At 39.2% G+C, this 288,358-nt stretch overlaps 10 protein-coding genes and 1 pseudogene across 22 annotated transcripts; 8 read left to right on the top strand and 3 right to left on the bottom strand.

Moving 5' to 3' along the window:
• Positions 1-953: 953 nt before the first annotated feature.
• On the top strand, positions 954-132,999 carry LOC149844167 (haloacid dehalogenase-like hydrolase family protein). The gene is made up of 28 exons (XM_090001049.1): positions 954-1,496; positions 32,685-32,785; positions 32,885-32,941; positions 33,018-33,112; positions 35,252-35,351; positions 75,713-75,771; positions 78,167-78,285; positions 78,592-78,718; positions 96,902-96,989; positions 97,094-97,172; positions 104,315-104,375; positions 104,454-104,523; positions 111,031-111,141; positions 113,559-113,654; positions 117,320-117,442; positions 118,035-118,232; positions 118,410-118,511; positions 118,754-118,818; positions 118,973-119,066; positions 119,283-119,440; positions 123,418-123,467; positions 123,548-123,669; positions 123,851-123,958; positions 124,254-124,346; positions 130,565-130,601; positions 131,398-131,645; positions 132,098-132,244; positions 132,656-132,999. Exons 1-28 carry the CDS (start codon positions 1,130-1,132, stop codon positions 132,815-132,817), a joined length of 3,237 nt encoding a protein of 1,078 aa, XP_089857175.1. The 5' UTR covers positions 954-1,129; the 3' UTR covers positions 132,818-132,999.
• LOC149844168 (putative transcriptional regulator tpeD) lies at positions 48,124-50,523 on the top strand. The gene is made up of 2 exons (XM_090000360.1): positions 48,124-50,204; positions 50,303-50,523. Exons 1-2 carry the CDS (start codon positions 48,193-48,195, stop codon positions 50,445-50,447), a joined length of 2,157 nt encoding a protein of 718 aa, XP_089856486.1. The 5' UTR covers positions 48,124-48,192; the 3' UTR covers positions 50,448-50,523.
• Positions 133,000-140,858: 7,859 nt separating the features above from the next.
• LOC149844169 (TMV resistance protein N-like) lies at positions 140,859-141,269 on the top strand. The gene has a single exon (XM_090001050.1). It carries the CDS (start codon positions 140,859-140,861, stop codon positions 141,267-141,269), a length of 411 nt encoding a protein of 136 aa, XP_089857176.1.
• Positions 141,270-154,858: 13,589 nt separating this feature from the next.
• LOC149844170 (transcription factor bHLH149 pseudogene) lies at positions 154,859-155,485 on the top strand (annotated as a pseudogene).
• A 3,123-nt stretch (positions 155,486-158,608) lies between these two features.
• Positions 158,609-159,139, bottom strand: LOC149844171 (uncharacterized). The gene has a single exon (XM_090001051.1). It carries the CDS (start codon positions 159,137-159,139, stop codon positions 158,609-158,611), a length of 531 nt encoding a protein of 176 aa, XP_089857177.1.
• A 1,818-nt stretch (positions 159,140-160,957) lies between these two features.
• Positions 160,958-161,479, bottom strand: LOC149844172 (uncharacterized). Its single transcript, XM_090001052.1, has one exon. It carries the CDS (start codon positions 161,477-161,479, stop codon positions 160,958-160,960), a length of 522 nt encoding a protein of 173 aa, XP_089857178.1.
• A 47,972-nt stretch (positions 161,480-209,451) lies between these two features.
• Positions 209,452-233,616, top strand: LOC149844173 (prefoldin subunit 3-like). 2 transcript variants are annotated; one of them, XM_090000362.1, is made up of 6 exons: positions 209,452-209,675; positions 218,535-218,592; positions 218,821-218,892; positions 232,740-232,859; positions 232,956-233,057; positions 233,132-233,616. In XM_090000362.1, the coding sequence occupies exons 1-6, from the start codon at positions 209,548-209,550 to the stop codon at positions 233,201-233,203; spliced, it is 552 nt and encodes a 183-aa protein (XP_089856488.1). In that variant the 5' UTR covers positions 209,452-209,547; the 3' UTR covers positions 233,204-233,616. The 2 variants fall into 2 exon arrangements, with proteins under 2 accessions (XP_089856488.1, XP_089856487.1); XM_090000361.1 differs by having other exon boundaries at positions 232,953-233,057; positions 233,132-233,347.
• A 20,271-nt stretch (positions 233,617-253,887) lies between these two features.
• LOC149844174 (putative WRKY transcription factor 48) lies at positions 253,888-260,204 on the top strand. 9 transcript variants are annotated; one of them, XM_090000367.1, is made up of 4 exons: positions 253,894-254,333; positions 254,688-254,831; positions 255,235-255,650; positions 257,604-260,204. In XM_090000367.1, the coding sequence occupies exons 1-3, from the start codon at positions 253,942-253,944 to the stop codon at positions 255,614-255,616; spliced, it is 918 nt and encodes a 305-aa protein (XP_089856493.1). In that variant the 5' UTR covers positions 253,894-253,941; the 3' UTR covers positions 255,617-255,650; positions 257,604-260,204. The 9 variants fall into 9 exon arrangements, with proteins under 9 accessions (XP_089856498.1, XP_089856497.1, XP_089856493.1 ...); XM_090000368.1 differs by lacking the exon at positions 257,604-260,204 and adding an exon at positions 257,419-257,566; XM_090000366.1 differs by lacking the exon at positions 257,604-260,204 and adding an exon at positions 255,855-256,261.
• An 8,000-nt stretch (positions 260,205-268,204) lies between these two features.
• Positions 268,205-269,290, top strand: LOC149844175 (3'-5' exonuclease-like). Its single transcript, XM_090002081.1, has one exon. The coding sequence runs from the start codon at positions 268,219-268,221 to the stop codon at positions 268,864-268,866; it is 648 nt and encodes a 215-aa protein (XP_089858207.1). The 5' UTR covers positions 268,205-268,218; the 3' UTR covers positions 268,867-269,290.
• A 3,027-nt stretch (positions 269,291-272,317) lies between these two features.
• Positions 272,318-273,554, top strand: LOC149844176 (3'-5' exonuclease-like). The gene has a single exon (XM_090001053.1). It carries the CDS (start codon positions 272,318-272,320, stop codon positions 272,963-272,965), a length of 648 nt encoding a protein of 215 aa, XP_089857179.1. The 3' UTR covers positions 272,966-273,554.
• Positions 273,555-278,834: 5,280 nt separating this feature from the next.
• Positions 278,835-282,789, bottom strand: LOC149844177 (uncharacterized). Of its 4 annotated transcripts, none has more exons than XM_090000377.1 (4): positions 282,736-282,789; positions 280,711-281,540; positions 279,682-279,826; positions 278,835-279,087 (listed from the first exon to the last, which is right to left on the bottom strand). In XM_090000377.1, exons 2-4 carry the CDS (start codon positions 281,252-281,254, stop codon positions 279,042-279,044), a joined length of 735 nt encoding a protein of 244 aa, XP_089856503.1. In that variant the 5' UTR covers positions 281,255-281,540; positions 282,736-282,789; the 3' UTR covers positions 278,835-279,041. The 4 variants fall into 4 exon arrangements, with proteins under 4 accessions (XP_089856503.1, XP_089856501.1, XP_089856502.1 ...); XM_090000375.1 differs by having other exon boundaries at positions 280,711-282,011; positions 282,736-282,787; XM_090000376.1 differs by lacking the exon at positions 282,736-282,789 and adding an exon at positions 281,644-281,930.
• Between the last annotated feature and the right edge of the window lie 5,569 nt (positions 282,790-288,358).

A 288,358-nucleotide genomic window follows, 5' to 3' on the forward strand; every position in this document is an offset into this window, starting at 1 on the left:
TGCTTTTGCATCAAGTTTTCTTTCTTATCCTTTTAATGATTTAGCGTGAACAAGTTAATGATTATATAAAGTGTTTTTAAGATTTATGAATCCAACAAAATCCTCCTACGAGCCTCTCACCTAATGTTTTTTTTTGCCATCCATGGCAAAGTCGACGGTGCTTTGACTAGTAGAACAACACGCCCGTGTCAAGCAAAATCACATTGCACAAATGCAATGTGCGGCTGCACCTCATAGCCCTACAATTTCTGTTGGACCTCATAGCTGAGACAGCAGATCAGGTGCAACCACATTGCACACTTTGAGTGTGCTGCTGCTGCACCTGACTGCCGCAAGGCAGCACACTCAAAGTGTTCTGGCATACCCAAAGTGTAAAATGTAATTACACCTGGTCCACCCTCATTACTGTCAAGATGTACGGGGGTAGATGGAAGGCGCTAAGGTGCAGTAGATGTAATGTGATTGCACCAAATTTATTATTTTGCTCGTGTTGATGAACATGCCAACACCTTGCATTTGTTCATTTTAATGGGTTTGATACCCGACCCATTCACAGCCTTTGCCTGTTGCTGGGCTTTTTTGTTTGCAACTGATGGGCCATGTAGAACTGTTTGCGTCCCCCTACACATCCATCGTCCTTTTCGAAGGCTGGAGTCCTATCACTATCTGTGTGGCTGTCCGTCACAACTTTAGGATAGGTCTTGGCAAGCGCGCAACGCGTTGTTGAGTGCAATTTGTGGATACTTCGTTCCTTTGTGGTTGCATGGATAATGTTACTTATGATTGTTCTCTAGTAGAGCACGTGGCAAAACACTAGCCAGCTCTGTGGCTGACACTCAGCATGCCTCAAGGGCATGGCTAACGAAGCTATCCTCACGGAGTTTTAAGCTGTCAGGGTGATCGTAAGTACGGCCAGACGGAGCCAGCGCTGCTTGGTCTCTGAACTTCAACGCGGTTTTTGGGTGAAAATATAAAAAAAACAAATCCTTTGCCATGTACAGTGGCAAACCGTGAATCATCGATTCGTATACCCCGAAGAAACAGGACCGGGTTATGTTCGTTATTTTGGGTTCTCTGTTTTTTCCCTTTTATAGTCACGAACATTGGTAGTGTGGGAAAACGTTAAAGGATGGGGTCGCGGTTGGTTCCTGCTGCTCCTTACTCCTTCCTCAACCGAAGCCCACAGGCTTTCCCCATTCGGAATTCTCGCCATTCAGGCAGATTTTGCTGCTTTTTATTCCACAGGCGACCCTTGAACCTTCTTCAACTCCGTGGGGTTTCCCGCGAAACGAGCATTGTTACTTCATGCTTGAAGGATGAACGGGATGTCGTTATTTCGACAGTTAATCGGACGGATAAGGTTTCCGCAGTTCTTTTCGACATGGACGGAGTCCTATGCAACAGTGAAGAACCCTCGAGGCAGGCTGCTGTGGACTTGTTCGCCGAAATGGGCGTGGAGGTCACCACCGAAGATTTCGTGCCATTCATGGGAACGGGTATTCTAGCAACTCGAAATGTGGCTTTTATTTTCCTCATGTTTTAAGAATATTTAGTTCTTGCATTTTCTTCACCTAAGCAAGTTTTGAGATCGTTGCACTCTGTCTCTCTCTCTGCGTTTTGTTTTGGTTGCGAATTTAGTCTTAGAAGCATTGTTTTTTTCTAGACTTCTAATTTTCCAAATGCAATTGAGAATCGTTTCTTACAAATGATTAGGGTATAAATTATCTAATTTTTATAATTTCACATAGGTACCGGCAAACTGCCCAAAGGGTTATAAACGTGGTTAGTGCCATGGACTTTTTATTGATTAGAGAGAGTTAAGTTATGATGCGAGATGCAACAAGTACGATAGGAGTTTCATACACAATCAAATCCATGCCATCATAGCACCTAGCAGTGTATGTGTTGCTTGTGGTTCTCCACAACCAAATAGGACATGTTTGGGTGTTTTTTTTGTTCATATTTCCCGTGGGCTATTGTTTGTATTTTCATTTTTTTCGTAAATGTACTTTTGCTGAGGTCAGAATGTAAAATCAGTGAGCCATAGCATCTTTGTTCCGTACTATTAGTACTGTTAACATTTAGGGATTAATCTCATTCGCAGGAATGCGATGATTACTCGTTGCCCAACAAACAGTTTGCGGTGTTTAACACAATCCATTCACATAAATTTGACCAATAATTGCCTGGTGTCATTGTAAAACCCACGTTAAAAAAAAAATTCGGACCCGGGTCGGGTCTGTATCCGACCTGGGCTCGTTAGGGTTGTAAAACCCGACGCAAGGGTGAGGGTTTTTAAGAAAACCCTCTCCCCTCCGCGCCGTACCCTGCCCGTGCCGCTTCCCCCCCCCCCCCCCTCGACTGGATAAGGGAAACACTTGAGGGTTCCCCCGAATATCCCCTCCCCCCCCCCCCCCCCCCCCCATTTAAGAGCATCGCAGGAGGGGAGGGTGGCCTCTCAGCGACGCTCCTCTTCCTCGCTCTCCTAGCGCCGACGCCCCCTTCTCGCAACCCCCAAAGCTGCCGTGGCAGGCCACCTCACCGGTATGTCTGCACCTCTCTCGTTCCCTGCGCGCGACATCACCGACGATGCCGACCGCCGGTCCCCTCCCAGGTACGTCCTTCCCTTCTCTTATTCTTCTTCCTCTGTTGTCGGAAGGCCGACAGGAGGTCGTCGGCCCCCTGCCATGCCTCTCCCTTCTTCTCCTCCCTCTCTCTGTTGTCTCGCCGGGAGGCCGATGGCCCCTACTGTGCCCTCCCTCTTTCCCCTCTCTCTGATGGCTTGTCGGGGGGGCGACAGGCGGCCCACGACCCCTGTCGTGCCCTCCCCCTCTTCCTCTGTTGTCTCGCTGGGAGAACGACAGGAGGTCGACGACCCCTGCAGTGCCCTCCCGCTCCCTCTGTGTCCGTCGGAGGGCCGGCAGGTGGCCGACACGCCCCCTCCCCCTGTCGTCTCCCTCTCTCTCTTGTGGTTTGCCGGAGAGCCCAGAGGGGGCCGGTGGCCCATGCGACACCCTCCCTCTCCTGCTGGTTATCAGAGGGCCGTTGAGAGGTCGACAATCCCCTTGTCACGCCTTCCTCCCTCTTTCTGTGTGCAGGAAGGGTCTGGTGGGTGGTCCCTATCGCCCCTCCCCCTCTCCTTTGGGGCCTGCTTGAGGGTCGGCAGGTGGCCCCTGCCACCCTTTTCCCCCTCCTCTGTTGCCTGCCAGGGGGTCGGCAGGTGGCCGGTGGCCCCTGTCGCCCTTTTCCCCCTCCTCTGTTGCCTGCCAGGGGGTCGGCAGGTGGCTGGTGGCTCCTGCCGCCCCTGGTCTCTCTCTCTCTATTGGTCGTCGGAGGTTCGGCAGGGGGCTGGCGGCCTCTGCCGCTCTCTCCCCTCTCCCTTTCTCTTCGATGTTTTTGACCCGCAGGGGCTCGCCCCTGCCACCCTTTTGTTCTAGCAGGCAAGGGCAAGGCCCCTGCTTGCCTCTCTGTTTCGACAGGTAGGGGCGATGCCCCTGATGCCTTTCTATTCCAGCAGACAGGGGCAAGGCCCCTGCTGCCTCTCTGTTTTCAGTTGGCAGGGGGCTCGCCCCTGCCGCCCTCCTGTTCTAGCAAGTAAGACTGACACTCCCTACCTAACTCCCCTTTTTGTGGAACCAACTGGGTGTCCGCTTGTGCTGTTTGGTAAAAGCTGTTAGAGCACGTAACCACGTCCAAAACCCTGTGGTGTCGAATGTCGGATTGGGACCGACCCCAACACAGTCAACTTTTGCGATGTGTCGATAATCACGTTTTTGTTTGTTTGCAGTTCGTACGATGAATCACACTCTGACTACACGGCCTGAGCTCTGTATCATCTACACTCGTAGGCACACACAACTATACAACATCCCGAGGTAGGGAAAAGTCGCACAAGGATTTTGGATGAATGAAATAAAGTATAAGAATTCTGAGATAGAATAATTGATTTTTCATACATGCTTACATATAGAACAATATAACTTGTGATTGCCTGTTTTGTGTTTCCTTGTTCTTACTCTTTTCAAAATACATGCTTGATGTTTGCTATATGGGTAGGCTCATTTCTACAGTGATTCCTGTTACTGCGTTTATGTACTTGCTCACTGTTGTGATTGCACTGTAAATGCTTTGTTTGTTATTACATGTTAGATCTTGTTGCCGTCCTCAGGTAAGCCTCGTAGGGTGTGCAGGTGCGTGCACCATATTTCGTGCTTTTCGAAAAGGTGCGAAATTGGGTATATGCACTAAAATCTCGAGAAGAGGATCGTCCTAGTACAAGGCCGACTTTTTGAGCACGAAATCTTGCTTTTAAAATGAATTTTTCATCTGTGCGTTGCTAGAGGCAACTAAGAGCCCCGAGTTGGTTACTCGGAGAAAATGATGGGATCCACAGCGATCCCAAGACTTGTCTCAAAATTACTGTTTTGTAGTGATTGAGTATGCCAAGTATATTACGGATTCTATGAAATACTATGATGGGTTATCCTTCGAGAAACCCACAAGTTGCTATCATAACCGGACCTTAAGACGAGTACAATATATAGATTACGATAAAAAGTATGAGAGGTCGTTGAGTACCTCGATGTGTATAATAAACACTTCATTGAAATAAATGAAATAATGATTTCACCCTTCACAGGACAAATGCTCAAAAAGCAATGCATGTCATGTATGAACCAAAGGAATTGCAAGATATTAAATGATTGCCCTCTCATCGTAGTCGTACCTTCATGCAGGTACGATCGTACTTTTAGACAAGTACGTTACGTTGGTGTTACGATGTTTGGATGATGAGGTTGTGGCAACCTCGAAGTGTGCATATAGCATAATGCTGAGATCACATAAATGGTAACAACTCGCCTTTATATGCAAGATGCCTGAGTGGGTCTAACAGACGAGAGCATGTAGAATGGGGCGGCAGTTAAGAAACCTTCGTCGTACCCATTTGACCTTCACTGTTCATCAAGGGAGAGGATGGATGGTACAAAAACTCTGATGGAAAGGTTGTTAACAACCACCCCACGGGCAAAAGACTCGGCTTCCCCAGTCATCGGAGTTAGGAAAATTAGAATTACCATAAATTATCCTAGGTGGTAACCCCCAGGTACTTCTGCAGAAGTTAGATGCATCCATGGGCCACGAATGCCTTTGGGGATTTACTCTCTTGGTCACTGACCGTCTCCTTAGGAGTGGACTTACTCAGTCATCCGGGTTAATGAAAAACACTTGACATAATAAACCCCCGGATCAGTATCGACTGTTTATACGTTTCGCATTTATGCGTACCCACAAGCCAGTTAATATCAGAACTTAAATAATATGCTTTCATAATAAGTTGTAGATGATTGAGATTTGTACTACTTGAAATGTTGTTGGTATATCTGTTGCAAGACAATAGATCTATGCATATGTTGCTCCTGCTAGAATAGATTATATATTGTACTTGTTGCTTTTAATGTAATAAATTGCTTATCTCATGAATGTCCTGCTTTATTTTATTGTACATTGTTTATTCGTGCACCTATTAGTTTGTTATGAAACTGACCCATTTCATAGGCAGGTGATGAGTAGGATTTCTCAGGCAGCCGATGGCGTAATGCAACATGGCTCGAGATTTTCTTTCTTTCTGCTGGCGTCTTAACTCTGAGTTTTGAGTTTTCTTTAGATTATTGGATAGTGGAAAAATGCACATTTTGTAATAAACTGCAAATTTTATTAATAATTTATTGTTTTGGTTTCGTCACTTCCCTTAAGTAGTTGTTTCATGAGAAATGATGATTTTACTGCTAACGTACCCAGAATTTGGTAACTTGTGCTCCTTTCTAAATTGCTTCCATTGTCGATTTTAATAGTAAAAACTCTTATCTTGAAGGGTTTTTCGTCAATGTTTTCGAATTCACAAGTTGAAATTTTGGGGCGTTACAACTTGGTATCAAAGCTAGGTTGGAAAGAGGTAAATCTTGACCATTGAGCATCCCATCGCGCTGTAAGTAAGTCTTTGATATTTTATAGCATGTTTAGATTAAATTGCATTCTTGCTTCTATTAGTAGCACAATCCGAAAGATGGATTCGTTCGCTGGTCCTAGTGGTAGTCATGGTAGGGGCGCGCGTAGGTTGCGTGGCCGTTCTGTAAGGGGGAGGGGCTTCTTCACAGAAAGGGGCGAACAAGAGATGTTCGGGGCTGGTTACTGGGCTAACTCCCACCCCTACTCACCTTTACGGATGACCAGGGCTTTCCACTACCGACCTCCTACCAGATACCCTTAGCAGCGACGTTGACTGAAGTTTATGCTCGAGAGGATAGACCCTACGAGGAGTCACCTCCCTTCACCCCTAAGCGCAGATTCAGGCGCACAAACAATAAAAGGGAATATCTTAGGCAGTATTCTAACCATCCCTTTAGTGGAGGTAGCACCTGCCAATTGTTGATGAAGTCTGCGAACTTCTTTATCGTTGTTGAATAAAACATTTTTTTTGTTTATGTACAAGCACTGATGGATTTGAAATGAACGACTTCCTTAATAAAGACTTATGTTTTTCTTGTGTTTCTACGACATATTGTGCGTTACTCTTGATTACTTTTCAAGGATGATGTGAAGCACGCACAACAACATGACTGATGAGTTGTGCGAGCAAAGGGGATTCATGATGGATACCCTCAACTCCCTGGCAGAGGCGATTCAGAGCCAGGTTCACCTCCAACAGGACCAGGTTCCCCTTACTAGGAATACACCAACTGCCACTTACGAAAAATTCCTGAAGCTCGTACCTTCTCTGGCAAGGTTGACCCTGACATGGTGGAGAGTTGGGTCAAGGAGGTGGAACGAGTGTTCCAAGTTCTGTCCGTCCCCGATGATAAGAAGACGATGTTCGGGTCCTTCCGACTGAAGGACGACACACACGAATGGTAGGACACTACTCGGAAAGTGCAGTTCCCGGGTGCTAAAGTGATTCCTTGGTTGCCTTCCGGAGGGCTTTCCTCGGAAATTACTTCCCTCCTCATGCGAGGGAAAAGAAGAAGGTGAAATTTCTGGAGTTGTGTCGAGGTAGCTTGAATCTGGGCGAGTACATCGCCAAATTTCAGCGGTTGGAGCGCTATTATCCCAACCTATTCGGGGATGACCATGAGCTGGCTGAGAAGTTCATTCGTGGATTGAAGGAAGGACTCAGGCACCGGGTCCTCACCAGCATGCCACGACTTTCTCTACGGCTGTAGCGGCAGCCACCCTACTGAACGAGGATTGGGAGCATTCGAAGAGGGCTCAGGCGAAGAAGCCACATGCGATAGGTGGTGATTAAAAGAGGACCCACTCCGGCGGCTCAAGACAGCGGCCACCATTGCCTGTGAAGACCGAAGGAGGAAAGAAGCAGTTTCGTCCAGCAAAACGCCAACGACAACAGGGCCACCCACCGCCAGCCAACCTTCTTGAGATAGCTGCCCCAAGTGCAAGAGGCCCCAGTGCGGACAACCCTGTTCGCGGGTGTAACGCCCCGGATTTCCAAAACAAAGCTAAGTTAAAATTTTCATGAATTTTTTTTTTCTTTGCAGCGGAATTTAGAAAAGCTTTTAGCAGCGGAATTAGACGATAATGAGTCGTCAGTTTTAGAAAACTTCGAGCACGTTGCAGGTATGTGGCCAAGCAACTCATTGACCACCAAAGTGTTCCATTTTATCGAAAACATATGTTTATTACAACACTACTGCTTAGGAAAGCAGTGTAGGTTCAATAAAAAAGAAGCAGTACAACTCTGTCTAGAGAAACCCTGGAACTCGATGCCGCCTTGCTCCGCATATCGCCACGCAGGTACAACACCTGAAATCCCCATGAAACGGGGTCAGAACCACTGATGGTCTGGTAAGCATGCAGTCATACATCCATTCAACTCAAATACAATAATGACCACTCAGGGTCGCAATGCGCAATAACGACGCTCAAGCCTCCAAGACTTAGCGTATATCGCAGGAGCCTCCTCAGGGCTATGAGTTGAACATCCGCTCAAGTCTTCATGACTTAGAGCAAGCCTTTTCAGGGCTGTGATTTGAATAGCCGCTTAAGTCTCCACGACTTAGCCATGACCTCTTCCGGGTCTCAAAGTGATGTCTAGCTCAAGTCTTCATACTTGGCACATCTGTATCCCACGCATCTAAGGACAACTCCTCGAGCTTCGCTTAGTCGTGCGGATACAACACGGGTCTTTGCCCAGTCGGTCCAGTAGTATACCGAACATGACACCTTCACAAAGGTTATGCAGGACTGACTCAACACGTCATCCACTCATACATTCAAAACATCGCTGTACCTAGAACTAATGCATTGTTTGATAATTAACCGCTCCCGCCTTTGGTACGCAGGTAGAGCTATTGTCCGGGCATCAACGCGACGTTCTGGGGGTTGATTATTCTATGTATTTTAGATACCCCAGAGGCCTGTTGACCCTATCCATAGTAGGGCAGTGTGTTTCAACTGGGAGAATCCTACTAGGCCCATATTCGGATGCATCATCTACTTGCAGTAGTTGGGTTCAATCCTTAGATCTTAAGGATAACCACGACCCCAAAACCCATGAGTGACTGAGGCCATCGTGGACTCTATCAGGTCCAAAGTAAAATACATGTCACTCAAGGCTGTACCATCACTGTCATTCCACAGTGAGCATAATTCCTGAAGGGGTCTGCCAGTCTTACAATTACTTGGACAGAATCTGCATGCCATTTAGGCAGCCCGTGCTTTCAGCACTACGGGAGTATGTACCCGACCCCATTCAGTCTGCCCCAACACAGTCATTACTGAGGGGGTACCCCTAACACGATTTTCAACCGCGGGGTATGTGCGACCTTAAGTCTTATTTATATGCATGCAGAACACCGCTCTTTGACACTTCGGCCACCACGAGCATCACACCTCTTTGGGTGGAAACAACACACTCTGGCTCATCAGCCCTTACGAGTCTGGTTGTGTAACCGTTCTCAATGAGCATGCATATGACTCGATCTAAATAGATCGGCTACTCGGCGTATTTTTACGCAACGAGTCCAAACCTAGCCAAGGCGCAACCTCTACTCCGGCTCAGCGGCCCTTACGAGCAAGGTGCCCTTGCAGGCACAAGGATACGAGCCGATCTGGCATCGTTCCATCAACGGACATCATTATGCCGTTCCATTGGTTCAGGCAGCTCTTCTGCCAACCATTTCGTCAGCACCTCCCCTGCTCTACCGGCAGTGGTGCGACGAACCCTTCTACGTTGTATAGGGCAAACCATGAACTGGGTAGCACTCTGCTATATGTCAGAGTATCCTGCTACGTTCTTTCTGAGCTATTCTTTAGCTTCTTCAGAAATTTCAGCAGCACTTCTTCTCTTTTATGGAGAAAGCGTGCGTTTCTTTTATCCATTTCAGCGGCATCTCCCCTCTTTGGTAGGAAATCGCCACGCTTAATTCGGGAAATGGATGCGCACCGTTGTGCGTACTTTGCACCCATCAAGGTTGCAGGAACCCTGGGCCATAGCCAGGCCATACGTAATTGACTCAGTTTTTACGTAAAGAGCATTTTGCCAAAAATCGAAGCCTTTCCAATAGGGGCTTCATTCGTCAAGCAGAATCTTGAACGAGGAGCGGTCAAGGAATCGCATGGGCGATTTGGAGTTGATCTCCATTTGAACGCTCATTTATGCGCTATATATGTAGTATAAGCAGAAGCCTGTGCTTTATACAGCGGCGGCGTAAAGAAATGCATATACTATTGTTCAGGGTGTGTAACTGAACGAAATATTCTACATATATAACAAAGCAGAAGCCTTGGCATCGTTCGACGCGACGGCGTAAGTAAATACAGTGCAGAAAGCAGGAGCCTTGGCATCGTTCGACGCGACGGCGTAAGTAAATGCATAATCGGAAGTGCAGTAATCAGAAGTGCAGAAAGCAGGGAGCCTTGGCATCATACGACGCGACGGCAAAGGTAAATTACATAGCCTGTGCGATATAAGACGCGTCGGCAGAATCAACAGATATACACCTAGATCCGCATCCAACGATAGTTACGAGGCGAGCGGGTGAACACCGAAGTGTCCTAAAGGGCTCAACCAAGAACTAAAGTGAGATACCATTTTGAAGAACGCATATACTGCGTGTTTGAACATAGATATATCCGACGATAGTTACGAGACGAGCGGGTGAACACCGAAGTGTCCAAAAAGGGCTCAATCAAGAACTAAAGCAAGATACTACTTCAGAATGTATATTTTATATACAAACAGTCAAATACTTGAGAGAGATGGATCAACGAAGCGAACTTACTTCAAATCGTGGAAGAAACGGCTCCGGGTGGCTTCTTTGGCTTCGAGCCTTCCTTCGAGAGGTCAGACTAAGTCAGATGAAGCTGACTTAGTTGAGAAAGAGGTAGAGTAGGTCAAGCTACTCAACCTAAGTGGTTTGAACCAAACAGGGTTCGATCCAAGTCAACTGGGTTCAGCAGGTTCGAACTCAGCTCAAGTAGGCTAAGTCTAGGTTCAGAAATCCAAACCGGAATCTGGACCAAAAAGGACTTTGACTTTAAACCCAACTAGGTTCAAGTCAAGTCAACTGGGTTTGGACCAGGTCAAGTGGGTTCAGACCCAGGTCAGGTGGGTTAGGACCAGGTCAGGCAGGCTCAGGCTAAGTCAGGCGGGCTCAGACCAGGTCAGGTGGGCTAGGCTAGGTAGGGGAGGTTTAGGAGAGAGAGAGAAGGCAAGAGAGAGAGGGGGGGTCGATTTTTATGAGAAGAGAGAGAGTGGGGAGGGCTATTTATAGCCCAAGCCCACCTCCTCTTGGGTTTTTCCATGCCCATTCTACCCCCTTGGCTTCTTTTTAATTCCAAGAGGTTCCTTGGTGTGGGGCCCACCTAGATATTTCCATGGGATATTTTGTGGGTCCCACCAGATATTTTCTGAGGAATATTTCTGTGGGTCCCACCAATATTTCCGTGGGTCCCGCAAGAATTTCGGGTTTCCGACGATTTTTTTCCGAAAAATTCTAAGTACGCCATTCCCTTCGTATTGACGTAACTAAGAAAGTTGGCTCGCAGGAATCCTTTGATTTCATTCAGGTAGGAAGTTATGGCTTCCAGAGTGTTTGAGCATATATTCGCGATTCGACGAATATCCTAAGTATATCTGGCTCGTACAAATCGATCTGATTCGTATTTCGGGTTCAGATGCTATTTTTACCGGTAAATGCCTCATGAATTTTATTCAGATATTTCTGAAAAATTGCGGGTCTTACAGCGGGACACTGGCAGGTGTCTGTACTGTGGCAAGATGGGCCACTTCATATGGGGCTGCCGCAAGAAAGCAACATATGACTTCAAGCGAATCGGTGGCGTACCTCAGCCTCCTCGACCACCTCAGCAGCATCAACGAGCACAGTCAAGCGGTGTCAAGGAGCCGAGCCGAGTTTACGTAGCCACGGTCGAGCAATTGACCAAAGGAGATCTCGTACAATGTACCATTCTTGTTGCTGGTCAAGTAGCTTTTGCACTCTTTGATTGTGGTGCCACACACTCGTTTGTTTCAGAAAAATTTGTGGAACAATTGCATATAACTGTAAAACCACTTGACAATGCTTTAGACGTGTATAACCCTATTGGGAAGAATACGACTTGCACCACTTACATACCAAAGTTGGATGTAGTGGTGGTGGAGCAGCACTTGCCTGCTTGTGCCATCCTGCTTGAGATGACAGAATTTGACGTTATCCTAGGCATAGTTTGGTTGCATAAGTATCATGCCAAGATCTTTTGCCGTAATGGCAAGATCGTTTTATCCTCGCCAGGCTTTTCGAGAGTAGAATTCAGAATTCTGACCTGTGCGAGCAAATCGGATGATCTCGATGCTAAAGGCGCATAACTACTTACGGAAGAGATGCATTGACTTTCTGGTTAGTGTCATCCAATTGGATCCGATGCCTATTCCCATCAGTTAGTTGAATGTTCATGATTATCTCGACGTGTTTCCCAATGAACTATCAGGACTTCCGCCGCTTTGTGAGGTAGAATTCAATATTGAATTGCTACCTGGTACGATGCCAATCTCCAAAGCACCATACGGGATGGAACTAACTGAGCTTGAGAAGCTCAAAAAGCAGTTACAGGAGCTGTTGGATTAGGGATTCATTCGCTCCAGCGTATCTCCCTGGGGAGCTCCAGTACTATTCGTGAAGAAGAAGGATGAGTCCTTGCGATTGTGCATCGACTATCGAATGCTCAACTAGGCCACGATAAAGAACAAATACCCATTGTCACGTATCGATGACTTGTTGGATCAATTACAGAAGGCTAAAGTTTTCTCGAAAATTGACCTTAGGTCTGGATACCATCAACTCAGAATTAGGAATGATGATATTCCTAAGACGGCCTTTCAGACCAGATACTGACATTATGAGTTCACGGTCATGCCTTTTGGACTGACCAATGCCCCCCAACTTTCATGGACTTAATGAATAGGGTGTTCAAGTCATTTTTGGACACCTTCGTGATCGTGTTCATCGACGACATCCTGGTGTACTCAGAAAGTCAGGAACACCTAATCATCGTGTTGGAGACCCTGCGAAAAGAACGTTTATATGCCAAGTTCTTTAAATGCGAATTCTAGCTCGAACAAGTCATGTTTCTGGGACACGTGATTTCTAAGGAAGGAGTGTCCGTGGACCCTGCAAAGGTTGAGGCTGTACACAATTGGCAGCAACCGAAGAACGTACGTGATATCAGGGGTTTCCTCAGATTAGTTGGATACTACATAAGATTTATCCAGGATTTTTCTAAGATTGCGTTACCTCTGACGAAGTTGCCAAAGAAAGAGGCTAGATTCGTGTGGGACGAGAAGTGCGAGACGAGTTTTCAGTTATTGAAGGAGTGACTTACCAATGATCCTATTTTGGCCTTACCTTCTTGTAATAACCACGATTTTTTTTATAACTTATGTGTTATGGGCCTGGGATCCACCTTTCGGATCCAGGATCCATATGTAAATTATATGATATTTGAAATATATATATATATATGTAATTTAATAAATTAATAAAAATATGTAAGGGATCCATAGTTGGATCCATTTGGACCCAGCCTATGGATCCACTTTGCAATGGGTTGCGAGTCCAAACTTGTGGACCCTAATAATCAGCGAATCTGCACCGGGTCCCGGTTTCGGTAGCAGGTAGGTAACGAAAAATAAAATAAAATAAAATTTAATTTAAAAGCAAAAAAAAAAAACCCTTAGACCCGGGTCGGACCCGACCCGGATCCGTAACCCGGTACGGTTTTTAAATCCGATATTGGGTTGCTGTTTTTAAAATGGGAAAGGAAGGCAAGAATCGTGCCTAGGGCACGATTCATGCTGTATCGAAAGGAAGGAGGGGGGAGCGGTTACAGATGGAGTAACTGAAACCCCGTGCCTCTCGGCAAGAGGGGGGTTTCGGCGATAAAAGGGAGTGGAGAGGGGGCCCTCTTCACTCGTCTCTCTCTCTCTCGTCCCTCGTCTCTCTCTCTCTGTCTGTGTGCGTGCGCCGGAGGGTAGAAGATTGCCGGAAAAAGCTGCGGCAACCCACATCCACCATCGCCGACCTCCAGCGAGCACCCTGTCACGGCAGTGAGAGGAGCATCACCAGCCGGCTCTGCTTTGCGTCCCCAGCCTCCGATCGCCGGAAAAACTTCAAAAAGGTACGTGCTCTCTCTCTTGAAATCGGGTGAGAAAGGGGCTGTAAACTGGATTCCATGTAATTTTTTTTGGGAACTCTCATCTTGGATTTCCTGTTTTTTTGGGCTTTCGGTGGGTAGAATCACATGGGGTTAAATTGCGAGTTTTTTTTTTTCACATGCTCATATTCACACGTTCTTTGAAGAAGGATTTAGTTTCAGCAAGCTAGAGAAATTTCAACTTGTATGGGTTTAGGGTTTCAGGATGGCTTTTGAACCTATTAAGAATCTCGTTCCTGGATTTAAAACTGATTTTAAAGTTCGATCGGTGATTTAATATGAGTTGGGTATCACTCGTTTTGTTGGGAGTTCATGATTAGGATATGAATACATTGATTTTTCTTGTTGTATGATGTCAAAATTTGTGGATTTACCCTGATTCCAATTTAAAGCTATTCAGATTTTTCAGCATGTCTCAATACACTTGTATGGGTTCACGATTTGAGGTTGTTCAACATACCAAATTTTGATTCGTTTGTTCACCTGTTAGTTTTGAATCCCCTGTTGCATAAGGGATTTATGGTACGTATGAGTAAGGTCTGCCAAGAATGTGATGTAATAGGATGCACGCATGGTAGGATCATGTTATGTCAGGATATACTGATTTTTTTTTATTTGCATGTATCTCGGTACAAAGCTCTTTACCCAGAACAGTGATTTGTGGTTTTGGTAATGGAGCGATTGTTGTCATAAGCTCTCTACCCTAGCAAGTTACCGTGACTATTTCATCTAGATATGCTTCTTTATCATACTTAATGAGCATCCGTAGGATTTAAATTACGCTTTCTTGTTAATACATTCATTTTATTGTTTAAGATACATATAGATCTATTTATCATCTTCATATAAGGGGGGTTCTATTATAACCATGAGTGGTTCAGTAGGTGTTATCTAACACAAGCATGTAATTAAATTGATTTTGAACTTCTGGTTATGGCTATATATACTGACGTGGAGTTTTGGGGGGGGGTTTAATAAAGTTTACTTCAGATTTATTATGTCAATCTGAATCAGTTATTTGAACCTGATTTGTTAGAATGAATCGAGATTGCATCCATTTTTAACTCTGATATGTCTTGGTTAACTAAATAATGTATTGAAATTTGATTTTTTGTTTAGAAACTGTTAAAGCTTAATCATTTTGGACATTTAATTAAACCTGAGACTAATAGGGGTTGTGCCTAGTAGTTATCAAAAAGAAAAAGAAAAAGAAAAATTTCTAGCAGAATCAGTATTGGCTCAAGTCTGGAAAAAAAATGGGCACTGTTGGTGTTTGTTTGGGCAGCCATATGTTGGCAGAGCCCAGCCTACTGGGTCGGCTGGGATCGGTTTGGACAGATTTGAAAAAAAAAATGTTAAGTAATGAGACACTTGAGGGTTTTTGTTGAATTAGAAAATCGGAAATTTTTCGCATGTGTTGAATGTAGATTCATACTTGTTACACAGTTCAAAGGAATTTTTGATACCGGATTATGTGGATCTAATCTTAAGATTTGTATACATTAAATATGTTGTTATAGGTTGATGAAAGTTCAGTTTAGTGCACTAAATTCCCAGATTTTTCCTGTTATGAATGCTTCGGTTACGTGCACGTTGGAATTGGAATTCGCCTTGAATAACTAGTTATGCATGATCAATATTCAAATGCAATGTTACACATCTTGTCGGCATGTGCAAATCTTGAATTTCTATTGCTATGCTTATGTGTATTGGCATAAGTACTCATATGTTCTAAGTAGAGTGATTTATGAATGGAAGCGTGCATTTGGCATGATTATATGGAAGCATGCATTGTAATAATGAATACATGTATATGAATATTATTATTTCATGCACATCTCTAAATGGGCATTGAAGGTTGTGCATCGAAAGGCATGTGATATGAACAGAATGCATTGGCATGTTTCTTAAGCTTTTTGCATATGAATGAATAGATGATCAAGGTGGATCATATGAGCTGTGAGATGCCTTGAGTCGGTGTGTTCATTGCTTTACTGGTTTATGCATTGTAAAAGTCATATTTGACGTTGTGGTTTTAATTACACTGTTCTATGTTGTCACGGGCTGTGGTCCCGTGAAAAGCTTAGCATGCTGATGTGCAAGCTTATGTTATTAATTCTGCATGTAAATTTGCAAATGTAAAAGAGATGAATTAATAACCAGATAAAAGAAAGTAAAGAACAGTGTAATTCATTTTCTCCTTGATGTCCCTGCTTTAGCGTGAGAATCTTGGATATTGCGGTTTGGGGGAAATCGTGAGGATACAAAAACTCCGTGTGCGTGTTGTTGCCCCTGAACCCGATATTGAGGTTCTTCTTCTGGCCACGATTTTAGGGAGAGTCCGCCACTTTTCCTGGGGGTGGTGTGTTTTGACACAGCTGTTGTTATTTTGGTATACCAATAAAGTGGCGCCAGTGGATGCTGTTTTCCATGGTGTCCCCGACTTTGGATGCTGTTTTCCAAGGTTCCGATGGATGGTGCTGTTTCCTGATATCGGTCGATGATTAAGTTTGGAACCCGATAATAAAATACAAATTGTGTGTGAAGCTACCCCGGGAACCCTATTTGACCTTGGGGATTGTACTCGTTTGGTGTATCCGCGGGCAATGATAAATTAAAAAGAGGAATTTAAAGATTGTGTGCATTTAATAGGACATGCATATGGAAAGAGGGGAGCTTAAATGAAAGATAATAAGGGTTCATGCATTGCACATAATTCATGCATATTCTTGCTATGCATTAGTTCATGCATGTTTACCTGTTCACTTGGTTGTTATATATTGATCATTGCATGATATTGATCTCTTTTGCATTTAATTGCCTTATTGATTAAATTGTGATCAATATTACTTACTTCGTGTTCCCTCATGTTCAATGTTTAATTCTGCATGAATGATTAATTGTCTTATGAATTGATTATAACCGTATTCCTTAAAATATTACATGGATCTTATTTATGCTCTTTTTCTTATTTGATTCATTAGGGAAACCTGTACGCAAAATTCTTCGGATTTCTGACCCTCTTCTTTTATTGGTTTTTCCCAGACACAGGTGATCAGTGAAATCGACTCACTTCTAAGGGGATATGAGGGTCACATTTGTTTCAGACGGCTTCACTTACGGACATAGTGACTCTACTTTTGTGTTCTTTTAGTTCTTATTTCCTGCAAGTTGTTATTTCACATTGGATATTGAGTATGAGACTCTTATTAATTCATTAATAAAAGAGTTTAGTTGGTTGGTTATGGATGATAAATGTAAGTTTGTTTGTGGTGTGTAGTTATCCAACTGAAATTGGAACTGTAAGGACCCCAGGTCTCTGGGAAGTTTTCCGCAACTCTTAGAAAAAAAGAAAAAAAGAAAAAAAAAAAAAAAAAAGAAAAAGAAAAAAAAATTCCGCATTTTTCAAAGGTATGAGTTGGGGTCGTTACACTTCTAGTAAAGGCGGATTCGTGATTTATACCGATGCCTCTGGGCCAGGCTTAGGGGCCGTGCTGATGCAGAATGAGAAAGTGATTGCTTATGCCTCTCGACAACTTAAAATTCACGAGAAGAACTTACCCAACTCACGATTTAGAGTTAACCGCGATTGTGTTCACATTGAAGATATGACGACACTACTTGTATGGAGAGTAATTCGAGGCATTCACCGATCATAAGAGCCTTAAGTATCTATTTTTGTAGAAGGAATTGAACATGAGACAACCACGTTGGCTCAAATTCCTTAAGGATTATGAATTCACCCTCTCCTACCACTCAGGAAAGGCGAATGTCGTGGCTGATGCCCTCAGCCGCAAGGCACCTTAAATTTTGATTAACGCCTTATTTGCTGGATAGAAGTTGGTCGAAGACCTAGCCTCTTGGGAACCTTCCGCGATCACGCAAGGTTCAATTGGTTTATCCCATCTTGTTGCTCAACCTGAGCTAGTGGCTAGGATGATCAATGGACATAAGACGGATGCGCGCTACGAAAAGCTGAAGGCTCAAGCGATGTTGGCATATACACATTTTTGTCTGAAGGAGGATGAAAGTATATGGCTGAAGGAGCGCCTTTGGGTTCCGAATCACCTGATCTTGAGGGACAAAATTCTTGCAGAAGCCCACAAGTCTAAATACACTATTCATCCTGGAGGCACGAAGATGTTCAAGGACCTACAACGGAGTTATTGGTGGAACGGTATGAAGCGAGACGTGGTTGAGTATGTCTCAAAATGTTTGACGTGCTAGCAGATCAAGATCGAGCACCAGAGACCCGGTGGGGTCATGCAGCAGATGGAGATTCTTCTATGAAAATGAGAGGATATCACTATGGACTTCATAGTCGGTCTACCGAGGAGGCGGAGGAAGCATGACACGATTTGGGTGATCGTCGATAGACTCACCAAGTCTGCTCATTTCCTACCTATCCGTCTCAGCCAGTCGCTGGATAGTCTGGCAAATCTCTATGTTAGAGAGATTATGAGACTGCATGGTGTTCCAGTCTCGATTATCTCCGATCGTGATCCGAGATTCACTTCGAGGTTTTAGGGGCAACTTCAGCTGGCTTTGGGCACAAAGTTGAAGTTCAGTATTGTATTTCACCTTCAGACTGACGGGCAGTCTGAGCGTACAATTCAGACCCTGGAGGACATGCTTCGAGCCTTTATGATGGACTGGAAGGAAGAGCGGGATTCTCACATCAGTCTGGTGGAATTCGCGTATAACAACAGTTATCATGCTAGTATCGAGATGACTCCTTATGAAGCTTTGTATGGGAGGCCTAGCCGATCACCTGTCTACTGGGATGAGGTCGGTGAACGAAGGCTGAAAGCATCTATAATTCTGTAACACTATACTCAACAGGTGCAAATGATTCGAGAACGACTCTGTACCGCTCAGAGTCGGCAGAAAAGCTATGTAGATAGACGCCGACGAGAGCTTACCTTCGCAATTGGGGAGATGGTTTTCATTAAGGTATCTCCGATGAAGAGCATATTTCGGTTCGGGAAAAAGGGAAAGCTAAGTCCTAGATACGTCAGACCGTTCGAAATTCTGAAGCGAATTGGAGAAGCAGCCTATCGTGTGGCGTTACCTCCTCAGTATGCTCAGATCCATAATGTTTTTCACGTATTCATGGAGGGGAAGTATGTTCACGACCCATCGCACATCATTCACTACGATGACGCGGACATTCGAGGGGACTTGACATTCGAAGAAAGACCGGTGGAGATTGTTGATCGTCGTGACCAAGTGCTAAGATAAAAAACCATTTCTTTTGTAAAGGTTCAATGGCAACATCTTTTGATTGATGAATATACTCGGGAACCTGAGATTGATATCAAGAAAAAATATCCTGACCTGTATTTTGATTCTTGAATGCAATAAATATTTCGCGGACGAAATTCTTTTAAGAGGGGTAGGATGTAAAACCCACGTTATATATATATATATATATATATATATATATATATATATATATATATATATATATATATATATATATTTGGACCCTGGTCAGGTCTGGACCCGACCCGGGCTCGTTAGGGTTGTAAAACCCGACGCAAGGGTGAGGGTTTTTAAGAAAACCCTCTTCCCTGTGCGCCACACTCTGCCCGTGCCGCTCCCCCTGTAATGACCTCAATTTTGATAATTATTTATTCAAATTTATTTGAAAATAACAGGTGTTTTTCTAACTTTGGGCCTCGGATCCGTTATCGGATCCATAAAAGAATCCATAAATAACCCACAAAGGGGCGTCAAATTATACTTATAATAGTAATTTTTAATTAAATAAATAATTAATAGTATTTATAAGAAGAAAAATAAATGAATTTTAGTATATAGGGGTCGGACCCATAGTTGGATCCACCCGGATCCAACTGAGGACCCACTGTGCAGGGGCGAACCAGAACCATTTTTGAAATGGATCCTGTATCGCGGGTCACGGGCTCGGACCCGGACCCGGACCCGGACCCGAGTTCAGTTTTAAAAGAGGGGAGGGGCGTTAAAATAGGAATCGTGCCTAGGGCACGATTCTTGTTTTCAAGAATCTGAAACCGAAGGTTATGCAGGGCGTAACCAACCCTGCAACTTGCGAAAAGGGTTCGGTGGGCCGATAAAAGGAGGAGTGGAGAGGGGTTTTTCCCTCTTCACTCAGTCGATCTCTCTCTCTCTTCCCCCCATCTATCTCGCCTCTCCCTCTCGTTTTCGTGTGCTCCGGAAAAGAGGTGGTCGCCGGCGAACTTCGGCCACCAACAACCACGACAGCAGCCGTGGGTGGAGCTTTGGCCACCAGCCACCACCGAAGGCCACGACAGCAGTGAGGAGCGTCAGCCGCGGTCCTGCTTTCGCGATTGCCGCCGTTGATCGCCGGAGAAATCTTCAATAAGGTACGGTGCTCCTTGGAATCAGGGTGAGGAATTGAACATGGGTTCGATTCCATGTGGGGGTTTGAGGGTAGGACTTGGGGTTTATATCAACCCTAAACCTAAATCCCCAAATCTGTGATTTGGGGGTTTCGGATCTTCCTAGTGAGGGATGTTTTCTTTTGTTTTTTTGTTGGATTTCTGGAAAAAAAGGGGGGGGGGGGTTCAAGAGAAGCTATGGCATTATCGATTTTGGTTATTGTTATGATGAGGCTGTTACACTTTTGTTCAAAAGGGCCGTTAGTCATTTAGCCCTAAGAAGATAGTTCTTGTGATAATGTTGAAGTATTCGTGTGTTAAAAGCCATGTTGATACTGTTTAGTTGAATAAAAGAAATCGCTTCATTTACACTTTAGTTTAGACATTAAGATGATTTGGGGATTTTCACTGGGGTGGTCGACCACATGGCCAACAGGGTGGTTGAGAGGGTGCTGAGACAAAAGCACCAGATCAGACCCCATTGACGCGGGTATGTCAGTAACTTTCAAAAGTGCGTCGAATTCAGGTTCTTGGATAGGGTCCATATTCTGGGAAGGGATTTAAGTCAGGGTATAAGATCCATAGTCGTGGGGGTTCAAGTTGATTGTAGTTTCAGCAAGTAATGGGTCTATGTGAACCCATGTTGGAATGCCATTACACAACTCAACGTGTGTTCAGTTTTAAAACTGCGTATATTGGCCTGCGTATTTTGCCTTGTATTCTTGTACTGAAATTTCACTAGACTGATAGTTAGTCCGTGACCTGTCATAATGGAGTTTTCACTTGAGTTGAGCTGGAAATCATATGGTCCTTTCACACTCTTGCTTCCTTTATTCTTCTTACCTGTGCTTGATTATTACTAAACTAATGTCTTCATGGCATAGTTATACCCGAAAGGAATCTGTAACCCGTTTCATGTGAAGAATGATTTGTTTTGTTCTTGCTATTTTCATTTGGGGTTATCAAGCCTCAGAAATCTATTTAAAAATTTGTCTTGAAATGTCATATTGTGATGTGCCAAATAGGAGGACAGCATTATTAGGTACACACAGCCGACCTCCACTCTTTTGTACATTTCCCCATTCACATTCGGTAAACTGGGCATAATTGTTATCATTAGAGCATGGGTTCATTAGTATTTTTCTGTTAGGCGATCTATTGACATTAAATGAATAAAATGAAGCATGACTAACTAGTTATACTTGTTAGTAATCATGAATGAGTCAGTTGAATATCCTGGTTTATGTTAAATTTTGGTTTAGGCATGTTGTGTTCTATGAACATGATTGAGTTTCATCAGTCTGTGTTCTGAAAGTTTATGTTGAATTGAGTTTTGGTTTGAGAATGTGCAATTTGATGAATTGAAGTAAATTGAGTTGTTCTAAAGTAGCTCATGCTGGTTCTTGAGTGGGGTTAAGCTCAAAGTTTGTAAGATGTAGCGTGGGATCATTGCAACATAACCTGAAAATTTTCAGTTGTATATAATAGTGCTCATGTTACACTGTTTAGGGAGGATGGATACATGAAACTGAAATTATACATATGGAATGTATCTTGCTTGTATGTCTCTAGCTGAACATTATATTTTTTGTCTAGAGTCCATGTGTTATTTCAAAGCTTGTGTATTGGATTGTATGGAAACACTTGCCGTGGAGGTTTATGCTTTCACTTGACTGTTATGATTATGGTACGCATGAGTGTGAGCATGATTCAATCATTAGTAATTCTTCTTGAACATGTACGCTTGATTTATATGCGAAATGGTACATATACACTCACACACTTAAAGAAACCATGGATTTGGTTATTACCCATATGTGATGTAGGTAACACACATATTGAAAATGCATACGAATGCATTATGACATGCATATGTTTGGGTTTATGATTTTCATAAGTGCACATGCTTTTGGCATTTTGGCTTAGTGTTATAAATGAAGCACTATTTTGGTTTTGTGATGTGATGCATTGATGGCCTAAATGGACGTCATCGGCCTGGAGAGCCGTGGGTTTGGTTTGCTTTCACATATGTTTTAAATATATCACTTGAACCACATAAGATGGTTTGGCACTTTACTACACTGTTCTAGTGGTTTATACGGGCTGGAGTCCCGAATGGGTCCCCGCAAGGGAGGATGCGGGTTTTCACTTTACTTTTGCATATGGTGTTGCAAACTTAAAGAATGAACTTTAAATAAAAATAATGAATAAGAACAGTGTAATATACATTCTGGGATATCTCATCTGGAGTATGAGAATCTTAGATATCCGGTCTTGGGGAGACTGTGAGGATACAAAAACTCCGTGTGCGTTGTTGCCCCTGAACCCGATATTGAGGTTCTTCTCCTGGCCACGGTTTTAGGGAGAGTCCGCCACTTTACCCGGGAGTGGTGTGTTAGTCACATCTGTGAGTTTATGGTACCAAGGAAGTGATACTTGTGGGCGTGGGGTGTCCCTTGTGTCCCCGACATTAGATGTGGAGGTCTAATGTTCCGATGGATGGTGTTGTTTCCTGATATCGGTCGAGGGCTAAGTTGGAACCCAGTAATAAAATACAAATTGTGTGTTAAGCTACCCTGGGAACTTACTTGACCTTCGGGGTTTGTACCCGTTTGGTGTATCTGCGGGCCACGATAATTAAAAAGAGGAATTTAAAGTTGCGTGCATTTAATAGGGCATGCATATGGAAAGATGAAACTTAAATGAAAGATAACAGAAGAAATCATGCATTGCACATAATCATGCATTTTTCTGTTATGCATTAGATCATGCATGTTTGAATCACTCTTGATATCATTACATGATTTGGTATTAGCATATGATTTACTTCTTGAAATCATGCTGCAAGGTTTAATTATTTAGTTCCTGATATATGTACTGTTTTACTATTCCTGACTGGTGAGCACATGCAATTGTTGGTAGTTATAGATAATTGATTGTTGCAAAATTTTATATCTGCACTCACTCAAATCACTGCATGAAATCTTATCCATGTTCTTTCTCTCACCTGGTTTCTTTAGAAGTAGCTGTGCTCAGAATTTCGGTTCTGACACCCTACTTTGTTGGTTTTTCACAGAAAATGGTGAAAAGGGAAGTTGGACATGCATCTGGGGATGGATGAGTTATACTTGGGCTTGTCAGCTTCAGTAGAGGATATAGTGGCTCTTTATTTTGTCTTTTAGTTCTTTTAATTTCTGCAATTGTTACTTTACTTTCAGTTGAAGAAAACCTTGTCTTTGAAATTTTCTTAGTCATTAATAAAAGAGTTTTAGTTGGTTGATATGGATGATAATTGCAACTTCGTTTGTGGTGTGTGGTTATCCAACTGAAATTGGAACTGTAGGGACCCCAGGTCTCTGGGAAGTTTTCCGTAACTCTTAGAAAAAAAAATATATTTCGCATTTTTAAAGGGGCTGGATTGGGGTCGTTACACCCCCCCCTCGACTGGATAAGGGAAACCCTTGAGGGTTTCCCCGAACATCGCCCCCCAAGCTCTTTAAGAGCATCACAGGAGGGGAGGGTGGGCTCTCAGCGATGCTCCTCTCCTCCTCTTCCTCGCTCTCCTCGCGCTGACGCCCCCTTCTCGCAACCCCCGAAGCTGTTGTGGCAGGCCACCTCACCGATACATCTCCACTTCTCTCGTTCCTTGCGTGCGATAGCACTGACGCCGCCGATCTACGCCGCCGATCCCCTCCCAGGTACATCCTTCCCTTCTCTTATTCTTCTTCCTCTGTTGTCGGAAGGCCGGCAGGAGGCCCTCGGCCCCCTACCGTGCCTCTCCCTTCTCCTTCCTCTCTCTGTTGTCTCGCCGGGAGGCCTGCAGGAGGCCGATGGCCCCTGCCGTGCCCTCCCGCTTTCCCCTCTTTCTGATGGCTTGTCGGGGGGCCGACTGGCGGCCCACGACCCCTGTCGTGCCCTCCCCCTCTTCCTGTGTTGTCTCGCTGGGAGGACGACAGGAGGCTAGCGGCCCCTGCCGTGCTCTCCGGCTCCCTCTGTGTCCGTCGGAGGGCCGGCAGGTGGCCGACGCGTCCCCCCCCCCCCTTGTCGTCTCCCTCTCTCTCTTGTGGTTTGCCAGAAAGCCGACAGGGGGCTGGTGGCCCCTGCGGTACCCTCCCTCTCTTGTTGGTTATCAGAGGGCCGTCGGGAGGTCGACAGTCCCCCTGTCGCGCCTTCCTCCCTCTTTCTGTGTGCGGGAAGGGTCTGGTAGGTGGTCTCTACCGCCCCTCTCTGTCTCCTTTGGGGCCTGCCTGAGGGTCGACAAGTGGTTGGCGGCCCTTGTCGACCTTTTCCCCCTCCTCTGTTGCCTGCCACGGGGTCGGTAGGTGGCCGGTGGCTCCTGCCGCCCTTGGTCTCTCTCTCTCTCTATTGGTCGTCGGAGGTTCGGTAGGGGGCTGGCGGCCTCTGCCGCTCTCCCCCCTTTCCCTCTCTCTTCGATGTTTTCGATCGACAGGGGCTCGCCCTTGCTGCCTCTCTGTTTCGACAGGTAGGGGCGATTCCCCTGTTGCCTTTCTATTCCAGCAGACAGGGGCAAGGCGCCTACTGCTTCTCTGTTTTCGGCTGGCAGGGGGTTCGCCCCTGCCGCCCTCCTGTTCCAGCAACCAGGATTGGCACTCCCTGCCTGACTCTCCTTTTTGTGGAACCAACTGGGTTTCCGCTTGTGCTGTTTGGTAAAAGCTGTTAGAGCATGTAACCACATCCAAAACCCTATGGTGTCAAATGTCGGATTGGGACCGACCCCAACTCAGCCAACGCTTGCAATGTGTCGATAATCACATTTTTGTTTGTTTGCAGTTTGTACGATGAATCGCGCTCTGGCTCCGTGGCCCGATCTCTGTATCATCTACACTCGTAGGCACACGCAGCTATACAACATCTCAAGGTAGGGAAAAGTCGCACAAGGATTTTGGATGAATGAAATAAAGTATAAGAATTCTGAGATAGAATAATTGATTTTTCATACATGCTTACATGTAGAACAATATAACTTGTGATTGCCTGTTTTGTGTTTCCTCGTTCTTACTCTTTTCAAAATACATGCTTGATGTTCGCTATATGGGTAGGCTCATTTCTACAGTGATTCCTGTTACTGCGTTTATATACTTGCTCACTGTTGTGATTGCACTGTAAATGCTTTGTTTGTTATTACATGTTAGATCTTGTTGTCGTCCTCAGGTAAGCCTCGTAGGGTGTGCAGGTGCGTGCACCATATTTCGTGCTTTTCGAAAAGGTGCGAAATTGGGTATATGCACTAAAATCTCGAGAAGAGGATCGTCCTGGTACAAGGCCGACTTCTTGAGCACGAAATCTTGCTTTTAAAATGAATTTTCCATCTGTGCGTTGCTAGAGGCAACTAAGTGTACCCTGAGTTGGTTACTTGGAGAAAATGATGGGATCCACAGCGATCCCAAGACTTGTCTCAAAATTACTGTTTTGTAGTGATTGAGTATGCCAAGTATATTACGGATTCTATGAAATACTATGATGGGTTATCCTTTGAGAAACCCACAAGTTGCTATCATAACCGGACCTTAAGACAGGTACGATATATAGATTACGATAAGAAGTATGAGAGGTCGTTGAGTACCTCGATGTGTACAATAAACACTTTGAAATAAATGAAATAATGATGTCGCCCTCCACAGGCCAAATGCTCAAAAAGCAATGCATGTCATTTAGTCGTACCTTCAGGCAGGTACGATCATACTTTTAGACAAGTACGTTACGTTGGTGTTACGATGTTTGGATGATGAGGTTGTGGCAACCTCGAAGTGTGCATATAGCACAATGCTGAGATCACATAAATGGTAACTGTAATACCCGTAAAATTTGAGTGCTTTTATTCATATTGGGTCCGGGATCCATTACCCGGATCCAAAAGGAAATATATATAAATATATGGGTATTAAGGGTATATAAGTAATAATAAGGTTTAATAAAAGAATAATTTAAAAAGTGTTATAATTAAAAAGATTTGCGTAATTGGGGTTTGGACCCACATTGGAGCCAAATGGACCCAGCCAGTGGATCCTGCAGTTCAGTGCCGATCCGGATCCACTTGGATCACTCAGTTTGGGCTAACCCGGATCCACTTGGATCACTCAGTTTGGGTTGACCCGGATCCGCCTCTCGCTTGGGACCCGGATCCGCCTCTCGCTTGGGACCCGAATCCACTTTGATAGTGGATCCAATGTAGTGGGTCGCAGGACCCGGACCGAGCAAGAAGTGTAAAGGCTTATAAAACATGAATCGTGCCTAGGGCACGATTCTGGCAAACAAAGTCAAGAAGGGGAGGAGTTGCGCCAGTCGTTCTCGGAGATGCGTGGGGTGGGTACGATCGATAAAGGGAGAGGGGGAAACGAGTCTCACACCTTCCTCTTGGGTTCCCTCTGTATCTCATCTCTCTTCCTTCCCTCGGCTATTCCCTCCCACCTCGCTGGAGCTCTTCTTCTCGTCATAGACGATCTTGTGCTTGCCTGCAGAAGCACCGACGTCGGAGGAAGCCGACCTCCTGCGATTGTTGTTGCCGACACCTCCAACTATTTTTCATCCGGAAAGAGGTAGGTTTTCTGTCAAGGATTTTGTTGGGTGTGGACTGAATCGGGTTGGGGTTGGGTCGGTCAAGGGAAATCCCGATTATTATCTCATGAACGAGATTCCAAATTCTTCTTGGTTGTCTGAAAATCCAACACCGTGGCTGGGGTTGCAGGTAAGGCTAATGATAGCCTTGAGAAGGGCATATGTTTACGTGCCTAATCCTAAAACACAAATTCCCCAAATCAAATCGATTTGGGGGTTTTCTTGATAAACCGTAAATCCCCACATCAAATAGATTTGGGGGTTTTCTTGATAAACCCTAAATTATTAAATTCATAACGTTTTGAGGGGTTGGTTTGATCTTATTCATTTGCTTGATAGAATTTACTTTATTTTCTCGGTTAGAATTATCTTTCTTACTCATAGTTGACTTTGTGATGAACAACCTTTCTTGATCTTGTATCCGATTTTTTTATCTATACCTGTCTGCGTTTACTTGTTCATCTACCTGCAAATGATAACAAATCGGAAATGATAAGTCACTGTATACACCTTTCTATTCGGTTCATCTGTTGTTCTTGAGAATACAGAAGTATTGATAGTTTCAAATATTGGCAGTGCTGGGTGAAATATATATATTTATATATATTATCAACTAGGCCAACACCTTTCTTGACTGACCTATTGTATGGGCATCATGTTAACACAGACTGTTTGCTACTGTTCTGACAATTTTTGCTCTATGCAGGATTGTATTGAATCCTTTATTTCTTATTTACTGAAGATAGTGATTCCCTGTTGACATGCAATGGTAGTTCCAGAATTAGTTTATTTTTTCTATCCATTAGTGGCTGATTCCATCAGTTTATCTTAGCTGTAGGTAGTGAATTATGTCAGTCCATTAGTGACCTGCATATTGGTATATTGGAGCCATTATTACTTCTCATCTTAAATGGTTTATGATGGATTATTAAATCTGGCTGAAGCAGCAACCCTTGCCAATTGTGCTATCTGCTTCTTTGGAAATTGTTTGTTACGCTACTGCACCCCTATGTATGAAATGTTATATTTCTGAACTAATTCAGTGTTCAACTGCATTCTATATTGAACAAGTGTCAGTACAAAGTAGTTTACCACAAATTTCAGAGTAGTTTAATTGTTATGTTTGAAAAGATATCTAGCTGGAAACAAATTGGTTAGAACAAACTCTCAAGGTACACGATACTTCTGTTAACAAAGCAATTGGGTCATATTTATCAGATAGATACATTTGAGGGGTACTCATGTTTAGTATATGGTGAACAAAGAACATATCACATGACAAGTAAATTCGGTCTCAATGTTTTAGTGTGTATTACTAAGAATGGGTTAATGCTATGACAATGATTAGAAGTTGTGTAAATGTTCTAAGCTTCGGGCAAATAACTAAATTAATGAAACCCAATTACTCAATTGAGACCTACCTTGGAGAGGGTAGGTGGTACAAAACTTCGAGGACTTATGTTGTGTTACGAGCGTGAAGCGGCTCGTGGGTCCCCGTCCTCGGAGTTAGGGACCAGGACTACCTATGTGTCCTAGGTGGTAGTCTTACGTCTTCTGCAGAAGTTAGGGATGCATCCTGATTTGAGTTGAGCCCTTAGGAGATTCTCTCGGCTATTGGTCGCTCCCTTAGGGATTCAGTCTCCGTTAGAATGTTCGGGTTAATAAATTACTTGGAATAATATACCTCCGAACGTTCTCTTCTGAGATGGTCACCTGTACCCGTGTGTACCCACGGGATAAGATAATTAAACATCATTTAGATGAGTTATGTTCACAACTAGTGGAGACCAGAGTTACCGGAAGCGCCTAGCTAAAAGGGGAAGCGCGCTTCCCCGAAGCGCGCTTCGGAAGCGCGAAACGTCGCGCTTCCGAAGCGTGGGGGGAAGCGTCCCCCTTTTTTGGGAAGCGCGTTTCCCTTTAATGGGGGACGCGTTTCCCTTTAATGGGGGACGCGCTTCCCTTTAATGGGAAGCGCGCTTCCCATCACGCTTCCCCCACGCTTCCCCCTCGCTTCCCCCTCGCTTCCCCTGTTTTTTTCAATTTTTTTGTATTTTTTATTTTTTTATTTTTATTTTTTTCGCTTCCCCCTCGCTTCCGAGACGCTTCCTAGGTCGCTTCCGAGACGCTTCCTAGGTCGCTTCCGAGACACTTCCCGAATCGCTCCTAAGTGGTCCCACGCTTCCCCGCTTCCTAAAATTTTGAAAGTGCCTCGCTTCCCGCTCCCGCTTCCCGTATCGCTTCCCGCTCCCGCTTCCTCAACTGGCAACCATGGTGGAGACACTAGAGAGACATATGTAAGTTGTATTTAAGATGCTTCATATTATCAATTTGTAAATTAGTAAAACTCTTAACTTGGTGGATATGAGGTAATTAAATTGTTATCTGAAAGCTATGTCACATGGGTGCGGGTGCGGGTGCGGGTGCGGGTGCGGGCGCGGGTGCGGGTGCGGGTGCGGGTGCGGGTGCGGGGATTCGGCACTTCCAAAAAACCCGGGTGCGGGGGTGCGGCAGGGGCAAAAATGTCAATATATATATATATATATATATATATATATATATATAGGGGGTCGGGGTTCCCCTCCCTTACGAATCGATTTTTTTTTTAAAAAGCAGTTGTCTGCTGCTTTTTTTTAAAAAAAATCGAGCAGCTGACAGCTGCTGCTGTCAACAGCTGTCTGTCAGCCAGCTGACAGAGCTGCTTTTTAAAAAAAAGAATCGAGCAGCTGACAGCTGCTGTCAGCCAGCTCACAGACAGCAGCTGACAGACAGCTGCTGTCAACAGATCTTTTTTTAAAAAAAAAATTCGCAGCATAGGGCAAATTTTTTTTAAAAAAAAATCCAAAAAAATGGACTTAAATGATCCTGGGTGCGGTCAACGCACCCAGGATCGGGTTGACCGCACCCGGTACCGCACCCGCACCCGCACCCGCGTCGACGCGGGTGCGGCACCCTGCTGGCCGAATCCCTGTGACATAGTCTGAAAGTGTACATATTATTTCATTGACTGTGGCATACCTCACCTGCTTATCAACGTTGCATATTTGTTATTGTTAAATAACTGCTCATTGGCATATTAATGTGGCATAGTTGTTATAGTTATACAACTGCTTATCTATGTTGCATATTTGTTATTGCTAAATAACTGCTCATTTGCATATTAATGTGGCATAGTTGTTATGGTTATATAACTGCTTACCTGCTCATGTACATGAATTTAGATCTTTATTACATAGTGCTTACCTGTCTTGATATACATTAAAAATCAACCATGACACTCATACCACACACTCGATTCACGATATACTTGCACTATCAGTACAGAATTCCTGCTTAGACGTGGTAGTCTAATTCCTATAATTTTTACCATTTTCAGGTAAACGAGTACATTTATGAGCGGTTGCGGGATGAGGCATCGGATCGTGACTGTTGATTTACTGTTCCAGTGATTCCTTGGGATATGGTAATTTAAAATGTTCATTGCATAATGTAATGAAATACCTGTGTTGAGTTTTCTCTCATATGTGATGTTCCGAAATGCTTAACCCTATATTGGTTATTCTTTCCGTTGTTATTGTTATAAAAAAAAATTCACATAAATCTGGGTTAAAATTTCGGGGTGTTACAGTAACAACTCTCCTTCACAAGCAAGATGCCTGAGTGGGTCTAACAGACCAGAGCATGTAGAATGGAGCGGCGGTTAAGAAACATTCGTCGTACCCATTTGACCTTCATGGTTCATCAAGGGAGAGGATGGATGGTACAAAAACTCCGATAGACAAGTTGTTAACAACCACCTCACGGGAAAAAGACTCGGCTTCCCAAGTCATCGGAGTTAGGAGAATTGAGATTACCATAAATTATCCTAGGTGGTAACTCACAGGTACTTCTGCAGAAGTTGGATGCATTCATGGGCCACAAATGCCTTTGGGGATTTACTTTCTTGGTCACTGACCGTCCCCTTAGGAGCGAACTTAGTCAGTCATCTGGGTTAATGAAAAACACCTGACATAATAAACCCCCGGATCGGTCTCGGCTGTTTCTACATTTCGCGTCTATGCGTACCCACAAGCCAGTTAATATCAGAACTTAAAGAATATCCTTTCATAATAAGTTGTAGATGATTGAGATTTGTACTACTTGAAATGTTGTTGGTATATCTGTTGCAAGACAATAGATCTATGCATATATTGCTCCTGCTAGAATAGATTATATATTGTACTTGTTGCTTTTAATGGAATAAATTGCTTATCTCATGAATGTCTTGCTTTATTTTATTCTACATTGTCTAATCGTGCACTTACTAGTTTGTTATGAAACTGACCCATTTCATGGGCAGGTGATGAGTAGGACTTCTCAGGCAGCCGATGGCGCGATGCAACATGGCTCGAGATTTTTTTTCTTTCTACTGGCATCTTGGCTCTGAGTTTTGAGTTTTCTTTAGATTATTGGATAGTGGGAAAATGCACATTTTGTAATAAACGGCAGATTTTATTAATAATTTATTGTTTTGGTTTCCTCACTTCCCTTGAGTAGTTGTTTCATGAGAAATGATAATTTTACTGCTAACGTACCAAGAATTTGGTTACTTGTGCTTCTTTCTAAATTGCTTTCGTTGTCGATTTTAAAAGTAAAAACTCTTATCTTGAAGGGTTTTTCGTCAATATTTTCGAATTCACAAGTTGAAATTTTGGGGCGTTACAGTCATATTCAGGCTCAAGTTCGGAAATGGGAACCTGTGCAAATTTGCAAATATTCTTTGTCATACTGGTAGATCTGTGCCATTGGTTCAGAAAATATTTCTGGCATAGGGTGATGTTGGAGCGTCATGGTCATCTATTCACACAATGTGATACATTTCTAGTCTCCTCTTTCTTATTTTATACTTCACTAATCACATAATTGGTTCTATGTGACGCTTTTGTTGTTAATCCCTGTAAGCAACAACTAGGGTTATCGTTTCTTTAGACAAGGCTGCTTATTTCATCGAATGAGTGGTTGATGTTTACTCAGTAAATTATCATAACCAGGATTCATTTTGAAAGTTATGGTTTAGAATATCCATCAGGATGGCTTAACACTCCTTGGCTCAATATTTGTGGACCTATTAAGCTCTTACAAACACAAAACTTAAAAGAGTGTAGCAATGTTGTCAGAATCGAATCAGACCCTGAATCGATTTTCAAAACGATTCAGGGAATTGGCTGATTCTCATTCTGAACCAAATGGAGCTGATTCAGCCAATTTTTAATTAGAAGATGACATGTATCATGAAAGTATTGAAATATTATTAAAAATATTTTAAATCCATTTTATAATTTATTTAAAAAAATAAGCCGACTCAGCTTGTTTCATATCAATTTTTTGCCAACATGATACAAATTGACCGATTCAGTCTGATTCGCAACCATACTGACAGCAGTGGAGCGTAGCCCACTTGATAGTGAAGTGAGTTGGCATCAAATGTTAGATTTTCTTTCTAGTCTTTCCCATTCCCATTTTCTTATGAGTTAGGATAGAAGATATATCATGTGTTCAAGAATCAATAGTCAGGAATTGATAGTGATTGAGACATGCATTATGTTTTACTTTTTCAGATTAATTATTAATTTTTTCTTGATAATCATGTCAATCTGAAACCATGATAGTCTGAGGATATTGACATGAATATGGATTTTTTTTTTGTATTAATATTAGAATTGCATCAGAAGGGAGTTCTTCTTTCATTGAAAAAGATGAGATGTGGAGAACAGAAACTGAATTGCATGTATAACTTTTTCAATGGTTATATGGAAAACTAATGCCAGTCTGTAAAATTAATTTGGTGTTGTAACCACACATGGATCTGATGAAATTCAACTAATATTTGTTTTTATGGTCTTCTATTACACCAGATATACAATAAACCACCTGTTTCATGGATTTAAAAGTCTTCTTGTGCTTACTTATCTAGGTCTGATTTCTTTAAGTTTTGTTGAAATGGTTAATTTTGCAAAAAACTAGGTGAAGCAAATTTCTTGGGTGGTGTAGCTTATTCGAAAGGGGTGGAAAACTTTGATCCTCAGGCAGCAAAGAAACGCTTCTTTGAGATATACCTTGCCAAGGTGACTAATATGCATCCATATTGAAAAGTTTAGAGAAATTGACTAACAGTTGATGCTGTAATTGTTCTTAGATTTAAAGGAACATTTCTTGTTTTACAGTATGCTCAGCCTAACTCTGGAATTGGATTCCCTGGTGCTTTGGAGCTCATTATGCAGGTAATTTTATATGATCATTGGTTCTCAAGTAGTATAACTGTTTTACTAATGTTTTTTCTTCATACTGATTTGCCAGTGCAAAAGAAATGGCCTTAAAGTTGCTGTTGCATCTAGTGCTGATCGCATCAAGGTTGATGCAAATTTAGCTGCGGCTGGGCTATCACCATCTATGTAAGATGAGTATTTCATGCACCTTTACTGGGTTTCTGTGTGTCATTAATTTGGTTTGTTGCTTGTCGCTAATTGAGTGGTTTTTTTGATGAATCTGTGACTGCATTTATAAAGGTGAATAGCATGCCAGTGTTTTTTTGAAGCTATGAGCTAGTTCTGTTTGACAAGGAATGATGCCAGAAATATTGATTGGTAATGCCTGACAAACAGACAATTGTTTTCATTGGATGAGTTGTTGAGCAATCATCATCAGTTGATGATACTTTGGGGAATACTCTGAACTTTGGTGGGAACCCAACAATCTCTCAATTAGAAGGGCTTTTGCACTGCTGCATAATCATTTACATTAACTAGTCAACAGTGGATCAAGAGTGATAACTGGACCAATGTGACCAATCCTATAAAAAAGAGACAAGGGACCAATAGAGTTGCAATATATTCAACCAGGAGTCCTGGGTTCAAGTCCCAAGGACTACCCACAGCTTGGCATAAAAAAGAAAGCATATAGAGGTCTCAGTTGATCATCATACTGATATTTCATACTTCTTGTAATTGGCAATTATTAAAGAATTTCATATGTACCAAGTGCAAAAGGATTTTCATGGATGTCTTCAAACAATTAGAAGTTCATATCATAATTGGGATCCTATAACATAGTTTCTCTATGCTTCTTGGGATTAGTATGTTGTAGAGAATCTGGCTAATGTTCAATTGAATTTTTTAATGATCTTTGAAAGGCCTGCTTTATGTCACTACCTTCTTGTGGTGCTTTTCATCATATAAAACCAGCCTGAAAAATAAAGATTTTAGAGACATGTAAAAATTATTAGGTTAAAATAAGGACTATCTTATTATATTCAGTAGTACTATTGCTATTATTTATGTTTCCATCATTGTATGCAACTATGCATGCATAAGGTAGTTTTTGCTGATCTTATCACGGTAGCATCATGATATTTTCAGTCACTTTTACTTTTGTATTTCTTTTCTACATTTTAAATATCTTTTCTTTCTTCTTACCTTTATATTTTTTATATTTCAAATTTTTTTGACTTTCATTTACATTTCTACAAAAAAGCTTTATTTTCTACACATTCTTTTCTTAATTATTTCTGTTTTTTTAAATTTTTAAATTTTTTTCAAGGGCCAAGATTTTCAAGAGATTTATCAAAGAACCTATATTATGGCGTGATTTGCTATGCTGGGATATAGCTGAGACTGATATTTGTGACCATCGTCTAAGTAAACATCAACCTTAACCGTCTTTGAATATATGAGAATGGTCCTTAGAGTCAAAATCCTGTCAATGTGCATCATTCAAGTCATCAAGGAGTGCTTCTAGTTGAAGGGTCAGGTGATAGTTTGGATTATGGACTTGTTTGCCATAAAATTTAGTTGACCATACCTGGAATGCTTGGAAATTGCCTTATTGGCTTATATTTCTTATAGCTTATCTTTTCTTCATAATTAATTTTAGTTGTTCCAGGTCACATACCAACTTGTTCGCTCATAGTTGTGGGTGGATCATACTCATGCAAGTTCCTTTTCTTTCCTAGTTTCTTTGGAACTTGTGTTGTTTTTTATGATTGGCAGTTGGCAATAATAAGGCCTTCCTATTATTGTGTAATTGTGTTTTGTGACGGACTTTCGAGAATTTGAGGATTTGGATATGCTGCAAACTATGCTTATGCTTTGTGCTTATAAACATGTCCTGCTTCCAAGAACAATTTTAATTGAAAATAACAAAAGCACCATCCTTCAGAGATTAGTTAAGCAGCTTACAGTAGATGACCTAATCCTCAGGTAGGTGATGGGGTTCAAAACTAGTAAACTCAGCAACCTGGGCTATCTCATTTAATTATGAAGGTTTGTGCACAATAGAACAATGATCTTTTCTGCACATGCCTTTCCTTGGATAAAGACGGAAGAAAGTAACCTTTGTAACTGTATCTAAGAGCAATATATCAAATAATTATGGTAATCTCCAGGAAGTTTGGAAATGAATTTATCCGTTATAGGGTTGCCTTTAGTCACTGAGTGATGTGGGTTGCTATTGAAAGCTTTTTTATTTTTTAAAGCCAACACTAGTATTCCACTTTCTCTTGTTCAGTTTAAAGTTATTTCCCCCTTGTCTGTCAGATTTGATGCTATTGTGTCAGCAGATTCATTTAAGAACTTGAAACCTGCTCCTGACATATTTTTAGCAGCATCAAGACTTCTCCAAGTTCCTTCTGAAGAGGTATGCTGTGTTGAATTTATATATTAGTATTCTGATTTGAGCAACAGATACGGAATCCATGTTTATGCTTGATTACCAAAATAATTGATCATTGTGATACAATTTCTCTTTTTGAAGATGTTGCAGGTAACATTAATAATGAACATGTTGGAACAATAAATAAAAACTTCATGAATGACCATTCTAATAATCATTGTTGTATTATCATTAACTTTTGAAATGTCCTCTTAGGATGTGGATCAATCTCATGATCATACTACCAATTTGAACAGTATACTGGCTATGTCACTTGGGTACGGGTGTGGGTACGGAAGGTACGACATGGAATGAGGGTACGGGGACACGACTATATATATATATATATATATAAGAGTTTGGGTTTGAATCATGAGAACATGGGATCTGAGTTGGGTCAACGAAACCAAGTTATAAAAGGGGAAGGGCATACCCCTTCCCCCCCCCCCCCCTCTCTATCGGTTTGTTGCTGTGAGAAGAAGAAGAGGAGGAGGAGGAGGAGGAGAGGAGGTGTGCTCTCTCTCTCTCTCTCTCTCTCTCTCTCTCGGAGGATGAGGATTTCAGGAGAGCACAGAGAGGGAGGGGCAGCGGCTCTCAGTTTCTCACTCTCTCTCCTTTTGCCGAGGATGATGATGAGGGTTTCGGGAGATCTGAGAATGAGGGAGGGGCGGCGGGCCGCGGGACCAAAATGGCCCCACCCTTTTGACCTTATGTAAAAAAAAATCTCGGGTCTGAGTTGGACCTGACCCGTGGCATACCCGCACTGCGTCCGGTACCCGCCCCTGTGTCGACATGGGTACGCCGACCATTTTGGCGTGTCCCGGTTACATAGTACACTGGTGATCAAGTGACAGAATTGGAAATAGAAAATCTTAATTTGGAAGCACACTGTCTCTATATTTAATGATTTATGACTGACTGTACATTGTATTATGGGTTCATGTGTGTGATTTACATGTGGTGACTTGCAAGGAAGAAAGCTAATATAATATGTGTATGTGAGTTGAGTTGGCAAGATAGACGAAGCTGCCTAGTGCGTTTGATAATGTTGTTACATATTATTCCATCCGTTTGTTTTGACTTTGCTTTTTATCAGATGTCCATGATGGGTGAGTAGCTACTTGCTTGTTACTAGAGAGTTATTTGAGGAGCAGTTTTGGATGAAAGGATTTTATGAAATGGGAGCACCCTTTTTTTTTCCCTCCCATGGAAGCGCTTTAGTTTGGAGATGGTAGTTTTGCTGGAAACATTTTATAGTGAACTGCCAAGGTTGGGTGGATGAAATGGAAAAATGCTACTGGAGTATTGTGCGATCGTAGAATGCCATTGCGGTTGAAGGGAAAGTTTTATAGGACGACTATTAGGCCCGCTTTACTATATGGTACGGAATGTTGGGCTGCCAAGAGACATCATATTCAAAAAATGAGTGTAGCTGAGATGCGTATGCTGAGATGGATGTGTGGAAATACAATAAAAGATAAGATTCGGAACGAGGAGATACGTAAGAAGGTAGGTGTTGCACCCATTGAAAATAAGATGAGAGAGAATCGTTTACGGTGGTTTGGACATATTCGGCGAAGGCCTAATGATGCTCCAGTTAGAAGGATGGAGAAATGGGAAAATATATTAGTTAAAAGAGGTCAGGGTAGGCCTAGGAAGACATGGATGGAGGTGATAGGAAAGGATATGAATGCTTTGAACCTCACCGAGGACATGGCATTGGATAGAAATGATTGGAGGAGAAGGATTCATGTGGAAGACCCAGAATGATTTTCTTTTTTGGTTCATATCGCCGACCCCAATTGTTTTGGGATGAAGGCGTAGTTGTTGTTGTTGTTGTTGTTTTGTTGCCAAGGTTGCTATCCTCCTTAGCACTATGAGTAGCTGCTCAGAATATTATGGGGATGTAAACATGGAAGACAACTTCATAAAAAAACTAGGCATTGTTTATATGGTTGTGACACCATTTTACCTAGGTGCTTCAATTAGTCTTTTAGTAAAGGTGGTGGTAGTGCACATCGTAGTGAGGATGATCTATATATTGTTAAATGGGAAGAAATCATCTTATGGCTGAAGATATTTATGTTGGATCAAACATGGCAAGGTTCAACAGATGCATACAAGAGGTTAAAGTGGAAGTTACATGTGAAATGTGGTAAATTATGTAGAATAAGACCAAGAAGTCATAAATACTCTAGATACTCAGAACTTATGGTTTTTAATTAACCTCCAATACATGGTGTGATCCTCAAGAGTTTGCCAAGAAGATATAGATGGGGAGAATAACAATAAAAGCCAACGAACTGAGGTTTTGAGTATCTATATGTATTTTTTATTGAAGAAAGTAAGGAAATAATTTCATCAAGTAACCTCTATTGGGTAAGATGACAATTCAACTGGATATTTTAGTCTTCTCATAAAACATGTAACTGTTGGCAATAGAAATGACACCTTTTCTGTTGTGGTAAAGTGGTGCACATGAAGCTATGCGAATAGTTCAAGTAAATTCAAGGCAGACTGCCTAAATGCATAAACCATATGTTCAGACTTGGCCATATAGAGAGAAACCTGTAATGTTCTTTTCTACCCACTAACAATTAATTAATTGGTCAAGGCAAATGATACACCTTTTTTGTTAGTGGGTTTTCTAGCTTAATCAGAGGATCAATAAGCAATAATATCTAATGTAAAAGACAGACAAAAGTAAATGGAAAGGTGTAAAGCTGGACCTTGCCATGTGAGAGTTGCCACTTGAACAATAGGCATATATTGAAGTTGAACTGGTTGACATTATGTATCCATTCTAGGAGGATTTTTTTCAGTCAGTTTCTTATAGCAGTTTACCAATTTATGATGAGAAAGTAGGTGGGCTTCAAAATCACTGATCATAGTCTTCTCCGAAACAGATATCCCTTGGAGGTTAAGATGTTTTCCTCTGGAGTGCACTTTAAAATTTAAATGTTTGAATCTTCTTCTCAAGCTGATTATGAAGATGCTTCATCATCTAAATTGCAGAAGTATCCCTATCTATGATGATCATGTCATTTGCATGTGAAGGTATTAAAAAAAATGGTCTTCATGATAGCATGTAGGAGCTTGAGTGAGCTCATCATCTTCAGGATCACCATTAAGGAAGGGATTCTTCACTCGAGTTGATAAAATACTGGATTGAGGGGCGTGAATTAAGGTGTAGAGTTATGAAACAAGAATATGGTCATGCGGGAAATGAGAGGTGAAAAGCAGTTATATCCTCATAAATTCATAATGTTGCTTGTGGTTATATTTACTGATAGTGGGGCTTGAGTCTCTTAATAGTTTCATTATATATTCACAGGTGTACGGATCTTCTCAAAATTTATCCATTCCATCTTTGGCTTAACTGTCATTTGTTGGTGTTTGTGCTTGAAAATGAAATATAAGAGAATGAGCCTAGTGCAAGTTCAGAAGGCCATTCACATGCATAAAGTTCTATAGCTTGTAGTCTAGAATCCAGATTCCCATCCAAAGCTAGCATCCAAAATCGGAGCTAGAATAATGACCACAATTAATTAACTGAACCGACGGAATATGATTGGAGCAAGTGCCAGAAAGAAAATCTATAAGGGAAAAAACAAAGAGAAATGGAAACAACATAATGGAATGCCTGTAAGAAAACATAGTAAGATGTTTGTTCTTTATCCTTTGCATGATTGTGACATCCATGCTCTTTTTTGTTATCTGCATTGCCAAGAAAAGTGTGTTGGGGTTGCAAGCTCATCCTATCGATTTTTTTAAAGTTCTGAATATGACCAAAGGTCCATAGCAATGTTGTATCGTACGATACTGTACAATACATATCATAACTATGGTCTAACTTGATACGATACACACTTGTATCATGATACGAGTGTATATCGTATCCATATCGGTTGTATCATACAATACAACCCTGTATCGTATCGTATTGTATGATACAGGGTGTATCCTATGATATGTGTCTGACGCACTTTAAAAGGGCTAAAACTTGACTTTTTTAATTTTGGGTTTTAAAGACTTATCTAAGGCCGATTCTCTCATTTGTGTAGAGGTCTTTAGAGGAGAACCCACGCACCTTGAGGGGCGTGAGAGCGATTTGGGGTGCCAATTCATGCGTAAGGAAGAGAGTTTTTGCAGATTTCTAATATAAGAGTGCATTTCCGTCATTTTTTCACTCAAGGGAGTGAGCTAAGGTAACAAATCTATATTCATTGCTTCCCATTGAATTTTTTGAGGGAAGATGACATCAAATGATCCAACATAACAATGAGGTACTCAAGTAATGAGTGAAAACTGATTGAAAATCGAGTGCAACTATTGCCATCATATTGTTTTGGGTGGTATCTCTCGGTTGAAGCATCATTGAGTCGGGACACGTCACAATGTTGCCTGTAACGACCCCAACTCATACCTCTTGAAAAATACGGATTTTTTCTTTCTTTTTTTTTAAACCATTGCGGAAAACTTTCCAGAGACCTGGGGTCCTCACAGTTCCAATTTCAATTGGATAGCCAAACACTACAAAGTGAATTACATTTATCATCCACAGTGACCAAAGCAAACCTCTTTATTTATGAATCAAAACCCAACTCCAAAGATAGTGTTCTACTCAACGAAAAATAAAGTAGCAACTAATTGAAACAAAAGAACTGAAAGAAACAACAAAACTAAAAGAACGAAAAGAAGAGCCACTTTGTATGCAAGTAAAGCCATCAAAAAAACCAAACGTGACTCGTGCCCTCCCAGGAGCTAGCGGACTTCACTGATCACCTGTGACTGCGAAAAACCAAATAGAGTATCAGAAATCCGAAAAAATTCTGTGTACAAATCCCTCTAATAAAATAAATGAGCATAAAGAACACAAATATGATTTCATGCAATAATTCAATTAAGCAGTCATACTACTAAGGATGATAGTCGTCCAGGGGTATTTATGTCACTTTACTGTTGTAATTTTGTATTATGCTTGTATCTCTGTATTATATTGTTGGATCGGGTGTTTGGGTCTGGAGCAGACCCGATATCTATTTATGTTGGACCCGAACTGACAGAGTAATTAAAAGGATGGATTAGGGCACGTTCTCACGATGAGAATGAAGAGAGCCCATCTTTGCTGCAGACGTCTCCAAAACCTCTCTCTCTCTCTCTCTCTCTCTCTCTTGTGCCACTGCGTGAACGCAACCCCTGGGATAAAACTTTCATGGTATCAGAGCAGGTTCGCCTGTGACTCCCATACAAGTGTGCAGGACGTGTTCCAGCGAGAGTGCCCTGTGAGATTCAAATTTTCTGTTGTAAACAGGTTAGGTGATTCATCCCTTCTTCTGGTAACCTTCATCCTTCTTCTCTTCCTCTCTATTTCTTATCATTTGTTATCTGTGTCGTCAGACCTGATTGTTCTCAGACCTAATATCGAGTTCTTCAACCCTAGGTCTGATCGGCAACCTCAAATTTGGTTGTCGTCAGATCTGCCACCTCTTCTCTCTTGGTTGTCGTCAGATCTGCCACTTCTTCTCTCTTTGTTTCTGTTTCTTGATTCCTTAAAGGAGTCCTACCTTGATAAGTATGTCGATTTTCAGTACTTGCCCTAAACTGCGGCAGATCTGAGCTATTTCAGATTCAACCCAAACTGCATCAGATCTGGAATTTGCGTCAGTTCTGAATTCTATGTTAAATCTGAATTGTTTGATTTACTGATTTTAATCTTGCCTTTGCGTCAGATCAGATTATAACAAATCTGATTTATATCAGATTGTTTACTGTGCTTGTCGTTACCTAAAAAAAAAGGAATAGAGAACTTCAAGCACATTTCTTGCAATTTTAGATAGTTTTCACACATCTATTCACAACTTTTCAGCATCACCATCACCCACTGTCCTTCTTCTTTCATCATTATGGATTCTCCATCTTTGCCGTCTAGTTTTCTTAGACAACTCATTTCTGAAAAGCTCAACAATTCAAATTACTTGACCTGGAAAAGACAGATCCTGCCATTTATCAGGAGTCTGGATCTCTCTGGGCACCTTGATGGGACAATCCACGCACCACCAGAGTTCGTCACACATGAACAACAGGGTGACAAAGGAGATGTCTCTAGCACGGTAATTCGCAATCCAGATTTCACATCATGGAGGAAGAGAGACCAAGCAGTCATAGCATACATTACCTCTACTCTCTCTCAAGAGGTATTGGTGAGTATTCCAGATGATTTCTCTGCTATGGAGCTGTGGCAGAAGTTAGCTAAGACATATTCACAGATTTCAGAGGCCAAAATTCTTCATTTGAAAAGAGAGTTTCAGCTGTTAAAGAAGGAAAGTCTGACTGTGACAGACTACATGAATCAAGTTAAGATCATCATGGATCAGTTAGCTATGGTGGGCTGTGAGATTCCTGACAGAGAAAAGGTGCAACAAGCGTTGAATGGTCTTGGGCTTGAATATCATATGTTGGTTATATCGTTGCTATGTCTACCATCACTACCAAACCTTGAAGATCTTCGTGCAAAGCTGCTACAGTATGAAGTCACCATTAATGGGGAGACCTTTTCAAATCACAGCAGTCACGAGGTAATGATCACAGGAATGGGATCAGAAAGGGGGCGCAACTCTTTTCGTGGAGGACGTGGACAAGGAAAAGCTAATTTTGGAGGACGTGGATTGTTACCTACTCCAAATAATCAGTTCAACTCATTTCCCAACAATCAAAACTCCTGAAATGTACCAACATGCTATTTATGTAATAAGAGAGGACACATTAAGGCAAAATGCTGGCATAATCCTCAAAACAAAGAAAAGATGAATGGAGCAACACTTCCCAGCAAAGGAAAAGAAATGGGGGGACCTAAAGATGAGGATAAGGATAACGTGAAGAATCTCGATTTTTGCACTTTCAGGGCTGAGTTTCAAACAGAATGAGCAAGGAACATGGTATATTGACTCTGGAGCGGCAACACATGTTACAGGTGATGTTGGTAAGATCTCAAAACCGATTCCCTATTTTGGAAAATTCAGCATTAAGACCGACGATGATATTCTTCACCCTATACCACATGTTGGAACCGTTGACCTTCCTCTTTCTAATTCTTCCCTAACTTTGTCTATTGTTTACCATTCCCCGAGCATAGTTAAGAATATTGTTTTTGTGTCTAAACTTGTTGACGATACTAACTCTTCTGTTGAATTTACTCCTTCTGTATGTGTTAAGGATCTTCTTACGAAGGAGACGCTCGTCGAAGGAGAGCGACAAGGGAATATGTATGTCTTTAAGGAGTCTCCCTCTTCAGTTCGTGTTGCTTCACCAATCTCGTCAATTATTCAGTCAAAGTTGTCTCAAGATTGGTTTAGTGTGTCTAAATGTAATAAGCTGAAGTTTGGCATCGTCAATTGGGTCATTGTGGTCGTTCGTTTATTGAAAAGCTTGTGTCAAATGGGCTTGTTCCAGAGTCTAGTTTGAATAAAATGTCAGAAGAACCTCTTTGTTCCAGTTGTCAGTTATGTAAGAGTCATGTACTCCCTTTTCATTTAATAAATCAAAGAGCTTCAATTCCTTTTGAAATCATATACTCCGATGTTTGGGGCCTTGCTCCCCAAACTTCTTTATCTGGCTGCCGCTACATCTTCATTGATAGTTATTCTAGATTCACCTGGATATATTTTATGAAACATAAATTTGAAGTGTTCAAAATCTTTTGTTCGTTCCATGCTCTTGTTTGTAATCAATTTTCATTCAAAATCCAACATTTCTAATGTGATGGAGGAGGAGAGTACTTATCACATGAATTTACTGAATTTATTCAAAAGAATGGCATCAATCGTCGTATATCTTGCCCACATACACCACAACAAAATGGTGTTGCAAAAAGAAAACACAGGCACATCGTGGAAAGTGCCTTAAATATGCTCCACAACTCATGTGTTCCCTTGAGCTTATGGACGAAAGCTTTCCACACAATGACGTATGTCATAAATCGTCTGCCTATAAAATTGCTTGAAGATAGATCTCTATATTTTACTCTTTTTCAAAGACATCCTGATTATAACGAAATGCGAGCATTTGGCTGTGTTTGCTATGTTCACATTGACAGTTCTCAACGTGAAAAGTTTCAAGACAAGGTATGCAAGTGCTACTTTGTTGGATATGCTGACCACTACAAAGGGTATCGGTGCTATGATTCAACCTCTCGTCGGATTAAAGTCTCTCAGAATGTTGTGTTTGATGAAATCATTGTTGGAGAATCAGATTAGGTAGCAAAGCAGAGTCAGGGAGAGAAGCAAGCAGAGCGGAACAAAAGGGATGAAGTGTATGAACCGTGGATGGCTTCAGAATTTTTTGGTCAGACGGAAACACGGGATGACTGTTCATGTAAGTCATCAACTATTGCGGAAGAAGAGGCTGGCAGAAATTCTCAGATGGAGGGAGTCACAAATTCCCAGTTGAGTGTACCATCTACATCTGATGGTGATATAAGATTTCAGGGACTTGTCTATACAAGAAAAAATGGCCATAATAATGACTCATGCCCTGACGTTCAGCCTCAGAGGTCTGGAAGAGCCCGTCATCCCATTGAAAGATGGGTAAGTTATGATAACTTCTCCATGGATTTACAATTATTTATTTCTCAGGTTGAAAAATAGGAGGAACCGAACAACTTTGTAGATGCATCTAGATCAAAGAGGTGGATAGAGGCTATGAACGAAGAAATGAAAGCGTTGCACCGAATGTGGAACTTGGGAAATTGTTCCACGACCCTCGCACAGAAATGTCGTGGGATCTAAGTGGGTCTACAAAATCAAACACAAGCCCGATGGATCTGTTGAACGCTATAAAGCACGTCTTGTGGCTAAGGGTTTCACTCAAGAATATAGACAAGACTATGATGAGACGATCAGTCCAGTTATTAAAATGGGTACTATCCGACTGGTTATATGTTTGTTAATACAATATGGATGGACTCTATGTCAGCTTGATGTCAAGAATGTCTTCTTGCATGGCGAACTAAAGGAAGAAGTGTACATGGAACAACCACCCGGATATGCAGAACATGGTCCCAATTCACATGTCTGCAAATTACGAAGGGCTATTTATGGTTTGAAACAAGCATCTCGTTCATGGTTTGATAGTTTTTCGCTTGAAATCCAGCGACATGGGTTTCTCAGATCTCAACTTGATCACTCCTTGTTTATCTATCGGCATCAGAAGTCAACACTCTACTTCTTATCTATGTAGATGATATTATTCTCATCGGCAATTCGGATGACCATATAGAGATCATCAAGGACTTACTAGGAAGAAAATTTAAAATGAAAGATTTAGGCATGTTGCGCTATTTCTTGGGAGTAGAAGTGGATCAACAAAATGAAACCTTATCCCTGACTCAACATAAATACACGATGGATTTATTGGATAAAGCAAGGATGAGAGATTATAAGCCGTTGTCTACTCCTAGTGTGTTGAATCATAAGCTCAGTAGTGCCCAAGATGGAGAATCCTATCGTGATCCCAAGCAATATCGTAGCCCTGTGGGAATGCTTCAGTACCTTACTTTTACTAGGCCTGATATTGTCTATGCAGTGAATCAGGTTTCACAATTTATGCATGATCCTCGTACCGAACACATGAATGCGGTTAAAAGGATTCTTCGATATTTAAAAGGCACGATTGAAGATGGTTTACTTTATCATCGATCTCAGATTGAGGGGAGCAAACATCAAATCATCGTATATTCATATGCAGATTGGGTTGGAAATCCAGACGACAAAAAATCAGTTTCGGGATATTGTGTGTTTATCGATGGAAATTCAGTGGGGTGGAATAGCAAGAAGCAGCGAGCCGTTGCCCAATCCAGTACAGAGGCAGAGTATCGGTCTATGGCTGCCGTCATCGCATAAATCACTTGGATGAGGCATATCCTGGACGAGATAGGAGAAAAGTTTTTGCCTACCACACTCCACTGTGATAATCAAAGTGCCATTAAAATTGCTTTTAACCCTATTCATCACGGTCGTACTAAACATATAGAAATTGATCAACACTTGATTCGGCAGAAAGTTGAAGATGGAGAAATCAACCCAGTGTACATCTCTATTAAAGATCAAGTAGCAGATTTGTTTACCAAGGGTCTCACTAGCATACGTTTTTGGTACTTAAAAGGCAAGTTGTCCATGGTTCAAAACCGTGCACAACTTGAAGGCGAGTATTAAGGATGATAGTCGTCCAGGGGTATTTATGTCACTTTACTGTTGTAATTTTGTATTATGCTTGTATCTCTGTATTATATTGTTGGGTCAGGTGTTTGGGTCTGAAGCAGACCCGATATCTATTTATGTTGGACCTGACAGTAATTAAAAGGATGGATTAGGGCACGTTCTCACGATGAGAATGAAGAGAGCCCATCTTTGCTGCAGACGTCTCCAAAACCTCTCTCTCTCTTGTGCCACTGCGTGAACGCAACCTCTGGGATAAAACTTTCACATACAACAGGGAACATTTATTAAGCATGAAGAAATATTAATCAATAACAGGGATCACAATTTAAGTGAGCAGGATATTTGACATGCATTAAAAATTAAACATTATGCATCCACCAACATGTAACAATTAAGAGAACAGGTAAAATGTGCATGATCTAATAAATAGCAGAAATATGCATGATTTATGTGCAATGCATGAACACTTTATTATATTTCCTTAAAGTTTTTTTTCCATATGCGTACCCTATTAAATGCATACAATTAAACTTCCTCTTTTTAATTAATTACTGTTGCCCGCGGATACACCAAACAGGTACAATCCTCGAGGTTAAGTTAGGTTCCTAGGATAACTTAGCACACAATTTGTATTTTATTACTGGGTTCCAAACTTAGCCCTCGACCGAATTACCTTAGGAATATTAGATCTCCACATCTAATTTTGGGGATACAAGGGACACCCCATGCCCACAAGTGTCACTTTCTTGATATACTAAAACAACAGCTGTGTCAAACACACCACCCCCAGGTCAAGTGACAGACTCTCCCTAAAAGCTTGGTCAGGAGAAAGAACCTCAATATCGGGTTTAGGAGACAAAAAAAAGCACACAGAGTTTTTGTATTCTCGCGGTCTCCCGAAGACCGAATATCTAAGATTCCCATTCTTCCGATGGGAGATCTCAGAATGTATATTACACCATTCTTATTTATTATCTTTTTATTAAAAGCCAATTATTTAGTTTTGTAATCCGCATGTAAAAGCAAAGGCAATTCTACCTCTGTGAGAACCATCACGGGACTCCCGTCTATGAAAACACATAGAATAGTGCAATACAATGCATTAAAAGTAAATATGATTTTTGCGATGTATTAAAATAAGCAAAGAATGAGTATCTCGTACTCAAGGCTCTCCAGGCTTGTAATGATCCAATTGTATCATCGATGTACCATATGCAAAAACCAAAGCAATATATCATTTATGGCCTATGTCACAGGGACTCGGCAAAACAGGTGCCGCACCCGCGTCGACGCGACGCGACGCGGGATCGCGTGCGGGTGCGGCACCGGGTGCGGTCAACACGACCCTGGGTGCGGTCAACGCACCCAGGGTCATTTTTGTCCAAATTTTTGGGCGAATTTTTTTTCCCCCACCCCGATGAAAAGGAGGAGGATTAGGGCAAAAATTTTTTTTTGCCCTAATCTCTCCTCTCTCTCCCCCTGAGCTCGAGCTCTCCCATCGCCGCCCCAGCTCCGCCGCCCCCAGCGTCGCCGCCCCCAGCGCCGCCGCCCCCAGCTCCGCCTCCCAGACTCCTCCTCTCGGCTCCTCCTCTCGGCTCGCAGGTATGTCTCTCGTCTTCTTGGGTCGGCTGGGGAGGGGCCGAGCACCCCCCCCCCCCCTCTCTCGGTCTCTTGTTGGGTCGGCAGGGGAGGGGCTGAGCCTCCCCTGCTCCCTCATTTTTCGGCACAGGAGGGGCCGAGCCCCTCCCCCATCCTTTTTTTTTTTTGGGTCGACAGGGGAGGGGCCGAGCCCCTCCCCCATCTTTTTTTTTTTTTGGGTCGACAGGGGAGGGGCCGAACCCCTCCCCCATCTTTTTTTTTTTGGGGTCGACAGGGGAGGGGCCGAGCCCCTCCCCCATCATTTTTTTTTTGGGTCGACAAGGGAGGGGCCGAGCCCCTCCCCCATCTTTTTTTTTTTGGGTCGACAGGGGAGGGGCCGAGCCCCTCCCCCATCAGTTTTTTTTTTTGGGTCGACAGGGGAGGGGCCGAGCCCCTCCCCCATCTTTTTTTTTTGTTTGGGTCGACAGGGGAGGGGCCGAGCCCCTCCCCCATCTTTTTTTTTTGGGGGTCGACAGGGGAGGGGCCGAGCCCCTCCCCCATCAGTTTTTTTTTTTTGGGGTCGACAGGGGAGGGGCCGAGCCCTTCCCCCATCTTTTTTTTTTTTGGGTCGACAGGGGAGGGGCTGAGCCCCTCCCCCATCAGCTTTTTTTTTTTTGGGTTGACAGGGGAGGGGCCGAGCCCCTCCCCCATCTGTTTTTTTTTTTTTTTGGGTCGACAGGGGAGGGGCTGAGCCCCTCCCCCATCTTTTTTTTTTGGGGGTCGACAGGGGAGGGGCCGAGCCCCTCCCCCATCAGTTTTTTTTTTTTGGGTTGACAGGGGAGGGGCCGAGCCCCTCCCCCATCTGTTTTTTTTTTTTTTTGGGTCGACAGGGGAGGGGCTAAGCCCCTCCCCCATCTTTTTTTCTTGGGGGTCGACAGGGGAGGGGCCGAGCCCCTCCCCCATCAGTTTTTTTTTTTTTGAATTGAATTGAAAATTGTAATGTATTTTTTTTTTGTGTTTTCAGGATAAAAATGACGGATAAAGGGAAAGGACTTGCGTCATCCTCATCCCAACATGTGAGTTCTGCTGCTAGTTTTGCTGATAGTTGCAGTGGGATTGATGATGTGGGGCCACTATGGATACATGTAGATAAACTTGCAAAAACTGGAGAAGGAGGTGGTGGGAACAAAAGATTTCGATGCAAGCTCTGCGAAAAAGATTTTGTTGGGTCTTACACAAGAGTGAAGGCTCATTTGTTGAAGATACCAGGACATGGCATTTCAGCTTGCAGAAAAGTTGATGAGTCAATGCGAAGGCAATACAAGAAAATACAAGAAGAATATGAGAAGAGAAAGGCAATGGCCGATTCTTCTGCAGTCAGTGTGCCATTTGCAAGCCATCAAGAAGATGCTGAAAAAAAAAGAAAAGTCAATCTAGGAGGTAGAGGAACGATACAAGCAGCATTCAATACATATGGAAGAGAAGAGTTGGATAGAAAAGTTGGGAGGTATTTTTATTCTGGTTCACTCCCATTTAATGCGGCTAGAAATCCTTATTGGAAGGATTTAGTAACATCCTTGGCAAATTGTAATTTGAGTGGTTATGTGCCTCCAAGTTCAGAAAAAATACGAACCACACTTCTTGCAGAAGAGAGGGCAAACGTGGAGAGGTTGCTAGAAATTAAAAAATATTCATGGGAGCAAAATGGAGTTTCCATTGTGTCTGATGGATGGACAGATATTCAAAGGCGTCCATTAATCAATTTCATTGCTTGTTCGCTTAGTGGCCCAATATTCTTGAAAGCAGTTGATGCATCTGGGGAATATAAAAATGCAGAGTATTTGAAGGGATTGTTTATAGAAGTGATAAAAGAAGTGGGTGATCAGAAAGTGGTACAAATCATTACAGACAACGCTCCGGTTTGTAAAAGTGCAGCGTTGAGTTTGGAGAGTGAGTACCCTCATATTTTTTGGACTCCCTGTGTAGCACACAGCTTAAATCTAGCCCTAAAGAGCATATGCAACCCCAAAGAAGAAGAAAATTCACAAGCATATGCTTTATGTTCATGGATTGAAGATTTAGAAAGAAATGTCAAAAGCATTAGGAATTTTGTTGTTAACCACCATCGTGCTAATGCTATATTTAATAGGCATTCTGATTTGAAATTGTTGAAGGTCGCTGAAACACGTTTTGCGTCCATCATTGTGATGATGAAGAGGATTAAAAGAGTGAAGAATGCTTTGATTAACATGGTGACTGATGAAAATTGGACATTCTATCGTGTTGATGATGATATGAAGGCTCAAGAAATTAAGAAATTCATTCTTGATGATGAGTTTTGGGACAGAGTGGTATACTTCCTTCAATTTACGCAACCTATTTGGGAAATGTTAAGAGAAGTTGATAAGGATGAGCCCATGCTTCACAGAGTTTATGAAATGTGGGATAATATGATTGAAAAAATACAAGCTATAGTTTTCATGCATGAAGAAAAAAATCCTGCATTGGATGATTCAGATTTTTTTAATCATATTCATTCAATTTTAGTCAGAAGATGGGATAAGAGCAACACTCCTTTGCATTGCATGGCACATTCTCTTAATCCAAAATATTATGCAAATAAGTGGCGGGCTGGTGGTATTGGTCGTGTCCCTCCAAATTTAGACCCAGAGCTATCAAGACATAGAAATATGTGTATGACAAGACTTTTTCCAGAAGCACATCTTCTACATCAAGTCACACAAGAGTTTGGAAAATTTTCATCTTCGAGATTATATGCACCGGCATTATTCGCGAGAGAAGAAGATAATATAGATCCTATCACATGGTGGTCAACATTTGGATCGGAAACACCTCTTCTGCAACGTCTTGCATTAAGATTGCTATCGCAGCCTGCTAGTTCATCTTGTTGTGAAAGAAATTGGAGCACATATTCTCAAATCCACAACATGAAGAGAAATAAACTCACCAGCAAGCGTGCAGAGGATTTAGTATATGTTCATTCAAATCTTCGATTACTTTCGCGAAGCAATGATGAATACAGGTACTAATTTGCTCTCTTAGTTATTTGATTATTTCTTAGTTTTCATTTAAATATATTTGTATTGTATTTATCATTTTCAATTTGGGTTTATAATGCAGACAAGGAACATCCAAATTTTGGGATGTAAACCCAGAAGAGTGTGACTTCGAGGGAGAACATGAATTCAACGTAACAAACATGGATTTAGCTGAGCCCAGTATTCCTTCTAATGATGCATTTGATGATGAAGAAGAAAATTATTAGCATTCATTACTTCATCAGGATATACTTTGGTATGTAATTTAGTTCTTTTATGCATACTTATTTGATTGATATTTAGGTCGATTTATGTAATTGCTTTACTTATTTGATTGATAATTTGATATTTAGGTAATTTGATATTTAGGTTGATATACTACATGCATGATAAATCATATTATGAGTTTATGACAATGTTTACTGTTAAATGTTAAAACTGTTAAAACTTCAAAATTATATATATATATATATATATATATATATATATATATATATATATATATATATATATAAATTTTTTTTTTACATTTTTGCCCCTGCCGCACCCCCGCACCCGGGTTTTTTGGAAGTGCCGAATCCCCGCACCCGCACCCGCACCCGCTCCCGCACCCGCACCCATGTGACATAGTTTATGGCATAAACCACATGCTCCACATGCATATTCATATAAGACAACCCTTCATCATGCGTATGAACCAAAAATATCCATGAGCTTGCATATTAATTAATTCATATGCTACTATGTCAAGTGCCTTCTTTCCTATATATACACGCATTCATGCTGTGATCATCGCAAATTTTTTTTCCTCTCGTAATATTCTCTCTCTTCCTTCTCTTTTTCCTTTCCTACCTCTATGTCCTCCTTTTTGAAGGGAGAAAATAGAAGACGGAAAAGAGAAAAGAGAAGAGAAAAGAAAAGAAGAGAGAAGAGGAATTATTTTGCGCGGTCTCACTTGACCTTTATTTGAAAATATTTAGAAAATTACTCGCCTCCGTTTTGAAATATATTGCGGGAAAAATGGAGAGACGAGATTCGCTCGTCGGTACGAGGTTCGACCGTTCCTGGCGCCTTTACCAGGGGTAATCGAACCCAGGATCGAATCTATGCCTTTTGCTTTGCCTAAATATAATCTAAGAATTTATTCTAACTCTAAATGCACAAAGAATCATACTTGTGCAATGCAAGGATGTATGCTCTTTTGAAAAGAATGTTTTGGAAATTTTCAAGTATTCTGAGATGAACTTGATAAGGGAGTGAAGAAATGATTGAATCTAACTTTAGAACTTGAGATAGATCAGAGAAGTTCTAAGTCTTTGAAGTAAATCAGGATTTTGGAAGAAAAAATCTTGATTATGAGAAAGCATGCTTTGAAGCTTTGAAATGAAAGGAAGTGAAGTTTCAAAATCGGAAATGGACTTTGAATTTGATCTTGAATTTAGGAAAGGAAATGAATACTTGAGATGGAATTGAATTTGAGGTTTTGAAATTTAGAATGGATCTGAGATAATCAAATGGCATTTAAGAATAGAAGTGGATTCAGATTAGATCCGAAAATGGAATTTGAAATCTAGAATTTGGAATTGGATTCCAGATCCGAAATAGAATGGGATCCGAGGTTTGGAATCCAAGATGGACTTGGGTTCTGGATCCTGAAATGGAATGGATCTGAAGTCTGAGATCCAAATGTAGATTTGGACTCTGGATCCTAAGATGAATTTGGATCTGAAGTCTAAGACCAATGTAGAGTTGGACTCTGGATCCTAAGATGGATTTTGGATCCAAGGTCTGGAATCCAAGATGTAATTTGGATCTGGAGTCTAAGATCCAAAGGTAGATTTGTATTTTAGAAAACTGGATCCAAATTGATCTGATTTTGGATTTGGAATTTCCAAAATTGATTTGGGAATTGAATTTGGACTATACAAAATGAACTTCAAAGTCAAATTGGACTTTGAATTTGAAGCTTGAATCTGGAAATTAGAAGATGAATCAAGAATTTCCAAGTTTGAATTGAATTTGGAAAATGAAATTTAGAAATTGAATCTTGAATATACAAATGAATCCCAAAGTCAATTTAGACCTTGGATTTGAAGTTTGAATTTGAAATTTAAAAAAAATGAATCAAGAATCTCAAAGTTAAATTGAACTTTGATTGGAGTTTTGAATATAAAAATGAATTTGGAATTTCAAAGTCAATTTGAACTTTGAAATCTGTTTTGAATTTGGAAATTTGAAGTTTGAAAAAATGATTTTGGAATTTCAAAGTCAAATTGGACTTTGAAATTGACATTTTGAATCTTGAAATGAGATGGAATTGGATTTGAATAAGATTTGATATGAGAAATAAAGAAGAAGAATCACTTGGGATTTTGAAAAGGAAATTTTGAAAATATGATGCAATTCTATCCTATATGATGAATGAATTTAAAGAATCTTTGAAATTGGATTTTGAAAAGCTATTTCATTCTTTTAAATGAATTAAAACAAGATTGAAGATATAATACATTCTTGACTATGATCATTGAATGCATTATATAATAATCTATATTTAAATTCAAGTGAAGAATGAAACACATTTGGTGCTTTTATAGGATTTAAAATGAAATTAACTCTCAATATACCCTGACTATGGCTATTGGTATATATTTTGAATTAATTTTAAGTTAAATTCTGATAAAAGAAGAAAATATTTAAGGAAAATATGATGAATTTTGAAAACGGGTCCAGTGTGGATCCAATGTTATTTTGTAAAAGATAAAAATACTAAGTTTTGTCCACACCCTAACTATGGCCATTGATGTAGATCATCAACTTAGTATCCATTATCTCTTACGAAATGGTGCATGTGCCATTCGTTTTCCACCATTCATGAAATCTTGAAATAAAAAGAAAAAATGATGTGAAAACAAGTAGTTCTAGAAAATATGCATGCTCATTCTATTCTATTGCTGAAATGTAAATTCTCATTTATAATCTATCTATTACATTATTGAAATGGAATTTAGAATTACAACTTCTAAGCTAAGAGAGGAGATAACATTTTCCATATGTTTCCTGCAAAAGATAGAGTTAGTATAAATAATATAGGAAAGGAATATCACATTGAAAGCCAACATGCATACATCTAAGAACCGAGTGGGATCATATGTAATATGCTAAATTAAATGGAAAATATGCTTTACTATTGAAAATATATACATGCTAACCCTAAGCTAATGAAAATCTACCTGAGAGAATACACACATATATAGATGGAAGTCAATAAATAGACAGGTTGAAGAGGAAGGAATGACAACAGGTGCAGGAAATTTATAAAAGGGATCAGCCTTTTACACAAGGTACATGCAGGGAAGAAGCTGGATGGTGGATGCTACAGTGAAAGATGCAAGGGTAGGTGGTGGTGGATAGCATGTGCTGTGTAAATGATAACATTAAGGTGGCAGTGAAGGGGTGGCTGAACAACAAATGCAAAAAGTGTTGTTAGCAGGTGGCGTGCACAGTGGCAGTTAGTGAGGTGATAGGTGACAGGGGATGCACACAGGTGCAACAGAATGTGTTGCGCCTGTGACAATAGTGAATGTGGGAAGGAGGTAGTGACAAGGTAGAAGTATACAGTGAGTGCGGTGATGTGGAAGGTGAAGATGAGAATAATGTGTGATGAAAAAAAATGGATTGTAGCAAATTGAGAGGCCACATATATGGGTTTCATGAAAGGTGCCAATGGTGGACTGAAAGGTATATAGGTGAGTGTAAGGGGTTGTGCTGCTAGTGAGTGCACGGCAGGGGAAAATGAAGGCATAGCAGTAAATGTATATGGTGACAGCAAGTGTGGTGAAATGCAGTTGGTGTCTAGGTAGTGAGGGAAAATGTGAATGATAGGTGCAGGTAGATGATAGGGGTTATGATGATGTGACAAGTGAATTCCCGAAGTGAACTTTCATAGACCCAAATATCCAGCTTGGGAGAGCAGAAGAGCTGGAAGAAGTCAATGCATATTTTATGTCAGCAACAAGCATATTATATTTGAAAAGATTATCTGAATCCATGCTAATCAGAAAATACACACCAGTCATGAGCAAGTTAGTCTACTCAATCGAAACTAGCTGAGTCACTTGATCTGATCTCCTGTACTTATGACAGGTGTATACCCCTGGCACAAGCTTTTGTGGGTTATATGTAACTTCTCCAGTTAAGGATTCCCTTACCCACTTCGAACTTTCAGGGGCCTTGTTCCCTTCATGAGCATCCTATGTTTGCCCACTTCATCAGCATCAGGACCCATCAACACAATTTTCAACTCCTTCAGCTTGTCCCCAATGCTTGAACCATAAGCCGCATCAGCATCATGCGAAGATGAAATTTCCCCAAAATGAACCTGCAAATTTCCTTGGATACTTGTTGGTGACTTGTGAAAACTATTTATCTCCAGCGATGAATTATAGGAAGGGGGCTAATCACAGAGAAATTCTCAGTAGGACTGTAATTCTCTTGGTTGTTGCTTTGGGCAGAAAAGTTATCACCATCAAATGGAGTTGAGAGAGGTGAGTGTGAAAGCACAGGTGGAAGCATGGTAGGACTTCACTACTTACACTTTGAGTCATGTTTAAGCATGCACGTGCTTACAGCAGCTGGCCTTCCCACTACCAGAAGAAACCTACTCACTGCCAACCAGTTGCCCTACCTTATTTAAACCTTATAGTCAAAGGATTGACACAGAATGTGCACAATTGATCAATCAGTAAACAACAGGTGCAAAATATTTCAACATTACAGATGAAAAAAAAATTGGCCATCATATAATGGCTTGTCAATATCACCAGCATATAAACCTGCCACATGTATTTTTAACCAATATAATCCTAACTTCCCTATTGGGTACCCTTTTGCAAAACCCAGGACTCCCCTGCAAAAGATATAATCTAGGATGATTCAAATATGGATGTATGGGATGCATTGTAAGGAATTTGAGGATTACAGAGCACAGAAAATGCATGGATGGGAAGCGAGGAAAATTCAACATAACAAGCATAAGAACCAAACGAAACCAGAGAATCTAAGAGGTGCAGAAATTTCAGTTATCTACTAGACAACAAGGCTAATATACAGTAAAAAGAAAAAAAAAGAAAACTCAGTAAAATTTAGTAAGAACATAAAATTGGAGGATGAAAACCTATTAAATCGGAGGTTGATATTAACTAAACCTGCACAACAATTATATCTACCTTACATTTCAACTAAACTGACAAACAAATCCTACAATCCCAACTTGGTTCCCCATCTAGACGACCTATATAAAATCAACAAAGATTATCGTCATTCCTTGCTACATACATTCTAAAGGCCACAACAATCTATCAGAGATCTATTCTTATGACAATGAGAGTCCTATTTATAGAAATTAGGGGAATCCATTTAATGACTTAATCATCATGGAGATTAGGATTGAGGCTACGCCTCAAATCTTCCCTCATAGAAGAAAAATCTGGAAGGTAACGGAGGGGTGAATTTCACAGCAGGCATTTTTACAGCAGATCCAGATCTGACCTCAGATCCCCCACCAGGAGAGCTTTCACGAATGGCTGAGAGATAAGCTCAGTTGTAGATCAGAGCAAAATATCTTCTCAGCAAATCCAAATCAAGTGCTGGACTTTTACTAAAACTCTAATATGGGTTTCAGAGTAGCGGGCGACATGAATAAGGAGGATATTTGAAATTCAGACATCAGGATGATGAATAAAATTGGATGCCATTGCCAAGATGTATAGATAGGCACCATCGTGAATGTAATAGAAAATACATGCTACGAAAACAATCAGATGCAATGAAACAAAATATAACTTAAAATGAATAAAACCCAGGGAATTATATGAACGAAGATGCAGTCAGAAAGACGACCAAATGCCATCAAAATCAGAAATCAAACATAAATTGGGATTAAAAATGTAAATTAAATGCAAAATCAGAAAAATAGAAATAACCTACGATACGCAGGAGGGTGATGGAACAGGTAAATATGTAGGATGAAATGCAAAAATTCAATTGCAACTAATACGTAATAAAATGAGGATACATAATGAGAATACAATAAATCAAGAGCATATAAATCAACAGGGAAAGGATTGTAACCCTGAAGAGGGTTGGATTTCTATCGCAAAATGCAAGTCGATACTGCCATAGGTAGATCAACGTTGCATACATTGCTTCAATAAACAGAGAATCAAAATCTAGGAAAAAGAAAGAAAGAAATGTAAATTTACAGAAAGGGGAATAGAGGAAGAAGAGACAGGGGTTTTCTTACCGTGAATCTGCTTCAATTGGGAGAAATAAGATCTGTCTTCTTGTCTACCGCTATAGGATGAGATCGACCACACTCTGCCATCAATTGAGAGAAAAAAAAAGGAGAAGAAGAATACAAGAAAGGGGAGAGGTGCAGGAGAAGAAGAAGAATCGAGAAGAAGAAGAAGAAGAAGAAGAAGAAGAAGAAGAAGAAGAAGAAGAAGAAGAAGAAGATGGTGGGGTGAATGGCGGATCCTGGATCCTTCTGCGTGCTCTCCTCTTAAAGGGGAAGATGAGCCTTCGAGAGAGGGAGGTGGTTGAAGATGAGGGGCTGAAATCGAGGAATACAACGCAATGGATCAAAACAGGTGTCGGAGGAACTGTTCGAGCTATTTAAAAACTATTTTTGGTATTTTCTGTAATTTTGATTTAAATTTTGGACAACGAGGCTCAGATTTGGATCTGGACAATGGATCCAGACCCAAAATCAATTTAAACATATAGAATGAATTTAATTTCAGTAAAACTTGAGAAATGAACTGGAATTTAGATTTAAAAATGACTCATTTTGCTCAAAAAATGAATTTAGGGGCAAGAAGGGAATATTTAAAAGATTTTGAAAAATTTGGGGTGTTCACACATGCCAACGTATATTTCCTTTTGAAAGTATGTGCTCATGTGAATGCATATTCTTATCAAGTGTGCATATTCATACTAATCGCACGATGTAAAATAAAACAAAGCGTGCTCTCATTAACTTTACATGTACACACAAATGCATGTTTTATCAATACTCACATAACTGTAAAAACACATACATCGCTTGCATCATTTTCTTTTTTAATGTTTACCTGACTACAAGTGCACAACTTCACTTGAAATGAAAATACACACAGTGATACAACTACTGTGAATGAATTAATTCGCAACAAATTAAACAATCTAAAATTCCAGCTAAATCGAACATGAAACCTATCCATACTCAATTTCTCACATATATCAAAAGAAGTCCCGTACCTTAGAATCCGATGCTTGGGGAAAAGCCCAGGGATGTTGATGGCGAGGAACGACTCAATCAATATCATCGGAGGTGTCTGCCGAACATAGGAAATAGGTCACAACAGGGAAAAGATTAAACGAAAGGAAAAGAGGAGAACACGGAAAACAACGTGTGCGGGTTCGGCCACCAGGCGAGCCCAGACCTGCTATCGAACCCCATCATTGGGTTTTGAACTTGCTACGTCCCACCACAAGGTGACGTGCACTAACAGGTCCTATCAATCAAGCGGAGTTCCCGTTGGTTTCCCCGACAAGGGGAATCAGGCAGGTCTCTACCGATGATACCACTACACCACAGGGTTTTCAACCTGCGGCGCCCCAACACAGGTTACCGTGCACCAGCTCTTCTTACCAAACAAACAGGGCCCCTGTTGGTTACCTCGAAAGAGGGGACTCAAGCAGGGTCCCCCTGCCTGTTGGTCGAAACAGAAGGGGAAAAGGGCGGCAGGGGCCTTTGCCCCCCTGCCGAGCCATAAAGAAGGGGGTAAGGGCGGCAGGGGGCCACCGGCCACCTGTCGACCCTCGGCAGGGCCCCAAGGGAGAGGGGAAAAGGTGGGAGGCACGACAGGGGCCTCCGGCATCTCGCCTCCTATTAGAGTTGCTTTCTTATGTACCTGGATCAGCTTCCACAGGAAGCAAGGAGAGAGAGAGAGAGAGAGAGAGAGAGAGAGAGAGATGAATGCACAATGGCTGGGGCGACACTCAATAGCTCGACCTCCAAAACCCTAAACATTATAAAGAAAATCATATACAATAATATTACAAGAATGCCATTAATGAGGTTATATTGGGCATGTGTTTCATGTAACATGCGTATGGATCTGGATCCAGATCCATACACATACTGTATTTTAACACCCTCCCTCAAGTTGTACATGATTTTGGAGCATGTACAACTTGCTCTTCAATAGCCAAAATTGACGTCTTGTTAATCCCTTGGTAAACAGATCTGCCACTTGATCTTCTGTTCGAACATGACGTAGTTCTATCTCCTTCATCTCGACTTTCTGCCGTATAAAATGTTGATCAATCTCAATGTGCTTCGTTCTGCTATGCTGGATAGGATTACATGTAATGTTTATTGCGCTTTGATTGTCACATAAAAGAAATGATCGAATAATTGTCTCCCCAAGATCGCTCAATAAGTGTCTAATCCATGTGGCTTCTGCCGTGCCTGCAGCCATCGATCTGTATTCAGCCTCTGTACTTGATCGTGCCACTGCCTTTTGTTTTCTGCTGCTCCAGGACACTAAATTGTGCCCAATATATACACAATATCTAGAGATAAATCGTCTCTCATCTGGATCCCCTGCCCAATCTGCGTCTGTATAAGTGATGAGTTAATGTCCTCTATGCAGATTATCGTTCTTGCGATAAACAAGTCCGTCTCCTATAGTTCATTTTAAATAGCGTAGAATGCGCTTTACAACTTCCATATGACCCTCCGTTGGAGCATGCATAAACTGGGATACCTGATTGACAACATAAACTATATCAGGTCTGGTAAAGGTCAAGTACTGTAACATCCCCACGAGACTTCTATACCTTGTAGGGTTGACACAAAGATGACCATCTTCAGAGCTCAACCTTTGATGTAATACATTAGGAGTGCTGACTGGTTTGCAATTCGTCATCCCGGCTCTTTCCAGAAGGTCAAGAGTGTATTTTTGTTGCATGAGTGTCAATGTGTCTTGTTGTCTGTCAACTTCCACACCAAGAAAGTACCGCAACTCCCCTAAATCTTTCATCTTGAAAGTTTTCATTAAAAATTGTTTCACGTTTTGCATATGATTATCTGAGCTCCCAGTGATCACAATGTCATCAACATATATAAGAAGTATAACAATGTCTGACTTTTGGTAAATAAAGAATGAGTGATCCAGAGAGCATCTTCTAAAACCATAACTCTGAATTTGCATAGAGAAACTTTCAAACCAGGAACGGGATGCCTGTTTCAACCCATACAGAGATTTCCTTAGTTTGCACACCCAGGCAATAGGATCCTTCTCGGCATAGCCAGGTGGTTGCTCCATATACACTTCTTCCTTTAAAGTTCCATGCAAAAATGCATTTTTAACATCCATCTGGCTAAGGTTCCAACCTTGATCGACTGCTAGGGATATGATGATACAAATAGTACCCATCTTGACTACCGGACTAAAGGTTTCATTGTAGTCTTCACCATATTGTTGTGTGAATCCTCGAGCAACAAGTCGCGCCTTATATCTGTCAGTACTTCCTTCAGGCTTATACTTTATTTTATAAACCCATTTTGAGCCAACTACATTCTTTCCTTCTGGCCGAGGGACTATTTCCCAAGTCTGGCATTCATGAAGAGCTTCCATTTCTTCATTCATAGCTTCAGTTCAATGACGAGATTGAAGAGCTTGATTAAAACAAGTGGGTTCATCCTGTTTTGTGAGCTGAGACATAAACAACTGGAAATCAAGGGAGAAGGTCTCATAACTCACCCATCGTTGAATAGGATGCTTAATGCGTGACGGCCTTTGAGCCGAATCATTGGCGATGCTTTCCACATTCCTCGACTCTGTATTTTTATCCCGTCTAGTGTATATCTGTCCAGAGAAACGTTCTATTGGGGGTGACTCAACTGGAGATAATTCAACATGCATCTGTGAGTCATTCAACTCCCTACTCAAGCCGAAGGAAGGACCATTTGTTTGACATGTTTCTCCTGTATTAGCAAAAAGATCTGCGCTCATCCATGGATCATATACTTCTAATTCTCGAGGTGGCAACGCTACAGAGTCATTGGCCTAAAAATTTTGTTCGTCAAAAACAACATTTTTGGAGGTCCTAATACGTTTTGTAGTAGGGTCATAGCATCGATAACCTTTGTATTCATCTGCATACCCAACAAATTTGCACTTGACAGCCTTGTCCTGAAACTTATTTCGCAGAGATGAATCAATATGTACATAACATACACAACCAAAAACACGCAGTTCATCGTAAGAGGGATGCTGCCCAAATAAAGTATAATAGGGAGATTTTCGATCTAAGAGTGTCATAGGAAGACGATTTATGATATGAACAGATGTGTGAAAAACTTCTGTCCAGAGACTAACGGGCACATTGCTATCATGTAACATGCTCATCGCGCTCTCGACAATATGCCTGTGTTTCCTCTCCGCAACCCCATTTTGTTGAGGAGTATGAGGGCAAGAAACCTGTCGACTTATTCCTTTATCCCGAAGAAAGGCAATAAACTCGTTCGATGAATACTCTCCTCCACCATCACATTGTAAATGCACAATATCACAAGCAAACTTTGTTTTGACCATTGAATGGAATTCCCGAAATATTTGAAAAACTTCATGCTTGTGTTTTAAGAAATATATCCAAGTATAACGGGAATAAGAATCAATAAAGACAACATAGTAACGACTGTCAGAAAGAGAAGGAATAGGTGCGGGTCCCCAAACATCGGAACAAATAATCTCAAATGGCTTTGAAGCTCTTTTATTTATAATATGAAAAGGAAGAACATGGCTTTTACAGAGTTCGCATGAAGAACATTTATTATTATTATCAAAAAATGAACATAAACTAGACTTTGGAAGGAGACCATTAGATACAAGATTTTCAACGAAACCCCGTCTACAATGTCCCAAATGACTATGCCAAATATCTGGCTTATTATAATGAGATGAATTAAAAACTTCCAATGAAGGAAAAAACAAAGACTCTGAAGGCGAAGACACTGAAGAATGCTTGGACGACTTCAATTGGAGGACTGGGACTGAGGGCGAAGACACTGAAGAATGCTTGGACGACTTCAACTGGAGGACTGAGACTGAGGGCGAAGACACTGAAGGAATCTCCTTGAAGACGTACATGTTTCCTTGTCGCTCCTCCTTATCGAACGTCTCCTTCGTTCGTAGATCCTTAACATAAACAGAAGAGGGAGTAAATTCGACTGAAGAATTTATATCGTCAACAAGTTTAGCTACAGAAACAATGTTCTTTTTAATATTAGGAGCAAGAAGGACATTAGACAAGTGAAGTGAGGACTTTGACATAGGGATATGTGCATTGCCAGTATGACTAATGGAGTGATAAGTTTCATCTCCCGTAACTATACTATCTTTTTCAAAATAAGGCAATAAGTGAGATAACTTACCCGCATTATCCGTAACATGTGGCGGCACCTGAATCAACATACCATTCGCCTTGTTCATTTTGCTTGATCGTCATCTGTGACAATGCTGATAACAAAAGTTGTTGCACATCTGTGGATGACACTTTTATGTCCACAGCAGTAGCTGATTTATTCTAAATTTTGTTTATTTTTCCTCTATTCTGTAGATTGAACCAACAATCATCTTTCACATGTCCTCTTTTGTTACATAAGAAACAAGTGGGCACTCTCCTCTGATTCCCTGTATTAAAAACCCCTGAAATATTAGGTGTAGGCAAGATACCACGTCCTCCCTGCCCAAAACGCCCGCGACCTCTGCCTCCTTGATGCCCTCCATTCCCTCATCCAAAACCTACAGAAGTGTCCATGGCCAAAACTGAATGAGGACGAGTTGATTAATTTCCTTCTACCCTTTGCTTCATAATCATCTCATGCTGGAAAAGTTTCGCTTGGAGGTCCTCAAAAGTGGGCAAATGAGGAAGGCATGATAAAGCTGTGGTAAACATGTCAAAATCAGGACCCAATCCATTGAGAAGTTGTTGAACTTTATCTTTATCTGCAATAGCACTTCCAACAACAGCCAATTGATCAGTAATACTCTTCAAGCGACCTATGTATTCCATGACTGTCATGGAGCCTTTCTTCAAACTTTGAAATTCATTTTTTAAGTACATAACTCAGGCTTCTGATATCTGAGAGTATGTCTGAGACAACTTACTCCACAGATCCGCCGCAGTGCAATCATCTGAAAGAGTAACCAACACTTCTTGAGAGAGTGTTGACGTAATATAAGCAACCAAAGACTGATCCCGCTTCCTACAAGCTGTATACTCTGGATTCTTAATAGAAATGGTAATTGTGTCACCCTTCTCATCCTTGGTTTCCTGCAAAATAAGCCGTGGTGGTATAAGAACTAAACCATCCAAATGTTCATCGAGATCCTGACTCCATATAAAAGGAAGGATTTGCCTCTTCCAGGTCAAAAAATTAGAATGAGTAAGTTTTTCTGTAACGAGCTGACTCAAGAAATTGGCAGAGGGACCGGATGACGAAGAGTAATCCATATCAATGGAACAATGAATAAGCAAACAAGATGAATGAAAAGAAATAAACAAATTTGAGATCACTTAATTAATCAGTAAAACTTTAATAAGACATATACCTGTACTACCAAAAGTGTTGCATAAAGAACACTAAAGCAACAATAAAGGAAAGGAAACACTGTGGAATAAAAAAGCTGGTTTGAAATAAAAAAGGGGGCTAGCAGTCTATTTTTCTGCAATTGATGTTTAGGAAAAGATGGAACCAACACAGACGATGGAATGAAGAAGTAAAGAAAAATGAATGAAGAAGATAAACAAATAATAGAAAAGAAAGTACGATGAGCTCGCTGAAAGGAAAAGAGAAAAAGTACCAACTGTTCACGTTGATTAGGGTTTTTCAGAAGATGAAGACCTGTTCACGCTGGTACCAACTGTTCAAAGGAAAAGAGAAAAAGTACCAACTGTTCACGCTGATCAGGGTTTTTCAGAAGATGAAGACCTGTTCACGCTGGTACCAACTGTTCACGCTGATCAGGAGTTTCAGAAGATCAACGCTGAAAGGAAAAGAGAAAAAGGTACCAACTGTTCACGCTGATCAAGGTTTTTTTTTTTTCCAGAAGATGAAGACCTGTTCACGCTGGTACCAACTGTTCACACCTGTTCACGTTGGTACCAACTGTTCACGCTCATCAGAGGTTTCAGAAGATGAAGACCTGTTCATGCTGGTTTTAGAAGATGAAGACCTGTTCACGCATGAAGACCTGTTCACGCTGGCTCTGATACCATATCAGAGTTGCTTTCGTATGTACCTGGATCAGCTTCCACATGAAGCAAGGAGAGAGAGAGAGAGAGAGAGAGAGAGAGAGAGAGAGAGAGAGAGAGAGAGAGAGAGAGAGAGAGAGGAATGCACAATGGCTGGGGTGGCACTCAATAGCTCAACCTCCAAAACCCTAAACATTATAAAGAAAATCATATACAATGATATTACAAGAATGCCATTAATGAGGTTATATTGGGCATGTGTTTCATGTAACATGCGTATGGATCTGGATCCAGATCCATACACAGACTGTATTTTAACACCTCCCTCCCGGCGAACACAGAAAGAGGAAGAGGGATAAGGCCGAGGGCTGCCGGCCTCCTGCCAAACTCACGGCAACCACACACACACACAGAGAGAGAGAGAGAGAGAGAGAGAGAGAGAGAAGGGAGAAGAGAGAGGAAACAAAGCTTACCTGGAGGACCGACATCGTCATCCGGCGTCGGTGGCTGCCTCACGCAGGGAGAAGAGCAAGTAAGCGAGAGAGGAGAAGGGAAAATGAGAGGAAGGTGTGAAAGTATCTCCAAAAAGATACTAAGATCAAGACCTTAATATTCTTGATAATAAACCCGGCACGAATGCACAATAAGAACACTTTAGAACACTTGTGCACAAAAGCACAACTCACAAATAACTCACAAATGCGCAAAGGCATAAAAATAATGAATCAATTTATTGAGCACTTGGGCTTTGACTCAAAGCCATGAGAGAATACAAAGGGGAGAACCCCTATTTATAACAACACCAAAGGGGGCCTTGGAGGGGCTCCACTCATAGACGTTGGAGCCCCTCCAACGGTCACAAATGTGACCGTTGGAGGGACCCAACGTCTATGTGAGTGGGCCCCCCAAGGTACCTTTTGGTACATTAATTAAAAGAAAATAAAAAATGAAAAAGAAATAAAAGAAAAATAAATTTACAATCACATTCAAAAAGTGAATGTGCATAAAATAGAGGAAAAGACTAAACTACCCCTACGGCTAAACAAATAGAAATATATATTTTATATATATAATAAGTAGATACATATACATATATATTAATGTATGTATATGTATTACCTTATATATATAAAATATATATATTACATTAAATGATTAGGTACATAATTTAACACCCCCCTCAAACTTAGGGCAGGATGACTGAGAGTTTGCTAAGAAGAAAGTTGAAACGCGGAGCACACAAGGCTTTAGTGAAGAAATCCGCCAACTATATTCGGACGTGACATATGGAAGGTCAATGATTCCTTTGAGGTACGCCTCCCGAACATAGTGACAATCCATCTCTATGTGTTTGGTCCACTCATGAAAAGTGTTATTTTTAGCAATATAAATCACACTTTTGTTGTCACAGCAAAGCTTGGTAGGCCCTTCAATAGTGATTCCCATGTCTTCCAGCAACTGATGAATCCAAACAATTTCCATGGTAGTAGTCGCCATGGCACGATATTCGGCTTCAGTTGATGATAGAGACACCTTTTGTTGCTTCTTGCATCTCCATGAGATTAATGAGTCTCCTAAGAATACACAAAAACCAGTGGTGGAGTGACGGTTATTTGGGTCACCTCCCCAATCAGAGTCAGTATGAGCAATTAATTTTAACTCAGAAGAGGAAGACAGAAAAACTCCCTTATTAATAGTGTGCTTTAGGTATCTTACGACACGTAAGATAGCACCCATGTGAACAGAAGTTGGTGCATGCTGAAACTGACTTGCCGTATGCACCGCATGTGATATATCTGGTCTGGTGATACTTAGGTACATCAACGATCCTACTAGTTGCCTGTAGGGAGTAGGATCGGAGAGAGGAACACCATCATCAATCTTCATTTTAGCTCCTACTATAGCAGGAGTTTCACAAATTTTATCGTCTGTAATACCTGACCTGTCAATAATCTCAGATGCAAGCTTAGTTTGAGACAAAAAATATCCTCTATGAGAGTATGCTACCTCAATACCCAAAAAATAAGTTAAGAAACCCAAGTCAGACATTTCAAACTTATCCTTTAAAATGGATTTTATGCTTTTAATCCCTTTAGAATCGCTCCCAGTTATAAGCATGCCATCCACATATAGTAGCAGAATAACAATCCGTGCATTAGATTTTCTAACAAACAAAGCAGTATCAGTAAAGCAGGATGAAAAACCATTTTCTAACATTACGGAGTTAAACCTATCATACCAAGCCTTGGGAGCTTGTTTTAAACCATAAAGTGCTTTCCGAAGGCGAAACACTTTTCCTTTAGGAGACTCAATTCCAGGAGGAGCATCCATATATACTTCTTCGTTTAGATCTCCGTTTAAAAAGGCATTCTTAACATCCATCTGATAGATGTTCCATTTATTGATTGATGCAACGATTATAAGACATCGGACGGTGACCATCCGAGCTACCGGGGCAAAGGTCTCCTCATAATCAATCCCATATTTTTGACCATATCCTTTTGCAATTAAACGGGCCTTATATCTCTCAAGGGACCCATCACTCTTAGTCTTGACCTTAAACACCCATCTACACTCTATTGCTTTCTTGTCTTTAGGAAGGTCTTGAAACTCCCATGTTTTTGCTTTTTTTAGAGCTTCTAGTTCATTATTCATAGCGACTATCCATTCCAGACATTTTCGTGCTTCCTCGAAGTTCCTAGGTTCTATGTAAGAGTGAATGGCGCTTAGACAGGCTCTATATTTAGGTGAAAAGGACTCATATGAGATGAACCTAGAAGGGGGTCTTCTTGATCTTTCGGTCCTGCGAAGGTTTTCTTCACTCGAAGGAGTAGACTCACTATCATATCTTTCGAGAGCACTTATGAAAGTATTCCTATCTCTATGAGAGTAGGTTATGGGATCTCTATGTGGTTCTTCATTGATGTGTTGATGAAGTGTTGAGGACTCAGAATGGGTTTCATTATTACTTAAGTCATTTTGATTTGATTCATCATCACTAGTATCATCATCTTCAGTCAATAAATCAAACAGAAAGGAATAGTCTATATTCTCGTCATTAGTTTCAAGTTTTTCGAAACCACTAATATTTTCCAAGAAGCTCACATTTCTGGAAACATATAGTTTATCACTTTTAATATCATAACAGCGAAAGCCTTTTTGAGTTTCAGAATAACCAAGAAAGGCACAAGGGATGGCCTTAGGGGAGAGTTTATCATTTTTATCAGTAAGGACAAAACATTTACATCCAAAATCCCTTAACTTGCTGTAATCAGGTTCTTTTTCGTATAATTTTTCAAATGGGGAAATCTTGTTCAAGTTTTTAGATGGAAGTCTATTTATGAGATAGACAGATGTAAGGGCTGCCTCAGCCCAAAGTTTTTTCGGAATATTTTGTGAAATGAGCAAAGTTCGTGTTGTTTCAATAATATGCCTATGTTTTCGTTCAACCAACCCATTTTGTTGGGGGGTTTTAGGACAAGACTTTTGATGGAGAATTCCATAATTTTCAAGATAACTTTTGAATTCATTGGAAAGATATTCGCCACCCGAATCGGTTCTAAGAATTTTTAAATTTCCATTGAATTGATTTAAAACCATCATATGAAATGTTTTAAAAGTTGAGAAAACTTCATGTTTATGTTTAAGAAAATATATCCAACTAAACCTAGTGAAATCGTCCACAAAGATAACATAGTATGAGAAACCTCCCTTAGATATCACCGGAGCCGGACCCCATACATCGGAGTGAACAATTTCAAAAGGTTTTGTTGTAAACATGAATCTTTGAGGAAAATGAAGACTTCTCATTTTTCCAAGAATACATTCATTACAAACAAAATTTTCATTACAAAGATGCTTAATAAAAGGCAAATAAGAGATTTTAACAATGTTGGGATGACCCAATCTCTTATGCCATACATGAATATCTTTGTTTTGAGCAACATTACAAAATTGATTCTTGGGAATTTTAAGAAAATCAACATAGTAGAGGTCTCCTCTCCTAGAGCCTTCCCCAATCAACTTCTCGGACTGGCGATCCTGTATCCAACATTTATCAGAAGAAAATTTTATATCGCAACCATAGTCCGAGAGTTGAGAAACGGAAAGTAAATTTAAGTTTAGTTTTGGTATAAGACGAATTTTTGGGATAAAGAAGTCTTGTTTTTCAAAATTGCCCATTCCTTTAATTTCAAGAAGTGTTCCATCCGCCGTTGAGACAAAAGATGAAAGAAAATTTTTAGAATAATCAGAAAGAAAACAAGGACTTGGAGTCATATGAAACGAAGCACCAGAATCAAGGAGCCAAGATGTCTTACCGAGAGAGGAAGAGGATGACATAGCGGCTCCAGAAATGCCTCCTTTGAGAAGAGGTTGAAGAGCATCCATAATTTGTTGAAGCGAAAGAGACTCATTTGATGACGAAGGTCGTTCCTCTGATTGGGATGCTAAAGCCCCGACAAGAAATTTCTTCCATTTGGGACAAATGGGTTTGATATGCCTCGGTTCTTTACAAAAATGACAAGTTAATTTGCTATAGTCTCTCTTGCCATATCGATCATTTCCTCCTTGCCCTTGATTTTTGAAATGGGGTGGTTTGTAGGTCTTCAAATTATTTCTGGGTCTTGACACAACATTAACCACTTCATAATTACTTTGAGAAGGTGTAGCAAGGATACTCGGGTTATTTTTACTAATCCCCATACGTGTTTCCTCACCACTTAGCTTGGTGATGACATCTTCAATAGAGGGAGATGTGAACACGGATAGAAGAGAGAACCGAATTTGCTCAAATTCGGGTCTAAGACCATTTAGAAAGTTGAAGAATCGATCTTCCTCTAGTTGTTTGTGTCTTAATTCAATAGCTTCTCCGCTCCATTTTGGTTCGAGCATAGCAAGCTCGTCCCAAATAGATGATAGTTCGACAAAATATTCCCGAATAGACAAATCGTTTTGTTGAAGAGTCAAAGCTTTCTTTTGGAGATAATATTTGTGAGATAAGTCCCTTGAAGTATACATTTTTTCAAGGTACAACCAAGCTTCGGAGGCCCTTTTAAACTTAATGATGTTGGCATTGATCTTGGTTTCAACGGATGAAAAAATCCAAGACAATATTTTGAAGTTCTTCATTTCCCACTCATCATGATTTTTGGAATATTCTTCTAGGGCCTTTTGTCTATCTTCACCTTCAAGAATCTTAATATCCCCTTTCTCTATGATAGAAAGTTTGGGTTCGGGTTCCGATATGGAACCTTGAACGTATCCCCAAAGGCCTTTCCTTTTGATATGGGCTTCCATATTGCCGGCCCAAACATGGTAGTTCGAACCACTAAGTTTAAACTCAAGGGAGAAGTGAGAGTCTTTTTCACCCATTAGAGAGGAAAGACGATAGAAAATAATGCGTACCTTAAAGGATTTTCAAGCTTTTCTTGACAAAAGTTGCTTCTAAAGTATTGCCCAAAGTAGATGATTTACTCCAAAACTTCACTAACTTGAGGGCACATTTTTCGAGGTACTTCACAAGTGACGAGATGCATGATCCTCCTCCTTCAACGAGGCTTTGATACCATGTGAAAGTATCTCCAACAAGATACTAAGATCAAGACCTTAATATTCTTGATAATAAACCCGGCACAAATGCACAATAAGAACACTTTAGAACACTTGTGCACAAAAGCACAACTCACAAATGCGCAAAGGCATAAAAATAATGGAATCAATTTATTGAGCACTTGGGCTTTGACTCAAAGCCATGAGAGAATACAAAAGGGAGAACCCCTATTTATAACAACACCAAAGGGGGCCTTGGACGGGCTCCACTCATAGACGTTGGAGTCCCTCCAACGGTCACATTTTGTGACCGTTGGAGGGGCCCAACGTCTATGTGAGTGGGCCCCCCAAGGTACCTTTTGGTACATTAAATAAAAGAAAATAAAAAATGAAAAAGAAATAAAAGAAAAATAAATTTACAATCACATTCAAAAAGTGAATGTGCGTAAAATAGAGGAAAAGACTAAACTACCCCTACGACTAAATAAATAGAAATATCTATTTTATATATATAATAAGTAGATACATATACATATATATTAATATATGTATATGTATTACCTTATATATATAAAATATATATATATATATATATATATTACATTAAATGATTAGGTACATAATTTAACAGAAGGTTGCGTGTGAGGGCCTCCCCTCCCTCGGCGTTGCTTTAAAGGGGGAAGGCGGTTACAGGTTTCCTTTTTTTTTTTAAACCCTATCGGGTTACGGGTCCGGGTCGGGTCCGACCCGAGTCCGAGTGTTTTTTTTTTAAATTTCTTTTTCTTTTCAAAACACGGGTTTTACATCCTACCCCTCTCCGTAAAGATCGTAGTCTAAGTTAATCGGTATTGCCGAAGATTCACAACCTGTGTGTGATCCCAAACATGTATATTTTTAAAGTAATCAAGACAACTCATAAGGAGTCCTTGAGAAAGGTTTTAGTTGGACAAAATATATGCGTGATTTCCTTAATAAACTTTTGTTTCTTGAATGGGGTCTCTGTATTTTTATCATAATCGGGTTATCGTTTGTTGTCCTTGCCATTTCTAATAGACTCTTTGTCCGAAATAACCTCCATTTATTCTTTTTTTTTTTAAAATAGCCCCATCTTTTCACAGAAGACCCAAACATAACCTCAAATCAAGCTCTAAAAACTTTCATAGAGTGGCCCTTCTAAACACAAAATACACTAACATGTCATTATATTAAGATTTAAAATCAATAACGATCAGATTCTGCTACAACTAAAAGCCAAATCTATTTATTCATGACAAGTTATCTCCATCAATCTTATTAAACTCCAAATTAAGGCTTTATATTGAATTTGAAGCTGAAAAAACATTGGGCTTGGATTTGGATTCGGTTCAACGAAAATGGATCAAGATCTGGATCAAATCCAGATTTAAGTAGGACTTAAATAAGACCCAAATCCATATTAGTTCGGATCGTAGGCCTTGGATCCATTCTGATCCAACTCCAGATTAATTTTGACAAACTGTAGAAAAATGCGATATTACATCCCTAACCCCTCAGGATTGATCCCAGACAAATTACTTTCATACAATCACACTAAGACTTTTAAATTCACACTAAATAAAAATTTAAACTATGAATGCAATCAATCATAAAGAGTTCATATGCTTTAAATAAAAGTATTAAATAGCCTTACCAGTGAACGAGACTGCTCTGGAGTACGAGGCACGACTTGCTGACATTTCAGGACATGGCTCACTTACCAAAATTTAAAAACTTAATACTAAAAAGATGATAAAAGTGTAAGATTTTGTGGTGACTCTGATACTACACCAGTAACGACTCCAACTCATACCCCTTGAAAAATACAGATTCTTTTTAAAATCATTGCAGAAAACTTCCCAGAGACCCGGAGTCTTCACAGTTCCAATTCCAATTGGATAGCCAAACACAACAAAGTGACTTACATTTATCATCCACAAGGACCAAAGCAAACCTCTTTATTTATGAATCAAAACCCAACTCCAAAGACAATGTTCTACTCAACGGATAATAAAGTAACAACTAACTGAAACAAAAGAACTGAAAGAAACAACTAAACTAAAAGAACGAAAAGAAGAACAACTCTGTTTGCAAGTGAAGCCGTAAAAAAAAACCAAGCGTGACTCTCGTGCTCTCCCAGGAGCTAGCCGACTTCACTGATCACCTGTGAATGCGAAAAACCACAAATAAAGGGGGTCAGAAATCCGAAGAATTCTGCGTACAGATCCCTCTAATGAAATAAATGAGCATAAAGAACACATATACGATTTCATGAAATAATTCAATTAAGCAGTCATACAACAAAGAATATTTATTAAGCATGAAGAAACATTAATCAATAAAAGGTATCACAATTTAAGTAAGCAGGATATTTGAGATGCATTAAAAATTAAACATCATGCATCCACCAACATATAACAATTAAGAGAATAGGTAAAATGTGCATGATCTAATGAATAGCAGGAATATGCATGATTTATGTGCAATGCATGAACACTTTATTATCTTTTTTTAAAGTTTTTTTTTCATATGTGTACCCTATTAAATGCATACAATTAAAGTTCCTCTTTTTAATTAATTACCATTGTCCGCGGATACACCAAACGGGTATAATGCCCGAGGTCAAGTTAGGTTCCCAGGATAGCTTAGCACACAATTTGTATTTTATTACTGGTTCCAAACTTAGCCCTCGACCGAATCACCTTAGAAATATTAGACCTCCACATTTAATTTTGGGGATACAAGGGACACCCCATGCCCACAAGTGTCACTTCCTTGGTATACTAAAACAACAGCTGTGTCAAACACACCACCCCAGGTCAAGTGACGAACTTTCCCTAAAACCTTGGTCAGGAGAAATAACCTCAATATCGGGTTTAGGAGATAAAACAAAGCACACATAGTTTTTGTATTCTCGCGGTCTCCCCAAGACCGAATCTCTAAGATTCTCATTCTTCCGATGGGAGATCTCAGAACGTATATTACACTATTCTTATTTATTATATTTTTATTAAAAGCCAATTATTTAGTTTTGCAATTCCGTATGCAAAAGCAAAGGCAAAAGCTCTCATCTACCTCTGTGAGAACCATCACGGGACTCCCGTCCGTGAAAACACATAGAATAGTGCAATACAATGCATTAAAAGTAAATATGATTTCTGCGATGCATTAAAATAAGCAAAGAATGAGTATCTCGTACTCAAGGATCTTCAGGCCTGCGATGATCCAATTGTATCATCGATGTACCATATGCAAAAACCAAAGCAATATATCATTTATGGCATAAACCACATGCTCCAGATGCATATTCATATAAGACAACCCTTCATCATGCGTATGAACCAGAAATATCCATGAGCTTGCAAATTAATTAATTCATATGCTACTATGTCAAGTGCCTTCTTTCCTCTATATACACGCATTCATGCCAACATATATTTTCTTTTGAAAGTATGTGCTCATGTGAATGCATATTCTTATCAAGTGTGCATATTCATACTAATCGCACGATGTAAAATAAAACAAAGCATGCTCTCATTAACTTTACATGTACACACAAATGCATGTTTTGTCAATACTCACATAATAGTAAAAACACATACATCGCTTGCATCATTTTCTTTTTAAATGTTTACCTGATTACAAGTGCACAACTTCTCTTGAAATGAAAATACACACAGTGATACAACTACTGTGAATGAATTAATTCGCAACAAATTAAACAATCTAAAATTCCAGCTAAATCGAACATGAAACCTATCCATACTCAATTTCTCACATATATCAAAAAAAGTCCCGTACCTTAGAATCCGATGCTTGGGGAAAAGCCCAGGGATGTTGATGGCGAGGAACGACTCAATCAATATCATCGGAGGTGTCTGCCGAACATAGGAAATAGGTCACAACAGGGAAAAGATTAAACGAAAGGAAAAGAGGAGAACACGGAAAACAACGTGTGCGGGTTCGGCCACCAGGCGAGCCCAGACCTGCTATCGAACCCCATCATTGGGTTTTGAACTTGCTACGTCCCACCACAAGGTGACGTGCACTGACAGCTCCTACCAATCAAGCGGAGTTCTCGTTGGTCTCCCTGACAAGGGGAATCGGGCAGGTCCCTACCGGTGATACCACTACACCACAGGGTTTTGAACCTGCGGCGCCCCAACACAAGGTACCGTGCACCAACTCTTCTTACCAGACAAACAGGGCCCCTGTTGGTTACCCCAATAGAGGGGATTCAGGGAAGGTCCCCCTGCCTGTTGGCCGGAACAAAAGGGGAAAACGGCGGCATCGGCCTTTGCCCCCTGACGAGCCACAGAGGAGGGGGTAAGGGCGGCAGGGGGTTGCTGGCCACCTGCCGACCCTCGGCAGGGCCCCAAGGGAGAGGGAAAAAGGTGGGAGGCACGACAGGGGCCTCCGGCATTCTGCCGGCCTCCCGGCGAACACAAAAAGAGGAAGAGGGATAAGGCCGGGGGCTGCCGGCCTCTTGTCGAACTCATGACAACCACAAAGAGAGAGATAAGGGAGAAGTGAGAGGAAACAAAACTTACCTGGAGGACCGGCGTCATCGGCTGCCTCACGCAGGGAGAAGAGCAGGTAAGCGAGAGAGGAGAAGGGAAAAGGAGAGGGAGGCTGCGCGTGAGGGCCTCCCCTCCCTCGGCGTTGCTTTAAAGCGGGAAGGCGGTTACGAGTTTCCTTTTTTTTTTTAAACCCTACCGGGTTACGGGTCCGAGTGTTTTTTTTTAATTTCTTTTTCTTTTAAAAAATACGGGTGTTACATTGCCCCTGCATGTCAAGAGATTTGCCAGATGCTGTGAATTGGCAATGCCAACAGTTACTCACTGGACTGAGAGAAAAAAGACAGAAAAAGAGATGAGTGAGCCAGAAATAGAGTATCTGCAACTAGGGGTGGCAAAACCTGACACGACCCGCCAACCCGCCTCTTAGGCGGGTTCGGGTTGGGCTTAAGCCAACCCGTTTAATAAACGGGTCGACCCGCCTAACCCGTTTATTAAACGGTTCGGGTTCGGGTTGGGGGTATGCCAACCCGGCTAACTCGTTTAATAAACGGGTTAGGCGAGCGGGTCAACCCGCTAACCCGACCCGCCAACCCGACCCGCCAACCCGACCCACCAACCCGCCCACCAACCCGCCCGCGACCCACCAACCCATTTTCCCGACCCAACCCATTTATTAAACGGGTTGGCGGGTCATGTCGGGTTACCCGTTTATTAAATGGGTCGGGTTAGTGTTTGCCACAGCCGACCCGTTTAATAAACGGGTCGGGTTCGGGTTGAGGTATGCTGACCCGCCAACCCGACCCGATTGCCACCCCTATCCGCAGCCTTGGGAGGATGTGTACGACTAAGATGAGCTTCCTACTTTTGATTCTACAACCCTTAGCATAACATCAAGAGAAGAAGAAAATAATGATGATGATGATTGAGGTTATATTTTAAAAAAACTTAGTTATTTAATGCTTAAGTGTTCATAAACTTGGTTATTTTGTTTTTGTTTATGTAATTTGAAAGTTTGAGTCTTGTGGCATATTCTTAATGACAATACATATTCTTAATTGCAAGTTATTTAATATTTTGCATTGTTCTTGTGTGATATGTATGCAATATTATCTATATTAGTTGATGTTTGATGATGTCTTATGCAGATCATAGAGACATAAATGTTTCATATGTTATTTTATGGTTGTATTTTGTGCAATTCATCATTGTTTCATGTGTTATGATTTTTTTAGAATTTTTGCTATTTTTTATTTTTTTGGAATTTTAATTTTTTTTATCAAAAATTATGATTTTTTACGATACACTATGATTAGTATCTAACTTTGGGCCCGACCGATACGGGTAACAATACACTACTTACAACCTTGGTCCATAGAACTGAAATGCCATGGGCGGATGCTTTTCAGATTAACCCCCAAAATAACAACAGGTACATAATTAATGAGGTAAACTTTTACAGTTCATCCTAATGGGAATAGGTAAGATAAATGACAATTCTTTATTATTGTTTCATAGAATTTCAAAAAATGTAGTAACAGTATTTTGCTGTGAATGGGTGCATGAACACTGGTGTATAATACCATGCAGCACGAGGTACTGCTTTTTTACCTCGAGGTCTTTTCCACAGGCTGTGCCCCCCTGGCTTCATGTCTATTTTTTGCAAAATATATTTTAAATGAAAGTTGGTGATAGATGTTTATGATATCCCAACTGCCCAACTGCACAAATGTAACCTTAGCCACAATTAAGAAAGTGAACGCCTATGTCATTTAAATACTCAATAAATATAATGTCCTTGCAGATAATGAATGAAAACAGATACTAGGCCTTGTTGGCGCCTAAGGGGTCAGGTCATGGTTTCAAAAAACTTTCCTTGCATAAATCAGTAAAGCTTGCCTAATTGAAAACAAACTGTGGTTTCTTGAATACACTTTAGAAATACATTCCTGATGCATTGCATTTAGTTTTATTTGAAACAAAAAAGGAAAAGGACAATTGTTGAGAGCATTGTTTACTTTTATGTGATATATATTTTCTTTTTTGCTGCTGAACTATGATGAAATATCAATTCATGTTTGCTAATTATTAAAGCCGTTTGGCAGTGCATTGTTATTGAAGATGCACTTGCTGGAATTCAAGCTGCAAAAGCTGCAAATATGAGGCAAGTATAGGATATTCTCAATTTCTTCATTCAGTGGCACTGTTATTTCAAAGAACTTTCAAGCGATCTCCATTTTAGTTTTGAAACAGATTTTCTTCTTGTTTTTCCTTCTTTTCTCAACTTATATGGCCATGCTAGCACATCCAATGCTGTTACAAATTCACTGTCAAGGACACCCCACGAGTATTTCGCCATGTTCAGATCAATTTAATTTGTGATTTTGCAATTTCCAATTGATTGCTCTGACCTATTACATAGTCCTACTTCTGGCATACACGAAGGATGTCAATGGGTCGGATTTTATCTGATATCCAACCGAATCTAACTGCTTTTAGTTTGATTTGGCAAGCCAAAACCATATCTGAATATAATCGGACGTGAATATGATTTTGATTTTTTACTACTGAATCCAACGAATATCCGAATCTGATTACAAATAAAAAACTGAATTTGTTATGAGCTTTTCACCATCTGAGTCCGAGTCCGAATCAGAACCTGAATCTGTTTAGCTAATATTCGATTAGTCGGATCTGGTATTGGCCACATCTGACATGAATCCGAACCTTTTATATCCCGAACATCCAGTGTTCATTATCTGTATAACTGTTAGTGCTTGCTGCCACTTGTAGGTAGAGTAAGATATACAAATATTTTACATGGTCAGAAGAGAGTGCGAGGGGCAGGAGCCACAGGACTGTGAACCTAATGGTCCAAGAATGATCTATACATGTGGAATTCTCATACCAACTACTCTTTTGGGTCTCAAACTGAAGACTGAAAATGACCATATCTATAGGACCGAAAAGGTATTCAACTATGTCACATGGATATGGCTACAGATATGGGGATACAACCATTTTTATTAAGTTTGAATAGGACTAGTATTTAAGGGGATATGGAACAGGAACCAAAATGAAGTATCTGTCTGACATAGGCAATCAATGACATTATTTATTCTTTGTTTGGCCATAAAAATTTTCTAAGAATATATTGATGATTTGTCTTTTGATACACTTTTTTACAGTTTATAAAAATAAATAGAAGCAATAACATTAAAAATACCCAAAAATCATAAATTTCTGCTTTAGGAGCCTTTTATTTCTGAAACTCTAGTCAACATATTCATGTCGTGTACAACTGCAAGTCACATGGTTTTTTTCCATATAACACATAATATGAAGATCTCTATCGCATTTTCATGCTTAACCAATTAATAACATGTAAAAGCATATGCATCATAAATAGGTGTGGTAAGCAAATTGAATCACTTCTAACTTGTCTTGGTCTGGTTTGTCAATGAGCTTTTTGAGGCTTGTGTTATAGTCTCCCGAGCTTGTCATGTTTGACATGCTGACCAATAGGGATGTCAACGGGTCGGACTTGGGTCAGATCTAGGCATTACCCAATCTGACTTAATCGGATCTGACCTAATCGGATGGAAAAAGATAAAATCGAATCCGGATCCATCTAGCTTAAAATCCGATATTTAACTTGATTGAGTTCTGGTTTTACTCAGATTCAGTTCTTGATCGGATTCAGATTTGGGTTTCAATGCAAAACTCAATACTGAACCCCAGTTCGATTTTTAATTGTATCCAGATTTGGCTACCGAATCTGACTAATTGGATTTTGACCCGACATCCGACCCGTTGACATCCCTACTGACCAAATAGGCTTGTTAATTGTGATATATATGCTTGAGCTCATTGGGGCAGAGCCCAAGAGCTTGAGCTGGTATGGAACTTGAACAAGCTGAGCCTGAAAAAGTCGAGTTTTACTTGCTTTGCCCATTTTCCTGCTTCGATCATAAATGCTGCAATTTCTGCATAATAGTATTTTAGTTTGATTGTGTGTATAGTTAATATTGTATCCATGCTTATGTTATTCTTCATGTGTAGTGGTCTTTTTGTCCTTTTTCCCATTTACGTTCTTTTTGTTTATTACACAGGTTAGACATGGGCATTTCATAGAACCAATACTTTACTTCTACTTTTCATGTTATACCCTCAGATGATTGAATAAAAAATGTATAGAACCAATACTTTACTTTCTTTCCTTTTCATAATGTATTCACGCTTCCATATATGTGATCCGACCTGCTTGCCCTTTTAAAGAAAAGGTGAGCAGTCCCTGCTTTGCTTTGTCAGGGACCTAATGGAAAGAGGAATGCTGATTATTTATGTTTTGGGAGGTCCAACTCTAATGGTGTGATTTATTCTTGCTAAGTGATGTGTTTATATATATATATATGCCTTTTTCGATTTCTTCATTCCTTGCACCTTATTCCATGAGAGATCTATTCCTGTGCGGTTTCATCTTCCTTTCTTCTTTTGCTTATAACTTATAAGATGACAGTGATGGTTTATTAGTGCTCTAACTAGCCTTCATTTTGCAGATGCATTGCATTGACAACTACATTATCTGATGAGATTTTAAGAGAGGCTGGTCCATCACTTATCAGGGAAGAGATAGGAAATGTTTTATTGGAAGACATTCTTGGTGATGGTTTATCGGGTTAAGTATGTTAGCCTGAGGATATACCAATAAATGTTTCTGTATGATTGTTGTTAAGCTGTACTTTCCAGCAACATTTTAATTGTGCTGATTCTATTGAGCAAGCAATGTAAACACATTCTTCATTATGGAAAACACTTTTTCAGTTGGAAGAAACAGCAGACTAATTTATGATTACAGAATTATCATTTTGATTTCTTGAGATCGGTAAATTCACTTAGGATATTCTGCCATAAATTGTATATTGAAGGGTGAGTATATATATGATTAAGTTCAGTTGAGTCTGATAAAGTGAATTTGTTGCAGTCGAGAAGACTCGAGGTTCCTTAGATGCTGATTCCATGGCAGACACACTTCCGGAGTATCATATGAGAAAAGTGAATGGTGCAATCCAGGATCATGCTGTTGATATGAAGGTCCTTTCAGATGGAACGTAAGTTGCTTGTAACCCATCAGACCTTTGTGAATTGAAAATGCTTGGCATTTAATACATGATTTTGTTAAACTGTTGCTATTTTTGTTAAACTGGTATTTCTAATATTCAAAGGAAATGCATCTTGCTGCCTTCTGTTTGCCTTTAATTATGTCTGAAATATCTTCTTGTCTGCAATTTTCACACTGTTGTTTTTTAATACACAGGATTCATAATGAACGTTTAGAACTTCATTCTTGGACCTGTTCTTCCACTCATTCATTTCCTAACATCACTTTACCAACCTCTTGGACATGTTCTTCCACTTATTCATTTCCTAACTTCACTTTACCAACCTATTTATCATATTCAAAAAATGAGTGTAGCTGAGATGCGTATGCTGAGATGGATGTCTGGAAATACAATAAAAGATAAGATTCGGAACGAGGAGATACGTAAGAAGGTAGGCGTTGCACCCATTGAAAATAAGATGAGAGAGAATCGTTTACGGTGGTTTGGACATATTCGGCGAAGGCCTAATGATGCTCCAGTTAGAAGGATGGAGAAATGGGAAAATATATTAGTTAAAAGAGGTCGGGGTAGGCCTAGGAAGACATGGATGGAGGTGATAGGAAAGGATATGAATGCTTTGAACCTCACCGAGGACATGGCATTGGATAGAAATGATTGGAGGAGAAGGATTCATGTGGAAGACCCAGAATGATTTTCTTTTTTGGTTCATATCGCCGACCCCAATTGTTTTGGGATGAAGGCGTAGTTGTTGTTGTTGTTATTTTTAACTGGACATTGGGGGCCTTTAGTTTTTGGTCTTTGAACAGTTATAAGGTAATCTGGATGTAGCATTCAGATCATGAAATCTTTTTGTCATATAGTTTCTTGTAAGAAATGTTGCTATGGTAGAATCAGTTTGATCCAGAGGAGGTGTGGAATGTTGATAATAATCATTTAAGGTTTAGGAAGTAAAATCTTTTGCCTTGATCTCTTCTTTTGGGTGCATTTTCACCTCTTTCTCCTTGACAGCATCCAGATGTTGTATATGAACTTCATGCATGTACTGGATTCATTATTTCTTTTCATACTCATAAGATAGACCAAACATCACTTCATAGTAAAAAATCACTGGCCTTAATTCATTAAAAGTTGGACATGTAGCGTAACGACCCCAAACTGACCATCGAAATTTTTGCGGTTTTTTTTTAAAGGAATAAATAATTTTAAAACATTGCATAAAGATATCCCAAAGATCCGGGACACATTACAAATTTAATATACACAATCAACATACATCCCACACATCGAATAAATCAAATCATGAATATAATAAAATAGTCCCCATTTAGGGTTCAACAAGTTCCCCAAAACAATAGACTCCCTAATCTATCAAAATCCGGTCCACCATATCATAACCTTTGCTCCTTCTAGCAAGTTAGTTCCTCCATCACTGAGCCTTTTGAAAAAGCTTTTAAAAATGAGGTAAGCACCACATCCCAGACTTGATAGTTTTTAAAGCTCATGAATTTTCTCCATATGAGGATCTCATGCCAAGCATTACAAGGTAGTTTTTGCATTCCTAATCCAAATAATTTGTATCATTTTTGTTGGATTTTTTTATCCTTTCATTGATATACCTTAGGTTGTTGTCGAACAAAAAGTGACCAGGCCTCATAGTTTTTCTCATCAAACATGATGCTGCTGATTTGAAAGTTCGATCTTTTGGGCTACAATGTTCCACTTAATGGTTTGGATGCACTTTAATGATTCATCATCTACAATCACGATTTTTTTTGGAAGGGACCATCTTTATTGTTTCCTTAACCATTGTTCTTTACTCCACTTGTTTCACGTTGAGCCTTTCCTTCCACTAAAAGTTTTCCTTCTTCACTTGATCACCCTTTTCATGAAGAAAAATACCATTTTACTTGCTAAACAGAAGAGAGATTCTCACACATACTGATATCTCTTTTCCAAGAATGTACTATTTTGAGATAGATTTTTTGATAAAGTTCGATAAATTTCAGAAAATGCCTTGCAATCAAACCTTTCAGATGGAGCTGTGAAGCACCAAAATGGAAGCTCTCACTGGGCTAGGCATGATGTCATAATACTGAATGCCTAACAGAAACTAAGGTTCTTCAAATTGAATGATGGAGAGATTCTAGAGGTCTGATACTGTCTTCATACATTGAGGAACTCTTATTCATAAAAAGGTGAAGAAAGAGGGACTTTGAGAACGGTGAAAAGGAATTTCCGGATATGTTACCAAAAGCTAAGGAATGACAAGAATATGTATGTAGTAATGCTGCATATTTGATGTGATCACCTCAAAAAAGGATAAAGATGATCCTTTTATACTGATCAGTGTCCCTTCTTCAGTATGCCCTAACTCCGTTTTCAATTTATTAATTTTCATGATAGATGCTTGCTCAAATGATTATGCAAAAGGCTTGATGACAGTTGAAGTTCCAATTATGATTTACATTGCGATAATGTGATATAGGCAACAACCAAACTGCTCACTGTTATGCCATGTAATAAGATATGGACTTCATTAGAGGTCGCCTGTTTTCTTTCCTTGCAGCAACACTTCTGAGATAATGTGATGTTTGCAAGCAGCTCTCTGGCCATTCTTGCTCCATGTAATGAGATATGGATTTTTCTTGAGATCAACTTTTTGCATGCATTGATTTTGCTATTTCTTCAAGTACATGCTTTGGAGGTGGGTCAAAATTGTTTTGGTTCTCCATCAGATGATACTAAGTTTTGAAATGCTAAAATCTAAATTTTCAATCACATCACCAGTTGTGAAAAATACGTTCACTGAATTATTAATTGCAAATCAAGAGAGGTTAAAGATGTAGTTGTGTTTTGTGGAGACTTGAATGAGGTGCACTAGAACCGAGGCAGAGAGAGAGAGAGAGAGAGAGAGAGAGAGAGAGAGAGAGAGAGAGAGAGAGAGAGAGAGAGAACTCGTTAATTTCATACTTAGGGCTAATCTCCTCTAAGTTAAATAGAGAGAAGCCAATATAAAAAATTACATAAAAGTCCCTCCTTAATTATGAAATATCAAATAACCTACTTTTTAAGAAAGCTTAAGCTTAAAACCTCAATAGACAATTAGTCTCAACACTCCCCCTCAAGCTGGAGCATAGATATCAATCATGTTCAGCTTGTCACAACATTTTGAGAAATTTGGTCTAGCAAGAGGCTTTGTAAACATATCTGCAACTTGGTCCTTCGACTTTAGATATTTGGTAGCAATATGACCAGCTTGAACCATATCTCTTACATAGTGGCAATCAACCTCAATATGTTTTGTCCTCTCATGAAAGACAGGATTGTTCGCTATATATGTGGCTGCCTTGTTATCACACATCATTGTCATGGGAGAGGAAATCTTCACCTGAAGATCATTTAGTACAGTACGAACCCACATTAATTCAGCAATTGTTTGGGCCATAGCCCTATATTCTGATTCTGCACTCGACCTAGCAACCACATTTTGCTTCTTACTTCTCCATGAAATTAGGTTATCTCCCATAAACACACAGAATCTGGTGGTAGATTTTCTATCCACTATAGATCTTGCATAGTCAGCATCAGAGTAAGCCACTATTTCCAGGGTTCCACCTTTCTTGAATAATAACCCTTTTCCAAGAGAAGATTTTAAGTACCTGAGAATCATTATTGTTGCATTCCAGTGTACCTCAGTTGGTTTGTCCATAAATTGGCTAACTTTGCTTACTGCTAAAGCAATATCAGGTCTGGTCACAGTTACATATAGTAGCTTCCCTACCAGTGAGCGATAGCTTTTGCTATCAACAGGTTTTGACCCTTCTTCAAACAACTGAACTTTATAGTCCATGGGAATATTAGCTGGTTTAGCTCCCAACATTTCAGTTTCTTTTAATAGGTCAAGAACATATTTCCGTTGAGTCAAAGTCATCCCTTCACGGCTCCTGGCAACTTCTATACCCAGAAAATATCTAAGTGAACCAAGGTCTTTTGTAACAAAATGTTTTTGAAGATAAGCCTTTGTAGCTTCAATATCTTTCGTATCATCTCCTGTAAGAATGATGTCATCCACATATACCACCATAACAACTATACCTGAGTTAGTTTTCTTAATAAATAATGTATGATCTGCCGTCGACCTATTAAAGCCAAAACTTGACATCACTTCAAACAACTTTTGAAACCATGCACGCAGACTTTGTTTCAAACCATATATCGCCTTTCTTAATCTACACACCTTCTGACACTCCCCCTAACCTCGAATCCAGGAGGTTGTTGCATGTATACTGTCTCAGACAGATCCCCATATAGAAATGTATTTTTCACATCTAATTGACACAAACTCCATCCATGGTGAACAACTACTGAGAGAACAAGACGAATGGTACCCATCTGTGCAAAAGGAGAAAAAGTTTCAAAGAAATCAATACCATAAGTCTGAGTATACCCTTTTGCTACTAATCTGGCCTTGTACCTTTCAATAGAACCATCTGATTTGTATTTTATTGTATATACCCATTTGCATCCAACAATGTCAGCATCCACTGGGCAATCAACTAGATCCCATGTATGTTGAGACAATAAAGCATCTATTTCTTCTTGTATAGCCAGCTTCCACCTGTTATCGAGCTCTGCTTGTTGATAGTTCAAAGGAATAGTTTCAGCAGATAAGGCTGGAATAAAAGCTTTCATCTGATTTCCAATTCTGGCATCAGACACAAAATGAGATATGAGATATAAGGTACATTGTCGTGTCTCTTTCCGTAGAGCGATTGGCCTGTTATCATCATCATGAAGATCACTGTTGTCAGTAGTACTTACCTCAGGAGAAGAAGAAGATGAAGGCACTGGAGGGGGTGGAGCTCTACGCACATATACCAATGGAGGATTATGAAATCATGAAGAAGATAAAGTTTGGTTCGGTAATGGGGGCACAGATTCCAAAGGAAAATGAGGTACAGGAAGTGAAAAAAACTCAGCTGGATCAACTTGCATCTGAGTATCGGTACTAGAGTAATATGGAATGGATTCCAAGAAAGATACATCCGCACTGACATACTCTCGCCGAGAAATTGGATCAAAACATCGATATCCCTTTTGATTTTTTGAATAACCTATAAACATGCATTTTGTAGCTTGAGCAATTAATTTATCACGGTCAAGTCCAAGTTTGTGCACAAAACAAACACATCCAAATATTTTAGGTGAGAAAGAGAAGAGTGGGGCATTTGGATTTAGGATCTGTAGTGGAATTTGATCTCCCATGGAAGATGAAGGCATGCAGTTGATCAGATAACAAGCAGTGATAACCGCATCACCCCAATATAACGCAGGAACATTGGATTGAATCATAAGGGTACATGCAACATCAAGAAGGTGCCTGTGTTGTAAAACCCATGTAAAAAAAAAAAATCGGACCCGAGTCGGGTCGGGTCTGGACCCGACCCTGGCCCGTTCTCGTTGGGGTTTTAAAACCCGACGCATGATGAGGGTTTTAAAACAAAACCCTCCCCTGTGCACCGCACCTCACCCGCGCCGCTCCACCCCCCTCGGCAGGATAAGGAAACCCCTTGAGGGTTTCCCTAGATGTCGCCCCTCCCCGAGCTCTTTAAGAGCATTGTGGGAGAGGAGGATCGATGCACCCCCCCCCCCCCCCCCCTTCTTGTTCCCTACGAGCGACAGCCTCGCCGGCAACCCCGACCGCACCTCCCTCTCGAGTCTCCTCCTCGCTCTCCTTGCGCTGGTGCTGTTTCTCGCAAACCCCGTCGCCTCATCTCGTTCCCCGCGATTGCTGTCTCCGGTGACCACTCGCTGCCGGTCTTCACCCCCTTCCACCTTCTTCTTCCCTCTACTGCGGAGGTGCCAGCGACCCGACGACCACCACCTTCTCCCTCCTCTTTGCTGCGAGCAGCGACCTTCGACTACTGCGCTGACGGCCGCCACCCGCCTTTCTTCTCCTCAGGTAAACCCTGCCCCCACTGTCGTTCATTGTGTCGACAGGGGGCTTTGTTCCCCCTGTCCCTCTTTCCTTGCCAGTAAGGGGCGGAGCCCCTGCCGTTCATATGTCGACAGGGGGCTCCGTTCCCCCTGTCCCTCTTTCCTTGCCGGCAGGGGGGCAGAGCCCCCTTCCGTTCGTGGTGTCGACAGGGGGCTCCGTTCCCCCTATCCCTCTTGTCTTACCGGCAGGGGGCTCAACCCCCTTGCCGTTTGTTTTGTCGACGGGGGGGCTCCGTTCCCCCCTGTCCTTCTTGTCTTGTCGGCAGGAGGTCCCTGCCGTTTGCCTCGTTGACAGGGGGCTCTGCTCCCCTTGTCTCTCTTGTTTTGCCGACAGGGGGCTTCGCCCCCCCCCCCCCTGCCATATGCTTTGTTGACAGGGGGCTCTACTCTGTAACGAAATATTGCGGAAATATAAAGAGTGCATACAAGCACATACAACAATGAAAAAGAGACAATATCACAAGTCCACGAAGGGACAATACAAGCACAAGCCTTTAAGAAGGCAACAATATACAAAGCCTCTTATTGAAAAGAGAGAGAAGCTCTCAAGCATGAAAAATATACAAGGGGATCACCCCTATTTATACAAAAGGAAGAGGAGAGAGGAGGCAAAATGCCTCAAAAGGGGAGCCAAAAAGGGGGCTCCCATGGAGTCGTTGGGAGCCCCCAACGGTCACATTTGTGACCATTGGGGGCTCCAACGACTCTATGTTGGAGCCCCTTTTTGTTATTTAAAAAATACAAAAAATAAAAGGAAAAAATAAAAAAAGAAAAATACATTTAAATGAAAACTGAAAATAGTTGTTTTCTAAAACAACTATTGTGAAATTACAAAACTACCCCTATCGGGTATTTTGTAATATACAGAATATATTATATATATATATATATTAGATACATTTTAACACCCCCCCTCAAACTTTACGGGGAGATGACGGAAAGTTTGCCAAGAAGAAACATGAAGCGAGGAGCCGGAAGAGCTTTAGTGAAGAAGTCCGCCAACTGATATTCTGAAGTGACATACGGAAGAGAAATAGTTCCTCGCAAGAATTCGTCACGGACATAGTGGCAATCCATTTCGATATGTTTTGTACGCTCATGAAAAGTATGATTGCTCGCAATATAGATGGCACTCTTGTTGTCGCAACAAAGCTTTGAGGCTTCGGTGATATCAACTCCCATGTCTTTAAGCAAACTGCGAAGCCATACAAGTTCCATTGTCGTGGTTGCCATAGCCCGGTACTCAGCTTCAGTGGATGATAGTGAAACTTTCTGCTGCTTCTTGCATCGCCAGGCAATCAAAGAGTCTCCTAGAAAAACACAAAAACCAGTAGTTGAGACTCGATCATTGGGATTACCTCCCCAATCTGCATCAGTATAAGCAAGAAGATTCAAGAAAGAAGAGGAGGATAGAAATAGCCCTTTATTGATGGTATTCCGAATGTAGCGGATGATTCGGAGAACAGCACTCATATGCACAGTTGTAGGAGCATGCTGAAATTGGCTAACAGAGTGAACCGCATGAGTGATATCTGGTCTGGTGATGGTTAAATAGGTAAGAGACCCAATGAGTTGTCTGTAAGGTGTAGGATCTTCCAGAAGAACCCCATCCTCCAACCGCAATTTGGCATTAATAACCTCGGGAGTCTCTACTTTCTTATCATCGGAAATCCCAGACTTAGAACATATATCTGCAGCAAGCTTCATCTGTGACAAAATATATCCTCTAGGACAATATGCAACTTCAATTCCAAGAAAATATCTGAGAAAACCTAAGTCAGACATATCAAAATTATTTTTTAACATATTTTTAACATTAATAATACTATTTTGATCATTCCCAGTGATAATCATATCATCAACATAAAGCAACAAAATTACGATACTAGAACCTGCATGTTTAACAAAAAAAGCAGTGTCAGTATAACAAGAGTGAAATCCTAACTTTATCATGATATCACTGAAACGATCATACCAAGCCTTAGGAGCTTGTTTAAGGCCATATAATGCCTTTAAAAGCCGAAGAGTTTGACCTTGCTTAAGATTTATTCCGGGTGGCGGATCCATATAAACTTCTTCACTTAAACTTTCATTTAAAAAAACATTTTTTACATCAAGTTGATAAATAGGTCATTTTTTGGTTGATGCAACAGCTATTAAAGTCCTAACACTGGTCATTCGAGCTACAGGAGCGAATGTTTCTTCGTAATCAATGCCATATTCTTGGGAGTATCCCTTAGCAACTAATCTAACTTTATATCATTCTAAAGAGCCATCGCTTTTAGTTTTAACTTTGAAGACCCAGCGACAACCAATAGGTTTTTTGTGTGAGGGTAGATTAACTATTTCCCAAGTATTGGCCTTTTTTAGCGCATTAAGTTCAACTTGCATTGCTTCAACCCAATGAGGTATAGATTTAGCTTGATTATAGTGTGCCGGTTCAAAATAAGAGTGTAAGGTTATTAAACATGCCCGATAGTTGGGAGTTAAGGAATCATAGGATACAAACCTATTTGGAGGTATTGATATTTTAGAAGAATGCCTAACTTGTGGTTCCTCAGTGGATTCAGAAATTTGAGAGTATTTTTCGAGGGCACTAATAGGATTTTCTTGATTTCTTCTTGAGTAAACATTTATATTGGTATCGCTATCATGAACATTTATATTAGAATCACTATCATTTGAGGGTGTTATGTCAAGAGGGGATACCTCACGAGAATCATCAATGTTTTCAAGAAAATCTTCTTGTATGTCATCAATAAGATCATATAAGAATATATAGTCAATTTCATTTGTTTATTCTAGTTTATCAAAACCGTTTTCTTCTTCTAGAAATGTTACATCTTTTAAAATATATAATTTATCATTCTTAAAATCATAACATCTATACCCTTTTTGATTTTCACCATATCCTAGAAATACACATTCAATTGCTTTTGGAGATAACTTATCCCTTTTGTGTGATAGGACAAAACATTTGCAACCAAAAATACGAAGACGATTGAAATCGGGTGAAAATTTAAAGAGTTTTTCATATGGAGAAGCATTTTTTAACTTAGAAGAGGGCATTCTATTGATTAGATAGATTGAGGTTAAGACGGCTTCAGCCCAAAACTTCTTTGGAATATTCTTAGAAATAAGTAATGTTCTAGCGGTTTCAATAATGTGCCTATGTTTCCTTTCCGCTAGGCCATTTTGTTGGGGAGTCCTAGGACATGACTTTTGATGGCAAATGCCATTTTGGGTTAAATAGTTTTGGAATTCGTGAGATAAGTATTCGCCACCGGAATCGGATCTTAAAATAGATATGTTACTTTGAAATTGATTTTGAACCTTTTTATGAAAATCTTTAAAGAAAGTAAATACTTCCGATTTATGACTAAGGAAATAAATCCAAACATACCGAGTAAAATCATCAATAAACGTGACATAATATGAATAACCCCCTTTAGACATAACCGGAGAAGGCCCCCAAACATCCGAATGCACCAATTCAAAAGGCCTTGATGAAAGAAAAGTTCTAGTTGCAAATGGAATAGACTTCATTTTTCCAAAAATGCAATCTTTGCAATTAATTTCTTTTTCCTTACAAAATTTGTTTCCAAAAGGAAAGAGATACATTTTGGAATAACTTGGATGAGCAAGTCTTTTATGCCAAGTTGCCATGTTTTTTTCTTGGACATAAGAACAAAAAAAGTTTGTAGGGAGATCAAGATGGTCCATATAATATAGGTCTCCCTTTCTATGGCCTTGCCCAATCCGCTTCCCGGACCGGAGATCCTGCACAAAGCAACCATTAGATGAGAAAGATATTTCACATCCATGGTCGGCAATTTGAGAAACCGAAAATAGGTTTAAATTTAGTTTAGGAACAACTCTTACTTTTGGAACACAAAATTTTTGTGAATCTTTAAAAGAACCAATACTTGAAATTTTTAAAAAAGTTCCATCGGCCGTAGAGACACAAGAGTCCTTTGAATTGGTGCAAACATCAACAAGTGCATTTTCATGAGGGGTCATATGAAAAGAAGCTCTGGAGTCAAGGATCCAAGAATACGTACCGGGTGAAGATGATGAAGCAATACCCGCACCCGATATGGAGGAAGAAACTTTTAGCATTTGTTGGAGAGCCATAGATATTTGTCCAAGAGTTTCTTTGATGTCATTGTTCTTGCCTTCATCTTCTTTGGTGGTGGTTTCCTCAAGAGAAGCCACTTTAGGCTTGAAGGTTCCAATAAGCTTAGGACAAGCGGGTCTAATGTGACCCGGCTCATTGCAATAATGACAAACAATCATTTTTCTTCCTCCATTGTAGTTTCCTTGTTTCCCAAAATGAGGAGGCTTATAGGTTCTAACATTATTACCCGGTTTGGATATGGCAAGGACTTCATCAACATGCTTACTCATGCCAAGCCTTGTCTCCTCTTGAGTGATTTCGGCAATAGCATCCTCAATAGGAGGAAAAATAGATCTATGGAGAAGTGAAGATCTCACTTGCTCAAATTCGGGACGTAGCCCAAAAAGAAATTGAAACAATCGCTCTTGTTCCATTTGTTTTTGCCTTAAATCAATGTCTTCCATAGAAACCCATTTTTGCTCCAAGAGAGCCAATTCATCCCATAGTGGGTTTAAAGCACTATAGTAGTCTTGAATGCTAGAATCACCTTGCTTGGTGGTTCTAATCTTTTCTTGCAAGAAGTATGCTCTTGCAAGATCCTTTTGGGTATACATACCCTTCATAAAGGACCAAGCCTCATTGGCTCTACGGAATTTAGCTATATTAGCACATACCTTAAGCTCCACATTATTCATAAACCACGCAAGGATTTTTGCGTGATTGCTTTCCCAATCTTCCACTTCCTTTTGATGACTTTCAATGGCCTTGAGGCGAGCATCTCCTTCAAGAGCCTTTTCTTGACCTTCTTCAATCTTCGTGAGCATAAGCTTAGGTTCCGGAATGGAACCCATGACAAAACCCCAAAGCTTCTTCCCTTTGAGATTATTTTCCATTGCCGATGCCCACATCATATAATTCTTTCCATTGAGCTTGAAAGAAAGGTCAATTTTTGTCTCCATGATGTTGCCAAGAAGTGAGAAGATATCTATTAGATATGAAAAAACACGAACCACACCTTTCCTTCAAGAATCGAGTGGCTCTGATACCATGTAACGAGATATTGCGGAAATATAAAGAGTGCATACAAGCACATACAACAATGAAAAAGAGACAATATCACAAGTCCACGAAGGGACAATACAAGCACAAGCCTTTAAGAAGGCAACAATATACAAAGCCTCTTATTGAAAAGAGAGTGAAGCTCTCAAGCATGAAAAATATACAAGGGGATCACCCCTATTTATACAAAAGGAAGAGGAGAGAGGAGGAGGCAAAATGCCTCAAAAGGGGAGCAAAAAAGGGGGCTCCCATGGAGTCGTTGGGAGCCCCCAACGGTCACATTTGTGACCGTTGGGGGCTCCAACGACTCTATGTTGGAGCCCCTTTTTTATATTTAAAAAATACAAAAAATAAAAGGAAAAAATAAAAAAAGAAAAATACATTTAAATGAAAACTGAAAATAGTTGTTTTCTAAAACAACTATTGTGAAATTACAAAACTACCCCTATCGGGTATTTTGTAATATACAGAATATATATTATATATATATATATATATATTAGATACATTTTAACATACTCCCCTTGTTCCTCTACCCTTTACTGTCCCAGCAAGCAGGGAACCTCGGGCTCCCTGCCTTGTTGCCTTTGTCCCTCTTCTGCAAGGAGCTGAGCTCCTTGCCCACCCTCGTATTTAGGGTCCGGTACCACAACAGGTCTTACCGGACCCGCTTCTCATTTGTATTAGGGCATATTGCTAACGTTCTAAGCATCGCAGGTTGAACGGTGGACCCTGCTCGCCCTTCGTGGCTCGTGCTTGCCTACGCTCAGAGACTATCGCAAACTCGCAACATTCCGAGGTAGGGTAAAGTCGCACAAAGGGAAATAGATGAACCTAATTAAGTTGAAATAATTAAGATGCCCATGCTAGACATGCTTAGAGTTATATTGTTTCTGCATTGCGTATTTTCTTGTTTGTATGCTCATGGGTCGAGGTACAATTTCATTCTTCGAGCATTATTTTGCATAGTTGCTTATGAGTTTGAGGTGTGGTTTCATACTTCTTGAAATACATATGCTCTTGTTTGCTTGCATATATTTTTGCCTGCACGTTTCCTTTGAGTGAAGTACGACTTCGTGTCTCATGTATTACTTATGACCTTATGTGTTTGTCTATCTAAGTGGTCGAGGTATGGTTATGATACATCATGTGTTACTTATGTGCTTTTCGCTCGATGTGCGACATCGCAAGTCGAGAGTTGCTTGTCGTCATGTTATAACCTGCATATGCTCACACTTATGGTAAATATGTACTTACATAAATGTAGTCTTGTGCCTAACCTGATTTCAGTTGTTTTCAAAACACTAGAAGTTGCGCTTGTGCGCTATAGTTTTTTTAAAGAGGGTTTCCTTCTGCGAACCCAATGCTCTTCAAATTGCACAGCTTTTGCAAAGTTAAGTTTTAAGTCCTGCCGGATTGCAAAGTCACATTTGGGCCCTACCAGGTCCACACACTTGGGAGAAATATTTTATAACCCCGATTCGAGTTGTGACCCAATTCGAATAACCCCGATCAGGGGCATGAGCCTATGAGTGAGTGGGGTTCTGTTAAAGGACCCATTTTTCATTTATTAAACCTAGTGTCGCGTGTCGTGTGAATCATGTTGATACTAATATAAATTTTGGATGCAAGATTGATAGTGATGTGCCTTGTGTGAATGACTCAATGTAGCATCGTGGCTTTTAAGGATGAATCATGCCAAATGAGCACTCCTATATTCTTTGGATCGTTATAAAGTTGTGTGTTGGGTGTTCCTTTTGAGAAGCCTACACACCTCCCTTTTTCAGTATAACGTACTTTTAGACATGCACAACATGTTAAGTACTTTGTTGATCAGATGAGAGATCCGAGACGACCTTGCATCATGAAATGTGCAAAATATTGTTGAAATGAATTCAAGACTTATCTTGGCAAACTGTGTTGTATTAATTCTTTTGTAGATAATATCTGTTGGGGTTTCTTTTGTGGAACCATTTCCCTTTCATCGTAGTCGTACTTTTGACAAGTCCGACCGTACTTTTTGACAAGTACGTCTTCTTAAGTTGCGATGATTGGATGAGTAGGTTGTGACAACTTCGATGAGTGCAAATAACAAAATGTTGTGATCACCTAAATAAGTGATGATTCTGCCTTCACCGGCAAGATACTCGAGTTGGGTCGAAAGACTAGAGTATGTAGAATGGGTCTTCAGTTAACTAACCCTGATGTACTCATTCGAACCGCTGACTCCTGTCTGGAGAGGATGGAAAGGTACAAAAACTTTGATGGACAAGCCATTAATGACAGTTACGAGCAAAAGACTCGGCTTCCTCAGTCATCAGAGTTAAGGGAAGGGGACTACCATAATTATCGTAGGTGGTAGCTCTCCATGTTCGGGATGCATCCATTGTTTATGCTGCTTTGGGGACTTCTCTCTTGGTCACCGACCGTCCCCTTAGGTGCGGACTCAGTCAGCTATCCGGGTTATCATAAAATACATAGCATAATAAACCCCCGGATCAGTTTAGGTTGTTTCTAGAGTCGTGCCTTGTGCGTACCCGCTTGGCCAGTTAATATCGAAACATAATTTAAATTCGATCACACAATTTGTTGAATTATGCACGTATGAAGGTTATAGTGTGCAACGAGTTCAATACTTATGGAATTGTGTGTGTGGTTGATGAAGCATTGTATTTTGCTAGTTAAAATTCTTATGCAGTTCTTTGTTTGTAATAGTTAGCCTACTTGTGCCAGTAAAATGCTTGTAATAATTTAGCATTGTGCTCATGATAGTTTGCTCCATGACTCTGCTGAAAGCAAATTGCTATTTAATTGTCTATCTACTTGACATATTAAATTATTCTGCTTAATTATGTTCTATATTGTCCTGTCTATGCACCTACCGGTTTTTAGTGAAACTGACTCATTTTATAGGCAGGTGATGGATAGGTAATACAGTCTGTGATGGCACGATGGCGTGATGAGATCAAGATAGAGCTCTTTCCCTGACGTTTCGCTCCTGAGGACATGTTGGTAAATTTAGTATGAAGTGTATTTCAAAAATTCTTTTTTAATTAAACCTTGAGTTACTAAAATTGTTTTAATAAACTTCTTTTTGGTTTCAACAAATATAATGAGTTGCAAAATCCCATGAACAAATTCTCAATTATTGAAACTGCATTTCAAAACCATTTGATTTTAATAGTTGTGCGGGATTCGACAAAGGAAAGTTTACGCTGTAATGCACTCAAGGTCCATTGACTTGTGGTTTTAAAAATATCATTTTCCGCTGAAGTACTATTTAAACTCTGATAATCGTATGATTTCAAAGCTTTCTAAACTATTCTAAAAGTTACAAGTCCTGGATTTTTAGGGCGTTACATGTGTTTTCGCTCAGCCGCACCATTTTGTTGAGAGGAATTGGCATAAGTAGTTTGGGGTAGAATGCCATGGTCTTGATAAAATTGCAACAAGACTTTTGTTTTGAACTCAAGAGCATTATCAGTGCGAACAATCTTGACAGCAGATTCAAACTGAGTTTTTATTTCAAGAATTAAGGATTTGATAATACTTGGAACTTCAGATCTTTCTTTTATTAAAAACACCCATGACAACTTTGAGAAATCATCGACAATAACAAGATAATAACGACACTGAGTCCTGGTAGGAATCTTACTAGGACCCCATACATCTGCATAAAGAAGTTCAAAAACCTTATGACTGGACTGACTCTGACTAGAAGGGAACAAACTACGATATTGCTTGCCCAACTGATATGCTTCACACTGAAATGATGTAGTAGAAGGAATTTGAGGGAAGACATAACAAAGCTTTGACAATGAAGGGTGACCAAGACGACGATGCCACTGAACAAGACTGGATAAGTGTTCTACTGCAGCATAAACATTGCCCACTGGATGATGTAAGTAGTAGACTCCATTTTCTTCATAGCCTCCACCAAACTTCTTCCCCGTCAGCAAATCCTGAAAATGACAACCCATCGGGTCAAATATCACTCTACAGTTTAGTTCTTTGGTAAGACAACTAACAGAGAGTAAACTTTGAGGAAATGAGGGAGCATGAAGAACATTTTTCAACTGCAAGGAAGAGGATATAGAAATGTTTCCCTGACCAACAACTGGTGAGGAACTCCCATCTGCTAATGAGACCCCTCGATGAACAGTAATATCCTTTAGATCTGAAAAGAAAAACGAATTCCCACACAAATGTCTGGATGCACTAGAGTCAATAATCCACTTACTATCATTCAGATGAAGATGATTCCCTGTTGAGTAGGCCACATCAGCTACAGGCGAAGAGGAGCTTGAGGGACGAAGAGCTATCAACTCATCATATTCTGATCGACTAAGGGTGATATTGTCACTTGCAGAAGCATTGTCATTTGCATTTGCTACCTCTAGTGTAGTAACATTTACTTTCAGAACATTATGCTTTGATGAAAAAGGGGTTGGCCGGCCATGCTTATCCCAGCAACGATCTTCTAAATGTCCAGATTTTCCACAGAAGGTACATTGAAGTTTGCCTTTGCCTCCAATACCTCTTCTACGACCTCGTCCTCTAATATTCTGAATATTTTCACGTCCATAACCAAATGAGACAGCTAGAGCAGATGACTGGGACACAGGGTCAGATTGTGGAAGAGAAATCACAAGTCTACTCAGACGATTGTATGCATAAGCAAGAGTAGGTACATCGGATCCAGTCAACATTTGTACTTTTGCAACAGAGAATTCTGAAGATAAACCTGTGAGAAACCAAACTACCATAGTTTGTTCTTGATGATCCTTTTGCTGCGAACAACACAGAGGCTTGTGGGCATTGAGTCTTTCAAACGCTGCTTTGACGGAGGCATAATACTGAGCCAAGGTTTGATCTTCGTGTTTCACGATCATGCGTCAACCAATTCTACGACCACACCCGACTATTCAACCCACATCAGAAACAATGGAAAAATCAGATCAGAAACATAGATCTGAGAAAGCCAGAACAACGTCAAACACATCTTGTTTATGGTCTGATTTTAGCAACTGCACTCGACACATAAATCCCACGACAGCAAAAAAAACTACTTCCACGAAACAGAAATCACACCAGCTGCTTCCATAACATAGAAATCACAAAAAAAAACTTATCAACATGCTGCTTCCACGGCACAACAAATAAAAAGATTATCAACAACTGCTCCCACGAAATCTGTTTTACGGCAAGACAACAAAGGAACGCAACTCTGCCGTAACACCCAACTTTGCTGCAATCGATCCAGTTGTCACGCTATCACCGTGATCTGTAGATCTGATTACAGATCTGTGTCATGACATTAGTCAGACATCAGATCTGTGATCAGATCTATGCAATTAGATAAAAAAAATAACCACACCTGTTTACGATTTGGTGTAGATCGATCACGCTCTCAGGTTCCCGAGATCCACTGCTTTGATACCATGTGGAGACTTGAATGAGGTGCACCAAAACCGAGGCAGAGAGAGAGAGAGAGAGAGAGAGAGAGAGAGAGAGAGAGAACTCGTTAATTTCATACTTAGGGCTAATCTCCTCTAAGTTAAATAGAGAGAAGCCAATATAAAAAATTACATACAAGTCCCTCCTTAATTATGAAATATCAAATAACCTACTTTTTAAGAAAGCTTAAGCTTAAAACCTCAATAGACAATTAGTCTCAACATGTTTAAAGAGAGAAAATGAGAAATGACAAGAAGGATGAGGTAGAGAATAGGTGATGATGACTAAAAAGAATAACTTGCTACTTGTTCCTTCTTCTTTTTTCTTAATGTTTAAAGTGTTCTGTCATAGCTAAAATCTTGGGAACCACTAACTCCATAAAGGTATGAAAACTTTTTTTGCTCCTAAAATCCTGTTTTTTCATTGTTAGTGTTCATGAAGAGGGTATCAACTGGTTATGGATTAGACATTGCATAGGAATACTAGGAAGGAAAGAAAGGAAGAAGTGAGAAAACTGAAAAATGCATGGAAGGAAGATTAAGGTAAGGATGAGAGAATAGATTAAGGTTTGATTAAGGCTGAAGCAAATCAAATAACAGATGATTTAATGAGAATTTACTGCATGCCATTCTAGTACCGTGCCAAAACTCCAAGTAGTGCCTGCCAAGGTTGTAAACTGCTTATGGATCACATATGGGCCTGGGCTTAAAATAGGATACTATTGAAAAATCCTATTTTTTAACAAAATATCAATTTTTTTAAAAAAATATATAGAAAAATTATAAACAGTTCATAATGAAATAAACATTGGTATTGTCTACAAAATAAATCCATAATATCACTAATCAAACAATTATGAACTGTATACAACATGGAATGTTTAATAATCAAGAAAATTATGAATGGCATGAACATTTCACAAGTTTAAAAAGGTGTATTGCATGCCCTGTATCGTACGATATAGGGTGTCTACCGGATGGTACATCCAATACAGGTACATTACACACTCGTATCGTCATACGAGTGTGCATCGTATCACATGGATCCATAGTTAGGATACATATCATTGTTCATAGTTAGTATCACTACAATGCTTACAATACTGGTGCCTCCATAAGAGAAGGAGCTTGTTGGACAGGAGAGGAACATCCAGTCTTTTGGAATAATTGGATGACTCTTAACACTGACATTAAATCCTGTATATTCTTTAATGTTATCCATTAGTTTGTGTATTTCACTAGAGCTGAACAAATGTGATCACATACTTGCCTTATGTGCAAGCATTTTTGACCCTGAAATGGAACTCCAAAGTGATTGCATATAGGGGTGATGTTCTGAACTGGATCATGCATATGCCACTTTTAGTGATCTAAATCTGAATGTTTCATTCATTGGTTTTCTTATTTGTTGTTTATCTTCATATTTTCTTAAAATCTATCCTTTTATGGTTCAATTTTACTTTTCGGATTGTTTAAAGCCTCTCTCTCATCACCATAAAATGTAGTTCTGGCCTTTAATTTCAAGGGATAATGTGTTGACAGGTTTCAGGGTTCTAGAAGAGACATTCTGAGATATGGAAGCTTGGCTGTTGCTGTCTCTTGTTTTGTATTTGCAGGGACGCATTGGAAGGTATTGCTTTGGTTTATGCTCAATCCTACATTATTTCTTAAGAGATGAAATCAACATATTTGTTTTTATCTGCGATGGATGTGACTTTATGATCTTTTGTGCAGGCAATGCAGTATGCATCTCCAAAAAGTATTTTGAATTTGTTATTTGGGACTAGCAATCCCTTCCTTTCCCGAAGTGATGGTATGCCTTGTTTCTTGAATGACTTGATTGTTGTTGATCATTTTTATTGGGCTCATGTAAAAGAAGAAATATTTGAAATTATTGGTTTTGTTATCTATAGATGAATTATTAGATATTCCATGTTAATTCTCTTATGAACTATAATGGTTCTAACGCCTAATGATGGGCTAGTTTCACTTTGAGAGGCTAGGACAAGCAGAAAATGCCAGATATAAAAAAGAATGGCGCCATAAACGTTTAGGAAAATTATTTAAGTTGCATATGTCATGCACCCTATTCTTTACTCCAATATTGGCAAACTGGAAGGGTGTGTGTGTGCATGCACATGTGTGCATGCACATGTGTGCATGCACATGTGTGCATGCATATACATGTACACATGTGTTGCAACCCACCAAGCATGCGGCTCCCCAATGGCCACACATGCCCATGGTGCCTAGCTCAGTTTTTGTGGCCTAAATACCCCACTTGGGTTTGACTAAACAAACATGTGGACATCTTAGCACTCAAATTGTGCTCCCTAATGTTAAGTTGTATATGTATATGTATATATATATATATATTTGTTTCATATTGTACACACACATATATATATAATGATGTAATAGGTAAATACCCTTTAGGGGTATTTTCATCATTTTACTCATGTAATAGTACTGTTCATTAGGAACAAATTTTTTTTCTTATTTATTTTTTACTTTCTATTTTAAAGTCTTTTTTATGAAGAGCATGGGCTCTATGGTCAAAAGACCGTAGAGTCGTTGGGGGCTCCCCAACAGTCACATTTGTGACTTTTGGGAGCTCCCAACTGTTAAGATTAATGTAATATAAGTATATATATAATGTATATATATAATGTATATATTGTAATAATATATATTGTAAATATATATAATATATATAAGAGTCAAGTCAAAGCTAGTTTGACTTGCTCCTAATGGCTAGAACTCTAGCCGTTGGGAGCTCTCTCTCATTCTTTAATGAGAGAGGACTTCCCTTCTTTATACTACTCTTTTTCTCTCCTCTACTGTTCTCTATAAAAGGGTATGGGTGTGTGCCTTGTAAAGCGAGAGAGTGATGGGTAGTATTAGGTATTTAAATGTGTTTAGAGAGTTATGTAGTGAGGAACTTATGTAATTTTTCTTTTTATATCTCTAGTGTTCATTATGACTAGAGTTATTTAATGTAATTTTCCTTTGTCCGTTATGAATAAAATTGTTCATTCACTTTTTCATGTAACCTTTTAACTCATGTTTTTATCAAAATGTTTTATGTTCTTGGAGACCATTATGGACTGCATTGGGATCTGTGTCATTTCATGACACCAACGACTCTATTGAGAGCTCCCCAATAGAGCCCCATGCTCTCCCTTTGTGTATAAATAAGGGCTAAACCATAATTTTAAAACTCGGTAACTCGTCACTCGGCTCGTGCTTGAGTGACTCGTGACTCGGCCAGGTCAACTCGGTGACTCAGTCGGGTCATGTTCACTTTATATTTTATATAAAATATATAAATATATGTATATCTTATGATTATTATCTATATTTTGTAGTATTTTACCAATATATTATATATAATATACATTATATATTTTTATAATATATTTATATATAATATACATAATATTTCTATTATATTTCATATAATTTATGCATATATATATATATATATATATATATATATATATATATATATATGCATGATTCGCCCATGACTCAGCCGAGTTTTGTTAAAGGCGAATTAAACTTGGTTTTTGACCCGATGACTGGGTGATTTAGGTCGAGTCAACTGAGTCACCGGGTCAACCCGACAAGTTTTTAAACTATGGGTTGAACCCCTCTCTTGTATTTAATGCTTCTCTTAAGCATTTATGCTCAATAAAGATGAATATTTTTTATATTTTATATTTCTCTATTTAGTTCCTTAATGTGTTATATGCACTTAGTGCTTTTGTTGTTGTCCCTTGTTGGCTATTGTTTTGTCCTATAGTGGACTTGTGTTTGTGCACATTGTTATTGTGATCTTGTAAGCCCTTAGTGGCATTAGTTTGTGCTTATGCACTTTTGGGATTTTAATCTTGTAAAGCCCTTAGTGGCATTATTTTTGTATTTTTCTCTATTGCATTACACCTAAGAACCCCCAATACATTCTTTACGTGCTCAAGATGATCCCCCCCCCGCTCCCATGACTTACTATAGACAATATGTCATTAAAGAACACTAAGACATGCTTGCACAACATAGACCAGAATACATCATTCACAATATATTGGAATGTTGTCGGGGCATTTGTTAGCCCAAATAGCATCACAAGAAACTCATAATGATCCTCATGGGTCCGGAACATCGTTTTTTGGATGTCCTCATGAGCCCCGCCCCCATGACTTACTATAGACAATATGTCATTAAAGAACACTATGACATGCTTGCACAACATAGACTAGAATACATTATTCACAATATATTGGAATGTTGTCAGGGTATTTGTTAGCCCAAATAGCATCACAAGAAACTCATAATGATCCTCACGGGTCCAGAACGTCGTTTTTTGGATGTCCTCATGAGCCATTCACACTTGGTGATAGTCGGATCGAAGTTCCAACTTAGTTAAGTAGGCGGTTCCATGGAGCTCATCAAGTAACTCCTCAATCATCAAAATGTGAAACTTGCCTTTGATGGTAATCTCATTAAGCGTGCAATAATCAACACAAAATAACCATGCCCCATCCTTCTTTTTCACCAAAAGCACCGGGGAGGAGAAGGGGCTCACACTTGGCTGTATGATGCCTTGCTCCATCATCTCCACAAGTTTCACAATTTTATCCTCTTGAGTGTGCATATCGATAGGGCCTCACATTTATTAGCTCACACCCTGGTTTGAGTGGAATTCTATGGTCTTGGGATCGAATAGGGGGCAATCCCTTTGGCTCTTAAAATACATCAAAAAATTGGCACAAGATGGTAGCTAGATCAGTCGACACATGCAGAAGGAGGTCGTCATCCTTATTGGCTCCAACCGCTTAGACGGTGAGCAAGTAGGCATATTGGGTGCCTTTAAGCAACTTGAGGGCCCCCTTAGGCTCCACTTCGGTGGCTGTTGGAGCTCTTAAACCTGAGAGCTTCACCTCCTTTCTATGATTTTGGAAGCACATCTTCATGGAGGAAAAGTCCCAAGCTACCTTGCCCAAGCTCTTCAACCAATGTATCACAAGCACAACATCCATCCCATGCATCGGTACAACAACAACAACAACTACGCCTTCATCCCAAAACAATTGGGGTCGGCGATATGAACCAAAAAAGAAAATCATTCTAGGTCTTCCACATGAATCCTTCTCCTCCAATCATTTCTATCCAATGCCATGTCCTCAGTGAGGTTCAAAGCAATCATATCCTTACCTATCATCTCCATCCAAGTCTTCTTAGGCCTACCCTGACCTCTTTTAACTAATATATTTTCCCATTTCTCCATCCTTCTAACTGGAGCATTATTAGGCCTTCGCCGAATATGTTCAAACTACCGTAAACGATTCTCTCTCATCTTATTTTCAATGGATGCAACGCCTACCTTCTTACGTATCTTCTCATTTCGAATCTTATCTTTTATTGTATTTCCACACATCCATCTAAGCATACGCATCTCAGCTACACTCATTTTTTGAATATGATGTCTCTTGGCAGCCCAACATTTCGTACCATATAGTAAAGCGGGCCTAATAGTCGTCCTATAAAACTTTTCCTTCAACCGCAATGGCATTCTACGATCGCACAACACTCCAGTTGCACTTTTCCATTTCATCCACCCAACCTTTATCCTATGATTTACATCTCCATCAATTTCTCCATACTTTTGAATGATAGATCCAAAATATTTGAAACAGTCATCCACCGATATTTCTTGCTCACCAAGCTTCACTACACTCCCATCACTACTTCGTTGCTTACTAAACCGACATTTCATATATTCTGTCTTACTCTTACTCAACTTAAAACCTCTTGCTTCCAATGTCTGTCTCCATAATTCTAACTTAGCATTAACCCTAGCTCTAGACTCATCAATCAAAACAATATCATCAGCAAAAAACATACACTACGACACATTTTCTTGAATTGATCTCGTAAGCTCATCCATCACTATAGCAAATAGGAAAGGGCTTAATGCAGATCCTTGATGTAACCCAACCATTATAGGAAAATTGGTTGTCACCCCTCCACAAGTGCGGACATTGGTTACTACTCCTTCGTACATATCTTTAATTATACTAATGTACTTGAGAGAAACACCTTTCTTCATCATTGTTCACCAGAGAACATCCCTAGGTATTCTATCGTATGCCCTCTCCAAATCAATAAAAACCATATGCAAATCTTTGTACCTCTCTCTATATCTCTCAATAAGTTGTCTAAGAAGATGTATAGATTCCATAGTTGATCTTTCAGGCATAAAACTAAATTGATTCTCCGATATCATGACAACCTTCTTCAACCTATACTCAATCACCCTCTCCCAAAGTTTCATAGTATGACTCATGAGTTTTATACCACGATAGTTTATGCAATCTTGTATATCACCTTTATTCTTATATAAAGGCACCAAAGTACTCTTCCTTCACTCATTAGGCATCTTATTTGTCTGTCAAATCTTGTTAAAAAGATTTGTCAACCATTCTAAACCTTTCTCACCCAAGCATTTCCGAGCCTCGATAGGTATACCATCTGGGCCAACTGCCCTTCTTGATTTCATTTTCTTCAAAGCCTTTGCAATTTCTTTCTTTTGAATCTTGCGCATGAAGTCACAATTCATCTCATGAAAAGGAATGGAGAAGTCTCCAAGATCCTGAGCATGACTTCCATTAAATAGCTTATCAAAATAATCTTTCCATCTCTCCTTAATCTCCTCATCTTTGACTAAAACCCTTTGCATTTCATCTTTGATACATCTAACCATACCCAGATCCCTCGATTTCCTATCTCTCATCTTTGCAAGTCTATAAATATCCTTCTCGCCCTCTTTGGTATCCAACTTGTCATAAACCTTCTTATATACCTTATCCCTCGCGTTTCGAACTACTTTTTTAGCTTCCTTCTTTGCTATCATATACTTCTCCAAATTCTCATTATCACGACTCTTAGATTTCTATAACACTCTCTTTTAATCTTAATAGCTAATTTGACATCCTCGTTCCACCATGATGTATCCTTTCTTAGCGGTGCACCGCCTTTAGACTCACCCAATACCTCCTTAGCTACCTTTCTCATGCCACCTGCTATCTTATTCCACATTGATTCTGAATCCTCCTCGAGACACCAATCAACTTCCTTAACTACCTGCTCTACAAACATTCCTTATTTAGTTCCTTTCAGTGCCCACCACTTAATTCTAGGATTTATCCTATGTCTATACCTTTTGCAGCATTTTCTAATTCTAAGATCTAAAATTAAGACTCCATCCCATGCATCGGTATAACATAGAAATCTACAATAAAATTTGACTATGAGAGACAAGAGACATCAATCATGTTGCATGTGTTAGGCAGTCTAGAAATGGTCTAAACATCTACCTCAACTTGAAGCAATTCACTGATTTCCCTCCACTATCGATGCAATTTACTTGCATATTTCATTATTTTCTCTGGTTGTCTAATGGAATGCAATACACCTACTTGGGTGCGTTGGCTTCTAACCTATGCCAAATGGTTTTATAATCCCATGGGTATGTGTAGTTTGTTTAAGTGAAATTCACCTTCACTAAAGTGGTTGACTAAAGGTGGATTAGTTGGTGGGTTGATTGGTAGCCGCAACAATTGGAGTTGTCTTATCTGCTTGAAAGCTTTCCTTCACATCTGGACTATCCAAATTCCTTGTTAATGTTCCTACTTCCTAGGCTTGGAGGGAATTTCTATCTCTAAGGAATAATGTCTTCGTGTTAGAGCCACCTTACTTTCACTCCATCATCCCATCCCTGCGGCATGGGTTGGTTGCTCTATCACAAAAGACGAGAGGTCTTCTACCATTTTGGTGAAGGACACCAACATTGCCAAGAAAGCCTAGAGTAGAAATTAACCCTCATGGAGACCTATGTCACATGGATGTGGATGCGGATGTGGGTACGGGACACGATGCGGAAATACTTGATACAATATGACAAATTTCAAAAATTAGGATTCGGGGACACGATTGTACATATATTATATATACTTATATATAATATATATTATACATTAACATATTTAAAAACTATATTTATAAGCATATTTTGATCATGTCAAGCATGTCCGACACTGCGTTGATCATGTTGGGCATTGTGTCGTATGTGTTGAGCATATCGGACACGATGTTGATCGTTTCCTAGGTGAATCACGTGTCCCATGTCTGAGTCCATGTTGTGTTGTATCAACATGCGATTTGCCTTCTAAGTGGCGTGTCCCTGTGACCAGTGACAAATCTCGCGAAAATATTGCGAGAAATTGCCCAAAAAAAGGTAATTTCTCTCAAGCTTTTTTGTCAAAACCTTAAAACACAATATTTATGTTTTTATTAACTACTTATCATGAAAAAATCATGTGGTTTTTATTTTTTAATATTTTTTATTTATATTTCCTTGTAAAAATTTATTTTGTATATTTTAATTTATTTTTTATTGCTGGGATTTTGCCAAAAAATGCGAGATTTTAAAAAAAAATCCAATTTCTTGTGAGTTTTTGGCTGCCGATATTTTGCCATTTTTTTACTTTTGTCACTATGCCTGTGACAGATGAGACAAATGGCTGCTGCGGAAACACAATGCAATACATTAAACTAATAATTTTGAAGAATACCATGGGATGTTAACTAGAAATGCTATTTAATAAAAATTTAATTAAATTTTATATAGATTTATGAAGTATGAACAATGAATGGAAAGATAGCAAGCAAGAATACTTTCATTGTCCAGCATAAACTTGTTATTTATTTTTTTTTGTTGAATTTCACAATAAGAATGACACTACAATCTTTTTCGTTTTTCTTTGGGTTTGTGTTTTTCATGCGTGGTGATGTTTAGGAGTAAATTGACATTCGTTTAAATTTTATGTGTTTAATCCATATTTTGGTAGCATTATTTGTTACTTGTCAGCTAACTGCTCGATCTGTTGGTAATAGGAGAATATGAATCTAAGCGGACAAAGCAGCTTATGAAATATCTATATGATGTGGAATTCAGGTATTTGACAAATTTCAAACTGTTATGAAATTGCTTTTCAGCAATTTCTGCTTAACAATTGGTGTTTTATCACCATAGAGGTAACAGAGTGCCGGAGTTCCCATCTAAGCTGGATTGGCTGAATTCTGCTCCACTTCAATTTTCTCGGGTAATTTTCTCATTTATAATTTAGAAGGGATGACTCTATACATGCTGTTGCCCACAAATATGTTAAATTGTAATATAGATTTTGTCTTCTTTGTATATATATATATATATATATATAGAGAGAGAGAGAGAGAGAGAGAGAGAAAGAGAGATACATATACATATATATTTCATATATATATGTATATGTATCTATCTAACTATATATATAAATATTTATAAATACCTGATAGAGGGTATAACAGTTTCTTTAATTTTCCATTTTTATTTATTTTTACCTTTTTAATTCTTTTTATGTAATCTGTCATCAGCTGAACACTGTCAGCTAATGACAGACTGTGTGCAGCAGTCTGTCAACTAATGACAGACTGTGTGCTGCACAGTCTGGCAGCTAAGAGACGTTGGGTACAGCCCAACGACTCCCTCTCTTTTACACCCTCTATAAATAAGGGCTTCTCAGCCCATTGTATCATTATTTCAAAAAGGGGGTTTTATCCCCTAGTGTTCATAAATGAAATAGTGCATTTTATGCACTTTCTTGCGTTTGTGGTGTGTAGTATTTGAATGCTACTTTGTGCTAGCCTACGTGTGTGTATGTTTGAAATATCAAGTTATTTAAAAACTTGATTGTTTGTAAGGCTCTTCACAAAATATTCTTCTGTGTTTTATCGCTTTTTGCTTTATATACAATTAAGCAGGTCTTATTGGGGACTCAAGGTTGATGAGTAATCGGTTGGAGCCTCACATCATAATCTTCCTCATGGATCTTGAGTTTCAGTTCCTTGCTTGTGTAAAAACTAGAAATATATAGCTATGCATGCGCAGTTGAAACTTATTGAGAAATAGATTGTGTGTTTGTATATATGTTTGTATATTTCATGTGATACGTACACATGCACACATATCTAAAAAAGAAACTGGAAGATTAACTCTTGAGAAGAAATATCAAACATTTGATGTTCTCCATTTGACTGTGTTATTGGTTATCTGCACAAGTGGATGACTAGTGTAGGCTAGCGGATAACCGAGATAAAGTATTGGTGATGAGCATGTTGCCCTAATGGAATTTGCAGATTTGTAATAGTTCTTAAATTGAAAGAACACAATACTCCAAGAAGCCATAGTTGCATCTCACAAACTGCAGTCTTAAATACAAAAATTCAGTTAGCCAGCCACTTGGCTCTAATTAAAATATTCCAAGATACCATTGAGGCTTTGATTTCCCCTCTCTGCTTTTGCTAGTTCAGTATATTCATTTCCTTTTAGTTGTGAACTTGTGTAGGCTGTATAGCTAGCTGCTTAGCTCTATTTAATTGTCAATTGGGTATGATTTGCATATTTTTCTTTTGGGATATAATTCTATCGGGCTTTGGAAGTTTTCTTTGTTCAGTTCATAGTTAGCAAACTCATGACTTGGATTTGGATCGCCCGACCCTTGACTCGCGAGTCAGCGGGTCAACTTGGTAACTTGGATGAGTTAGGACTGCATTTTCTAGTGTTAAGATATGGAAAAAAACCAAAATCCATACTGTATAATCACTAAATTTAGCACATCAATGACCAAGTTATATAAGTATTCAGCTATACATAACTGTTAATATTTATGATTTAAAAACATATGGTTCTTTATGACAAGTATTCTTTTATAAACATTACACATTAAAACCACAAAATGCATGACACAAAACACATGAGAAGCATGTGGATCAATGGTCCTGAATCGGTGACCCAGTTAGGGTCCTATCCCAGTCGACTCAGGATCTTTATAACAAGTATTCTTTTATGAACATTACACATTAAAACCACAAAATGCATGACACAAAACACATAAGAAGCATGTGGATCAGTGGTCCTGAATCAGTGACCCAGTTAGGGTCCAATCCAAGTCGACTTGCCGGGATTGCCAACTGTTGTTCAGTTACAACTTAATAATGGTGTCTGAGAATGGACATTTTAAGTCATTTAGAAATTATTTGTTAAAATTAATGAAGTACCTTAGCTCAAAATTGAGCTCAATCTTGATATAAATCTTTCTGACAAAATCAAACCATCAAACCAAGCTCAAGCTTCTTTAAACTGATATTTGCATGCATGTTTTTTATTTTCCTCCATGATCTCTCTCTCTCTCTCTCTCTCTCTCTCTCTCTCTATATATATATATATATATATATATATATATATATATATATATATATATATATATATAAAATCTGTTGGGGGGCAGATCGTGTAAGTGATATTAAACTTATTTAAAGAAATGAAAAGAAAAGGTTGTGATAAGATACCACATACCTTGAGGACACAACTCATATGAAGCACATGTGAAGTTACTTCGGTGAGGATAATGCCTGCTCCTTTTCTACAAGAGGTAATGTAACGCCCCCAAAATCCCGGACTTGTAACTTTTTAGGAAAATTTTGGAAGTCTTGTAATCATTCTTTTATTAGAGTTTAAAATAACAGTTCAGCGGAAAAAGGTGTTTGAAATAACAAGTCAACGGGCCTTGGGCACATTACAGGTGAACCTTTTCCGTTACATAACGAATTTGTAACTCTGTATATTCATTGAAATCAAATAGATTCAAAATGAGGTTTTACAGTTTATACGAAAAGTGGAATTTAAAAGAAACCCTTATAACAAAAATGGTCTCAAGAGCGAAACGTCAGGGAAAGAGTCTCATCTTGATATCATCACGCCATCGCTTGCCGTACCGACCTAATCATCACTTGTACCCATGAAACGAGGTCAGATTGATAAAAATCTAGTAGGTGCATAGATATAATAATTCAGAACAAGACTAACAAATGCGTAGTTTCATTCGTGATATGCAGTTCAGATTAAGCAAAAATGGGCATGCTAATCTTGTTTCTGTATCGTTCCAATTTTATCAATTGTCTTCGAAGAGTAAGCAAAATGAGCATGCTAACAAAATTCAACACCAAACTAATATGTACGTTGTTCCTTTCACGGTATACAAGTCAAAATAAATATAATGAATATGATAACTTTGTTTCAAAATTAGCTGTCCTGAGGGTACGCATAGGAGAAATGTAGAAACAACTGAGACTGCCCGGGGGCTTGTTATGCTATGTATTTTGATACCTCGTACAACTAGCTGAGTCTGCTCCTAAGGAGACAGCCAATGACCGAGAGAGAATTCCTTAGAGGTCACTCGTTTAGAGGTCACTCGTTCAAGGGGATGCATCCATACTTCTGCAGAAGTCATTGGGACCTACCACCTAGGATAATTTTTGGTAGCCCAGTCCCCTAACTCTGATGACTTGGGACACCGAGTCATTTGCTCGAGGAGTGGTTGTTAACAACCTATGCATCAGAGTTTTTGTACCATCCCATCCTCTCTCTTGATGGAACCAAGAGACGAATGACTACGTTAGGTTCTATTTTAACTGACGACCCATTCTATATGCTCTAGTCTTTCAAATCAACTCAAGCATTTTGCTTGTGAAGGCGATGATCACCATTTATGTGATTTTTATTTCATCATTGTGCATTTGCACGTTACGAGGTTACCATAAACCTCTCACCCAATCATCGTAGTACTAACATGTCGCGCATGTCTGATAGTACCGCTACGATGAAAAATGTATTAGTTTCTCAGCAAGAAACCCAAACATCATTTAGAAATTTCAATGTTCCGTTTATCACTATTTATGTGATTTTCTTTTTATCATTTTGTATTTGCATGCTATGAGGTTACCATAAACCTCTCATCCAATCATCGTAGTACTAACATGCCGTGCATGTCTGATAATACTGTTATGATGAAAAGGGTATTGCTTTCTCAGAAAGAAACCCCAACACTATTTTTGAAATCTTAAGTCTCATGCTTTAGGCCGGGGATATTCGAGTCATTCAGATATCACAACAAAAGACCGTATGTACCTCTTAGGGCTACGCAGGGTTGATGAAAAGACCTGGTTGCGAATAGACAACCCACTAGATATTCGTTTTTGCTTTTCGAAACAACGAATATTTCAAACATTGAAATGTTGCATGAAATCCCTTTTTTAAAAGTCTGGGCGAGCCTACGTAAATCTATGTCTTTAAAAGCAAGCATGAGCCTGTGCACATTACAGCGCGGCGGCGCAGTATATGTATATCAAAACTTAAGCCTGTGCATATTACAGTGCGACGGTAATGTAAATGACATAAAGCAAGACTCGATGTGTGAAACCACACATCAAGCTAAATAAATTGTGTAAGCAGTGCACGATGTACGAAACTGTACATTGGCTAAATAAATTGCGTGAGCAGTGCATGATATACGAAATCGTACATTGGTTAAATAAATTACGTAAACAGTGTACGATGTATGAAACCGTACATCGGCTAAATAAATTGTGTAAGCAGTAGCCTGTGCACGTAACAGTGCGGCGGCAAAGTAAATGACATAAAGCAAGACTTGATGTGCGAAACCACACATCGAGTTAAGTAAATTGCGTAAGCAGTGTACGAGGTACGAAACCGTACATCTGCTAAATAAATGCGTAAGCAGTAGCCTGTGCACATAACAACGATGCGGTAAAGTAAATGACATAAACTTAAATGGACAAGGATTGACAAAACTGCGTCCTTGAGTTAAAAGCATATATATATATATGTTAGAAGTGTTCTGCCATTGTCCTCGTATGCAATTTCCCCCTACCTCGGAGATTGTCGGATTCGCTGACGATTTCAAGCGTAGGTTATCAAGGGATTTTGCCTTGGTGCATGTGTCACGTCCATTGCGCCGATCGGGTGCGCTAAAAACGTATTTTATTGCGTTGCAAAAAAAATGATGCAATAATTTAATTTAATAAAAAAAAGCAACGTTTTGTGTCGCACGGGTCAAACCCGAACCTGTTTCGAGCCGATCGGGCTGAGCCGGGCTCATGCCATGGGTGAGCCAATCTGGACTCGGTGTTAGCTAGCTCAGCTCGGCTGTGTCCGACCAGCAAAAGGCGGGGACCGAGCTGAGCTCGGTAATGATCAAGCTCAACTCGGTCAGGCCTACCCAGCATGACTGGGCAGGCCACAATCGAGATACAGGGCAGGAGGGCGCTGCCCTCCTACTACTGCGGTAAAAAAGAGAGGACAGGAGGGTGCTTCCCTCTTGCAGCTGTCAAATAAGAGGGGGGACAGGAGGGCGCTGCCCTCCTGCGACTATCAAAAGAAAGGGAGAGGTGGGGACAGTCGGCATCGCCCAAATGGTGGCACCGGCTGCTGTGTTTAGGCATCAGGAGCTGAAAAGAGGAAGAAGAAGGTAGAAGGGATGCAAGGCCCTTGGTGGTTGCCGACTGGAGAGGGGTGACGCAGTGGGGAGGTGCCGCTGCTCACAAAAGGGGTGGCATAGGGGAGCTGTTGTTGCTCACGCAAGGGGTGACACCTTGTGGTGCCGCTGCGTCTGGGTGGAGGTGGGAGTTGGTTGCTCCCGTCTTCAGCAGAGAGAGAGAGAGAGAGAGAGAGAGAGAGAGAGAGAGAGAGAGAGAGAGAGAGAGAGAGAGAGGTGGCTCCATCAGGGCTGCCTCTGGCTGAGCTGGGCTCGACAAAAGAGGGAGGGCAGGAAGGCGCTGCCCTCCTGTTGGGAAAAGAAGGCAGGAGGGGTGGCGCCCCTTCTCTACCTTGATTTACAGAAAAACAGAGAGGGGCCAGGAGGGTCGCCCCCTCCTGCATGCGTAAACAAAAAGGGGGACAGAGACGTTAATCAGAGAGGAGGGGTGGGGGAAACCACCACAGAGGGAGAGAGAAAGAGAGCAGGGAGAGAGGAAGAGAAAGAGAGAGACGAAGCTGTGTACTTGAGGGAGGCGGCACCTTCGGCGAAGCTCCGACGTGATGAGGGGTCCCGACGAAGGGGAGCCCAGCGAGAGGGGGAAGAAGACGAGAGACGAGAGGGAGGTTTCGTTAGGGGATCAGGGTCTTGCAGAGAGAGGGGGTTCCCGACGGGTGATCGGGTTTCAGCTGAGAGGGAGACGGGAGTCGAGAGGGTGGCCGGCAAGTCGGGAGATTCAGGTGCAGGCGGGCGGTTGGGGTTGCAGCGAGTCGAGGAGGGAGGGTTTCGCAGGGGAGCTCGGGTCCTTGAAGACCCTTTTAAAAAGAAAACCCCCCTTGTGGGGTGTTTAAATAGAAACACGGGGGGGGGGGGGGGGGGGGAATTCGTGGACCCGGATGCTGTCTGATCCAACCTAGATCCAAAACAATTTTTTTTTATTTTTTTGGAAAAAAAGAGTCTTTACAGGTAATCCATGATTTATTGGCTCCTTGTCGTGGTTCCAGTGATTTAGATGACCAAATCGTTGCAGTGCTTATGATCTGATTGAAGTTCTCCATTGAAGACATAGGTGGCTTGCATTTTGTGTTTCTTCTTTATGTATTTGTTTTTTGAAATGTAAATGTTTTACTGTTAAGAGAGTGTCATATGATGTATTTTTCTTCTTTACCAGTCTTGTACAGCATTGCTTTGAGCAATAAGATGCAAAGATATTGTTCAATTCATGTTCTATGTGCACAGGACCTGAAAGGGAAGGTGGTTCTGTTAGACTTTTGGACATATTGCTGTATAAATTGTATGCATATCTTGCCAGATTTGGACTTCTTGGAAAAGAAGTACAAGGATGAACCGGTAATTTGCTGTCTCACACTGTTGCTTCTTTGTTAATTTATTTTTGAGGTAACTTGTTTGCATTCTGTTAGTACTCAAAGTGGCTATCTTGGTATCTGGTTCTTGGACTTTTAGAAACTTCAATACAAATTGTCACTTCTATGGAGATTATTGAATTTATAGAGTAAAAAAAAGGTTGCTTTATGGTTTTATCTTCAAGCAAAAACTGCGATTGGCGTTGTTTCTGAGCGTGCTATTCATCTCCTATTTTTATTTATTATGTGGGCTTACATCTTACATATCTTAGAGTTTGTTTCAATTTGCAATGTAATCCAACTTCTGTATAGTCTCAGCTGACAATAAAATTTTTGTCTTTTGGCATAATCTTCTAATTTCACATTCATTAATTGTCTTGAGAGGGACAAAATGTGGACTCAATTTATAAATATTTTTAGTGCAGTTTACAGTCTAAACTTAAGCTAAATCTGATGACTAGGTATGATTATTGGACTGTTTATGCACACATTGCTACTTTGGGCACCGTTGGTGCATCTGAGCAAACATTGTGTTATTCAATGAGAAATGTGACAATAGACAAAATTATATTGATACCCATTTAGAGGATGTTAGGTTTGAAATATGATGTTTGCATAAACATGAAATTTTGTATTCACAGAAACTACATGTGTGCACTGAACAATATCAGCTAATTTGTTTATAAAGAGATTTTAAGGAAGGGACAAAAAGAATAAGTGGCAATTGCTTGAGCACACAAAAATGTGTGCATACAAACACACAAGCACACACGTAGTTAAACTTAGTGCTTGTGTTTATTTAGGAAAGAGAAAACTGGCAAATGATTTATGACCACATCCAGTGGATTTTAAAACCTAATCCCTCTTTATTGCTACATGTACATAAGTGACAACACCTTCCAACTGCATCTTTTCTATTAGCCACACAAGTGCATGTGACCCCAACATCATAGTGTTTTGTTTTGGAGATTCTCACTACTCATATGTAATCAGCATGGCTTGTTTTAGTGATGCAATACTAAATTACATCCTGCTTTTGTGGTTTCAATACAATTTACCAGACACTTGTGTCCCCACTTCTTACTGCTCTTTCATCATTCTTGGTATTGTCAATAGTTGGCACCAAAAACGTTGTTTATCAACCAGTCATTTTCCTACTCCTTTGAAGTCTGTGTAATTGAACTTTGCCACAATTTTGAGCAAACTACGGTAATATTCCAACATTATGGATTGTGTGATTCAAGTTTCTGACTTCAAATATGAGGTGATTATTGCTCCCTCCATGACCATTGTCAAAAAATGGTCTGCTTATGACTTGATTTTTGTGTGTGTTGTTACTTAATGTGTAACTCTGGATCTAGTCCCAGGTTAATGGTTTTGAGTAGGGCTGTCTTCTCAAATATTCTACAAAGAGATACAGCCTGTCATGTTTGATAGGCCTCGCTTTAGGAAGAGTGGAATCCTAATGTAGCTAGTGTTAAAATGTATGTGTATATATAGGTGTAAATTAATATAACCCTCAGGGGCATTTTTGTCTTTTTTGTCATATTTTATTAGCACAGACCACTTTACTTTTTATTTATTTCTTTTTTATTTATTTTTCTTGTCTTTATTTTAGTCAAACTAGGACTTTTTGGTCAAACTAGGACTTTTTGGTCCTCCCATATCGCTGTTGGGATTCTCCCCAATGGTCACAAATGTGACCCTTGGGGAGCTCCCAACAGCTCTATGTGAGCTCTCCTTTGGTACCCATTTTGTGTATAAATTAATGCCTTTATAGCATTTTATCAATAAGAGATATTGTTTATTTTTATGTTCTTTGTACTCTTGTGCTTAAGCACTTTGTGATTCTATGTATCTTGCCTATTAGTGGTCTTATTGTTGTGTGTTTAGAGATATCTATTGTGACCTCACATTTCATTACAGCTAGTACTTGAGGTTGCCCTCTCTCTCGCTAAATTTGTGCTTTACACTCAATTTTTTTTTCATTGTTATTCTGTTAGCCTAAATGAACTTTACACTGTTAAATATCATGTTTTTGTTATTGCAAGTGATTATTATATGATTAGGTATTTGCTTTCTGTTGCACTGCCTATTTTGTGTCAACACAGTCCATCCCAATTTTAGCATTCTTGCATTATCTTTTTTTTCATCAAGATTTGTTTGATATATTTTTATTTGCTTTGCTATTCTGATAATTCCAAATTTTTGGTGTTTCCGTAATTCAGATGCATATAGTTTATTATGTTTGCTTTGTGCAGTTTGTAGTTATTGGAGTCCATTCAGCAAAGTTTGATAATGAGAATGACCTGGAAGCCATTTGCTTTGCTATTTTGATAATTCCAAATTTTTGGTGTTTCCATTATTCAGATGCATATAGTTTATTATGTTTTTTTTGTGCAGTTTGTAGTTATTGGAGTCCATTCAGCAAAGTTTGATAATGAGAAAGACCTGGAAGCCATTCGGAATGCTGTGTTGCGCTATGAGATCATGCATCCAGTAAGTTGGGAGTTTAAATTCTGAACATCCAGGCATGTTTATTGTTCTGAAAAAGAGAGATAGCCATTCATTTGCCTTAAATGAGGTCATTTTTTATCATCTGTGTGACAATGTGGAGCGAACACTTTGCAGATTCATTGCATCTCCAATTCTTGCCTCATGCATGTCTGTGTCTGGATCTTCTTGGTTTCATGCTTTCTTTGTTTCTTCTACATTTGCATCATTTTATGGTATTTTTTAGTGTTTCTAGATTGTTCCACATATTTGTAAAGTTATTGTCATTAGCAACCAGTAGCCATTTCTCTAAATCGGGTTAACAAATTCATGGTTTGGTGTTGAATGGGCCAAGACTGTCTCTGTTTCTAGGTCCTCTTGTCCATCTTTGTTTGGCCAACCTTATTTGTATTGTAAGGTTATCATAGTCATTTTCTATATTTTCTTGTCTATTTTTAATAAAAACAAGAGTGGTCATGTTATTGTCAATGATTCCCAAATTTCAAACTTGTGCTTTTCTTTTCTCCTCTTTGGTGTCGTCTGATCACAATACACACTACTTTGAAGATTCATGGAATGATTTGAACTTTGAACAACTTGTTGAGTGGGAGATGACTTCAACAATTTGAGCAAGTCATGCTCTTTATTTTCTTTTTGCTTTATTTATAAAAAGGAAAAATAATGATATAAAGAAAATAGAACTATGTTAAGATAATAGAAGAAAATGTCTGCCTCATGCAGTTACTGTTGTTTGATTTAATATCATGAACCCTTAACCATGGTAAAGGAAAAAAAAATTAATAATTAAATACAATCTCAAATTAGTTATCAGTTTCATGTTGGATAAGTTAATGCATGAACTGGCAACAACTCAGTCCACTCATCCAATGTTTTAACATGAGCTGACCAAGTCTCAAGTTTACTAATGGCTAGGGCTGTCAAAAACTTAGATTGAGGACAGTTTGGACCAGGATCTGACTTTGGAGTAACTGTACGGGTCTGGTTGCAGCATACCTAGCTTAGCCTAGTCCAGGGCCAGGTCCAGATGGGTAAATACAGCCCTGGTTACCTTTATTGTAAACCCTCTATTCTGTATAAAAGTGCACATAAAACGCATGGATCTTGTTTGGATCGAGATTTAGCTTACCCACTTTTAAACCTTGTTCATGTTGACTAGCAATTGGACCTTCTGGTTTGTCTCAGCTTTTTGGATCTGCTTTTGTGTGTCCATGTCTTACTGAGCTGAAGTTGAGTCTTAACTGCTTTTCGTGTAGTGAATTCACGGTTAAATTGGGTTTTACTAAGACTCAACTTGTTGAGTGCTTGGCTTGAGTTGAATAAACTGAGCATGGGTTATCCCATGAGGTTCACCAATCATGCTGATCTAACATGCTTGGCTGAGTTAAGGGATGACCTGAAAAAGTTGCTAAGATGGGTACACTTACTCTAAATGGTGGTTCCATAAATATCCTCATGCAAATCGCTACTGAGTGTGGTTTTAACATTCATCTAGTAAATGTACCATCCTGTAATAGCTACAATGAAAGAGTCCTCATTTTGGTTATACATGCAATTGGAGCAAATGTCATCACAATCAATTCTGTATTCATGACTGCAACCTTTAGCCACCAAACTAGGTTCTTATCTAGAGGGCCACACCCAGTCTGTTTCCACACTCTAACTTACCTTTATATTTCCCTCTTTTCTGTTTTTGTGGCCCAGCCGTATACTATTGCATGAAGCAATCTATGTCACATGGGCACTTAGCATGCATATCCCATGTCAGCATGACACGACACCTGGACACGGTACAACACTTCATTTACATAATGAAACCAGTTTCACACACAGTCAACATTGTGTAATTAACTTGATCTATTTTCTTTTATGATCTTATTTAGTTATTTTGTATTCTTTGAGTTCTTTTAAAATGTATCATCAATTACATTAGTTTCATTATTTGATGTTCCAAATTATGGTGATTTAGAACTGTTGTTTTATACACTCACACACATACATACATCTATGTGTGTGTACGGCCATGTCCATGTGTCCTAATTCTTGAAAATTAGCGTATCGTACTAAGTATATCCACATTGTATCATGGCTCCCGCACTCGTATCCATGTGACATAGGAAGCAATGACCCTCAATTTCACTAGATTTGTATCCCTATAATCAAAATGTGCTTTTATTCAATAAATCCTTCTACATTACCAACGGGGGCTCTGTGTGGTTGGCAGGAGCTGTCAGTGCAGGTCTCCTTGTGGTGGGATGTTGCAGGTTCAAACCCCAGTGGTACGTTGAATAATAACTGGTGGGGGTCTGCATAACCCCAGCTTGCCTTTCAAAAAAAAAAAAATTCAAAATGTGCTTTTATTCAATAAATCCTTCTACGTGGGATGTTTTCTATAACAGATAAAGGAGAGACAGCAAGGTTGTTTTAGACCAACTGGAGTTTAGATTCTAGAATTGAAATCTCAATCCTACTCAAAATATCTGTGTATTGAATCTATTGATTCACTCAATATCTGGAATTTACTTGCCAACCAATTTGAGGTTCTGATTTCACACAACCAGAAAATTTTCATAATGCTGGTGTGATTTGGTTATCAAACTCCGGGGAAACAAGGTTGACAACTCAAAATCTTGACGTAAAAAAACAAAAAAGGAAAATCTTAATATGTCCTTGTCCAACATTTGGCAACACTGACACTGACACTGAAATTCCTTGAACACTGACAGATATTTTAATGTTTAGGTCATGGATTGTCCACCACTTTCAGAGACTTCAATTGATCTTCATTTCCAAATATCTATAAACTTTTCTCATAATTTCAATTTAGGTTTCCCTTTTTCAATTTAATCATAGTTGTGTGGTTAATTTTAAAATTAAAGCTCGTGGATAATCTGGTTTCACAGTCATATTAATGGTTCTATATATCATGCAAAGAATGATGGAATGGAATGCTAGCTTTTGCTGACCTTCAGTCTTGTGCTTTACATTACTACTTTGATAGCCTCTCTTTGTAGTTCAGAGTTCCAATGTTCTTACTTTTGGAGATGCACATGCACATTCAACCATGACCACTTAGCTTTTTTACTTCCTTTTTTTTAAGCCTCAGCATCTCCAATAATCTGTATCTGAATATTTATTACTAGTGCCTGTGTCTAGACAACATAGATTCATTAGTGCTGTTATGCGTTTAATTTTCTTCTCTTTTATGTTGATTACCTATCCTTCCCCCTTTTTTTCCAATAATCTGTATCTGAATATTTATTACTAGTGCCTGTGTCTAGACAACATAGATTCATTAGTGCTGTTATGTGTTTAATTTTCTTCTCTTTTATGTTGACCTACCCTCCCCCCCCCCCCCTTTTTTTACTGTTAGCTAGCATGAGCTAGTTTTTTTACCAAGTCAGGCAATGACCGTGATTGCCATAATGGAATCTGTGAATCGTATGGCTTGCATTAACAATACATTCTCAAAATATAGTCGTAGAATTTTATTTTACATGCATATTGAGCTCTTTTCTTATGAAGACAACTCTTCAAACAAGTGACTTGGTGGTTTTTATGCATACTGGCTAGTTTTTGCCTGTGCATAAACCTGACTAATGTACTGCATGCCAACTTGTTGTGCCTGATCATGGCTACACCTGCTTGTTCAGGTAGTAAATGATGGTGACATGTACTTATGGAGAGAATTAGGAATAAATTCCTGGCCAACATTTGTTCTTATTGGGCCTAGCGGTAAGATTTTGGCACAGATTTCTGGTGAAGGTCATCGAAAGGTATTTAAAGTTTTGTTTAAAACCATGTGTTGTTTTTTCTTCATCAAGAAAGTCTTCTGTAGATTGTAACTGTTTTCTTTCGGCCCTGTATTGAAGGATTTCTTAATTTTTTAGGTTAATGCCTTTAATGTCTGATCAGATTATCATGCTCCAACTGAATTTTACTGACTTGAAAAAGGTTTGATCCAGTCCCACCTAAATGTCACCGGCTTAAAGACTTCTTAAGGAGTTTTATCAGATAGATATGCTTCCTTTTTGGTTGTTTTCTACTCGAATCTGACATTTTGTGCTCCATCCTTTATTGATCCTTGGACATCAAACTTCAAGAAATCTGTTTAAATAGTAAACCAACCTGTGTTCTCGTTTCAAGAGTTTGTATATCAAGGAAAATGATCTTTTCAGTGAGAAACTGTTCAATTTTCTGGAAATTTATGTGGACATCACAGTGCAGCCAATGATGTGATATTCCAGGTTATCATGTGCGCACTCAGACAAAAGATTGTGCTGTTTTCTTGTTAATAGCTTGGGAACATGCAAAGAAGGATAATTGCAAGATTTTTTTGTTAATTTTGTATATCATCATGTCTTGCAGGATCTTGATAATTTGGTGGAGGCAGCCCTTCTATTTTATGATGAGAGGAAGGCATTAGACAAGCATCCTATTCCAATAGCATTAGAGAGAGAACGTAGTCCCCAATTGCTTTCATCACCTCTCAAATTTCCTGGAAAACTGGCAGTAGATGTTCTGAATAATAGACTGTTTATTTCAGACAGTAATCATAATCGTGTGGTATGCACTCTCATTTTTAGGTCTCTGATTTAAATGTCTTTTATCATCGCTGGCTTTGCCACATATTATGATTGTTTGTGGGTTGATAGTTCTTGTTAAGACTCTGTTAGAAACTATCCACATATTTGTTTATGCTCCGTAATGTTGGTTTGGTGTCTTGACTTTTGTGGGGACTAGGTAGTAACAGATTTAAATGGGAATTTTCTTCTCCAAGTTGGGATGGGAGTGGAAGGCCTGAATGATGGTCCATTTGATAATGCCACCTTCAATCACCCCCAAGTAAGTGGTGAAATCACCTTTTAATTTTGTGAATGCATGGCGATGTCTTGGACTTATTTGTCACATTTTTGGGGTTATCACGTTTGGGCCAATTTTGGCATAAGTCATTTGTTTGTCAGATGTGAAACCTGTTATCTTATTTGTATGTGTCTAAATTTCCTTTATGTGGTCATGTTCATTGAGATTTGCATGTGTTCTCCTTTGCCTTAGGATGGATTGTCTAAGCTTGTCTTTATTTGCAGGGGCTGGCTTACAATCCAAAGAAAAATGTCTTATATGTTGCGGACACTGAAAATCATGCTTTAAGGTACGTGCTTTTTGTGTTTGTCTATCATGCTAGAAGTCGTCACTTGAAGTGCTTATTGGTTCATGTTTCTATGTGACTTTATACATGTCACCTGTATTTCCTAAGTCTGTGGTCTGTCCTGCATCCTTTGCTTATTTGGCTGATTTTTCTGTAGGGAAATAGATTTTGTCAATGAGACAGTAAGAACACTTGCTGGAAATGGTACCAAAGGTTCTGATTACAAGGGTGGTGCAAAGGGAAGCATTCAGGCAAGATTTTGGAGCACGAATTTCTTCTCTTGTTATTTCCATCATGTTTTTTCATGAAGAATGAGTGAAATAGGAAGATTTTTGTATAAACATATTTCATTTGATGTCATAGTTATTGATCTGGTTAGTTTTTGGTGTCTCGTATTTGTGGCGAATTTTTGCAATTGTATATGATATTTTTTGGAGTTGATATTAGAATATCCTCCTTTTAAACAGGTTCTTAACTCCCCTTGGGATGTCTGTTTTGAGCCAATCAGTGAGATGCTTTACATAGCTATGGCTGGGCAGCATCAGATTTGGGTGCACAATACACTAGATGGTGTTACTAGATCTCTTAGTGGTGATGGTTTTGAACGAAATCTGAATGGTTCAAGGTTGGTAACTCTGTATAGGTTTAAGATGCTTTCTTGAATTGCATGATTATCCTAAGTACCTTAAATACATTTTGCAGACCAAGGAAATTTAAAAACTTTATTAGTATGTAATAATCCTTAAATCGTAATCTCTTCCTTCGTTTTTCCAACCACACTTTGCTTTTCAACATGCCATGCATCACATAGTATTTAAATTGAGTTACAAAGGTTCCTTGAACCTTGGCTCCATTTTGAGCCGTATTTTTCTCATGCATGCTCATAGATAATGGCCTTTACGTAGTTATGTATATGCATGGTCTGTAGGGTTTCGCGAACCCTAGCAAATATAATTGAACTATTCATTTATTGCATGTAAACCATGATTTTCACGTAAAAGATTGCATGCAAGCACAAAATAGTACATGTGAAGCTTAATTTTTATGTAAACTAATGTATGCGAGCATGAAACAATGTATGCAAACACATTTCCTCGTAATTGTTAAATTGTAATATAGATTTTGTCTTCTTTGTATATATATATATAGAGAGAGAGATACATATACATATATATTTCATATATATATATGTATATGTATCTATCTAACTATATTTATAAATATGTATAAATACCTGATAGAGGGTATAACAGTTTCTTTAATTCTGTAATTTTCCTTTTTTATTTATTTTTACCTTTTAAATTCTTTTTATGTAATCTGTCATAAGTTGAACACTGTCAGCTAATGAACAGTCTGTCAACTAATGACAGACTGTGTGCTGCACAGTCTGGCAGCTAAGAGACGTTGGGACTGTACCCAACGGCTCTAATTAGAGCCGTTGGGTACAGCCCAACGACTCCCTCTCTTTTACACCCTCTATAAATAAGGGCTTCTCAGCCCATTATATCATTATTTCAAGAAGGGTTTTTTATCCCCTAGTGTTCATAAATGAAATAGTGCATTTTATGCACTTTCTTGCTTTTGTGGTGTGTAATATTTGAATGCTACTTTGTGCTAGCCTATGTGTGTGTATGTTTGAAATATCAAGTTATTTGAAAACTTGATTGTTTGTAAGGCTCTTCACAGTAATATCATATATGCAGGAATATTTTATTTCCTTGAAAAATATCCATTTTCCTCGTAATATATCCATTCCTTTGAAAATATCTGTTTTCCTCATAAAATATTTGTAAAAGATTCATTTTCTCGAAAAATGTTTGTATCGGTGCATTAATCAAATAAAGCAACTGATCGTAAAGTCAAACATTATAATTCTACAAGCATTTGGTAGGAAGAGACCCTACTTCAGAACGCTTGTTGATAGAAGCGGAAAATTCTCAAAATAACCCGGGGGAATTTTCCTCCGAAAATATTATGAAGGCTTTGGCGATTCCTTCGAGGGCATAACTTCATTGAGGATGGTTGGCAGAATCGAACCTTGCTAGGGTAAGCCAACTTGGGTAGAACTTAGATAGGGTGGAGAAAGGTGGAGCCTAGTCAAGTGAAACCTAGTAGGGTTTTGGTTAAACCGGGTGCACTTAGGGGGACTAGGTAGGTCAAGGCTTAGGCTCAAACCAAAAGAGATCGGGCTACGTCTTAGGGGAAAGTAGGCTAGGTTAGGGCTGGATTCAGACCAAGGGATTAGCTAGGTCTGAACCTAAGGGTTGGGCTAGCCTAGTTAGCTAGGAGGGAGAGGATGGGCTAGCCTAGTAAGGTGGGAGAGGAGGCAACCATCACAAGGGTGGTGCAAAGGAGGGCTAAGGGAGTGGGAGAGAGGCAAAGTGGGAGAGAGCTGGATGGAATAACGGAAAAGAGAGGGGAGGGGGCTTCCTTTAGAATACCATGGGTTAAAAACCATGGGCTGGCCATGCGTTGGAAAAGTGGGTCAATTAGATCTTAAGTAAGTTAGTTTTAGTTTGGTTAGATTTTTAGTTTAGTTGCTTAGTTACCTTTTTAGTGTAGTTTACTTTTTCTACTAACCTTTATTAGTTAAATTTAATTCTAGTTAAAGGTGAGATTAGTAATAAATCTAGTTGACCCAGCCTAGTCAACAGGGGTTGGTCAACTATGACCCTCACAACATATTTGTCCTCGAAATTAGGTAAAATTACCATTATGCTCCCGGAACTTGTCGGGAGTGCTCTGAATGTGTTATAACTCCGATTTTTATGAAATCAAGACGGTTCTTAGAATTTCGATATGAATGTAATCCCACATTTAAAACTCTAAAAATAGACTAGTAAAATTATGATTTTGCCTTTGAAGTTGTCGGACATGCTCAGAACTCGTACAAACTCGGATTTTGATGAAATCATTTTTGTTCTCTTTAAATTTTCGATGTCAATGCCACTGAACGTTTAAATAACATAAACTAGTTTTTTAAAAATATTCATAATTTCCTGTTTTGCCATTATTTCAAATTAGGTTCGATCCATACTAAATTTTCAATTTAGAATGGATCCACTCAATGAATAATTTAGTAGTTCTTTTGATAATCGGTTTTCCTCATATTATAAATATTATTAATTATTTGAGATCAAATAACTTTAATAGATACCAGAATATTACTGATAGACCGCTAATGATAATTAATTACATAAATTATGCCATAATAGTTTATTTATAATCCCGGAAAAATTGTGGGTATTACAAAAAGTGTGGTGGCCTCCATTAATGATTAAGTTTTACATTTTTATCTCTTGCTAGTGCATTAATTTTAAACGTATATATGGAAATAAATGATTTTAAGTTTAAAAGAAGTTTAAGAAATTGATTTTTTGATAGCAGTGTTTCTTGTGAGTGCTGTATGCAGTCATGGGTTGCTGGATCCAGCCAATTGGGTTGTCATCAATGACCAGTTCTCGGACTTGGTCTTTTAACAAAACCTGTAGCAATGGTATAGATAACTCATTGGCCATAGCCTACCGTCACTTGACTGTATTTTGCTTCCTGATAAATTTGAAGCTCCACAAAAGAAAAAGAGCCTGGAAAGCATGATGTGAGGTGTAAAGATTTCATAAGGAGAACAATGAAGGAACAGGAATTATCCTGATAAAACATCCCTTATAAAAAGATGTAGGCTCAAGTTTAGGTTCTCTAGCAGACAGCAAATTGGAAATTGGTGAAGGGGTATTTCATGTAGATATACCAATCTGTTCACATGCTGAATTCTACTATATACCATTCTCAATATAGGAACAGAAATTCGAGTGGCAATATATCCATCATAAGCGAGGTAGTTCAGGTAGAAAATTGGGTATTTGTGAAGAGGTACATCACATAGGTACACCATTCTACTGACACACTATGTTCTATTATATACTATCCTCAATAGAAGAGGCCTTTGTGATATTGTTTCCATATCCTACGCTTGTATCTATGTCACATAATTGTCAGGTTATCTAGGGTATCCTGCATCCACATATGCATCAATTCCCATGACACATTCCAATAGAGGCAAGATAAGAGAAAAAGCTGAAAGTCAAGTTTTGGAAAGATCTGCTAAAGTGGGAGTAAGCTAGGAAAAGGGGAATACATTTGAACCCTCACGTGTTACAAGACCCAAAGGAAATTTGCTTACAGGACCAAAAAACCTTTGACATACACATTTGTTTAATACACAATGCAGTAGCAGAATACCTGATGCGATTTTAATAGAAAAGAAAATTAATTTTGTTGAATTAAATGCAAATGTTGCTAATCTATGAGAGAAGCAAAAATGAATGCACAGAAGGTGGCATTCCAGAAGCATCATTTCTATCAATTTAGCAACTTCTTATCCTTTTCTCTATTTGACAGTTCTATTGTCCTAACTTTTATTATTAAATTTGTTTATGGAACCTAACATGCGACTCTAGTTGTTATCAAGTGGCAACATGATATACCTCTTTCTGGACTTTGTTCCTTGATAGCTATGTAATACTGCTTCATTCTCCAGTATACTTGCAATGTGTATTTACAGTCTCTAGAATATCTCTAACTTTTTTTTTGGCTGCTGGATAGTCCTATGAGCACATCATTTGCCCAACCTTCTGGAATATCCTTGTCACATGGTAACATGCTTTTCATTATTTTTCCATTGTTAAGAGTCAAAGTAGCATGTTATGTGATTCAGAGAATGGCTTTTGAGTAGATTTGCAGGAACTATACGTTGCAGATAGTGAAAGTAGTTCCATCAGGGCACTAGAATTGAGAACTGGAGGATCAAAGTTGCTTGCTGGTGGCGATCCATTTTTCCCTGAGAACCTGTTTAAGGTAGACTAGATTTGTTTTAGCCTTGTTAGTTTGCTATGCTTTGTGGAGCATTTTAGTTTAATGGACAATGATAGCAAAATACTTTCAGATGCATGTGGATATTTTGCATGGACTGCAATTGTTCTCCAACCCAGTTCCATGTGTTTCCTCTAGTTGAAGTTTGTAATCTTTTTCTTTCTAGTTCGGAGACCGTGATGGATTAGGCTCAGAAGCACTTTTCCAGCATCCTTTGGGTATCTCTTGTGGACAGGATGGCCTAATTTACATTGCAGATTCTTATAATCACAAGGTACAGGACTATTTTGGAAGATAATGAGTGATTACTGATTTTTAGTAATAGTTCATTAATGGTCAAATGTGATAGGAAAAGTACTGCACTTTTAAAATTTTGTCGGCAACTCAGAAGCCAAAAGGAAAAAAGTTTTGTTGTTAAGCAAGAAGCAGATGGAGAGGTTTATATTGGTTTATATCTGAAAGCTTGTCGCCTGCTTTGATCTTGCATTAATTCATAGTTACATTGTTGATACTTATATTGTTTTCTTCTGCTGTGGTCCTTATATTATATTTTGGGTAATATCTGGCAGATAAAAAGGCTGGACCCATTTAACAAACGATCTGTCACACTGGTAGGGACAGGGAATGCTGGTTTCAAGGATGGACCTGGTCAGTCTGCTCAGGTTTGGAAGCTCCTGTTTATATATTTAGACTTATTTGAATGTCAATGAAAGGATAGTCTCTAGTCTGTTTAAGACAATATACTAGGTGCAGTTTGTTGAACCTTCATGTGGAATTGTCATGGCTTATAAAAGAAACTTCCATTGACAACTGGATATTATCTACATTTGACGGCTTGTGATGCCATGAGGTCCATCTGCAATATAGGGTACATTGTCTCTAACGACCCCAAACTGACCCTCAAAAAATGCAATTTTTTTTTTTAACAATTGCGAAAAACCTCCCAAGGACTGGGGCACATTACAAATTTAATATTCACAACCCATCAACTATTTCAAACATAGAATAAATTTAAACCATGAACTGAAATTACATTTACTAAATCAAATAATGTCAAATAAGTTCAAAATAGTTTTTAAATTAAATCTAGCTAATCCATTGTACGTCAGAACCTGTACCACCAGACCATAATCCTCGTGTTCTCTAGCCAGCCAGTCCTTTCATCACGGAGCCTCAGTACCTTATTTTTTTTTTAAACCGGATAAAAACCAAATTCTAATATGAGACCCTCTCAAAATCCAACAATGAAGAATTTAACATAGATCAAATCAAATACAAGTTTAAGAGGACTCTACAAACAATACATATTAAGAACAACTTACAATTTAAGCAGTTCAAGCAAGCAATAAACAATTTCATGCTAAATTAAACATTTGGGGATGCATGAAATCAATGCTAAACATTTAGGGATGCATGAATCAATGCTAAACATTTAGGGATGCATGAATCAATGCAACATGCATGGATAACTTTTTAAGTTAATTTATTAGAATTGCTTTTGCATGCATGTCCCTATGCACACACATTTAATTTTCACTTTTTTGCAAACCTACGAATACTAAAAAATGGGCAAAGTTTCTGAAGTTTAAGGTAGTTTTCAGTGGTAACTGAGCACATCATTTATATTTTAATTACTGGATTCTACTTTTGTTTCTCGACCGATATCAATAATCATCACCATCAATCGGAACATTAGGAATCATCACCTAATGTCGTGACGACAAGAAAATCAACATCTTTTAACTCAACTGACTTGGTATACCAATAACTATAGCTATGTAACACACCAAAATCACGAACTTGTAACTTTTTAGAAAAAAATTGAAAGCTTTATAATCAATCTTTTTTTAGAGTTTAAAATGTCAGTTCAGCGAAAAATGGTGTTTGAAATAACAAGTCAACGAACTTTGGGCGCATTATAGGCGAACCTTCCTTTACACAAATAGATTTGTATCTCCATATAAGCATTGAAACTGCATAGATTTAAAACAAGGTTTTTGATAATTTAAAGTTTATACAAAAGAGAAATTTTTAAAGGAAACCCTTATGCAAAATTATAAAAAAAAACGTGCTCAGGAACGAAACATGAGAGAAAGAGTGGGATCTTGATATCATCACGTCATCGCGCCATCGCCTGCTATACCGACTTAATCATCACCTGTACCCCATAAATCGGGTCAGACTTATAAGAATCTGGTAGGTGTATAGATATCAAAATTCAGAACAAGACTAACGTATGTGTTATTCCTTTCGTGATATGCAGTTCAGAATAAGTAAAATGAGCTTGATAATCTTGTTTCGATATTAACTGCCCTGAAGGTACGCACAGGAGAAACGTAGAAACAACTGAGACTACCTGAGGGTTTGTTATTTTATGCATTTTGATACCTCAGACAACTAGCTGAGTCCGCTCTTAAGGGGACGGCCAATGACCGAGAGATAATTCTCCAGAGGCATACATGGCAAGGGATGCATTCAACTTCTGCAGAAGTCCATGAGATCTACCACCTAGGATAATTTTTGGTAGCTCCGTCCCCTAACTTCGATGACCGGGGACACCGAGTCAATTGCTACTCGAGAAGCGTAGTTGTTAACAACCTATTCATTGGAGTTTTTATACCATCCCATCCTCTCCCTTGAACGAACCAAAGAGTTGAATATGTATGTCAGGTTCTATTTTTAACTGATGACCCATTCTACACGCTCTGGTCTTTCAAACCAAATCGAGCATTGCCTTCGAATCATCATTATTTTTTGTGATTTTCTTTTAATCATCATGCATTTTCATGCTACGAGGTTACCATAAACCTCTCATCCAATCATCGTAGTACTAACATGCTGTGCATGTTTGATAGTACTACTACGATGAGAGGAATATCGGTTTATCAGAAAGAAACCCCAACATCATTTAGAAATTTCAAAGTCTCATGCTTTAGGCCGGAAATATCCGAGTTATTTCGGATACCAAAACGAAGGATCGCACATACATACCACCTAGGGCTACATAGTCGAAGCCTTTCCGTTACGCAGGTTTGAAGGAATGACTCAATTGCGAATACGCAAATGCCAAATACTTATTTCTTTTGCTTTTTGAGACGGCGAATAATACGAGCTTGAAATCTCACATGTGAAATCCTTTTAAAATAAAGACTTGGCGAGGATGTGTAAATTTGTGTCTTTAAATACAAGCGTAATACAAAGTAGGCTGGAGTATGCAAAATTGCGTACTTTACAAAGTTATATATATATATATATATATGTATATAGAATACATATATATTAAAACATAAGCCTGTGTACATTACAGCGCAACGACAAAGTAAATGACATAAAGGAAGGCTCGATGTGTGAAACCACATATCATACTAAATAAACTGTGTAAGTGATGCCCAATGTACGAAACCGTACATCGGCTAAATAAACTGTGTAAGCAATGCAGGATATACGAAACCGTACATCGGCTAAATAAATTGCGTAAGCAGTAGCCTGTGCATATAACAGTGCAGTGGCAAAGTAAATGATATAATTTTAGATGGACAAAAATACGCAAAACTGCGTCCTTGAGTTAAAAGCATATATATATGTATATATATATATGTAAGTATAAGTTAAAAATATTTTGTCATTTGTCCTCGTATGCAACTTTCTCCTACCTCGAAGATGGTCAGACTCGTTGACGATTCCAAGCATAGGTTTTTAAAGGCTCATGCCTTGGTAAGCGTATCACGTCTGTTGTGCTAGCGTGAAGCGCTAAAAAGATTACGTTGCATTGCATAAAGAATGGTATTAAAACCTTATCGTGACGATGATTGCATTGCTGGGGTCAAACCCGAACCCAGTTTGAGTCGGGCTCGGTACAAGGGGAAGGTAGTAAGGCTTGACTGAGTCAGGCTCAGTTTGCTAACTGAGCCAGCTCAGTGTGAAAGCGGAGACCGAGCTGAGCTCGGCTGGCTATGCGACCAATAGGAGGGGTTGGGCTCGGTGGTCAGGCCAAGCTTGGTCCCCCTCGTGCGACAGGAAGGGGGGGGGGGGGGGTTGATTGGGGGCTACAAGGGAGTGACAAGGGAGTCAACACCCCCTATCAGCTGTCTCAGAAAAGTAGCAGCAGCCTACGACTACTGTTAAAAAAGGAGAAGGACGAGGGTGCTATAGGGTCTGGCCTTGTCGGGGCTTAGCTCGGTTGAGAGGGGAGCAAGAAGGGGTGCGGCAGGGGAGTCAACACCCCCTGTCGATTGTCCTGGTAAGGTAGCAGCATCAGTCGTAGTTTGCTGCTGAAAAAGGGGGGGGGGGGGGGGAAAGGGTGCTTGGCACCCTCCCTTTAGGCGAGTCAGAGTCACCGCCGTAGGTGGCTTTGGCCTGCCTACCATAAAGGTAGAAGAGAAGGGGAGGGAAGAGAGGAGAGGAGTAGCAGTCGTTCAGTTGTTGCTGCCTTCAACAAAACAAAGGAGGAAGAGGGGCGCAGTGGTGGTCCGGGTGTGCTGGCGACAAGAAGACGAAGACGAAGGGAGAAACAAGAGGGAGGAGGCGTCAGAGCTGAGGTGAGCAATCGGGAGGAGGCTCGGGTTGCGCCGGCGTGAGGTGTCGGGAGGGGAAAGAGTCGACGAGCGAGAGGGGGGTTTCTGATTTCGTAAAGAGACCCCCCCCCCCCTTGCAGGGGTTTAAATAGGTCATGCTAAGCATGGATGTGACCCGGATCCGATCGCATCCAACCTAGATCCATTTTTTTTAAATGCTCGAGTCTTACAAGTTGAGTCAACAACAACACCCCCAGGCAAAATGGTGGATGTTCCCTACAACCATGGCCTGGAACACGAACTACACATCGGGTTATTGGGGAAAACAAATGCACATGGTATTTAGTATCTTCACGGTCCTACATGACCGCCATCTAAAGTTCTCATCCTTTTAGAGGTGACACCAGGGAAGAAAAATTATTGCACTGTTTGGTCTCTTTTGCCATTTTTAAATAATTAATAGTTATACAAATCATCAATCAACAACATTTTTGGGCCCTTGCCTTATCAATCCAATAATGTAATTAATTAAAAAATAATACCAAAATCGTTTTGCAATGTATTTACAAGTTACTACCTCACGAGCAAGATATGTTCTTAGCCTTCAGAGGCCCATCAATGATTCACACATAACCACTCTATAATTTAATAAGATTTAAATGACATTAAAAATTTCAGTGAATAGCAATCGCACATAGATTCTCAAGTCTTGTGTTTACAATACAACATCAATGCATATTTATAGCAAATAAATGAATGCACATGAAACTGAGTATATCAATTTTACCATGCCAACCAAAAACACAAAACTTTAAATCTTTAAATCTTATTGCTTATACTGATTCTGACTGGAGAGGAGATCCCAATAACCGTCACTCAACTATAGGTTTTTGTGTGTTTGTAAGTGATTCCCTCATTTCTTGGCAATACAAAAAACTACAGAAAGTGTCTTTATCTTTCACGGAAGTTGAGTATAGGGTGATGACTACAACAATAACCGAGGTCGTGTGGATATGATCATTACTTTCAGATATGGGTGTTGATGTTTCAGAATCTTCAAAATTATACTATGATAACAAAAGTGCCATATATATAGCCATCAGTCATACATTTCATGAGCGAACGAAACATATTAAGATGAATTGTCACTATGTTCGAGAAGAATACTTGAAGGGGACGATTATTTTACCATATGTTCAGTCCGAGTTTCAGATTGTTGTGATCGTTATTTGGGGTGTTTACAATTGCGGACTTCTTTACCAAAACTCTTCTTCTACCAAGATTTTGTATCTTCTTAGCAAACTTTCAGTGATTTCACCGTAAGTTTGAGAGAGAGTGTTAAAATATTGTGTATATATTTATACTTAATTGATATAGTATATTTAAACAATATACGTATATTAAGGGTATTTTGGTCATTTAATATTATGTAATTTAGTACAGTCCCTAAAGTCTTTTTTGTTTTTTATTTGTAAACTCAAAAGGACTATTGGGGAGACAGTCCAACTAGTCGTTGGACTGCCCCCAACGGTCATAAATATGACCGTTGAAGTCCAATGACTGTTAGACTGCCTCCCTTCAAGGCATGTGAGGCTCTATAAATAAAGCCTCACCCCACTATGTAGGACATGCTTTTTCTAAAGCATTTTGTGTATTAATACAAAATCCATTTTTTATACTGTGCTCTTGTGGATTTTGTGCCGTTGTGCTCTTGTGGAATTCGTGTTTTTGTATCTCTTTTATGAGATTGTCTTTGCTCCATTAGAGACCATAGTATATTTATGCACTTGTGTAGCCCTTCGTTGGCATTGTGATTGTGCACTCTTGTTTCATTATAGATCTATGGATCAATTACTTAAAAGTATATTTTGTGGAACAACTTTCCTATGTGATAGAAAAGGTTCTCATGATCCTGAATGGTTCCCGCTTGGGATCACAAATTCCAAGTTTGCTTATGAAGAGCTAATCTAATTGTATTAGTGTCTATTACTAAATGATAATGACCTCATCGGAAAGTGCTACAAGATCTTATGCGTAGTATTCTTCAACAATTTTTTTGAAGGGACGTATTATTCTTCAACATATAATTTTTTTTTTGTTTTTCTGAACATGTTTCTGAAAATTAGAGAATCAGAAGAAATATTCATGTCCTTGAAGTTATGTCTGCAGAATGTTCATGCAATCAATGTAAGAAAATGTTATGTGCTGCTTGCAAGGACAATCTTTATGGTTTATCATGAAATTACCACGAGCAATTACTTTACTGGCAAACTTAATCACTGGATGTTTGTATTGCTTCCATTCCACTTCTATAGCTACTTGGATATTCCAGTGACTTCTCTGAGCCATGTATGTTTGTGATGCAGCTTTCAGAGCCATCAGGAATTGTTGAAGTGGGAGCAGGTACTTGTTAGCCTGTTACATATGCCAGTTTTATCAATATTATAGTTCCACACTTGCAACTTTGTGAGGCAACTTCTGGATTCATGTCGAGATAATCTCCATGAGAATAAGCTGTTCTATAGAAATGGGTATTATTGGGCAACCAGGAGTACCCTAAACTGTGAACATCCAAGCCATGTTAAGAGGACCGGCTTTGCAAATTTCCATCTATTTTACCATTGTTAAAAGAAAAAAATAATAAAACAAAATATGAACAGTTATGTGACCCTTACATCTGCATCTCAAAACAGACGAATGTTTACACTCAAATCTTCCAGTTAAGGTGTGTGTGATACAACTCAAATATTCCATTCAAAATTCATGTTTTGACTAATTTTGTTTTCTGGCGTTCCATTCTTTTTTCTTTTTTAGGAATGACAGATTTTTGTGTTGAGGCATACATGCAGCAAAGGTCATAGGTCTCTGTCAGGGCCATTGTGTACGTAAACTGAACTGCATGTCATTTATAACAAAGGGTCAGTTTGAATGTTTTGAAGATCAAAATTAGAACGTTGATGTTGGTATTTTTGTCTACAGTTGAAAACATAGACTTGATCCTGTAAATTTTTTATTTTAGTTTACTATACATGTTTTTCTCTTTCTTTGTGTGTCATAATTCTGGAGCACATCATGAAAACTTAAGAGCATGCTGGCAGTTGTGCAATTTTATTGATTTATGAATCTGGAGGAAGCAACCATTGTGCAAGCAGTTCTTACTATTTTACCTCTAACCAGAATTTTGATGATGTCTTTGCAGGGAAGTTTCTTGTTGCAGATACAAATAATAGTGTCATCAGGTGCCTAGATTTGAGTGGGAAAGAACCCATTCTTCAGACATTGGAGCTTAAAGGTGTCCAGCCGCCATCATCAAAACCCTCATCCTTGAAGCGCCTCAGAAGACGGTCAGCAGTTGACTCACGTATAATTGCAGTGGAAAGCATTTCTTCCAAAGAAGGCAACCTGAATTTGAAGATATCAGTCTCACAAGAATATCATTTCTCCAGGGTTTGATACTGGAAAACTAAACTTCTCCTGCAGTTTGATTATGTTTGTTTCTCTCTTTTCTTAAACTCGTGGATCATTCCTATATTCTCTGCATTTAAGGATTTTCTGTGGTTAAAATAAATAATTGGAATAATTCTGAAAATATCTAAGAAATTATGAAAGCTCTTTTCTATTAAAACTGTGCTGTATATGTTTGTATGACATGCTTAACCCTGCATTTGCTAAATATGTAAAGGTTCCTGTGAACCTTATACTTTTATTAAGCAATGCCTCCTAGTCAGTTCTGAAAGGTCTATAAGCAAATAATTATTATGCTGCATAGTTATTTTGTATGTTTGTTCCTGTTGAGGTAGGTTCATGTAATCTGTGGTACTTGTATTATGTATATCAAGCATGATCAACTGAAGGACAGTCTTCCTGAATAAGCCTAGTCTTTTTCTTTCTGAATGAAGGAAGCAAGCAGTAAGTTTGAAGTGGATGTTGAGCCTGAAGATGCTTTAGTTGTACAACCAGTGGAGGGAGTTCTTAAAGAAGGATATGCATCACTTCGTTTCAAAAGGTCATCAATTGCACCAGCAAAAGCAAGAGTGAACTGCAAGGTATATATATTCAAGGAAATTTATACTTCACGGAATAATCCAATTAACAATGTCATTCTTAGTATTGCAATTATCACAAGATCAAACAAAGGACTTCAACATCTATAAATTCTACTTTGATTATTGATCCTTCATTAGAGGGACAGTGACATACAGGTGAGATTCGATGGTTCAGTTGCTAATATCACTTAACATGTAGGCATATATTACATAATATGGACCCTAGACTTGGATCTGGAGATTTAGGTCCTGCATCAACTTAGTGCGACTCATCACTCTTGTTCATCTCCTGATTCAGGATTAGAAGAAGCTAGAGTCTTTAAGTAGTCATTCAATAAGAGAAGTTATTGTTGATTGATGAAAGCTGATATTATAGTGTTATTTCAATAGAGACATTATCATAAACTGCAGGTTTACTTCTGCAAAGAGGACGAGGTTTGCTTATACCAGTCAGTAACCTTTGAAGTACCCTTTGAAGACATATCAGAAGGCCCCAATGCAGAAGCTGTACTATCCACGACAGTAAAGCCAAGGATGTCATCAGGTAGCCTGCAACCGGCACTATCCAATTGATTCAATTCCATATTTATGATATCTTATTTCTGATCATTTTCTTGTTTTCAAATTTCAACAATCCAAAATATAGTCATCAATATTTTTACATCAGTGGACACTTGTATATCATACGTGCAAGATGCAAAATTTACATTTGACAGATTTGTATATAATAGTATGAGATGCAAAGCTCACATCAATAGTCACTTTTGCTGGTCTTACACTATCGCTCTAAATTCTGATATATTTACATTTGGAATTCTGAAATGTTCATGTATATGTCTGCAACTATGTGTGTGTTCGGGGGGGGGGGGGGGGTGTTGTTGTGGGTGGGCCTTAATACAGGAATAGAGGTGGCGACAAGAAGAATCAACACGGATGGGTCCGGCTGATTTACTGCTGCAAGCTGGCTTCAGATCTGGTTGTAGATTGGCTCAAACAATGTTGGTGACAGTTAATGAAATTCACCTACATGCCCGAGAAAGACATTTGTTTTCAAGCAGGTATCACTAAACCAGTCTATTTTTTTATGCATTGTGGTGTATCACTGTTGAGCCAATCACATGAACATCCTCAATGAGGACTCATCTTTGAGATATGATGGTTACAACTGTTGCATATAAAGACTGAAAACCAATTTATAGAAAAGCAAAAACAAGAAGGAAAGAAAAGAATCTAGTCCTGAACTACAAATATACACAGTTCAACCATGATTGGCCCAAGTCAGCCAAGTTGAGTTGACATGGTACCTAATGATTATTTAAACTAAAAAAATGCATCCCATGAATTCAGAATCGTTGGTAGTTGGGTGGTAATGGCTGATGCCTTGTTTTTGTGGGATGCCAACTTTTATTATTATTTTTTTAAATTTATAACCTGAAGGAACCGCACCTGGCACAAAGACCTGGTCGCTCTGGCTCAGCCTGCCGTACCTATGGTTGTCGTGCCAGCAGCGTAAAATTCCGAGGCTAGGACCACTACCTTCGGGGCTTACGCTATGCATTGGCTTGCGTAGAGGGGCGATGCCCATGAGAATTGAACCTTGACTGCCCGTCTAGCAGCCAATGCCCCAACCCCACTTCGCCAACCCCCCCTGGGGCACCAACTTCTATTTGTTTATTTAAATCTCTGGCCGCGTGGCTGCTGAGCTGTGTTGTCTGCTATTGTGCGTCCTGGAGTATCTGCCAGCCAGCATCATGGTTTCTGTTTTCCTAAACCCTAGGGTTTAACCATAGCATAACATACAACCCAGCCCTGGTAGTGCAGACAATAATGATATTTTTAACTCAATTATGTGCCCTATTAGTATATTTAAATTGAGAAGCATGAGTGGTTTCCGGTAACGAGAGGATTAAGCTGGTTAGATAAACAGAGCTTCAGGCGATCTAGCAACTAATCCTGATGCACCCGCATAGATAATCTTAATTATTCTGGAAAAAAAGTAATAGGCGAGTGCATCAAAATATTCTCTTAGTCACACGGGCTCTTCTTTTAACTTTGTCGATGCCAACGTTTTTAGGATAAGCTTGTGTTCCAAGAAATCATTAGGTCAACTTATCCTTTTTGAGATTCTAACTCGTGTGAAAATTTTGCGTGTGCAGCTTCTGATCTTGGTAGTAATTCCTTGTTGGAATCTCAGGAAAATTTTGGTACATTAAATTTAAAATATATAAGAAAATAGATAAAAAAAAATAAGAAAATGTTAAAATATAAATATATGAATATTGCATTAACAATACGATAATACCACGATAAAAACATGTTTTCCAAATAGGCAATATTTTGAAGATATCGCGTTCTTCTAGGGATAGATTATATCGGTTTTTGAAAATCTTGCAGTAAAATGGGGAAATTTTTCAAAAAATGACTGATATTTGTGACTGCAGTGTTAATCTGACTTGATCAAGTTTATGGAATTTGAATGGAGTTGGGTCCAAAGGGAGATGAACAGAAAGATACTTCTGGGTTCTGAGCTTCGATTAGTCATCTAAGAGGGTCTGAATCAAGTAGTAGCGAGTGTCAGTTTTAACTAGGCGTTTCTTGAGTATTATTGACCCTAATAATGAAACTCATCTATAAAACAATGACCTTGGTTCGTAGAGAGAGTGTAGGTTGTCGAAAAATCTCTAATACCAAGAAGCTACTAAAATTTGCCCAACTGGTGTGGGCTCCTTAAGGGCGTAGGTGTTGGTGACCCCACTTGGTGTTTACCTTTAGGGAGGGGTGGGCACTTTAAGTGACCTGGTTTCTTTTTTCTTTTGAAAGGCAAGCTAGAGTTAGGCAGGCCCCTACCAGTTACACTATACCATTGGGTTTTGAACCTGCAACGTCCCAACACAAGTTTACATGCACTAGTTGCTCCTACCAAACAAGTGGAGCCCCGGTTGGTTAAGTGACCTGGTTCCTGGTTAGGGGAGGCAATTGGGTTAGGTTGGTGGGTCAGCATACCTCAACCCGAACCCGACCCGTTTATTAAACGGGTCGGCTGTGGCAAACACGAACCCGACCTGCTTATTAAACGGGTAACCCGACACTACCTGCCAACCCATTTAATAAACAGGTTGGGTCGGGTAAACGGGTTGGCGAGTTAGCGGGTCGGGTTGGTGGGTCGGGTTGACCTGCCCGCCTAACCCGTTTATTAAATGGGTCAGCCAGGTTGGCGGGTTGGCATACCCCTAACACGAACCTGACCCGTTTAATAAACGGGTTAGTTTAAGCCCAACCCGAACCGGCCTAAGAGGCGGGTTGGCGGGTCGTGTCAGGTTTTGCCACCCCTATTCCTGGTGACAGTTCCATGTCATTAAAAAAAAGTAGTTACTGAAAGTAGAACTTATTTTTCTTATCCAAGTGATTATTCATGAGGGGCTCCTAGTGCCTCTAACCATGAGCTTATCATAATTCCCATTTAAACTACCATATTGAAAGTGCATCAAGATGGGCTTTTCTGCTGATTTTCATATTGAACCCTTTTTTGTGAAACTTTGACATTGATCGTTTCCCAATTCGCCCTTAATTTCCCATTTAACATGCGATAATTGGAAATTAGCTTAAACTTCAAACCATAGTCACAATTATTGCCAAGATTTTCAAATTCTTGTGATATTAAAAAATAAATTATTGCCTATAATATCGTGAGATTTTCAAAATCTCGCTTAATTTGAAAATCTCTTGATTAATCCTGAAATATTGCGATCGCTCAAAAGCACTATTTCAAAATGCACAACCAGTAAAGGTGCTATTTTAAAATCGCACCCCAATATAGGTATCGTTCACCTAATTTAAATATAGGAGGTGCATTTGTCTATGTCCATTTAAATTTCTATGGGGTTTCTGGCCTACAAATTAATGAGAATAAATGCAAGTTGGTTGTATGCAATTCTTCAAGCCAAAATGTTGCTTTTGCTGAAATTGTTTTTGGGTGTGGGGTTTCAAGTTTTCTAATAGATCACTTAGGACTTAAAATTGTGTAAGGCTATTCTCATTTGCAAATTTGAAATTCACTTGTGGATAGGGTGCTTTCTAAGATTCAATCTTGGGAGTGGTTTTTTTTTTATCAAAATCGGCTAGGCAATTCTTATTAATCATGTATTAAATTGTATGCCTTGTTTCATATGCCAAAGAAAGTTGAAAAGAGAATAGAAAAAATATTCAGATCCTTTCTTTGGGATGACCATGCTCCTTCAAAACCATTAGTTATTTGAAAATTGGTTTCATTCCTGGTGGATAGAGGTGGATTGGGCATTCAAAGGCTATCGTTTTTAAATATTGCTTTGTTATGTAAATGGTGGTGGCGAGGAGATGCCTTGGTTCAATTTTATAAATGGAAAGTACAGATTAGTGGGGCCACCGTTAGCTTGGTCTTCGAACTTGACATGACAAAGAGGTTTGCAAGCATGAAAAGTTATTGTTAAGGCTTTTGAAGCTTTCAAAGAAGGTAGGTCAATATTGATTCGTCGGGTCAAGTTAAATAGTCCTTCTACAAAGATTATTGTTTTCCTGTTGCATCTAGGGATGGCAATGGACCGGGGCGGGGGCAGAGGACAAGGTCTCCACCCCCACCCCGTCTCAAAATCCAAACCTCTATCCCCGCCTCCATCCCCACGGGGATGGATTTTAACCTCCACCCCTGCCTCCATCCCTGTTTCATATCCTCCATCCCCGGTCCAAACGGGGTGAGGCGGGGTAAGGCCCCGTTTCCCCTCGGTCTATTGTCATCCTTTAGAAGGATTGGGGATGGGGCAAGGCGGGGCGGGGAAAAGCGTAAGTCCATCCCCACACGGGGATGGATTTTAACCTTCATCCCCGCCTCCATCCCCGTTTCATGCCCTTCATCCCCGGTCCAAACGGGGCGAGGCGGGGCGAGGCCCCGCTTTCCCCAGTCCACTGCCATCCCTAGTTGCATCTTGCCAATGTAAAACTATTTGGTGCAAAGGACCTTCGACTAGAGCATCGGTTTTTTGCTTGGGTGCTACTAGCTGAAAAAATAAACACTCAAAACGCCTACAGAAAATTGGAATAAATTTAGCTAACGGATATTGTCTATGTAAAGATAGTATTGAAACTGTTGAACATTTGTGCTGGTTCTACCCTTATTTTCAAGATATTTTCTTGTGTGGTTGGATGTTAAAATGGATCCAATTCAGATCCCTTGCTTCAGCCAACTGATAACTGCGCTAGGAACCTGTATAATATCTAACACTATAATTTGTGAATGATTCATTAGTATCGGTCTCCTTTGTCATCGGTATATTTCTTTCTTGTTGCTATTTAATGAATCTTATTCTTCTTTTAAAAAAAAAGACTGCCCATTTAAACAAAGCACTTATTTAAAATGCTTCTCATGCAGTACAGCCACGTAAGTAACACGTGAAGGGTGTGCAACCTGTTAAATATAGGCAGGGAAGGCCTGCCTTTCTCTACATGAGCGATATGGGACTATTCATGTTTCCTTGTCTACTGTGGGGTAATTTAATACCCTTTATGCATTAACTTATCAAGGTTTCAAATGTTTTTTAAAATATTTATTAGTCACATATTTGTCAATATATGAAATGTTTGACTGTGTGAAATTGCAAAATAACTTTCCTTTATATCATGTTTTTTATTTCCCAATATTTTTCCAAGAAATTTATTTTGTTTCAAAATCTCCCGAGATTTTTCCTCCTGAAAATTTTCTGAGAACAATATTTGTGACTATTCTTCAAACAAGTAAATTTCCGTTGTATTTACGTGCATGGTGCTCATCTTTTGTTCTCTTTCTTTTTTTTTACCCCAAATAAGTAAGCTAGTTTTACATGGTGTTTATATACTTTGACTAACCCGTGGTGAATGTCTTAAATATCTGATGGTTCATCACTCCCATGTGGATCATATTCTAGTTAAAATTTGGGTATCCCTGCGCATCTAGATAGCCAATCTTTTAATGCTGATGGTTTGGATGAGAGGGGCTTATGCAAGTTACAGAGAAAACTGGGCAATACAATAAAAGATAAGATTCAGAACGAAGAGATACCTAAGAAGGTAGGGGTTGCACCCATTGAAAATAAGATGAGAGAGAATCGGTTATGGTAGTTTGGACATATTCGGTGAAGGCCTAATGATGCTCCAGTTAGAAGTTAGAAGAATGGAGAAATGAAAAAATATATTAGTTAAAAGAGGTCGGGGTAGGCCTAGGAAGACATGGATGGAGGTGATAAGAAAGAATATGAATGCTTTGAACCTCACCGAGGACATGGCATTGGATATAAATGATTAGATGAGAAGGATTCATGTGGAAGACCCAGAATGATTTTCTTTTTTTGGTTCATATCGTCGACCCCAATTGTTTTGGGATGAAGGCGTAGTTGTTGTAGAGAAAATTGGGGTTAGGTAGACCCCCTACCAGTTATACAACCATACAATTCGAACTTGCAATGTCCCAACACAAGGTGACGTGCACTAACTGCTCCTGCCAAACAAGTGGAGCCCCCGTTGGTGGGGCTTATGCAAGTTCTCTCTCTCTCTCTCTCTCTCTCTCTCTCAACTACTTGATATCTTCACCAACAGCTTTTCACGTATTTGTGAGAGGTTTAAGTCTCAAAAATTAGAAACATAGATCGTGTTTAGACCTGTCCACGGATTGGAGTTGTGCCAGATATGGGTCGATCGGTTCAGACCCAGATCTGGATTTAAGGTTTCAATAGCTGGTCAGGGTCTAGGTTTAACCAGACATATCATAACCAGAACCAGATCCAGATTTGGATCAAGATAACAATTAACACATACAGAACTTGGTGAAGTGTTAATTTTTCTATATTAAAAATGTGGACCTTAATCAAAAGTTAGTTTGGACCCAAATCTGATTTAAAATTTTGCAAACAAGACCGAGGTCCATATTTTTTTTCATTTTCATGAGTCTTTTTTTCGACAGAGAAAGCTGGGGGTTAGGTAGACCCCTAACAGTTATACAACCATACCATTTGGGGTTGGAACTTGCAACGTCCCACCACAAGGTGACATGCACTAACTGCTCCTGCCAGACAAGTGGAGCCCCCCGTTGGTTCATTTTCATGAGCTTAGAATAACTAATAGGAGGTATTTCATTTGTTTTGAACTCAAGTCCTACCGGTTTCAATTTAAATAGGTGCCCTGACCCATTGTCAGGCCAAATCGTGTTACCTGGACATTTTTTGGTGCTAAAGTATGTTTGTTGGTATGTCTTGGGTTTAGGGAGTGTCTGTCACTTTTGACAGTCCCTGTGTGAGAGAGAGAGTATGGGAAAAGGCTTTTTAGATGGTGACATGCTAAACGGGCAGTCAAGGTTAGATTTTCATCGGCGTTGCCTCTCTGCGCAAGCCAATGCGTAGCATAGGCTCTAGGAACAGGATTCCTAGCCTCAAAATTTTACGCTGCTGACACGCCAACCATAAGTATGACAGGCTGAGCCAACGCTACCAGGTCTTCATGCCAGGTGGGGTTTCTTTGGGTTATAAATTAAAAAAAAAAAAGATGGTGACATGCCAATCGGTAACCATAGCTAAATAACATATCACAGCTTACAACTACCCTGGGCTTTTTTTTTTTTACACATCATTGGGACAAATAACATTCGTTCTTTTGTTAAGTGAGGAATAAATAAAGCATCAATCATGCCCCCCGCACAATCAACATGTGCACTACAGCCAATCAGTGATTGACACATCGTCAAAGATAAAAATATCTCGTCCTTCGGAGGCAGAATATCTCTAAATTGGGCAACCTATATGGACAAAGCTACCGCCACCTATATGGACAAAGCTACCGCCGGCTCATTTGGAAGCGACATGGATAGTGGTGTCATCGTACCTCACATAAACCTCTCTCTCTCTCTCTTGCATTTGGAAGGTGGCTGTGGGTTGTTAACGGTTCATGAAAATGTAATTTTTTAACACTACAAGAAAAATACTAATTAGCAATGAAAATTTACAATGAATTTTTTTTGTCGCGATTTAACGATGGATTAGCGAGAGAAAACTCTCTATCGTTAACATTCAAAATATTTACGAAATTAACAACAAAAAATATTTCATCGCTAATTAGCGATGAATTCACGATAAAAAAAATTATGTCTTAAACTCCATCATAACTTAGCGACAAAAAACTTTGTCGTTAATCCGTTGCTAAGTAGCGACAGATTAATAACGATATTTTTTCATCGCCAAACATTACAAGAAAAAATGTTGATTAGCGACGGAATTAGCGAAGGAATTTTTCATTCTCTAATCCGTCCCTAATTAGCAACAGAATTAGTGAGAGAATTTTTCCGTTTCTAATTCGTTCTTAATTAGCAATGGATTAGCGACAGAATTTTTCTATTGCTACTTTTCGATTTAAACCGACCCATCTAGGGCACAAAAATTTTCCTCTCTCCTCATGCAAAATTTAAACTGATCGTTTGATTAAAGTGTCGGACGACGTGCTTCTCTTTTAGATAGTCCAGCTTCCCCGATAAGCCTCGCAGAAGACAACCAAAATTTGAGGTCGTCGAGGTCCACCGGACGGGAGAACTCTCACCGGAATAACCGGCGATCCGCAGCTCTCCATGGGCTCATCACCGAAGCCGCAAGTGTTCCTCAACTTCAGCAAGGAGGAGGAGGAAGGCCGCTGTGGCGGTAGGAGTTTTACAGTGCGTCTATGCGACACCCTCCATCTCAAGGGCATCCGCGCTCTCGCAAAGGAATCAGACGGTGGCGGGGAGAGGGCGAAGGGATTGCCCGTCTGCATCCCCGTCATAACGGGATCCTACGCAGATTCGGAGCGGCGCCTCACGGGTCTGGCCGCGGTCGCACGGTGCAGAATTGTCGTCAAGATCCTTCCCATCTTCTACCGCGTCGATCCTTCTCACGTTCGGCGCCAGAATGGACCCTTTGAAATAGCGTTTCGATTGCACGAGGTCCGATCCAAAGGAAAGGAGGTGAAGCGCCGGAGGGAGGCGATGAGCGAGATCGCCTGATACGTCCTCTCTGACGCCGACGATGAAAGGTGTGTGCGCCTCTCTCTCTCTGTGTGTGTATTGTTATAGATGAGATACGGCTTTTGCTTTTCTTTGAAGTGGTTGACCGGGCCGGATAAGTGGGGAACCAGGTCGAGAGGGCATCAGAGAGCGCATCGAAGAGCTTACCGGTTTTGTGCAGAAGACCCCGCAGTGGTTGTGTGGTGCGGTACAAGTCCGGCCTATTGCTGTTGGAATACCGCTCGGCAGGGAGCAAATTTTTTTTTATATTTTTTTAAATTTAGGTCCGTCACAAAACCAAATCTATACTTATTTAGCAACGGACTCACGATGAATCATATTTGTCGCTAATCTGTCACAAATTAGTGATGGAATTAGCGACAGATAAATTTTATCGCTAATTAATGACCAAAAAATTGTGATGGACGCTATCCATCGCCATTCTGTCGCTAAACAGTTTAGCGATGAATTAACGATGGATAGCATCCGTCGCCATTCTGTCGCTAAACAGTTTAGCGATGAATTAACGATGGATAGCATCCGTCGCTAATCCAAGGTTTTCGTGTAGCGTAAGTTTACTTTTACTTAAAATGCATATAAAACACTCGAGTTGGGTCAAATACCCAGCAAAAATTATAATCCAAACCCAACCCACATATTGCTTAGGTCGGGTCGACTCAAATATTATTATTCAAATCAGCATTTTTTTCATGCCCATACCTAGAATTGGGGTTCGGGTCGGGTACCCAGCACAAACCCAATCCGTTGACAGCCCATGCCTAAGGAGTAGGGGCATGATGAAAATATGAATATCCGCATTTTGTGGTGAATTGGCTGGACGCGCGTGTCATGATTCCTTCGGTATCCATAAGATTGGACTTAGCCCTTTGGAAATTCTACTAAATTAATCTTCTATACTTATTTAGTGATTTCGAAAAATACTTTTATATATCACTACACTTGCTTCGCTTTGGAGTATGGACTCGAGCAATTCAATTAAGGAAAGAGTTCGAGTCATGCAACAGTCTGGATGGAAGTAAGATATCTTCACCTGTTAAAGTGTTTACACGTATCACATACATTTAATCAAATAGTATGGTTTAGATCTATAATCTTGAGTGATTTTTGTATATGTATATACCGTATCACCTTGTATAAAAAAAAATGCACTGATTTTATCTAGAACAATCCTGATTGTTCTAGAATTTCTGCCTCTGAAACTAGGAGAGCTGTAAATACGGGGATTCAAAAGATTAAAAAGAACAAAGAGAGGAAACTGTTAAACTCCTACTGTTGTAAATTTAAATGGTGATAGCATGTGCTACCCTCGTGGCTAAGGGGCCCCTTTGTTGAAACTCATAGAGAGAGGTTGTTTTGATCAAATCTGACCTCATGAATGTGTTCAGCATGGTCAAAATAGTAAGAATTGATCCTTAGATCAAAGTTTTACAATGCAAAAATATGTTTATTGGAGGTTTGAAAACTCGGTACATTGTTGTAAACTATTGATTTTTTGACAGTTAAAAAATCTGACATATACATCAGAAAAATACCATCCAAACACCAGTTAATTTTTACTCAACTTAATATATAAATCACATGTGGAGTGTCAGATTGCAAAAAAAAAAAAAACTGAAAAATGAATATATTACAAATTTTTTTTTACTATATTTTCCCAAACAGAAAAAAAGTAAAACATACTATATTTTCACAACTTTGGACAAAACAACTAATTTATTCATTAAAGGGATGTAAGGATTGTCAGTGCATGCCAATTTTGTCGTGTTTTGCTAAAAAAAGATTTTTCCTCTTATGCATTGGAAAATTTAAGTGGTATTCTATGTAGGGTATCAATGGGTCGGGTTTGGTTGGGACCCAGGTAGAACCAAACTCAGACCTGATTTGAGATGATGGAACCATTCTTGGACTCGGGTTCAATCGGACTCACCATAAGAAAAACCATACCCGGATCCTATAAGGATTACAGAACCAGATCATACCGGCTTATAATATTTTTTATGAATCCTTCATGTTCAACTCAGATTCTAATTGGACCTTCTTATTTATCACCAAACCCTAACCCTATAGGGTTTGGTACGGGTCGGATCCATATTAAACCCAACCCATTGACACCCTTAATTCTATGCATATGAGAAGGATCCTTCTCATATCCTTCAGGTTCAAATGGTTCAAGAAGTTGGTCATAGGAAGGTTTGATTAGAATCCTAGTTGAACCTGAAGGATCCAATTAATATATGGTCCAATTAATTAATCCGTACGTTTGAAAGAGAAAAACTCGAAAAGAAAGTTTTTGATATGAGAAGTTCTCCAAAAGAAAGTTTTTTGCTTGTTTGTGTAGTATGAGAAAAATAGAGTCGAAAAATCTGAAAAAAATATAAAAGAGGGGTGGTGGTGAGATGAGTGTAAAAATAAATTCTCTTAGTAGGAAACGTTCCTCCACCTCCTTTATGGAGTTTATGGAGGAATGTTTCCTATCACAGTGTACTTAAAAAAAAACTCTCTGAGCGAAAAAATCTCTCTCGGGTCAAAAAATCCATACAAATTTTCTGTTTTGCATCATTTTTCCTATTATCTTTCTCTCTTCCAAACGTGCTCTTAGTGTTTGTAGGAAAAATGTTGTGAAAATTTTCTCATCGAATAAAAACAAAATGCAGTGGAAACTAACTTTTAATGAATTCTATCACGTTTCACATGGTGCCAACTGCCAAGGAACGATGCATGTGCTTGGTGCTCATCCTAGCCAACAAAGCTATAATACCAAAATCTGGCTCCTCAGAAATTAATAGAGGAGGCCCCACTTTCCTCGCAAAATGGCCTGTCCTCTATCGACCACCACGTGTTTCTGTTTATTGAAAGAGGGGGGCCCTTCACAAGAAAAATCATTGAAGCCATTACGCTTTAGATCCTGTCCCACAAGTGTCCTATGTCAATCCCTGCCCTTCAACCAAAAAAAATCGTGGCCGTTGAATCCATTTCCCCATGTCTAACGGAGGAAATTAAGTTGAGGGGAAGGTCAAATGAGTTCAAAAAATATTTAATAAAAAAAAGCAAAAAAAGTCTAGTCCATTCTTTCTATTCATCCTATTGCTTCTCTCTCTCTCTCTCTGTATTTTGGTGATTGTTCTCTCTCTCTCTCTCTGCCCGAGCCCTACTTATAGTATCAGCAGAAAATCGATACGATACTGACTTGAATAAGCTATTTTTTAATATTATTTTAATGTTTTTTTATTCTTTTTTGTCCGTTTTTCACTTGAGTATCGGTATCAGCCGATTCACCTGAATCACCAGCCAAACGATACATGGCCGATACTGACAACATTGCATCACAGCCCCCACCCTTCCATCCTCCTCCTCACTCCCACCATCGCATAGCCCTCCTCTGCCCTTTTCTTTCTGCCCCCTCATCACCGGGAAGCCTTCCTCAACCCCTTTCAACTAAATTCAAGATGAAAGAAAAAACAGAAGACCAGCAAAACACAGTTTTTTTTTTGTCAATAAGTGATTTTTTTTATTCTTATTTTTTAACGTTGGCCTCCATGGTAGAATCAGTCAGGGAGGCTTGAGAGGCAGTGGTTTACCCTGTGGTGGATGTCAGTGGTTCGAGTCCGCTTATCTCCGGCTCGTGATCTTAGCTGAAGATATATGATAGCACCAAATTGCATTTTTTCGATTAGTTTTGCTTCCTTCTTGCTTTTGATTTTTTTTTCTTTATGCGTTTCTTAATATTTGAACCTGTGGAATTTGCTTCAACAACTTTTTCTTGGTTTCTTGTATATGATATAAGTTTTCCTTGGTGATGTCGTTCTTTCTTGTCCTCGATTTCGATTCACTAATTCAAGATATTCTTTAAAAAATCATTTTTTCTTAGATTCTGTTTTTTTTTTTAACACGGTATGTAAGCAGATTCACATGAGAATTGATATCGATTTTATTGAATATGAGGTGATATTTGTATACAATAGATGTACAGGAAAATCCTTTGATAATAGAAAAAAAATACGACTGTTACAACAAGTGATGTGAATGATCCTTATCTCATCATATGAGATCCTTATCTCTTTGACACTCCCCCTCAAGCTGATGAGTGAATATGTGACTTTCATGTTGCTTATGAGAATTTGAATTTGATCTCGTCCAAGGGCTTTTGTGAGGACGTTTGTAAGTTGTAACTTTGTAGGAACATACTTTGTACATATGACACCTGATTGCACTTTTTCGTGAACGAGATGACAATTTAATTCAATATATTTGGTTCGCTCGTAAAACACCGAGTTTGCAGCGATATATATTACCGATTGATTATCACAGTACAATATCATTGAGCCTTTGTAGATAATTTCAAAATCGGCTAGAAGTGCCTTCAACCTGACTAACTCACACGTTACCACAGCTATGAATCGGTATTCCGCTTCAGCAGAAGATCTTGAAACGATGGTCTATTTCTTAGTTTTCCATAAAATGGAACTGGTCCCTAACATAGTGAGGTAACTAGTTATGGATCTTCGAGTCATCAAACAACTAACCCAATCTGAGTCGCGGTAGGCTGATAGTTTAAGTTCACTTTTGGCAGGCAACATAATTCCATGATCGAGAGTTGATTTTAAGTACCTTAAAACCCAAACAACAACATTGTAATGTGGCACTCTGGGCTCTTGCATAAATTGGCTCAATTAATGGACAAAGTAGACAATATATGGTCGAGCCACTATCAAATATATTAGGCATCCTACTAGTCTCCTGTAACACGTAGGCTCTTGAATGAGTTCTCCATCTTGTGCATTTGACTTTAACTTTTGATCCATCAAAAAATCATTCGGTTTTGCACCCATGAGATCTGCATCAGATAATAAATCAAGTACATATTTTTTTTTTGCTTAGAAAGATTCATGATGGTGTTCTAGCCACTTCAATTCCTAGAAAGTATTTTAATAAGCCCAAGTCCTTAAGCTGAAACCGAGAATTCAAGAAGTGTTTGGTCCAAGATATGGTGTAGCTGTCATTTTCTGCTACAATGATGTCATCTATATAGATTAAGATGACTACAATGTTTTAGTTTATTTTCTTGGTAAAAAGAGTGTAGTTGGATGATGCCCGCTTGAAACTAGCTTCTTTGAGTGCATGCATGAGTTTATTGAACTAATTTCTAGAGGATTGTTTTAATCCATAAATGGATTTGTTTAATTTGCATACATGATGATGCTAACCCTGACGATTATATCTCGATGGTAAGTTCATATATACATCCTCATAAAGATCTCTATGTAAAAGGCATTGTTAACATCCAATTGTGAATAGAGACGAGAGTTAGTAGACAACGCATGGTGGTGAGTTTGGCCACCGGTGCAAATGCCTTATGATAGTCAAACCCTTCAACTTGAGTATATCCTTTAGCGACCAGACGGGCTTTGTAATGCTCAATAAACTCATCAGATTTATGCTTGACCTTGTAAACCCATTTATATCTAATAGGTCGTTTACTCGATGGGAGGGAGATGACAATCCAAGTGTGATTCACTTCTAAAGCTTGGATCTCTTTGAGCATAACATCTTGCCAATACAGATTCTTAGTGGCTTCGCTAAAGTTGTGAGGCTCAACATCATTTAGAACAGCAGACAGAAAGACCATGTGTGAAGGAAAAAATTTAGAGAGAGAGAGAGAATTTTGGATGGGGTAGGTTTACCTGAAGAAGCGTGATCGAGAGGCATGGGTAAGACTTGTTGCGGTACCATAGCTGAGGAACAAACATAGTCGAGTAAGTAGGAGGAGCAAGTGAAAACCCTGGTAGAACGGTGGGTGTTGCAAATAAGAGTTGGAGAGGTAGGCATATGCACATTCAAAGCGGGAGCTATTAGGTGTGCAACGAGATCGGGTTCTACAGATATGTGGGGGGGTGGGGATGGTGGTTGGTCAATATAATCATCGACGACATTGGGTGCAGAATTGGTGAATGTGTCCTCAATGGGTTTAGGTATGACAAATGTCATGTGAGTAGACTTGTGTCGAGGTTGGGTAAGAAAAGGAAATTCATTTTCCTAAAATAAAACATCTCGACTGAAATTTTTTTTATGAGTATCTAGATCATAAAGACGACATCCTCGTTGATTGTAAGGATATCCAATAAAAATACATTTTCGGGACCTTGAAGAAAATTTGTCTCAGATAAGACTTAAATTCAGAGCATAACACAAACACCCAAATACTCATAAATGATCATAGTGGGGTTTTCTTTTGAAAAGAACTTCATAGGGAGTTTTGTTGTGTAAAATATATGTAGGGATGGGATTGATCAAATATGTAGCTGTGAGAATACACTCTCCCTAAAATTTTATAGAAAAGTTGGCTTGGAAACGTAAAGCACGTGCAACCTCGAGGAGATGATGGTGCTTTTGTTCCACCTTGCCATTTTATTGAGGAGTTCTCGTGCATGACCGTTGGTGATCAATTCTATTTTGATAAAAAAAAAATGCATATCTTGTGAAAAGAATTTGGCATTGTTGTCAGATCAAATGCATTGCACTTGATTTTTATACTGCGTTTTGACAATGACACAGAATTTTGTCAAAAAAAAAAGTTTCTGACTTATATCCCATAAGAAAAACCCATGCACATCATGAGAAATCATCTACAAAAGTGAGAAAAAAATGTGCACTTGTGTGTGATTGTGTTTTGTAGGGTCCTCATATATCACAATGCACAAGAGAGAACGATTCACTGCTCCTATTAGAACTTATTGGAAAAGAAAGTCGAGTCTATTTAGCTCGATGACATGCGTCACACAAATGATGAAAATAAGAAGATAATTCACCAAGTTCCTTAGACAAATGTATGGTCCGGTCATAAGTGAGATGTCCAAGTCTTATATGCCAAATTTGGGTATCCGATAATTTGGTAGCATGAAAGACACGACTAAGTTGAAAGAGAGGGTCAAAATGGTAGAGTCCATCGTGAAGCTTATCCGCTCCAATCAGCCGCTTCGTTGAACGGTCCTGAAAAACACAGAATGAGGGGAAAAACACGAAGAACATTATTGAGAATGTTTTTTGACGGATAATAAATTCAACGATTTGGTTAGTTTTTTGACAGATAATAAATTATAATGAAAATAAGAAATATGAAGAACATTATTGAGAATTAGGTTTAGTGATAGTTGAGTTTTCTCAAAATGGGATACCCATATGGTCTGATCATTGGGTAATCTCAAGAGTTTTTCTTTAGATATAGATTAAACATCAAATAATGAATTTAAATGATGAGTCATATGATCTGATGCTCCTGTATCAATAATCCATGAAATATGTGACGAAGAAGAAAATGAATGAGTATGATGTGTTACCTGTAAGATTAGAAGAAGCCAGTTTAGAGTCTGAACTAAGCCACTCAACTATCTGTTTAAGTTGATCCTCACTTAGTTGTACTAATGCAGACGCCCCATGGATTGAGTTGGTAAAATTTAGGGTTGCACTGGTTGCTCCATTGGCATCTATTGTATTATTGACAATATTTATCCGACTATTCATAGGAGTTTAACTTTTGGGATGGCCGGTTGGATAGCCTACAAGGCTATAACATCGAGCCATAACATGACCAAGCATCCCACAATGATCACATTGAGGGCGTCTGTGACCTCTCTCTAATGCTTCGATTATCATTTCGGCGATCAGTGCGTAATGCCTTTGGCTATTAATACGGCTGGGTTGGAGACATCATTTGTGGAGGGTGTCAAGAGTCATTGAGTCTCCTATTGGCTTACCAATGAGTAAACACGGCTCACATTGGGCAAAGAATGCATAGGTAAAATACTATGAATCCCAGAGAGGGATTCGTTAAGGTCCGTGAGAAAGTCAAATGCCTTCACCCTCTGTTGACATTTATTGTACTACTTAAATGTGCCACATGTGCAGGTTGGGACTGTAGAATATGAGCTTAATTCCTCCCAGTAGGTTTTTAAGGTATTAAAATATATGGTCAAGGGAGATTGGTCTTGGCGTAGATCACATATCATTTTTTTTGAGTTGATAAATACGAGTAGAGTTACCTCGAGAAAATCGTTCTGCGAGATCTTTCCATGCTTCACTTGCAAGATCTGCATAGATAATACTATTTACAATATTTTTGGAAATGACATTGAGAATCCATGACAGTACCATGTCATTACATTGATTCCATAGAGGATACTTGGTTGAGGTAGGTTTCAGTCGCGGTAATGAGCCATCTATGAAAGCGAGTTTATTTTTCACATTTAGCACCATTCTCATTGCTCATTTTCAGGTAGAATAGTTGTCATCCATGAGAGGGGTGGATACAATAAGTATGCTCAGATTATCTGAATGCTGAAGTTGATATGGGGTTGTAGAAGGCGTAGATTTCTTGCTGGGTATCTCTACTGTCATGATACCAACTATGATAAAAAAAACTTAGACCTCTGGGCCCTACTATGCAACATAAGCAATAATGATTTTTACGCTATAAACCAACAGTGAAGTTCCGTTGAAATAAAAATTAGCACAATAGAAGACTCAAAAGATTTCTACTGAGCGATGAGGAGCGACAAAGTAGGGACAATACCCTACGATAGTGCAGCAGGGTGAAAAAATTATCAAGCAGGGAAGTACTGAAGAGGGGATCGATGCAGTAGAAGATTCGACCAAAGGTACATTCTGTTGTGATATTATGTGACAGTAGAACTGACGATGACTTGCAGAAGATGCCGACGGTCTGAAATGCAGTAGAGACAATGGTGTTGTAGAATGGACGATGAGGTTCTTCAGGTGACGATCATAGAGGCTTGTTTGAACAGTTGATAGGGTTCTGCTCTGATACCATATGGAAGCAGATTCATATGAGAATTGATATCGACTTTATAGAATATGAGGTGATATTTATATACAATTGATGTACAAGAAAATCCCTTGATAATAGGATATAAATACGACAGTTACACCAACTGAAAGATAAGAATTTGATTATGCGTAATCTCATATTATATTATGCATGATCTTAAAGATCCTTATCGGATCATATGAGATCCTTATCTCTTTAACACATGGTCATCTAATAGAGGACGCATGCTAGTTGAAATAGGCCACGTCTAATTTCTTTTTTCCTTTATTTTAGTTATTCTTCTTTAGATTTTTTTGGTTTTTTAGTATGGTTTTTGTTTATGACTGTCACATATTATGGTTGATTGTGATTAGACATAAACAAGAATGGGATTGACTAGCATCTTAATGAACAATTGTGGTTTCATGTTAATATCCCCAAAAAATACAGTTGTGGCCACGTATATTGTTCATTAAAATGCTACTCAATTCCATTCTTGTCTATGTTTGATCACAGTCAACCATAGTGTGACAACCATAAACATAAACCATGCAAAATAACCAGAAAAATCTAATGACGAAGATGAGTTTGTATAAATGAAACAAAGGAAAAAAAGAAATCAGGCATAGCAGCGACCTATTTCATCTAGCATGCATCCTCTTATCGATGCAAGTTATATGTCCCCCCCCCCCCCCGAACATGCGGGTGCATGTTCTCGGGTCTAAATGAGTGCCACATATGTAAGCATGTGAGGCGTGTTTCCCGTGTGTGTTGACATCACTTAACATCAGAGTTGGTTTGTTTGCAAAGACTTAATTACCCTTTTCTACCATTAGCGCCATAAAATGATGTTTCGAGTAAAGGACAAAAATGTCCTCCCGCCAGAAGAGAGAAATGGTTAAAATCATCACCGTTTTTGCCCTAAAGAGTAAACGATTCTACTTTAACAGGAGCTCCTCGCAATATGTTGCCCTAAATGTTATGGTTCACCCTTTGACGATGCACCATCTGCTGTAACAGGAGCTCCTCGCAATATGTTGCCCTAAATGTTATGGTTCATCCTTTGACGATGCACCATCTGCTGTAACAGGAGCTCTCTTTGATGATGCAGCCTTTGACGTCGTTTGTTGACGTCGGAGCACCTCTTTTTGTCATCTACTATTGTCGGAGCACCTCGCAATATGTTGCTCTAAAATACATAATATCTTACAAATCGATATAAGGCAATTCAGCATAATATATTACAAATTGATATTAACAAATAAAACAATATCTCACAAATCGACACTAGAAAACACATAATATCTTCCAAATCGATATACGACAATTCAACATAATATATTACAAATTGATATTAACAATCAAAACAATATCTCACAAATTGACACTAGAAAACACATAATATCTTACAAATTAATATACGGCAATTTAGCATAATATATTACAAATCAATATGAACAAACAAAACAATAACTCACAAATCGGCACTAGAAAATACATAATATCTTACAGATCGATAAACGACAATTCAACATAATATATTACAAATCGATATTAACAAATAAAACAATATCTCACAAATTGGTAGTATGTTACTACAACCGTGATTTGCGTTACATTGCATATACTGAGTGAATGGACGATACCAGATAGGGTAGAGACCCTTGCTCGCATATGTAACCAAGCATTCTTTTCAACAGGTCTTAGCGTCTTACAAATATCTTCCAAGTTTCCAACCATCGAAATGATAAAATCTACCTGCAATAACAAAACAATGCCTTAATGACACTCACAATGACATATGTTCTTCAACAATAGCATGATGACATGGAAAGGTACTCACCACGCTTTAATGACACTTGTTGGAATGTTTGTGCGTCATTGCTTTTTTTCATACTGACTAACGAAAACGAAGAAGAAGAGATGATTGTAAAAAGAGATGGCCGACAAATCCCTCTATGATGCTCACAAATGATTGAACCAGTCGTTCGATTTATAGTTATCTCGACGAGGTAAGAACGAACCCGAGAATGTTTTCTATCTAACACAAGGCAAGAATGAGAAGGCGGTCATGTGTTGTAACACAATCTTAAAACAAAGGTGGAATGTGCAAATCTATATACGGGGAGCTGGAGGACATTTTTGTCCAATGCATATCTATCTTACGGGGGAGCATTTTCATCAAAATCATATCTACTTTTTTTATATGTTATTTTATTATAAAGTCATTGTGGGCAACATTGGCATATGAATTATCACGGGTCCCAAGTTATTCTTCCGTACACACCCGAACACACGTGAATTTGTGTTCCAGGGAGAACACACAACACCCTCTCCTGTCAGATGACCACCTTTGAAAAAGCTGAATCCAAGAAAAAAATGATTTTCTATTAAAAATTAAAAACAGAGAAAAAACACTAATTGACCACAACAAAAAAACTCACTTTTTTTTTTTGCTGATCCTCTGTTTCTTCTTCATCTTGAATGCAGTTGACTAGGGCTCTCCTGCGATGAGAGAGGAGAAAGAGAAGGGCAAGGGAGGGCTATGCGATGATGGGAGTGAGGAGGAGGACGGAAGGGTGGGGCTGTGGGGGTGGCTGAAGCAAAAAGGACGAAAGGGTGGCGTCAATGTTATCAGTATCGGTGAGTATCAGCCTGTATCGGCCGATACTCAGAGTATATGCAGAAAATAGATACACTGTATTTTTAATTAAAGTAAAAAATATTAAAAATTAATTTTTTATATTATATTAAAATCATTCTAACAATTTTAACACTTGTCATGCATTGACACATAATATGGATTCAACGGCCACGATTTTGTTGGTTTGAACGGCAGGGATTGATGAGGGTCCTATGTCAATAAGTAGGATAGGACTACGCTTTCCGGCTTCTTGAGGGGTGCTTCTGTCATTTCGGTGAGAAGAGGAAATTAAGAGCAAGTATTTTGTCGCCAAGTGGAATAAACAAAATGGTACAAATCTTTTTTCATTTTAAATAACGCCCATTTTTTTTCTTTTGTATTATTTAATTGAAAGTGGGCCCTGACAGCTACTTTCCAGCTCCTTCGCTGGCCAAGCAACCAAATTTTTTAAAGCAAACCAATGTCGTCAATATCGGACCCGATACTCAAATGTATCGTTCTGAATCGGCTAAAAAATAATTTTAAAACATTACATGTCAATTAGAATGTGACACGTATTAAAATCATTAAAATAATATTTAAAATTTATTTTTTAGCTATTTTTATATTTATTAAAAAATAACATATTCAAGTCAGTATTGTATCGATATGATAGGTATCAGCCCATGTATACTGACAACATTGCTCCCTACAAAAAATGTTGAGAGAGAATCTATTGTGGTTTTAAATACTTGTACAATTTAATGATCTCCAATATGCCATAAGATTAAGAAGATAATGAAAAATCAGCGGCTCACAGTTCATGAAGTCAAGGGTAGTATAAAAATAACCTAAAAACATCATGTTAAAGTCAACTTTACTTAAAAAGAATAAATAGAACATGATAAGCATTAATCTTGTTGGGTTTTGCTTGTAGATGTTAGACATTTAGGTCCATGTAATTCAATAATTAAAGAGGTAACTGTGCTTTGGATATATATATATATATATATATATATATATATATATATAGAGAGAGAGAGAGAGAGAGTAATGGGTCTGTGCTAAACCCATTTGGTGCTAAACCGCATGCTAAATGGGGTTTTTTCATTTTATTTTTAAATTCTTACCATACAGATGTGATCTATGTACTTGATTTTATAAGGATCAGCTCTTGAAGCGTTAGATTCGGTCACCTGGGTGAGTTTTTATAAGGTTCAAAAAATCAATGATCCAAAATCATTATAAATTTTGAGGCTCCAAATATAATTTTTTCATAGAAAACACATGATCCAAGTGTGTATTACACGTAAATAAATCATGCCTAACACCTTTATGGAGTTGAACTGCAAAACAACAACGAAAACACAGAAAAACTCATTTAGCATGTTTCATTTAGTATATATATATACTTCTTTGGTGGTATTGTGATACAGGCTTGATTTTACAAAAATTTAAGCTCCAAATACAAAATCTAACCTTTGGTTTATGTTTAACATGTTCTATTTACTATTTTAATGTGTAAACAGTTATTTTTCACGGTCTTAATAAATATAATAAAAAAAACATGATAGAACTTTCTAACAATAAATAGACTATTACACATATTTACAGTTAGATCTACCATTTGGCCATTAGATTCATATAAACAAGACACATACCTGGGTGACAGAAAAATTGTAAGCATTTATTGTGAATTTGGGAGAGACACGTGTATCATAGAGTTGGCTTTAAAAACTTCTATTCCAACGATTTTGTTGCAGAGAGAGAGAGAGAGAGAGAGAGAGAGAGTTTCTCTCGTTTATATATTTTGCTGCAGAGAGGTGTCTCCGACTCTCCCAACGTATCCCATTTTCGTCTCTCCTCTCCCCAGCCCTACAAAAGAAAGGTCTAAACCATTCCTTTCTTCCCATCGATCCAAAGGAGTGCCTTCCTTCTCTTCGTTTCCCCGTCGGACTCCCTCTTTCGGGCCTTCTCTTCCTTGACCAACGTTTGGATCAGCACCCGTTCCACCGGGCTTTTCTTTTCCATCAGATCCTGTTTGGGAAGCTCAGAATTCCCAGATTTTTTTCTCTCTAAATGCAGTAGAGTTCATACATCTTCCTCATCCATTCCTCCCCAAGAATGGATTCCTTCACAAAGAAGACAGAAGCTAGATGGAAGAACGGATTCCAACACCGGAATTACGCCTGCAAATTGATCGAGGCGCTCCGCCACGTCCGCAGGAACGCAGCGGCTACGCCGCCCTATCGAGCCGTCAGAGAAGCCGCCAACCGGACTCTCGCAATGGCAGCAAAAGGCCGGAGCCGGTGGAGCCGAGCCATTCTCTCGAGCCGAACCAACCTGAATATCACAAGGAAGCCGCGGAAGATTCAAGCCTGCGGCCCGAACCGAAGCCGGAAAATGATCAGCTTCCGGGGAGCCGAGACCAAGAAGCTGGGGCTCCACCAGCAGGTCCGGACGCTCGGAAGGTTGGTGCCCGGCTGCCGGAAACTGTCACTCCCTGTGATCCTTGTCGAAGCGAACGATTACATTGCAGCTCTTGAGGTGCAGGTGAAAGCCATGAGAGCCCTAGCGGAGCTGCTTTCAATGGCGGATCCGGCAGGTACGGCTCAGCTCGATCAAGCCGAGCTGAGTTAAGGGGCCTTGAGAATTAATGATCCAGCCCCCATTTTTTTACCTCCTTTTTTTTTAATTCTTGTACTTTTTATTTCTTGTAAAACAGGTGTTTTCTTCTTGGGCATTAATTAATATGGAAAGGTTTTGTTGGGCCTTCACTTTAGATATTAATTCCGTGTTAGTTAGTCTTTTATCTTTAAACTTTGGTGAATGTGATTCTGAAAACAAAAAATGAAAATAACTAATCTACCCTAGGTTTGCCTTGGATGATCCGGGGTGAAGACAAGCCCCGTCTCAAAATCCTACCATCCATTCTCGAGTTTTGATTTTAACCTCCATCCCCGTTTCATGTCCTCCATCCCTGGTCTAAACGCGAGGAGGGGTTGAGCCCGGTTTCCCTTTGGTCCACCGTCATCTCTAAAGAAGGATCAGGGACAAGACAGGCCAGGGCAGAGGGCGGGGTGGGGCGGAGGAAAGGGTAAGTCCATCTCGGCCTCCATCCCCTCATGGGTTTTGATTTAAACCTCCATCCAGTGGCGTAGCTAGGATTCTTGTGGGGGGGGGGGGGCAAACAGGGGTGTAGGGAAAAAAATTTATTTGTGTGATAGCCGGGGGTTCGGGGGCTGCGCCCCCAAAAAAATTTTTTTTGAGATAAAATAAAAAATGGCTACAATTATTAATAAAAATCTATTTCATATGAACAAATCAAACTATTTGCTGCAGTCAGGGCTGGGCTAGGACTGGACTTTTAAAAAAAAAAAAATTAACTGTTTCGGCCCAGTCCTGCCCCCCCCCCAGCTACGCCCTTGCCTCCATCCCCTCCTCAATCTCCACCTCCATCCCCGCACGGGTTTTGATTTTAACCTCCATCCCTGTTTCATATCCTTCATCCCCGGTTCAAGCGGGGTAAGGAGGGTCTAGTTTCTGTCTCTCACACACATGGACTTGGTTTTGGCTGTAGTTCATATAGTAGTATTTTTTTGGGCTCACTAACAAAACAGATTGGATACCATTTAACCATTTTTACTCATAGTCACACCAATGAACATCCTAGAGACAAGGCTAGTGCATGTTTGGACTGTTTTCTTATGTTGAAGCAAGGTGACTCCCTAGGAGCAAGAGCTGCGCTATGGGCTTACATCATTGGAACAGTGACTATAAGCAGTGGCGTAGCTAGGATTCATGTGTGGGGGGGGGGGGGGGACAAACAGGGGTGTAGCAAAAAAAAATGGTGTGATAGTCAGGGGTTGGGGGCAGCGCCCCTAAAATTTTTTTTTTGAGATAAAATAAAAAAATGGCTATATTAATAAAAATCTATTTCATATGGACAAATCACACTATTTGCTGCAGTCAGGGCTGGGCTGGGCTAAAAAAATAGATAAAAATCTATTTCACATGGAATCAGGGCTGGGCTTTTAAAAAAAAAAAAAAATTTAACTGTCCCCCCACCCCCCCTAGCTCCGCCTCTGACTATAAGTACAGCAGACATAGCCAGCGCAATTAGGTCTCTGGTCCCGAGGGTGGCTTTTCCCATTTGTCATTGTAAAGAAAAAAGTGACCCACCAACCTGACCTAAAGTTGGCTGAGTTTCTAAATGTGCACTAGCGGCTATACACACAGTTGAACTTTGGTAACCTAGGATTAACACTCTGCAGCATATCCTGGGCCGGTTATCCATTTTCATGGGGGTACTAAAAACAAAGGTCTAACCGATCCAAATCTGTGAGTGAAATTGTTTAGTCTCTTAATTAAGTTCAGCAATTAGACAAATCATGTGGGAAATGACCAGAAATAGTGATCACAATGATCAGATTAATCTTGAGAGGCTAAGCAAGATTCCAAATCTCATACAAATGAACAAAAGTGATCACAATGATCAGATAAATAAAAGTGTTTAGAGCCTAAGCTTGATTTTTAAGCTTCAAATTCACTCTCAACTATACCAAGTCGCCTATCCTTTTACAAAGTGACCTTACAATCCTATCAAGGCAATGCACTTGGCTAAGACTTCATATCTAACTCGGGCTAGAGCCCATATCTATGAAAATCAGGCCGTTTAAGTAACTTCAATTTGTTCTCTCATTCATAAACAGTTACTAAGTATACATGCACTGCTACTTTTGGCTTCCTCTTTTCAATAAAAATCTCCATTTTTTTTATCTGCCAAATTTTAACAACCACCACATGCTTCGAATTAATACAAACCCAGAACTATTCCAGGTGTTTGTACTTGTGTTCTTTACCTCAGCAAACACAGTAAAAAAAGTTAAATAAAAATAAAAACAAAGCTCAGCTTTATTTTTCCTTCAATAATAACTGTGGTGCAAAAAGCGTGCCCCTTTTACATTAGTGGAGCCCCACCATGCGGCAACAACAGCAAAAATCATCAGCTAAATGAAGAACATAACCTACGAGAAATAGAAAGCATAATCCCCATAAACCAGTACCCTAATTCCTCATCCACCAATTCTTGGTGATACTTTGTTATTATCGTCGTCGGTTCACGCCAACCTCTATGGGTTATTGTTGCTCGCTACATTCCAAATTTTGATCCCACAAGTCTTGTAATGGAAAATAAAACTACAAAGAAGAAAAAATCTCTCTCTCTCTCTCTCTCTCTCTCTCTATATATATATATATATATATATATATATATATATATATATATATATAGAGAGAGAGAGAGAGAGAGAGAGAGAGAGACTCTGTTGAGCCAAAAGGCTTCCTGATTAAAAGAACCTTTAGGGTATATGTTTGATGGCTTGTCCATAAAATTATAAGACAGAATAACAAAATGAACAAAACATTAGTTTTGTTACAAAACAATTATCCCAAATCTAACGTTTGTTTGGATCATACCAGGATATTGTGTTCTAAAATCCAATGTTTGTTTTACATTGTGCGCCACAACTAGGGGTGGCAAAATCTGACCCGACCCGCCAACCTGCTTCTTAGCTGGGTTAGGGTTTGGCTTAAACGGGTTCATGTTGTAAATGGGTCGACCCACCTAACCCGTTTATTAAACGGGTCGTGTTCGTGTTAAGGGTATACCAACCCGCCAACTTGTTTGACCCGTTTAATAAATGGGTTAGGCGGGTGGGTCAACCCGTTTACACGAACCCATCAACCCGCAACCTGAGTCTCGCCAAATACACGAACATGAATCCTAATATGGTAATCGGGTCCCATCACCAAGATCGACAAGTTCTTGAGCGACATTGCGGCCGATGACAGCCCCGCTAGAACCCTAATCCCTCACCCGAAGCTGACAACGGCGTGCTTCCTCACCGAAAAGGCATCCCTCGCGCGAATCTCGACACCGGAGAATAGGTCGTTGATCATGCCGGCAAACAATCCTGATGCCACCACTGATCTGTCGTGCTGCTCGGCCACGACCACTCCTCCGTTCTCACAAAACCCTAGCCAAAGACGATCGGCCGATCCTCCACCGTTGTTCTCCTCCAAGAGGTTGTTTACCTCCAAACCCTCGTCCATCTTCCGGTCAAAGAAGGCACCAGAATCATCGAAGAATCTGATCGGTGGCGATCTGACCGTCTTCTTGATTGAGAAATCGCCGGCCCGGGAGTTAAACCGGATGAAGAACTTGGGGTCGCGGCCGCCGCAGAGGAGGTCAAACTCGGCACTCATGGAGAGCCGGGAGGCAGCGGGGGAGCCGAAGGGGCTGATGTCGGTCTTGACGATGAGGTGGAAGGTGTTGGAGGAGTCGTTGGGGCGATACGAGAGGTGGACGGAGGGACCGGCGTTGAAGGTGGTTGGGAGGCTCATGTAGAGCTCGGCGGCAGAATCTTCGGTCCAGACCTGTTTATTAAACGGGTTAACCGTGTCGTGTCGGGCTACCCGTTTAATAAATGGGTCATGTTCGTGTTTGCCACATCCGACCCGTTTAATAAATGGGTCGTGTTCGTGTTGAGGTATGCTGACCCGCCAATACCACCAGATTGCCACCCCTAGCCGCAACATGGACAGACATGGATAATGAGTCAGATTACCTTGTTTTGGATCCTATCATCAATTTACATGTTTTAATAAGTTTATTATGGGTTGTTGGTCCAAATATGGATACAATTATAAAGGTAGGTTATAATTAATGAAAGAGGGAAAAGAAGAAGAAGAATAAACTCCACGAAACCTATTAGAATTCTCACGTAAAGCAACAATCGAGAAATTATTTAAAAGAAATGGCTAAGAAACAAGGATCCAACAATTCAAGTAGCCTTAATCATCTAATTGCTCCTGATAATTGCCTTCATGTTTCTCGGCTAACAGGGCCACCCATTTGCTAATCTGGCTTTAGAAAAATTAGAAGAATTAATTCATCAACACGAAGACAAACTCAAAATCTTTCTAAGCATATTGGTGCAAAAGAAGCCAACTCTTAATGACTCCAAAACGAAACTACAGAGACAATGTATTAATGCACACAAAAAATACTCAGGGGGCGTTGGGGCTAAAGCCACTTATCCAGGAAAGGGAGATAAAGTGGGTACGCCCAAATTGCAGAAGATCGCAACTGTATCGAATGATTATGCCAATTTATTTTCACAATTAGGTATGCCCAGATTGAAGAAGCTCATTCGTACTCACGATCGAAATGACACCAAGCCGCACGAACTCGTCTCGATTGTTGGTGAGATCAAAAGGATGACGATAGCACTCCTCGATCATTCCACATCCTGCATCTCCCTCGCTATTCCCGGCCAAAATCACGAGCAGAGCATCGACGGCCGGCCTCCTCACGGAGGGATACAGATCAGAAGTCATCACCAACAACATCTTGACAATCACCGGAACCCCAAAAACCCGCTTATCATCGTCATCGTCATCACCGTTGCCTCTTCTCAGACTCTCCATCAGCCTCTCCTCTGCCTCTCTGAGAGCTGCACAGGAAAGAGAGAATATGAGAGGGAAGGGTGCCTCCATCGAAGCATTTTTTTTTTAAGCTGTCTTCTCTCGTCCTGTTCATTTCGTAACAGGGGGTGAAATGTTGTTTACCCCAAAGCTGAACGTGGTGGACGGTGTTTTGTGCGTCCGACGTGTCTCGCGTTTGTTAAAAAATATGATCCAATCGATCCCCCGGGTGCGAAACGTTCAATCAAACAATGACGAGGTGGCTTGTCCGTTACCGGAGGAAGATGATAGACGACATGTGTGACTTGGGCTTTTGTCCTTGTACCATCATCTATCACATGGCTTCTGTCACCGACCCCCTTCAACCGTGATTGATGATCCTCCCATGTAATTAGGGGTGGCAAAATCTGACTAGACCAGCCAACCCTTTTCTTAGCGGGGTTAGGGTTTGGCTTAAACGGGTTCTTGTCGTAAACGGGTCGACCCGCCTAACTCGTTTATTAAACGGGTCGTGTTCGGGTTAGGGGTATGCCAACCCGCCAACCTGTTTGACCCGTTTAATAAATGGGTTAGGCGGGCGGGTCAATCAGTTTACACGAACCCGTCAACCCATCACCGAGTCCCGCCAAATACACGAACATGAATCCTATTATGGTAATCAGTTCTCATCACCAAGACCGATAGGTTCCTAAGCGAGATTTCGACCGATGACATCTCCGCCGGAACCCTAATCCCTCACCCGAAGTTGACAACGACATGCTTCCTCATCGAAACGGCGCTTCTCGCACGGATCTCGACACCAAAGAATAGGTTGTTGATCACGCTGGCAAACAATCTCGATGCCACCATCGATCCATCGTGCTGCTCGGCCGCGACCACTCCTCCATTCTCGCAGAACCCTAGCCGGAGACGATCGGCCGATCCTCCATCGTCGTTCTCCTTCAAGAGATCGTTTACCTCCAAATCTTTGCCCGTCTTCTTGTCAAAGAAGGCACCGGGATCATCGAATAATCCGATCAGCGGCGATCTGGTTATCTTCTTGATGAAGAAATCGCCGGCCCGGGTGTTGAACCAAACGAAGAACTTGAGGTCGCGGCCACCACGGAGGAGGTCGAACTCGACGCTCATGGAGAGCGGGGAGGCAGCGGGGGAGCCGATGCCGGTCTTGACGATGAGAAGTAAGGCGTTGGAGGGGTCGTTGGGGCGGTACGAGAGGCGAATGAAGGGACCGACGTCCAAAGCGGTTGAGAGGCTCATGCAAAGCTCGGCAGCGGAATCTCCGGCCGAGACCCATTTATTAAACGGGTTAACTGTGACGTGTCGGGTTACCGTTTAATAAACGGGTCGTGTTCGTGTTGAGGTATGCTGACCCGCCAACCGGCTAACCGTCGACCCAACCCGACCCTATTGCCACCCCTACATGTAACTAGTCTCCTCTGTGTTCTCAGCCAATCACACCACAGCTTTCACGGGCCCGCAGCAATAGAACGCGGGCCCCACTTCAAAATGCTGTCACATGAGTTGAGAGATCTGTTGACATTTTCATGTCACAATGATACGACAACGTGAAAAATATTTAGTGAAGACCCTTATTTGTTTTTTATTTAATCAATAGAAAACTGTTTTCCATATTTTAATATATAAAAGTATATTTTATTAAAACATTATTAAAATAATATTTTCATTTATGTCTATATGTCTGTGTCAGAGTCGGTTACGTCTCAGCGTATCTGACTCGTGCTTACTGCACCATGGGAGGGCAGTTGAGGTCATATTGTATAATCAGTCATATTCAATTCTTACTGCACATTTCACTTGAAAAGGTGAAATATGTGAAAATGAAGCCTACAAACGCTTCCATCTCGGCATATAGTTTTTCGCAACCCACCACCATAGTGACAAATATCGTGAGATTTATGAAAATCTTGTAAAAATATCGCGAGAAATTGCCTGAAAGTATAAAAGGACAATTTCTCGTGAGATTTTCAAAATATCACGAGATTTATGAAAAAACATAAATACCATGATTTAAACACGATATTTACGTTTTAAACGGCTATTTATCGCAAATAAATCATGTATTTTTTATTTTTAAATAATTTTTATTAATATTTTCTTATAAAAAATAAATTTTATATTTTTAAATTTTTTTTTTTATTGCTGAGATTTTGCCAAAAAATGCGAGATTTATGATTTTTTTTCAATTTCTGACAAGTTTTTGAAAAACGAAAAATTATCGATAAAAATGTGTCATTATGCCCACGACACACCAAACAAGCTTAGTCGGAGATAGATGGAATATAACATCAGTAGGTGTGGTTGGGGTGTGCTTGCTTTGCCGAGGGCAAAATTGGTACATCGGCCGGGGTAGTTGTGGTTGGGGTGGGCTTGTTTCGCGGACTTGAGATGGGTTCATGGCACCAAGGTTCAGCCTCAGTATGTAGGGTTACAAAGCAAGAAGAGTAGTTCGTGGCTTGGCTCATAAAGAGGCTTAAACTTGTGAAGTATGCTCAACAAGCATAACACAAACAATGAGCGTTGGACTAGCTCAGCTAGTTAATTATTTATAAATATATCGTATATGGCATAATGTAGATGGTTGAAGTGTGTGGCTTGCAAGCAACAAGTTTAGATTTCAAATGTTGTTCCCATAGTGACAAAAAGTTAAAAACGGGCAGTCAAAAACATGGGAGATTTTAAAATTTTTCATAAATCTTGTATTTTTTTGGCAAAATCATGGCAATAAAAAATAAATTAAAATATAAAAAAATATGTTTATAAGAAAATATAAATAAAATACATTTAAAAATAAAAATCTCAAGGGTTTTCACGATAAATATCTGTTAAAAATGTAAATCTAGCAATATTTGTCATGCTTTGAAAATCTTGCGAGAAATTGCTGTTTTAAACTTTCAAGCAATTTCTAGTGATATTTGAAAACAATGTATTTATTTTGTAAATGAGTTTGTTTGAACTTGGCTTAGTATGTTTAAAGTCTAAAATTTTCTTCTTCTTCTTTTTTAATAAATGAGCTAACTCAAGCTCTGTCATTTAAATCAGGCTTTGCTCACCCAAGAACGAGCTGAGTTTGAACAGCACTATTCGTTTAGTTTGACTTATTTACCAGACTCATCAGTCTTAGTGTCACTGAACCTTGTCTTTGGAAAAATCTTGGCGAGGAAAATCTTGCGATGAACTAAAAAAAAAGATATATTTTTGAGAAATATCAATGTATATATAAATTAAAAAAATACACATATATAGCTGTAGAAATATGAAACATATAAAATATAAAAAAAGTGTCTTTTTATCTCGACAAAAATGCAATATCTTTGGCAGGACATAACTCGAACCTCAAACCAAACCCAACTACATGTTATTTGGGGTGGGTGGGTGTAAACGAGCTGAACAAACCGAGATTGAAATGTTCAAGCTTGGCTTATTCTTATGGCAAGCAAAGCCAAATTCGAGTGTTAGGAACAACGTTTTGACCTACTGATGGTTTGAAGAAACAAACACGAAAACAAAAGGAGAAGAAACAGTCATACATGAAAACAAAGATTTTACGTGGTTAGGCAAGAATTACCTATGTCCATGACCACACTGAGCCTTCTCCATAAATAGGAGGAGTCTAAGAATTTTACATGGAGTTTACTAGTATTGCACGATGCAACAAGAAGTCTAAGGTAAAATTACAGAATTACCTTACAAAAAATTATAGATTTATATTCAGGTAGGAAGGAAACAGGCTCCACACTTCTCCAATATCGAGCTCATAATGAGACCCAGTTAAACCAGCTGAGTTCGAGCTAGCTTTCTTATAGAAAAATACATTCTTTTAGAGCTAGGGGAAATAGGATTATAAAAATATATATGTAAAATATATCTAAAAAATAATTTTTATTGCTTAATGAGTGGAGCCGAGTTGGATACCTATTGTTCATATTCAGCTTGCCAAACCTATTTTACAAGTTTGAGCGAGCTCTTTACGAGCCGAACATCATACAAGTAGGGGTGGCAATTTCTGACACGACCTGCCAACCCGACCCGCCAACCCGCTTCTTAGCCGGGTTCGGGTTTGGCTTAAACGGGTTTGTGTCGTAAATGGGTCAACCCGCCTAACCTGTTTATTAAACGGGTTCGTGTTAGGGGTATGCCAACCCGCCAACCCGTTTAATAAACGGGTTAGGCGAGCGGGTCAACCCATTTACCCAAACCCGACCTGCCAACCCGCCCGCTAACCCGCCAACCCGTTTATTAAACGGGTTAACCATGTCGTGTCGGGTTACCCGTTTAATAAATGGTCTGGGTTCGTGTTTGCCACAGCCGACCCGTTTAATAAATGGGTCGGGTTCGTGTTGAGGTATGCTGACCTGCCAACCCGACCCGATTGTCACCCCCACGAGTGGCTTGGCATGTTTCCCAGCCCTAGTTAGAGGTGCAGCTTGGATATCTAACAAATGATGGGTCAAGATCTGCACTATTCAGGTCCATTTTGGCCCATAACATGGATATCTGAAATCCTGCCCAAACGTAACCTAAAAGAGGCTGTGCCCATAAGCACGTTGGGCCAAATGAGGCCACGCTGGACCTTCACTCTAGGCAACCTTGGCCTGCCCTAAAATATGGTCCACGCTTTTGCACCTTTTATTAGTGCAATGCTTTTCCTTCGTGGATATATGCATGTGTATGTGTGTGCATGCGTGCGTGCATGTGTGTGTGTGAGAATTTGGCACAGTTAATTAAGCCTTTTAAGTTGTGAACAATAGGTTTGGATACTGTCTTGTAGTCTTTTAAAATTTAGCATTGAGAATTAGTTGCTTTGCTCCAATGATCCAACTGAAGTTGGGGTTGTCTGGCTTGGCATCGACACGCTATATCACACGGACACGCCATTTTGGGTGTGTCCCTGGTAGCACAAGCGGACACAACGACATAGACGCTGACATGTACAACCATTATTTTAAAATTGTAATAATATTTTAATATTTTTTATATTTCCAACAAAAATATATTTTTAGTATTAAATATTAAAAAATATTTTTTATTGATTAAAAATAAAAAATTCTAAGTTGCTATGTCTTATTTTCTGAAAAAAAAAATCAAACTTGCAAGTCCAACTTGTGTCACATGTCCTTGTCTACGAATCTCTGTGACATAGTCGGCACGAGCTCGAATCAGGTCTTGAATGCCTGAAGCTCAGCTCATTGGGCTCATTTATAGGCCTCGTCTCTCACACACACACACACAGATTAGCATCCAAAATTTTGATCCATGTAAAGGATTGTGAGAGAGAGATTAGGAACCAAATTTTTGATCCATTTAAAGGATCCTTTATGGTTGCATCCTGTATCTGATAAGATCCACGATTTGTGTCCAGATTATGCAAAAAAACCCTCATTTTCTATAGGTTTAATATGAGAACAATTTAGCATCTATATCGAGATCTGAGAAAAAAATGATTGTCCATATCCAGGTCCACATCAAATTGGACCTGTTTTAACCCTGCCCTAAACCCAAATCTTTGATGATCTTCCATGTAGCAATCAAGTTCTGGATCAGGTCACTATCTGACTCAAAATGCACCTTACTAAAATTTTGAATGAGATAACTTGGCTTGTGTGTTGCCTCCAAGAGCCCAATGCAATGACACAAGTGACTGCTTTTGAAGGGACAATCTGACACAGGATTTGAGTAATGGGGGTGAACACCCCAATCTATCAACTGTACTGAATCCTACAAGGGACAAAGCATGGAGTTCATATCTCATTGGATTGGTTGAATTTAAGTGATCATCACCTGATCTCTGTTTTTCTTAAGCCTAACGCTTTGACATGACAACTTTTACTTGATGATTTTCTTTTATGATGAGAAACCTTTGCTCAGGTCACTTAATAAGCCTGCCCTTTGTGATGTAAACCCCTAGTGGAATCATTGACGCCAAAGCTACGGAGCCCACCGATTAAAGGCACCTACCAATCCGGTGGGCGGGCAGGTTATATGTTTCCTGCAAGAACACGCACTGTAGCTACAGTGCATGTTTCTGGGTCTTCACTGAGCGCCGCATGACGCTCAGTAGGGTATACGGGAGAGCCGTACATCCTGCAAGCTGATGTACGGCAGTGTATGGCTCCCCCGTACACCCCATAGTTAGGGGGGGGCAGGACTGGGCTGTCCTACCTCCCGAAACAGTTAATTTTTTTTTTTAAAAAAAAAGCCCAGTCCTAGCCCAACCCTGATTCTATATGAAATAGATTTTTATCCATTTTTGTAGTCCAGCCCTGACTGCAGCAAATAGTTTGATTTGTCCACATGAAATAGATTTTTATTAATAATTGTAGCCATTTTTTTTATCTCAAAAAAAAAATTCGGGGCAACTGCCCCCCGACTATCACACAAATAAAAAATTTCGTGCTACACCCCTGTTTGCCCCCCCTCACATGAACTACGCCCCTGCCCCACTGAGCGCCACGCGGCGCTCAGTTGAGACCCCCAACATGCACTGCATGTTCTAGGGGTGCACACCCAACACCCTCTCATCCGGTGGAATTCCCTTTTACTTGTTAAAAACAGTAGCTGTCATGTCTTTTTTTTTTTGCTGTGCGGTGAAAATACATTGCATGTCTACAAAGCCTTTAGCATTTCTATGCTTTTATGTTTTCCTAAAGAAAAGCTGGTTTCAATGCAGGGAACAGGAGGATCGTTCATGAACCCCACGAAATCGGCACCCTAATACAGAAAAAAAATTAACTAATAAAAACAGAAAAAATAACAAAAAATTATAAAAAAATAACTAAAACTCACTCAATAATCATTCATCAATCTCTTTTGTTTCTTTACAATGAATATATATATAGCAAACTCAAAGAAAACTCTAGAAACCATAATCCTAATACCAATCTGATATAGATAGATATGAAGTTCAACTAAATTCTAAACAAGATCCAAAAACCAATATCTAACTAGAATAATTAGATAAAACATAAATAATTAAGTTGGATCCAAATGGATTCTATGGACCTGTGTCAAATTCTAAATCACTAAACCTTAAGGCCAAATGTATCATTCCATGTCATACAAGGGCCCCACCGTGATTGTTTCTAGTCTATGGCCCCTTCACTTTGTTGAAGTTCATGGTTTCAAGAGTCTCAGATAGACGTGAGAAGTGGGAGATGCAAGTATATCCATTTCAAAAAGTGTGATATGTTGTAGGTTTAAGATAATCTTTGTTTTCATAATCTTGGGTTAATATTCCACCAACACAATTAGGACATCCTATCTGATTGGTCCTTGATTTTTAATTGCGTTTTTTATGTGATTTATTAAATAAATCTTGTAACTATGATTTACATAATTTGTTTATTTAGAAACATGTTTGGTATCGTACAATCATTTGAAGCCTCGTTATGAATGAAATGGTCATATATTGTTCTAGTGATGGAATCAACTGAGTTTTCAAGTTTCTCAGGATGTGTTTGATGATTGCACTTGTGGTTCGAGTCTGGTTTAGATGCGGAGTCAAATAAGCCTCAAGCAAACAAGGGATCCCAAATATGAGCACATGAGATCGTCGGACCCTCGAACCCAATGGTTATTTGACACGATGACGGAGGGTGATGTAGTAGCGGAGCAGAAAACTCAGGTCCATAATGATTCATTTGGATCTGATTAATTTTTTGAATTTTTATCATTTGGATCATTTTTATATTTTTGTTCAATTGTAATGGATATTGAATATATCTATTAGATTCAATATCCAAATCTAATTAGATTAGGATAAGCTTATCTTGTAAGAGGGTTATAAGATTAGGTAGTTTATTTGAATTAGAATTAGGTAAAATCTCAATTATATACAGACGACTGTAAATGGACAGTTAAAGAGATGAATGAATTATGAGTGATTTTTAGTGATTTTTAAGAAAAAATATTTATTTCCTATTTTTCATAGTTTTCTAGTTTCGTAGTTGCGTTAGGGTGCCTATTCTTGCAGGGTTCAAGAGCGATCCTCTCAACCACTGTATCATAGAGGGAGAGTTGAGGGTTGGACCAAAGAACCAAATTAGGATCTCAAATCCTTAGGATCACTAAGATCTAGTTTGGATCCCTTGATTAATTTTTCCCTTACGAGACTTTCCTTGCCAAGAAAATGGAAGAACAAGATCTGTGGCCATGATTCAAATGGTACAATAACAGTAAGAGTAACAATGATAAGCAACAACGGGGTTCAATACTAAGGGCTTGGGTGTTGGTGACTCTACTCGGGGTTTACTTTATAGGGGCAGGCCCATTTAGTGACCCGATTCTCAGCAAGGGTTCCTCGGCATAAAAATAATAATAATAATAATAATAAGCCAGGAAGGAGAGTACAAACACACATGATAGACTTCCACTAAGGGAGGTATCTGACCAGACCCAACTTAGAACCCATAATTCAGGATGTGGACCAAGGATTCCATAGGGCTGGGCTAGAATTTGTGTACGAAGTGGGTACGCCCAAAATCTAGGACGTATGTGTGAGCTGGACTCAGGACTTACCTATTTGATTAAGAGTAATAAGTGAAAATAATGTTGATATTATCATAAAATTAAGATATTTTCAATATATCACATTTTAAAATCGTCATGATTTTGTTGTTATGTTAATGCAATAAAAACATTTATTTTATACCTTTATTTTTACACTTTCTTCATAGATCTATATATTTTTAAAATTTTAAATCTTTTATGTACCTGATTTTTTTCCTGGGATTTTCTAAAAAATTAAAAAAAATTAAGGGGCCTTATATGGGCGCCTTACTTATAGCACATTTACGTCTAGAAGGGAGGCGTGCACAATAAGTGACCTGTCATTATATATATATATATATATATATATATATATATATATATATATATATATATATATATAAGTTTTTCCATAAGGTTTTTATTTTTTAAAATTTTACTGCATGAATGTGATCTGGATGCTTGGTTTTATGCAAAGAGACTCTTAGGTCAACCCATTACAATGTATAAGAAGAATCTTTTAAGGCTTGACAATCAACAGCTCAAAATTTTTGTAAATATTCAAGCATACAAAATCACATTTCTTGATTAGATTACAATAACTCAATATTCGATTTTAAGCAAAATGGACCACGCCAAATGCCTCTGAATGGTTAGATTTGAAAATAAATCTATAAAAATCTCGGTTCATATATACTAGTTTACAGTTATATATATATATATATATATATATATATATATATATATATATATATATATATATATATATATATATATATATATATATCAAGATATATTTTCCGATACTACACCAGTATTTGCAACATTGCCGGGAGTAGGTCCAGGAGCCAACATATGCTGATAGATATATTCCTGTGTTTGGTTTATCCTTATGTGGGCCACTACCCAAATTCAAATCTAATTAACTAGACCCATCAACCTAGATAAAATTTCAAAAGCAGACTTGACTTCTAGCAACTAGTTACCCACTGTCCGATGGGGTAGGCATGTGTCCTTGGGGAAGAGAACAGTATCCTACCACCATCGGGCTTGTAGATGGCAGTGGACCCAGGAAAAACGGGCCCTGCCCCCACCTCACCCCGTTTGGACCAGAGATGGAGGACATGAAACTAGTATAGAGGTTAAAATAAAAAAATGGTGCAGGAATGGAGGTGGGGATGGACTTACGCATTCTCCCATCCCCAATTCCCGTTAGTAAAATACTCTTTAAAGATGACAGTGAACCGAGGGGAAACGGGACCCTGCCCCGCCTCGACTCGCCTTGTTTGGACCGAAGATGGAAGACATGAAACGGGAATGAAGGCAGGGATGAAGATTAAAATCAAAACCAGTGCGAGAATAAAGTCTGGGATAGAGGGCAGAATTTTGAAATGGGGCTGAGGTGGAGACCTTGTCCCCCGCCCCGGTCCACTACCATCCCTAGGCTTGTACTATTGCTCATGTTCTTGTTTTAAAAAACAAAGAATAAAACAAGCCAAAGTTGTGACAAGCCTGGGGCTTTCTCCTTGTCATGTTCACACTATGTTTTCATGTTATTTACTGACATGTGTCATCAAATCCATGGACCAAGTATCACCCCTCTCCAACACAAGTTTATGGTACCTCTCTTTGTTGGGGATATTGATGGGCATGGATCGTGATAGTTACATTACATCAATTTGTTTGCTTTTGGGGGGCATTTGCATTTGAATGTCACGATGTGAGACCCCATTTTTTTTGGTGAGTAGGAAAATGACAGGACGAGATGCTCCCACATAATATCAAGCCAAGGTGCCATCACTGCACCTGGCTGCCCTTCATCTGCTTTTGGACTCTACAATTGAATTGACAGACTGTCAGCCAAAGATGGAGGGCATCAGGTGCAGGGGCACACTTCAAAGTGTGCCATGTGATGGCACCTGATCTTAGCTAGCATAATATTTATCTTTTGGGTGGTGGTGGTGGTGGTGATGGTGAAAGAGATGGATGAAGATGTAGCAGTGGACGGTGCATAGTGATGATGGCAAATTAAGTTTCGGATCTGTTTGTATTAGATCAGGGCATTTGGATCGGAACCTATTTGAGCCATAGAGCTGGAAAAATCGAACGTGTGAGTGGTGATGTCATGGATGCACATGAGTATGGTAATGATGGTGATGGTGATGGTGATGGTGATGGTGATGTTTGATTACCATGAGAGATTGGGACTTTTTTTTTTTAAAGGGTAGAGATCAGGACTATTACCGCTAGATCGAAGCAGTAAAACAGTATGGCCTTCGTTGTTCCATAAGGAAGAAAGTCAAGTTATCAACAACAAAATTACCTTACTAGGAGTTATAAATTTTTTTTTTTTAGGCCCCAACTGATATTAGTTTACAACTAAATTAAATTAGTTAATATCTAAAGCAGCATAGCTAATTTGCACTCAATGAATCACGAGGCCAAAAGGTTTAGTGTGGAGGATGAGTGGGGGCAAAGGGATAACTTGTTTTCTAGGAGAGAGTCAAGTGCATAAGTATCTATTTGGATTCATTTTAATGTTTTAAGATATTTGTATCTTTTGAATCATTTTTTCGTATTTAGGTTATTTTGTAATGAATATTAGATCCTTATGCTTGATCCATTAGGATAAGTTTTATCTTTTTAAAAGTTAATCAAATTAAGTAGTTTACTTGGATTAAGATTTGGGAGGCGTCGTCTATGAAAGGTTGTAGAGTTTATAGTTGATTTGAGATTGAATTTACTATTTCATTGCTTAAGTTAAATTTTTATGCTTTTTCTGCTTTTTAATTTATTTACTATTGTCTTGCTTTTCTTGATTTTCATACATAAAATTAGCATAACCTAGATTTTCTCGTAAATTGAGTCCCTTTGATTTACATTAGAGAGAGACTAAACAAAGAAAACATGTACTTGATCACACTCAACATGTTGCCAAACAAAGACCCCTTAAGAGTTTGAGAACATTGTTGTCCAAAGATGCCAAATCAATTGCAATTGATCAATTTATAAATATCCATACAAATGGCAATCTTGATATAATATATAAATACCCATACAAATGGTAATCTTGATATTAAGCTCATGAACATGGTGAAGTTTTATAATTCCATTGATGCTAATTTTTCAATCCATACAAATGGCAATTTGATGGATTCCACAAGTGCATACTTCACACATGTATAAGGTTCAGAAAATTGACCCATGGGGTTTGAAATAGTGGGATGGAGCCTAGACCATTTGATGGGCAGTCTAGGTTCAAATCTCATGGGCATCACCCCGTGCATAAGCCCAAGCTTGGCAACTCCCTTGGGTCAAGGGGGTAAGCCCTTCGAGTTTTACCCCGATATAGTCAGAGACCGTAAGTACGGCAGGCTAGGTCGGTGCCTGGGGCGGTTTCTCCGATTAAAAATAATAATAAAAAGTTTAGAAAATTGGTCTTTTGTGAACCAACTTTCCAAGATATAAGATCTTCCTATATCTAACCTTTGTAATTTCTAGTTTAAATTTCATGGAAAATGACAAAGGGTTCCTCATCATTAAAAAGAAAACTTATGCTAGAGTTTGAAACAGTACATAAACTCGGGTAGTCTGCTTCATATAATCATCCAAATAGCTTCAATTCTAAGTTTGTTCTATAGGGGAAGACAAGACTAGAAGCTTTTCCTAACAATCTTTCTAACATTTTATGTTCATGTAGAGGAATATGTTGCACTTCTCAAGGCCTTGGTGACATAGTGGCCTAGTAAAAAAGAACCATGCTTCATAAATTTTTCCCTCTTAATTGAGTGCTTATGTTTCCTAGCAACCTCTCAGGGTTTCTAGTGAAAAAGGGAAGTGATCTAGAGTTTAACAAGCTAGTGTTTGGTAGTTTTTCCTGCAAATGACCATGATGCTTAATATTCCATGTTTGTTGAAACATGGATTTTTCTGTGCATTCATCAAAATACAGCATTTGTTTCCCTACACACCCTGCAAAGCACCCACATGAAAAGGCCAGTGTTCTGCCATGGTTTTTTGAACTGCCTTCATTAGAGTCAAAATTGTTATCATTCTATATATATATATATATATGGCACAATGAGGACCTACCCACAAGAACTTTGCTCATATTGCAAGGGCCACTTGTGAATTTCACCTTATAAATTTTATCGCCTAAATAGACTTGAATTTAATGGTCAAAATATGGTACTAGAGTATTTTCATTTGCTTTTATTTCCATTTAAATTGGATCTCGGATATCTTGTTTGAATCTTCAATATTGGATCTCGAATATCCTATTTGCATCTTTGATATTGGATCTTAGATATCTTAATTTGATATCTAATACCAGATTTCAGATAATTGTTTGGATCCTCGATATCATAAGTAGATTTCGATATTGGATCCATAGCATATTATATGGATCCATGAATTTTAATTGAATCTTGGATGAAAAATTTTAATATGAAATCCATATATAGCATTGTATTTGGATTCAAAATATTTTACCAGATGTTTGGGTCTTAAAATTTAGTACCCAAAAAATTTGGATCCAAAATGCTTTGTTTGGATTTTTGGCATCGGGTTTCCAATATCTTAATATAGATTTTACATCGAAATCGTAATAATCCAAGTAAATTTTGATATTGGATCCATAGTAATTTCTTTGGATCCATATCAGAAGTTTGAATCTTTTTAATTTAATACTAGAAGATTTGAATCTTTGGAATGGAACCGGAAAGTCCCATGAGGGATCCGATCCGTGTTGGATTGTGGGTACTCATGCGAATGACCCAACAAAAAAAATTATAAATCACGAGTTCTTTTTTTTTAAACCACGCCATCACGTGCTGGGATTGTTGTGTGTTCAGACCCTAAATGGGTATAACGTATATATGGGTGGGGTCCATGCTGAACCCCAGCAAATGAAACAAAAAAAAAAATTTTGTGAAACACAAGGAAAAGTGTGGGGCAGTGTTTGGGAGAAAAGGGAGGGAAACCGACCCCCACCTCTCACCCACGACTCTTCTTCTTTCACCATTTTCCTTTCCAACTTCCTCTCACGAAAATCCTTAAAAGAGAAACCCCAAACAGGCGTGAACCACTATTCATATCTCTCTCCTTCATCTCTCCTTCTATCTCTCTTACACGATTCAGACAAAGGGTTTACGCAAACACTGCAGCAAAGGCTTCACGAAATCACGATAGCTGGAGGAGGAAAAACAGCAAAAAAGGTGGGGTCTCTATGATTTTGTGTTGTGCATTGTTACAAGGTTGTACAATGACCGATCAATATCAAGGAGTTTTTCTGGTATAACTGGTTATGCGTGAAACCAGAATGCGCCAATCTTTTCTGAAAATGCTAACCGGCCTACTATAATGATTCTAGTTAGTTGTTCAGCCATTGAACAACACCCAACTCATTTGGGATTCGGTTGGGTGTTTGATTTTTTTTGGGGGGGAACATGTTTCTATTAAGTGAAACCTGAGAATCTTTGATCAGAATAAGCATTAAATTTCTTATTAATCACGAAATGGAACTTAGATTTGTTGGTAGAAACTGTGTTCTCTTAGTTTTTTTTTCATTTTTATTTCTGTTGACAATAAGATATGCAACTTGTTATGGAGCTGCGTTTATTACTTGATGAATTTGTGGCTTAAAATCTTAAAATAGAGGTTGTAATCTAATTTATAGACTCTGAAGAATTCTGTTATGAACTAACATAAATTACTCTTCCAAAGTTTAACATGAGTCTGATTTAGCAGTTATGAATGTATATTCTCTTTTATGTCTAATTCGTTAGATCTTCAATGGCAATAAACCCTTGTAAATATGAATACTCAGTAAATTCATTTTGGCGGGTGTTCTAAAATCAATGTGGTAACACCAGTTCCTTTCAAAGTTTCTTTGATGTTAGTTTTTGTCAATATGGTCTGATAACATGTATTTTTTTTTTAGCATTTCATTTATTTAGTCAACTACGATGTTAGCCTTGACTGTCCACCTGTAATCACAGGACTTTTAGCCTTTTAAAAGTGTGGTTAATCCAAGCGAATGTACTTTATATGAATCAACACTGCTTTCTATTTTTTTTTCATTGGCTGAAGCCTTGAACACCAATTTTCAATACTCGGTAGGCACAACAAAACCTGTTTTGAAGTGATTGTAAGTGTCCTGAATTTTGTCACACTAAAATCCATTTTTAACTGATTATAAGTGTACTGAATTGGGGTCGGCGTAGTAGTTGTTGTTGTATAAGTGTACTGAATTCAGACACATAGAAACTAATTTTTTTACTGACTATAGAGTGCTTGATCGATTCAAGCACACAGAGACTCGTTTTAACTATATATGTGTGCTGAAGTCAGACACACACAACAAACATATTTAAGCATGCGATTGTGCTGGATTCATTTACAAACTTGAAAAGTAAAATTTTATATTAGTTTTGGTACCTATGCTCATATCTAATGCAAGTTCACAGTGAATTGTCCATGCTTTAACTGAATTAAGGACACAGGAAAATTTTATTCTCTTACAAAGAAAAAACCCTTAGGACAATGTACTTTGTCCAGACTAGTCCTTGTTGTTCAACCCTTGACTTATTGACAAAGAGGGTGATTTTATTGAGCTCTTAAATTAGTTGATGTGATAATACCTCTACATTGTTAGAAGAGATAATTTTGCAATGCACATCAGAAACTTGAGACTTCCTGATTATCATAAATGCTGGAACTAGCCATTCTTTGTTAGTTGGCATGCTATGAATTGGGGCCTTGTTAAAAAAAAATTTAATGAATCTGCAAAAATATTCTTGCTACTTCTGGTGTGTAAACTGTCAAAATCTCATGACAGTCGGTAGCCCTTGTAATATTCATATCATTGCTTATACTCAGCACATCATTTAGATTTATGTTTTCTGTCATTTTTTGTGTCACCAATTTGAATCCACTTAAAGTTAAATGCATAATCTTTCGCTTAATGGAATTATTTGTATATTGTTCATACAAAAATTTTAATATATGACTTAGTGATGGTGGAGTTATGTCACTTGCCATTATAGCTTTTGTGAAGATGTATGATTGCATTGATACTTGGTGATTGTTAAGTATAAGCTATCTATGTTTTTGTAAATGAGCTCATATTTAAGCCTATGGTTCGTGTGAATTATCATGGTGCCATGTGAGTACGTGTTGTGCCCTTATGTACATAGATGTTTTGAGTAGTAATGGTTTAATGAGGGAACATGGGTTGCCGAATCAGAGGCATTCAAACTGAAAGATTTAATGGTACGACATATACTCTTAAAAAGCCTTATAAATCTATTACAGATGAACTCATAACTTTAATTTTGCTTGACTATTTTAAGGCACTCTGAAACTTGTGCTCGCTGGTTTAAAGGTACTAGAGCACATTGAGTGAGATTGCATAAATAAATTGATATTGGGCAGTCTACCCACCTGTGGTGGAAATATCTGGAATCATGTGACTACTTTTGTATGATTCATTGTCTCTGTGAATACCTGTAACATTGAAATATTGGGTTCAAATCATGTAGAACCCCTGAGAGGTCAGATATATAAATTAATAAGATAAGTAATTCACTAATACTCGGGCTTACCTTAGAGAGGGTAGGTGGTACACAACTCCGGGGACATGTGTTTTTTTTTTTAGCTTCAAGCGATAATGGCTCGCCGGTCCTTAGTTCTTAGAGTTAGGGGACCCGGACTACCAATTTGTCCTAGGTGGTAAGTTCAAGTTCTTCTGCGAAAGTTAAGGGTGCATCCTGTTTGTTTTGCCTTCAGAAGGTTCTCTCGGTTATTAAATCGCTCTTTTAGAATTTCAATTTCAGTTAGACATTCTGGTTAATAAAATACAAAGTATAACAAACCTCCGAATGTTCTCTTCTGTTACAGTTGCCTTAGCCTACGAGTACACGCGGGATAATTAAAGAGAAACTTAAATTAATTATTTTATGTTCTTTATCTATATAGAATTCATGATATTTTGTGCTTGAAAATGTTTATCATTTATTTGTGCTTATTCGTATGTCAAAAATGAGTTGTGCTATTAAATGTTTTTGTGATGTTCATTTAATTATTGTTACATTGTATACATGCATAATCATAGTAATCCTACCGTTAAGACTGTGACTGGTTGTAGTTTGATCCTATTATTTTATCATTTTCAGGTGAATAATAGATGACATGGAGTGATTGCATGATGAACTAGGGACCATGATGCACAAATTTTTTATGTTCCTAAGACAACTTAAAATAGCTTAGTTATTTTCATTTCTGCTTTTGTAATGATCTTAACATTTTGATTAATGTCAAATTTTATTGGTAATAAAATGGATAGTGTTGCTTTGATTTTTCTGTGACGTACCCGAGATGTTTAACCTGGAGTGGATTGGGTAATTCTGTTGTGTTTTAAAAAAAGTCTCAAAAACTTGGTTAAGTTTCGGGACGTTACAGATGGGACATCATAAGTTTGAAACCCCACGGATGGTATAGAGGGCCCTCAAGAGCTTTACCAACAAGAGGCAAGCCAATGTGCAGTGTTTGTCCGTGATGTGAGGGGGGTCCTTGGATTATCAAAAAAAAAAAGAGAGAGAATAAGAGCAATAGAATTGACTGGGCCAAGTTAGTGAGGCAGGACTAGGGACTAGAGATGGCAGTGGACCAAGGGGAAACGAGGCTCCGCCCTACCTTGCCCCATTTGGACCGAGGATGGAGGATATGAAACGGGGATGGAGGCAAAGATGGAGGTTAAAATCAAAACTCATTCGAGGATGGACTTACGCTTTCCCCTGCCCCATCCTGTTCCCGTCCTCGAACCTTCTTTAGAGATGGCAGTGGACCGAGGGGAAACGGGGCCCCGCCTCGCCCCATTTGGACCGGGGATGGAGGACATGAAACGGGGATGGAAGCAGGGATGGAAGTTAAAAATCAAAACTTGTGAGGGGGTGGAGGATAGGATTTTGATAGGGGGGATGTCATCCACCCCCACCCTGGTCCACTGCCATTCCTACTAGGGACCAAGTTTTACATGCCGCTAGCATAGTACATGCAACATATGACCAAGGTCATGAACTCCATTGTTAAAAAAATGGAATTTCTGAACTTGGTCATGTTTCAGATGAAGCAAACGGTGCTTTTTGAAGCAGTTAGAACTTATTAAATTTTTTTGTTCCTTTTTTCCCGTTCCAACTGTTCGGCTATTTGATCCAAATAAGGGTGTCAAAAGATTGGGTATGGGTTAGATACTCAGCCAAATCTAAATCCGATTGGCCGGATATCATAAAGCAGGTGGCATTTGATTAATAATCACATTCAGATTTTGTATGCAGTTTTGCATCCAAATTTTGAATTTGAATCCAAACCAAGTCTGGTTCCTGCATATAATCTGACCCAGTTACATATAAAGCATATTTGATTAGCTAATTGGATCCAGATTTGGTATTAGCTTTTCCTATCCAACTCAGAATCTGATTGGGTAAGATCCGATTGTGTTGGATTCAATAATGCATAGAACCGTGTGTCTGATATGAGAGGGTGGTGTATGTTCTCCCCCGATGATTCACTGAATCCCACATCTGTGTTCGGGGGTCTGAATGAGCACCACGTATACAAGCACATGGGGCTCGTATTCCAGTGTATGTTGACATCACTTAGCATTGAAGTCTGGTGTGGTTGCAAAGACTTAAGTACCCTTTCTTGCTATTCTTCTCATAAAACGATGTTTTGAGAAAATGACAAAAATTCCCTTTATTCAAAAAAGAAAAAACAAATGGTTCAAAAAAGGACAAACATGTCTTCCATCCAGAAAGTCGAAGATGATGTTGACTCTTCAAAGTCTACACAGCGAAACAAACCTTAATTGTTTCATCGATGGTGATCCGGCGAAATGATGGTGAGTCGACGATCCGATGGTGAACCGGCGATCCGATTGTCATTCGGCGAAATGAACCTGAGCTATCAAAAATGTCTGTTTGAACTTTTCATCATCATCTTCTTTTTCTTCCTTCTCTGTAAAACACTGTAAAACCCTATCTCTCTCTCTAGCGAAGAAATCAAGTGAGGCAAAAAGTTCTCCCTGGAGAAGGCCATGAACATCAACCCTCTCACTCTCTCTCCCTTCTCTTTCTACTTCTGTGCACATCCAGCAGAAGATCCTACATTACTTCATCAAACACCGACTGACCTGCACACTGACTCTATCATCGTGTGTGGTCTATGTCGATAGTGGGCCTTTAAAATTTTGCATGGGTTACATTTCATAGCCTGCATTTTCTATTGCTGTGGGGAGATTAAACTAGTTCATTAATCTAGTTTATATCTGGAAATTTTTATAACTTTATATATTTATTTAATATTTTAAATATGTAAAAAACCAGAACTGTTTTGTTTAATCATAGTTAAATAAGATTACTGTAACCAGTCCTGAATTTTAACAAATTTAAAATATCAAATATGTATAAAAAGTTATAAAAATTTTCAGATATAAACTAGACACATAAAGAAAGAAAACCCTCTTTACAGATTTGGAAAATGATCTCCCATTGGGGAGATATACCTCTCGCAAAATGAACTAAAAACCTGTGCAACTCAAATAATGCAGAATAGCGGTGTCTTTTTTATTAAGTCTAGTTTATTTCTGTCAATTTTCAGCAATTTTTATGATCATTTGTTTTCCCATTTTGATTATTCTGCATTATTTGAGTTACTCAGGTTTTTAGTTCATTTTGCAAGAGTCATATCTCCATAACGTGAGATCATTTTTCAAATCTATAAAAAGGGTTTTCTTTCTTTATTTGTCTAGTTTATATCTGGAAATTTTCATAACTTTATATATTTATTTGATATTTCAAATATGTAAAAAATCAAAACTGTTTTATTTAATCATGGTTAAATAAGATTAATCTGTAACCCGTCCTAAATTTTAACAAATTTAAAATATCAAATATTATAAAAAGTTATAAAAAATTTCAGATATAAACTAGACACATAAAAAAAAGAAAACCTTTTTTACAGATTTGGAAAATGATCTCCCATTGGGGAGATATGACTCTCGCAAAATGAACTAAAAACATGTGCAATTCAAATAATGCAGAATAATAGGGGTCTGGTTTTTAATCAAAATGGGAAAACAAATGATCATAAAAATTGCTGAAAATTTACAGGAATAAATTATACTTAATAAGAAAGACACCGCTTTTTACGAATTTGAAATTCGATCTCCGGTTAGGGAGATATGCTCCCGACAAGTTGGTCCTAATTCAGGTAACGATTCACGCCGTAAATCGCACAACGATTTTCTGAAAACACTGCAAGTCACAATAGCGATTTACACATAATGATTTATTAAACAATACCACAAATCTCTATAGTGACTCATGAAATACATTAAAAATCACTATAGCGATTTATAGTGTTATTCACTAAGCCATCACGCGTAAATCGCTATTTGAATCAAGACCAACTTGTTGGGGGCGTATCTCCCTAACCGGAGATCGGATTTCCGATCCGTAAAAAACGACATCTTTGTTATTGAGTCTAGTTTATTTCTTTCAATTTTTAGCAATTTTTATGGTGATTTAATACCTGTTTTTGGTCAAAAATCAAGACTCTATCACACTATATCGTTTGAGTTACTCGGGTTTTTAGTTCATTTTGCAAGAGTCATATCTTCATAACGGAAGATCATTTTTCAAATCTGTAAAAAGAGTTTTCTTTATTTATTTGTCTAGTTTATATTTGAAAATTTTTATAACTTTATATATTTATTTGATATTTCAAATATGTAAAAAAACAGAACTATTTTGTTTAATCATGGTTAAATAAGATTAATCTGTAACCAGTCCTGAATTTTAACAAATTTAAAATATCAAATATGTATAAAAAGTTATAAAAAAATTCAAATATAAACTAGACAAATAAAAGAAGAAAACCCTTTTTACAGATTTGGAAAATGATCTTCCGTTGAAGAGATATGACTCTTGCAAAATGAACTAAAAAACTGTGCAACTCAAATAATGCAGAATAATAGGGATCTGATTTTTAATCAAAATGGGGAATGAAATAACCATAAAAATTGCTGAAAATTTTCAAAAATAAACTAGACTCAATAAGAAAGACACCGCTTTTTACGGATTTGAAATTCGATCTCCGGTTAGGGAGATATGCCCCTGACAAGTTGGTTTTTATTCAGGTAGTGATTTACGTCGTAAATCGCACAGCGATTTTCTGAAAACACTGTAAGTCACAATAGCGATTTACACATAATGATTTACTAAACAATACCACAAATCGCTATAGTGACTCATGAAATACAGTACAAATCGTTATAGCGATTTCTAGTGTTATTCAATAAGCCGTCATGCGTAAATCGCTATTTGAATCAAGACCAACTTGTTGGGGGCGTATCTCCCTAACCGGAGATCGGATTTACAATTCTTAAAAAGCGGCATATTTGTTATTGAGTCTAGTTTATTTTTGCCAATTTTTAGCAATTTTTATGGTGATTTAATACCTGTTTCTGGTCGAAAACCAAGACCCTATCACACTATATCGTTTGAGTTACTCAGGTTTTTAGTTCATTTTGCAAGAGTCATATCTTCATAACGGGAGATCATTTTTCAAATCTGTAAAAAGAGTTTTTTTTCTTTATTTGTTTAGTTTATATCTGAAAATTTTTATAACTTTATATATTTATTCGATATTTCAAATATGTAAAAAACCAGAACTATTTTGTTTAATCATGGTTAAATAAGATTAATCTGTAACCAGTTCTGAATTTTAACAAATTTAAAATATCAAATATGTATAAAAATTATAAAAAAATTCAAATATAAACTAGACAAATAAAAGAAGAAAACCCTTTTTACAGATTTGGAAAATGATCTTCCGTTGGAGAGATATGACTCTTGCAAAATGAACTAAAAACCTGTGCAACTCAAATAATGCAGAATAATAGGGGTCTGGTTTTTAATCAAAATGGGGAATGAAATGACCATAAAAATTGCTGAAAATTTTCAGAAATAAACTAGACTCAATAAGAAAGATACCGCTTTTTACAGATTTGAAATCTGATCTCTGTAACAGGTTCATTTTCTAAAATTGAACGGTAACTTTCAGAAGTCACCATCTTCAAACCAGAAAAAAAAACAGAAAAATCGTGAGAAAGGGTGTTACGAAAACCTTTAGAAAGAAACAATCGAGCCCCCTGCTAGGGGCGGCCCCTCTTGGACCCTCGCTCACTGACCGCGCAGCGGGACCCGTACCGTGGGGGAGCCCCTGGACCCCCCTCCTGTAAGGGCAAAAACTCTAAATCAGGCTCCACAACTCATTTAGTAGAATGATGCTACCCACGCTGGGAGGAACCCCCAAACCCTCCTTCTGTAAAGGTAAAAACTCTGAATTAGGCTCCACAACAGTCAATGTGCAGGTCAGTCGGTGCTTGATGGCGCAATGTAGGATCTTCTACTGGATGTGCACAGAAGCAGAAAGAGAGAGAGAGAGAGAGAGAGGGGGTTGATGTTCATGGCCTCCTCCAGGGGCGATTTCTTTCTCGGATAATCCTGCAGTGCAGAGATTGAGTCTTAAATAATCATCTTCGGGCACTTAAGTCTTTACAACCACTCCTTTTCTAGAATCGTCATTTTTTTGGCACCGATGGAGGAGAGGGCACTTAAGTCTTTGCAATCGCATCAAACCCCAATGCTAATTAATACTGACAAACATGGGGATACGAGATGAACATGCTTAAATACGTGGTGCTTTTTGGGACCCCCCGAACATGAGATGTGGCTACCGGCCCTGTTTGGGGGGGACATATAACCTGCTCCGGTCTGATCTGTTGGAAGTGGGCCTGGTCTGACGAACATCGACGCGAACCCATCCAAGAGATATTGCAACAGCATGGCTGCATTAAGGTGTGGTCCAATCCACAAGTTGGATCAATGCTCCCAATCCATCAATTGCAGGTTGGGTTCCTTCCCTTCATGTTGATAAGGGGATTTATCCCCGGAAAATCAAATTTTAATAATTGGTGTTCCTTTCGGGATTGGCTAAGTATCCCTCTAAACAAGGAAGTGGCTTTCCTGAATTCAACTAACCAACAAGATTGGCATTGATTTCATATGTATATGACCAAGATGCAAGTGGGTTGGATCTAGCTCATGTCAGCCATCCATATCCAGGTCCATATTTTATGGATCTCAGAACCTCGATCCAGGTGGTCAAGGTCAGGTTCATAATCCAATGGCAGGAAAACGGCATAAGTCAACAAGGTAGATTTTGGCATGCAGACCAAACCAAATCCGAACTATTCAAATGCTGAATCTCAGATCCTCATTTTCATGTATCTGAGATCATGTTCTTGTCCAATTTCACGTATCTCTAGCTTCGGCCAAGGTGGTCGTGCGACTTTATCTATAAATATATGATTATTTTTTTTATATTTACATGGAGAAACCGCCCTCATGATCATAGACCTAGCTGCGATGGCTCTGCCTGTCATACATACTATCACTGTTCTAGCAGCATAAAACTCCTTGGGCTTACCCCTTGCCCCAAGGAATCGCGCTTCGGTTTGCGCAAGGGGTGAGAAATTTGAACCTAGACTGCCTGCCTAGCTATCTAAGCCCCCATCCCAGTACACCAAACCCCTTTGGGATCCTTGTTTATAAAATCTGTATATAGGGTGGTCAATGGGTCGGGTTTGTATTGGATACCCAATCTGACCTGAACCTGAATTCCCATGTATTGGAATAAAAGTGCTAACCTGGATAATATTTGGGTTGACCTGAACCCTACCCGAGCCATATGGCAGCGGGTTTGGGTTATGATTTTTGTTGGGTAACAACTCGACCCGACCTGAGTGTTTTATATGTACTTTTATTAAAAGTAAACTTATGTAATTATATCGATCAGGGTTTGGGATTTCATTTTTATGACCCAGTAAAACCTGAACCCGATAATTTATTATTTGGGCGAGTTTAGGTATATATACCCTGATGGGTCGGGTTGGGTACCCTTGATAGTCCTCGTCTTGTAGGAGTGACTTGTGAATATCGCCAAGTTGATGGACATCATGAGTTTCAAATCCATAGAGGGTCTCTCTTGCCACAAGGTCCAAGCTGGTTGTACTCTCCAGTGATCTGGACAGATCTCAAGGGTTTTACAATCTCAGGCTCTGCCAATGTGAAGTCATTGATGAGAGAATTTTTCCCTTGCCCTAACTCATTAAAAAAATAAAAACAAATCTCAGGCCCCATGAGAGGGAAGATTGATGTCAAGCCAGAGATCTATGGATCTCTAAACCTCCGAACTCCGATTCAAATTTGAGATCCAAGAAATCATTACCCTTGAATTGTGCTTAGAATCAGCAGTACAGTTACGGATATAGGTATTTTGCATTTCCTCCAACCCATTTAAGAAAGAATGTAGGTTGTTGGGGCTATCAACTTTAACATCAATCTGCCCACAAGAGCTTGGTTCATCTGGTAGGATCGACTTGTAAAGGTCATTAAGTTGATGGGACATCATAAATTTAAAATCCATGGAGGGTGTCTCTTGCTATAAGGTCAATGGTTTTTACTAGGGGTGGCAATCGATGGGATCGGGTCAACATACCTCAACATGAACCCGACCCGTTTATTAAATGGGTCGGCTGTGGCAAACATGAACCCGTCCCATTTATTAAATGGGTAACCCGACACGACACGGTTAACCCGTTTAATAAACGGGTCTGGTCGGGTAAACGGGTTGGTGGGTCGGGTCGGGTAAACAGTTTGACGGGCAGGCGGGTCGGGTAAACGAGTTGGCGGGCGGGTTGGCAGGTCGGGTTCGGGTAAACGAGTTGACCCGCCCGCCTAACCCGTTTATTAAACGGGTCAGCCGGGTTGACGGGTTGGCATACCCCTAACACAAACCCGACCCGTTTAATAAATGGGTTAGGCGGGTCGACCCGTTTACAACATGAACCCACTTAAGCCAAACCCAAACCCGGCTAAGAAGCGGGTTGGCGGGTCGTGTCAGATTTTGCCACCCCTAGTTTTTACCAGCCAAAAGGGGGTTCAGAAAGGATCTATCTATGATAGAGACGAAAACGGGTGAGGGGTAGGGGTGGATGTATCCAAGTGGATCAAGGCGCGGGTTCAATCCTCATCCTTCACCCATCAATAAATGAACCATTTGCTTGGGTCGGAGATACAATCCAACATTTCTCAACTAGAAAGCCTTTGCTCTCTAACTTTTAGCTAGCTTTTTTTACTTACTTTTAAGCAAGGAAGACAAAACTTAAATTTGTCACTCTTTGCTCTCTCTATTGAAAATGAAGAGTCTGAATGCTCCATAAACAAACTAACAAACTGTAACTTGTTCACTAAAATATCAACATCCAGTATGAATCATTCTCCCAAGCATGGAAGGGGATGCTAGCTACTAGCCCTTAAATCTCAATACCAGTTCATGCAGTCTTGACTGTGGCTAACGCTGCCAACTTATCCTTCCTCTGTGAGGTGGGTGGGCAAAGGTCCGATCAGGGTTTTCCTTGCAGTTCTGTTTCACTCATCTCCTATGTCATCCTCGGTCTTCGTACCCTCTTAAATTTTTATTATACAAGTTGTTTTGATCAAATCTGACCTGAGACCGAGATCCATTTAGCATGGCTGATTTATTTAACAAGAATTGACCCTTGAACAAAAAAAATATAATTTTTTAAATTATAAAATTATGTATTTTACCAACCATTGATTTTTGAATGCACACAAAGTTGGATTTCAGTGATTAAATCGTCAATCTTCACTAAATGAATAATGTAGGTCACGTTTGCAGAGTGTGATTTTGATTAAAACAACTTGCATTAATGAAATCCTAGCAAGGGCTATGAAGATAGAGGTGAATGAAACGGATTTATTTTTCTTGGCGTACCAAAAGAAAACTAAAGACGCGGGGCATGTTCGTGGGTGACGTTGATCAGCATGAGTCCCGATCAGGTGCAATCACATGGCACAAAATTTGTGCATTAAGCATCTGATTGCCCTTCATCTGGCCTTGGGCCCCACAACTGACAGGCCCTGTCTGGAGGGTGTGATGAGGTGCTTAATGCACAAATATTTGTGCAATCATATTGCACCTGGTCTTTTCACGATCAGCATGCAGTACGCAATCATGAGTTGCATGTGGCGGCCATGTCAGCATGAACATGAAGGCCGTGGATATTTCAAGCAGGTGGGCCCCGAACACCTGCCACCGTGGTGCCCACCTGAAAGCGAATCCCACACCCACCCCTCTACACTAATGTCCTTTTCCCTTGTTCAGGTAAGTGGGCAACATGTGAGCCACAACAAACCCTAGAGGAAGGGACACCAAAACCAAATGAGGTCGTCTTCTGGTCATCACTCATCACCCACATGGGTGCCATGGCCCACTTTACGGTGCAAATGGATCGAAATAAGAGATAAATAGGATGGATTTGAATCCAAATTTGAATTTCAAGTAGCTAGCTAGAACCTAAATTTGAATTCGAAACAAATTTGAACCTGAATTGAAATTTTATTTGGTGCTACCAGCTAGGGCAGGTAAACAAATCGAGCAGCTCCTGACTCGGCTCAGCTCAGCTCATCACGAATTAGTTTGTGATTAGTTCGTATAGCCGATGAGCCAAGTCATGACAACTCGTTTAACTTAAACTGAGATGAGCTCACTTTCGAAGGATTTTTTTTCATATTTTCTTTAAATCTGAGAGTATTTTACATCTTTGATTTTATAGGAATCAACACTTGGATCATCTGATTACGATACACAGACAACTTTTTATAAGGTTAAAAAAAATCGATGGTCTAAATTCTTTTAAAAATTTATAGCTTAAAATTCATGTTTTTCAATGAAAAACATGATCCAAGTATCGTTTCTTGATTGTCTCAAATACATATGTATGGTCAGATTTATGTAATATATGGGAAAAAACTTCAAAAGCCCAATTAGCATGACCGTTACCTAGAAAAGTAGTTAGGCAGCTACTGCATTATCTTAAGTGTAATATATATATATATATATATATAATAGCATATTTCATGTAAATAACATGAAATGTTTTTACATGAGCAAGTTCATGTTCGGCTCTTTTAATTTAGGCTCTTTTTGGGAGCATGTTACTGGAGTATTTGAATCAAAGATGATTTTTGATGTGACACTCACCACATGGATTTGGATGCTGTTTGGGAGAAGGAGTTGAAAGTTGACAATTTAGGTTGTGAATCACCCGGCTCCAACTTCTTAAAAATACCCATTTGAACTCCGCTTTCAAAGAGAAGGTAGTTGCAACTTCTTGAATCATAAGGATTCCCGTGGGTTCCTAAATTTTGTATGGTTAAAAGCTTTTATCCCATTTACCTCAGTAAATCTTATATTCACCTATTTGAAATAAAAAAAAAAAACAAAACAAAACCAAAAGAGGAAGCAATACCTGAATCCATAGTGCTCCGGTTGATCGTTGACAGGTATGATCTTCCAAAAGTTATATATTAGTCATTTTTCCTTTCTCTAGACCTGATGAGAGGGATTGAATCTTCTTTTGACAATGAGAATTCTGAAGAGAGAGGGCCTTAATATAAGGTTTGTGGACCATAACCTAATGTATTTAGAACTTTGTCTCAACTCAACCCATTATAGAGTTTTAAACAGCAGAGATCTCTCCACATAGAGTTTCATACCATTTGAGATACCACTGGGCCCATCTGAATTAGACCACATAAACCAAGCCCAAACCTAAGACAGACTTACAATGTGTGGTTCAACGTATGTAGGCCCACACAATTTTCTAACAATCTCTCACTTGGGCCACATACGTAACCTTATAATCACGCATTATAACCTTATGAGCTCAAAAATATTGTCTTATCAATTGATATCTCTACCAATTCGGTTCATTGATTATGTCAATACAGAACCAAAGCGGTCTTCATTACAAATAACGTAATTAGACCCATCAATGATTATGTATATTGACATAACCAAATGACATGAATCAAGTATGGATGTGAAGCATGGAAATTACATGCAATGTGATCAAACATGCCTATTTTCAACTGGTTCTACTGAAAACTTAAGTGTGATCTCAACATAATGAGTACAGAATGCAACTTAACTTTAACTTTATACAAAAAATGGCAAAAGAGAACTTTTTTATATCAAAGAATGACCAAATACAAACTCCCACTAAACCAACATATCATAAAATGATAAAACACCCATGCGAGCAGTATGTTCTTGAAAGACCTTGGGTGGAAAACCTTTAGCAAGCGAATCTGCAATCATGAAGTTTGTGCCAATATGTTTTATCGATATCTGACAATTCTGCACTTTTTCTTTAACAACAATGAACTTAATGTTAATATGATTTGACTTCGATGAACTTCTGTTGTTATTAGAATATAGCATTGTTGAATTATTGTCACAAAATAACTTAAGTGGTCTTTCAACATTATCCAAAATTTGCAGCCCTGTGATAAAATTGTGTAGCCATATCCCATGGTTGTATGCCTCATAATAAGCCACAAATTATGTTGTCATAGTGTAAGAAGCAATGAGTGTCTGCTTGGCACTCCTCCAGAAAATAGCTCCCCCGACCAATAGAAAAATATAGTCTGACATGGATCTACGATTGTCTTGGTATCCCGCAAAATCAAAATCCGAATACCCAATGATCTCCAATTGATCTGACTTTCTGTATGTCAGCATATAACCTTTTGTTCTTTACAAATATTGCATAACCCGTTTGGTTGATTTCCAATGATCCATACTTGGGTTACTAAGATATATGCCTAACATCCCAACAATGTATGCTAAATTCGGACACATACACACTTGAGCATACATGAGACTCCCCACGGTAGATGCATAGGAAATCTGTTTCATAGCTTTAATTTCAGACTGGTGTTTGGGACACTGAGCGAGTCTAAACTTTTCTCCTTTAGCAATGAGAGTATCTTCTGGTTTGCAATCCTTCATGCCATACCTTTCGAGAATCCTTTCAATATATCTCTTTTGTGATAATCAAAGAATACTCTAAGAACGGTCTCGATATATCTGGATCTCTAATACAAAAGAGGCATTCCCAAGATCTTTTATTTCAAATTTCTTTGTCACGAATTTCTTGGTTTCATGTAGTATGCCTATATTATTACTGACAAACAATATGTCATCTACATATAAAACCAGAAAAATAAATTTATTTCCACTAAACTTATGGTATATACATTCATCAATCACATTCATCTTAAAACCAAACGAGAGGACAACTTGATGAAATTTATGATATCACTGACCGAAAGCTTGCTTAAGTCCATAAATGAATTTCTTGAGTTTGCAAACCATCTTCTTGGCATCGCCTGAGACAAAATATTCTGGTTGAACCATGTATATTGTTTCATCGATGTTCTCATTAAGAAATGCAGTTTTAACATTCATCTGGTGTAACTCTAAGTCATAATGAGCCACAAGTGTAATCATAATCATAAAAGAGTCTTTCGTAGAAACTAGAGAGAAAGTCTTTGTATAGTTAATGCCTTTCCTTTGAGTAAACCCTTTTGCAACAAGACGGATTTTATATCTTTTCACATTACCCTTTGAATCCCTTTTGGTTTTAAATATCCATTTGCAACCAATGAGTTTCACACCTTCAGGTAATGGGACAAGATCTCACACGTCATTGTCACTCATGGATTTAATCTCCTTATGCATTGCTTCATTCCACTTTCGAGAGTTAGAACTTTGTGTGGCTTGATGGAGGTTGATTGGATCATCTTTCATTAGGCCAGTATCACCCTCATGTTCTTGTAGAAAGACAATATAGTCATCTGAAATTGCCCTTCTTCTCTCACTAGCGGATTTCCTTAATGACACGGGTTCTTGAGGTTGTTGAGTTTGAACTCAAGGAGTAAAAGCTTGATCTTGGATAGGAAGATCTAAGGCATTACTTTGATCTGAATTTGTGGGAACAATATCAGGAATGAGAATTTGATCATTGTCATCCACAACTGTAGGAAGAGAAAGAGACTCTTCTTTAAAGATAATGTCTTTTACTTTATCACTCCCCCCAAACTCAGCACCCTCAAAGAAACAAGTGTTTCCCGTTTCGAAAAGTGACTTATTCACAGGGTCATAAAACTTATAGCCCTTGGACCTTTCAGAATACCCAACAAAATAGCAGCTAACCGTTCTAAAATCTAGTTTCTTTTTATATATAGCTTGTACGGCCTTGCCTTAGCTGGACACCCTCAAATATGAAAATGTTTCAGACTAAGCTTTCAGCCTGTCCACAATTCATATGGGGTCTTGGTTACTACTTTAGAGGGTACCATGTTCAAAACATAGGCTGCAGTCTTTAATGCTTCTCCTCAGAAGGACTCTGGTAATGTAGAATGAGAAATCATACTCCTTACCATATCCTTAAGAGTCTTGTTTCGTCTTTCAGCAACACCATTCATGCTAGGGGTGCCTGACATGGTGTACTGAGAGACGATCCCACATTCCTATAGGAATTTGGCAAAAGGCTCTGGACGTTGTTCACCTGATCCATCATATTTGTCATAGTACTCACCACTACGGTCAGATCTGGCGACCTTAATTCTTTTTTCAAGTTGATTTTCAACTTTGACCTTATATGATTTGAACACATCAAGGGACTGAGACTTTTCATGAATCAAATATACGTACTCGTAACGAGAATAGTTGTTTATGAACGTAATAAAATATTGTTAACCATTCTAAGAAGCCATAGGGAAGGGTCCACAAATATCAGTATGGATTAGTTCTAAAATATTTGTTCTCCTTTTGGCACCTAATTCTCTTATGTTTGTTCATTTCCCTTTTATACACTCAACACAAACCTGAAAGTCAGTGAAATTAAGGGAACCAAGAATCACATGTAACACAAGCCTTTCAATTCATTGTTTTAGAAATATGACCTAAGTGCTTATGCCATAATAAAGCAGAATTCTCGTTTGTTAATTTTTGTTTTGTACCACGAGAACTTATTTGCAAGGTTTCATTGAATGAGGCAATAGTATCAAGCATATAAATGTTATCAATTATAGATAAAGAACTAGTCTCAACAAGATTTGAATCAAGAAATAATTTAACTTCATTATTTCCAAATAAACAAGAATAACTGTATTTGTCCAAAATGGAAATAGAGACCAAATTCTGCCTAAAAGATGACACAATAAATGTTTCTTTCAAATCTAAAAAAATTTTAATCTTTAATGACAACCTAAAAGTCCCCATTGTCTTGACTTTAACAGTTTTGTCATCGCCCAAATAGATGAATCTTTTAGCACCAACTGGTGGTCGACAACTTAGGCAACCCTGTAAAGACACACTTATGTGAGTGGTAGCACCAGAATCCATCCACCAAGTGTGCTCGGGCACATGAGTCAAATTAACTTCAGAACAAACCAAAGTAAGGAGTGTACCTTTCTTCTCACGCCATGCATGATACTTGGTACAATCCTTCTTCATGTGACCCTCCCCTTTGTAAAAAACACAACTAGACTTTGGGTGTAGATGACTTTTGTGTTTCTTCTGCGAATGAGGGTCAACTACAACTTTCTTAGTCCTTTTCTTTTTCTTAAACCTGTCCTTAGAGGTTACTGTCAGATGAGCACTCTCAGTCCTTTCTTGCTTCATCCTATCCTCTTCTTGCACATAGTGTGAAATGAGCTCATTAAGAGTCCATTTTTTCTTCTAATAGTTATAACTGACCTTAAACTGACTATATTGTGTAGGAAGGGATATCAAAACAAAGTGCATGAGTAATTCCTCAGACAACTCTAACTTTAGTGCCTTGAGTTTTGAAGCAAGATGAGACATCTCCATGATGTACTCCTTAATGTTTCCTTTGCCCTTAAAACTCATTAAGACAAAACTCGAAAGAAGAGTACTTGTCTCAACCTTTTTATTTTTCGCAAAACATTTTTCAATTTCCTCAAAGAAACGTTTGGCATTGGCCTCTTCAGACATGGTGCCTCTGAAGGATTCTGGGATCATACGTTTCATGATCATGAGACTCATGCGATTAGATCAATCTCACCGCTCAGATTTCTTTTTATCCTCAGCAGGACTCTTATCCGTAAGAGCAGGTGGTTGATCTTCTCATAGTGCGAGATCCAGATTCATACAACCAAGCACAATCATTACATTTTCTTTTCAGTTCTTAAAATTTGAATCGCTCAAAACAGTGATGAAATTAATGTTGACAAATATCATAGAAGCAGAGGTATTAACTGAATAAAGAACAACAAACTCACAATTTACATATAATTTTACATGCAATAACATAAAATGATATATTAAACAATGGTAAATCCTATTACAAGATACCCAACACAACATTGACACTTAGTCTTTGGACAGAAGTGTCAACTTGTAAGTGGTACTCTTAATACAGTAATCAAAATATGGACAGTTAGTCCTATAAAACAACGAGTCTTTCTTTGGACTGACTTGTTATTCATATGGAAAACCGAATGATTGTCCCATATTCATGACTGAAAATATATATTTGGGTTCGGCCAAATAGCAATCTTCCTTTGGGCCGATCACTATTCGCATTAACCGCAAACATATAGACATCACAATATTCTAAAATCAACTAACCTACACAATAGAGGTTACTTTGGCAACATGTTGATTCAATTAATTTAATTTAAAATACCAGACCCAGAATCAGAAACCATACCAACGTTCAAATATGTCGATAAGAGCACATGCATATAAATAAAATAAGCAAGCATAATATCATGCATGTGTCGAAAAATAACTAAATATCGGCCCACCAGAGTGACCGAAAAATGTACGCCAAATAGCCATATAAGACCCCAAACCTCCTTTTTTTTAAGGCTTATCGTACGAGTCCCAATATAGGTTTAACTCGATTCAGCCCCCAGACTATTAGGCTATAACTCATCTGAATGTGACTACAACAAACCCGTCCTCTGAGGTGGGTGCCGAACTAGAATTGGGTCATGCATAGGGGTGCCTGTACCGTGTGCGTTGGCAGTGGTGGGCAAAAACTACATGCTCAGACCACTGCATGATGTCGTTCAGCCTGGCGTGACTCGTTGCGATCGACGAACAGCCAAACGCTCGTGCAACGCCCAGATTGGGTGATATCCCATGAATCCGATGAACAGCCGACGAGCAGAGTATATCCGACGATAGTCGAAATCGACCTCAGATATCGGCATACACAGAGCTTATCGAGTGCTCACCTCCTTGTCGATTGGCGATGAAAACCCATCGTTCGACAACCCGATGAGGGTCGTTGTCCGTCGGTCGATGAATCAAACAGTCGACAGCACCTCTTGTCGTCCGACGATGAAAACCTATCATCCGACAACCTGATGAGGGTCATCGTCCATCGCTCGATGAATCAAACAGTCAACAGCTCCTCCTGTCGTTCGACGACCTAAATCCTGGTTGGGCACCACCTGATGGCCGCTAGTGGCCTCAGCTGCCTGTCGAGCCCATCAATGCCAGGACGGAATGGTTGCTGACTGCAGTCGTCCGGCGAGATGCGAAGGCAAGAGCTTGTTCGACGACCAGACCGGGTGATGCCCTCACCTGATGGCTCTGATGAGAAGAAGTATCGATCGTTCTAGGATCTGAATGGTTGATCGCCTTCTCCATGAGTCCGATAAACAGAAATTGAGGAAGAGCCAATGGGCCCTTCTGTTCGATTAGCAAGAAAAGAAGGACACGACGGCCCTCTCGTCCGACAAGCTGAATGAGGGTAACGTCCCTTTGCCGCCCAATGATGATTTGATAATCACAATGGATTGTTGTCGTAAAAATACTATAAAATACATGAAATTGTATATATTCAACGATTCAACAAAAACACGTGCTCTGATACCAATTGTTGGATCATAAATTCATCAAAAACTAAAAATATGATCGATAACATGCTCTCGCTAAATCATTGAAATAAAAAAACAAAACAAAACCAAAAGTTCAAGCAATACCTGAATCCATGGTGCTCCGGTTGATCGTCGATGGGTATGATCTTTCAGAGCTTGCATATTAGCCCTTTTCTCTTTCTCTAAATTTGATGAGAGGGATTGAATCTTCTTCTGACAATGGAGATTTTGAAGAGGGAGAACCTTAATATAAGGTTTGAAAACCATAACCTAATGTATTTAGAACTCTGTCTCAACTCAACCCATTATAGAGTTTTAGACAGGGAAGGTCTCTCCACATAGAGTTCCATACCATTTTGAGATACCACTGGGCCCATCCGGATTAGAGCACATGAACCTGGCCCGAACCTAAGATAAACTTACAATGTGTGGTTCAACGTATATAGGCCCACACGATTTTCTAACAGTTGATAATTTAGGTTGTGAATCAACCGACTCCAACTTCTTAAAAATATCCATTTGAACTCCTCTTTCAAAGAGGAGGTATTTGCAACTTCTTGAATCATAAGGATTCTTGTGGGTTCCTAAATTTTGTATGGTTCAAAACTTTTATCCCATTTACCTCAGTAAATCTTATATTCGCCTATTTTACCTCAGTAAATTTTAATTTTTTATGTTACATGTGCGCACACACACAAATATATAGAGAAAGAGAGAGAGATTAATGGGTAGGCGTTAAATAAAATATGCTAAATGATAAGTTCTAAATGAGTTTTTCAGGTTCTTGTCATTTTATGTTTAAATTCTGACCACAAAGATGTGATCTATGTATTTGATTTTAAAGGGATTAGCTCTTGAAGTGTTTGATTCTGACACATGGGTGGGCTTTTATAAAGTTCAAAAAATCAACGGACCAAAATCTTTAAAAAAAAATTGATGCAATGCTACGGTGGACTCGGTACACACCGATCCACGATCCAAGATCCAAACGCACGCAGAAGCTGAATTGATATAGAGTCTGAATAGAACTCTGGAAAACTGATTTTCGAGATCTGTGCACTCTGTTTCGACAGAGAAGATCCTAATGAAAGTTGTGCATGATTCGCACAGCTTTCCAACGAATCCAAAAATACTAGATTCGGAGCAAGAACGACCGCTCCACGGACTCGACACTGGGACTGCTAAACAAGTCCAACTCAGATTGTCATATTTCAGGAACAGATTGTTTGAAGTGAATTTTGACCCCTCAAACATTAAAGTTTGCAAAAACTCACAACTCACAAAAGGAAGGTCAAATCCCAACCTTTCCAGAACACTAAAGATTGTAAATTTTGAAATTTTCTACAGTCCTCTACGAATTTTTGAATTTCGGAATGGTATGAGTTATTGTTTCAGAAAATAAAATTCAAAGATTCGACAGTAGTAGAAAAGATCAATATTTTTTAGGAAACTAAGCAATGATTCAATCAAAACCAAAAACATAAAAGTTGTAGGTCTAAATTATAACTTTTCACAGAATCAAAAAAATCGAAATTTTATTTAGGGAATCTCCAGATAATCAGAAAATATCGAACACTATTAAGTTGGTTCTGAACCAAACTGGTGACAGTGGATGACTATCGGACTGAGACTTTGACAGATAGATTAAAGGGTTTAAATGAACGAATCTCAAAAAAATTTCAACTACAAAGTTGTAGGAAATCTCTTTAGCTTTTCATGAAGCTAAAGAACACGAAAATCCGTTCAGTATTGAGTCTGATACAAATGTTTTATCAAAGACTTCTCTGTTATCTCGTAACAACGTTTTGATTTTTTTGGTGGGGACCGAGTTCATTCACACACAACAATAATCCGAAAGAACTTAAGACCAACAAAGACAAATTTTAACATAAAAATTCTCTAAGCATGTATTTACAACTCTCTAATGATTCAATACAACTTAGCAATGATAAAATATGAACAATCACAAGCAAATGCGAATTAAAGTAGTAAAGGACAAGAACGAAGAACCAATGTTGATATCCGGGCTGAAATCGATAATGGCCGTCGTTGGGAAGCAACTGACGCCACAAGATGAACCACGAACAGTAGGGATGGATTACCAACCACCACGAACAAGTTTAGAATAACCACCACGAATAGAACCTCTTCACAAGAGCACCTTTCACACAAAAACGAAGTTCAGTTTTCTTTCACACCAAGATAGCTTTCTTTTTAGCACCAACCACACCAAAAACTTGTTTTTTCTCACTCTAGAACCAGCCACGCTACCAATTTCGAAATTGAACAAGACCCCCTCACCCCTTGGTCTACCTCCCTAGTTAAGGGCTTAGGTTGCTTGGGAAGAGCCACAATAAAGAGACCTTGGCCTTCTCAAGCTTTGCACCAAGAACGAGTGTGCAAGCCTATATTTTGTCAAATGCTAATAACTTCAGTCAACATGAATTCAAATGAGGTCCAAGATGGACCACACTAAAGTGGTGTCACCTAGGACCTCCCTCATGAAGACGGATCAAGATCCGGATCCAAATAGGTTGTGAATTGGATCTTGCACCAACATCAAGAGAGAAGCGAATTTGCGAAAAAATAAAAACTACCCTTGGACTCCATACACCCTCTAGTACCACAAAAAGATCCTACAGGGTACCAGAACTATCCGGATTCGTAAAATCCGGCTCCTAAAATAAAATAAATAATTTTTACATGAAATAACTATTGATGAAGCAAAATCCAAAAATATGATTCCGTAATGGAATCAAAGCAATAAAAGGATCACGATGAGCATCGACTAACTGAGAGATCCACTAAGACCATGGATGTCCTGCAAGCATGTGGATCGCCTTGGGTAGCGATGTCCGAAACGGGTCTAGATATTTGGATTGGGATCCAAATCTGCTTCTGTTTCTGGATGCTCTGCATCATCCCCTCCAAGTTAAAAAGGCTTTGTCCTCGAAGTCGACTCCTCGCCTTCAGCATCACCACGGTACTGCTCCAAGTGTTTGACGTTGAACACATTCGAAGTTTTGAATTGAGGCGGCAATTGAATCCTGTAAGCATTAGAATTAATGATGTCAGTAACTACACAAGGACAAATGCGCTTAGGCGCTAACTTACCATGCAACTCAAGAGGTAAACGTTCTTTAGTAAGAGTAACCCATACCAGATCTCCAAGTTCAAACAATACCTGTTGATGCTTCTTATCAAAGCTTGCTTTATACTTACTGATGTTGTCTTGAAGATTCAAATGTACATGTTCATGAATATCTTGTAACAAAGAAACATGATCTTGAACAGAATTTAAAACATGACTAACAATAGGAATAGGAGCTAAGTCAACAGAAGAACATGGATTAAAACCATACAAAACAGTAAAAGGGCTAAATCCAGTAGAACGATTCACAGATTTATTAAAAGCAAATTCAGCTTGTGCAATTATTTGAGTCCATGACATAGGTTTGTCATTAATTAAAGCTCGCAGCAAATTTCCTAAGGACTGATTAACAACTTCAGTTTGACTGTCGATCTAAGGATGATGCACAGTGCTAAATTGTAGATTGGTTCCTAACTTTTTTCATAATTGATGCCAAAAATGACCTACAAATTTAACATCTCTATCAGAAATGATAGTTTTTGGAATGCCATGCAATTTATAGATTTCTTTGAAAAACAAATCCGCAATATGAGATGCATCCATGGTTTTTCTACATGGAATGAAACGAGCCATTTTTGTGTATCGGTCGACAACCACAAAGACAAAATCAAGACCATGAAAGGTTTTAGGTAATCCTAAAACGAAATCCATGGTTATATCTTGCCAAGGTTTTTCAGGAATAGGCAACGACAAATACAACCCAGCATTTGTGACATTTCCTTTCGCGATATGACATGTATGACATTTTTCCACGAATCTATTCACTTCCTTTCGCATATGGGGCCAAAATAATGTTGAAGACACTAAATGCATTGTCTTGTCTCAACCAAAATGTCCCTCATTATGTATCTCAGAAATCAAACGCTGCCTCAGGGAACAGTTTGAGATACAAAGTAAATTGTCTTTAAATAAAAACTCATCAACCAGTGAGAAATTGTCATGAGGATGACTTGTCACTTCATTAATAATTTTTGAGAAGTAGCTATTTGACTCATATAATGACGCGAATTCCTCAAAACCTCAAACAGATGATTTCATGGTAGACAGGAGAATGGTTTTCCTACTTAAGGTATCAACGACAACATTATCCTTTCTTGCCTTATGTTTTAGAACGAATGTGAACTCTTGCAGATATTCTACCCATTTGGCTCTACGAGCATTCAACTTATGTTGACCATTGATGTATTTGAGAGCCTCGTGGTCAGTATGGAGAATAAATTCTTGATGCACCAAATAATGCCTGCAGTGCATTAATGTTCTGATGATAGCATAAAATTCCTTATCATAGGTACTATACTTCAATTTGGCTTCATTCAGTTTCTCACTAAAATAAGCCACAGGTTTACCTTCTTGACTCAACACAGCACATATACCTACACCAGATGCATCACATGACAACTCAAAAGCAAGATTAAAATTAGGCAATACTAATACTGATGTTGAACAAAGATAGGATTTCAAATGCTCAAATGATTGTTGAGCCTCCGGATTCCATTGAAAGGTCTTACCTTTAATACAATCGGTCAACGGAGCAACAATACTGCTAAAATGCGGAATGAACCTTCTATAGAAGGAAGCTAACCCATGAAAGCTATGCACGACAGTAATGGAGTTTGGCACAAGCCAATCTCGAATCGACTCGACTTTCGAAGGGTCAACAGATATACCTGTCGTTGAGACCACGTAACCAAGGAATAAAACTTCAGTGACCCAAAAGATACACTTATCGATAGATGCATAAAATTGTTCCTTTTTTAGGATATCGAACACTAAATGTAAGTGTTCTAGATGTCCAGGTTCGGTTCAACTATATATGAGAATGTCATCAAAATAAACGATCAGGAATTTACCGATATAAGGTCAAAAAATTTGATTCATGATTCTCATGAAGGTAGATGGAGCATTGGATAGACCAAATGGCATTACGAGCCATTCATAGAGACCATCATGAGTTTTAAATGCGGTTTTTCATTCATCGTCAGGCCTAACTCGTATTTGATGATATTCGCTACGCAGATCTAACTTAGAAAATATCTTTGAACCAGTCAATTGGTCCAACAAATCATCCAATCTTGGAATGGGAAACCTATACTTGATGGTTATCTTATTGATAGCTCAACTATCAATGCACATCCACCACGTTCCATTCTTCTTGGGAACAAGAAGAGCAGGAATAGCACATGGACTAAGACTTTCACGAATGTGACCCTTAGTCAGCAATTCTTCAACCTATCTACGAAGCTCTTCATACTTCGTAGGACTCATGCGATAATGCAGAGCATGTGGCAATACTATGTCAGGGTGTAGATCAATATGATGTTGGACTTCCCGCAGAGGGGGTAATCCGCCCGGTAATTCATCGGGAAAGACTTCACAAAATTCTTCTAAAAGGGGTGTGACTCTAGGATCTATGGTGTCAGACTTTGACTCACCACGCGATGAATCAGAATCAACAGAGAACAAGAAGTAACACATGCTATATTGACTCAGAGCCTCTTGGAGCTCGTGTCTAGCAATAAAAGCGCTTAAGAGTTTAACTTTTGAAGGAGCAAGTTTGGATGAAGTAGGGTGGAAAATTTGAGTGGAAACTGGAGTACGAGAAGATGAAATAGATGACGAAGATGAAGACAAAGGTGGTAGATCCTTGGATGGCTTTAAATGGATCTTCCGCCCCTCTAATGTGAACGAGTATGAGTTGGATCGACCATTATGAATAACAGAACGGTCATACTGTCACGGTCTTCCGAGTATGATATGATTATCATCCATGGGAAGCACATCACACCATACTTGATCGAAATAGGTGTTTCCAATCAAAAATTTGACCAAGCATTGTCGGTCGACATGAACATCAACGCTCTTTTGGAGCCAGGACATCTGATACGGACGGGGATGAGTCCTACAACTCAAACCTAGCTTAGTCATGGCTTCAACTGAAATTGACATTCTCACAGCAACCTGAGTCTATGATGATCCGACACACTTTCCCATTAATGGTGCAAGGGGACTCAAATATGTGAGTTCTTAGCCATCGATCACTCATTTCTTGCCTCAGAGCCAAACAAACTCGCCTCGTGATGAGTGTTTCACCTCGATCAGGTAGCAATATATCCTCTTCCACAAACTCTTCTTCTGGTTCTTCTTCAAAGGATTCAATCTCTGGGTCACAAATGAGATCGAACTCAGGATTGAATTGAACATCCTCTTCTTCATGAATTCCTTCAACGAATAGGGCTTTGCCACAACATTCAGTGGACTTATGACTAGGTTTCCCACAAGTATAACACTTGATGGGAGTGCTCGAACTAGTGGTTCTAATCTGGTTTCCTGTCGGACCATTCTGGCTCGCAACTGTAACGCCCCAACTTTTTTTAGTAAAAATTTTGGAGTAATTTTTTTTTTGAAATAGCGGAAGTAAGAGAAACACAAGTCGAGTGCATTACAGGGTAAAACATAGAAGTACTAAAAGCATATCATTCATTAATTAAAGCATTAATGTCATTAATTACATCCCATGACAAAAATGTAAATCTACAAATCAGAGTTCAAACAGGAAACACTGAATAACTGAGATCTCTTGACTACTTCCATACGCGACGCCCACGATACTCCGATTTAGTTGCTTCCTGAAAAATATTTAAAGCAGAAGGGTCAGACTCCCCTGTCTGCGTAAGAAGCATTATATTCATATGTGGTGCTCAGTGTCTTGTGTACAAATATGTGCAACAACTGTAGATATAACTAGCATGGAAATTTATATCATTCTAAGGAAAAGATTATGCTTTCTAATTCATGATACAGTGCAAAAGATAACTGAATTAAAGATGCAATTATTCACATTAGCAAAATCTGTAGATTCTACAAGTTTTACGAAAGTCATATCAACGGTACACCATTCTTCAAGGATGAGTATTTCATTTAACTTAAATTATTTAATGTTTATCTTACTCTTACCCTGTGGGTACGCACAGGCATAGACCTCGTAGCGGACCGAGACCATACGGGGATCTATTATTTAATAACCCATATGACTAGCCGTACGGATATCCAAAAGGGACGGTCAGTGACCGAGAGAGAACTCCCCAATGGCTAGAACAAGTATTAGGATGCATCCTGTGACACTTCTGCAGAAGACTTGGATCTACCACCTAGGATACACTGGTAGTCCTGGTCCCCTAACTTCGTGAACTGGGGACCGGGTGAGACGCCAAGCTCTCACAACAATACAAGAACATCCACGAAGCTTGTACCACCTACCCTCTCCAAGGTAGACCATGCGTCTAGTAACATGTACCGTCTTTCAGGTATATCCGGAGCCCGGAGAATCCGGTAACATATACCGTCTTTCAGGTATACCCAGAATCTCGAAGGTTTTATTTTTATGGTTTATTTGTCCATTTCTTTATAATCACATGTGAACTATCGCACGACCAGGGGTTCGGTAACATATACCATCTCTCAGGTATACCCAGAACCATATGATTTGATGTTTTGCATTCTTTTGTTTGTTTCTCTTGTGCGAGCCATCGCACCATAGGGGATTTCCAAAAATCCCGAACCCGCCACAGTGTTCACACTGATTATATGCATTTTATAGTCTATGTGACATACACACCACCAATGAGTGAAGCTTCCTTGGAATCGGCTCGGCCTGGAGCCCGCATTCAACATTTTAAATTTATGGTGTACACTTTCGTACCCTAGAACAAAAACATGTTGGCGTCAAGCTTAGTTGTCCCCTCTTATGCACTTTACATTCCGACGTATCAGTGCCATTGTGGCCTTTGCCATAGCTGTCGCCCAAACCCAGTGTGCATACCTTTACTTGGTTAAAGTGGGTCGATTGGGATTGCGAAATGATTAACCGCCTCCCGTGAGTACATCGACCACCAGGTCGTCGCGGTCTGCAACAATGGTGCGACCGAAAACAAGGCCAGGGTCTAGCCGACCCTTGCCAAAACCCATGCACGGGTTAGGTCGTCTATGGCAGACCCACATGGAGTTCTAACCACAACCCGACGTTCAACCGACAGCAACAGCAACAGGTTGTTGCTCCAACCAAGTGTCACTACCAGGCCGTAGGCAATACCAACACCTCCAGTCTGTAGCTGAAGATGATAGTGTCACCCAACCCCTTCTCCAACACGGTTAGACAGGAGCAGTCCGGCCACTGGTAGGGACCAAATTAGGTCCCCAACCGAGCTTGTCCCACGACAGACGAAACCCAACCAGACATTGGGTGCCCTGCAGCTTCAGTGAGACACGGGTCTGGCCAACCTACAGATCCTCCCAAGTCGTGGGCCTGGGCACACCCATACAAGGGTGATAGAGCCAACCCCGGTCTCCCTATAACCGGTGCAGAAATCGTGGAACAACTCCCACCTCCGCCACATACGGAATATCTTTTTATCATCTGGTACCTTACTCAAACATCCAATCAAATTTTCCTAGTGTTTCACTATATGGAACAAATGACTTAGGAAATATGTGAGGCAGATCAATCTATTTATGTGTTTGTAACCGTATATTAGGCAAAACTAACATTCAGTCCTAAAATTTACCCAGACTAATTTTCTTAATAATAGGTTAACCATCAAAGCACACGATCCATACCTAAATCATGAGTAGTAATTCAGGAAAAGGAATAAGAAACTACATATTGTGTTAACCTTAAGTCATGGTTGTTAATTAATTTTCCAAAATCAGAAATTACACATTATGTTAACCTTAAGTCATGGCTGTTAATTAATTTTCCAGAATCAGAAATTTCACATTATATTAACCTTAAGTCATGGCTGTTAATTAATTTTCCAGAATCAGAAATTACACATTATATTAACCTTCAGTCATGGCTGTTAATCATGGTACCAAACATGAGAACAACATCCAATATCATACAGTTCATTGGATTAATATATTTCAGCTGGAATTGACCTATATTCACATAAAGCTACATGTGTGAAAGAGCAGGCCTAACGTTATAACATATGTTAGCAATATGTATCATACCAACTAACACACACATTAGCTTTAAATCAGACAAACAAATCAATAATGCATCCAAGAATCAAATAAATCTCTAGTTACTACATATTTTCTATCTTAATTCTGGCCATGGCACGGTTTGACAAGGTCATCAAAGCCAAAACCCCCACTTAAAATCCAACGATCTCATCATTTCATTTTTTTTTTGAAGTGGAACACACCTCATACAACCACCATGTACATTGTAGGGGTGTTCACAGTCCAGCACTGGAAGAGGTGTATGCTGAAAGAAACGTCATGGTGGCCTTGTGTCCACCATGACGTAACCAATGGCTGAACGTTCGGTATCACCATATAAAAAAATATGAAAGGTGGAATCCATACATGAATGGACTCCAAAACCCCAACGCCCGCACACGTAGATGGTGTTATTTACTTGATTTCAATGGTGTTGTAACATGGTTTTGCTACAGGACCCCGAACCCTACATACAAAGATAACACTCCTTACATTTTTTTTGAAGTTTTTGCCGGTGATAATGGTGGTTCTTGTTTCTTCACATTGGACCGACCCACCACCACGGAAACAGAAGTCTACTCGTCCAGCAAGTGAGGTCCACACTCACGGTGAGAGAGAAGATGGATGGAGAGAGAGAGAGAGAGAGAGAGAGAGAGAGAGAGAGAGAGAGAGAGAGAGAGAGAGAGAAGTCCAACCGTTTTCTCCTTTCACCCCATTTAAGTTACTTCCCTACTTAGGGAAATTTTTAATTTTTTTCAAAAACCTAATCTTCAGCCCACCTTTTTAGTGGGTGTTTGGAGTTTCCAATACTACCCCTCCCTCTTATTAGCAAAATTATTCAAACTTCATTTTTTTCTTCTTTTAGTGGTACCCTCCCTCCATTTGGTGGGATTTTTTTCTTGTTTCTTGAAAAAAAAGAGGAGCTAAAACCACTACAACACGTTTTTGGTGGGAGGTGGTTATGAGGTAGAGTTTTTTATATATATATATAGAGAGAGAGAGAAATCGTCGCTTTCCTGTGCAAAAAGAAAAATCCACGCACAGAGAGTTTTGAACCAAGGTCTTCCACCAATAGGGCAACGAACCCCACCACTTGTGCTATGTTGCTTTTTATTGCAATGTGTATGAATTAAATTGTATTTAACTCTTTTAGTCTTGTTTCGGATTTCATGAAAAAACAATGTTTTTCATTTCTACGTGGGCACTCCAGGGTTTTGAACTTGGGTTGTGGCTCGCCAAAACCGTGCATCCTACCACTACACCACACCATCACTTGGTGTTTACTTTTGCAAGAAAATTTTATTTATGTCATATTTGGACGTTTTTTCCTTGTTGATGGATTTCTTCCATTTTAAGGTGGATTTTTCACCTATTGGTTCTAAACTTGCCCTCTCTTACCTTAAATGTGTTTCGGATCTCACGCTATTATCTCAAAACCATTTAATTTATCATTGGGTCCCGTGAACCGGGTCAGATTATCGGATCTTGCCAAGATCCAGATCCAAATACCAATTTTGAGGGTTTGTTACCGGTTTCGTTCTAGAAACCTCAAATCATCAAAAATTGTATTGCTTAGCATAAAATCTCACTATTTCGCATAAATGCTTCACTTTTATTCATTTAGAATTTTGTAAATTTCACAGGTTGGGTGGATGAAATAGAAAAGTGCAACTGGAGTGTTGTGCGATCGTAGAATGCCATTGCGGTTGAAGGGAAAGTTTTATAGGACGACTATTAGACCCGCTTTACTATATGGTACGGAATGTTGGGCTGCCAAGAGACATCATATTCAAAAAATGAGTGTAGCTGAGATGCGGATGCTTAGATGGATGTGTGGAAATACAATAAAAGATAAGATTCAGAACGAGGAGATACGTAAGAAGGTAGGTGTTGCACCCATTGAAAATAAGATGCGAGAGAATCGTTTACGGTGGTTTGGACATATTCGGCGAAGGCCTAATGATGCTCCAGTTAGAAGGCTGGAGAAATGGGAAAATATATTAGTTAAAAGAGGTTGGGGTAGGCCTAGGAAGACTTGGATGGAGATGATAGGAAAGGATATGAATGCTTTGAACCTCACCAAGGACATGGCATTAGATAGAAATGATTGGAGGAAAAGGATTCATGTGGAAGACCCAAAATGAATTTCTTTTTTGGTTCATATCGCTGACCTCAATTGTTTTGGGATGAAGGCGTAGTTGTTGTTGTCACAGGTTTTACAGCAACCCTAGGTGGATTTGAAGCATTGGGGTGACGGTAGGGTGTGACAACTTTTGCACTGGGGACCGTAAGAGCCCGCGTTACGGGTCTAGTCACAGGACTAGGCCTAACCAAGGTCTTTCTCTGGGTAGACCTCTCCCATTGACGTGCCTTTTGATGTGCTTCAGGCACAGTCCAACACTCTACGAAGTTCAACATATCTTGTAATTGGAAGTTCAGTCCTCCAATATACTTTGAAACTAATTATTCTTCACTCTCACGAATGTCATTTCGTGTCGCGAGATCATGAAATTCTTCAGTGTATTGATCCACCGATCTAGTTCCTTGTTTCATACTTTGATATTTTTGATATAGCTCACGATGATAGTTTAATGGCAAAAACTGAGCATGAAGCTTCTGCTCCATATACTTTCGTCGCTCAATCGGGGCTCGACCCTAATGTCTGCGTGTCTGCTTGAGCTGACGCCACCAAGCTGCAACTCGACCCTTTAATTTGAGGGATATTAATCCCACACGACGATCTTCAGGTACCTCCTTAAACTCAAGAATTTCGCGAACTTCGCTAATCTAATCCAGGAATTCCTCGGGAGTTCCAGTTCCCTTAAATTCTGGAATATCAAAACGTAAGCCCGAATCCCAATGGGATCTTCATGGCTGTAGGTTATCTCTTCTTTCTGGACTTTGTCGATGTGACTCAAAGTCATCATCAGAATCATACGATTGGGTTTCTTGATTTCCTCGAGAACTATGTGAACTCCTTTCCTCACGTTGATCGTTAAATCTAACATTCTCAACCATTTGACAAGTTAAATCTTCAACTCGGCGATTAGCCTCAGCCAGTTGTCTTTGCAGATCTCGCACATCATATTGATGGTCGCGATCATCGTTTCTCCTATTAAAATTAGTTTGACCTCGACCTCCCATTTGACCCGCCATGGTGAATGGTACCTAATTTTTTTTTGAACTCCCCACAACATAGGGAATCATGTCGGATTAAGAAATCCAACAGCCCGCTCTGATACCAAAATGATGCAATGCTACGGTGGACTCGGTACACAGCGTTCCACGATCCAAAATCCAAAATCCAAACGCACGCGGAAGCTGAAATGATATAGAGTCTGAACAGAACTCTGGAAAACTGATTTTCGGGATCTGTGCGCTCTATTTCGACAGAGGAGATCCAAATAAAAGTTGTGCGTGATTCACACAGCTTTCCAACGAATCCAAAAATACTAGATTCAGAGCAAGAACGATCGCTCCACGAACTCGACACCAAGACTGCTAAACAAGTCCAACTCAGATTATCGTATTTCAGTGACAGATTGTTTGAAGTGAATTTTGACCCCTCAAACGTTAAAGTTTGCAAAAACTCACAACTGGCTAAAGAAAGGTCAAATCTCAACCTTTCTAGAACATTAAAAATTGTAATTTTTGGAATTTTCTACAGTCCTTTACGAATTTTTGAATTTCGGAATGGTGTGAGTTATTGTTTCAGAAAATAAAATTCAAAGATTCGACAGTAGTAGAAAAGATCAATATTTTTGAGGAAACTAAGCAATGATTCAATCAAAACCAAAAACATAAAAGTTGTAGGTCTAAATTATAACTTTTCACAGAATAAAAAAAATTGAATTTTCATTTAGGGAATCTCCAGATAATCAGAAAATATCGAACACTATTAAGTTGGTTCTGAACCAAACTGGTGACAGTGGATGACTATCAGACTGAGACTTTGAAAGACAGATTCAAGGATTTAAATGAACGAATCTCAAAAACTTTTCAACTACAAAGTTGTAGGAAATCTTTTTAGCTTTTCATGAAGCTAATGAACACGAAAATCCGTTCAGTATTGAGTCCGATACAAATGTTTTATCAGAGACTCCTCTGTTATCTTGTAACAACGTTTTGATTTTTTTGGTGGGGACCGAGTTCATTCACACACAACAATAATCCGAAAGAACTTAAGACCAACAAAGACAAATTTTAACATAAAACTTCTCTAAGCATGTATTTACAACTCTCTAATGATTCAACACAACTTAGCAATGATAAAATATGAACAATCACAAGCAAATGCGAATTAAAGTAGTAAAGGACAAGAACGAAGAACCAATGTTGATATCCGGGCTGAAATCGATAATGGTCGTCGTTGGGAAGCAACCGACGCCACAAGATGAACCACGAACAATAGAGATGGATTACCAACCACCACGAACAAGTTTAGAACAACCACCATGAATAGAACCTCTTCACAAGAGCACCTTCCACACAAAAACGAAGTTCGGTTTTCTTTCACACCAAGATAGCTTTTTTTTTAGCACCAACCACACCAAAAACTTGTTTTTTCTCACTCTAGAACCAACCACACTACCAATTTCGAAATTGAACAAGACCCTCTTACCCCTTGGTTTACCTCCCTAGTTAAGGGCTTAGGTTGCTTGGGAAAAGCCACAATAAAGAGACCTTGGCCTTCCCAAGCTTTGCACAATAAACGAGTGTGCAAGCCTAGATTTTGTCAAATGCTAATAACTCCACCAACAATTCATTTTTGACTTTGAGCTGATCAACATGAATTCAAATGAGGTCCAAGATGAACCACACTAAAGTGGTGCCACCTAGGACCTCCCTCATGAAGACAGATCAAGATCCGGATCCAAATAGGCTGTGAATTGGATCCTGCACCAACATCAAGAGATAAGCGAATTTGCGAAAAAATAAAAACTACCCTTGGACCCCATACACCCTCTAGTACAACAAAAAGATCCTACAGGGTACCAGAACTATCCGGATCCGTAAAATTCGGCTCCTAAAATAAAATAAAAAAAATTACATGAAATAACTATTGATGAAGCAAAATCCAAAAATATGATTCCGTAATGGAATCAAAACAATAAAAGGATCATGATGAGCATCGACTAACTGAGAGATCCACTAGGACCACGGATGTTCTGCAAGCGTGTGGATCGCCTTGGGTAGTGATGTCCGAAACGGGTTTGGATATTTAGATTGAGATCTAAATCCGCTTCTGTTTCTGGATGCTCTGCATCAATTTTTAAGCTCCGAATATCTTTTTTTCCATTAAAAACACATGATCCAGGTGTAGATTCCTCGTAAATCGACCATGCCCAACACATATATGCAACCAAAACTATGGAAAAACTACCGAAAGAGCAAAAAAACCCATTTAGCACTGACTCATTACTCATATATACAAACACGTAATATATATATATATATATATATATATATATATATATATATACACATAATATATATACACAATATATATACACACTTAATATATATGTACACAAAAAATATATATATATATACATATATATATTTATACATAATATATATGCATATATAATCTATATATATATATATATATATATATATATATAATATCCATGAATTTTTGAATAAAAAAAATGAATTTCTTATTTTAACGTGTTGAGTCAAACTATATATATATATACATGCCATTTTAGAGAAAAAAAAGAGTTAAGGGCAAAATCATATTTTTTTTCTTATTTATTTTTAAAATTTTAAATATGAGATTGCATTTGTATTGAAATTCTAAAAAAAACGGTCATGATTTCACAAAAATCAGAGTTGTAATTGTCACACTCCTTGTTCACCAGATTCAGTCAAACCCCATAGAATTCTTATTTATTTAAAATCATACATTGAATAAGCCTATAAGTAAAATAAATTGTTCACTAGGAACCTACCTAGAAAAGATAACTATGTAAAAATGTAACAAAACTAACTTAGGTAAGTAGATTAAAAAGCAAACAAATCTAGTTGGAACCTAATTAAACCACCTCTCAAAACCATGGAGAAATCCATGGTTTTAATCTGAGCTTCTTGTTTTCCAAAGCCCCCCCCCTTAGTCTTTTCAAGTGTGCCAGAATCCGGATCTGCAACCAGATCAACATTAATCCAGCTCCTTTTTCGCCCTTGTTAGACTTGAAAATTGCAACCCCCCAACCTCTAGGGGTGTCAACTGATCGGGTATGACCTGATCCCACGGATCTTATAGGGTCAGGGTTTGGTTAGGGGTCCGATTAACCATCAGGATCGGACTCATGAGATTCGACTATTAAATGGGTATGGTCTATAAAATTTTATACCAAACTCTGGTCTGACTTGAGTTTGGATTAACATCCGAAAATTTTCAATGTACAAACTTTAAAAAATTACTTTACTGGGTATGGACCGGGTCTGGTTTATGTAATTCTTATAGGATCCGAGTATGTTTTTCCTTATAAAAAATCCGGTCGGACCCAAATCTGGATCCGATACCGGCATCACTTAGTCTAATCCGGGTTTGAACCCACTCATTTTAGCGGGAGTCCGACCCGTTGACACCCTACTTACAAAAAGGAGGGTACCTGGGTACGGACCACTGTGGGCTCTCGCAGTTAGTGTGGTAAAGAAAGCGCCGTAAAATCGACGGCGAAGGTGAAAGTGAGGAGCGATCTCACGGTGTTGGTGGTGCTCCGCTTCCTCTCTCTCTCTCTCTCCTAGCAATGGCTTCGTCGTCGTCTCCGTCAGAGAGGAGAGGAATCCCGGCCGCTGCGTTCATAGAGGACGTCCAGACCTACCTCGCCCACTCGGGACTCGACGTCAACTCTTCCTTGGGCTTCCTTCAAGAGAGGTCTCTCTCTTTCCTTCTTTCGCCATTTCTTGACCACCCATTTGGTCATTCTCGAGTCGATTTTGTGAATTTAGATTTAGTTCCTGCTTTACAGTTCTGATCGTTTATCTGAACTCTGTGAAGAGGTTGAAGAAAAAGTTCGACTTATCTATCTGTTTCTTTTGTTGGTATATTTTGGGGTTAGGGTTTTTGATCGTTTATGATCGGGGTGTGGAAGGGTTACATGGTTCGTGTATTGATTATTAAACACTCGAATGTATGAATTTTTTCTATTTCTAGTCTCTTTTATTGGCTTTTGTGGTATATATGGATATCGACTTCGTTTAATCGGAAAGATTGAGATGTTGTTTTTTGTGGAGTTTCTTTTTTTTACTGACGATGAAAGTTTAGTCGGCGTGTGTATTTTTTTTCCTTTTTCTTTTTGAATTATTTCCCTTTGATCGTGATTATACATGACCTGCAAAAGATTTTAGAGCGTAAATCGGTCATGCTTCAAATTTGATGCTATCGCCTGTATTGCAGATATTGAGGTATCCTTTTTGTTGTTTTGAGCTACAAAAGGGGAGAAGATTGGGGGCGTTTTTTACTTTGGGGTCGGAGGAAAATGCTTTAGGAAGTTCTAAGAGTCGGCATCAATTAGTAGCAAGTGGGAATCGCTTAGCGCTATTTAATTTTAGACCAGCATTTAGGATTTAGGCCCTCGATTCTAGTTCTGACTTTCGTAGTATAACGGAGATGTGACGTTCTTTATCTAGAAGAATCATCATAAATGATGATTTATCACCAGACCAAGAGAGCAATAGTGATATGTCCGGGTTGGAAGTTCTTCAAACCCTGACCACGGTTTGGCAGTTTGAAGTAAATGTTATAAATTTATTAGATATTCTTCTGATAGAATTCCCTTATCCTTGTCTTATAATTTTTGTTATAAGTGATATTTTAAAATGTGTCAATTGTTTCATACGATTTTTCCTTAGACACTACAAGAATAACTACAATAACAACAACAACAACTACGCCTTCATCCCAAAATAATTGGGGTCAGCGATATGAACCAAAAAAGAAATTCATTTTGGGTCTTCCACATGAATCCTTTTCCTCCAATCATTTCTATCCAATGCCATGTCCTCGGTGAGGTTCAAAGCATTCATATCCTTTCCTATCATCTCCATCCAAGTCTTCCTAGGCCTACCCCGACCTCTTTTAACTAATATATTTTCCCATTTCTCCAATCTTCTAACTGGAGCATCATTAGGCCTTCGCCGAATATGTCCAAACCACCGTAAACGATTCTCTCGCATCTTATTTTCAATGGGTGCAACACCTACCTTCTTACGTATCTCCTCGTTCCGAATCTTATCTTTTATTGTATTTCCACACATCCATCTAAGCATCCGCATCTCAGCTACACTCATTTTTTGAATATGATGTCTCTTGGCAGCCCAACATTCCGTACCATATAGTAAAGCGGGTCTAATAGTCATCCTATAAAACTTTCCCTTCAACCGCAATGGCATTCTACGATCGCACAACACTCCAGTTGCACTTTTCCATTTCATCCACCCAACCTTTATCCTATGATTTACATCTCCATCAATTTCTCCATACCTTTGAATGATGGATTCCAAATATTTAAAATAATCATTCACCGGTATTTCTTGCTCACCAAGCTTCACTACACTCCCATCACTACTTCGTTGCTTACTAAACCGACATTCCATATATTCAGTCTTACTCTTACTCAACTTAAAACCTCTAGCTTCCAATGTCTGTCTCCATAATTCTAACTTAGCATTAACCCCAGCTATAAACTCATCAATCAAAACAATATCATCAGCAAACAACATACACCACGGTACATTTTCTTGAATTGATCTCGTAAGCTCATCCATCACTATCGCAAATAGGAAAGGGCTTAAAGCAGATCCTTGATGTAACCCAACCGTTATCGGAAAATTGGTTGTCACCCCTCCACAAGTGCGGACATTGGTTACTACTCCTTCATACATATCTTTAATTATACTAATGTACTTGAGAGAAACACCTTTCTTCATCATTGTCCACCAGAGAACGTCCCTAGGTACTCTATCATATGCCTTCTCTAAATCAATAAAAACCATATGCAAATCTTTGTTCCTCTCTCTATATCTTTCAATAAGTTGTCTAAGAAGATGTATAGCTTCCATAGTTGATCTTTCAGGCATAAAACCAAATTGATTCTCCGATATCATGACAACCTTCCTCAACCTAGACTCAATCACCCTCTCCCAAAGTTTCATAGTATGACTCATGAGTTTTATACCATGATAGTTTGTGCAATCTTGTATATCACCCTTATTCTTATATAAAGGCCCCAAAGTACTCTTCCTCTACTCATTAGGCATCTTATTTGTTCTCCAAATCAAGTTAAAAAGATTTGTCAACCATTCTAAACCTTTCTCTCCCAAGCATTTCCAAGCCTCGATAGGTATACCATCTGGGCCAACTGCCCTTCTTGATTTCATTTTCTTCAAAGCCTCTGCAATTTTTTTCTTTTGAATCTTGCGCATGAAGTCACGATTTATCTCATGAAAAGGAATGAAGAAGTCTCCAAGATCTTGAGCATGACTATCATTAAATAGCTTATCAAAATAATCTTTCCATCTCTCCTTAATCTCCTCATCTTTGACTAAAACCCTTTACGTTTCATCTTTGATACATCTAACCATACCCAAATCCCTCGATTTCCTATCTCTCATCTTTGCAAGCCTATAAATATCTTTCTCGCCTTCTTTGGTATCCAACTTGTCATAAACCTTCTTATATACCTTAGTCATCGCGTTTCAAACTACTTTTTTAGCTTCCTTCATTGCTATCATATACTTCTCCAAATTCTCATTATCACGACTCTTACTTAGATTTCTATAACACTATCTTTTAACCTTAATAGCTAATTTGACATCCTCGTTCCATCATGATGTATCCTTACCTAGTGGTGCACCACCTTTAGACTCACCCAATACCTCCTTAGCCACTTTTCTCATGTCACCCGCTATCTTGTTCAACATTGATTCTGAATCCTCCTCGAGACACCAATCAACTTCCTTAACTACCTGCTCTACAAACATTCCTTGTTTAGCTCCTTTCAGTGCCCACCACTTAATTCTAGGATCTATCCTATGTCTATCCCTTTTGCGGCATTGTCTAATTCTAAGATATAAAATTAAGAATCTATGTTGTGTAGCTACATTTTCTCTCGGTATAACCTTACAATCGATGCAACAACCCCTATCTCTCTTTTTAAGTAGGAAAAAATCTATCTGACTCGTATTAACCCCACTTTTAAATGTTACTAGGTGAGACTCCCTCTTCCTAAACCAAGTGTTTGCTAAGATCATATCATAGGACAAACAAAAATCTAAAATCCTTTCTCCACTTTCATTTCTTTCTCCTATTCACCGCCGATGAAAAGCTTTTCTCCATAAGATATCCCTTGTACTACTCCATCTAAATCTTCCCAAAATTGATGCTTAATGGAATCATCTAAACCTACTTGAGGTGCATAAACACTAATAATATTAATAATATCCGTACTTAATACTAATTTAATAAGTAAAATTCTATCACCCTTCCTACGGACCTCAACTACATTATCTATAAACTGACGACTCATAACAATCCCTACTCCATTCCTATTCCTATTTATTCTTGTATACCAAATCTTATATCTCCAAGGTTCTATCACTTTTGCTTTCTCACCTACCCATTTGGTCTCTTGTAGACATAAAATATCAATCTTTCTCCTACACATAACATCTACTAACTCTACCAACTTATCAGTTAAAGACCCTATGTTCCAAGTGGCTAACCTAATTTTATGGTCTTGGACTAACTTCTTTACCCCCACCCGTCCAACAAAGTGAGCGAACCCTTGCCTATTTGACACCACACCCGGGCGCCGGTGTGACGCGTTGCTTCTGGGCGACGACCTAGCAACCCTTGCCCATTTATCACTGCCTCCGGGCCTAGAGAGTACAACGCGTCGCTCAGTAGGGAACGCCCCAACGGAATTCTCATATTGGTTCATTTTCATAGGGTATGACTAAGTTTTTATGCTGGCTGTCACAGGCCTACCGCAACCCTCCTCCTTTATCTGGGCTTGGGACCGGCAGTGTATAACTAAACAGTTATACACATGCGGAGTTCACTACACTACAAGAATAACTATTGATTTTTATTGTTTCTTGATCTTTTCGTGTTCTTTTAAATGATGTGATTTAAAGATGTCTTAATATCTCGTATAGGCCATGATACCTGTTTTAAAGTTCTTTTTCTCACTCTTCATTTTTCTGTCACTTCACTCACCAATCCTAGGGCGCTTTCCAAATTATTCACCACATTGCTTCCTTTTTTGTTTCTTGCTTTCTCCTCTTAAAATTTAAAAGTCACTGCCGACTCTTGCACTGTCGATACTGTATACTGCTTTGGCAACTAAGTTTTTTCCTATAGGAGAGAAAATTGCATTTCTATGTAATTGGTCAGTTGATGCACAATACAATATTGAAATAATGTAGTAGATGTTGGATCTTTTGGGATGTCAGTTCTTATAGTACGTGCTCTAGTTCTTATGATTGTATTCAAGGTGGTGGTTTTGCTCCTCTTGGAAGCATTATGTTAGACTTTCCCCGGTTCAAACTTTGGGTGTTAAAACAAACATTTCTTCCCTTTGAACATTGCCTCGTTGGTGCCACTAGATTAGATCCTATAACTTGTGCAATAAACTACATTTAATTGTGACCCAATTAAGAAAAGAATATGGTTGAGCTTATTTGTTTTTGTTGGGCAATTTTTTTCAGTGTTATCAATATCGTTTGATACGATACGATATTTTATAGTATCATAATGGGAACCAATATGATTTAGGGCTTATATCGTATTTGGTACAATTATCGTATCGATATGATATGAATCATACGATAGAGGGTGTAGCGTACGATACCCTACATGTCGTACGAGTCAACAATTTTTTTTTTTACTTTTCCAGCGCCGAAAAAGTGATGATTGACCACTTATGGGTGCTATTTTTTATCCTCCAAGGGTTATTTTTAAACTCATTATTGGATGTTCTCCCTCTCCAAACACCTTTTCTAAGCCTACCCATTCTATTTGAGATCAAATCCATCCTAAAAACTTAGGCTTTTGCTAGATTTGAACCCTAAATGCATGGTTTGCCACAATTCTCATCCATTTCCGTCGTACCCAACCCTTTTTTGGTTTCTAACCTTCAAGATTGATCCCTAAAGCTCCTCTTTTATCTTAAAACCCCTCATTTTCATACTACATACTCGTTTTTTCACTTCAAACCTTTAAAACCGATTCATAGTGGCGTGATTTATCCTAATTCCCCCATTTCCATCAGACACACATTTTTTGTGCCCTCTAACCCTCAAACCCGAACCCTAGAGGATTTGATTCAACATATTTTGAGCATGGTTGCATCAAGAGACCTGACATGGGATCATTGTGCATCGGTTTATGAAGGAAATAGGTTGCTCAACTGGTGCAACTATTGTAAGAGGGTTAAGGGAGGCATTAATAAGCTAAAGCATTATTTAGCTGGCACAAGGCTTAATGTGGCCGCATGCAATTGTAAGCATTAGCCATATGTTGCGAAATGACAGATGCATGAGCTATTAAAGGAATCTCAGAGGAAGAAGCAGAAAAAATAGCAGGAGACGACAAAAATTGGGGGCTACGATATATCCTAGCCCTGAGAAGACCCAGAAGTGTCATTGACATATGAGAAAGCAACTGACAATGTCACCGGCCTCACTAAGGAGGAGTTGGAGATTTTACGGTAGCATAAGGGCAAGGGGGTGGAGGTGGGTTCAAGTTACAGTGGTACTGGGCGTGCACCAACTTGTGGTGGACTTGATGGTAGTAGTAGGGGAAGGAGGGGAGGAGATACGAGATTTACAAGTCCATAACGTGGGATTGATACCTATTTCTCACCTAGGATGACACCTGAAGCTAGGGGTGGCAAAACCTGACACGACCCGCCAACCTGACCTGCCAACCTGCCTCTTAGGCGGGTTTGGATTGGGCTTAAACTAACCCGTTTAATAAACGGGTCAACCTGCCTAACCCGTTTATTAAACGGGTCGGGTTCGTGTTAGGGGTATGCCAACCCGCCAACCCGGCTGACCCGTTTAATAAACGGGTTAGGCAGGCGGGTCAACCTGCCAACCCGCCCACCAACTCGCCAACCCGACCCGCCAACCCGTTTACCCAACCCAACCTGTTTATTACACGGGTTGGCGGGTCGTGTCGGGTTACCCGTTTAATAAACGGGTCGGGTTCGTGTTTGCCACAGCCGACCCGTTTAATAACCAGGTCAGGTTCAGGTTGAGGTATGCTGACCCACCAACCCGCTGGGTTGACCCGCCAACCCGCCGGGTCGACCCATCAACCCACCAGGTCGACCCACCAACCCGACCCGATTGCCACCCCTACTTGAAGCCCAACCAGATATACATTCTGCCATGTCCTCTAAGAAAAAGATTGAACATTCAAATCTAGCAGTTTGACAATTTTTATGAGACTTGCACACAATTAAACATTGCAAACTCGTATCATTTTTAGGCTATGGTTGATGCAATAGCTAGTATAGGAGTTGGTTACAAGATGCCTTCCTATCATGTATTGAGGGTTATGATTTTGAAGCAAGTTGCTACAGACGTAAATCAGTGGTGTTGTAAGTTCAGAGAGTCTTGAAAGACTACAAGTTGCACCATCATGGCAGATGGGTGGATAGACATGCGACAACAAAACCTGGTAAATTTTTTGGTTTCTTGTTCTAAAGGTGTTATGTTTTTTAAATCTATTGATATGTCTAATAGACAAAAGACGAAAAAAGAGTTGTTTGTGATTTATAAAGATGTGGCGGAGGATGTTAAGCTTGAAAATGTAGTCCAATTCATTACTGATAATGTAGCAAACTTCAAAGTTGTTGGATTAATACTGCAGGAGGAATATAAATGCTTAGTTTGGTGTCCATGCGCAACACATTTAATTGATCTCATGCTTGAAGATATTGATGAGATGGAGGGCATTTTTTAGTACATTGAAATGTGAAAAAAGTAACAAAATTCATTTATAATGATTCAGCCATCCTAAACTTGGAGGTGGTTTACCAAGGGAGCCGAGTTGATAAGTCTTGTATTAATAAGTTTTTCTATGAATGTTTTAATTGTACAAAGCCTTGTCATTAATCAAAAGGAATTAAAGCAAATGTTTACTTTAGATGAGTGGTTTGTAATGAAGATTGCACAGAAACCTATTGGGGTTGAGATAGTGGGGATAGTATTCTCTATGGAGTTTTTGAAGATGTGCAATATGTTTTTGAGGATAACAATGTCACTCTTGAAAGTGTTGAGGAGAGTGGACAGTGATGAGGCTTCGGCTATGCCCTACTTGTATGGTGATATTGATAGGGCAAAAGCGTAAATTAGAGAAAATTTCAACAACAAGAAAAAGTATTATATGCCAGTTTAGAGGGCGATTGATAAGACATGAACTCACCAACTCTATCAAGACATTCATGTTGTTGCCTCTTAGTTCAATCCTGCCATCAAATTCTCCCCCACATTCGTTTATGATAGGGAGGTACAAACATGCATCTTGAACTCCATTGAGAAACTTAATGTAGATCATAGTCTCCAGAGACAAATTCGTGTGGAGTTAACCAAATATGAACTGACTAAGGGGGATTTTGGAGAAAGGAACACAATCCAATTGCGTAATTCATTGTGGCCATATATTCATTTGAAATTCAATGTTATTATATTTAATTATGTAATTTTTGTGTTGCAAGAATTTTCTCTCATGATATGTATTTCTTTTGTTGGTTCTGATCAATGGTGGAATAGGTTTGGTGGAGATGTTCCTTCATTATCTAGGTTTGCACAATGTATATTGATTCAGGGATGTAGATCGAGTGGATGCAAGAGAAATTGGAGTTTTTTTTAGCGCATCCACACAAAGAAAATAAATAGATTGGAGCACTATCGATTAAGTGATCTTGAATTTGTCGTCTACAACATGAGATTGAAGCGAAGGTAACATTAAGATATGTTAGTGGATCTACTTTAATACAACTTGTATTCTAATTAATATTTGAATATTGCAGACAAATATGGAGAGAATCGAGAAGACGCTAGAGGAGCAGTTACGATCCTATCAGTAGTGACAACCTCGATATATTGGATGAATGGGTGGAAAAAGAGCCTGGTATCTTGAATGTTGATGAGGATTGGAGGCAACCAAAGGCTGAGATGGAGGCTCAGGTGGATGATGACAATGATTGTGCTAGCCCATAGATGAATATGGATGGAGGAGAAGAAGACAGCTCAGAAGAAGAAGATTCATCATTTGAATATCTTTTTTGTTATGATTGATAGATTATGATGCTTCTTTTGTTTTGTTATGTAATATATAACTTTGATATCAAACATTCATGCTTGTGACTTGTGACTTTTGTTAAATGTTTGTTAGGAGCGTTATCAGTATCGTATCCAAGGCTTTACTAGTGCATGTTTATGTTTAGTTACCTAAAGTGCATATATTCATGTTCTTTTTTTTTCTATTGCATTCTATATTTTTTTCTGAATTTTTGAAAATCTTGGAGATTTTTCTCTATTTTTTGTGATTTTTAATTCAAGTTTTTTCTCGTAGCTTACAATATGATATGATATGGTACACATGCAATACGAGTTCCGATACACTAATCACAACATTGGTTTTTTCTATATAATTTACATATTGTTTGCTTGATTTTCAAAATAATTAATGAATTTTAAGTGTTTATTTAATCTTTTACAGACTTCAGCAGTATAAGTTGGTAGAAATGAAGCTGCTTGCGCAGCAGAGGGATCTTCAGGTGATTGTTGCTTTTTTCAGATTTTGTACATTGTTAGTCATTGTTATTTCAATATTCTATTTTCCATGTCACAATAAATTTTGATATGGGTAGTTTGATCTGAAAGAGCAAATGATGATATGAGTTTGTGTATGTTTGTTTATCCCTTTGATTGCATATTTGCGCATTTACTGAGCCAGAAATGGTTCTTATTAACTAACCTGATTTTTTCTTTTCTGTTTGTTTCAGGCAAAAGTTCCAGACATCAAGAAGTGCCTAGATATTGTGAGTACATTGCAAGCAAAGCAGGGAACTGGTGAGGTCTGTTATGCTTAATTCTCTAGTTACTTCTGATTAGTTGTTCCCTAATTACTTCTGATTAGTTGTTCTTTTATATGTTTCTCATTTGTTGTCAATCACTGTTATTTGTAAACATGGATTTCATTGAATCTATGTTTTCATATCAGCTTTTGGTTGAGAAGACTGAAATAGCGCCTTACAATGTCCCCAAGTATCTTAGGAGTACCTTGTGAACATCCCATGTGTCCAGGCATATTTGTTCTTTCCGCTTGAAAGTTGGTCCATTGACAAAGATATCAATACATATTATGGACTATAGTGACTTTTGCATTCAAGTTCTCAATCAGGTAAATGTCCAAAGACTAGATTGTGGCAATTCTGTCAAACACACATATCTTTTAATGTATTCTTAGTGGTAGCCATTTTTGATCTTAGGAAAATCTATTATTAGGAAATCAAGGATTTGAAAACTCAATTTAAGTATTAATCTATAATGTAATTTTCTTCATTTTGTTGACTTTTTTTTTGGATAACTGGGGAACACCACCTCGCCACTTGTGAGCTTGACCCAGGTCGCTCTTGCTCACCAGGGAGTATACCCAGCTTTGGCCTTGTAGCAAAGGTCACACGCATGGATTTGGAACTCATGGCATCCTTCAGCTTGGTGATGTTCACAAGTCACCCCTAGTAGATGAGCAGAGCCGGCATGGGCATTCTGTTGACCATATGCCCTTCAGGACCATTCTTGCAAGCGGATATGTGATCATGAGTTCTTGTATGTTGTTCAACGAAGGATAAATGATATCTAAGGTAAACCTGATAGCACTATCATAAGGGGTATGTCTGACTTGAACAGAGTTGCCAGAAGCTTCTTAGGTAGGTGGGAAACGCACTTCCCAGGAACTCACTTCGGAAGCGCGATACTCTTCGCTTTCAAAACTTCATAGGAATCTTGATTCCCCCATGCTTCTTCCATGCTTCTCACACGCATAGTCTATGCTTCCTATATATTCTTTTCATGTTTTTCATGTATTTTCTCTCACGCTTCCACTCACTTCCCATGTACTTTCTATAAATTAGTAACCATCATTGTTAGATTTTAATAAAAATTTCATTCTTTTACTGAAAAATCATGAAATATAAGAATAATCAATTTTATTTTATTTTTTACTAGCTTCTTGTTCTGTTCCTATTCGGTTACCATATTGCTTATTTTTTTATTCCTATTTCGCTTTCACATTGATATTTCACTTCCCGCTTCCTATAAATTTTTTAAAATGCCTCGCTTCCACTTCCCGTATCGTTTCTTGCTTCCACTTCTTAGTTTGGCAACCTTGGACCTGACCACCCTTGCAAGGCTCTACTTCCAATGGATGGTAATGTAACTGATGGTTACTTTAGATGCAAACTTTTTATGATTTATGATACTCAACAGCCTATGTCAGAATGTCTCCATCTTGGACATCCACACCTTGGGCTATGTAAGATAGGTACTTCTACAAGGCTACCATACCAATGCTTTACCCTATGTCACATGGATACGGCTGTGGATACAAGGATACAGCCATTTTTATGAAATTTTCAGTCTGAATAACATATAAGGGGCCATGATACAGGGCGAAAGTGGAGTATCCATGTGACATACGTCTTCCATGTTTATACATGCATTGGTGTTGGGCATAGTTTAAAAACTCGTCGGGTCAACCTAGTGACTTGGTTGACTCGGCACGGATCGCCCAATCACTGGGTCAAAAACTTGGTTGAACTCGTTTTTTACAAAACTCATGCATATATATACATATATAATATATTTTATATAATTACATATATTATATGAAATATAATATAAATATTATGTATATTATATATAAAAGTATGGTTATACATGTATCAATAAAATTATACATTAAATATATTATAAAAATATCATATAATGCATATTATATATAGTATATTGGTAAAATACTATATGATATTTTATATAAAATATGAAGTTAACATTGTTAAATTGTATTAATAATTCCTATATATATCTATATATATATATAGAGAGAGAGAGACGCATATACATATATATTAAATATATATGTCTACGTGTCTATCTATCTATATATATTGTAATACCCATTAGGGGTAAAATAGTCATTTCACATGTAACACACATATTCATTTGGAATATGCCTTTTCCTTTTCTTTCTTTTTCTTTTTATTTTGTTTTGTTGCATCATAGGAGGGGTCTACCATAGATTCGTTGGACCCCTCCAATGGTCATATTTATGACTGTTGGACGGGGTCCAACGACTCTATGGGAGCCCCTCCTTGGGTCCCATTTGTGTATAAATAAGGGACTTTGCCCCATGTATTTCTTAAGCTTCTTGAAACTTTTCTCTATAAAATTTATTATATTTTTTAGCTCTTTTTTTCATTTTATGATTGTTAATTGCCACTTTGTGGCTTATTGTATTCTTGCCCATTAAAGGCCTATTGCTTTTATGCTTGTGCATTTCCTAGTCATTTTGTGTTGTTATCTTTTCACTTTAGTGTTTCGTTACATGGTATCAGAGCGAGGGTTGTGAAAGTACCATTGGAGTACTCTTACGTTTGAGTAATTTTTTAAGTATCACTCTTTTTGTTGCTCTTCATTAAACTCCTCCAAGATCGTTGTCAAAGACTCAAATATCAATCTTTCATTCAAATTGAATGAAACAAATTATAGAATGTGGGCGGCCACCATGGAAAACAATCTCAAAGGTAAAAAACTTTGGGGGTTATGTATGTAGAACTATTCCGGAACCACAATTAAAGCTTACAAAGAAGGAAGAAAATGAAGAAAAGGCCTTGAATGAAGAAGAGAAGGTCAAAGCTATTCAAAAATACCAATCTAAAGTTGAAGATTGGGAAAGCGAGCATGCCAAGATATTGGCATGGTTCATGAACAATGTGAAGCTTAAAATATGCGTCAATCTTGCAAAATTCAAGAAAGCAAATGAAGCTTGGTTTTTTATGAAAGGTATGCACACTAAAAAAGACCTTGCTAAGCATTTCTTTTTGCAAGAAAAAATAAGAGGAACTAAGCAAGGGGACAAGAGCATTAAAAACTACTTATAATGCTCTATCCCCATTATAGGATGAACTTGCCCTTCTCGAACTACAATGAGAAGGAAGTGCTATTGTTATGCGGCAAGATCAAATGGAGAGAGAAAGGTTTTTTTAATTTATTCATGGGCTTCGTCCCGGATTTGAACAACTAAAAGGGTCCCTTCTTCATAGGGCTTCTACCCCTCTTAGTGAAATTTTAGCCGACTTGTGCCAAGAAGAAACTCGCTTGGCTTTAAAGAAAAATATTGATGAGGTCCATGCGGTATCAAGACCGGGAAAAAATATGAGGAGATATAAACCACCTTATTTTTGAAAAAATAACAATGGTGGATGAAGAAAAATTGTTTGTCACCATTGTAATGAATCAGGTCATCTTTGACCGGATTGTACTAAGCTCAAAAGAAAGGTGGCTTCTGTTGGAGAGTGTCCAAGCAATTCAAATGAAGAATCAAAGAGAGATGAAGATATAAAAGACTCTATTGCACAACTTACCGAAACTCTTCAACAATTCATGAGAATCAATTCTTCCACACCTTTCACCTTCGGTGCCATAATCTCATCAATTCCAGGTATGTCCTTTTGGATTCTTGATTCGGGTGCCTCTTTCTATATGACTCCAAATGCATCTCTTTTGTCAAAACCAAGTCTTAATTCTTTTAAATCATTTGTTTTCACGACTGATAAAACATCATTAGATGTTGAAGAAATGAGAAACCTTGAAAAAGTTTATGGTCAAAACAAAGAATTTTATATCCCAAAAATTAGAATCATTCCAAAACTCAATTTAAATCTTTTTTCGGTCTCAAATTACCGATTTTGGATGTAGTGTATCTTTTTCACCAACCCATTGCTATGTGTAGGATCTCCGATCCGAGAAGCGGATTGGGCAAGGCCATAGAAGATGTCATTTATATTACATGGATTTTTTGTTTTTGCCATCTAAATCTTTTTGTAATCATGTTCAATCTAAAGATATTGAGACTTAATACAAAAGGCTTGGTCATCCTAGTATTTCCAAGTTGTCTTCTTCTATTTTTAGAAAAAAATTGTAATGAAAAAACATTTACTTGCAATGATTGTATCCTTGGGAAAATGCATTCGCTTCCGTATTTACATAGTAATTTTGTTTCCAAAAGACCATTTGAACTTGTGCATTTTGATGTATGGGGATCAACACCCGTTATGTATAAAGGAGGTTATTCCTATTACGTTGTCTTTGTTGATGATTTTACTAGACACACATGGGTGTATTTTATTAAAAACAAAACCGATGTCTTCTTCAATTTTAAAGAATTTTGCGTTCTTATTCAAAATCAATTTCAAAACATAGCTATCTTTAGATCCGATTCTGGAGGAGAATGCATGTCAAAAGAATTTCAAAACTATCTTAAACTAAACGACATTGTACATCAAAGATTTTGTCCAAAAACTCCTCAACAAAATGGTCTTGCTGAGAGAAAACATAGGCATTTCATTGAAACAAAGACTCTTCTTGTTTCTAAAAATGTTCCTAAATTTTTTTTGGGTCGAAGCTATTCTTATCACAACTTATTTCATAAATTCTTCTTTAAAAAATGTTTCTCCTTTTGAGAAATTGTTTAAAATATCTCTAGATTTTAAAAGATTGAGAGTTTTTTGTTGTAAGTGCTTTGTTCTTTTTCAAGGACAAGATAAATTATCACCAAAAGCTCTTGAATGTGCTTTTATTGGCTATGGTGAAAATAAAAAATGTTATAGATGTTATGATATACAAAACAATAAACCTTATGTCTCAAGAAATATAACTTTTCTTAAAGAACAAAATGGTTTTGAAATTCAAAAATCTAAAGTTCTTTTCTATTTGACTTATTACCTAGAACTAAATCTAAAAGTGATTTAATTTGTGATCATGTTTGTAATGACAATTCACATCAAAATGATGATTTGTCACATCTAATTGTTGATTCTCATAACGAGGATTCTAATGATATGCATGTGTATACTCGGCGTGAGGAGAAGGAACATCAAAGTGCTGTTTATATATACTCTCAAGACATCTCCTTAGAAGATCAAGTTAAAGAAACCCAACTTAGGCGATCCTCTAGGAATAGTAGACCTCAAAAATTCGTGTCATTTGATTTATTTTCTCCAACATATAGAACTTGTCTAATGATGATACATTCCTATCATGAGCCTTCTAATTTTAAAGAGGCTAAGCAACATCCACGTTGGATTAATGCTATGAGACTAGAACTAGAAGCTCTTAAAAAAGCCAACACTTGGACCATTGTAAGTCAACCATTAAGAAAAAAGGCTATTGGATGTAGATAGGTGTATAAGGTTAAAACTAAGAGCGATGGAACATTAAAAAGATACAAAACTAGGTTAGTTGTCAAAGGATACGCTCAATAATATGGAATTGCTTATGAGAAAACTTTTGCCTCGATAGCTAGGATGACTAGTGTACGAACCTTGATAGCTTTAGCATCTATTAAACAATGGCCTAGCTATCAACTATATGTTAAAAATGCTTTTTTAAATAGAAATCTTTGAGAAGAAGAGTTTATAGATCCTCTGTCGGGTCTTGAGATTGGTAAAGGAAACATTCTTAAACTTAACAAAGTTTTTTATGGTCTCAAACAAACTCCAAAAGCTTTGTATGATCTTTTTAGCAAAGTTGCTCTTGCTAATGGTTTTACCTCTTATTATACTAATATTGCTTTATTTGTTAAGTGTACAGGAGATTACATAAATATCTTATTGTTATATGTTGATGATATGATCATCACTGAACAACAACAACAACAAACAACAACAACTACGCCTTCATCCCAAAACAATTGGGGTCGGCGATATGAACCAACAAAGAAAATCATTCTGGGTCTTCCACATGAATCCTTCTCCTCCATTCATTTCTATCCAATGCCATGTCCTCGGTGAGGTTCAAAGCATTCATATCCTTTCCTATCACCTCCATCCATGTCTTCCTAGGCCTACCCCGACCTCTTTTAACTAATATATTTTCCCATTTCTCCATCCTTCTAACTGGAGCATCATTAGGCCTTCGTCGAATATGTCCAAACCACCGTAAACGATTCTCTCGCATCTTATTTTCAATGGGTGCAACACCTACCTTCTTACGTATCTCCTCGTTCCGAATCTTATCTTTTATTGTATTTCCACACATCCATCTAAGCATCCGCATCTCAGCTACACTCATTTTTTGAATATGATGTCTCTTGGCAGCCCAACATTCCGTACCATATAGTAAAGCGGGTCTAATAGTCGTCCTATAAAACTTTCCCTTCAACCGCAATGACATTCTACGATCGCACAACACTCCAGTTGCACTTTTCCATTTCATCCACCCAACCTTTATCCTATGATTTACATCTCCATCAATTTCTCCATACCTTTGAATAATGGATTCCAAATATTTAAAATAATCATTCACCGGTATTTCTTGCTCACCAAGCTTCACTACACTCCCATCACTACTTCGTTGCTTACTAAACCGACATTCCATATATTCAGTCTTACTCTTACTCAACTTAAAACCTCTAGCTTCCAATGTCTGTCTCCATAATTCTAACTTAGCATTAACCCCAGCTATAGACTCATCAATCAAAACAATATCATCAGCAAACAACATACACCACGGTACATTTTCTTGAATTGATCTCGTAAGCTCTTCCATCACTATCGCAAATAGGAAAGGGCTTAAAGCAGATCCTTGATGTAACCCAACCGTTATAGGAAAATTGGTTGTCACCCCTCCACAAGTGCGGACATTGGTTACTACTCCTTCATACATATCTTTAATTATACTAATGTACTTGAGAGAAACACCTTTCTTCATCATTGTCCACCAGAGAACGTCCCTAGGTACTCTATCGTAAGCCTTCTCCAAATCAATAAAAACCATATGCAAATGTTTGTTCCTCTCTCTATATCTTTCAATAAGTTGTCTAAGAAGATGTATAGCTTCCATAGTAGATCTTCCAGGCATAAAACCAAATTGATTCTCCGATATCATGACAACCTTCCTCAACCTAGACTCGATCACCCTCTCCCAAAGTTTCATAGTATGACTCATGAGTTTTATACCACGATAGTTTGTGCAATCTTGTATATCACCCTTATTCTTATATAGAGGCATCAAAGTACTCTTCCTCCACTCATTAGGCATCTTATTTGTCCGCCAAATCTTGTTAAAAAGATTTGTCAACCATTCTAAACCTTTCTCTCCAAGCATTTCCAAGCCTCGATAGGTATACCATTTGGGCCAACTGCCCTTCTTGATTTCATTTTCTTCAAAGCCTCTGCAATTTCTTTCTTTTGAATCTTGCGCATGAAGTCACGATTCATCTCATGAAAAGGAATGGAAAAGTCTTCAAGATCCTGAGCACGACTTTCATTAAATAGCTTATCAAAATAATCTTTCCATCTCTCCTTAATCTCCTCATCTTTGACTAAAATCCTTTGCGTTTTATCTTTGATACATCTAACCATTCCCAGATCCCTCGATTTCCTTTCTCTCATTTTTGCAATTCTATAAATATCCTTCTCACCCTCTTTGGTATCCAACTTGTCATAAACCTCCTTATATACCTTATCCCTCGCGTTCCAAACTACTTTTTTAGCTTCCTTCTTTGCTATCATATACTTCTCCAAATTCTCATTATCACGACTTTTACTTAGATTTCTATATAACACTCTCTTTTAACCTTAATAGCTAATTTGACATCCTCGTTCCACCACGATATATCCTTACCTAGCGGTGCACCGCCTTTAGACTCACCCAATACCTCCTTAGCCACCTTTCTCATGCCACCCGCTATCTTATTCCACATAGATTTTGAATCTTCCTCGAGACATCAATCAACTTCCTTAACTACCCGCTCTACAAACATTCCTTGTTTAGCTCCTTTCAGTGCCCACCACTTAATTCTAGGATCTATCCTATGTCTATCCCTTTTGCGGCATTGTCTAATTATAAGATCTAAAATTAAGACTATATGTTGTGTAGCTACACTTTCTCCCAGTATAACCTTACAATCGATGCAACAACGCCCCAACGAAATTCTCATATTGGTTCATATTCATAGGGTATGACTAAGTTTTTATGTTGGCTGTCACAGGCCTACCGCAACCCTCCTCCTTTATCCGGGCTTGGGATCGGCAGTGTATAACTAAACAGTTATACACAGACGGAGTTTATGATCATCACTGAAAATGATAAAAAATGCATTGAGCTTATTAAAAATATTTTTAAAGAAATTTTTGATATGTCCGACCTTAGTTTTCTAAGATATTTTTTAGGGATTGAAGTTGCATATTCTCTTAGGGGGTATATTATATAATCAGATGAAGCTTGCATAAGACATTATTGCTCGGTTTGAATTAACTGATGAAAAGAAAGTGAAGACTTTAGGAGTAATCAATACCAAGATAAGAGCCAATGATGAAACTCCTTTAGCATATCCCACTCCTTATCGTCAGTTGATTGGTTCACTAACATATTTGTCTATTACCAGGCCAGATATTACTTATGTTGTTCACAGTGCAAGCCAATTTCAGACTGCTCCTACTTCGATACACATGGCGGCGGTTATAAGAATTATCAGATATTTAAAGGGAACTATAACAAAAGGACTATTCTTATCTTCTTCTCCATCTCTTAATTTACTTGCTTATATTGATTCTGATTGGAGGGGTAACCCCGATGATTGTATTTCTACATGTTATAATGTTTTTCTTGAAGAGTCATTAATTTCTTGGAGATGTAAGAAACAACAAAAAGTTTCTCTTTCTTTCACAGAGGCCGAGTACAGAGCGATGACTACCACCACCACTGAAGTTGTTTGGTTGAGAAGTTTGCTCAAAGATATGGGCGTCATTTTTTCTACTCTTTTGAAGCCGCGTTGCGACAACAAGAGTGCTATTTATATTGCTAGCAACTACACCTTCCATGAACGAACAAAGCGCGTAGAGATGGATTGCCACTATGTTCTAGATGAATTCTTACGGGATACCATTCAACTGCCCTATGTTACTTAAGAGTATCAGCTAGCGGACTTATTCACTAAAGCATTGCCATCGCCTCGCTTCTACTTTCTCCTCAGCAAACTCTCGGTGATCTCACTGTGTGTTTGAGGGGGGTGTTAAATTGTATTAATAATTCTTATATATATATACCTACTAAGGGTAAAATAGTCATTTCACATGTAACACCCATATTCATTTGGAATATGCCTTTTCCTTTTTCTTCTTTTTCCTTTTCTTTATTTTTCTTTTTATTTTGTTTTATTGCGTCATAGGAGGGATCCACCATAGAGTCGTTGAACCCCTCCAACAGTCATAAATATGACTGTTGGAGGGGCTCCAACGACTCTATGGGAGCCCCTCCTTGGGTCTCATTTGTGTATAAATAAGGGACTTTGCCCAATGTATTTCTTAAGCTTCTTGAAGTTTTTCTCTATAATATTTCTTATATTTTTTAGCTCTCTTTCTCATTTTATGATTGTCAATTGTCACTTTGTGGCTTATTGTATTCTTGCCCATTAGAGGCCTATTGCTTGTGTGCTTGTGCATTTCCTAGTCACTTTGTAACATTATCTTTTCTCTTTAGTGTTTCTTGACAAACATGACCTGGCCGAGAGTCACTCAAGGACGAGCCGAGTGATGAGTCAATGGGTTTTAAAACCATGGTGTTGGGTACTTCTAGGTATCGGTCATCTAGGTTTCAATTAACTTGACTCTATTTATCCATCTCATGATCCAATCAGTTTATGTTTTACGGTAGATGTCAAAAGTGTCTACCGCTAACTATATATTTGTTGATTATTTGTTAGTTTTTGACATGCTTTATAATTTTAATTTGTACTTTAGAGTCGTTTAGAGCATTTTGTAAAATGTAACTTAATTGTGTACTTTTGCATGTGTTTGTATGCACACACACACATATCATTTCTTTGAAAATTTTCATGTTTGTGTACCTGCACCTGTATATATGTAACATGGACCCTAGGCCATTTGAACACTTAGCATGTGTGTCCATGTCTCCCATGTCTACATGACAATGACAGCAAACATGCCATAAAATTTCATAGATATGGTTATACTTATCTTGTACACAGTCAACATAGTGTCCTGGAGCTCATCCTTTTTCCTTTTTTATCTTGATAATTTATTTTGTAGTTGTGTTTTTCCTTTTAAAGTTTTATAGGACGACTATTAGGCCCGCTTTACTATATAGTACGGAATGTTGGGCTGCCAAGAGACATCATATTCAAAAAATGAGTGTAGCTGAGATGCGTATGCTGAGATGGATGTGTGGAAATAAAATAAAAGATAAGATTCGGAACAAGGAGATACGTAAGAAGTTAGGCGTTGCACCCATTGAAAATAAGATAAGAGAGAATCGTTTACGGTGGTTTGGACATATTCGACGAAGGCCTAATGATGCTCCAGTTAGAAGGATGGAGAACTGGGAAAATATATTAGTTAAAATAGGTCGGGGTAGGCCTAGGAAGACATGGATGGAGGTGATAGGAAAGGATATGAATGCTTTGAACCTCACCGAGGACATGGCATTAGATAGAAATGAATGGAGGAGAAGGATTCATGTGGAAGACCCAGAATGATTTTCTTTGTTGGTTCATATCGCCGACCCCAATTGTTTTGGGATGAAGGCGTAGTTGTTGTTGTTGTGTTTTTCCTTTTAAAAGTTCTCGTCGATTACACGCATTTCAATTTTTAACTTGGATTTTGTGTCTAATGTTTAATGAACATAATAATAGCTTAGCATTGTGCAGAAGTTTGCATTAAGAGACATTTATGCTTTATTGCTTTAGATTAAAATAAAATTGGATGTGAACAGGCACAAGCGTGTACAATCATGCCCCATATCCTAGTTCAAATTTTGCATGTGGTACCAAGCAAGTCCATGTGTCCTATACCCATGTTGGTGTTCATGTTACATAGTTCATACCAAATCATTAATGCCGTTCATCCAGAGAGTGACTGTGCATTTTGGTCACCATCTATGCAAGGTGGTATATAACCAATAGGTTGTACAGCAGATATAAGTGGTGCCTCTGACCTGATCTGCTTTAGCAAGAATTGTGTGATTTCTCAAAAAAAAATGTTGAACAAAATCTGAACAGATGAGTTGCCGGGAAAATCATTTGAATTTACTGAAACAGGAGTGAAAAATTCAAAAGACATCATATTCAAAAAATGAGCGTAGCTGAGATGCGTATGCTTAGATGGATGTGTGGAAATACAATAAAAGATAAGATTCGAAACGAGGAGATACGTAAGAAGGTAGGCGTTGCATCCATTGAAAATAAGATGAGAGAGAATTGTTTACGGTGGTTTGGACATATTCGGTGAAGGCCTAATGATGTTCTAAGTTAGAAGGATGGAGAAATGGGAAATATATTAGTTAAAAGAGGTCGGGGTAGGCCTAAGAAGACTTGGATGAAGATGATAGGAAAGGATATGAATGCTTCGAACCTCACCGAGGACATGGCATTGGATAGAAATGATTGGAGGAGAAGGATTCATGTGGAAGACCCAGAATGATTTTCTTTTTTGGTTCATATCACCGACCCCAATTGTTTTGAGATGAAGGTAGTTGTTGTTGTTGTAAGAGTGAAAAATTCAGTTGTATTGAAGAATATGCAAGCTATGTGTGCTGCACGATATCCAAGAAAAAAGGATTTAGATTATAGCCATCTGACACATCTTTAAGTGAAGGTAAAAATCTTGTTATGTTGGTGTTTCTAGATAAATATTATGAATGTTGAGAAAAGGAACTGGTGTTAATAATCTGGTACTTTTTTTTGGATAATCTTAGGGGAAGCCCCCCATCCTCCCCCCATCACCGACCGCACATTGGCTGGCCTCTGATTCATAAAACCCTTGAGGTTCCCCCTGTAATGAAGTAAAAAAATCACTCAAATCTCACACGAGGTACAGAACACACTCAAAATGTGTTCCTATGTCACATAAGTGCCGGTGCGGATACGGATGCAGATGCAGCACTTTAAAAAGCTTGGGTGTGGGGGTGCGGGCAGGGTATATATATATATATATATATATATATATAATTTTTAACCGTTAACACTAATAAAACAAAAACAATTATCATATCATCATTATCATGCATAAATTCATGCAATAAATCAAATTAATAATCTACAATTGCTATTCCTCATCAATAAAAAATAACACCACACTAGAATGGAGGTGCATATATATATATATATATATATATATATATATATATATATATAACTGAAATTCATTAGGATTAATTGAATCTACTTTTGGACAGAAATGGACCTCAGCGTGGTTGACTTCACCTGACACAAAGGAAGCTGTGTCCAAGTGTCACACACGCATTGGTGCAGGTGCATGTGCAGGTGCGATGCCCTATTAGAAGAGTCTGTGTTACATAGATGTGTTCACTCACATAAGCCACTAAGGGCCAAAAAAACACTTAAAAGCTATATATTATCGAGAGAGGAACACATTAGGAAAATGCATAACCTTTAATGGGACAATAGGTCCTTATTTATATACAAACAAGAGGGCCAAGAGGACCCATGTAACTGTTGGTAAAGGCCCCAACAGCTATATTGACTAAAAGACAAAAAGGGTCGGTTCTGCGCCTAAACGGTAGAGCCTATTACATGTACATAATTACCTACAGGACAGACCCTATTACATGGTGAAATTACTAAAATACCCCTAGTGGGTATTTCCTATTGCAAGATAGAAAAAAATATTATATATATGTGTGAACACACACACACACACACACACACACACACACACACACACACACACACACATATATATATATATACATGAACATATTTTAACACCCCCTGCCCACTTGGGAGAATACCTAGCTTCGACCTTGTGGCAATGGACGCCACCCCTGGGTTTCGAACTTGTGACATTCTGTCAACTTGGTGACATTCACAAGTCGCCCCTACCAGATGCGCAGAGCCCTTGTGGGTGTTAATAGTTTGGTTTTAGTAATTAGTGATGCACCACTTCATGAATTTTCTAGGGGCCCAAGAGTTCTGTGGATTTACTAGCATCCACAAAAATGCATGGATGTCTTTGCATGCATGGATAACAAATTCACTTGCAGAGTCTGTCTTTTTTTTAGTATAAAATTGCACCCAATGCTTCAGGCTGTTAAATTGCCCTTTGTTCTTCCTGGATTGGCTGATTTTCTTGAAATTTTTATGGACGGCAGAATTGTTTCCACAAAAAAGAAGTCTTAACTACCCTTCTTTCCAGGCTAAACTAATTTGTAATTACTCTCAATTATTATATGGATAAGATAGTCTATAATATGAAATTTCAAAAGCTGTTTCTTTTGTGCATTCTGATTATCCCCAATATTCTGGAATAAGCCCAGATTGTTTCCCAGCGCATTGTAGCTTCCCCTTTATTATCTTGTCATAAAAGTAGGAGTTGGTCTTCAGCTTTAGTTAACCAAAGCTTTAAGCATGATAGTTCATTATTTGGCTAATTTTTTGTTAGTTTTAAGTGTGGACTGAGGTTTTCTCCTAGCATTATGGCTTGTGCAGTTCGAGTATGAGATTGTTCAGCATGCCATAATGGCCCATGTGTAGAATATATTTTTTCTGTATTGGTGCTTTCTTTTTCATATACATCGAGCTTTTAGTACTTATTTAATTTGTTTTGACTAGTCCTTGATCTGTGACGTCTAACATATGCTTCTCCATGAACATGTAATGCAGTCACTGATTGCTGATTTTGAAGTCTCTGAGGGCATTTATTCAAAAGCTCGGATTGAGGAGACCAACTCAGTGTGTCTGTGGTTGGGAGCAAATGTCATGCTGGAGTATTCCTGTGAAGAGGTGGGTTTGTTGTGCATCTAATTCTATGCTACTTATGTGTTGAGCTTTTATGTATTTAAGATGACAGTACTTTCTTGTTCCCACTGATTTAAGCAGGCTGATGCACTTTTGAAGAAGAATCTGGAAAATGCTAAAGCCAGTTTAGAGGTTATTGCTGCTGATCTACAATTTTTAAGGGACCAAGTGACTATAACACAGGTAAAGTGATTATCGGCTCCCTTTCTTTGTGGATAGATCTTTCCTGCAAATTGGTCATTGTGTTCTTGTATCAGGTTACCATCGCACGAGTGTACAATTGGGATGTTCATCAACGGAGGATTAAGCAAGCTGGTAAAGGTACTTGAGGTGTGCCTATCTAATAACCCAGCCTCTGCTAGGGTAGTGCATTACGTGGTTGAATTTTTCTCGATTGTCAGTGGCTTTTACTTGTTCTTGTGTCTCAGTTTTATTTATTCCCCTTAGAGCAAAAACCCGAGCAGGTCTTGGTTCTCCATCAAAGCAGGCAGACAGATGCCTGCTTGTGATATGTACCATCAGACTAAAAATTTTGAAGAATCGTTGGAAAGATGATATTGACGATGAAAATTTGTATCAAGAGTAGTGGAATCAAGAAGAAAGAAAAAATGAACATTGATATGCTGCACACCCAAGAAAAAAAATCCAAATGCATGAGAATCAAGCTAGTCCACTCAGTCGTGTCATTTGTGTGACAAAAATCTCTTAGTTCGTTCTAATGTTGATACCTGTTGTGAATGCACCTTCAAGCCCTTGCAACTCTTCATTTTGATCGTGCTGTGTTTAGTTCTGTTATTTGCCTCGCCGTTGTTTATTTGCTTAGTTTATTTGTTAGTACCGAGATGTTAAAACAAATGTCAGGTTCGGAAAGCCTCATTAATCTCCATTAACTTTGATCTGTGAAGGATACAGTAATATGCAGCAAAAATCTCTAGTAGTTAATAGAGGAAGATTTTAGTACACCTGATAGTGAACACTATTAGCAGGCTTGTGATCAAATTAGCCAACCGTTTGACTTTGATGAGTTGGACAAATTAGGATCTTTTGCTTTCGCTATGAATATATTAGTAACAAGAAAAATTTGAGATAAAGATTAAAAAAAAATAAAGATGAAACATATTGCAATGGTATATTTTTTCAGGCATCCTTGCATATCGCAGACAAGGGGTGCACATTTGTCAATTCCTTTCATATAGATATGCATTGTACACAAATTTCAGCTGAAGAAAACTGAAATACTGCTGTTTGTAGATTGACTTGAGTGACTTGGACAGGTTATGATTTTTTTAATATTTTTAAATGTATATCAATACTAATAAAAATTTAAAGATGGTGATAAAGAGAAATTTATTGCAACTATAGATGTATGTTTTGGGTCATCCTTAGATATTACAGACCACATGTACATTTGGCATCCGTATAAGTATGCCTCCTACAAATTTCAGATTACGAAACTGAAAAACTCTTTGTTATCGAATGCCACTGCTGCTGCTTATAACCGTCGTCACACCTTTGCACGTTTCGAGTGCTTTTTACATAAGGAGGTCATATCTGCGCGAGCATTTTTCTTTTTGGTCTTGTTCAGTTTTAATTTTTAAATCAGTGGTCTTGGTCTGTTCATAGCCAGGTATATGAATCGAAAACATTATGATCGAGCATGGTTGTAAGGTTCTTCCAATTTCTCTGTCTGTCTTCCATCCTAACATGAAAGTCTGTTTTCTAAAATTAAATTTACTCTGGTCATCGGCGGCTCTTAATTAGACCTTTGATCGAGTGTAGCATCGCATGCATTGCTTCAGGACAGTGACAAATATTTGTGATATTATGAAAAAATGTCATTATTTTAGCCACTGTTTTAAACTGTAATTTAAAAGATTCTTATATAACAAAGACTACCCAACCCATGAACCCTTCTTACAGTTCACAACATAATAAACAAGAGAAAAGTGTCTAACTTATTTTTATATTTTTTATGTATTTATTTTTCAAATAAAAGTACACAATTTCAATTTCTCATGAAAATTTGGCTGCTGTTTGCCATTTTAAACTTTTGTCGCTATGTTTCAATCAAAGTATTTGGCCTCTCCTCCAATCTCTGCCTTTCTTGAGTCAGGTTTGAACAGCAGGCCCACTAAGTATAGGGAGGCCAGACAGCAGGTGTGTGGGTTAAACCCCCAGTCAATCCTTGACAGTTCTGATAGAAAATGCCCTTTGAGGAAGAGCTGTTGTCTGTCACATGGATATGGCTGTGGATATCTTGATACAGCCATTTTTGCGAAGTTTCTAATATGACATATATAAGGAGATATACGAAATGTGAGTCAAAATGAAGTATCAATGTGACAGCCCATGGTGATGGGCTTGGTGGTGGAGCTATAGGGAGGATGGGTTGAATGAGAATTTCGAGACTAAGGGAAAAAGAATATTATTTTTATTATTCACTGCCTTCATAGCATTCAATACATTTTATACAAACACTTAAGCAGTAACAATGTATACAGTACCCGCATTATCATTGTTGATAATGCATTCAACTTGCGCAAAATGTGGTAACTGTGGCATATACGGTTACCACATTTGATATTATCCGGTGCATTCTTATCTTATCATATAATGCACATGGTTACCACATTTGATATTATTCAATGTTATTTGCTCTTATTATATCCAGTTATCGTCTGGATATGATAAGATAAGAATAATTCTAACAGTTTCTCTAAGGTGGGGCGTTTGGGTTCAACAGCTCCAACTTGCTTTTGAGTTAATGAAAAGGATCACACGCCAATGGTTTGGTGAAGATATCCGCATGTTGTGAACAAGGTGAAATAAACTGGTTTCATAATTCATCGAACTGGATTTTGTCATGAATAACGTGACAGTCAATCTCAATGTGTTTTGTTTGCTCATAAAACACGAGATTGACAGACATCTTGATTATCACAATATAACATCATGAGCTGTGAATGATGAATGCCAAGATCAATGAGCAGCGATTTTAGCCAGATTAATTTACAACACGCCAAAGCCATGACACAATACTCTACTTCAGCCAAGGATCGAGTGCTGCTTCTTCATTTTTCATGAGATGTGACTTTCATCCAGAATGATAAAATAACCTAAGGTGGAGTGTCGGGTCATCGAGCAAGAGGCCCATTCTGAATCACAACAACCAGTCAAATGAATCTTTGAAGAGGAAGAAAAGAGGATACCATGGCTAGGTGTCCTTTTAAGATATTTTAACACACAGAGAGCTGCTTGCATATGGGGAACTCTGGGTTGATGCATGAACTGGCTGAGAATATGCATGAAATAAACAATGTCAGGCCTGGTGATGGTGAGATAAATAAGTCACCCAATAAACTGCCGATATGTGGTGGCTTTATGTAGAATATTGCCATGCTCATTGTCGAGTTTAGTATAAGGGTCCATTGGTGTGGCTAGTGGTTTTGCTCCAAAGTAACTATTATCAACGAGGATATCCAACAGATATTTATGTTAAGTGAGAAAAATACCATGTTTGGATTGTGCCACCTCAAGTCCCAGAAAGTATTTTACCTTCCCAAGATCCTTAATGTGGAATAAATTGTTCAAGGTTGTTTTGAGGTTCTCAATATATGCAATATCATCTCCAGTGATAATGATGTCGTCAACATAAACAAGGATGGACACACGGCCAATTAGGGTATTTTTGAAGAACAATGAGTAGTCTGCCTTTGATTGTGTAAAATCAAGATTTTTAAGGGATGATGAAAACTTTTCAAACCAATTGTGTGAAAATTGCTTGAGTCCATAAATAGACTTGTTCGAGTGACAAGCTTTCGGTTCTTCCTGACTCAAAAATTTCAGAGAAAGACTCATATATACTTCTTCCTCTAAGTCACCATGCAGGAATGCATTATTGATGTCAAATTGGTAAATAGCCCATTAGAAGATGGCAGTAAGTGTAATAAAGCATTATATAGCGACAAGTTTAGCAATTGGCGTAAAGGTCTCATTGTAATTGTGTCCTTCAATCTGAGTGTAACCTTTTGAGACTAAACGGGCCTTATATCGCTCGATGGATCCATTTGAATGGTACTTGACTCTATAAATCCATTTGCAGCTGATGGACTTTTTATTAACAAGCAAGAGAACAAGCATCCAAGTGTGATTAGCTTCTAATGTCTGGATTTTAACTGCCATCGCCTCTTTCCATTTAGAATCTTGGACCGCTTGAAGGAAAGATCTAGGTTCAATAGTTTGGATGAGAATCCAAAAAATTATCATAAGACAAGAAATGAGTGAGAGGATACTGAGTTCCTTTGGATGTGTCCATCCTGGATGAAGGAGCTTGTACGACGGTGTAGCATCTATAATTTTTGAGGTACCCAGGTTGAGACCTTGGCCTAGTTAAGTGCCTTGGGTTCGGATCTGAATCAATATATGGCTCTTGGGTTGGATCAGGGGCTTGGTCGGATAGCACGACGTTGTTGGGATCTGAAGTTGGATTGTGGTGAGATATGATTATGTCAGTTAACAAAATTTGATCACTATTTGGTGCTTGAGATACATCAGAAATTGGTACTGGTAGAACCACACTCCCATCATCTTCTGGCGCATCAACTATTTTTTGAAAGAAAAAAACATTTTCATGAAAAAACACATTCCTACTGGTGAAAATGATTTGATCGTCAAGATCATATACTTGATAAACATTTTGACCATGAGAATATCTAATGAACACACATTTTTTTACACAAGTGTCAAACTTATGTGAATGATGAATGTTATGGGCATAACAATAACATCAAAAAATATGTAGATATTTGTAACTAGGATTTTTTTCAAAAAGAACCTCATAGGGAGTTTTATCAAGTAGAGCTTTGGTAGGAACTCGGGTAAGTAAATATGCAATCGTGAGAATGCATTCTTCCCAGAATTTTATAGGAATATTACCTTGGAATTGAAGGGCACGTGCCATATTCAAGACATCACGATGCTTGTATTCTACCACTCTATTTTGTTGGGGTGTGTAGATGCAACTATGTTGATGTACTACCCCTTGATTACGAAGAAAAAAACTGCATGTTATTTAAAAAAGAACTTGTTTCATTGTCACTTCAAAGATGTTGTATTTAAGTACCAAATTGAGTTTTGATCATAAAAGAAAAATCTTGCATAAAGCTGCAAGGTTTCAGACTTATATCTCATTGGGTAGACTCAACTACTTCTAGAAAAATCATCAATAATGGTTAAAAAATAATGACCACTCAAAGTAGGAGTTTGATATCCTTCACACATCATAATGTATCAATTGGAAATGAGCACTAGTTGAAATGGAGCTTATGAAAATGGTAAACGAGACTGCTTGGCAAAGTGGAAAATGTCACAATGATTATCAAACAAACATGCATCTATTTTATTGAAATTAACAAGAATTTCCAAATGTTTATTAGAAATGTGGCCAAATCTGAAAGACCAAATGTGGGCAGGCATTAGAGTTTCCAAACGTTTATTAGAAATGTGGCCAAATCTGAAAGACCAAATGTGGGCAGACATTAGGGTTTCCAAACGTTTATTAGAAATGTGGCCAAATCTGAAAGACCAAATGTGGGCAGACATTAGGGCAGCCAAGGTTATCTCACTGATATTCTAAAAAATATAAAGACCATTCCACCCCCTACCCCCTTCAATCATCAATTTCGAGACACGATCTTGTAACAAACAACGATCATTGTAAAAAATCGCTATACAATCCAAATCTTGAGTTAATCTGCTTATGAAAATTAGGTTAAAATTAAATTCAGGAATATGCAGACATTTGAAAGACTTATTTTAAAAAATATGGTGACATTTTCAATATGAGAGACATAGGTTAGGATCCCATTTGGAAGGTTAACACGGGGACAAGATGCTGGTATTGGTAGGGTAAGATTATAGAAAAATCCGGTTATATGGTCGATTACTCCAGTGTCAAGAATCCATTATTGCAAAAGAGGGTTGACAACAGTGAAGTTTGAAATATTACCTGCCAAATGCACTTGTGGACTTGCTCGATTAACTTGATTGATAAAAGTAAAAAACTATTCAACCTGATCTTTGGTGAATGACGTGTTTGGTGTGGATTCATTAACTATGTTTGTATGGGCAAAAGATTTATGTTTTGCATTGGGCGTCCCATCACTTATTTTAAATTGATTCATGCTCATTTCATTTTGTCGATTAGGAAAGTCATGTAATTGAAAGCATTTAGCCTTGATGTGACGAACTTTTTCACAGTGGTCGCAGTGTGGTCCAGATCGGCCTTAATATAATTTTTCTTATGTCTCAACGATCGCAGCAAGAGGGGGTTTCAATCACAACATTAGGAGCAATACACATGCCATGTTGTCGCTCTTCCTGCATGACTAGGGAGTAAGCCTTCGACACGATTGAGGGCGGTTGCATGAAGACTTGACTACGAATCGTGTCATAGTTGTCATTCAGTCCCACTAGGAACTAGATCAGGCAATCCATTTTTTTATGACCGTACACGGTCTTCATGGCGTTGCAAGTACATTCAGAAAGGGGGGTGTGTGAATCAAGTTCGTCCCATAGTCCCTTCAATCTTGTGAAGTACTCCATCACTGAAGATTGTATTTGCTTCATGTTGATTATTTGATATTGGATATGATAGATCCCTGGAGTGTCTGATTGAAATGATTGATCATTCAAGTCCTTTCATACCTGGGTGGTGCTTTGAGTATATATAATACTTTTCAATAAATCTTTATGAATAACATTGAGAATCCAAGAGAGGACCATATAGTTACACCTTTTCCAATCGGCTACCATTTTTTGTGGATTTCGTGATGGTGCTATTGATGAAAACCATCTTGTTTTTTGCACTGAACGCCATAGACATCGCCTGCTTTCACATAGAATAATTTTCTCACGTAAGAACTTGTGATACAAGCAACGCTCCTGGATTATCGAAATGATGTATATAGAAGGGATTGAAATCTACTACATCTTCATCATTCTACAATTGATCGCTAGAAGCCATGAATGACGAGCCTCAAGCTTGTGATGTAGCTGCTGTGCACAATGCACTGTTGCACACGATGCAGTGAAGGAACAAGCATTCCCATGGAGTTGGTTTCACTCCACGTTCGTCTGATTTGTTGATGATATCTGACGCTCTTAGAAGAGACAGATTCGGCTTATGCTACCATGAAAGAGAATTTCAAGACTAAGGAAAAAAGAATATTGTTTTTATTATTCACTGCCTTCATAGCATTCGATACACTTTATACAAACACGTAAGCAGTAACAACGTTATCATACAGTAACTACATTATCACTGTTGATAATGCATTCAACTTGCGCAAAATGTGGTAACCGTGGCATGCGGTTACCACATTTGATATTATCCATAGCATTCTTATCTTATCATATAATGTGGTAACCGTGGTGGCATACGGTTACCACATTTGATATTATCCAGCACCATTTGCTCTTATCATATCCAGTTACGATAACAATAATTCTAACATGGGTGTTATAAGGGAATGCTCAATGTTTGGTGATGGGTACTGTGGTGGAGCTGTGGAGAAAATGAGTGTCATGAGAGAGAGGAATGCTGATGATGGGTTTGGCAGTGCATGTTGAGGGTTGTAAAAATGCTAATGTTTTAAGCTCTTGGCCAAAATTCAGTTGATCCTGGACTTTAAAGGAGATTAAGAACTCTCAACTTCAACGAAATTCATACAGTAAAAATAAAATTTGGCAATGCTGTGTATTTCTACAGTCTGGCTACAATACAGTGTCCATTCTAGTTTGGTAGAAAAATTACATCCATCAATTGAGATATGGTATGAGACAAGAAATGAATCTTAATTTTAGGATGACTGATCCTTCTAATCTTTCCATTATTAATCTGAGCTGCTTATCTTGGACTGCTGCAGTTTTATGATGCTCACAGATATGTCTTGAGGGTTTTCTCTGCCCATATTCACGTTATCCCATCATATGATAGTGTGCCTTGCAGCCTAGATGGTTTGGTTGGTAAAAGCTCTTTCCTTTTTGCTGGGTTAGGTGCTCCTATTTTTACCCATCTCATTTTCACTTGGTCATTAATGGATCATGGATTGATTATCCCAAAATAATGCTTTCGTTGAGCATGAGAGAGATCTAGATGAGCTGTAGGGGTTTCCTAGATAATTTCGGGCAATCATCTGCTAAATTTGGTTGCATTTGAAGATAGACTTGTTCTATATACTTCTCAAAGTTAGGGATGCAAACATGTCGGGTTTCGGATCCCAAAATACAATGGGGAGTCGGGTCGGTTCAGATCCAGGACGGTCAATTTGCAAATTCCTCTTCCTGGATCCAGCCCATTTGCAACCCTACTCAAAGTAAGTCCCTCTTTATGATGTTCCTAGGAATGCCTACATGTGTTTTTATGTAAGTTTAGGTTTTTCCTTCATTCAAATTTGCATATATATTTTATATAAGCTTAGTAAAAAATATGCAATAGATGAGGTATCTTTCATGTTTAAATATGTTTTCAGACTAAAAGTTGATGTTAAAAAAATCAAACTTTTTTAGCTCTAAACTGTTTCTTTTGTAAATAAGCAATACTAAACACATTTGAAAGTTTAGATGATGCAAAAAATACCTACAATTATGTTTTTTTAAAGTGTTTAAGAGTTAAGACATTTAGAAGATAAAACTGTTGATATATATATATATATATATATATATATATGAGTCTCCCGTGAGCAAACAGGGGTTTTCATGGTGTTTTATATAAATCTGACCCCTAGATGCATTTAGCATGCTTTGATTGCTAGAAAATGTCCCTTGAATAATGTTCTTTCGATGAAAAAAGTAAAATTTTTAACTTAATATTTATGAAACCTACCCATATATCATAATTGGACGATCCAAAAGTCCATTCCTATAAAATCAAACATGTAGAACACATTTATAAGGTAACGTTTGAGAAAAACATGAAAAAAAAACTTCAAAAGCTCGGTAGGCACGGATCGAGTAGGTATCAACCCCCTACTCTATATATCTATTGAGTTTTGTAAGGGTTTTTTATGTTTTTCTCAAATCAGACCATAAATATGTGTTCTACATGCTTGAATTCATAGGATGGTTCAATTCCGATACTTGAGTAGGTTTTTATAAGGATTAAAAATTGATTGTTTATAATTTTTATAAAATATTCAAGCTGAAAAATTCAATTTTTTCATTAAAAAAAAAGGATCCAAGTGTCATTTTCTAGCTAATCAATCATGGATCTTGGAGCCCCACGTCTGTAGTTACGAAATTGTACCTTTTTCTTTATTAAAGTTAATAGATAGGGGCATATTTTAAATTGCTTTCGCTTTATCCTCACCTTTAATATTGAAATTTATTTTCCCCCTTTAGGTCCCCAACTTCTCAACTATTCATATTCGCTTGAATCGAGGCTAAGAGTGTCTTTTAACTATTACGAGAATTTTTGCTAAAAATCAAGGGATACCTTTTTGTGGAAATGACTAAATTACCCTTCCTCAGTATAGTTTTTTCGGCAGTAGCTGCGGTGTCACTATTGGCTACCCTCGACTGTACGGTATTCTTTAGTAGAAACTAGTTTTTTCTCGCAACATTTTTTTGGGTGCAAATGAAGCCCTGTGGATATGATGTATATGGTTCAGTTGGAAACATATTTTAGATTGCTGCATTGCATTCTATATGTAGGTTTTCTGAGAGCTGCAAAATCAAGGATTAGTGGATATGATGTATATGGTTTAGATGAAATCATGTTTTAGATTGCTGCATTACATACATTGTATATGTAGGTTTTCTGAGAGCTGCAAAATCAATGATTAGTGATACGCCAAAGTTTTATGATTAAAAAAAATCATACTTTTACACCAAACCATTTGGTCCACAGTGTGATTCCTCATAAATGAACCATGCTAAATGCACCTGGAAAATCAGATTGAGCAAAATGAAGCTCTCACATGATATTTTGCTAGATAGTATGATACTAGCGACAGTATCACATATTTTCCCCTTAATTATGACCCAAAAAATGAGGTCCTAGATGAACCTGCCACCTGACATTTAGTCTATGCTCATTGGAATTGAAGGGATTCTAGTTTTTTTTTTCTCATAAGGAGGGGGAACTACCCCCAAACGGCGTAAACTCGAGCGCACCCTTCGACCCGAGGGAGCCACCGGGGGGATAACTACTGCAGGAATCGAACCTTGACTGCTCATCTGACAGCCGAAGCCCGTTCCAACTACTCTAACCCCTTGGGTCTGAAGGGATTCTAGTTAATCCACTGGACTGATAATTTGGTGTGGAGCAATGTTGTCAGTATCTGTATCCGCCATGAATCATTTGGCCAACAATTCATGTGAATCAGCCGATACCGATTCTCAAGTGAATCATTTTCAATCGGCTAAAAATAATTAAAAAAATATTTCGTATCAATCAGAACATGACACGTGTTAAAACCATTAAAAAATAATTCTAAGCATTTTTTTTTATATTTATTAAAAAATAGCTGATTCAAGTTAGTATCATATAGATTTTCTGCCTATACTATACATATCGCCCGATACAGGCCGATATGGGAAGCTAATATTTTGGTAGGATAAGCCCCACATACACCAAAAGTGTACTGATTTTGTCTATCAGGGATGAATATTTTTTATGGTAATAGTTTTGATAAAAATTTGGGGGTATTATTATTTTATCCTACATCTTGCAAGTTGTGTAGGTTAAGAAAAAAGGAAAGCTCACCTAAAATCTTGGTCAAAGTGATCTAAATCAGGGTCCATTGCCATCTCTAAAGAAGGATTGGGGATGGGGTAGGGTAGGGTAGGGCAGGGCAGGGCAGGGCAAGGCGGTGATCGGGGCGGGGTGAGGAAAAGCGTAAGTCCATCCTTGTCTCCATCATCACATGGGTTTTGATTTTAACTTCCATCTCCGCCTTCGTCGTCCCCGTTTCATGTCCTCCATCCCAGGTCCAAACAGGGCGAGGCCGGATGGGGCTCCATTTTCCCCTGGTCCACTATCATCCCTAAATCCAAATACCATTTCTATTAGCAAGCAGGGTTTGGTGTTGGTGTAGGCTGTTTGTGGGCTTTTCATTATCCGGTTTGTCCTGTCTGAGCGTGGTCACTATTTATAAGTCACGTCGTGGCTCACATGGGCCTTTGGATTGGCCTGCTCAAAAGCTAGAGCTGGTCAAGCGTATCCATCAATCTCTGTCACAAGGACACAATGAAATGGACGTGGGACACTATTTTTATGTAAACTTTCGTTATGAAATAGTACATAAAAGCACACATCACACAATAAAATATAATATCTCTTTGACATAACCATATATAGACTTAGGCTGGGCCAGCCCACCGTGGTCTTTTCTTTTTTTCTCTTAAATTTAGGTGGTCAGTCCATGGGGCAGCTTGTTGCTTAGCTTGTCTGGTGTGGGCCTATGCCAGTTTTTCTACCAACCATTTTGACAGGATGAACTTGATCAAGCCAAGCCACACCACCCCCTTGTCCTACTCTTACATGTATTTTCTTGTAAAATAATTTCTATGGAAGCTGTGCTTAGGGAGTTGTGAATGTCACTAGGTTGAAGGGACATCACAAGTTCAAAACCCACAGGTGGTGTCTCTTGCCACAAGGTCGAAGCTAGGGTGTACTACCTAGGGAGCAGGGGGACCTCAAGGGTTTTACCAACTAGAGGCCAACCAATGTGCAATCAGTGATTGTGGGGTTTCCCTTGGACTATCTAAAATAAGAATTTCTATGGAAGCAAAATTCATGGCTTGATGGTTTTTGAGAAATTTGCATCTAAGGTTAAGAAGTTGTTTTGGGTTTAAAAGTGATGGTTGGACCATATTTACCAGGAAGCTAAATGGATATGGGAAGCCATGCACGAAGCGGAAGCGAGTGTTAAAAAGTACAGTAAAGTGGGATTTGTTTTGGAAACACGAAGGAAACGGGTGAGAAGTGATGGAGAAGCGTGGAGAAGTGAGGGAGAAGCAATATATATATATATATATATATATATATATATATATATATATATATATATATATATATATATGGAAATCACAAAATAAGGGGGAAGCGAGTGAGAAACAAAAGGGAAGCAAAAGAAAAACGATTTGAGAAGCAAGTAGGAAGCATGTTTCTTACAAATGAAAAGTGTACTTCCCATAAATGAGAAGCAAGTTTTTTCCATTGGAGAAGTATGGTGCTTCCTGCTTCGAAAGCACTGTAGGGGCGCTTACTGTAACCATGGACTGAACCTTTTCCCCCAAAAAAAAAAAGAGAAGAAGAGGAAGATGATGGCTGGACCACAGTTGCTTGAAACGGATAAGAGTATGAGGTACTGTCATGTGTAAGGGAGGATTTAAAAGGTTTCAACTACCATCTACTTTATATGAGTTGTTAAAAACTTTTACAAACACGATGCCCAAAATTAAACATCTCTACCTTATTTGATTTTTTCAAAATCAACCTATATATTTTTAAGTGTTAAGATACCTTACCTTAAAGGATGGTTTTGCCATGATTGGAAAAGAGGGAGCATGATTTTGGAAGATGAGATAAGGAAAAAGATTGGATGTGGTGGGTTTGCCTCACAAGAAAGGCCGATTACTTTATTTTTCATGTGCTTTTGCCCCTGCTTTATATTGCATTTTATGCGTTTTCTTTTCACTTTTTTTTACACTGTTTTTTAACACGCTTCCCCGCTTCTCCTTCATGCATCGCTCGTATCCATTGTGTTTCCTGATAACTACGATTCTTATAAACTATTTTGAGTTTTTGCATTTGAAAATTTTAGAATTTCTCATAAGATTTTCAAGTGCTGAGAACATCCCGGAATGTTTGACTGTGATTGTGAAAACCTAATTAAGAGGCCATTTGTTATAAAAGTGTAGTATTTGCCTGGTTGGAAACTAACTTTAATTATCTTAGCAGTAGGATGGTTACTAATTTATTTTAATCAAGCTTAGCTTATAGTTTATGATAAAAAGCAGTACTGACATAAAATTGAGAAGCTATAGAAGATTCTTGAGTATGTATCCCCTTACGTCCCTGTGCTCATATGACCACAGACAATGGGGATTTAAATACTCACGTAACACCAAACAATGTACAAATGCAACAAAGAGAATCTTCTAGAGCTTATGGTTGCACTCAACATAGTTTATTTGATGAGAATCATGCTTTGTATCAAGTTTTTTTGACATAAAAAATACAATTTTGATATATTGTGAGCCGTTGATTTTTAAAGGTCTTAAAAAAACATACATGTATGCTATAATCACATGATCCAAAACTTGTTTTCTACTAAATAATGCTTATAGATCAATAAAAAAAAAGTTTCCCAAATTTAAAAATCTAAAGTTTCTATTAGGCTAAAGTAGGTACTCCGTGAACACCCTATCATTATCAATATATATATATATATATATATATATATATATATATATATATATATATATATATATATATATATATATATATATATATATATATATATATAGAAACGAGCCTGGCCGCAGGCTGAACCGGGTTGGGGGGCAAATTTATAGGCCCAAGCCCAACTCGATGACCACTCCTAACTGTAAAATGCCTTTGTATCTCAATGGTGCAGGTTGTTTTGATCCAATGCCATCTCATGGATGGATTTACAATATTGAAAATTGTGAGCACTGACTTTTGGATCATGTTTTTTTTTATGAGAAAATACAATTTTTTGACCTAATAAAGTATTGCATATTGTCAGCTGTTGATTTTTTAAGGCTTATAAAAAATCCTACCTACCTGTTGTACTCATACGCTTTAAGAGCCAAATATCACTAAGAAAAACATGTAGATCACATTGTAAGGTTAGTTTCGTGAAAAACAATAAAAAAATGAAAAAAAAAGGAATTTGTACCTTATCTCAGCATTACCAAATGTTATCCCCAATAAATCGATATCTATGATATATGTACAGGGCATTTTGGTGGGACGCCCACGGTGACATATAGTAATGGCAGTGGACTTGAGGGAAACGGGCCCCACCCTGCCTTGCCCCGTGTGAAGCAGGGATGGAGGATCATGGATGGAGGTTAAAATCAAAACCCATGTTAAGATGAACTTACTCTTGCCCCTGCCCCGTCCTTGATCCCCGTTAAAGAAATTATTATTATATTTTTATATATATTATAAAATCTTATATGTATATTCTTAACCCTAACATAAAACCCTTTCTCAAATCTCTTCTTTCTTCTTTCTCTAACAGGTCACGCCAGCTTCGATTTCTTTTCTCTCCTTCCTCTAATGATAAAAGGTGATAGCAACGAAAAGCAAAAGAAAGCAGGATAGACAAGAGAAACGAGGCCCCACCTCGCTTCGTTTGGACCAGAGATAGAGGACATGAAACGAGGAATGAACCAAGAATTAATGTTAAAATCCAAACCTGTGCGAAATGAAGGCAGAAATGTAGGGCAAAATTTTGAAACAGAGTGGGGGTGGTGACCTTGTCCTCGGCCTTCGTCCGGGCTCACTGCCATCTCTACTGACACAACTGGAAACTGTCAAATATGATGACATGAACACTGGCATGCATGAATTTTTTTTAATAAAATTTAATAATATTTCACTAAAAATGTATTTTATGTATTAAACTATAAAAACAGTTTCATTTGATAAAGAAATTCTTGTCCTTACATTCTTTTAAACAAAAATTAGAATTTGTATGTTAATCTTGTGTTGCATGTTGGGTTGTAGCCGTGCTTTAGTGACATAGGTTCATATAACTCTAAACCTAAACCATTTTTGTTCCACTCATCCCCTATGTCATCCCCCATCTTCATACCTCTCTTAAATCTTATGAAGCAAGTTATTTTAATCAAATATAACATAGATGGATTTAACATCGTTGATTTAGTAAGAATTGGACATTGGACAATATTTTAAATAATAATTATTTTTAAATCACAAAATTTTGTGTTTTATCAACCCTTAATTGTTGAATGAACAAAAAATAGGTTTTTTTTAGAGAGAGGGATTCCTGTGATTTAAATGTTGATCTCCACTAAATGAATGATGTAGATCACATCTGTTGAGTCCGATTTGATCAAAATAACTTGGAATCAATGAAATCTCTAGGGTCACCATGGAGGGTGATTAGGTGTTGCAGCACACTAAAAGTGTGCAATCACGTTGCACCTTATCCTTTTCCCTCAAAATCGCATTCCATCCACTGGCTAAGTGAAGTCTTTGAGACAACATCCTACCTTCTTTGTCACAGTAGGCCCACAGACATGGACCTTTTTTTGGTTTTGAGGGCTGTAGGGTGGGAGAGGACTTTGACTTTAAATGATAATGAAAATTTTGTATTCTTGTGGGCTTGAATTAGGTTTGCAATTGGATCAGATCCAAGCTAGGGATGGCCGTGGACTGGGGCAGGGGACAAGGTCTTCACCTCCTCCCTGTCTCAAAATCTTGCCCTCCATCCCTGCCTTCATTCTCGCATGGGTTTTGATTTTAACCTCTATTTCCACCTTTATTCCAGTTTCATGTCCTCCATCTTCGGTCCAAACGGGGAAAGGCGGGGCCCCATTTTCCCTCAGTTCATTGCCATCCCTAAAGAAGGATTAGGGGGGGAGGGGCAATGGGGCGGGGGAAAACGTAAGTCCATCTCCGCCTCCATCCCAGTACATGTTTTGATTTTAACCTTCGTCCCTGGCCCAAACGGGGTGAGGCGGGTTGGAGCCACATTTCCCCCGGTCCACTACCATCCCTAAAGAAGGATTTGGGGGGGGGGGGGGGGGGGGGGGGGACAGGGATCAGAATGAGGCGGGGGAAAGTGTAAGTCCATCTCTGCCTCCATCCCTGTACCTGTTTTGATTTTAACCTTCGTCCCTGGCCCAAACGGGGTGAGGCGGGGAGGAGCCCCATTTCCCCCCGGTCCACTACCATCCCAAGCCAAAACTAATTTGAATCTTTGATTTGTATGATGAAACAAGATCTGAAACTTTAATCAAACTTGATTCAGATTCATTTTCAATTTATAACCCTAATAAACTGCACCCCATGTAAAGACATGGTCCTGTTGGTTTAGCCTGCCATACCTACAGTCATTGTAAAACTCTGAGGCTAGGATCTCCACCCCGGAATTCATTTAATCAAACTCTTTTGGAGTTGGATCCATTTTAATCAAACTCCCCACCCTTTTTGTCCAGATCCAGCATTGCGATTCAAATTCCTTGGAGCTTAGACCCATGTCCCAACAAAATCATATATTTCGGTCCGTATGGTATATATCCAGATCCATGTCAGAACAAATGTGGTATATGGACTATTCGGATCCCAGTCAAAATTAGGTCAACAAATGTGCTTGTATTCTGCCCTGGCCCAAACCATTTTTTTTTCACTCGAAAAGGCAATATGTTTTACTCGTTTTTGGTAGATCAGATTTTATCCGATGTTCAATAGAATTGGGCTCTGTTTAATCAGCTTCATTAAACCAAGAAAAAAATATCCAAATACATTCGGATTCAGTATGGTTTTTTATTTTTGTTACTGAATCCAATGGATATTTGAATTTTAACGAATACCCAAATCTGTTTGCACCTGAAAAATTGGATTTGGTACGAGCTTTTCTTCATCTGAATTCAATTCCAAATCCAAATCTGTTTAGCCAACATGTGATTAGTTGGATCTGATATTGGCCATATCCTACTCGAATCCGAAAGAACTGGGACCCTGGAATCTGAACCATTTACATTAGGAATCCCATAACATGACGGGATCGGAAAATATACTTTGATGTCTGAATCAGATCGAATTGGGCTCGTGCCCAACCCATCTGCATCCTATATGATATCATCATATAAACTTCAGATCCTGATTCAACTCTCCTTCGTTGGATCTGACTCAGATCTGGATTCATATTCGAGTTTTATTGATTAGAATCCAGACCCATTGAATACGATGAAGGACTAGGGGTGTCAACAGATTGGGTTTGGCTTGGATCCAAGTGGGACCAAACCTAGATTTGATTTAAGATGCTAGTACCGGGTTCAGACTCGGGTCCAATCGGATCTACTATAAGAGAAACTATACTCGGACCCTATAAAGATTACATGAACCAAACCCGGATCATACCTGATAAAATAATATTTTTTATCTTTCTTTCATTGAAAAGTTGTTGATCTTATTCGGAATTTGAGTCAAGCCTGGGTCTGGTATGAAATTACACAAACCATACCTGACTCCATATATTAATCAGATCCTTTGAATGTGACCCAGATTCTAATTGAACTTCTTTGTTTATCACCAAACATTAACCCTATAGACACTACAAGAAAAACGTGCATTAGCGACAGACGCTATCTGTCACTAATCCATCGCTAAACAGCTTAGCAACGGATTAATGACGAATAGCGTCTGTCACATATTTCTCGTCGCTAATTAGCGACAAAAATGATTTGTCATTACTTTCATTGCTAATTTGCGACAGATTAACGACAGACATGATCCGTCGCGAGTTCGTCGTTATTTTAAATTAGTGACGAATTAATATCCGTCGCTATTTTAACTTAGCGACGGATAATATCCATCGCTAAATTTACAAAAAAAAAATTAAAAAGAATTTGTTCCCTGCCGGGCGGTATTCCGGCAGCAATAGGCCGAACTTGTACCACACCACACATGCGTTGCACTCGAGCGGCCCGGCCCTCCATTGCAGGGTATTTTGCACAGAACCGATGCGCCCTCCCAACCTTGTTCCCTGTTTTTCTGGTCCGGGCCGCCATTGTGAGGTCTTCTGCACAATGCATGAGAGTGCACCTCCGAACCGGTGCACTCTCATGCGCGCTCTCTGGCGCCCTCTTGACCTGGTTCCCCGCTTGTCCGCCCCGGCCCACCACTGCGGGGTGTTCTGCACAACATAGTGGTTGCACCTTCGAACCGGCGTGCTCTCCGGCGCCCTCCCGACTTGGTTCCTTCGCTTGTCAGACGACCTGAAACCAGAACCCCCAACAGAATCGTTAGGCCGAGAATGGAAAGCCATGCTCGAAAAAAAAAACCACTTATCGGACTGGAGAGGTCAGGCCGGCCTGGTCCTCCAGCACCGGTGAGTGACTCTGACTCCTCTTCTTCCTCGTGTTCCTCTGCCATGAGGTCATCCTCGTTCGAGAAGTTAAGGAGGCCCTCCACGAAGTAGCCAGTTTAAATTTCGCACGAGGAGAGAGGAAAAATTTCGTGCCTTAAATGGGTCAGTTTAAATCGAAAAGTAGCGACAAAATTTTTTCGTCGCTAATTAGGGACGGATTAAAGATGATTTTTTTTCGCTAATTCCGTCGCTAATTAACGCCAGATTCATTAAGAAAATATTCTCTTGTTAATTTCGTCGTTAATTAACATTTTTCTTGTAGTGTTTGGTGATGAAAAAATTTCGTCGGAAGTAGCGAGAGAAAACTTTTTCTCGCTAATTTCGCAAATATTTTGAATGTTAGCGACAAATAGTTTTCTCTCGCTAATCTATCGCAAATTTGCAACGAAAAAATCTGTCGTAAATATCCATCGCTAATTAGCAATTTTCTTTTAGTGAGAATTTGGTACGCAAATCGAGTTAGATGACCCGAGTTTGAACATGAAAGTTTGATTAATATAGTTTGTGACATTTTATACCAGACCAGACCCGAGCCAAGTTTTGATTCAATATAAAAATAATAAAAAATATTACTTTAGTGGGTATGGTATGGGTCGTCTACATGTAGTTTTTATCGAGTTTGGGTATAGTTTCTCGTATAGTATATGATACCATACCCAAAAAACTGATCCAAGTCGGATTCCACCTGGATCCGAACACCCGTTGACACCACCTACTAGACTAAACTAACCGCTGTTAAAAAAAAAGATAAAGATAAATAAATTAAACTTACCCAACAAGCAACCTCGTCAACCATCTCAGCCCACGATACTGTCTCCTTAAATAATAAAATAAATAAATATTTTTTGCGAAACGGCCAGGCCCCACACTGCCCCCTTCATGTCGCCAGCAAGCTTGTCGGGATATATTTTAGAAACCCAGATCGAGCCACGTTTCCGAGAGAAGGGCGAGATCTAGCCGTCCGTTCAGGGAGGCATTAACGGTGTGGGTCCCCGCGTTGAGACTGACGCGCCGGCCTCGTCGTGACGCTCGACGAGCTCCGTGCACCGTGTGGGCGTCGCGAAGCCCCACTAAAATTGCTTCTTTATGACGCCGTGTTTGTGTTTGTTCGGCTCACAAATACGCGATCTTTCACCCTAACTGTTAAAAATATCACGATATTTAAAAAGGTTATATGTGAAACTGGCCTTTGGATTACTGAAATCGGTCATGTGTATAGGTTTTTTAATTGATACAAAAATGACAACAGTTGTAATTGCATTAAATTTTCACTCAAAAAAATTATTTTTACTCGTAAAAACATTATTTAAGAATCGATTCTCATTAAACCGATTATGCTAAGTAAATTCACGAAATTAGATTAAGCCAAACGACCTGCATTGTGAGATTCCAACAAAATTGTAAGTACAGTCCACCTTAAATCAATCATGTTGAACACATCTTGAATAATTTCTTGGAGCATTTGATTAGAATGCATGAAAATGGTGCTAGATAAAACATGCTATTGGATTTTTAATCTTTTTTTTAAAGTTTGGCCGTACAGATGTGATCTATATGCTTATCTTTATAGGATGTTCGAGCATTTGATTCTCATGCATGGATAAGTTTTTATAAGGTTTCAACACTTAAATTTTTGATGCCTCAAATACCACTTTTTCATCCAAAATACATAATTCAAGTGTTGATTTCTAGTAAATCAATCATGTTGAACACACATTTATGGGGTTGAAATGTCAAAAAAATACTGAAACACTAATATCATGTCTCATTTAGGACCTGCCCATTATATATATATATATATATATATATATATATATATATATATATGTATGTTTTAATCAAGTCCCATTTTCATTAGGCCTTAAGTTAGGTTTAAGCATTGTAGGTGATTTTTGGTTTATCTAAAACGATAGACGTATTTATCATAGTTTACTTAATAGTTAAACATGAATTCAATTAGGTATTTTCCATGCACATGTGTATTTTTATTGTGTGGTAAAAAATCAACAGCTTATACTGCTTAAAAAACTTGATGATATAAAAATTCAAAATTTGGTAAATTGATAAATACACAATTATGAACACATCTACAAGTTTATAGTGTAAAAAAAATACTTACAACCACATTTTTTGTAGGAACTTAACTAGGGACCGAGACCTCTCTCTCTCTCTTTCTATATATATATATATATATATATATATAGCATCTGTATGATGGAAATTTTGAAAAAAACACCAAAAATCCAATAAAACATTGATTGGGAAGGTTTGAGAGGGTTTTTCATTGGAGAGGTTTTCATTTATATATATATATATATATAAGATTTTACTCATGGTAACTTTAATTTGATACGGGGAGTTTAACTTCGAAAGATAAAAGTTTTTAATTAATATATAATCGAGGTTTGTACGCATTCCAAAATGTGAAAGAAGCGCGCGGTTTCACACCTCCAAAGTGTTTGATAAAAATATGCGATAGAAGCTTCCATAACAAATGTTGACAACTGGAGGGCGTCGCCAGGTGGGTGCCGGGGGAGATGATGACGCGGATACCGTGTCAGCGTGTGATCCGCGTGTCAGGTCGTGGACCACACGAGCGAGGAAGCTGGGAGGGCTTTCACACGGACGCCGTATCCCCTTCGTGTGAAAGCGTCTGAGTGGAGATGTCCGGGGAGAACAGGCGTCCAAAGTATTCAATGCGAACCCCTCCTCCTTCCTCATCACGTCACTAGGCGCGGGCGTCTGTACGGTTGACCGACGATCTCCGGTCAAAGTCGGTGGCTGTGAAGCCCCGCTGATGGTCCCCGCTCCCTTCTTCTCTCGCTCTCAGAGAGAGAGAGATGATGATGACCGTCTGTTTGGTTTAGTAGAGGAGAAAGGCTTACAGTGAGATTCGATCTCTGGACGAAGAGATGGAGAAGGCAGGGAAGATGGAGGATCTTGCCGGGACGGCGAACACTTCGGACTATTATCCGGCTGTGTTCCCGTTTTCCGGCGACTTCGAGCTTATGGAGAGACGGGAGGGGACAACGAGCTTCATGGAGCTTCTCGGGATTTCGGATTTCTCGCCCTTCCTCGACTTCGCTTCGTCGTTGCAGGAAGACCTCAACGGCGGGATCCCGTCGTCGTCTCCGGTCTTTAATTCCGGCGACCGGAGCGAGGTCCAGGAGGCATCGTCGAACCCCCCGGCGACGCCGAACTCGACAATCACGACGTCGTCGACGGACGCGAACAATGATGAGAGCAACTCGCGCGGGGTGAAGGACCAGCAGATAACGGACGAGCAACAAGAGAAGGAGAAATCGTGAGTTCCTGAATTTTTTACCGATCTCGTTTTGTTTCAATTTGTCCGAGAAATTTTCGTGATTAATTTTTTCTTTTTTTTTGAAATATTTGATCGCCATCAGTAAATTACTGTGCTTTCTAGTATGATGTATTTCTTGTGAATTCTTTTGCCAATTTTTCCTTCGATCTTGCTCGCTGATTTTAGTAAAAAAACCTGGTTTTTACTGCAAGTTTTTGTATTTCCTTCGTGTTCTTTTATTTAATTCCTCTCTATTTCTTACTGTCGAGATCCGTCTTCTCTGACCGGATCCTTTCGTGTGATGGCTTATTGTTTCTTCGTTATTCTTTTGGACGTCGGAAAATTGTCATACAGAGTGAAGGCGAAGAAGAAGGGAACTAAGCGCGAGAGAGAACACCGTTTTGCGTTCATGACGAAGAGCGATGTCGAACATCTCCAGGATGGCTACCGGTGGCGGAAATACGGCCAGAAGGCCGTGAAGCATAGCCCCTTCCCGAGGTACTCTCTCTCTCTCTCTCATAATTGCATCTGAGGGAGGAATTCATGGCTGTTAGTTTAGTTTAGGAATAGTCCCCTTCGATCATGACTCATGAGCGGAGAGAAATTAGGGTTTCCGATTTCCCTTATCTTCTGCTAATCGTAGACGCGTTGAAGAGGCGATCGGTTAGCACGTGTGAAGAATGTTCGCATTTGATCGCTAAATTTCAAATTCGTGGAAAGATCGAACTTTCCATCACAGGAATCGCGAACTAGATGAAAATGAAATTTACTCCTTTCCACGAGCAAATTGTGCATAATTTCCTCCCAAAATCGCGCTAATTTTTCACCCTCACAACATCGCTCCTCTTTGATTTTTTTTCTGATATAATTAATTAATTATTTTTTCTGTTGCTTGGAGAAGAAGCTACTATCGGTGCACCAGCCCCAAGTGCGGGGTGAAGAAGTGTGTGGAACGCTCGTGCGAGGACCCGTCGATCGTGGTCACCACGTACGAGGGGCAGCACACGCACCAGAGCCCCGGCGTCTCACGCGCGAGCGGCCCGACGATCGGACCGGCGACGGCCGCCCCCTCGCCGCCGGTGGGCCTGGCGGTACCGTCCTCCGCGCCCGCGCCTCTGCATCAGCAGCAGGGCCTGCTCGCCCTCGACTCGCGCGTGCCGTCCCTACCGAGCCTGAGCCTGCCCCCGCGGGTGCCGCACGCGCACGCGCTCCTCCCGCTGCAGCCCCGAGACCACGGCCTTTTGCAGGACATCTTTCCTTCGCACGTGCGAGAGGATCCGTGAGCGCCTGCCTGTTTGCCTCTCTGCTTCTTGTCTGGTACGTGCGAATACCCACTTATGTCTACGTATTGCGTATACGTGTACATGCACGCGTGCATGTACTGTTGATCGTATCATTTCCCCCCCTTCTTTCTTTTGTTCTTTGTAAAGCCCCCTTTTGCACAATGGGTTTTCACTTTTCACTACTAATTTAATGGATAGTTACTACTTCTCTCTCTCTCTCTCTCTCTCTCTTGATTAGTATGATCTGTATTTGTGCAAGGAGTTTTGTGGGTTCGGATTGGGCTCTTCTACTTGCTTGTAGTGGTTGGAGAACTATGCCAGGATTACCAACGGGGGGCTCCGCTTGTTTGGTAGGAGCTGTTAGTGCACGTCACCATGTGTTGGGAGGTTGCAAGATCAAAACTAAATGTTTTATGTGTAACTGGTGAGGGTCTGCCTAGCCCGAGCTTACCTTTCAAAAAAAAAACAAAAAAAACTATGCCAGGATTGCAATAGAGTCTATGCGACAGTAGTGGCTCATAATGTGGGAATATCATTGAAGAAAGTAAAGTATGAAAGGGGGTTTAGTGGAGTGTTTTGCTTGATGAATTTCTCTACTTTTAAGAGTTATCACTCTAGAGGGAGTTGAATGGCGTATTGGTAATATGTGTACTTCATATTATCTTGGCCCCGGAGCTCTTCTAGAAGAGAGAAGAGAGAAGAGAGAAGAGATCTTCTATTCGTAGGAGATGTTGGCATGTGCTGCCTTTTTCTGTTAGAAGCTTGCATCATTCGGGTTTTTTTAGAATTTCTCTTGATTCTTTAGTTGTGGTTTTGCTGCGATCATTAGTAATTTTTTGCTTTGTCCACCAAGATTTGCTTATAGAGTTCTGTTCTTCATTGCTTGTCATTAAGAACGCCTTCAAGGCAGTGATTTGGTGTATTCATGACAAAATTGTAGTTAGAGGGAGCCACTATAGGCAAATCTTTTATTGTCCATACCTCTTATTCTAGGTTGCATGAGCCGCTCCAACTGTTTTCAACTTTCAACCGGAGACAATGAGCCGATATTCCTACGTGCTCATTCTTCTAGAAAAGCAAATTATAGACCGGGAACTGGCCACGGTATTTTCTACTCAAGTGGGCAGGAGGAGCATCTAAGGTTACAGCTGCTTGGTCGGTAGGTATAGGCTTGATTCTGACATGCATTTTATGCACGTTGGTTGCATGCCCTAAGGGCCTAAGGTAATAATTTCCACTTGTTTGAGAGACAGTACTGTTAGTATGGTTACAGTTATTTATTCATTGGATGACACCTGAAAGGATGGTATATTGGGGTTATATATAGATGTGATTGAAGTGATGTTAGAGGTCGTGAGAAGAAACATGGTCAACAGGGAGATGGGTATGAAGGATGCTGGACTGTGAATATTACATTTGATCTTCCAAAAGTTCTAGATGCCGAACTTGACCTAGATCAAGTCTTGAAATAACGGCAATTTGTGAGCACCATTTACAATTTCAACAAATGAATCTTGGGTAGCTCAAGATTTTGAACCCTTTGGTTGCTATATATTTCTCCCTAAAGGTTTCACATTGTTCCTAGAATCAGTGTGAAAGGTTCATAATGAAGGAAATGGAATCACGTGTCCGCAATGTGTGATACGACACTGCATCACAAGATTCAGCTTCTTCTTTCGTGAATAATGAAAAGACTGAACTTTTGCTTTGTGTGCATATCAGTTTGCTTTTTTCATTACGCATTTTCAACATCTCAAGCATGCTGTTTATTCTAAGTGAATGAATTGTATATGATATTACAGGAGGTTGAACGCCTTATTTGATCTACTGAGTATGGTGTATACATGCCATTTTTTTCCTTACCTAGTTAAAGAAATTTGAATATCGATACAATTTGACCAGTTGCTAGCCCAACACAATTTGGTAACCGAGCCATTGTTGTAAGATGCGATCAACTTAATTGCTGTAATATTGGTGGACTTCGCAGGGGCTCTATTTTTGTTTATTGTGTTAAAACATTGGTCCTTTTGGACTCTAGAGAGTGGTTGCTCTACAATTGAGATAAAAAAAACACGGTGGGAATCAAGTGTTCTAGGCCTATACAATTACTTGAAAGAAGTTGGTTTTGTGGAGTTCTCTCATCATTTTTGGGCAGAAAGGGAACTGGTTTATATATTGAAGTATACTTATCATGATTGCTTTTCTAGTTTAGTTTATTTTTTTATTGAGTCGTGCACCATGCATGTGATATAATGGAGATCAAGAACTGTTATTCCAAGAAGCTTATATCATATTTTCCTTGCTTGGAGCTGCCTGAATATTTCTTCATTGCAAAGAGTGGTTTATGATTTATCAATCGGTGAACTCTGTTCTTCATATGATATTCTCTAGAGTTTGAAAATTGGAGAAGGAATTCACTTGGACCCTTTCTGCTTTTGCTTTATGAAATTCCCTCGTATAACAGGTTCAACCTTTTAGCGTTCCATTTCATTATGGGCATCCAATGTGATTAAAGTGGAACTCGTGTCATTTGCCAGTCACAAGCATCATGCATGGCATTATTAAGAGCGAATAATAGAAGTAGATTGTGTACCAACACATCGTGGAACTCAATTCATATGTTTTAAGAACTGTTTCAAAGGTGATGAACAGATTCCTTGGTTTATTCCTGTAAGTTGGCCACAATATAGGCCCTTAGGGCAAGGGGTTCTAGCCTCGGAGTTTTAGGACGATGACTGTAGGTATGGCAGGCTGAGCCAGCGCAATCAGGTCTTTGTCTTGGGTGCGGTTTCTTTGGGTTATAAAAAAAAAAAAGTGGGCCTATTTACATGGGCTAGTGCTGCTGGGATGCTCTCTCTTTTGTGTTACTCCAAGATCACTCTCATCCCTCATTAGGCCCCCAGAGCAGGGGTCCTAGCCTCTGAGTTTTAGCATGATGACAGTAGGTATGGCAGGTTTAGCCAGCACGCAGTGGCGGAGCCAGGGGTGGGCATGGGTGGGCGGTCGCCCACCCCAGAATTAGAAACCGAGTCGAAATATGATACGACTCGGGTCTTCTTCTTCATTCCCCACGATTTGGAGGTTGCATTCTTTCCTTGCGAATGCTTGTTGAAGAAGATCAGAGCAGGGTCGTGCAGGAGTGGAGATCACACCTCCCTGCGATACAGAGTTGCTCTGCCTCGATGCTGTGGCGAGGACCGTCCCCTTCGAGAGAGAGCTGAGGAGGCACCTCAGTTGGAAGACCTTCGGCTTGCTGTTGGATCACCACCGAGAAGGAGGTGGCTCAACTACCGAAACAGGCTTTCGACCTCGATGTATGATCTTCACCACCATGGAAGCTTCGTGCCACTGTGCCACCGACAGAGGCCGATGATCACCACCCGAAGTCTGCCCACCCAACAAAAAACTTCTGGCTCCGCCACTGCCAGCACTATTAGGTCTTTGTCTCGGGTGTGGACCATAGTAACATGGGCTAGTGCTGCTGGGATGCTCTCTCATTAGCTGCTTGACTTGGCAATCGCACTCTCATCCCTCAAAAGCTGGTTGACTTTGCAATAGCTTTTTCGTTATGGCTTTTTCTTTTTTTTGGACAGAGAAAGCCATTAGCTAGTCAGACCCTATCAGTTATACAACCGTATCATTGGGATTCGAACTTAACGTCCCAACACAAGGTGACGTGTACTCACTGTTCCTGCCAGACAAGCGGAGCTACAGCCTTTCTTTTGTTGTTATCGTATGATAACAAATATGGTTGAGTGGTTTTGCATGGCATAGTGCAAGGCTTATCGGTTCCTTTTTAAGCACCATTCATTTAGAAGGTCGAAGGGTAGTAACAACTGATTTGTCAACTTCATGCTCCTGTTAACGACTGTGCTCAGTCTCCATTGCATTTGTACACCCCATGATGGGCTGCTGCTGGTTGTTTATTGGCTAGGTGGGTCGGCTTAAGAGTTAAAGACCTTCAAGTTGAAAGTCACCGAGCCGAGACTTTGACGGAAAAACCAATGTTGTCAGTATCGGTATCGGCCCTGTATCGTTTGGCCAACTATTAGGGTGAATCGGCCAATACCAATTAGGTTTCGGGACAACTTATCCATTAAGCCACTATGCACATTGCTGCCAATCCAGTGTATCACGAACACATAAAACACATTGAATTAGATTGTCACCTCATCCACAAGAAAATTCAGAGCAGCTTGATTCGTACTCAGTTCATTCCAACGGCCTCGCAATGTACAGACATGTTTATCAAGGACTTTGGGCAGTGAACAATTTTCTTTGTTGAAGACCAAGTTAGGCGTGCTTGATCCATATGCTTCAACTTGAGGGGCGTATTGAAAATCACCTAAAAATATGTGATTTATTTACTATTATATTTTATTGTTGTGATTTATTTACTATAACATTTGATGTAAATCAGAAAAGCCGATTTGGATTACTTTCCCTAATTTGTAGTAGTCGTATATTCAGGAAACGGTCCATAGATAATAAGAGACCAACAACCTTGTGATCATGTAAAATGTATATATGTTTTCAAGCCGCCTTTATCATTCAATATAGAGAAATCAAGAGTCAGTTTTCTCCATCACTTAACGTTTGTATCTTCATTTTCTACATAAGATTTATTTTCTAACAGATCCGGATCAAGATCGAGCATGAGGCCTGTCAATGGTATAGGGTGAGCTGGATACTTGAAGGACCAGAATCCATTTTGGCCTTTTAAGATGCGGATCTCGCATGCATTTGTGTGTGTGTGAATGGTTTGGATTCAGATCCGTTGTTGCCAATATCATATTTGACTAATAGGATGTTGGCTAAATAAATTTGAATTTGGATAGTAAAAGCTCATACTAGATCTGCTTGTTTACAAATAAACGGTTCCGGATATCCATAAAATCTGGATATTTGTCAGACTTGGTTTCAAAAAATCAAAACCATATCCACGCCTGATTATAATTGGGTATGGTTTTATCTTACAAAATACAACTAAACATAATTGAATTCCTTCAGATAAAATCCAATTCATTGCCATCCCTAATTGTAGAGAGAGAGAGAGAGGGTTAACCATGTCTTTTTTTTTTCTTTGAAGTTGAGAAAAGTGAGTAACTAAAAGGAAAAGCAAGAAGTCAGACATATTAAGTGTAAATACAGGGTTTTAAGCTAGTCGAATCAGGGTTTGGTTTTATCTTTTTTTATTCCAATCTGAATCTGACTCCAAACCCGATTAAGTCAGACTTAGTAATGCACTTGAATTTAAACCATTCACATCCATGGTGTTGACCCCGTCATCTTAAGTTCGACTCACATTGAGTGTGCGAGTACGAGCTCTGTAAGGGCATGTTTGATGGCTTGTCCATGAAATTATGAACCGAAACAAACTGTAACAACTGTTCTAAGTTCAACGTTTGTTTCGATTATCCTCCCTGTCTGTGTTCTAAAGTCCAACATTTTGTTACAGTCAATATAGACAAGCCATCAGACCAAAAAATATGTTAAAGGAAAATCAAAGAAAAAAAATCAAAGGGGTGCAGAAGAAGAATACCTTAATCAGGATTTTAATAAAGAAGAAGAAAAGAAGAAGATCAAAGAAAATAAAAATAAAATAAAGAAGAAGAAGAAGAACACCCTAATAAAGATTTTAATAAAAAAAAAAAGATAAAAAAAATAAAAGAGGAAGAGAAACCCTAATCAAATCTAACATAATAAAAAAGGGCGAGTAATCCTAAAAAGATGCAGCGACGAGGAGAAAAGAGGGAGAGGACCAAAGAAGAGGACAAGAGTCATACCTTCACAGCTTCGGCGAGCCATGACGGAAATGAAAGAAGAACAAAACTGAACCAAGAAGAAGAAAAAAAAACCACAGACTCCAAACTTTGTCGATCGCCGATGGCCTCTCTAATCGCTGGTGACCTCTCCAGTTGCCTCGCTCGGCCTGCACAGGTATGTGTGTGTGTGTGTATGTGTGTGTGTGTGTGTGTGTGTGTGAGAGAGAGAGAGAGAGAGAGAGAGAGAGAGAGAGAGAGAGAGAGAGAGAGAGAGACGAACTATAACCATCAACATTACGAAACGGGTTCAACCAACATTGAACCTGCCAAAAAACCAAAAACGGCCCAAGACATGCCAAGGAGCCCAAAACAAAAAAGGAAAAGAAAAGAAAAACAAGATACAAATAGAGTTAGTTGACGAGCATCACCCTGGATCATGAGGGGGCCATGGAGGCAAATTGCGCTGAAGATCAGGGATGCTGATGTGCAGAATGACATACATGTTTGCCAGAATAAGGTTCACCAGTTTATTGAACACTGTCGGAATATGCCGAAAAATAGCGTTGTTGCGGGTCATCCATACGGTCCACCAGGACGAGAGAAGCCAAGTTCGCCAAATAATCCACCATTTGTTGTAATGACGAACTGGCTGGGGACCCCACAAAAAGTCGCTGGAGAATGATTTCTGGCGCACGCTGACCCCCGACTTATTCCAGGTCACCTTAAAGATGTTTTGAAAAACAGTGCATTCTCAAATAAGGTGAAACGTAGATTCTTCGGCTGCCTCGCACAACACATATTTACTCGGCAGATGGAATCCGATTGATTTGAGAAAGTTGTCAGTCTACACTCGATCATGTAAGATTAGCCATTCCAGAAAACATGATCGAGGAGTCGGTCCCTTGCCCCAGATCAGGCTCACCGGGAACCGATCAACCCCAGAAGGAAGGAGAGCGATGTATCATTCTTTTGAGCAGAAAGATCCCTTCAGAGCAAAGTTGCATCCAAAGAACTATGACTGCGAGTCAATTATTATTTGAAAGAACCACGGAGCATGCTTGGATCCATGATCAATGAAGCTTTGACATTGTTCGCTAACGCACGCTTGCAGCCCCCACCAACGATTTCACACCCCCGTATTTAGCTAGAAGAACACTTGCACATGTGGACCCAGGTTGGTGTGCAAGCCAGCTCTGCTTCACGACGAGCATCATACTTCTCAGTCTGGGATCCTTGATTCCCAACCCCACCCCCCTCCTTATATAGAGGAAGTCGAAGGGTGTCCCACCCTATCAGGTCGCACTTGTTGTTGGGGCCTCGCCTAGACCACAGAAAGTTCGCCACTACCCGTGCTAGCTTCTTACTAACCCCCATAGGCATCAGAAACATAGACAGAAAAAATTCTGGCATAGCATTTAGAACGTGCTTGATGAGAGTCAATCTACCAGCGATGAAAAGGTAGGAAGCTTGACAGTCCGATATTTTATTCTGAACCTTTTAAAGAGTAGCGCTCTAGGCTGTCGTTGTTACACAACTAATCTAAAGCTGCAGACCTAGATAGGAAAAGGAGTTTTCTGATACCGAGCACCCAAATATCCGTTGGCCCATGGCCAACATTGACGGAGGGGTATTTACAATGGACAAACAATATTTATTATAGTTTATGGATAGACTTGACATCGATAGGAAAAAAAGAAGGACATGCTTGAATCTTAACATTTGTTGGATGGAAGCCCTTCCGAAGATAATTATGTCATCGACGTAGGTCAGGATCTGACTACGACATTCCTGTATACCGAGATGCTCAATTAGACCATAGTCCACTGCCCCCTTAACCAAAACCACAAGGCCTTCAGAGACGACATTGAACAGTAAAGGAGACAAGGGACATCCTTGCCGAAGACCATGACCAAGTTTGAACTCTTTCCCCTTCACCCCATTGATCTGAATCTGTGACTGGGCATTGGTTACCAGCTCATGCACCCAGCTAGAGAAGCGCCTACCGAAGCTCAAGTTAACCAACATGTTGAAAATGAACGACCAATGAACCGAGTCGTAGGCTTTATGGAAGTCAAGCTTAAGAGTGAAAAAGCTCCCCGCTAATCTTGAGAGAATGCAACACTCAGTGGCCAAAATAAAGGAATGTTGAATCCTTCTATTAGGAATGAAGGCGAACCGAGCCTCCAAAAAAATCCTAGGAGCAACTGACCGCATCCTATTAGCCAAGACCTTGGCGATAATGCGATATAAACCCCCTAACACTAATATAGGGCAGAACCGCGAGATGTCTGATGTGGCTTCCTCCTTAGGAATAAGCGACACAATGGCTAGGCGAGAATGAACCGACAATCGTTCGTTGCGATAAAACTCAGCGAAAACACCAACAATGTCACTCTTAACGCATTGCCAGAATATACGAAAGAAATCCATCGGATACTCATCAAATCATGGAGCCTTCCACCCCGACGAATTTCGCACCGTCGAGAGGATTTCTTCTTTGGTGAACACCACCTGAATCGACTTGGAGAGCGCCCGATCCATAGACAAAAATAATGTCGGCAGTTTTGCTGCAGGAATACAGGTTAAAAAAATAGTTGGTGACAACATAGAGTATCTGATCGCCTGAGAATAAGACACTGTTGATTGACATAGAATGAATCACATGTCTTTGATGCCTGTGAGATGCTAAAGAATGAAAGAACCTTGTTTTTCTGTCACCCACTTTAAGCCAAGTCACCCTTGACTGCTGCTTCCAGCGAATCTCATCCTTTAGACACCAAGATTGCAATAGAAGAGTTAGCTCGGCCGATCTAACATTTAGGCTTTCAATATCTGATGTATTTATAAAGGTCATAGCCAAGATAGACTGATTGGTAGATGACAACTTACGCTCTCAATCCTCCATATTTTGGAATTTGCTTATTTTATTGGAGATAAGCCAAGATTTGATGTCGCAGGATAAGCGAAAAAGCTTAACCATGCATCGTGTAGCCGCCCGGTCTGCATAGCAAGGTCTACTCTAAGATTGTTGCACTAACGACTCGAAACCCGCCTCTTTAAGCCACCATTGCTCAAATCTGAAGGATTTGTTGCCAATGAAGCCTTGGCCCCATCGGATAGCAATCTGACTATGGTCCAAGGTGGATGGTGGAAGAAGGCAACATGAAATGTCATTAATAGAGCTCAGTAGATCCGACGAAACGAGCACCCTGTCTAGCAGACGGAAGAATGGTCTAGATCACCGATTGGTCCAAGAGAAAACTTCACCTACATGGGGAACGAGGTACAACCGGTTCATCTGAATAAAGTTTTGGAAGCCCCTCATTAAAGCCGAGTAGGAAACCAGAATGCTTGAGTAGATAGGAGACAGAAGGCAATTGTAATCTCCCATGATAATATGCTGGTCCTCGAATGAAGTAATGACCCTATTCAAATCTGACTAGAACTCCTTTCAATGGCTTTGGCAGCGAGGACTGTACACCATTGTGACCATAGCTGATGTCGTCTTTGGCGGTAGGGGAAGAGCGATGGATATGGAAAACGCTCCTTCGTCCACCTACTGTAAGGCTAGAGAATGCTTCCCGAGGATGAGAAGGCCTCCTGCATATTGAATCGCAGGCTTGAAAAAAAATCTGCACCACGCCAGATTTCAGAGACGACGGAGCTCGAGATGTCTGCCATCTTTGTTTCACAAAGTGCAATCATATCAGGCTTTTCTTGACGGATCCAACTCGCCAGGAAAAGACGCTTGGAGGGGCAATTTAGTCCCCGAATATTCCAACACAAGATCTTCATAACTGGAAGTCCGGAAAGCCCCGAGGAGTGAGACCATCTAGGAGAGGCCCCAGACTCGCTGGATGGAGATAGCGAAGGTTGATGATGTCTCCTTATTGGGAGACCACCCGCCCAGTTTGAGATAACCCCCGACCGAAGGAGATTGGGGGCTGACGTTAGTGATACGCCAATCATTCGCGACCAAGGTCGGTGAATGATCTTTGATCACGGCCAAGGATTCATGCATAACAAAATCGATGCTGAGAAACTGGGGTTGGGGGAGCGGTAGTTCGAGACACCGAGCGACTTCATCCACGGACAGATCCATAATTGATAAACGATTACCACTCATAGAGGGCGAACCCGCAAGCGACGAATAGATCGAGTTTGGGAAGCCCCCCTGACCATCGAAGTCGCCCTCCCAAATGAAAGAGGTGTTGTCCAATGCAGACAGAGCCCTGCAATACACAACTAAGAAAAGAGTACTTACGAAACTGTTTGAGACTAGACAAAGCGGACATACGATGCTATTGTCTGTGATAGACGAAACCAAGGCTGAAAGGCCATCAACTAGCCTGCAGAAAAAATGTTGCCGGACCGAGACTCCAAAAATAGGTGACATATTGGCCGATGTAAGAAACAAAGCCTCCGATAGATGAGACCTCTTCCGTGGGAAAGGCCTAATCTCAGACCCCCCAATGATCATAGCAAACAAAATTGAAGATGCTGCAACTACAGAGAGGCTGAGAGAATCCTTTGGCGCCATGGCGACCCCTGACGGACCCTGAAGCTCATCAACCTCGGTGTAGGGACCAATCAAATGGATCTGCATCATCGAAACCCTAGACTCAGACCACCAGGATTTTCACAACAACAAGCATCTTCCTGACTGAGGCAAATATGTCGCGTCACACCCGCCAGTCCACCTAATATCCCGTCCGACTTCTCGGGTAGAGTGGAGACTGAGATAAAGGTTACCCAAAAACGCGCTTCCAAAGCCGCCACACGCAGCGATCCCGATAACCAAAGAGGAAAAAGGCGGTCCCCCAGAAAGAAAAGTACCTCCGAACGATGAGCCCAAAAAGGATGAGACTGCAGATGATGATGACAACGATCTCACACCCCGAGGCTGCAAAAATCCCCATGCCGACACAAAGGCACAGACACCGCCAAACTTTCGAGGTAGCCCGTACATGAATGCCCCCATAGGATAGCATAATGACGTCTGCGGACGAAGAAAACCCCTGCTTGCCCACGTGGACCCCGTGGCGTCAGAAAAGGGCCCCACCCTAGACACTGGATGTCGTACAGCTCAATAACCGAGTGGACAACGCGGCCACCAAAACAATGAGAGGCGAGAACTCGTCATAGGAATTGAGGAGAGGCAGCCTGCCTTACCTCTTGCCTTAACATCTCCTCAAAAATCGAAAAAGGTGAAAGAAGAGCAAAAGTACCTCCATCGAATAGAAAAAGATAAATTAATCGCAGGCACCCTAGAGCACGCATCCTGCACCCCCGAGCTCCGCCGAATAGAAGAAGATGAAATAGTCGCAGGTACCCCAGAGCACGCCGCATGCACCCCCGAGCTGCAAATATCACCGGACAAAGAGCCCTCATAGACAGCGACAACGCAATAGATAGGTGGACCTGGCAAAGCAGAGCAGGAAATGAGCTGGCCCATTAGGGATAGCGAACCATAGGGACTTCCGTCCGAATATCACTGGGAACTAAGGGTATGTTTGACGGCATGTCTTGCGCATCGTGCAGGACAAAAAACACAAAAAGTTCACGTTTTTTAACAAACGTGGGATGCGGCAGACACACAAAACATCGTGAGCTACGTTCCTTATTTACTGTCTTTTTTGTTCCACGTAACCCTCCTGTTACAAAAATAACAGGGATGGGCGTAACAATTAAAAAAAAAAAGCCTATGCGGCAACGTCCTCCTTTGGCCATGCTCAGAGCCGGTCGAGGTCCTGTCAGAGAATCCCTTGAAGCAACGCCAGGAGAAGAAGACGGTCGGGCCGCTGGTGTGGATTCTCACTGTGGCTTTGGTCGACGGGATGTTGGTGTTGGTTGTCGGCGGCCAGGTGCTTCATCGGAGTTTCATCGGGAGGTGAAGATGGGGTCTTGGATGTTGATGGCCTTCCAGAGGCTGAAACTTCACGGTGGATGCAATGCTCGAGCTCAACCGAGCCCTTGCTCGGTTCAAACTTAGTTGCACTGAGCTCCACTCAGTTCAAACTATAATTGATCTCAGCTTGGTTCAAACCTTGACCAAACTCGACACCCTCTCACGCCTTTTTTTTCTTTCTTTGTTAAAAAATTATAATAAATTTGTTAAAACATATAAAATGATGAATGTATTGAGTTATACAATCCAAAACGAAGTAATTCAACCTATTATGCGTGACCGTCTAAGTTATTTGCACATGGTCATCAAACAATTGAAATATAGTATCTAAGTACTGTCCAAACAAACATTGCACTTAGAACAATTGTTACAAAACTAACAAAATCCAATTTCATCTTTTTTATTCATTTCGTCCAACCCTATACAAGCCATCAAACATTAGCTTAAGAGCTTGGGGGCATGACATGAATGGCCTCACTTGAGGTTTACCTGGCATTCAGGACGGTCTCGTTAAGTGACCCAGAACTCGGTGAAGATTACTGGTCGTTTAAAAAACACAACATTTATTACAGCTTATTCTTTGGGAAACAATTAAAAATTAAAATAAAATAATAAATAAATTACTGGACAGTTTTGTAACTGCAACGTTCCGGCCACTGCAGTCCCCAGTTATTGATGGCAGTACCTCAGGTGTGCAGCCACGCCACGATGGGATGTGGGTCGTGAAACGGTTCAGTAAGTGAATCGGTACCTTTTCATCGAAGGATGACACGTGCCATTAAAAATATTTAAAATTGTTAAAAAAAATTTACCTCCTCTTAACGTCTTCAAGTTTCCAAAAGCCTCAAAAACCCATATAAAGAAAGAGAAGGACGGTTCTTCTTCCTTCCTTCTCCTGCCTGTTTATCTCTCCCTTCCCTCTCAAGAAGATGCAGAGAAACCACCATCCACAGACCACCAATGTCTCTCCTTCTTCTTCCTACACGTCCACACACGAGGTCACCGTCGGCGGAAGAACCATCCTCACCACGGTGACCAGCGACCCGCTAGTCATTGACGACTGGGTCAGCGAGGTCATGTCGAGGACCTACAGGGGTGGGCTCATGGTGGGGCTGGACTGCGAGTGGAAGCCCAACTTCACCAGGGGCCACACCAACAGGGTCGGCGTGCTGCAACTCTGCGTCGGCTACAAGTGCCTCATCGTCCAGCTTCTCTACATCAACTACTCCTCCTCCCTCATGAGCTTCCTCCTCCACCCCACCACCACTTTCGTCGGCGTTGGAATCGAAAACGACGTTGAGAAGCTCGAAGAAGACCATGGGATCGAAGTCGGCAACAGAAGGTTCGATCTGGCCGAGCTAGCGGCAACGAGATTCCATAGAAATGATCTTCGGGGGCAAGGATTGAAGGGTCTTGCTAGGGAGGTTCTTGGTTTGGATCTGTGGAAGCCGAAGAGGATCACGCTGAGCAATTGGTCTGCAATGTACCTTTTTGAGGAGCAGATCGAGTATGCTTGTGCTGATGCTTACGTTTCGTTCGCGATCGGGATGAAGTTGCTGCGGCGTCGGAGACGGTGATCCTGCAATGTGTTTATGGGAGATAGTAGGTTTTTTGGGTTCTTGGGATGCAGGGAAGGACAGGGGTTAGTCAGTTTTTTGGGTTCTTCGGAGGCAGGGGAGGAAAGGTGTTAGTCTGCTTTTGGGGTTCTTGGGATGCAGGAGAGGACAGTCGGTTTTTTGGGTTCTTGAGATGTAGGGGACAGGGGTTAGTCGGTTTTTTGGGTTCTTGTGAGGCAGGGGAGGACAGGGCTTTTTTGGGTTCTTCTTTTCTTTGATGAATTCGCTTTGGCTGTTAAGGCATTGTTGGTTTTGTTAATATGCAGCGAGTATCTGAAAATGGGTTAGAGTCTTCTTGTGGAAAGCAACATTCTGTGAATATGTTCCCAAGTAGAAAGATTTAAACTGTTAAAATGGGTTTTATATGACAGTGCATATTTGGTCTCTTCTTAGAACAACAGTCTGTGAATGATGAGATGAATAGTTTACTTCTTCAAGCATCTTTTTTCGGGTTAATCTCTTTGCTGTTTTTACCTGTTTCTCTACGGTTCCTGAGTTTTTTTTTTTAAGTGATCTTTGTGAACAGATTGCGTAAGTGTTGTCTGGATCTATTTGTTTTTAAAATCAACAATCTAGATTATGTAACATGGAGAAAAAAACGGTCTTTATTCACGTCATGTAGTGTGTTGCTTTCTGTTCAGTGCTCTCTCCATGTCATCGTGATCACCACTTACGAGGGGCAGCACTCGCACCAGAGCCCCGACGTCTCACGCTCGACCGGCCCGACCATCGGACCGGCGAAGGCCGCCCCTTCGCCGCCGGTGGGCCTGGCGGTACAGCCCTCCGCCCCCGCGCCTCTGCATCAAAACCAAGGCATGCTCGCTTTCCACTCGCCTGTGCCGTACCTACAGAGCCTGCCGCCGCACGCGCTCTGCACGACGGCGGCCGCCGCCCTGGAGCCCCGAGACCCCACCGCCTTTTGCAGGACATCTTGCCCTCGCACGTGCGAGAGGAGCCGTTGAGCGTCTGCCCATATCTAGTACGTGCCAGTAATTACTAGTTCTCTCTTGTTTAGTATGATCTCTGTACTTGTGCCAGGAGTTTTTTTGGGTTCGGGTTTGGCTCTTTTACTTGCTTGGAGAACTATGCCCGGATTGCAAGTGACTATATGCAACAGAAGTGGAAGCATAACATGGGAATATCATCGAAGGAAGTCAAGGAAAGTATGAAAGGGGTTTAGTGGAGTGTTTTGCTCGATGAATTTTTCTACCTTTAAGAGTGGTCATGGTTAAATGGATTTGGATTTGGATCTACTTGTACATACTTGTTTACATATAAACGGATCCGGATATCCATCAAATTCAGATATTTGTGGGAAACCGCAAATGATCAAAACATCTTATTATAGTCGGATATGGTTTTGTTTTAATGAATGCTTTGGGATTTAGGATAAAATCCAATTCCTTGGCATCGAGAGAGAGAGAGAGGGGGGGGTTAACCATATCTTTTTTTTTTAAGGATTTGGTTTGTAAAAGCTTGTACCTGCTTGTTTACATGTAAACGGATCTGGATATCCATCAAATTCAGATATTTGTGGGATTTGGTTGCAAAAAATCAAAACATCTGATTATAATCGGATATGGTTTTGTTTTACTGAATGTGTTCGGATTTAGGATAAAATTCAATTCCTTGCCATCTCTATGTGGAGAGAGAGAGATAGGATTAACCATATCTTTTTGTTTTTTCCTCGTTATTTAAAAGCAAACATTTATTACAGCCTGTTCTTTGGGGAACAATTAAAGGCAATTAAAAATTAAATAAAAATAATAAATAAATTTTGTACGGTTTTGTAAACGCACGTGGTGCAGTTACCCGGATTGGGCTGTTCAGGTTAAATCAAAGAAACCAATCATTGATTGGGTGATGCACTGTTAAAATCGGTCCAGTATCTGAATCGGTTTCTAAAAAAAAACCTCTGAAACAAATCGAGTCGTTTGTGAATTGGTACCTTTTCGCCATAAGATGACACATGACATTAAAAAATATTTAAAATTATTAACAAAATTCAACCCTTTTAAGAAATATTAAAAATTTACTAATTGAATCGACCCTGAATCAGGCCCTTATGAATCACCTTTGAGCCGATTCGATCTGAATACGGAATCGGCCGATTCATGTATAACATTGGGGGGGTGATAGGACCCATGCGAGAATCACAGAGAGACCGTGATCTGTCAAATCACTTTAAGAGAGAGAGAGAGAGAGAGTATAAAAGTGGAAAGTAACGCCAATTTACCAGTTTTTTCCTCTGAGTACTGAAAATTTTAATTTTTTTGCATTTTCATGAGCAAAATATTAGGAAATTAATTTAAAAATAAGGAATGTTTTACAAAGGAAAAAAAATAAAAACAAATGAAAAACATTTTGGGTGATACTTAACGTTATAAACGGTTGGATGTAATATCGCATTTTTTTTTAAAATGCCCCTATTTTGTACAATGGGCATGCTTCTGCCTTCAAAGTTGATGTTGTTTGTTTGTTTGTTTTCTCTATTTATGATATATATATATATACAACATATTTGGTGGATACATGTGGTACAAACACTTTTTTTATATATTTTAAATTTTTATTTATTCGGTGAAACTAACATTACACATGTGATCTACATGGTTTTGTTGGTAGAGACTCTTTGATTAAACTAACATTACATGTGATTTAATATATAATTTTGAAAACCTCTTTAATGGAAGACCTGCCAAACCTCTCAAATGAACGATTTATTAGATTTTTGGCATTTTTTTTTCAAAATTCTGACTGGACAGATGTGATTTATATGCTTGTTTTTTTATAAGAATCAGTTATTGGAGCATTTGATTAAGATGCATGGATAGGTTTTTATAAGCTTCAAAAATCAACCGCTTATAATTTTCATAAATTTCTAAGGCTTCAAATATCATTTTTTTCTACTCAAAATTCATGATCCAATTTCTAGATAATCAATTATGCTGAACACATCTGTATGGTCAAAATTTTAAAAACAATACCAAAAAAATTTCATTTGGTAGGTCTAGAACCATCTTTATTGGGAAGGTTTTTATTTGTTATATATATATATATATATATATGAGAGACACGTTTTAATGTTTTAAAAAAAACAGAGACATGTTTTTTTCAGCTCATAAAATCATGTTTTTCAGGCCCTATTTTTCCTTTACCTCAAAGTGTTTTATAATAAATCTGAACCGTTGGATGTGTTTAGCATGCCCAATTTAATGAGAATCAACGTTTGGATCATAAAAACCTCTGCTACGTTTTTTTAAGGGGCGTAACTAGACCTAACGAAAAAGGAAGCCTAAGGAGAGAAACTTTTTCAGGTTTCTATTCTAAAAACCTCAAAAACCCATATAAAGAAAGAGGGAGATTCTTCCATCCTTCTCCTGCCTGTCTATCTCCCTTCCCTCTGAAGAAGATGCAGAGAAACCACCATCCACAGACCACCAATGCCTCTCCTCCTTCTTCCCACACGTCCACACACGAGGTCACCGTCGGCGGAAGAACCATCCTCACCACGGTGACGAGCGACCCGCTAGTCATCGACGAATGGGTCGGCGAGGTCATGTCGAGGACCTACAGGGGCGAGCTCATGGTCGGGCTGGACTGCGAGTGGAAGCCCAACTTCACCAGGGGCCACACCAACAGGGTGGGCGTACTGCAGCTCTGCGTCGGTTACAAGTGCCTCATCGTCCAGCTCCTCTACATCAACTACTCCCCTTCCCTCATGAGCTTCCTCGTCCACCCCACCACCACTTTCGTCGGCGTCGGGATCCAAGAAGACGTTGAGAAGCTCGGAGAAGACCATGGGATCGAAGTCGGCAACAGAAGGTTCGATCTGGCCGAGCTTGCGGCGTCGAGATTCGATAGAAATGATCTTCGGCGGCAAGGATTGAAGGGTCTTGCTAAGGAGGTTCTTGGGTTGGATCTGTGGAAGCCGAAGAGGATCACGCTGAGCAATTGGTCTGCAATGTACCTTTTTGAGGGTCAGATCGAGTATGCCTGTTCTGATGCTTACGTTTCCTTCGCGATCGGGATGGAGTTGCTGCGGCGTCGGAGACAGTGATCCTGCAATGGGTTTAAGGGAGATAGTCGGTTTTTTGGGTTCTTGGGAGGTAGGGGAGGAAAGGGGTTAGTCGGTTTGTTGGGTTCTTGGGCGGCAGGGGAGGAAAGGGGTTAGTCGGTTTCTTGGGTTCTTGGGAGGCAGGGGAGGAAAGGGGTTAGTCGGTTTTTTGGGTTCTTGGGAGGCACGGGAGGAAAGGGTTTTTTTGGGTTCTTCTCTTCTTTGATGAATTTGCTTTGGCTATTAAGGCATTGTTGGTTTTGTTAATATGCAGCGAGTATCTGAAAATGGGTTAGAGTCTTCTTGTGGAAAGCAACATTCTGTGAATATGTTCCCAAGTAGAAGATTTAAACTGTTAAAATGGGGTTTTATATGACAATGCATCTTTGGTCTCTTCTTATCTTTTTTTGTTGGAGTTTCTTTTGGGTTTTTTAATTTCTTTGGTTGTACATATCATGACTTAGTTGATGGGTTGAATGTCTGAATCAGGACGGTTTCCATGAGAAAGAACAACAGTTTGTGAAAGATGAAATGAATATTTCATTGTTGTGAACGCTCTTTGAATCATGAAATAAATAGTTTATTTCTTCAATCATCTTTTTTCGGGTTAATCTCTTTGCTGTTTTTACCTGTTTCTCTACGGTTCCTGAGTTTTGTTGTAAGTGATCTTTGTGAACAGATTGCCTAAGGGTTGTCTGGATCCATTCGTTTTGAAAATCAACAGTCTAGATTATGTAACATGGAGAAAAAAAGGGTCGTTATTCACGTCATGTAGTGTGTTGCTTTCTGTTCAGTGCTCTCTCCGTGTCATGGTGGATGATAGCCTGATTACTCTGCTATTGAATCCAAGAAACTTACTGCAATGAAGAATCATGACAAAAAAAAAAAACAGATTCTTAGAGAATATCACAAAGACATGGCATATAACAGTAGAGCATGCTTGTGAATCGATAGAAACATACATCATCCTTTCAAAATCACATGACATAATATAGTGAACTGTGCAATACTAATTCATAGAAACATGCATTATCCTTTCAAGATTACAATGGCTGTTGTTTACAACGAGACTTAGCTACTGTTATCGATGTTATGTTCATGATAATGTACAGCATGGTCATAATAATCTACAGTATCAGAAAATAGCAGGCCTTTGTAGAAGCAAAATCTGTGTGAATATACTGTTCATTATCCACTTGGTTTTACCTCTCTGTTACACGCACAAACCTGATGGGTTTTCTTATCCATCGGGTGTCTGCTACCAACAGTTTTATGCAAAAGTCTGAGAAAAAGTTCTAACCGTTTTAGAACTTCAATGATGCATGACATTCCTACTGATAAGATCATTGAACTTCTTATGATTTCTGCTCTCTTTCGCAAATAAACAACCAAAGATAACAACTGTCTGCAACTGTACTACGCTAGAAGTTCCGGAGCGTTGCCTTTCTGCCTTTGACTGTTGACTTAGTAGATCAAGGATGAATGTGTCGCCAAGTGTGATCATTTCACCTCTTAATTTTCGGTGTAATTGCAGCTTAACATTACCAAAATCTACTGATCTCATAACTGTCTTTATCTGGCCAATGTCAAGATGTCTGATAAGATTGAATACTTCTCTGACATTCAGTTCATGGTTGACAGACTACGAGTTTATCATCAATAGCAAATTTCGTCCATTGAATGGATTTATTTCCCCAGTGATAATGTTTCTGCACATGCTTCTATAATCTTACTGCTTTGGCTCAACCTGAGGCACTTCCAGGTTTGAAGTTCTCATCTTCTTTTCCTTTCTCTTTGTTTATTGTATCCTTTTTTAGTGTGTTTTGAGTCTTTTGAGTCACTTCCGAATCCCCCGTTTGGCTAGTTTTGCTAGATTTCTTGGACTTCCGAATCCCCCCTTTGGGGGGGGGTGGGGGTTGATCTTTCCATGACTTCCGAATCCCCCGTTTGGCTAGTTTTGCTAGATTTCTTGGACTTCCGAATCCCCCCTTTGGCTAGCTTTGCTAGATTTCTTGGTACATAGTTAAATTTTCTCTGTGGCTTCTGTACACTAATCCTATCACAACTATGCACAAAATCTTTCACCGTTTGGGGAATGTGAGAGTCTTGAACATCCCCCTTCAAAAATTTCTGAATCCTGTCCGAAAGATCCATTCTACTGATTTTCATTGTCCAGTATCTATCCTCTGCCCCCCTACAACCCAATCACCGTATATTTCAAGTTAAGAGTCTCATGATTACTTGTGGGAGGTAGGAGAAATGTCCCAGGGATCCCAGTCCCTGCTCTCCTTCCTGCGACTTGCCCACTTGTTGGGGAGTTGTATCCAGATGGGGAAAGAGGAGTTACCCTCTAGCTTTAGAGGGGCACCCGGTCTCCACTTGTTGGTGATCAGGGTCTTGCCTGCTACACGCCAGGCTCCTCGTTTGGTGATGATGTGATACTACTCTTCTGAAACTGTAGAGATAAGAAAGAGCCCATCTCTGAGAATTGAGAGGATCAATCCAGGCATGGGCAGCCATTGTGCCTGTAAAGCCTCAAACATGTACCTGTAGGACAATTGTCGGTTGTCCAATTGTCCCGAAAATCCTGCAAGGACCGTCCATTCAAGTGGTTCCAGCAATGCCTCATAGCTGCTCCTGGGTATTTTGATGCTCGGTCGTTGATCTGGGGATCCGGATTTCATAGCTGTCACTGGTTGGAGCAGAGTGTTCTTCCCCTCAACAAACATTGCCCAAGACTTTGTTGGCTGGTTGAGAATGGTAGTTGGGGCCTCCTACAATCCGCCATTACAACAACCCCTTTTGTTTAATGGTGGAGCAGTCAATGCTCTCTCCTTCAATGCCGGCCATCCGCCTTCATTCCCTTTCGTTTCACTTCTTCCATTCTAGCAGGTTATATTTTCAGGTTTTCAACCCAGTTTTGTAAAACCAAATCATTGAAAGTGTTTTGCTTCTCTTTGTTTTTCTTATGCTACACAAGCAAGCAAAAAAAATTCATTTGAAAAAATTTCATATCAAAACTTCTCATAGGCAAACTTTTCTTTCACTATGAGAATTCTTTCGGCTTCCAATCATTCCCTTAATGATAGCTTTTGGGTTTTCCTTTTCACTTGTAAGAGAAACTAAAAAGTGAACTCACTCTAAGGGTACTACTAATTTATTACAATAGAGTTAGAATAATTAGTTCGTATCAATTGTTTACTTTCGTAGGGAGACATGCCCATTAATTGACACGTGTCCTAAAAAAATCATCATAAACAAAACTAATAGGATTAGATTATTTTATATTTAAACAAACATCTGTATTAGGATATGCTATTTTCCCATGTTCATATTTAGAAAATCAAGGCAGATCACCTAAATAATGTTAGAAAATTGATTTTTTTCAGTCGAATTCATTCTTCCAAAATATTTCATTTCATTTTGATGAATTCCTACCATAACATTAATATTATTATATGGATAGTATATTGAGGAACAACAATCCTTCTTCTATTAGTTCGAGGACACTTCCAAGGGGAAGGATCAGATCCAAGGCCAGCAGATCAGGTTAGAACTTAGAAGTGCCCTTGATGCCATTCATCCAAGCAATGAACGGCATCCAGCGACTACGGATACATTTTGACATACTCTCTCTCTCTCTCTCTCTCTTTCTGATAGCCAAGTCAAGGATAATACTCGGCCATATTCAAAACACAGGCCCCTCAGTTAAAGATAGTGAAACTCCAGAGGTCGAACTACTACATTCAATCCTATTGCAAAAGGCTTCATTATATAACGCAGACAAGATTTTTGACTCATAAGAGAAACAATGCAACTCAACAGTCTACTTATGGGGGTCGAATGAGATAGAACGATTCCACTGTAGCTGTCTATTGATGGAGCTGAATGGGACAGCTGGATGGTTAGGTCACACACTATCATGACCGATGATGGATCCGCAGGTTTGAATCCCACAGGGTTATCCCCAGATTGCCTATCAAAAAAACTACAGTAGTCTGTTGAAGATTCATACGCCTTGATCTCATGATTTGCATGCCTCTGCCTATTAATATGGTTGCAACGCATTCAATCCATACCGTTAATTTTCTTCACTCTAGTCACACAAGTTGAAATGGCATGCCACGCACAGGCCAATCCATTGGCACCTATTGGTCCTTTTTCAGTGCAGCCTGAATAGATTTTACTCCCACCAAGATGATTTCATTCAAAAGAAGCACCAAATTTTTGTTGGTTATTAAAGGAAGAAAAAAGAAGGAACTGACATGAACAAAGTTTTACAATTGACATGTTTTCTTTCAGTTCCTACAATTTTGAAAAGCTGTTTCAGAAAAATATCACTAATAGCAGAATATTAGAATTAAAACTTCATCACAGTGTTATTAAAAACACGCCTCAAGGCGCAAAAAGCATGCCTCGCCTCAAGGCGAGGGCCTTTGTGCCATGAGACACAGGTATAAAACGTAAAGGTCTTGAGGCGTACGCCTTGAGGCGAGGCGCACCTCGAGGTGAGGTGTATGCGCCTTTTTTTTTTAGTCAAATAGGGGTCAAAGCCTCCATTTGACCAAAATTTAAGATTGCTAAGCAGGGCCCCCGACCCTAATTAGGGTCGGGGCCTCATTTTCTCCCTCATTTGCTCCCTCTCATCTCGCACTTGTCTGCTCTCTCTCGTCTAGTAACTATCAACGTTCACATGGCTAGATTCCCATGTTCATGCTGATAGTTACCAGATTTCCTTGCATATTTTGGCAGCGATTTGTTTGAGAATTTTAGTTATTGCTGTTGAACTTTTAGATTGTGATGTCCGATTTGATCTTCAAATGAATGATCTTGTATTGCATGAGCGTTCTTTGCCTTTTGTTTTCTTGCAAAGTATCTATATGTGTTTTCTTTCTGCTACTAGCCTTTCTTCCGGGTTTGCTTCTCCCTTGAGTGAAAACTATGAAAATATGGCTCTTTGCATTTTAAGAGCGATGGTTGAGACTTGGTGATAGGATGGCCAGAGATTTTTATGAATTTATTGAGAGTTAAATTTCATATGCAGGTTGAGCTTGAGTAACAAGCTGCTGAATTTTCTTTGATGTCGCCACCTCTTGGCCATGTGGGGGAGGGACCTGGGAAGGTCCATGTGGCTGTTCCTGCTGCTTCATCAGACAGCACTGGCCAGAGCTGCCCTGGGTTGACTGAGCATAATTACATGGGGCTGTCAGACTCTTCTTCTGGGATAGCTCTGTGGTCACCTCTGGCTTGGTTGAAAAGGACAACAGGTTGAACCTGAAGGCTACCTGATCTTGACTTCTCCCTGTCAAATAATGTTAAACTTTGGGAAAAAAACCTCTTTCCTTTGGAACCTATAAAGGAGGGAACAAATTATGAGAAACAGCATGTACCCAACCTTGCTAAAGAACATTGTCTCTGGTAGCAAGAGAGGGTTCTCTGATGCCATGGATGGGTTTGTTGAGGTAAAAGGCAATGTGTTTTCAGAGGGCAAATGGATTTTTTTCATGTGCAATTTCTGATTCTGAAAATAGTCACTCATCACCCCAGGGGAAGTTCGTTGAGAACTTGGGGTTGTCCACAGCTTCTGTTGGTATGAAGCAAGGCTCTGGCCTCAACAAAAAGTTAAATTTTTTTTGAGGCTCTCTTTAAGCCTCGCCTCAGATTTTGGTGGAGCGCCCTCAACGCTTTTCACAACACTGCTTCCTCATAATGGCTACCTCAATTTGCTCCCGTATGTATCCTCTTAACAGAAGAATAACGTGGTGTATCAATTTATCTGTGTTAATGTGTTTTAAGTTAAACGGATTCTAGCGCAGTAACATATTCCCATTCTTAAGTACTTTCAATCTCAACAAGACCCAGATTGTGAAAATGTCTCAAAACAGTTTCCTATTTCCTCAGCAATCTTTATTTTCCAGGAAAAAACTATGTACATATGCACAGTAGCATACAAAAAGTTACCAAAACAAACTACAGCCGCCCTCAGCTGAGTCATGGTCATTATAAAAACATGGCAAAACTACACAAGATTTGATTGACATACAAAGGGAAAACCCTCCATTGATGACTTTATGCGATGTTAGCTTGTTTCATCCATACCCGCACCAGACCTCTGATCTATAACACTGCAACAAAAGAACCTGAAATGAGAGCATACCACATCCATCGAAACATCGGTGACAGTTGCATGAGCAAAGCCTACTAAAAACTTCATTTTCTCACAGTACAGCAGAAAAACTCAATGGTAGGTGCAATACCAGCTATCTATCCTAATGCATTTTTCAGCAATTCTACTTCACAAATGAGAAGCATTTGATAAATGCCATTGTCAATTTAATTTTCTCCAAAATTTCGTTAAAGGGAAAAAAGACTTTGACTATCCATTTCATGGAAAGCAGAACTAAAGATTTCTAAATACTATAAGAATAATGACAATTCAGTCTTCTTAGGAAACAAAAAGTAGGACATTGCAAAAATACTACCAATAACCCTGGTTTTATGAGTGGTAAATCACATACTCAAGAAGTTTAGAGGTTTCACATAGAATCTGATGGTACTTTAGGAGTTTAGTATCATCTAGGAGGAAACATAAACAATCTATTTTACATTAAAAATTGCACTCTTATTTTCTTAGAACAAACATTATGCATCAAATCCATACATCAATTGAAATTATCTTATAGGATTCATAAAAAAAGGAAAAAGAACAAGAAACATACCTAGGAGATGCAGATGCGGAAGCAGACATGCTGCTTACAGAGTCATTACTGTTGAACTGGACTGATATCAAGCCTGGCCTTCTTGCCATGGCAGGAACAGGCGAACCTTGAAATTTCACACCAGAGCTGCCTTGAGAGAAGACACCTATAAGATTTTAATTAAATAAAGGATAACAATTGTCAGGTTCAATATGACAACATGAGGCCCCAGTGACCCAAGGTCTTGAACAAGATGATAGAGTTGCATGACATAAGCAAGCGGATAATATCTTAAAGGTATCCTTTTCTAATTACTGTAAATGTATCACCTTTCCATTTTGTTCAACCTACCAGGGCAGAGTCAATACAAGTACAAACATAAAAAGTCAAATAATATAAAGTCCTCATACAAGGTGCATCATGGATTATAAAGAACAACCCGTTAAAAAAAAATTCCAGTTTGTATTGAAATTTTGTGCTTCATCTCATCAAAGGCATAGAGATTACTCAGCAAGTGCTTGTAACATGGGAAGAGAAAAGCATCACAGATGCAATAACAGAAAACAAAGGAGAATTAAACTACAAAGAGCTGGAAGTGGATGCTACATTATACATGTGGTACCAAATGTGGCAAACATCAAACAAGAAACACCCATAAAGTCCGCAAAAGTGCAAAACAATTCAGAGCAGTTCCTTGCAAACTCTTGGTTAGTTTTTTTTTTTCACGAACTTTTTTTCTAATAAAGCCAATTTTTTGTTAGTAACTTCTAAATGACATGGCTATATACTTATATTGAGGGTCTGAAGGTCTAAACACCAATACAACCATATATAAATTTAACCATATGCATGACCAGAGAAGGTTTTAAGTCAACTACTCGTCATCAGAACAATAAAAACGTGTGAAAATGGCCATGTCCCTGAAAATGGCAAAGAATACCCTAACTTAAAGATTTACACTTCAATTAAAAGCTCAGAAATATCTTAAATACCAACAAGCCTATAAATCATTTATTTTATGGACCACGATAGGATGGGGCGGGTAGCTACCTTGCAGAAGTATAACCAGGCAAAATAGAATTGTGATGATCACGGCCAAAAGACTACCATTTGAAGATGGTGCTTTGCTGGCTTTCATCTTCTTCAAAGCTTTCAACCTTTCTATCCTTGCCCGCCTCAGCATCGCAAGCTCTGTGATCTGATGGACTAACTTCTGATCTGCAGCATCCAGAAACAGTGGTTTAGGGGGCCGTGGTGGTTTTGGAGGCTTCTTACAGATTGGTTTCCTTGATTTTTCTCTTCCAGGCCTTTTCTCAGTACAGAGAGCCTTATCTTCCCCCAATTTTTTCATCGATGATAATTCTGGGTTTTCAACATGAACATCTGGAGCATGGGTTGCATCATTGCAAAAATTCACAGTATCCACTCCTCTTATAGATCCATCCATCCTCACAAAGCCGCTCCATACTCTTCCCAGTATTTTCTTTGGTTGTCCACCTGAAGAAGTAACTTTTGATTCTTCTTCAGCATTGTTGCCTGCACCACTCTCTAGATCCAGGATATGATGCATTTCAGACCTACATGTCTGGTCCATAACTAATCTGTTTGGTTTAGCAGATAACCAAAACGTTTCACCCCATACAGCATATACCAACTTTAAACTCAGTCTCGTAGTTTAAAGATTTTTCAGTCAGCACTTTGTCCACAGTTTGATAGAGTGTGCATCCGTAAGTTGCCAAGATCTGAACTTTAATAAAGAATCTCCAGCGATCAGAACTGCAACACCTGGCCCCTTCTAAGCATTTGTTTCCAAACGGTTACCAACAGTTTGAAGATAAATCCTTCTGGATGGAGCCCAAATCAAGAAGAATCATATGGATCTACAGGATCACAAGCAGGATAACCAGTAAATTAACTACCTCGACAATCTCACATAAGCGAGACTTACACACCATAATAGTCATAAAGAACCCAACATCATACATGTATGTACAAACTTCAGACTCCCTGGGAGTTCTCCCAACTAGAAGAACCTCAAACTTTCTCCAACTTTAGGCCTCCAAGTACAGACAGGTGATTTCCAATTAAACATGAAATATATCAGGCCAAAAAAATCTAATGCTAGGAAATCATCAACTGGGAAAACATATATTGGGGCATTCGATAGCCGGAATTCCAAAGTGGATGAATGTGATATACAATAATAATTACATATCAAGTCATATCAGAAACAAAACTCAACTCCCCCTCAAGCTTAAGCACGTCTTTGCCCAAAAGATAAGCAATGATAGAAGAGAAAATGGACTATTCTAGATAAACTCAACCTCCTCAGCCCCTCGATCATTCACATCCTGAAATCATGACAGAAATTTAAATCAACAAACCCTACAAGCACAAATCAGAAGAAGAACGAAAAATGAAAACACATAACAAACCAACTCCCAAGGATCTTCATGTCATCAGAGAAACAGAAAAATCAACAAGCATTTGAGTGGCAAAGTCTCTAGGATATCTTAAACAGCTTGTATTACAAAAGGAATAAGAAAAAGAACTAGATGGTCATGGATGAAGAAGAAAAATAAACAGACGGATTCATAACCGTGATGCCATTAACACGAAAATTCCTTCTTCAAACAAGCTGCCCGAGAAAATCAGTCGTTTTCGCAGGAATCGACGACAAACCAACTAATTGAACCAAAAAGAAACCCATCGAAACATAAACTCCATGCAGAATCATACAACAAAAATGAAAAATAAACCATAAATATGGATGGGGACAACCAACAACCCTAAAATCAATCCTATCCCAATAAACCAAACAAAAACTAACACCAAACAACCAGAAAACTATCCCAAGCAACAAACCCAAGACCTTAGATAATTACATCAAGTAACCTGCAGAAATCATCAGAATACAAAATCCTCAAAAATTCACCAAAAACACACAAAATGCAACCCCAAAACTCTAGAAAAAATCACAGACTAGGCGCATTACCTAAAACCAAGAAAACTGAAGATGGTAATTGCAGGAAATATTCAGAAAACGGGACGAGAAGAAGAAGATGATGAATATACCTCGCGGGCTCCAGAAACCCTAGAGAGAGAGAGAGTAGAGAGAGAGGCCGCCACTCCGAAACGTCGGTCTCGAGCGACTTAAATACGGCCTCCGTAAAAAAATAGTGAAAATAAAAAGAATAACTATTAAAAAAACAGAAAAGACACGAAATTTGTTTTAGCACAACGGGGATGAGGGATTAATTGCCTCATTTTTTAAAAATTTAAAGTTTTTAATTTTGTAATATTTTTAAAGTTTTAAACTTTTTTTTATTTAATATACAGATTATAAAGTGAATAAAGAGAATAAATTGCACCAGCTTTAACTTGAAATTACGAAAGTACTGCAGATCCTGTGTTCTGCTTTTTGTGGGGCGTCTTATTGTGGTCCTCATCATAATAACTTGAATAGTCTCACCCTCTTGCTAAAAAAGTGAAACTCAGCCTTTTGGGTCATGTTTGTCACCGACTTGAATTCTTAATTTTTAACCATTTTGAAAATAAAATATTATCATATACTGGTCATTTATTAACTTTGTAAATAAACTATACCAAATATATATGTATGATGGGATTTAATATTTGGTTGCTAGTTCTAAGCAAACAAAAGTGTGTACACCATAAGTGCTCTTAATGAGCACAGTAACCACAACTTTTCATGAAACTTTCACAGGAAACTGCTGAACTGAATCCTTTTCTTTGTGAAAAAGTGTCATGATGGTACAAATGGGTTCAGTTTTTCTCACCAGTCACCACCTACGAACAAACTGGGCTTGGTCGCGCCGGCTCAACCTGCCATACCTATGGTCATCTTGCCGGCGGCATAAAAAGAATTGAGGTACAAGCTTAACCTGACTCGATTGCAGAAAACACATTGTTTCAAAGCTAAAAGCAATAGTATTTGAACTTCAAACTTATTGCTTTGAGGCTGAACACTTGGACCTTTTCTATTATACTATATTATGTGATGTAAAATACATGAAAAATTATCAAAGCTTAAATTAAATCAAGATCAAAGCTTAGTTGATTAGACCTGAGTGGAGTTTAAGATTAAAGTACATTAACCAAACAAGCTTAAGCAACCTAAAGGCAGATGCATCATATGACAATTATCAGGATTTTCCTAGCAAGACAAACTCTCACAATAAATTAAATTATTGGGGACAATCATGAGATGATATCAGCCTATATAAGATGTAGAATCTTTGAGAAGATGCATAAAGTATGAAAAAAAAAATCATAAAAAATTTAAGAAACATACCGATATTGCCATAAAATGGGCAATATTTTTTATAATACCCAATATATTCCTTAAAAAATCACTATTTTTTCTTTTAAGATCCACCACTTCCTTTCAGAAATATCTCCCACATTTATGACTATGAACCAAATTCATGGTCACACTATCATTCTCTTGTTTTTAGGATATCCAAAGAAAACCCTTCAATCACATAATGCACATTGGCTGGCCTCCTGTTGGTAAAACCCTTGAGGTTTCCCCTGCCGACAGGGAAATACACCCAGATTTCACCTATTGGTTTCGAGCTTGTGACGCCCCATCAATTTGGTGACATTCAAAGGTCACTCCTACCACATGAGCTATCATTCTGATTAGAAGAAGAAGGGAGATAGAGAGAAATGAACAGGAGAAGTATAGACACCTGTATTGTAAAAAAAAAATAATATCAAACCAATGAGCTGAGCAAGAGACAAGAAATGACCCATTGAGTACAAAATTAAGAAATGAAGATAACCCTCCCACCGACGAAATTATTGTGAAAGTGGCACAAATGAAATGGTTTCCAATTATACACGGGCAACAATGTCATAGTGTTAAGATGGGGGCTGGGGATTGCATTTATGGGTGAATTTTTTTAAGAGTGTGTGTGTGTGTTGGTAGGGATGACAGTGGACCGGGAGACAACGGGGCGGAGCCCAGCCTTGCCCCGTTTGGACCGGGGATGAAGGGCATGAAATGGGGATGGAGGCGGGGATGAAGGTTAAAATCTATCCCCGTGCAGGGATGGAGGCGGGGATAGACTTATGCTTTTCCCCGTCCCGCCTCATCCTCCATCCCAATCCCCGCCTAGCCTCGCCCCCGTTTGAACTGGGGATGGAGGACATGAAACGAGGATGGAGGCAGGGGTGGAGGTTAAAATCCATCCCCGTGCCGGGATGGAAGTTAGGATTTTGAAACGGGGTGGGGGTGGAGACCTTGTCCCCCGCCCCGGTCCACTGCCATCCCTAGTTGCTGGTGTGTCGGTGAGGAGGGGGGGGGGGGGCTTGTGCTAATGCTCCTCTCGAGAATCCCTTCTCGCAAAGGGACAGCAGAAGTCCCCCTCAAGCATTCATTTGTGTGAAAACTAAGGCTTCCCCCAAAGCCAAGGTAATGAATGACCTTCCTAAGCAACTCCATGCTTTTTCAACTTAAACGACCCATTTACTGTTTAACACTTTTGCCTTTTGGCACCTGAAAATTTAGGTGTTTGATTTTTTCAGGAAAATTTTTCCAGGCCATAGTTGGCATGCTGGGTGACTTGGGTAAAAACCGTTTGAGGTCCAAATCGTGACTAGTTGTAATTCGATGAGTCAATTCAGAGAACTCGGACTATTCAAGATTATTTTTTATATTTTGAAAAATAAAATTCTTTTAAAAATACATTTAAACTTTTAAAAAAATTAAAAATATACAATTTGCTTGCACTTTTATTATTTCCTCACGAGCATGGGCTAAAATTTCAAAATGCATTGGCAGCAGATGAAATCCCATCCAACTTCTCATTTGCATTGGGTTTCATGCTTCTTTCTTTGAATAGCTTTTTGGTTTTTGGAAATAAACATTTAGGGCCTGTTTGGGATCGGTAGGTGGGATGGGCGTTTATGCATTTGATGAAGTGCACCTCTAGGAGGTGGTAAGCTGCCAAATCCATCCTTTAGTGTAAATGTAAAGGAGGAGGGGCCTCACTTCTCATCCCAAATGCATAAACGCCCATCCTATCGCCAAGACTCCAAACGGGACCACTATGGGCGTTTGACCAAGATTTTGCCCCCGGAACACCAAATGCATAAATGCCCATCCCAGTGCCGAGATTCTAAACAGGCCCTTAATGGCTTTGTGGTTTTCCGGAAGTTCAACAAAAGTCTAGTTTGGATTGGGTTGAGTACTTTAATTTTCAAAACAAAGTAACAAACTTAAAAACAAAACAATAAAGAGAAATGGGTCGAGGGAACCGGTTTGCGTGGAATCCTAGCCGAGTGGACTGGTTCAGACTGAGTCTCTACTGAGTTCAGGTTGAAAACTAGTAATACAAAAACCTTGACTCAGTTGGGTCTTGATTTGAACCGAGTCAGCCTGTTCAAACCATGAGAGTTTGCCAAATATGTTCTGGGTGACAACTTACATGGTGCATGATTTTTTTTTTTAGATGACACTTACATGGTGCCTGATTTTTTCAGGCAACAACTTAGGCAAGTGCGTCTACCAAGGCATCTAAATTTTTAGGCGACAAAAAGGTAAAACTGTGAAGAAAAAAAAACAATTATTTCAAGTAGTGAATTGGTCATATTTGACATATTTCTTTAGTCATGGCCAAAGCAAGGAATGGTGCCAAAAGTAAGGACCACTGTAATAATGTTTTATTTTCTTGACATGTATTTAAAAAAATATAGTCTTTTACTTTCTCTCATTAAGCCAATGAGTAACAAGAGGCTTGTCAATGACACAATTATTAGTGCTACGAAAAGGTGCTCATTTAATGTTTTATGATATGCATATTTTTAATAAAATGTCTTATTTTAAATATTTAATGATTGTTATACATTTATTAATTTTATTTTTTATCATAATAAAATTTAAATTATAATCCTCATTTATCTAGAAGCTGGTCATATGACTTCTAACTATGCTACAACAAAAGAATAACCTGAATGGGTCAAAGCTATGACATCAGAATTAAAAGCCTTAGAAAAAATAAATACCTACACCATTCAAGATATTCTATTAGACAAAAAGCCTATAGGTTGTCGATGAGTTTACAAAGTTAAAACCAAGAGTGATGATATTCTTGAAAGGTTTAAAGTTTGATTAGCTGTCAAAGGCTATTCTCAAGAATATAGAATAGACTATGAAGAGACTTTTGCTCTAGTCGCTAGAATGACCACAGTAAAGATCCTAATAGCCCTTGTCTCTGTAAAGAAATGACATATATACCAATTGAATATCAAAATTGCATTTTTAAATGAAAGCCTAGCTGAATAAGTATACATGGACCCACCACCTGGCATCAATATTCCTAAAAGAAAAACTCTTCGTTTAAATAAGGTTTTGTATGGACTTAAGCAAGCTATAAAAGCTTGGTATGATAAGTTTAGTCAAGTTATGTTTGATTTTGGTTTTCAATCTTGTCTTACTAACACATCTTTGTTCGTTAAGTATTCTGATACAGGTATCATTATTCTTCTCCTCTATATAGACAACATGATCATCATTAAAAGTGATAAACAGAGAATTGATAATATTAAAAAGTTTATCAAAATACACTTTGAAATGAGTGACTTGGTTTTCTAAAATTCTTTCTTGGAATAAAAGTTGTTTATTCTCTTAGAGGCTATTTACTAACTCAATATAAATTTGTTTTAGATATTGTTGATAGGTCTGGTATCTTAGATGGAAGACAGGTTGACACTCCCAAAGTTGTAAATATTAAAATGAAGATTGATGATGGAGAACGGCTTGAAAATCCAACACTTTTAAACAACTTGTCGGGGCACCATCTTATCGCTCTATTACAAGACCTGACATTGCGCATGTTGTTCACACAACAAGCTAATTTCAATATGCTCCTACCACTGTCCATATGTGAGTTGTTTTACGCATTATTAGATATACTAAAACTTTTATTTTTCAAGAACTTTTTTTGTTTGCTTCTTCTTCCTTAGATTTAACTGCTTATACTAATGCAGATTGAGGAGGTGATCCCAATTATCAACACTCAACTACTAGTTTATGTGTATTTTTAGGAGAATCAATGGTCTCTTGGAGGTGCAAGAAACAACAAAAGGTTTCTCTTTTGTCAATTGAAGTCGAGTATAGAGCCATGGCTACAACCACTATGAAAGTAGTCTGGCTAAGGCGATTGCTTCAAGACACGAGTGTTATGAGTACAGGAGCATCACGGTTGTGCTGCGACAACAAAAGTCTTATTTATATTGTCAGCAACCAGACATTCCATGAACGAATCAAGAATATCGAGATGGATTGTCACTACGTACAAGAGAAATTTTTACACGACACCATTGATCTTTCATATGTCTCCTTAGAATATTAACTGGCAGATTTTTTTTACCAAACCTCTGGTTACTCCTCGCTTTCACTTTCTCTTAGACAAACTTTCGGTTATTCAACTGTAAGTTTGATGGAGAGTGCTAAATAATATGTCGTCTAACTAGGAATTATTTATTTCCTTTTAGTTTAGTTCATTTCTTTTTAGTTTAGTTAGAATAGGATTTTTTCTTTTTTACATTTTGTCTTTTTAACTAGTCAACTTTAACTAAGTCAAAAAGTGAAAGAGTCGTTGGGAGCCCAAAAACTCTCCATTTTCCCTCTCTCAAATGTATTATAAATAAGGGGTTTCCCCCCTTTTAC

The sequence above is a fragment of the Nuphar pumila genome, chromosome 3 (genome assembly GCF_984573655.1).
Source record: "Nuphar pumila chromosome 3, dmNupPumi1.hap1.1, whole genome shotgun sequence".
Lineage (NCBI taxonomy): Eukaryota > Viridiplantae > Streptophyta > Magnoliopsida > Nymphaeales > Nymphaeaceae > Nuphar > Nuphar pumila.

Coding starts and splice junctions, on each gene's coding strand:
- LOC149844176 (XM_090001053.1), top strand. CDS start 272,318: ATGCAGAGAAACCACCATCCACAGACCACCAATGCCTCTCCTCCTTCT.
- LOC149844172 (XM_090001052.1), bottom strand. CDS start 161,479: ATGAGCCTCTCAACCGCTTTGGACGTCGGTCCCTTCATTCGCCTCTCG.
- LOC149844177 (XM_090000374.1), bottom strand. CDS start 281,254: ATGGACCAGACATGTAGGTCTGAAATGCATCATATCCTGGATCTAGAG. Junction 279,827..280,710: donor CCTGGTTATACTTCTGCAAG/GTAGCTACCCGC, acceptor AAAATCTTATAG/GTGTCTTCTCTCAAGGCAGC. Junction 279,103..279,681: donor TCCGCATCTGCATCTCCTAG/GTATGTTTCTTG, acceptor CTCTCATTTCAG/GTTCTTTTGTTGCAGTGTTA.
- LOC149844167 (XM_090001049.1), top strand. CDS start 1,130: ATGGGGTCGCGGTTGGTTCCTGCTGCTCCTTACTCCTTCCTCAACCGA. Junction 78,719..96,901: donor AAGGTCCTTTCAGATGGAAC/GTAAGTTGCTTG, acceptor ATGTGTTGACAG/GTTTCAGGGTTCTAGAAGAG. Junction 119,441..123,417: donor CGAAATCTGAATGGTTCAAG/GTTGGTAACTCT, acceptor GCTGCTGGATAG/TCCTATGAGCACATCATTTG.
- LOC149844175 (XM_090002081.1), top strand. CDS start 268,219: ATGCAGAGAAACCACCATCCACAGACCACCAATGTCTCTCCTTCTTCT.
- LOC149844169 (XM_090001050.1), top strand. CDS start 140,859: ATGGGCTCATCACCGAAGCCGCAAGTGTTCCTCAACTTCAGCAAGGAG.
- LOC149844173 (XM_090000361.1), top strand. CDS start 209,548: ATGGCTTCGTCGTCGTCTCCGTCAGAGAGGAGAGGAATCCCGGCCGCT. Junction 209,676..218,534: donor TTGGGCTTCCTTCAAGAGAG/GTCTCTCTCTTT, acceptor AATCTTTTACAG/ACTTCAGCAGTATAAGTTGG. Junction 218,593..218,820: donor CGCAGCAGAGGGATCTTCAG/GTGATTGTTGCT, acceptor TGTTTGTTTCAG/GCAAAAGTTCCAGACATCAA.
- LOC149844174 (XM_090000367.1), top strand. CDS start 253,942: ATGGAGAAGGCAGGGAAGATGGAGGATCTTGCCGGGACGGCGAACACT. Junction 254,334..254,687: donor CAACAAGAGAAGGAGAAATC/GTGAGTTCCTGA, acceptor ATTGTCATACAG/AGTGAAGGCGAAGAAGAAGG. Junction 254,832..255,234: donor AAGCATAGCCCCTTCCCGAG/GTACTCTCTCTC, acceptor TGCTTGGAGAAG/AAGCTACTATCGGTGCACCA.
- LOC149844171 (XM_090001051.1), bottom strand. CDS start 159,139: ATGAGCCTCCCAACCACCTTCAACGCCGGTCCCTCCGTCCACCTCTCG.
- LOC149844168 (XM_090000360.1), top strand. CDS start 48,193: ATGACGGATAAAGGGAAAGGACTTGCGTCATCCTCATCCCAACATGTG. Junction 50,205..50,302: donor CGAAGCAATGATGAATACAG/GTACTAATTTGC, acceptor TTTATAATGCAG/ACAAGGAACATCCAAATTTT.